The following is a 228,895-nucleotide window of genomic DNA, read 5'->3' as shown; positions in this document are numbered from 1 at the left end:
CTGCTAACAGTCCCATAAAGGCTCCAGCCCACCCCCTGCCCCGGGACACTCTCTGCTCAGTAGTGTTTCTTGTCAATGCCTACATGCAGGTAATTATTCCTGGTTCTCCACTTCCCCTTCACACTGCCCTGCTCCTCCACTGTAACCCCAAGTCCCAGTCCCCATTGCCCACATGACCTGCCTAAACTGCTGTCAGAGCTGCTTGTCCCAAACACTTTTGGTCCCAAAAGGGTCCATGCCTCTTCCAAAATTCTCTGCCTGCCCAAGCATTCTGTCCACTCCTGTGTTCCTTCTCTCTTCACTTCAATGGTTGGCAAATCTGTCTTCCCCTCACTGACCTAACTGGATTATATGCCTCTTTCCCATCTGTGCAAGACCCCTGCTTACTCTTTCTCTTTTCTGTTCTGCCTTTGTCTTTTCTTACTTCACTTGTTACTTTATATTTCTGTGTCCTTTTCAGGCAAAGGAATTTTTCACACATATTGTACATTTCTGCAGTTGGTGACCTTCTTACTCTCACCTCTCTCTCTGAATTGTAATGGTCCCCTTTTTTGTTTGCTTTGTTTGTGTACCCGGGCATCCCACACTGAACCAAAAGTTCAGTCCTAACTACACCTTCATTACTATCATCTTTTATATCAGGCATCGCTACTCAGTGTTCATCTTTTCTGTAAACAGTCTCTATATGTGTGATTTCTGGTATCACTTTCCTTCCCACCCCACTTCTTTTTGTAAAAAATGCAGAGTGACTGTAACAAGCCCTCCCCATTTTCTTTGAAGATCATCCTTTCCCTGTCTTGGACTCTTGACTTGCATGACCACTTCCCATAAAACTGCGTTCAGTATTCCCATTTCAGCTACCCATGCCCAGGCTGTCTGGTTGGGTCATTCGGCAGCCTCAGGGGCTGTGCTTGTTTAGACTGTGGCAACACGCAGTCCCATCCTGTTAAGACATTAACCCAGATGGCCAATCCTTACCTGTGGCACTACTCAAAAAAGATAACAATCACCTGAGGAATTTCAAGATGCAACACATGCATTCTGAAGAGTAGAGCGTATGCATATGGCTCATCAGGATATGCAGTGCCACAAGCAAGGTAGCAGATATAAAAGGTGGGATACTAGATAAGAAAAAATAGGTACTAGTTTTATAGAGCTGATTGATTACCAAGGAAGAAGTTACCAGGGCATAAATATGAAGTAAGGCTATGAAGTTAACAAGCCCATGACCAATGGAGAGAAAGTGAACAAGGTGGGCTGTGTATCTGGGAGGTGACAATGCTTTTAAAGAGGAAGTACCTAGGGGATAAAAAAAGAGGGGGGAAAGGAGTATAAAATGAATATATCATGTGGCCAGGTTTATCTGGAGGATCCCTGTGTAGCAACCTTTTGCCTGATCAACACAGCTTGCAAGAGGACAGTAAATCTAATTTTTCTCTGACTGTTCAGAACAGTCTGTCTATAAAGCGGGCAGAGCCAGACCTTCCTCCTCTACTCGTCATTGTTCTTGAGCTTGTCCAGTAGGGACAGGAAAAAAGGAAAATAGAAGTCTCACAGAAGTGCCCAAAAAGCATTTAGAGGAGGTAGAAAACCTGAAGAACCAAATGATTCTATGGACAACTGATGTAAAAAGAGGACAGGGCTGAGTTCAAGCAAAAAATATGAAGGAACTGGAAGGAGCCTTCTAGGAGTGTTCCCCCAGAATTGCCACTTCTCAAGACCTTGTGGGAGTCAAGAGTTCAATAGTCGAGAGTTCAATGATGCTCTGCCAATGGACAGGAAAGGACAAGGGAGCAAAGTGGGTCCTACAATCTCCCAGTTGCCCTCCTGGCAAGTTTCTTACTTGGGTATTTGGGCTGGACTGAAGGAGCTTCGGGAGCAAGGTCCTCTAATCTTGTTGAATCTGGTTCAGATAGCAGGGTTACAAATAAAAACTGAAGGCTGTAACACAGTGTGCTCAGTGTGATCATGAGCCAGTCTCTCCTGCCTCTAAATGGACATGCGTCAAGGGTCTGTTTTACAGTTTATAACATCAGATGGCCATGAAATTAGATCTAAATAGAAACAGGCCCATCAAGACGCTGATGATAGGAAGTCTTGCCACCTTGTATCTGCATGGGTTAAGTAAGTAAGGAAGTCAAGTATGTGAAATGTGAACACAAACAGATGTTTCTGGGCTATAGTTTCAAATCACATCCATGTTGTTCAGCTGCATATGACATGAGCTGGGGAAGCTGGCAAAGAAGAGGGCTGAAAAAGAACTGCTCTATGGGCAAGCTTCTTTAAGAGACAAGTGTACAGTAGAAGTCAGTGAGGTCTTCACCTCTTGGAGAAAACATTACGCAATACAGTAAGTGGCTAGTCTGTGCTGGGTGGGCAATCTGATGCTTGCTCAGTTCTGTGGACTGTAGAAAGGTGCTCCCTGTCCTTGGCGACACCCATGGGAAACATCTTCCAGTCCAAGAAAGGAATCTTTGCTATGTGTAAGCAAAGGTGAGGTGTGAGTAGCTGGCAGATGAGATGTCCAGGAGACTATCTCCCAACACCTCACCACAACCACAACCAAGACTGTGTGGGTCTTGGTTGCCCAGATGGCCTAGAGAAAATTCAGGAATTTCCTGAAAAGCTTTGCAGCTTCAGACTGCAAAACAGAAGGTCCTGAAAAGCATTGTACAGAAGGCAGCTATCAGGCAACCTGGTAACTAGCATCTCAGATAACAAGGGGTTTTCTGCAAAGAAAAGGTCTTAAAAGGTGTGGGAAATAGGCCTTTTAAAAGAGGAGGACTGTAAGCACATGAGATGGCCCCGAATGGATTCCGACCTTGTTAGGGTGCTATTATAAAAAATCAATAGCATACTTATAATCTATACATGAAGAAGAGTTTGTAAAATGAACAGGTAGGGATCTGCTGGAGCACTGATAAATCATAATGGTTTGATGTGTATGGCTTATTTGGGCTTTTGTGGTTATCTGCCAGTACTGTGCAAACAGGACTGAAAGACTGCACTGCTTCTAATGGGTGCAGAAGAATCAGTTTCCTAGGCTTTCACAGAGCCTCTGCAATGGTCATACAGAAAACTGAAAGGAGCCCTCATCCAAAGAGAAGTTAGGGCACAGGACAGTTAAGTTGTTGTTACTCTCCAGGAAGTTGGATACATGCCTTCTTTCCTGACTCATGCATATTACTTGTATGCTCAACTAACATGCTCCAGTTTGGAGACAGAGCAATGGTTTGTGAATCTGCCTTATTTCTCTGACATTTTGCCCCCCAAACACGAAAGAAATACAAAACTGCAGAGCTGTTGTTTGGCATTGTAAAACTTGTTACTGAGGACTGTTGACAATATACAGAGTCTAAAGTAAATTCCAAGACTCCTTTTTTTTTTCTCATTCTTGAGGTAAACAATGACCTATATTTGTCTCTTGTAGCTGCAGGACAATAACAGACTTTTAAAATAGCTACTAATGAGAACCACGTGAGACTCCATGGCTCAATCTGATGATCTCTGTGCAAGGTAAGTATACCTATAGACTCACATATGATGGCTTGCTAATTTTTAATCTTATCCTATAGGTTAGTTTTCTACCAAGCTCAAATAACTTCACCAAGGTGTTTATATCAGCCCACAATCAAATCCAAGACATGCAATAGATGAATAAGTAATTTTTAAAGCATTCTTGGATTTCTTTTGTTAACGTAATTTGTTTCAATAGAGGCCCTGGAATGTGGCTTACCTTTGGCATTCAAAGAGGCTTCTTTCCTTAGAAAAGTCTAAAACTTGTAACTTCTTGTGTTGTAAAGTTTGCCACAGAGTGGGCTTATTCCCACACTCACTCTTACATTGATAAACAATGTAGTTGATCCTGTCTTGATGGCCAGGCCCAGTAACATTTGTAAGTAGACTGATATGTATCAGCTTTTGTTTGTTGACTTGATTTTCCTTTCATATGCAGTTCACATCTTAAAGGTCGTGGTGAGAAGAAGGCTGCCTTCAGGGTACTGCAGCTAACAGACTCCTGGTGCAGGCTCCTCACAGACAAAGCATTTGGATCTTCCCTTTTTGTGTTCAACTTCCCACTCCCCGCAGGGAGCAGAAAGGTGGTTTGGCATGCATTAACCTGTTGTTCTTTTGAGGGATGGAAAACAAAGATGAGGAGACACGTGGTTGCAGCCTCTCTGCTTTCTCAGCTTGCAAACTTGGAGAAGCTTTGTAATGATAGGAAGCACAGATTCATCCTAGGATCAGTCATGAAGGAAATAGCACGTAGGACAGGGATGTGGACGAGGTAGTGGTATGTAAAGACCTGTCTGAAATGCGAGGCTGCAGAGGTCAGAGGGCTTAGAAACTGGCAGAGTCAGATGAGCTTTTGCCCAGAAACCGGACAGAATGGCAACTAGACGGTAGGGTTGCTATGACCATCTCCTGTCCAGCTTCTTCCTTCTGGAGATGGCAGTTGGTCAGACAGGCCAGGGCTAGCAGGAGGTTGTTGAAGAGATCCAGTGATATGGTGAGGCTGTGGATGGGCTGGTGTCTATGTGTGGGAAGGTGTAGATACCAAAAGCAGAAATCTGGTCAGCCTGTAAGAAGTACATTGCAGTTACTGCAATAAGTGGAATAAATCCCACTTACATGTCCCAGTAAACTGGGAATAATGTCAAGCTCTTCTCTGGACTGGAAGACATTCCAGGCTTGGAAGTCAGCCTGAATCAAATTTCTGCTCCCCTTGCACCTCCATGGTGTAGAAAGAAGGCAAATGCAGACACGTAGGCTAGATGTTTCTATATGCTTGTACTATATGAATCCGTGCGGCACAAGATGCAGCTATGCTAAGCCGTGATGTTTACTTACCCGTGTATGAGCTTCATTTGCTACCAGCGTCTTCCTCCTGATGAGTTAGAAAAACCATAAACTCAGAACGTGCACTTTTCCTGCAGGGCCACTGAGTGTCACCATCGCTCCGTGGCTTGCTCTCAAGATGCCGTTTCTCCGGCAAAACTCCTTTTGTTGAAATGGGTTAGAAAGGAAAAAATGTAATGGGAATGAAAATGAGATGCTTCTTGCTGAGATACCCAGAGCTGGGAAGATCTGCACCTACAATGCGAGCAAGCAGTGCTACCTATGGAATGAATCCTGGTTTATATTTAGGCGTAGCCCTTGACAGGATTCCAGCCAGACCCTATAAAGCCAGACCCACAAATTATAGCAGGAATCTCGAGTGACAACAGTTATGGGATGGAAAAGTGCTTCATCAGGAAACACTAAAAAGGCCAGAATTCCACCATTTGCTGAGCAGAATGAACAGAATTTGGTGAGCAGATGAGGGACTGAGATTTACAAAAATAAAGAAGGTGATGGATAAAGTGAATGGAAAACTGTTCTTCAACAAATCTTTCCATGGCAGACTGGGGCCATGTTTTAAAACACATAAAAAAGGTACTTTACCCTATAAGAACCTACTGCTACAGGAGTTAAGGGAGCCAATAATATCAGAAGGTTCAGAAAGCTCATAGACAAAATAACGGAAAACCAATCTATACCAAAGGGAATAGGTTGTGATCATTCCTCCACCATCCCTACTGCCATGCTTGAATGTGGGAGTAGGACAAGGGGAATGGACTGTAGGTACTGGCCAGATGCACTTACTCTGCCTGAAAAGTATTAAGGGGTCCGGATCTGGTGGATTGAAAGATTCAGAGCCTTCCTTCCTTCCTTTCTGGGCCCATGGAAACGAGTGGGAGTTTCTTACTTTGTTTCACATCCCACCAGTAGCAGGGTGGTGTGCAAGTTCACAATAGGCATGCACATGCAGGTTAACAGTGACGGGAGACAAGACTTCAAAGATACCCACGTAAGCACAGTGTCAGTGGCCTGATTTTCTTCCTGAGGACCAGAGCTCAGAGAAATGCACCTTCTTAGGTCTCTCAGGTTTCTGGCCTCCCCAAACCTTTCACTTTCTTGCTGGCTAGACACACCCGAGTTTGTTAGTGGATCACGCACATACACACAGAGAGCACAGTCACACTGGAAATAATTCAAATAAACATATATAGTACAGACTGTGATCGGGTGCAAAGGTTGTCCAGACAAACATACTGGTTACATTTGACCAGCTTAGTTTATCCATCTCTTCTCTCCATTTTCCCACCCTTGTTTGCCTCTGATCCACCTTGATCCCTCCATTTTCCTACCTGTGATTCTCACCCCAAACACACCAGTGTAGTCTTGTAAATCCTCAAATTCTCTTTATTGATTCCAGCATCTCTCCACCCCACGCCCCGAAGCACCCCCCAGTAAGTCCTAAAGCCTCTTTACTGCAGTAGTTCCTCTTCATTTGCATAGATTCCAGAGAGTTTCCTCTCTTGAATTGTCTTCAGCGGGTTTTGCAACAGGGACAAATGGCTTAGTCATTGGTCCAATCGTTGAGGGTTTTAGGAGTGGTTGATTCACAGGGATTACATTGGCTGGGCTCCCTGCTTTGTAATTGTTCCTTTAATCACTATCTGGCCTTTTATTTTGAATAGCCTTAACTATCTTCTATAGCTTTTATTTTTTTGGTAAGAGAACCAGCCAGACAGTTTTCCACTTGAATTAAAAAAGAACCCCCAGCATTTAGAGCCAGTAACAGCCCAAACCCTGTACAGTAGTTCAGGCAGCAGCAAATGTTGTCTTGTGATTCTAAGTCAATGGGACTGGATCTTCTGTGAATGGATAGTCCAGCACTTTCATTATTGAGCCAGATGCAATGTTATTGCCCCACAAAGCTCAAACACATCATTTGCAGTAGCAGTTACGATGCTCATAGCCTCAGTGATGCTTGAGCTTCTGCATCTATGTACACATAGATGGAGCATGATTCTGTTTCTGCTCATCTTTTGCTTCTTCCCACCCGTCCTTGGTACTTGAGCTGTCATCCTTAAAGGAAACTCACCAGCTCTCATCAAGGTGAGCCACTGCTCTGACCTGATGGGGTATTTCTTGTTTTCTTAGAAACAGTCGTGCTGACTACAACACTATTGTTAAAAAATAACAAGTTTCAACAAGCACCCTTACCCTAAGCCAGGCAACTGGCAGATGAACTGATGCTTTTTGAGAGTAATCAAGGGAAGCAGGGCCCAGGTGCCTGCACAGTGCAGCTCTCTTCTAAAAGTCAACAACAAGCTCCAGCACTGCGGTTTCTTCACCCTATTTACACAGGTTTCCAGCGTGCACCTCTGCATGTGCTCTACGTGACCTGGACAGCAAACCTCCCAGGCACCGTTAGTACCACTGCATCCTGCTTGTTCCACAAACCTTGTCCCAGGTATGTCCCTTGTACCAAGAGAACATTTTACAGCCTACATGAAACTACTAACGTTTAATGAGGCTAGCCAGAAAGCCTGGTGGCAGAGGATGTCCCAACACAGAGGACAGCTGCTCTGTGCCAGCTGTACAGCCAGGCTGTGAGGATTATCGTGATCTCAGGATTATCACGATTATCAGGAAACATTCCTTCAGAGAGGGCGCTCAGGCATTGGAACAGGCTGCCCAGCGCAGTGGTGGAGTCACCATCCCTGGAAGTGTTCACACACTGTGTAGATGAGGCCCTCAGTGACATGGGTTAGTGGTGGTCTTGGCAGTGCTGGGGAATGGTTGGATTTGATGATCTTAAAGATATTTCCCAACCGAGCTGGTTCTGTAATTCCATCCCCATGCCTTGCTCCCCTTGCCCTGCAGGCGCCGCACGAGGCCGCAGCCGAGCTACCGACCGCCAGCCCCGGCAGGGCCGGGCGGGGGAGCGGGACGGGCCCCGGCAGCCCGGCCCCAGGCAAGGCCCCTGCCCCTACCCCGCCCCGGCGGGCCTTGAACCCGCGTCCCAACGGCAACATTTCTCCCCCCCCCGCCCCGCGGCTGCCGTCACCAGGGCAACGGCAAGCGGCGCCCGGGGAAGGGATCACGTGCCCGGAAGCGCCTCGAGGGAGGAAGTGACGGAGCGGCGGGAGCCCCGGAGGCCGAGGTTTAAAAAGAAAAAAGGGGAAAAAAAAGGCGGAAAAAAAAAAAAAAGCCAAAAAAAGCACTAACGGGGGGGGGGGGGGGGGGGGGGCGGGGCGCTCCCCGGGCCCGCCCCGCGCCACGCGCCTCCCCGCCCAGCGCTGACCCCGCCAGGCCGCGGCCGGGCCGGGCCCGCCGCGAGGTAACGCCCCCGGCCCCGCCCTCCCCAACAACGGGGCCCCCCGGGCACCGCCCCGCCCCGCCCCGCCGGGGCCCGGTCTGCTGCCCGCGCGCGGGGGGCGTGTCCGGCGGCGGCCCCGCGGCTCCGGTAGCGCCGGCAGCGCGGGTCCCTGGGGCGGGGGGCGGCGCCGGCGGTGCGGGAGCGGCGCGGAGCGGGGCAGTGCCGCGCCGCGGCGGTGGCTGCTGCTGCTGCTGCTGCAGGTGAGGCCGGGCGCGGGGCGCGGGCGGCCGCGGCGGGGAAGAGTTCCCTGGGGGCCGGGGCGGGCTGGAAGTTGACAGCGGCGGCGGAGCAGCCATTGTCTAACGCGGGCCGGCCCCGGGAGCGGCGGCCGGGAACGGCTCCCCCTCGTAGTCCCGCTCCCGCCTCCCGGGCAGCCGCCGCTCCCCCCAACGGTGGCCGGGCGTCAAACACGCGCCTTTCTTTGGCTCCCCGCGGCGGGCATCCTGCGGCGGGTCCCCGCCTCCCGCCGCGGCGAGCTGCGCGCACGGCACATACGTGTGGCGGGCAGGGCGCCTGCACGCTCGCTGTCGGCTTAACTTTGCTGCCGGAGTTGCCGGCGGCCTGGGGGTGCTGTCGCCGCGCTGACCCCCGTGTCTGTGTCCCGTCCCTCCTCACCCTGCTCCCGGGCGCCTGGGGCGCTCGCGGGGAAAGGCGGGTGGCGGGGCGGGCACACCGAGTGAGGAGCAGGTCCTGCGGGGCTCGGGAGTCGCACCGGCTGCCGCTCGCTTCCAGAGCATCCCAGAGCAGAGTTAGCGTGTCCCGGCAGTTTCACGCCTTTACTTGCGTAGCTTGGAGACTGCGTTGTAGAAAAGCACAGTAACAGAGAGAGGAGTGGGCTGTAGTCTCCTGGTTGCTAATTTTATTCCCCCAAAACCTGTCACAAACCTGTGCAAATCTTACCTGTTCCCTAACTTACCTTCTCAAGGATGAAGCAACAAAACCAGTTATAAGCTTAGAAGATGTTCTGCAGGCACCAGTTATGGGCCAGGGGGAATGGATGGGGTGAGCGAGTAAAACTTTTCTACCTCCTACAGTAGTGTTCAGTGACTGGAATAGATGCTGGGCCTGACTCTTCTGCTCTTGCACTTGAGAAAGGTCAAGAACTTGTAGATGGGCAGCCCGTGGTGTGTGCTGAGGCCAGCACTGAGCATTAGGCTCTGGACTGGCCCATGTTCTCATGCCTGTACTGCTCCCGGAGCTAGTTTTCTCCCTTCTCCTTCTGATTCTTTCTGCTGTGGTCTTCCCCGCCGATTCCCATGTTATTCCTGCCATGGTCATAATAGGCCTTTGTATCCTTCCTTGTCTGCCTAATAGGGGTGCAGTTCTAGAGGTTGTTCAAAGGTTCATTTCCAGTAATGGCCACATTATTACTATGTGGGGGTTTTATGTTGTTGGGTTTGTTTGGGGTTTTTTCTTTTTTTTTTTTTTTTCCCCTTGGGAACTGCTAATCACCTTTTCAAGGTGAGTTGTTTAACTCCAATCGTTTGCAAAACCCACGGTTTCATCATTTTTAGTAGGTTAGCTATCTCGGGGAACAGCTAGCTCAGTCAACTGATCTGATAGCCGTGATCACTAGCTTTTTGTAAGGGGAGGGTGCTGGAAGATGCTCTCGGAGGAGGGGAGAGGGTGTAATCCTTGGTATTTTGTGTGGGAATAGCCTGTGTTTGGATCGGATTGCACTAACATGGAGCTGCTCTGCCTACACAGAGACTAAATTTTTTTGATGCCTCTCATCCCAGAAGTGTTTCAGTAGGATTCTGTTTGTGCTCGGACCTGATTTTAAAATCCAGATCAATGTGGAACTCTCAAATTTGCTGTTAATCTCAACACTCAATGGTGCTCTTTACTGAGGAAACACAGTTTGGAGCAGAGCACCGAGTCAGAAGCCAGGTTTCTCCTTCAGGTGCAGCTATGGAGGGTGAGGGTATGTGTTACAGCTAAGCTGAACCTTCTTAGTTACCTTCTTTTCTCTCTCACTGGCACTTCTCGCATCACAAGTGAACTAATTTAACTGAATTAGTTGAATTAGTAGGTTTTCTGCAAAGTTAACAAGTTGACCTGGTGAGCACCAGCAGTGAGGTAAATGCTGGGAGGGACCTGCACAGGGAGGTTGAGCATGGCCAAGGGAACAGAAATTGTCTCCTAATAGTAACTGAGCTACCAGATCATGTGCTGCGGTGTGTGTAGCTTCAATATGACTTGCATTTTAACCCCATTCGAAGTACTTCATTTATCTACCACCGTTTCTTTATTTCAAAAAGTCTGTATTCTCTCCCTCCTCTTTTTATTTTCAGGCTTCATTTACTTTTTGTGGTGCTGCCCCCTGGGGAAGATCTTTGAGGCAATTGTCTTCTCCAGAGCTTTTGTATTCTAGATAGGCTTATGGACCAGCTGTTTCCAGCTGTAACAGCTTGTGCCTGAAGACAGCAGTGGCCAGTTAGGAGGGCATGTGTCTCAGTTGAGGAGATGATGACTGCAGGGCAGAATTACCGATGGCCACTGCCAAAGCAGTGCAGGAAGCCAGTGTTGGATTAGCAGGGAGGTGCCTGGGCAGGACTTGAGGGCAGAGGTAAAGATGCATAGGGAAGACAGGACTGGAGCAGCAGGTATCTGCTTGTCAATGATAGAATGTTCCAGATTTTGAGGTGCAGGTTTGGAGCAGCAGTTCCCTGATTTAGCCAGCCTTCCTCTGCAGTGTAAATGCTGTTGCCCTACTTTAAAGTCATCTGCTGCCCTTAACACCATTCCAGAACTTAAAAACTTGTCTGGTTGAGACTATTGTTCTACCTCCTTTTCTGCTGTAGTGATCTGTTTGTTTATGCACCTGCAAAAAGTTGTGTTTGGGGAAGGCTGTGAACTTCAGAATCTCTGGACTTGAAAAGGTCTTAGATACAGAGGCTGTGCTGGTGATGTGGGATCCTGGAAGCTCATTTAGAGGGTGTCATTTAGAGGTCCCTCAGATATGTCGCAGGGGAGCCAGCTGGTGTTTTGGAAACAATTCTTACATGGAATTATATCCTTCTAAAAAGTCACTTTTTTGGGTGGGATTCTGTTGAATAGTCACTTTTGCGCTTTCCCTTTCCTGACTCTAGCCCCTTCTACTATTACTCCCTGCGTAGTCCATGTTTCTTGTTGCGGAAAACTCCCTGATCATCCCAAGGTGTTACTTTTCTACTAAGCACTTTTTCAGTCTCACTTTTCTTCTTCTTGGCTGATGAAAGCCTTCTCCAGTCCTTTTTCAGCCCTGCAGTTCACTGCAGCGCATTTTGCTGATACTGGAAGATCTCTGGCTCTGCATGATGTCTTTAGCAGCTTTCCCCTCACAAGTGTTGCCAGTGAACCCTTCATCCCCATCTCTTCTGACTCTCTTCCTCCTGAAAGCAACTTGCCATCACAGATACCAGCTTCCAGTCTAATACTCAAGTTACAATATGTCAAGAACAACAAGTAGGTGGAAAGTCCATGTGGTCAGAGAAATAAAGAAATGGTTCAGGGCTGGGGGCTAAACTGGGAGAAGGAAGGACTGAGTTGGTATATCTGCACTAGGGTAGTGGAGTTCTGGGATAATTATGTCTCTGTGGAACTGTAGGAAGAGAGGATCAGAAGTTGCTAAAGTACAGTCGGAGACTGGAAGCAATTGGCTTCAGTTAACTGGCCTCTTGAAGGAGAGGCAATCAGGTCTGTAGCCAAATGATTGTCTGAATGAGCTGCAGCTGCTCCTTCACTTTGCTGCCTTTTTAAGAGTTCAGAATGCTGCAGCTTCCAACTGTAGCGTGGCAATAAAAATATGAGAATGTGTGTGTTCCATTTCTGACTGCAGTAATAAAAGATTTAAACTGAGAATAATTTCTGGGTGATTTCAGAGCTCTGGCATCTCCCATCCCCTGTGGTGTAGCAAAGCTGTGCAAGGAGCCCGGTACTGGGATATTCCAGTAAAAAAGCTGTGTAATGCACTGAAATATGGTTTGGTTCTTTCTCTAGCCTGACTTAGTTTCCAATTCTCTCGATGTAGATCTGGAGTCTGTCTCGTCCGGAGCTCCTGGGATTCTGTCACCATGGAGACCGAAAGTGAGCAGAACTCCAGCTCCACCAGCGGGAGCTCCAGTTCTGGAGGAAGTGCCCGTCCTCAGATATCGCAGATGTCTCTCTATGAGCGACAGGCAGTACAGGTGAGGTGTGGTTATGTTCTGGGGTGGCATCTGCATCAGTGGAAGGTGGTGGTGAGCCCTTTTGGTTTCCTGTGAGTTGTCGTCAGTCAAGCTGGGAGCACGCTTGAAAGACTGTCGTTTTCAGATTTAGGGATTCTTGTGCTAGGTCGGATGTTTAGTTCCTGTGACCTGATACTGTGCTTCGTGTTTTCTAGAATATTCTTCCAGTGTCCAGCCTTTTAAATTTAATCCATACTGAGATCCAATAGTGATTTTACCCTGCTGGTTTGGAGCAGGTAATTCAGTTTATCATCACAGTTTCTCTATATAGTGTATATCCTCCATATACATACTATACTGGAACACTTGTCACCCTGCTTGAGCATGCACACCTCCAAATTCCTTGGAGTTTATTAAAGTCTTGCAAGTGTGCTTCCTGCTGTAGTGGAATACAGCTGTGATTCACTCTGTTACGAAATTTGTAGCTATACTATGTATTTTCATGTGCTAATCTAGTGACTTTGCTTTTTCATGGGGTCTAGGGATGGTCTCATGGCTGTTAGTTATTTCTTCATTACTCTTTCTAATCACATTTCAAGGGCATGCTATTTTTGACAATTGGGTTTTCCTCTTTCCCCAGGCCCTGCAGGCACTCCAGAGACAGCCCAATGCAGCCCAGTACTTTCATCAGTTTATGCTCCAGCAGCAGCTTAACAGTGCCCAGCTTCACAGCCTGGCTGCTGTTCAGCAGGTGAGTTGCCAGGGGGCAAAAGGAGAGGAATTGGATTGTTTTCTGGGGAAGATCCAGAGATTCTCTCTTCATACTGTGACTTGTGCACTGGAATCATCCTGATCCACAATGAGACAGTGGGTCCCTAAACCCATTGGTGAAAGCTAATGCAAACAGCTAGTAAACTGGAAGCCTGATGCAAAGATTCATTTGGATTTCAGGTACAGAGCAGGGGAAGGTAAAATTTGGCATCCCCATCAGGAAACTTGTACTTCAGAGTCCCGTGACTAGCCCCTGCACCTTCTTTAAATAAAAATATGGGTGGTTAAATCAGCAGTGGGTGCAGGGGTGTTTAAGAAACATATTAAAGTTAACCATGGATTGTTATTTCTCTGAGAATAAACATGGTCTTGTGTGCATGAAATTTCAGGCAGTATCCTCCGAATTTTCTGTTGTGAAACTTGGTAGCCCATGTTTTCTTTACCAGTTACTTCTAAGAGGGATCTGGGATAGATCTTATCCAGCCAAGACAGTGTTTCTTTGAGATATGTTTATACAAATCAAGATATGATGCATAATTATTGAATGATTTTTATTTTTTCTTTAGCAACTTTGCTCACCTACCAGACTTTATCATCACTTGAAGATGGATTGTGTATGATGTGAATATAGTTCTGTCTCTGTAACAATATCTCAGTAGCAGTGCTCCTTAGCTGTTAGTCCAGGATTTAGTTGTTCTCAAAATCCCTACCCGCATTTTTGTAGCATAGAGGGAATAGAATCCTCTCACCAGTTTCACACAAGTCTTAGTTATGAACCTAACTAAACAGTACAGTGGAATTCCCGTGGGATCATAGAGGAGTAAAAAAAAAAAAAATTAACAATATTTACATTCTTCCACGAACTATATGTGCTGTAACCTGAAATTTGTTACTTGGAGTGCTATCGCTGCATTGTGATAAACTGCAGAACCAGCCCAGCAAACTGCTAATATTGAGGGGAACGTCTGGGTGTTAACATCCAGCATTAGGATGAGGGTTGCAGTGTATAGCATGGCAAGCTGGGGCAACAGTGGAGTATGTTCCATGGGTAGAAGGACATGCGCTGTAAGGTCTGTTGTCCACGGTCTTGGGTAGTGTGTAGGACTGAACTGGTTGGGGAAGAGGAGGTACCTTGCTGAGTTGCTGCACCTTATTTGTAGGGCATGGCAGAGATTTGTAGTGGTTAGATTGTTCTCCTGTTCTCAGGAATGGGAGAAGATGATGATGGGACTAGGTGTTTGGACAAAACCAATTATTTGGGCTGGATTGAAAAGTTTGTTCCAGGTACTCATTTCTCTGTCAATCTTTCTTGCAGGCTACAATTGCAGCCAGTAGACAGGCCAGCTCCCCCAACACCAGCACCCCACAACAGACCACCACCACCCAAGCCTCTGTAAGTAACTGCTCCCTCCCACTCCCTGCCTTGTTCTTTCTCCTCTTTGCCTTTCAGGAAGGCAGTCAGCCAGGGAAACACAGGTTAGAATGCTGGGAATCCGCAAGATGCAGCCGACTTTGAGGAGTTGGGGTGCTATCATTATTGGTGAAGGTTGAGGAAACCAGAGAAGGTTTCTGAGTGGGAGAAGCCCCTTAGCTAGAAAGGTGGACACTAATCTATCTTTGCTAAGGCTTTGGGAATAGATTGTCACATATTAGAAGAGGATCAGGACTTCTAAGAGGAAGTCATGAGCAGCTTGAAAGTGAATCCTCTTTTTCTTGGGCTAATCAGTGGTTTGCTGAATGAGAAATGAGAGGAAGTTCGGTTCTGTATTGAGAAACTGGGATTTGTTCAGAGAGTAGATGAGTTGGTAGGGTAGAGATTATTTTGTGGGTTTTTTCCTTTATTTGAGAGGCTGGAGAAAATGATGTATTTCTTTGGTTCTCTTATTGCAGTTGCATGCTAACAATGATTCTCAGGCTCAGCATACAAATAAGTTTAGCATCCAGGGCTTTGGCTAGTTTATATTGCTTAGCCTCTAAGACAAGAACGTTTTTCTTCTTGGTTCCGTGTGGGTTACAGGAAAAAACTGTAAAATATCTGTTCTGGCTGTAAAAGTGAATTTGTACTTCTTTGCCTCTACCTCTTCATGTATAATTTGGGGCTTTTCTCTGTTTTAAGATCAACCTAGCCACCACATCAGCTGCTCAGCTGATCAGCCGGTCACAGAGTGTGAGTTCCCCCAGCGCCACAACCCTGACACAATCTGTGCTCCTTGGGAACACCACCTCACCACCTCTCAACCAGTCACAGGCCCAGATGTATCTTCGGGTAAGAGATCTGTGCCCAAAATATGTCGTGACCATGAACCCAACTTCCTGACCACTTCAGTTTTTCACTGCTGGGGATTATAAACATCTTTGGACTAACTATCTTTAAGGATGACGCACTACATTTTAAATTCAGATAGGGAAGCTCTTATCCCTGAAACCACAAGTTTGACTCTGGGCTCAGCTTTTGAGGGTAGATGACTGTTGTATTCTATGGCTCGGGCGAGATTAAGAACCATGTTTGTCTCTGCTCTGCATAGACGTTAAAGATCCCATGGCACTTCTCACTAGAGCGTAAATGTGAAATATATGTCCCAGACTTGAATATAGTTCACAGGAATAAAGCTGCTCTTCTGGTTCAATGCTGGAACAGATATATGGTAAATTACTCTCTTCTAGCACTGCTGAGCTCAGGGCCATAAATCAGAATTCAGGTAAGTCTGGAAACATAAATCAGCGTGATCAAATATGTCATCCTTTTAATCGCTTTGAAGTGCTGATAAAACAGAAAACATTAGGCTTGACAATATAGTCAGTCTAGGGTTTGGTTACCTCCTTGAAATACTTTTTCTGTGTCTCAGTTAACTAGATACAGATTGTAAAACCTTTCTTTTAAAGCAACCCTGGTCTTGGATGTATGGGTTTTTTTTTAATCACTGTTTCTCAACCAGTCCCAGATATATACCTGAAAATTCAATTACACCTCATTCTTTTAGCCAGCCTTGGGCAGTCTGTGGGAGTTGGTCCGGGCCCACATTTGATAGAGGAGGGGTTGTTTTTGTAAGGAAACTGTTCCCAGTTTCCTGCTCCTGAGGGTTATGTTCAGTGTTACAGTGCAGGGAGGGTTGGGGGTTTTGCAACGCATGACATTGCAGCCCAGCGTTGCTTTGTAATCTTTTTGCTTGTGGTTCGCTGTCTTTTTCTCTCTTCCCATCTGTTCCTTTCATTCCACATCACCTGACCTTCCCTCAACAGCCACAGCTGGGGAACCTGTTGCAGGTAAACCGAACCTTGGGCCGCAATGTGCCTCTTGCCTCCCAACTCATCCTGATGCCCAACGGGGCTGTGGCCGCTGTGCAGCAGGAGGTACCACCCACCCAGTCTCCTGGTGTCCATGCAGACACAGACCAGGTCAGTGACATCCCTTCCCCTGCTCTCCATCACCTCACACTCTGGTCTTTGTCTCCAGCTGTCTCTGTATGGCAGATTAGCTCTATTTTATCCCCAGACTGTCCCCCCTGCCCAGGCAGGAGATTCTGTTTCCTTGCCACCTTTTTTTCACGTTTGTTTTTTGCTTCCAGAGATTGGATTAATTTCCGGGGTGAGCTGTAGGCTTCACAGTTTCTTAGTTGTCCTTGTGTGAAAAGAATTGTTGAGTTCTATGTCTAGCTTTCAGTTATTCTGCAATAACGAGTCTTTGCCAGTGGTAGTATTCCTTCACACAGTTATTTGTAAAGGTGCCAAAGACCAAACAGGCCACAAGGTCTTAGCTCCTGCATTCATGTGTAAGTCATTCTCTAGGTAAGGAAGCTGCCATGGCTTCCCGTTTTTCTTGTCCTGTCCCAGTTATTCTTAGGAATTACCATCACTTCATATTTGTCTTGTCTGGAGCACTTTTTTGGAATGAAAGTCAGCCATGATCAAAATTGAAGATAATGCTGCAGGAGGAGTAAATACAGAGGATGGCAGCACCAAAATGCAGAGGAACTGGTGAAATCAGAAGGGCTGCAGGCCAGGAGTAGATCTGTGGGCCTGCTGGTTGGAAAGACCTGCACAGGGGGAGAAGGCAGGTGGCACAAAATTTGAAAATGAGTGACTGGTCTTTAAAGGGGTATCTCAGCACTTCTAGAGCTGTGCTAAACTGGGTCCTGCCAATGCAAAGGCATGACAAGCAGGTCTGAAGGCTGTCCCATGCCTTGGAGAGTGGCAGTGTCCTCATGCGCTGCTCAGAAAGTGCCACGAGATCTTTAACTTCCATCAGAGATGGGGCAGGAGGGAGTTCAGTATAATATGCTTCCTGGGGAGGCCCATGCCTGAGCTTTACTCTGCAGTGTTAGCCAGGTCCCCACATGAGACTTGAAGCACCAGCTTTGCCTGCATCCCAGTAGAGTGTGTCGCATTCTCCACCAAGCTTCCGGCAGGTAACATACGTAAAGCAAACAGATTCTGTTTTGTATATGTGTTTCTAGGTGCAGAACTTGGCTGTGAGGAGCCAGCAGACCTCAGCTACCAATGCCCAGCTCCAAGGCTCTGCTCAGAAGGCAGCTCTGCCAGGGAGTTCCCAGGCTTCAGGCTTACCACAGGCCACCAGCACAGGCCAGACCTTGGCAGTGGCTCAGGCCTCCTCTGGAAGCTCAGGCCAGTCCCTCAACTTGAGCCAGGGGGCAGCGGGCAGCAATGGTGTCTCTGGGGGTGTGGTGGCAAGTGGTGGGAACCAGACCTCAACAGGCTTGAGCCAGACCTCCTCAGCAGGCGCCGCTGGCAGTTGCCAAAGGAAGGGCACAGGAGTGGTTCAGCCGTTACCAGTGGCGGCTGCCCAGGCTGTGACTGTTAGCCAGGGAAGCCAGACAGAGGCAGAGAATGCAGCCACAAAGAAGGGTGAAACGGACAGTGGTGGACAGCAAACAGTGGGCATGAACCTGACCAGGACCGCTACACCAGCACCCAGCCAGACACTCATCAGCTCGGGTAAGTGCAGACCTCTTCTTTCTGGGCTTTTGCAGGAGTGCCGTTTGACAGCCCAGTGGTGACACCTTGCCCTACACACCTCCCAGCCTCTGGACTCCTGGAGGCTTGTCTTTAGGGATTATCCCTCTGTATTAGCAAAAGAAGTTGATTTTGTCCTTCATGTCCTTTGCCAGTTAACTGTCAATGATTTTGGAGTTTAATGACTCAAGCCAGCGCAGTGGCTGCCTGCCTTTTTTGGGTTTGTTTTTTTGTTGTTGTTGTTGTTGTAGTTCCCAGCTGCACTGCTGATAACTTGTGTGCTTTCCTTTTCTTCCACCGCTCTGTGTTTGTACAGCCACATACACACAGATACAGCCACACTCGTTGATCCAGCAGCAGCAGCAGATCCACCTGCAGAAGCAGGTGGTGATCCAGCAGCAGATTGCCATTCATCACCAGCAGCAGTTCCAGCACCGCCAGTCCCAGCTCCTCCACACAGCCACCCATCTTCAGCTGGCCCAACAGCAGCAACAACAGCAAGCACCATCTCTGGCCCAACAGCAGCAGCAAGCTCAACCTCCACAGCAGCAGGCTCCACCTCAAAACCAGCAGCAGGCTCAGACCCTTGTGGTGCAACCTATGTTGCAGTCCCAGCCACAGCCTGTGCAGCTCCAGCAGGACAGTCCTTGCCAGCCAGCCACCAAGTCACCTGTTCCAATTCAGTCCAAATCTCTGGTCACCCCCATCAAGCCACCTCAGCTTGGGCCTGCCAAAATGTCAGCAACGCAGCAACCTCCACCACACATCCCAGTGCAGGTGGTGGGTACTCGGCAGCAGGGCTCAGGCCAAGCCCAAGCACTGGGTTTGGCTCAGATTGCTGCAGCAGTGCCGACATCCCGGGGAATGCCAGCCGTGGTCCAGCCTGTTTCCCAAGCCCTTGCTGCTTCCCCATCATCATCTTCAGCTCCAGCATCCTCACAGGAAGCTCCCCCTCTCGCCACAGGGGTGAATTTGGCACAAGTTCAAGGCACAGCCCACATGGTGAAGAGCCCAGCCTCCTCTCCAGTTGTGGCTCAGATGCCAGCAGCATTCTACATGCAGTCTGTCCAGTTGCCAGTAAGTGATACCATTGAGAAGGAGAATAGCATGTGGATTCTCTTTGTTCATTCCTAGGACACCAGTCGCAGTCCAGGCCCAGGTCAGTGGGATGGGTAAGAGGTTTGGGTAGGGGGACGTGGAGACTTTTTCCCCTCGAAAACACTCAATTCCAATCCAACTCTTGGGGTTACTGACTACAAGCATTTCTCTTCCATGTTATCATTCAAAGGCATGCATGAAGTAAATAGGTGAGACTCAGACCCTGACCCAATTGGGGTAGGTGTCCACATTACATGCTAAGGATCACATTTAACAGTGGGGTGGGTTGACCTTGGCCAGCTGCTGGGTGACTGCCAAGCTGCTCCATCACTCATTTGCAACAGGACAGGCAGAGAAAAATAGGATGAAAAGCTTGTGGGTCAAGATGAGGGCAGGGAGTTTACTTACTAATTAGCATCATGGGCAAAACAAACTCGATTTAGGCAAATCAATTTAATTTATTGCCAATTGATCGGAGTAGAATAATGAGAAATAAGAACAAATTAAACACCTCTCCCCCTTCTTCATGGGCTCAACTTTGCCCCCAACCATTCTTACTTCCTTCCCCTGAGCAGTGCAGGATGGGGAATGGGGCTTGTGGTCAGTTCAAAACGTTTTGTCTGTGCTGCTCCCTCTTCCTCATGCTTTTTCCTTGCTACAGCATGGGATCCCTCGCATGGGATAGTCCTTTATGAACGTCTCCAGCATTGGTCCTTCATACAGTTCTTCACAAACTGCTCCAGCATGGATCACTTCCATGGAGTGCAGTTCTTCAGGAGCAGACTGCTCCAGCGTGGGTCCCACAGGGGCCCACAAGTCCTGCCTGCAAACCTGCTCCAGGATGGGTTCCTCTCAACATGAGGCCACAGCTCCTGCCAGGAGCCTCCTCCATTGTGGGCTTCCCATGGGGTCACAGCCTCCTTCGGGCATCCCTCTGCTCCAGCGTGGGGTCCTCCACAGGCCGCAGGTGGAGATCTGCTTCACCATAGACCTCAATGGGCTGCAGGTGGAGATCTGTGATCTGCTCCACCATGAACCTCCACAGGCTGCTGGGGCACAGCCTGTCTCACCATGGTCCGCACCACAGGCTGCAGGGGAATCTCTGCTCTAGAGCCTGGAGCACCTCCTCGCTCCTTCTGCATTGACCTTGGTGTCTGCAGGGCTGTTCCTCTCACATACTGTCACTGCTCTTTCTCAGCTGCTGTTGCACAGGTTTTTTTACCCTTTCTTAAACACGTTATCCCAAAGGTGCTACCACCATCACTGATGGGCTCAGCTTTGGCCAGAGGTGGGTCCATCTTGGAGCTGGCTGGAACTGGCTCTGTCGGGCATGGGGGAAGCTTCTGGTGTCTTCTCACAGAAGTCACCCCTGCAGCCCCCTGCTGCAAAACCTTGCCACATAAACCCACTGCAAACAATAACTGGCTTCTTTTGTCTCTCTCAGGAGAGAGATGAAAGCTGAGTGGGCTGTGAAGACTGAACTCCCTTCTCACTAGGTGTGTGGATACCTCCAGGTCAGAGACCCCTTGGTGTGTGGTACCAGCCACCAGCTCTAGACCTCAGAGGATTCCCTAGCAACTGACTGTGCAGAGGAAAACAAAGATGGCTCCTGTACCACAGGCCTCATCCATGCTGCTGTGAATTGTTCAGGCAGGGCCTGTCTAACTCCCAGGGACAGCAGTACTTGTACAGCTCAGATATCCTTAGCCAGTTGCTGAGACTGTTTCTAAACTGGCTCTTTCTTAGGGAAGGCGTAACAGGATTTGTCTGATTTTTAGAGTGGGGGGTCAGTTCTACTCTCATCCAACACGTGCCCCCTACTCTTTTGACTCTCCTTTGAAAATGATCTGATTTAGCCACAAGCCTGTTGGGAAACTGCTGGGTGACTGCCATTCCATTTCTTTCTTCCTGGAACAATCCTTTGAGGTTAACACAGTGGTTTGGTATTATGTCAATGTATCAACGTGAATTGGGACACCAAATCCTAGTCGTAGTAGTATGGTGGTGAGTCTTCTGAAGTTTTACTCCTTGCTAGACAAATGCTCCTAACTAGAGATATGTACTGTGAGGGAGCTAGAGGCATCCCCATGAGAAGGAACCGGGCTGGAAATGAAGTACAGTGGAGCAGGATGGATTTTCCTTTTGCCTTTGGTCTGTCTTGTTCTTTGCTTTGGAGCTCCTCTCTGCTTACCCATTCCTCTTTGTTTATTCACGCAGGGCAAATCCCAGACCTTAGCGGTAAAGCGCAAGGCAGAGTCGGAGGAGGAGAAGGAGGAGTCACCCAGTGTCACTGCACTCCTGCCTGCCAGGTCCTCTCCTGTGACAGACAGCCCCAAAAACGTGGAGGAGAAGAGTGGCCTTGGAGGTGAGGTACAAATGAGAGCTCTGCTTGTGAGTATTAATGATCTAGTCTTGTATTCCACTTGAAGTAAATGGAGCAAAAGTAACGGACTCTTGTGGCTGTTAATTTTACAGATAAATCCGATTCTGCTGCCACTGCAACCCCAAATACCCCCTCAAGTGAAGGAGCATCAGTCACCCCCACCTCTGCTCCCACCCCAAACCTGGCAATGGTGTCACGTCAGGTGGGAGACTCCAAACCCCCACAAGCCATCGTGAAGCCCCAGATCCTCACACATATCATTGAAGGCTTTGTCATCCAGGAAGGAGCAGAGCCCTTTCCGGTAGGGATTCTCCGCTGGGGGGAAGGAGGGTGGTGGGCTTCAATCTTTGGGCAGGAGTTTCTTTCCCCATATTCCAGCTCGTGCATTTTTAGCCTTGAGACACAGACAGTGAAGAGGAAGGGAAAGGAGGGAGGTGTCATGCATGAAGCAAGGCATTAAGTGGTGGCATTAAAGAGAACAGGTTGGAAAAAGTAAAACAAGTGTGATGGGAACAGTTTTCTCCAGTAGTCCCCAAAGCAATCATGTAGGAATTGTAAGAAGGTGGTTCTTTCGGACTTTTAGTAAGGGAAAGATGCGCTGCACTTTGAACAAGCAGCAAGTGAAGTTAAAGCAAATAAGGGGAAATGCAGTTACCTGGAATTGCAGGATGTTCAAGGCAGATAGTACCTGGTGATCTTTGAATGAACAGCCAAACCTGGTAAGTCAAGAAGGAGTAATAACTTTGTTTAACATCTCTCCTCCCCTAGTGGGCAGAGGGATGTTTCTGAGCTGTAGTAACATGTGAGCAGCACATACCTTGTGGAGGGTGGTGGGCACAGAGAATCCTTTACTGATGGGCCCAGCTCTTTCTTTTCCTGTCCAGGTGGGTTGTTCTCAGCTGCTGAAAGAATCTGAGAAACCACTGCAGGGAGAGGCTCCTTCTGGCCAGAGTGAAAACCTGTCCAGCAATTCTCTGGGAGGGGACAGTGCTTCTATGGGTGAGTCTCAGCATCCGGAGGCCTAGCTAGTGTTACTGGAAGTTTCTGCACTCTGATACTGTATTACCATCAACTGGTGTGTATCTCTGTGTCTCACTAGAGCTTGATAAGAAGGCAAACTTGCTAAAGTGTGAATACTGTGGGAAGTATGCCCCAGCAACCCAGTTCCGTGGCTCCAAAAGGTTTTGTTCCATGACCTGTGCTAAAAGGTAAGACATTATCTTCCTTTTCTCTGACTATCCATTCTTTGGAATTGGGTGTGTGCCCTTTCTCCAGGTAGTGTGCAACACTTCAGTACATCCTATCCTCCCTCCATGGGGTGCACTGGCCACAGAGATCCTTTAGGACTCTCAGTGACTTGTGAATGCTTCTAGGTCTGGAGAGTTGGATGTGGTGTTGAGTGTAAGCAGGGTTCCTGACTTGTTCGGAAAATGAAGTGGAAATGGGGGAAGTTCTGGGACTCTGAAGAACCAGTCTTCAGTCAAATATAGATTTGACTGACTAAACAAATGCATACTGGTAGCTGTCTGCTGCATTAGTACTAGACAAAAACATAAGGGAGCATTGGGAAAGAAAAGGCTGGGGAGAAGTTAGACTAGTCATTGCTGCCTCCTATTGATAGCAGAGTGCTTTTTATGGGTCTTTTTTCCCTTAGGGGAATGACTTAATTGACCCTTCAGATGTTAGATCAAGACTCTGCTGTCCAAATATTGCTTGAGTCAGAAGTCTGGACTGGTTCCTTCCAAGGGTAAGTCTTAGGAGGAGGAGGAACAGAACTTGATGGTAAAGAGGAGCTTTATCCCCATCTAGAGCAAGGAGAAGCAGTAGGTTTAGATCGTTGCTGTTCCCTAACTGCTGCTCTGCTTCTACTTATTCGAGGTACAATGTCAGCTGCAGCCATCAGTTTCGGCTGCAGAGGAAGAAGATGAAGGAATTCCAGGAAGCTAGCTATGCCCGTGTGCGCCGGCGGGGCCCGCGGCGCAGCAGCTCTGACATGGCGCGAACAAAGATCCAGGGCAAGCGCCACAGGGTAAGGACATAGTCAAGGCAGGTCTCAGTGTAAAGTTGTCACTGCTGGATGCATTGCTTTCTCACAGTGATGTAGACATAAAGGTTGTGCCAAGTACACATTGACACAGTTACTACATGGGGCACAGTGAGCTGTTCTGATCACTTGTCAACTGCAGAAAGTGGATTCACATTTGTACTTGTTCTGTTCACTCTCTATTCGCTCCCATGTGTGTCTTGGAGGTCTCAGTTAATGAGATCAGCTGACAGCTTTCGTAGGAAACAATCCTCTTTTCCCGTTCGATTAACCATTCTTCCACATGAATGATTTTAATCACATTAGAGAAAATCGAATGAGCTTCAGTGCTGATGTGAGGAAGAGGAATCGACTGGGGAAGGATGGGGAAAAGGGAGAGGAAGGGGGGCGAGAGTCAAGTCTCCCATTTCTGGCATCACTGAGCTCTTGTGTCAGCTGCCCCGTACTAACAGCCTGAGACAGTGACGCAGACTGTTGGGACAACTTCTGCTGTTCCCAATGTCTTGTTTTGCATGTAGTAATTTTGAATTTCTTACAACACCTTTTGTTTTCTTTCTTTCTTTCTTTCCTCTGGTCTTGTAGGGCCAAGAAGACTCAAGTCGAGGCTCTGATAACTCCAGCTATGATGAAGCTTTGTCCCCTACCTCTCCAGGACCCCTGTCAGTAAGGGCCAGTCATGGAGAGAGGGACCTGGCAAACTCTAGCATGGCCCCACCTACCCCAGACCTACATGGCATCAACCCAGTCTTCCTGTCCAGCAATCCCAGTCGTTGGAGTGTGGAGGAAGTGTACGAGTTCATTGCATCACTGCAAGGTGAAGTTAAGATCCCCTCTTGTGCTCCTGTGATCCAGTAGCATGAGGAAATTTGTTGGGTCTCTTTCTGGAAAGAAAGTGGTGTCAGTGGTGCCTAGTGCTGTTATTGTACTTCTGTACACGTTTCTGAATTGGAGTGGGTCATAGGAGTGGGATAATTTGTACTTCTCAAGTAGCCTGTGTCCTCAGGCAGACTGTGGACTAGAGTGGAGAGGGGAATTGGTTATGTTCCTAGCTTGCTTTCTGTACCTGCCTGAGGCCCAAGAATGGGAATGAGGGGAGTGCCCAGGGAACATCTTTTCTCAATGCTGTTTTCTTTTGGTTTCACAGGGTGCCAGGAGATTGCAGAGGAGTTTCGGTCACAGGAAATAGATGGCCAGGCACTGTTGCTTCTGAAGGAGGAACATCTCATGAGTGCCATGAACATCAAGCTGGGACCAGCTCTCAAGATCTGTGCCAAGATCAACGTCCTCAAGGAGACCTAACAGCTCTGAAGCCATAGGTCTCACTCTTGCTCTGACCCTAGGGCAGCTGCCAGCTTTGGAGCATCCTGTTGGGGGGCAGGGAAGAATGGGACAGTCCCCTGTGGTCTCGCATTCAAGAATGAGAAGGAATTTAACTGACTGTAACTGCCATGGACAGTTAACATGCCCATGTCTTGGTCTTTTAATGGTGCTACAATGGGGAGGAAAACTCCCTCCTGGGGCCTTGAAACATCACTCGTTCTTCCTGATTTTTAATATGCCTCTCCTGTATAACACATAAAGACATGAAGGGGACTTTTTTCTGTCTTAGCAGACTTCTCAAAGGGAACCGTCCTCACCCCTTTTTGCTACAGCAGGTCTGCTAGATCTTAGTTTTGAATCTCACTGTGCCAGAACTTGAGGCATAGGAAGAGCCAGCCCCACATGGGCATTGGGAGCAGCTGTGCTTGGGGCATTTAGGAAGGGGAACTAGTAAAGTCCAAGTGATGGAGGTGGACAAACAAGAATTTGAATAAAAGGGGCTGCTACTCTTCCACTCTTCAAAGAATCTAGGCTGCTCATGAACTGGGTTTAATAGCCATTCCAGCATGCATACCAAACTTGAAGGCCTGTGGCAATAGGAGCTGCCAAAGCTTTACTGTCTCTTGTAATGATGCAGAATGAAGACAAAGTGTTGTAGCAGCTATTCACTCCAGATGCTCCTCTCTGAACCAGAGGAGGATTTACCCTGAGTACTTATGAACAAGGTGATTGGAAAATCGAAGGGAAGGGGGATTGTCTTACATTAGGCACTAGGTTTGTCTCCTCATTGTGCTAGGGCATAATTTACAGGTCCAAAGCGGTCTCCAGAAGCACCAAGGCTCTTCATACAATGGGCTGGGGTTTTGTTCTGTTTTGAGGTTTTTTTGTGTTCTCTTATCAGTTTGTATTATTTTTGTGTCTGTCTTCATTATCCTCAGGAGAGTTTCTGGGACAACGTTTAAGCTGGCAGGATTGTATCACCTGCCTCAGGCTCTTTTTTTTGTTGTTGCTGGTGTTGTAAAACAAGTATTTCTCTTTCTCAGTTAAAACCAACAAGCAACCCTCCAACAACTGAATGCTAATCCTTTAATGCTACTTCTGCCTTCTAAGGGGTAGAATTATGATATAGGTTGAGTCTCTCCCTTTTAGCCCCTCCAGGTTTGGGGTTTGTTTTTAAGGACCAAATGTGGCATTCTTAAGTTTTATAACCAGGTTGCCAAAGGTGAAAATCTGGGCAGAGTTCCTCTTTTCCAGAAGCACCTCTTCTTCAAACAAATAGGCAAAAAAAAACCAGAAGAAATTGCACAAAGCATGAAGAGGTAAGTGCCCCTTAGAGCTAAATACCTGCAAGCAACATGATTTTATAAACCATGTGTCTCAGCTTTTCTGATTTCAGAAATTTCACATGAATAATTGAGTGAAACAAACACTCTGTGTGGAACGCACCTATGGGTGCAGGAAAGCTGTAGTGACAAAGGAGGTGTAATAGCATAGGTAGGAAAACACTAGAGATGTTTGGAATTGGCTCTTTATTGACCCATATTAGAAAAAGAGAGGAGGGAAATGGCTTAGAAGATGGATAAAATGTGGTAGCAGCTTCCTTGTCTTAAGTGTACTGTTGAATCTCTCTAATAATGCCTTTGTTCCTGAGAAAGAAAACTTCTGAGGCTTCTTGAATGAAAACAGGCCTAAAAGAAGCTGCACCCTGATAACACTATTTGGTCTGATATAATTTGGAGGTAGGGAAGGGGGAGGTTAGAATCTCTTAACAGCAACCATCTGAGGAAGGCTGCCCTTGAAGTATTTTATCCTTAGCAGGCTGGGTGTGATAAAAAATCCAGTTCAGTTTGACCCTTGGCAGGGTAGGCAGGCAGTAACCTGCCTACAGTACTACTGCTTCTGAGGACCGGATTTTATTTCAGTCAAATGAGAAGGTTTCATTTCATGTTCAATGTTCTTAATAAAAAGAAAAAGCTTGTTCAGGCTTTGCAGGTCTGGCTGCTAAAAGTTACTTTCTCTTTTTATTGTTGCAAAAGAATACAGAGCATAGGAAGCCTTTCCCATCCCTTACTACCTGAGCTTCTAAAGCTGTGTATACCGCTCCCTCTTAAGCCCTCCTAGGCGGCAGGAAAAAACATGTACTAACAAAAAGAGACCCATTCTGGGAAAGAGTAGCTCAGGCACACGGCACCACCCACTAAGGACCCTTCACCTTTGGGTAAGAAAGATGCTCTGGCACCACAGAAAGCTCTTGTTACAGCAACACAACACTTCACCAGGGTTTGAGGTTTTTTTTTTGGTAATTTTATTTTTGAAAGTTGTGTTTTGTACAAAAAAAATTATCTTAAACACCACCATGAAAAAACAGTAACAACAGACTTTTAGTGACTTCCTATTTTTCCCATGTTATGAGGAAGATTGAGGCTGTAACAAAAGTCAAAGAAAGCAGGAGCTGTTTGCCCACTCCAAACCCAGCAAGAAAGCAGGGCCATCCCTTTCCCCTCAGTGTCACTGTTCAGACTGTTTTGGCAGTATTACAAATACACAAACCTCGTCTGTACTCTGCTGTTAACAGTAGTGGCTTGCTTATTCACAGTCTCTGCCCTCAAGACTGAGGGCAGTTCTTGCCAGTCTAGAATAGGGCAGAATGGGATCACTTAAGAGTATAGCCCCTGAAATAAAAAGCAATTAAGAATCAAGGTGCCAAGTTCCTGAAGTCTTGCAACTTGGCTGTACCTGCATTTCACCAGGGCCCCAGGAAAAGGTCTCTTTTACTCCCAGCCAGTAGCAGTATCTAAGTACCATCTGTACTATAACAATGATTTATGAAAGCTGACCCTGTAAGTGCAAGAGTCCCTTACGCAGTTTTTCATTACACTAGCATTCTTATCCTTGGCTTCTACAGTTCCTTTTTTATATTCTGGTAGCTTCCTGGGAAAACCCTCTGCCAAACAAGGAACATTCAGAGAGCATATAATCACAATGCTGACAGTGACTGAGCTGTGCAGGCAGTCACCTCAGGAAGCTTAGAACTTGAGTGGCAGCTACCTGTTTCATTGTGCCTTGATGTGAGTTTCAGCAAATGTTCCCTTTACTTAGCAGCACATTATTTCCTTTTGCTTCTCAATGATTTGGAAAAGCCAAGACAATATTGTGACTGAACTGCAAAATCATGAGACTGTATTTAACTCATGCTTTTTAACATTGCCCCTCTCAATTGTCTGAGAGGATGGCGTGCATCCCTTTGTATACGTTGAAAGAAACTGGTGTGTACTCTTCAACATACTGCCATTAGGAAAAGAAAAGAAAATAGTGCAGAGGTGCCAATGCCTCTTCCACCCCCACAGAGTCTGGCATAGAGCACGCTGCAGGTTATGCTGGCAGAAGCAGTGCAAAAGCTAGAAAAACTGAAAATGCATTCAAAAAGAATTCCAGTGTCTTACAGATCCTGTAAACCCTAGAGGTGAGGGGGAAGAAACAAAAGATCCCTCCTACAGTCTCAGCTGTTTTAACCCATGGCCTCCTTCCCCTTTCTGCACCCATCCATGGTTCTTTTTATCTCTTGGTGCTTCCTCTCCCATGCTGAACACTCATATTGCTTTCTTGCTGTCTTCTACTCAACTCTTAGCACTTTCTCCCCTCAGCTCTGCTGCATTTGTAAAATCCTAAACCAGCATTATATTCACACCCAGAGGCATCCATGGGACTTGACGCACCAGAGACAGCAAAAGCAAAGAGCGTAAAGAAAATCAGAGTGAGAGAAGGACAACTGGCTGGGAGACACCCGGCTAAACTGGGGAGATGGGGAGAAAAGAACTCGGTGTTGAAAGCTGATCACATTGGTAGCAAGTGGTCATCCCGCTCCTCCGACTCCTCACCCAGTTGGTCGTCGCCCACCCCGCGGTATGCGGCTGGTGCGTTTCGAGGCTTGGATCTGCAGACAAAGTCACAGCCATCCTGCAAGACAGGACATTGTACCAGAATCAGGCTGCAGGCAATTGACTCAGCACCCAAAACAAAGCAGCTTCTGCCATTTCTCTGCTGCCAGGGGATTGTGCCTATCCCTGTGCTATATGGGACAGGTCCCCAAAATTGGTCTTGATGAGAGAAGCACATATACAAACATCCTACTTGGTCCTGAAAGCTCTAGGCTTTCAGTGTGCTGTTCATACTGATGAACAGCACGCAGCAACATCAGGCTGATCCATGAAGGATCAATGGCACTGCCTACAGTGCCCAAGGAAGTGTTTCAGGTAGTTGGAAGTAAGATTTCAAAGTCCCCAGCTTAACATTCCTAGCTGGAAAGCGTTAACCTCAACTGAGCATGGGTTCCAGTTTGTTATGTAGTAACTGCAGGACACTGGCAGGGCATCAGTCTTGGCAATAATTAGTGTACTTCAGAAAAATAAAACACATATTCTTTTCTTCTGCTTCAAGGTACACTACCCTGGTGGTACATATACCTGAGAACAGAGTCAACAACAAGGAGGCAGATGCCCTTTTCTCCTGCCCCAGTATAGGAGCCAGGCTGGGAATATACAGGGATTTTCACTCACCGCTACCAAATTGCCCAGATCTTGCCAGAAGGCAAAGTGAGGAAATTGCTCCATGCCCTTTGCTCCCACTACAAGGCGCTGGTAGAGGAACCCACCAATGATGTAGACTGCAATCAGCGAAGCAAACCTGGAGGGCATAATCAAAAGACAAAGCTGAGGAAATTCTATAGACAACCTCTTCTGAGCCACCTTCAAATTGGTATTGAAGCTAATAGCTGAGCACCACTCAAGAACAGAGCTGTAAACAGAGACCAGACCAGAAAAGGCCCCCAGATTATTCATGTGCTGGTCTAAATCTTTCAGCAGCATTACATGAAGTAGTGCCTCTCATAAGCACAAACAGAGGAAATGAGACAAGCTGGTCTGCATTCCCGACTCTGGCAAAGAGCTGTGTACGATTTTAGGAAGTCATGTCTTCCATGCCCTTGTCTGTAAAATAGGGAGGATGTTGACAGGGAACAAAGCACCATCATAGAATGATTTGGGTTGGAAAGGACCCTAAGATCATCCAGTTCCAACCCCCCGGCCATGAGCAACGATGCTTCACACTAGACCATGTCACCCAAGGCTCTGTCCAACCTGGCCTTGAACACTGCCAGGGATGGAGCATTCACCACTTCTCTGGGCAGCCTGTGCCAGTGCCTCACCACCCTCACAGTAAAGAACTTCTTCCTTATATCTAACCTGACTTTGCATGTTTCAGTTTAAACCCATCACCCCTTGTCCTATCGCTACAGTCCCTGATGAAGAGTCCCTCTCCTGCATCCTTGTAGCCCCCTTCAGATACTGGAAGGCTGCTCTGAGGTCTCCACGCAGCTTCTCTTCTCCAGGCTGAACAGCCCCAACTTTCTCAGCCTGTCTTCATACAGGAGGTGCTCCAGCCCCTGATCATCCTCGTGGCCTCCTCTGGACTTGCTCCAACAGCTCCATGTCCTTCTTATGTTGAGGACACCATCATGCCTTGAGCAAGATCTTTTGTCCAAAAAGCTCAGAGGAATAGCAACATCCAGTGGTGGCTGTGGATAGGTACACTACAATTACCCAGTTTAATACAGTATTTGCTGTGTTTCTAAATGGCACTGGGGATTACGGCCCAAACATGAGCAGCTCTTCCAATGACTCACGTGATCAGTAAAATGGAGCCAACACTGAGGTGGGAATCCTCAGCTGGACAAGCCACACTGCTGTCCATCTCAAAGAGGTAGAAACACTCCTGCTCCTTTTCCCGCTCTTCCGAAATAATGCTGAATGAACTCTGCAATTTGGGAAAAGTTAAGAATGTGAAAATGCGCCCAGGTATGCTGAACTTCACCAGAAGACACTTTTATCACTGTTAGTGCAGCTAGGCAACAGACACTGGAGGACAGCAGAAAACCTTGCTGCCTCCTCAAAGCCCTTCTGCTTATCAACCATCTGCCTGGCAGCCTCCTGCTCCTCTCCCACCTCATGTGTCACTTACTGCTGTAACTCCCCGCTTGCAAGAAATCATTATCACAGCTCTTCTCTTCTCACCACTGCAGTGCCTGCCATATGAATCACCTCCTTTATAAATCAGCATGATCCAGTCACCTGCCAAAAGAGAAACAATACAGGCTGCAAATCCAGATCAGGAGACGAAAGGCAGATACCGAGTAAGACAAGTATTGAGTGCATTCTTACTTCCATTGAAGACCTGGGTTTCATTGATTCTTCCTATCACTGTGGTCTTCCCATTCTGTCTATCTGTTTGCACCAGGCCACCAAAATCGTGTACGGTGCTATTGACCTCCCTGCACACTCTGAAATGGTAGATGTAGTTTTCCGTTTTGCCCTTCTCCACAGTCACATTAAACCTGCAGCAGGGAGAGGACAGAACAGACAGCTCACAGGATTACAAAGAACAAGGCCCAGAGCAGCAGACATTCGAGATGTGGAAGCCAGTCACCATCCATAGTAACAGGGAAGCCCATTCTGCAGTCTGGCCCCAAGTCCTCCCCTCCCGTTGGCCTCAGGGAGGCACTGCACAGCCCCAGGGCCTGCAAAGTGTTGTACTGTACCTCATAGGGCTCAGGGGCTCCAGTTTCTTCAGCAGGGCTCTTTCCATTTGCGACTCACTGCTTTCATCACCGATCACATCACAGCTCCTCTCTTTTGACTGTTCAGCCCCCACAACAGCAAGGGCCATAAAAACTACCAGCACAGCAGAGGTATGGCAAGGTGATGACATCCTGGACATGCACACCACAGAGAACACAGAGGATTAACTGGTTTAGCCCCCTGCAAACTAACTTCAGCGTCACAGAGTCAATGATTGGCCATTCCCACAGTCCTGACTGCAAAAAGGAGAAGTCAGAACCCAGAAACAGTTCCCAAAAACTAAATCTGAATCGCTCATGTAGCCAAAGACAGTTCACTAGGCTGATTTTGGGATTCTTTGCCGAACTCCGCCTCAGCACCAGAGGAAGTTTTGCTGCTAAGCACAGCCAGAGGCAGCCAAGCAGGCTGAGCGCTGGAGTAAGTTTCAGGCACAAGCCATTGTTGGTGGTTACTGCATTGCACTGAGGAGCCAGTCAGCAGAAAATGATTAACAAGACCTCTAATCAAACCTCTCTGCAGCTCTCGTGTGAAGAGCCTGGAGGGAAGAGCCACTGCGATTAGTCAGGCTCTGTTTGTTCAAGTGCCTTAATCTTAATAATTACAAGTATGATATCTTTCTACTACTTTAGCTGAGAATCTGAAAGTGTTTAATAACTGTAAGCTGCAACTTCACGCTACAGTTTTCTTCTATTTATACAGGAAGAAGGGAAGGAGGAAACTGAGACATCCGATGGAAGATGCAACTGAAGATGCAGGAATGGAGACAATAATGAAATCTAGAAATCTGGGTTCCAGCTCACGCTAAAAATCACACACGAAACGTTCAGTGATTGCACCAGCCAACCACGGTGATGCAACAGATTTCCCTCAGCTTCTCCCGTTGCAGATTTCAGTAAGGCTCCAGATGCTGAGGGTTGACAGACCCACAACTGAACAAACACGTGGCTGCAGCAGGCAGCACCTGCCCGAGGGGCAGCCTGTCTGCAGAACCCACCAGTGAACCCCCAGCTCCTGCAGGGCTACTGCTGCCCAGCCAGCTCTCCGAGGTCACACAGGACAAGGTTAGTTACGCTGAAATGAGGAAGCCCCTGACACAGGAACTCGTGATTCATCTCATAAGCCTAAAAGCAGAACCTTGCCCCTGGCACTAGCCACGGCTGCGCCGGGCACCTCACTGCCAAACGCTTCCCTCGCACTCAGCCTCAAGTAAGAAGGGACGGACGTGGCCACGCTGCTCCCCTGGCCGGTTACCGCCGCCTGAGCCGTGCCCGGCGCTGGGACGGCGCCGCCCACCCCGGCCAGGGCGCGGTTTCAGCCCCGCGGCGGCTCCAGAAGCCTCGGTGCCACCCCCCGCGCCCGGAGCGCCGCTTCCTCCGCCCGGCGGCCGGAGCCCAACCCATCGACCCCGGCCGCCGTACCCACCTGCTGCCGGCCCGGCCCCGGCGGCGCCGCCCGGCCTCCCCCCGCCGCGCACGGGCACGGGCAAGGCCGCCCCTAGGCAATAGCGATCCGCCGCTCAAGGGCATCCCATGCTGCGCCGCCGGCGGGCACGGGACGCCCGAGGAGCGCAGGCGCGGACGGCGCCGGGCTGCACCGGCTCCCCCCGGGCCCCGGCCGGCTGCCCTCGCCCGCCCCACCAACAGGAAGCAGGAAGGGCGTGGCGGAACTGGCACTCTCCGCCAATGGGAGCCCGAGCGCCGCCGGGACCGCCTCGCCCACTGGCGGTTCCTCAGCGAATGAAGAGCGGCGGCGGAAAGGGGCGGCTCCTAAAGCCCGCTCCAGCCTGTGACGGGGCGGTGCTGGAGCCCTCCTCCTCTCCTCCATCCAATAGGCGCGGAGGTCCCGCCTCCCCTCGCTTCTCTTCCAATGACCGATGAGGGCCCGCAGAGGTGAGTGTAGCTGCGCTCGCCGGCAGGCTCCCGCCCGGCAGCCACTGCGCAGCGCGGCCGGAGGCGGGAGCCGCTCGCCCAATGGCGGAGGAGCACGGCCCGCCCCTCGCCCCGGCCCTCGCCGGGAGGCGGCGGGAGCCGTTGCGGAGCGGTCCGCGGGCACGCAGGGCTCGGGAGTTACCTGCCGAGCTCCCACCGCGGCCTCCTGCAGAGCGGTGAAAAGGCGAAAGGCTTCCCAGCGCCGGCCGGCCATTGCCCGCTCTTCCCCTGTGGAAGGCAGCAGCAGACCATGGCTGTCCCCGCCGCCAGAGCGGCGGCTTCTTAAACCAAGCGAGGGAGACCACTCTGCATGAAACGGCTCTGTGGCCTCGGCCCTCCTCAGTTCGTGTGCACCTGACAGTGCTGTTCTGTCATAGTTTGGAATAGAATTATAGAATCCAGGTTGGAAAAGACCTTTAAGATCATCAAGTCCAACCATTCCCCAGCACTGCCAAGGCCACCACTAACCCATGTCACTGAGGGCCTGATCTACACAGTGTGTGAACACTTCCAGGGACGGTGACTCCACCACTGCCCTGGGCAGCCTGTTCCAGCGCCTGAGCACCCTTTGGGGAAGGAATTGTTCCTCATATCTAATCCCCCACCTGGCACAGCTTGAGGCCGTTTCCTCTTGTCCTGTCACTTGGGAGAAGAGTCTGACCCCCACCTCTCCACTGGCTCCTGCAAGTTTTGCCTTTGCAGAGCAATTCCAGGTCCAGCTGATCATGCACAAGGTTCTTAGACTTGAGCGTCTCGGGTATGATCAATAAAGCTGTAAATGATTTGGGACTGGCCTATTTAAAGGACATTTCTTAAGCCGTGCCCCACTGTGATGGTAGAAAGGTCACTTTCCCGGGCTGTGTTACTGGAAGGGACAGATGTTCTTTGCCAGAGCTCTGAGGCTGTTGCATCTTTTCATCAAGAAAGAAGTGCTGGATTTAGTGAACTTGTCAAAATGCTAGAGAAGGCACTTGTTTGAGAAGACAAATACATGTCTTTTAAATACCTCCAGGGATGGTGACTCAGCCACTTCCCTGGGCAGCCAGTTCTGATGCCTGACAACCCTTTCAGGGGAGAAATTTTTCCTAATATCCCATTTAAATCTCCTGTGGTGCATCTTGAATGATACTCACCAATGGTCGATCTTTACTACTGTCCTGGTTTTGGCTGGGGTAGAGTTATTTTTCCTCCCAGTAGCTAGCGCAACGCTGTAGTTTGTCTTTAGTCTGACAACAATGCTGATAACACACCAATGGTTTAGTCCTTGCTCAGTAGCACTTACCCCAATCAAGGACTTTTCAGTCTCATGCTCTGCCAGTGAGGAGGGGCACAGGAAGCTGGGAGGGAGCAGAGACAGGACACCTGACCCAAACTAGCCAAAGAGGTATTCCATACCACAGCACGTCATGCCCAGTATAGAAACTGGGGCGAGTTACCAGGAAGGCTCAGGTCGGGCTGGGTATCGGTTGGTGGGTGGCGAGCAGTTGTATTGTGCATCACTGCTCTTTATTTTTCTTTTTAGTTTTCTCTCTCTTTTGTTATTTCACTTTTTCTTTAGTATTAGTATTATATTGTATTTTAATTATTAAACTGTTCTTATCTCAACCCCTGGGTTTTTCCCATTCTCCTCCCATCCCACTGTGGGAGGGGGAGAGTGAGTGAGCAGCTGCATGGTACTTATTTGCCAGCTGGGTTTAAACCACAACAGCTCCTTCAGAAGAAGACTAGCCCTTCCTGTTATTGCTGGCCACAGAGTCATAGGATTAATGAGTCTGGAACGTTCTTCTCAAGGTCATCTGCTCCAATGCCCTGCTCAAGCTGGGCCATCTACAGCCAGTTGCTCAGGGCCATGTCCAGACAACTGTCCGTGAAGAGAGACACTACAGCCTGTCTTTCTGGCCAGCCTGTGCCAGTGTTCAAACACCCTCACAGTAAAAAGGTGTTTCCTGATGGTCAGAGTGACCCTTCTGTGTTTCAGTTTGTGCCCATTGCCTCTTGTCCTGTCACTGGGCACTGGAAAGAGTCTGTCTCTTCTTGTACCTTCCCTTCAGGTATTTATATACATTAATAAGATCGTCCCCAAAACATCTCTTCTCCAGACTAAGGAGTCCCAGCTCTCTCAGGCTTTCCTCATAGGATTGATGCTCCAGTCCTGTTATCATCTTTGTCACCCTTTGCTAGACTCCAGTACGTCCATGTCTCTCTCATGCTGTTGAGATGTTGACTCAGAGGGTCTGGAGGGATGCCAGCTCTCAGTGCCTGCCTCGAGTGCCTCGAGCACATTCACACTGAGCGTTGGGTGTAGACAGAGTTCCCAGTAGAAGCATCCAAAGCTCACAAGGCTTCCCTCTAAAACCCATGCTGTCCAACTTCCTTTTTGACAGCAGTTGGGCTGCCAGTTTGCTGTAGCCATTGCTTATGCCACTTTTCACCTTGTACTCTTGCTATTCACCTTCTTCATCTTGTGATCTTGCTATCAGCCTGCTTCTGTCCTGAGAAGGAGCTCTGCAGAGCACCACACATTGTTGCAGACACTGCATCAATGTCATCACAGCCTCTTGGATTGGTGTACTGTGAAGTGATTTCTTTGAATCAATACCCATGAACTTTGTGATTAATCACCTCTTCCCACTAACGGCTGTTTGTAAGACATCCCTCATCAAGTTAGGAAATTGAAGTTGTTGCACTTCCACTGCTCTCCATTCTGTTGTAGATTGGGTTACTTTGAGCAGCTGAAGATAGAGGTTGCATATTCACATATCTTGTCTTGTGAATGTAGCCTCAGGTTTCCTGTTTCACGGCTGTTGAGCCCTGTTGCTCAACAGCCCGATCGAAACATCTTGTCATATGCACTCTTTGCTTTGGCATGGAGGGAAGCAGATCAGAAACTTCTGCAGCTGAAGAGAGTGAGGAAATAATTTATACATCTGTCAGATTCTCTCAGATTCCTCTGCCAAGGACTAGTGGTGTACGGGAAAAAAGAGGTAAGGAAGCTGCATGAGGTAGGTCAACAAAAGATTTTATGTTGAGCAAAAGCAAGATCTACACTCTGAGCTGGCCACTGATGTTGAGTGCCTGCTCATGGTGCTCTTGCTTTTGTTCTAAAACTGCCATGAGTATTTTAAAGTGACAAAAGCCAATGGGTCAAAACCCCTGCATTGTTTCCCCTCCCTTTCTCTGTCAGACCCCTTTTGGTGTCTACTCCAGGACGTTCGACCTAGGCACCTTTTTATCCGAAAGAAGTTTGCAGTTTTAAAGTTATCTGCTTGTCAGCAAGATGAGATTGTTGCAATAGTTCTTTGAAGGGCATGCGAGATGCAAGTACAGATAAATGAGAGGCGTCTACTAATCAGAGATCAGAGACAGAGGAGACATATGAGATCATCCAGGCTCTCTCCTGTGGGGCTCTGCAGGATTCTTTTGTGATACATTTTTTCCTCTGTTTTCTCTGTTCTGGTTTTACATACCTCCCAGCGAGCAAAGTTTCAGCACTTGCCTTGAGCCAGTTCTGCAGGGCGTTTTACTATCAGGAAGATATTCTTAGTGCTTTCCTTCGATTTTCTCTTTGCTTATTTCTGCCCCATTCTCCCAGCTCAGGCCTTGCAAATGTCACACTGAGCAATTCTCTGCCTGCTTGGTTGAGAAATATCACCTCAGAAGAGTGAGATTTTGCATTGGTGATCATTCTTTGTGTCTCCTTCCCATGAGCTGTTTGCTTTTCCTCTAAACACCTGTGCGCTTTAGACAAGTTGTGTTGCATTGGCTGCAACACTAATGCTTGACCTCACCTTTTTTCCAAGCTGTTATCACCAAGGGGGCTCTCACTGTGGAATACAAGATTCTATGCTCTGATCAGAGTAACTGCATATATCTGTGGTTGTTAGTGCTGCCTGGTCACTTGCTGCACTATGGAAACAAAGCCTGCACAGAAATCCCCAATTTCTTGTCTGGTAATCACACTCCATTTGCTTGGAAGGCAGTCTTGCTTTTGCATGTGTTTTCATCAGAAATTGTGTTTTCTTCAGAAATTATGTTTTCTGTTGCATCAGAAGACACAGGGACATCCCTTCATTCCCTGCTATTTGTGTTCACTCCCACCCTGTTGGAGGTGCAGATTACCCAATGCCTTCTTGAGATGTTTTACAGTTTTCTTTTTAATATTCCTTCTCTCCAAATTTCTTTATGTACCCTCACCTTTCTGAGCTGAAGTCTTCGGGCGTAAAATAAGGAAGCGGATCTTTTAACACACTCTCTGTACATATTATTTGATTATTTCCCAGCTCTCTTCTTCATGGGAGGAGTCCCTAGGGATCACAGTTGAAGTACCTTTCTTTAGAAGACATTTATTTTCAACTCTGTCGCTGCCTCCATTACTTTTGAGAGATGTGTTCTCAGGTATTTCAACTCTGTTTTCGAATGCACAAATGCACCGGTGATGCAGTATCACAGGTATATCACAGGTGTATAGATCAGTCCTCTGATCAAACCGACTCTTTTTGGCTCTTGTGGACTCCTGGAAAACGAAGAGTTGTTCTGGCTGTCTTCTGTTTGGCTTCCAGAGTGCTTTAGATATGCCACACTACCAAAATGTCAGTCTAGCAGTCACTTAAGACAATGTTAGCCTGTGTGGCAGTCTTGTAGTGACAGCAATAACCAGGTCTGTGCCTTAGCCAAGGACAGGATCCTTGTTTCTCAAATTCTCCTCCCTGGCCCTAGGTAGTCATGCTACTCCCATACTGACGTAGGCAGGAGCTGAGGGGAGTGAGCTATTTGGGGCAGTGCAAAGATATTCTTCAGACTGTCCTAGAAGACTTCAATTACAAAATGCTAACAGTTTTCAGTTTTTGAACTGAATTTGGATTCCCAAACCTAAAAATACTGGGTCCCGTTGCTTGCAGCCTATCATAGTCACTTCTCCAGAGCACTGGGAGGTCTGGCATCGTGTTTTGTATACTAGAAAGTTATAACATTGGATATTTACATAAGGTAAAAGTCTCCCTCTCCCTTCCTTTGGGGAGACTTTTCTACGGTTCCTCAGACAACTACATGGAAATATTTCTGGATGCTCTATTTAGTCTTTTCTCTTGTGTTTCAAATTCATCTGAGGTACTTCTCCGATCCTCTTCTACAAGAGCTTCACATGTAGTCCAGGGGATAAGGATCAAGCACAATCCCCTGAACCTGTTTTAAAAAGGGGGAAGTGCAGGGACTCCCTTTTGTAAGGGGTAAAAATCTCGATTTATGAACTTTTTAATTCCACTTTCCTGGATTGATCACTGCAGTTCAAGTGAGGCTTAAATTCTCCTCAAGTACCTCGATATGATTTTCCCACTTCACTTTTTTCCTGCCCAAATTATTTAGTGGCATATTTTTTCACTTTTGAGGACTGAAGTGAACTCTCCCATTGCTCTGGATGTGGAGGTGCCCTGGGATTTTGTTTTGATGCTGAGTCCAGTCATTTCCCTTTTTTCAGCAATTGATTTGAAACAATAGAGGGTGAACTGCTCTATTCATTGCCAGGAGGCACCAGCTCCAGTGCCCAGTGCTAACATTTAAGGATTAACCCTTTCACTGACTGTCATCCCTGGAAGTAGTTTCCCCTAAAATCAGGAGCAGCAATCTGGAGGATGAAGGAGATAGCTTCTTTGAGAGGCAAGAGAGGAAGGAAAACAGAAGTGCAAATCCTCAGAAATGTGGTCTCAGAACAAATATTTATCCTCTTTTGCTTAGTTTTCAGTTGTAATCTGCAGAGAAGCCACTCCACCCTATCCCTTAACCTCGGCCTATCTCTATTCTCTTGAGGCTCAATCCTAGGCAAAACCTAGATCATCAGAAATACAAAGGTGACCTTACAAGAGGAACAGAGTTCAAGTCCTTCAGTTCTCCCATTGTCCTCTTGCATGAAGCTGAGGAATAGGTTGTAACTGAAAAGTCTTTCTGTATTTTGTAACTGAAACCTGCAGGTCTAAATATATTGCTATAAACCAGAAACTGGTCTTAAAACCGGCGAGCCTGCAAACCGCTCTAAGATCATATTGCTATAAAACAGAAACTGGTCTTAAAACTGGTGAACTTGCAAACTGCTCTAAGGTCAAACTAGATTAATTCATATGAATTTATTGACCTGGTCTAGTTTTTGTATTTTGGCAAAGCTTCCAGTGCTTAAAGGATTCATTCTTGTTTTTAAGTGAAGTCCCTTCGCCTTCTGTTTTAGCGCTGGCTTTCTTTGTCTTTCCCACAATATTCTTGATACGTGATGTGCATTTGTTTTCGGTCTCCACCGAGGGGTCCTAATAAAAGTCTCCTTTACTGCTTACTTTTTTTTCTTTTAGCCATTCCTTTTAATTAATCTCTGACAAACTTCCTCATTTTCCTGTAGTTTTCCATTTTGAAATCATTATACCGCAGCGCCTTTTGTTGTTGTTGTTGCTGCTGGATTTTGGCTCTGTTGAATCTCAGTGCATTTGTGTTCACTGTGGCACAGAAGCTGCTGGATGGAGCCGTGGTGAGCAGGGTGGCCTGAGCACAGCTCAGGGCAGTCACGAGCTGCTTTGCTTTCTGTGGTTCTTGGCTCGCCGCTCTGTGAGGTGCCTATTGATGGTGTCTAAGCATTTCGTCTCAGCATCATGCCCTGACATGGCATTTGCATAATTTAATGAGACTAATTGACATCTGTCATCATTGGCTTCCATCACAGTTGCTCTGTTGGTTTTTGGTTGTGCTTTTTTTTTTCTAGTTCATGAGTGCTGTCACCATCCTTGACTGGCAGCCCATAATATAATTCCAACCCTGTGCATTTAGTAGTATTCGCCTGGTCTGTGGGGATGCTGTTACTGTTGCTTCTTGATGCAGTTAGTTATTTAATCTAATTTGACTGTAATTTGGCTTGAGGAGAGAACAGCCCCCTCTGTTTTCCCTGTGTATTTTATATCCTATTGCTATGGCATGCTGCTCACAGCCCTTCTTCCACCAAGTTTTCAATGTACTTGCTGTGGTAGTGTCTTTGGTTAAAGATAGCCTTCCCCTTTATCCATCTTATTCCTTAGACTCCTAGCCTTTTTTGGGAATGCAAATATGTTTCTGTGGGTCTTGTGACATGACCAAGAGAAAAGCACCCCAGATTTCATAAGCTTCACCAGGGACTTTGTTGCTGTACTTGGGTAGAAGACTCTGGAGCACCACAAGAACAGGATGTGGTAGATAAGCTTAAGGGAGAAGCACAGAGAAATCCTGGGTTCCTCAACATCGGTAACCATTAGCTGCACATCTATTGCTTCTTAGAAAGTCCTGTTGCCTGTAGGTCCCATAATGAGATTAATAAAACAGGCAGGGGCTGAGATGTGGCTGACCTGCAGACACACAAACCTCCTGGGAAGCTCAAGCAAGGAATGATGGCTTCTAGTGCAGCTGAAATGGGGCCCTGGGCTGGTGGGCGGGGGTGTGAGGAGGTCCAAGGGAGGTGGGCAGGGACAGTGATGGCAGCGATGTGCAGCGTGTAGACAGACACTATCTCTAAAGTAGTTCAGTTCGTTATGGAAATGCCCAGGACACAAGCAAACTGTGTAAAACCACTGTCAGTTTTCATGTTGCTCCTGTTCACTATGCTTTCTTTTCTCTTTTACAGCTCCCTGTCTGTGGCCAGAAGTTGTGCCAGGCTTGGCTATAGGCTTTGGGATACTGAGCATCTCCCTAGCGATTGCTTTGATATGGAAGATAAGTAAGTGCACAAAGGGGTGCTGAGGATGGGCAACCATCAGCAAAGACCACAGATTCATCTAAATACAGGAGCTCAGATCCTGAACTCCATTATATGGGGTTAAACCAGAAGCTATTCTAGGTTTCTACCAGTCTGAAGTACCCACTGCCTATCCAGAATATTGTGAAGAATATATTCCTTGTGCAGACGCCAGGCAACCCATTTCAGATCCTGTTGCAAAGAAAAGTGAAAGATACTGAAAGGTTTCTGTAGACTTGTCTGCAGCAATTACAGTGGTGTACTGCAGGTTGAAGATACAAGGTCCGTAACACTTTTGCATGCATGCAGAAGGCGCTAGACCATGTGGAAGAACCTGCTGTTTTCTGCTTAAAATCCGTTCAACCTGAGCGTGACATGATCACACTGTACCCACAGAATGATGTAATTTTTTCCCCTTACTTTTTGCACACCCAGAGTGCTGCCTGCTTTCAGATAGCCAATTTTGGTTCTCAGGTACCTTGAGTAGTTCAGAGGAAACCTGGTGAGGTTGGGGCAGGGGGAAGCGGGCAGTGTTGCACCAGCATCAGAGTGCATGTGACTCTTGTACAAATACCTGGAAATTGCACAGAGGATCTGAAGTTCAGTGTTCACGCACTGTTATTTTTAGATGCTTATCCTCACTTGTGTTTTCTGCATTGCAGATATCCAGAAGAGTTGCTTTTCAGCAGATCCTTGCTGACAAGTGTCTTTCTGTTGGTTAGTGGTAGAGAAAAGCTGGTACTTGGATTCCTTTACAGGTAACTCCCAGCCACACTGCCCTGAGCAGTGGGTTGCCTACAGAGGGAGCTGCTACTCCTTCTCCAAGCAGAAGAAGGACTGGCATTCCAGTCGGCAGTCCTGCCGGGCACAGGGAGCTCATCTCCTGGTGATCAGTGATATTTGGGAAATGGTAATGGTTTTCTTATTCTTTGAAGACCTTCCGTTTCCTTGCAGATACCTCAGTGATTGATATCCAAGCAGTCCTGTCAATCTAGCAATATTTTGTCTTTAAAGGAGAGGAAGGATTTATGACTGTGATGTTGTAGTACACTTCCAGTTTCAGTGTACACCTTAGATGTTCCCAGCAGGCAAAGAAGCAAAACAAAGGCAGAGGTGATGGTCACTGTCAGCTACTCAAAATCATCCTATGAAGGATGTTAGGAGACAGCCTTCACCATCCCTCTCTACCTCCCTCCTATCCCCAACATGCGTGTTACGAATGGTTACAGGAAAAGACTGGGCAGCCACTGTACTCATTGCCTACAAACCAGTACAGCCCCACTCTCCAGAGATCCTCCCTCTGCAAAAGTAATGCCTCTCCTCCCTGCAACCACTCCAGCTCCTCCTGCTCAGTGACCCTTGCCACTGTCTGTGTTCATGCACAAATATTTCTTTCTCAGTCTGTTTTCAATGCTTGCTTCCCGTCTCTGCCAAAAGCACTCTTATGCTGGTAAAACCAGAAACTGTCTGTTCCACTGCTCATTTTTTAGTGGTGCTCACTGAGGGCAGGGGCATGTATGACCACAGAAGAAACGGGTAAAGCTGATCACTAGGGAGGTGAGGCACATCTGCCTAAGCAGAGCAGAAGTACTTGATTGTTTCTGTGCAAGCCAAGGCTTATTAGCTCAGGTCCACTGAACGTGGACAGCTTCCAGCCCCTGGACAGAAGTTGCATTGTATGATGCTCTGGGGGGGCTTACAAAGCCATGTTTCTGCTCAACTGGGGCTATGTACCAGCCTCTCACGCTTGCTTAAGCAAATCCCGATTCCTTGGGAAATACCTGTCTTCCCCACATTACCCATTTCTCTGTATGAAGAAAGCCTGCCTGGTTCAGCAGCTTTCTTAGTACTGTCTCTGTTACTAGACTGTTACCCATTGTCCCGCTCAGACTTCCCTATGTTAGCAAGAGTCTCCTAGCTAGTTCAGCCTGTATTCATCAGGGAAGCAGTCACCTCCAAACCACCAGCAACACTCATGCATTCCTCAAGCTACTCCTATTCCCACCACTTTACGGAGTTTACCACTTTGTTAATGCTTCTGTGTGAAGATGTGTGCTCTGAAACTTTATTTATGGCAGCAGGAGATAAAGATGGAAGAATGGAGCCTGGCCATACACTGAAAGGTTGCTGTTGTTTGGTTCCTTTGCACATGTGGACAAAGTTGTCTCTTTTGTCTTTATCTTTTTTTATTTTTAAGGAGGGGATTTACTTCAGGGCTGAGTTTCTGTTGCAGGCTTCACCTTTTAACAGTAAGCAGGAGTTAAAGGTTAGGCAAAAGGAAATGAATATTGAAAACACGTAGGAGGCATGTTTGTGTAAAATTTAAAGAGCTTTCATCCTGGGCTTTTTACATAGATCTGTCAGTGCCTGCGCTTCCTGCCCTGACCTGACTTTACCTTTAATTGTTAATAGTTTGTATTAGCTTGCTAGCTAGCTGTATGGTAAAGCGTTAATACTAATAGCATATATTCCTACATAAAGTGTAGGATACTCAGGAAACTGGGGTGCAGTTGGCTGACATATATTGCCCTAAGAAATGGCCTTTGAAGAATCTGCCCAGGACCCTTGAAAGCACCCTTACTTCCATGTGACCATACGCATAGTTTTTATTCCAGTCATGATTTGCAGGGCTGATCTTCCTGATTGGAAGGTGTGGAGAAGCAGTATTGTCAGTCACTTATGGAGTAAGGCAAGGGGATATATCTTGCTCTCTGTTCTATTTACTTATCCTTACCTCCATTTTCAGGCTGTCTTTCAGTAGTCATTTTGTAATTCATCACCATTTCCAGGAGCTGTTCAAGAGTATTCAAACAGAATGTTTCTGGATTGGACTGAGGAACAGCACAGGCTCTGGATGGATTTGGGAAGATGGTTCTATATTCAATGGCATCAAGTGAGTTTCGTTGTGTTTTAAAAACAACAGTGCTAATTCAGATTGCCTGGTGTTCCAAAATACCCAGAGTTCCTGCTCCAGATTTCAGTAGCTTTCTTCATGGGCAGATTTTATTGTCACCTGTATGGCACTGAACTCAAAAGGGTCTACTTTTTACTGCCTTGCACCTTGTAAAGGCATGTACATGCAGAAAGCAGGGCTAATGTTAGTATCTCACTCTCTACTTCCCTCCAGCTGCTCAGATCAGTGATTATTTACCTGTACTGCTCACCCAGTTGCTCAGTCAGAAAACCATATGGTCCATCTTGGCTTAACTGGATTTAGACACATTTTGCGAAGTGATGGTGTCAATGGGTGTGAGGACCCAGCGCTTTGCTGCTTTACTGGTGCCAACTCAAGTCAGAACCTTAATTTTGGCTCACTCTTGGACAAAACTCAGCACTCTGCATGAGGGAAAACATTATGATTTGGTCCAGTGACTTTGCCTGGCCCTTTCCTTTTTATGGCAGTGAAGGAAACTAGTTAGTCTCTAACACTTCTCCAGTGAGAAAACTCTCCCAAGATCTCACTGTCGGTAGGTTGGTACTCTAAAAACTTGGTTTAGTTCCCATCTTAAATCCAGCTTTCTGTTCTTACAAACTCCTTGGAGGTGGTCATCTTTCCATGAAACTCTCAGCACTGCCATTGTCATGATGGTGGATATCACTGTCAGCACATCATGTCTATGTTTGGTTATGATTTGGGTTCCACAGTGTCAAAATTACTTAGATGTGTGATCTCCAAGGTTTTAGGGTGTTTTGGGTTTACATTTTGTTTTCTAACAGCTGTCCTTTGGAGGTTGGGTTCTTTCACTTCCTCTGGGCTCCACCCTTCAAAATCAGATGTTGTTTCTTTCTTGCCTCCAGGAGGTATCTCAGCATTTTCTCTCCGTCTCATTTTTGTTCCACATCTCTTGCAGCGTCCTCTCTAACAGCCCCGTGCAACATTGTGTTGTCCTGATGAAAGATCACTTCTGGGCCTCCAGCTGTGAATTTGCTGCTCCATGGATCTGTGAGAAATCTCTTAGATAAATCCCATGTGCATTTTCATCTCATAACCATCTCCTCCGTGGTACAAGTGAATCATTGTCCTGCAAACCAAAGGTCTACACAAGACCAAGGACTTGCCCTTTCCACATCCTCACAAAGGTGTTTTGCAGGGACAGGTTTGCTGCCCATAATGGTGAGTTATCGTCAGTAGCAGATCCATTCTCAGTCCACATGTGTTGGCTTACTGCTGTTTGTGACCAGATGAGACCTGGAACATATTCCCTGGCCTAGTCTTTGCCTTGCATGTCCTATAAGGGCAAACAAAAGTTTTGTCACAAAAGATGCTGGGTCTTCAGACCTCTGAGGGTGAGCTGGCCATTTCCTCCATTCCTGAGCATCAGATTTCATTTCCATTCCTTGCATCTCCATTGTCTGCTGCTAGCAGGACCAGGAAAATGAAGCCTGGTTTCCAGTGCTGGAAACATATAAACAGGCTTCTACCAGTGGCAGCATCTCCTTTTGCATTCCAGTAGTATGAGTAGGAGAGAAGAAATGAGACTACAACTTCTGTAAATCCAGCAGTGAAAATAAACTGCTAGTACTGCACTGGACCGAAAGTGTGTACCCATGTCATTACTTCTCTCTGTGGGAAGGAACCAGCTGCACTCCATGATTTATAGGCCAACTTCAACCAAACGAGTCAAGAGGCTGGACTTCTGAAGTCAAAGGAACACAGTTAATTGTGTGTTATTATTGAATCGACCAAGAACATGCTTCTCTCTCTCCTTCTGCAGTTTCATAACTGCAGAGAAGGGAAGCAGTGGACAAATCCTTATTACAATGAGCTTTCAGTTCAAATAGAGTAAAGACAGGCTAAGAGTGTGAACAGCGTAAAACCACAGTGAACACTGAGGGTAGGACAGTAGGTTGCATTTCCATACACTTAGAAAACTCTTTTTTCCACCCAGAGATTTTGTTCCAACAAAGGAAGACAAATGTTATTACCTTCCAATTTATTCTATTTATGCCAATGTACTATATTCCAATTTACTATTATCAATTTAGCCTTGGTCCAGAATTGCAGTTTATGGTCTGATGCAGTCAGAGCAGTAACTCTGACAGGACTGCCCGATGATGCACCAGTACCACTGGGAGTGACCCAGGTGGAAGGAGTTTTGCAGAAAAGGAGCTGGGGGTCCTGGTGAACGCCAAGCTGAAAATGAGCCAGTAATGTGCCCTTGCTGCAGAGGGCACAAATGGTATCTTGGGTTGCGTTAGACCGAGTAGTGCCAGCAGATTGAGGGAGGTGTGAGGGAGGTCATCCTTCCCCTCTACTCAGCACTGGGAAGGCCACACACTTGAGTACTGTGTCCACTTCTGGGCTCCTCAGGACGAAAGAGGCATGGGCATACTGGAGAGTCCAATGAAGGGTCACAAAGACAATGAAAGGACCAGAAGATCTTTCCTATGAGGACAGGCTGAGACAGCTCTTTCTGAGACAGAAGAGAAGGCTGAAGGGAGATCTTACTAGTGTGTATATAGTGTGAATATGTGTGTGAATATATATATATTCACACACACATACATATATATATAATGCACCTGAAGGGAGGGTACAAAGTGGACAGAGCCAGGCTCTGTTCAGTAGTGCCCAGTGACAGGAGGCAATGAGCACAAACTGAAACACAGGAGGTTCCCTCTGAACAGCAGGGAACACTTTTTTTACTGTGAGGGTGACTGAGCACTAATGCAGGTCCACCAGAGAGGTTGTGGGGGTCTCCATCCTTGGAGATACTCAAAAGCTGTCTGGACATGGTCCTGGGCAACCAGCTGTAGGTGGGCCTGCTTGAGCAGGGAGGTTGGACCCAGATGGCCTCAAGAGGTCCCATCCAATCTCAACTACTCTATAATTCTGTGAGAGATCTGCTAAAGGTCAGGACAAGGAAGCACTTTGAGTAGAAGGAGGTGGGTGAGTAAGAAGGACAGATCCGGGGAGGTGAGGTTGAGGAGGTGGGTGTGGAGGACATACAGAAATGAAGAGGTAATGAGAGTAAAGAACTAGGCAGCATGATGTGTGATGGAGAAGGATGAGGGAGAAACTAATCAATGCAAGCACCAGAGGTTTAATCTGGAAATGCTAGATCAGGGGTTCATGAGGAGGATTGCAAATAAGTTGGAAGTGATTGGTATTGGGATTGATGCCACATGTAAATGAACACTAAAACCAACTGTGAAATCACAGAGAAAACAGAAACAAGATCTTGTTTCCAAAAAGACAATTGCTGTTTCTGCCTAGCAATTTTCTTTTCAAATAATTGAAATTGTCCTTCCATGATGTGGTTGAAAGAAGCAGCTTAATGCTTCTTTCAGCTTATGCAGTTTAATGCAGTTTTGAGCTTTAATGCAGTTTTGAGCAATCCATTTGTTGGATTCCTCAAATTCCTCACCTGCAAATTCCTCACCTGCCATTTACGAAATGCCTTCAATTGCGTATCCCTGGTATGTGAGGCTTGACGCTCATAGAGGATGTAACACATGAAGGTGTCAGGGCAGATGAAGACAAAACTGCAGACCTTAGCATACTCAGCTAAGTAGATGTCTGCTGAGCCTCATCTAGAGTTCACTGAGCTGGGGCCTTTAGGTGGGAATGTTCCCAGCAAGGGTGGGTCTGCTGTTCAATAACCATGCCTGCAACAGTCGGACCTGGGGAAACTGTGAGAAATAAGCACAGTATTTTAAGCAGTGTACTAGGAGCTAAAAGCTTTGAGTTTTCATGTCAGATTGGGTTACTTTGGGTGAGTAATTTTCTATGTGCCAGTCATAGAATCATAGAATGGCTTGGGTTGGAAAGGACCTTAACATCATCCAGTTCCAACTCCCCTGCTGTTGGCAGGGACACCTCACACTAGACCATGTCACCCAAGGCTCTGTCCAACCTGGCCTTGAACACTGCCAGGGATGGAGCATTCACCACTTCTCTGGGCAGCCCGTGCCAGTGCCTCACCACCCTCACAGTAAAGAACTTCTTCCTTATATCTAACCTGAACTTTGCATATTTCGGTTTGAAGCCATCACCCCCTGTCCTATCACTACAGTCCCTGATGAAGAGTCCCTCTCCAGCATCCTTGTAGGCCCCCTTCAGATATTGTGTCCTGGGTTCAGCTACAGCAGTCATTTTCTCTCCTTAGCAGCTGGTGCAGTGCTGTGGTTTTGACTTTCAGCCTGGGAACAACGCTGATAACACTGGGATAACACTGATGTTTTTAGTTGTTGCTAAGTAATGTTTACTCCAACCAAGGACTTTCTCAGTCTCATGCTCTGCCAGGGAGGAGGGGCACGGGAAGCCCGGAGGAAGCAGAGACAGGACACCTGACCCAAACTGGCCAAAGGGGTATTCCATACCACAGCACGTCAAGCCCAGTATATAAACTGGGGGGAGTTACCTGGAAGGCCCAGATCACTGCTCGGGTCGGGCTGGGTATCGGTTGGCGGGTGGTGAGCAATTGTATCCTCTGCCCTTGTTATTTCCCTTATCATTATTATTACTGGTGTAGCAGTGGTGGGTTTGTATTATATCTTAGTTACTGGACTGCTCTTATCTCAACCCGTGGGAGTTACATTCTTTTGATTCTCCTCCCCATCCCTCTGGGAGCGGGGGGAGGAAAAAGGGGGGGAGTGAGCGAGCAGCTGCGTGGTTCTGAGTTACCGGCTGGGCTCAAACCACGACATACTGGAAGGCTGCTCTGAGGTCTCCACACAGCTTTTCTTCTCCAGGCTGAACAGCCCCAAGTTTCTCAGCTTGTCTTCATATCGGAGGTGCTCTGGCACCCCGATCACCCTCATGGCCTGCTCTAGACCATTCAACTATCAAAAAAAGATGCTGTCCCTGACTCCTAGAAAGTTGCCAGGCTCTCTGAAATATTGCTGGAGACTGCCTGCTTTGTCAAAATGGTGGTAGCATCTACAGAAGGAAACCCAGAAGTTATTTTATCAGAGAACCCCACTGAAGAAACAGCTTCTCATGTTATCGTGATGTGTGTAGGTGAGGTAACCATGTTTCTGAGCTTGCCTAGTTTATCTTGTGAATAATGCAACAATTTTGCCTCTCCTAGGATTTTACAGTGCAGTGCATACTGGACTTTCAATTTTTAGCTCTTCAAACATGGCCTTTCAATCCCATCCCAAAGAGATGCTCAGGAAATGTAAAGTAAGTAAATACATGAGATTGCCTCAAAAGTTGACTGTTCTTTGAAGGGAAAGGATTTTCAGCTGCGGATTTTACTTTCAATGATGCACTGGGTTCAAGTTTTTACAATACTAAAGAGATCTGAAGCAAATATGTTCATTTACATGAAAAGCAGTTGAACTTTGATCTTTGGCAGAGCTTATAATCTTCTGTCTAGAGCATGTCGATAGAGCTGATTGCTATATACTAATTTTCTTGGAATTAAGTTCTCTTTGGATGAACTCTGTATGCAGCAATGAATGAATACTGGAGAAGCATGGCTAGCAGATCAAGTTAACTTACAATCCTCATTCTTCATGACATTTATGAGGCTGCGCTTGGACTGTGTCTGGTCTGATGATCCCTAGTTGAAGAGGAATGCGGAGCAACTGGAGAGGGTGTAATGGAGAACTACCAAATCAGTCAGAGTATGGAGCACATGAGCCAGTGGAAATGACAGTGGGAGCTGGGCTTGTTTAGTCTGACCAAGAGGAGTTTGGAGTGATTAAATAAGTGCCTATGAATAGCTGAAAGGCAGTTACAAGGATGTTGGAACACGACGTTTCTTGGTAGGGGCAGAAGATACAACATGGGGCAACGGCTGCAACTGCAGCTTGCGGAGTTCAGATTTGACATGAGAAAAGATGTCTTCACCAGAGATTAGTGCAACACTGGAACAGATCACTGGAGAAATGGTAGGTTCTCCGTACCTGGAAGTTTTCAAGATTTTATTTGACAAAGTCATCACAGCTGACAGCATTGGCAGCAGGCCTGCTTTAAGTGAAAAGATGGACTAGATAACTTCCAGAGCTCCCTTCCAACCAGCACTTCTGTGATGCTAACAATGAATGCAGCAGGATTCTTGGTTCGGATGCAAGGATACTTAATGCTCTTTTTGCACAGTTGGGCCACCAACTGTCCCTTTGCACTATGCCAAATAACAGAACTTCAGATGCACTGAGAGAAATCCAGGAATGATAATACTAAGACACACTTTCCTCATGGATAGGCCAACACCTTGCAGGAGTCTTCTTGAGGAGCCCAGAGTTAACCACTTCAGATCTAGCCAAAAAGCTCTAGAAAACCTGTTTGCCTTCTTAATTGTACTCACAGCAGGTAGAAATGGCAGGAGACAGAGGGAAAATTCATTGCCACTGCCTTGTCTGTGCCACCTCCTACAAGCTGAATCACATGAACCATACAAAGACCCTTGAAATTAGGCTGCTGGGGCCCAAGTTGCTATTAGGAATGGGATAGAGGCCAAGCAGCTTGAGTCAGTTCAGTACCTGGGCACATTAATTGGTACCTACTGAGATTCTCAAGCCTTTAAAATCTTGCCACCTCAACTGACTGAAAACATTTATCTTCAGTTTTTGGCTACATAGGACATTTTTGACCAAGGTCTTAATGGTCAGGAGCTGGCTTGGAAGTGGTGTGGGCTGTTTGGCTATTTGCAGAAAAGGGTAGCCCTCTCTTCCTCTGCATTGTCAGTTCTGCATCTCTTTCCTGTAAGGTTTGTGTTCGATCAGTCTGGCTCCCAACCCATTCATACCAATGTAAAGTATCATCAAAAATGTTTTGACCACTCCACGTACAAATCCTCTTCTCTGCGAATGAGGCAGATCTTCATGGGTTACCTTTCTTTTGGGCAAGCAGAATAACCTTTAGGCATCAGATGGAGAAGGCAAAGTACAGCCTGGGCTGTCTTTTGTACAGTCCCCAAGGACATGCACTACAATCCTCTGCTTTCCCATGCAGGTCACCGCAGGGCAGAATGAGGTCTGTGATGAAGGTTTGTTATCACATTGCACTTGGATTTCTTAACTCCAAAATTCCTGAGCTCTGATGAAGCCAGTAGTAGTAGTAGAAGAGGGGAAGGTACAGACAGATAATAATTTTATCCTGCATCCTTTTTAATCTGAAATTTATGCTTTCCATCCTCTAACATAAATCTCTATTCTTTGGAGTTTGTGTTAGGACTATACATAAGACAGGTATTCTACTGCCACTTGCAAGGGTAATAATTACCAGAACTATTGATCCTTCTGCTGCAGACCAATGTAAAGACAGTAAAGACAACGGTAAAAAAGAAATTTCCCCCTGTGAAACAGCATTGCCCATCACAGTGCATTACGTGAATTTTCACATGATGAAACCAGTAAGGGCTCGTCCAAACAGCAATACTTTGAAGGAGATGTGCCAATAACTTGGCCTGGAACAAGAACCAGTACGAGGAAAGCAAGACCCAGGCCATGTCTGTTCTGCTGTGTGAGGGTAGCTGCTGCTGTGGGGAACTGGTTAATGTGTTACATGCTGTTAATGGGTTGAACTTTTGGCAGCTTCCGTCATGTCACTGTCCCTGTTTCTGGCCGGGTGAAGGCCAGATTATCTGAGATGACTTGATTGTCCAGGCACTCTCTGGTGCAGTTTCCTGGCATTAGCCGTGGTGGGACCAGGAATGGAGAGCACAAGGGGGCAGGGTGGATGGAGGGGGAAGGTTTTCAGTGTTTTCATTCTCTGTTTTCAGTTCTTGCCTGGAAGCGCGGGTTAGGCACACCCACTCTTGTTTCCCAAACCCTAGCGCAGCCTCCTGCTCCCGGTTTGAAGAGCTTCTCCAGCAGCATCCATGACCAGCGCTGTGGCAGGCTCCATACAAGGAGCCCTGCCAGAAATGGAGGCCTTCCCCTTATACTCAGCTGTTAGCCCCTCTTGTTTTTAGCTACTGCCTTTCCCCCTCTGTTTTCGGCTGCCCTGCCCCAAACGAGAGGCAGCTCCAGCTTGCTGAGCAGCTCCCCTCCCTCTCCCCCTCAGTGCCTGGCTGCCGGCCCAGACTCGGAGCTGCTGGTTCCAGCTCCTCCTTGCTGCCTCTCCCCATTTCCGGATGGGCCCTGGCCCCCAGCCCTTATCTCCTCCAGCCTCTGGGCTGTTTGCAGAGGAGAGTATAAAGGGCTTGACTCGGAGAGCAGAGAGAGAGTACAGGCAGCACCGGACCAGGCTGGGTATCTGCTTGACTCACCACAACCTGCTCTGCACCATGGGGAAAGTCAGGCTGCTCATCAAACCGAGCGTCTTCCTCCTTCTCCTCTTCTTCGTTCCTGGAGACACCTCACCCGCCACAGAGCCGTAAGCTACACATGTGCAGGGGGGGTCTCTGGGCAGGCAGGGGGCCTGGGTTGTATTCTTCTGTTGGTTTGTCTCGTATCATCTGCCTACTTTATTTCACCCAGGCATAAAGACGCCAGGGCTGGGTAAAGTGTCTTCTGCAAACAGCAATGCTTCAGGGGGACCCAAAGCAGTCTGTGAAATTGAGATATCAGCAAAACTTTAGAAAAGAAAAAAATAAAGAGGAAAAGGTCTATGAAATACCTTTTGCAGCTGCCAGTGAACTGATGGATTGACAGGATTTCAACAAAATCTTCTGCACAAAATTGGTTCTTTTGAAAGGCAACTTTTTATAAGTGTTTACACATTCAGTTTTTCTAAAGAGACAGACTTTTTTGAAAAGACACTGAAAGGTTTCATTTTGGGTTGACTCCCCTACTCCCAGGTTGAATGCCTGGGAGATGGGAGTGCTTTTTTGATTGGTAATAACAGATCTGGCCTGACCATAAATGGCTTTATTTTTTAATTCGCGTTTTTCAGCTCAGCCAATCAACTGAAAATTCCCTTCTCACCCAGGGTTATGTGGCACTGTAAGACTGTGACTGTTAAAGTCTGTGAGGGTATATTGAGCTGCATCCCTTCTTCATCCCCTTTTGCCCTGTTTGCATGTGAAGGGAGTGTGTTGTGTGCATGCATGTACATGTATGGCAGGAGCAGCGCATGAGGGGATCCTGATTTCCCAGAGACTTTCTCCTTTGGCTTTTTGGCAATGTCTTTTCCTCCCAGCATAGCAAGGCTGTGCTGCAGTGCTTTCATCAAATGCAGGATAAGCATATGATGGATCTAAAGGTGTCAGAGCCTCCCCTACCACTAAAAGGAGTGCCCTACCTTACTGCTGAGGTGTTGAGCTCTTCTCCCAGCTGCTTGCTGCCCTGGGCCCATCAGAGGCCATTCCTTGCCCACCCAAAAGGGAGCACGGTTGCCATTAGGTGAATCAGGTTTGATTCCCAGATGCAGTTCTGGGCACCGGGATAATACCAGCAAGTTCCTCTGCTGGGAGGGAGGCTGTGTAGGGCTGAGCAGGGTCCCCCTGCTTGGGCTGAGACAGAGGGGCTTCCTTCCCTGGAAACCTGAAATATGCTCCAGGTTTGGTTTGCTGGTTTCCTTTCTTAAGATCTGGCACCACTCCCTGGCAGTTTTGGGTCTCTGAGAGGAATGAGAGTAGAGCTGCAGTTTGTAGTGTGTACTCAATGGCGTTTCTTCACTGGGTACCATAAGTCATGTAGCTCCTGGATCCTACTGACAGTGTCTAGCAAAGGTGGCAGTTGACTTTTCCACACTGGCATTATTCAGGGTCCCAGGAGGAAGTGCTGCTGTTGTGCCAGAACCTGGAAAAACACATCCCTTCTAGACATTTGCGTTGAGGATTTCCTGTGGTATTTTACTTTTGAGACGGGCCTTCTGCTTTCCCCTTCTTTACAGACATGCTGGAAATCTTGTTACACTCCTAGAAAATGCACCTTACTCCCTGTACAGTTAAGGATGTAGTAATCAGATTAGTATATTTGTTCTTTCTGTACAGCTCTTGTTGCCTGTTCCTGGCTCCTCTGACCTGTCTTTCTCCCCTGTTCCTAGGCAGTATACAGTGTTACTGCCCTTTCTGATACACACCGATTCTCCTGAGAAAGTCTGTGTTCAGCTGACCCACCTGAATGAGTCTGTGACGCTGAGTGCCACACTCGAGTATCAAGGAGAAAACAGGAGCTTGATTGATGACGTGGTGTCAGAGAAGGATGTATTCACCTGCATCCCTTTCTCTGTGAGTATCTCATCCTTGTCAGCTGGTCTCTTATGCCAAAGATAAACTGTAAGGGCAAAGACCAGAGTAACACTGTGTAAGTATTCGCTTCCCTCTTGGCCATGTTCACGTCCATCCTCAACACCCTCTCACTGCCGAGATCTCTTTAGCATGCTCCCTGATTGGGAAATGCCAAATCCTGGAAAGCCAGCCCTTCTCTAGAACAGGAGGAGGAGAGGCCAGGAGAAGAAGTGGTGAACAGCTTCTTCAAATGGCTCTCCACATCATCCTTCAACAGCCACAGATTGTCACTCGAGTGCCTTCAAATTGGGGTAAAGCTTTTGGACCTCAGATATTTTTTTTCCTTGTAGGTATGTACACTGAATTAATGTAAGAACATAAAGCTGTGATTGCCTGTGTCTGAAAAAGAGAGTGAAGCAGGAAATTCATAGCTTAATGTAACTGATAGCCCTAGGGACTATAACAACTAGGACAACTGGGAAAGTTTGTCATCTGGATCAGAGCATAGATTATGTTTTTAGCCTGAAGGCTGAAGAACTGGTCTGCAGGATACTGAACTTGGCATCTGTGTCAGATACAGGCTGAAGATTGAATTTTGTCAGTTGAAGAGAGATGCAGAGAGATCTGACATGTCTGGTTTGAAAAGGGAAATGTTCTGCAAGGACTAGGGGCATTATCTGAAAGAGATGGGGGATTATTCCATTGCCCCTATGAATGTCAAAAGGAAAAGGCAGAAGGGTTTTGGTTAGGGCAGTAAGAATTTCTTAAAATTGTGTGGCAGATCTGGGAGTTCCTTTGCTGCACAATCCTTGCACAATCACTGCGCAGCAGTAGGAATGAGTAAGGATGCAGGACAAGTAAAGATCAGTTTCTTGTTCCTGATTATAGTTACCCTCACCTCTGTGCTGCATCCGTTAGGATTATATTAGATCTCTCATAAAGGCCAGTTTCAATCTTTAAAGGTGGTCTGTAACATAGTTGCCTTCTTTCTCTCCAGCTTCCAAAATCAAATAGCTGGTCATCAGTCGTGTTTCTCACTGTAACGGTGAAGGGTGCAACACTCCAGTTCAGGAGCCGCAAATCAGTGCTGGTCAAGAATTATGAGAGCTTGGTCTTCATCCAGACAGACAAACCCATCTACAAGCCTGGACAAACAGGTACCAGGGAAGGGCTGGATATTTGCGTTTGAAACAAAAATTTGTGTTCAAACTGTTGGACTGTGCTGGCCAAATGTCCACTGCTTTCACTGGGGGTCAGAATGGCAACCTCATGGCTAAGGCTTATATATTTAATGCTCAGTGAAGACAGAGAACTATATAAGCCATTTATTTCTTCTGGGCCATTGATCTCCTAAATTTGTCCTGGACAGAAATGAATGTCCTAAAAGAGGCACTGAGTTCTCTGTCCATCCAGAGCCAACACAAACTTGCAGCCAAGTGCTGAAATAATTTGCTTGCATTCATCTTTCCTAAAAAGTCAGTTTAGTTATAAAAAAATTAGAAGACCTATGTGAATTCCAGTGTAAAAATGTGTCTTTGCAAGGTAGACAAAGGCAACTTAAATTTAACTATTGTCCCAATTAATGAGATTCTGATGTCTGTGATCAGTAAGATGTTCACACTGCCATGGAATTGCTCTTAACATCCTCTTATTAATGTAATTTCTTACATGGGCAACCTTTTAGCATGCTGCAGCTTTCTAGCAAATGGACTTTCTTTAGAAGAGAACAGCTCTATTCTCTGTTGTGCCATTTATTTTCGCAAATGATGCTTTTTGGTTGGTGACTGCAGTGTGGAACCTCACTGTCTGTTTTTCTCCATCAGTCCTGTTCAGAATTGTTTCTCTGGATAAAGACTTCCGTCCCTTGAACGAGATGGTAAGGACGATACTTCCTTTTTCTAGTTACTTGGCCTTAAGTCATCTATGCAGGGAAAGGGAGGAAAGAAGAGTCTTCTGGGGAGAGCTCTCAGTACACTGAGATAATTGTGTAATTCCTGGGTTACCTCAGATCTTAACAGGGTCTGTTCTTCAAATTTCTGTGTAAGGCTTCCTTCTGCATTCTTGGAAAGGTCTGACAAACTGCAGATGAATGGTGCTGGTGTAAACACCTCATCAATGGGCAAGGCTGCCATTATTAGAGTGCACACCTGCTCTTATTAGTATTGCAGAGCATCCAGAGTTAGTAATTTCAGCTTACTTTTCTGACTGAGGGAAGGGATTGTCCCCCCTCTTGATGTACCTCAAAATCATCTGTTGCTCCATACCAGGAACTTTTTTCCTTATCCCATTGGGTGATCAGTTTGTTCCTTGAAACATGGTCATAGCCCTGGTCATTTGACTGTGTTGCTTGTGCTGTGTCTAAATATGCTGTTTCCTTTCTTCTTTTTCTAGTTTCCGCTGGTGTATATTGAGGTATGTACAAACATTCAATTCACATTCACAACTATTGCACCTCAGCCTGGCCAGAATTGCTTGACCGATTGCTTCAAGATGATTCTTGTCTGTTTTATGTATTAAGCAGATCCATTTCATTAGTTTGAATATACAGAGCTTTAACTCTTATGGTGGCAAACATGTACTCTGGGCCCAGGATACAGCTGCTTCTATTGTGCAGCCCTGAGCTCACCACACAACTTTGCTAGTGCCCAACTCTTCTGCCCTGCAGCCTCCTAAAAAGAGAGCCTTCCACTGGGGCTAGGCCTCCTCTCACTACTTTTGAATCATAGAATCACAGAATCATAGAATGGTTAGGTTTGGAAAGGACCTTCTGGTTGCAGACTTCCAGTGTTCTCACATTCTCCTTGTGATCACATTATCTGTAGGACCCAAAGCAAAACCGTCTGTACCAGTGGACAAAGGCAGAGTTAAAGATGGGATTAATCCAGCTGTTCTTCAACCTCACCTCTGAACCTATTCAAGGGACCTACAGAGTGGTGGCACAGAAGGCCTCTGGGAAGACAGTTCAGCATCCTTTCTCTGTGGAGGAGTATGGTAACTGTCATTTCAGTTTCAAGTTCCTAACAGCTAGTCCCGTGGGGCATGAAAGCTTAATTGAACAGGGTGGTAAATCTGACCAGGATGTCCAGCATGGCTGGAAAAATGTCTCTGTGTCCTCCCCCTCTCAAGCATCATCCCTTTCTGAGGAGTGAAGACTGAAGGACTTGAGTGACTTGTATCCACTCCTCATTAAGCCCCAGGCTATGCAGTGCAGCTCTTCTGGCTGCTCACCTCAACAAAGCTCCCATCAGGAGGAGCAATGTGCTGTCAACCACAAGCCTCACCTCCTTGCAGAGGTGATTTAGGGCCACAGCCTTATCTCCAGTTGAATACATCCCTGTCAAGTGTCATGCTATAAGTCTAGGTTTCCCCTGCCTAAAGCCCAATGTCCTGGCCTTTTGGTGTGAGCTGGGGCTGCCTGTAAATTCAAACTTGCCTTTTCTCCCCCATAAGCTAAGCCTATAGCTCGAATGATGCCTTAGTGCCTTAACCTCTCTCCAGTGCTCTCAGCCCTGTGCGGTTCCATCTGCTTGGTTGGAAAATGGTGTCTCGACACACACGGCAGACGGTTGCAACCAACATAGCTTCCCACCCCAGCAAGCAGGCTGCAGCTCTCCTTGTTACATGGTCTGACATGATCTGGCTCATGCAACTGACATGAGTCCTGGAAGATGAATCTGGAAGTCCTTTGACCTCTTTCAATTGCAAGACTGTTCTGTGCCCCAAATCCCTCCTAGTTCTCCCAAGACAGTCACCGTCCACTTCCCCTCCTGCAGCTGGGATTAGATGTGATCTCACACTCTGCCAAGTCACTGGGGAAGCTATGGGATCTTCCTGTTTTGCAAATTGTAAAGATCTACATGCTTTGAAAATGCAGCTACCAGGCTCCAGTCCCAGCTCTATATGTTTGTGGGAGACCTTTATTGACTTAACTCTCTTATTTTACTGTATCCAACTGCTGTGGGACTGATAATCCATGTGTTGTCTAAGAAGCTGCTGTATTTTAATAGCTGGTGTAATAATACTGTCTTCTTACTTGGCACAGTGGTTGGTTGAGTGCCTGTGGTTTTCACTGACTTCAGTGGGAGGTACAGGTGGCAGAAACCTCTAAAATCTGACCATTTAGATGCAAAAGGATTTCAGGTTATTTGTAAGACTAGCTTTTGAGCAGCCTTCATGTCTCATTCTTACGTTATTCCCCACCACATAGACTGTTTTCCTTTGGTTCTGCTGCAGTGCTGCCAAAATTTGAAGTAATAGTGAAAATGCCCAAGGTGATCACCATTCTTGATGAGAAGCTGAAGGTGACAGTTTGTGGTCTGTAAGTGTCATTCTTTCAAGTCCTTCTTGGTTTCAGTTTTTTCTTCAGCTGCTGCTGACAGTCCAGTTGGGAGACTTGAGATATCATGCTTCATGATATTTCTTATTCATTTTGGGGTCCCAGGACCAAACAGACTACATCTACCATTTGACAAAAGGCAACAAGTCTTGCTTGGGGCACTTAGTATGTAACATGTAGAAACATACTGTTCTTCTGGTTTTGGGGAGGTTTTTTTCACGTATTTTTTGACTTATAGAGGGTTTCAGACCAGCTACGGTGCAAGGAAAGAGGACTTCAGTTTATTTTACCTGGGATTGGTGTTTTAACTGTGGCTTCTGCTTGTCATTGTTAAGAGAAACTGTAAGTGATGCAGCTGCCCTCATACCTTTGGGCCACTTCATTCAATTCCACATAGCAATGTTCCATGCATCCTGCAGGAAGAGCCATGGCTTGGGCTGAAGACCCAGCTCACATGCATACACAAAGCAGTTTCATCAGAATGGGGCGGTGGGGTAGGTACTTGTAACTTCTTCTCCAAGATGAGGGGTCTTCTCAACTAAATTGGCATTAGGGTAAATGAGTCCTGAAGACTTATGTGTTATTCCCAGGGAGGTAATCAGTGCTCCTGCCTCTGTAGCCAAGCTCGATCCAAAAATGTTACCGAATTTCTTTCTGCTTTTTATTTCCTGTGATGACCCTGCTGTATCTCAGAGGCAGCTCTAGGGAAGAGTTCTGGCTCCACTGGGGGTGCGCTAGTAATTTTTCTCCCTCCCTCTTACATTCCTAATGGCTTTGGTTTTCTTTCAATCCTCTTTACTGGTAGGTACACATTTGGGAAGCCTGTTCCTGGCCTTGTGAGCTTCCGCGTCTGCCGGAAGTTTAAACACCCAGCCACCACCTGCTATGGCGAAGAGGCTAAAGCAGTGTGTGATGAGTTCTCTGGGCAGGTGAGTCGTGATTACTCTGTTGGGTAGAGCGATAGGAGAAAGTGTGGTTTATTTCATAGAATCATAGAATGGTTTGGGTTGGAAAGGACTGTAACATCATCTAGTTCCAACCCCCTACCATGAGCAGGGACATCTCACACTAGACCATGTAGCTCAAGGCTCTGTCCAGTCTGGCCTTGAACACTGCCAGATATGGAGCATTCACAACTTCTCTGGGCAGCCTGTGCCAGTGCCTCACCACCCTCACAGTAAAGAACTTCTTTCTTATATCTAACCTGAACTTTGCATATTTCGGTTTGAAGCCATTACCCCTTGTCCTATCGCTACAGTCCCTAACGAAGAGTCCCTCTCCAGCATCCTTATAGGCCCCCTTCAGATACTGGAAGGCTGCTCTGAGGTCATCATGCTGCTTCTCTTCTCCAGGCTGAACAGCCCCAACTTTCTCAGCCTGTCTTCATACTGGAGGTGCTCCAGCCCTCTTTTCATCCTTGTGGACTCCTCTGGACTTGCTCCAACAGCTCCATGTCCTTCTTATGTTGAGGACACCAGAACTGCACACATATTTCAAGTGGGGTCTCCCGAGGGCAGAGTAGAGGGACAGGATCACCTCCTTCTGCCTGCTGGTCACACTGGCTATTTAGCATGCCTTGTAGTACAGGCTTGCTCTGGTATGTACGAGCATAGTGTGAACAGGGGGGAGAATCCATGTATTTTATGGAAGCTTGAAGAAGGAGAGAAGATCGGGTGCAAGATGAAAAGTGAAGGTAAAAATAGGGTTAAGGTCAGTGCAGTAAGAAAGATGTGTGTAAAGGCAAGAAGCTTGTGGAGAAAGAAGAGGTGGAAGGGAAAAAAAAGGTCAGATGAACTGTAGAGTATAAGGGAGAAGTGAGATAGAAAAGGCATGAGTGATGAGAACAGAGTTGGGGTTGTCTTACACTAGCGACTGTGTGGGGACAAGAAAGCAAGCAGAAGACATTCTTGTGGTCCTTGCTGTCTGCTCCTGTATGGTCCCCACAATTGTCTCCGCCACTGCTGTTTTTATCTATGTTAAAAGAAAATATGAATGCTCCGGTGCTATCCTCTCTTCCAGGCATGTCTTCCTTTTTCTGTGGAGACCTGCCCCGTGCACAAAAATGCTGAAGCGAGGTGGCAAGCTTTGGAAATATTTTTCCAGTTGTCGTCTTCTTTCTACACATACACAGGCTTTGGTTTATGTATCACACGGCTTGTGCATTGTCAGCAGCAGCTATATTCTAATGTGCCTGATGCCTGGCAAATATTTCCTCTCCGACAGACACACGAGTAATTCCTTATGCTTCCGTATCAAGTGTTTGCAATTTCAAACTTCAGACACATCGCAAAAATCTTTGAGGTTGCACATTCTTTGTTCTGATGTTTTTAAAAGTACTTTAAAATGCTCCTTGCCATGCTATTTATGCGCTTTTCCAGTTTTGATAAAAACAACATAGGGAATGATCTGTGAGATTATTTGGCTCTGCTTCCAGTTCATAGCAACACAGTGATGGATTCATTAAGTTGGATAAACATTGTATAAATGAGACTATAATGATCTTGTTTGTTTTTCTCCAAAAGACAGACAACCATGGCTGCATTTCTGAAATGGTAAAGACCAAGTTATTCCAGCTCAAGAGAAATGGATATGAGAATAAGCTCCATGTGGAGGCTAAGATTAAAGAGGAGGAGACAGGTATGAATCATCTAGATCGAAGAGCTGTGTGATAAGCCCACAAGATACCAGCAGAGGGGCCCACCAGGAGTAGGAGTGAGGGAGAAAAGCAGACTCTTGCTTTTCTGGAATCCTAAAGTTTTCCTTCCTGGAGGTCAGGAACATCAGTATAATTGCTGGTCCAGCAAAGGAGCCTGGACCAGTAATTCTGGTCAGGCAGATGCAAATTAATTTTTAAATGTTTTTTTTTTCCTGCAGGAGTGGAGTTGACTGGAACAAGTTTTTCTGAGATCACAACCACCATTACCAAAATCACCTTTGAGAATCCAGACACCCACTACAAACCTGGAATCCCCTTCTTTGGGCAGGTAGGGAAACCATGAGAATGGAATGCCATGAGTGCCAAACAGTCATGCTACTGAACCTTCTAGACAGACACACACCCCTGCTCTGCAAAGATGCTGGGCCTCAGTGCTGCTACACCCTGTGGGCCTCCACTCCTCTGCAGGCTTTCAAAGTGGGGAGTAGCAGCTGAGAGCACAGACCTCATTGTGCTTACCCCTCTGTCCTCATGCTTCCACTTTCCAGTCAAGTAAAAGTCTGCTTTTCCAGTCACCTCTTTAATAGGAGCCCTAAGGGTGTGAGTGCACGTCAATCTCCACGTCCACTCCTCTAACCCAGAGGTGGAGATAAGAAAGGTCTAAAGAAGTAAGATTCAGTAAGTGTGCAGCTCTCTCTGAAAGAGATGGGTGATGCACATGTAAAGCACGGTGGAGGCTTCCTTGTCTGACACAAGCCCAACATCCTTAGCTTGGTGGTCTGTCAGTCTGCCCAGGTGACAGGCATTCCTCTCCTTCTGTACTGTACTGTTTTTACTCCTCCAGGTGAAACTAGTGGATGGGTCTGGTGCTCCAATTGCCAATGAACTTGTAAGGATTTCTTTTCAAGGAGCTGAGGAAGTCAACTACACAACAGATGAAGAGGGCAGGGCACAGTTTACTCTGAACACTTCCAAGTTATACTTAGATTCTGTTGGAATTAGGGTAAGTACTGCGGGCAGAGAAGTTGATGAAGGGAGGAAAGGGAGGGCCTCTGAAGTTTCTATTTCAGTGCAAAAGCACTTAGCTTCTTGTTCCTGTTTGTTTGTGCCAACCATGACACCCGTGTGGTGGAAATAGTTGCACAACAAACCAGGTGGCCATGTCAACTTGTGCTTGGCTTGTAAGTATTTGGCTTCTGCTTGGCAATAGCAATATAGGGTTAGAAGACCATAATAGTCCATTCTGCTCCAAGGGATCGCCAGCATTACCCAGACAAATCTGTTTTGAGGGTGTGTCTAACTCACACGGTAGAGTGCTTTTCTTTGCTGTCTTTTCAATTAAATGATTTCCCAAGTATCTCACCTCAATATCCTTTGTGGTCAGTTAAGGCAATCTGCGTCTCTCAGGGTTTAATTTAGCATTCAGAGTCTCTAAGCGGTCCTCATTTTTTTTCTTTTTTTTTTTTCCTTTTCTTTTTTTCTCTTTTTTTCCCCCCCTTCCATAAAGAGAAAAAGAGTATGAACCATTCACAGAAATTCTCTCCCTGGTGTGGAATTTGTTCATCTGAGAAAAGTGCTGCTGAGCATCCTTTTTTTCAGTGGTAAATGCAGTATGTGTGTAACATGCACATTTCGTAATAGGGCAGATTGTCTAGAATTATATTTTCTCTTCTCCCTACAATTCTCTTGTCACAGGTTAGAAACATTAAAAAATACCCAGAAGTTACCACCAGGTGCTTGAAGTTTTCAAAATTTTGCAGGGTAAAGAAAAGGCAAGAATTCCCAAGTATAGTGAGAAAGATAGGAAATAAAGGCACGTAAGGCACATGAAATGCTGAAGTAGAACCCTTATAAATGGGAATTATCTTCCTCTTGCTTTAATTTTTAAGAAAAAGCTTTAAATTTTAAGAAAATTTAAAGAGCTGGACTCTTTCAGCTCCTAAACTTCTACTCAATTTCAGTTTTGAATTCTTAGGTGGAGACTTTCCCTCCTTTTCTGTGGCATCCTTAGCTTGATCTTGGCACTGGTAATCTCTGAACTGAACAGCAGTAACCCTTCTCCAGCACCAATAAAGAGAAGAAAAGTGAAAGTCAGCTTCTTTTCTCTTTAAACCAACAGGATATTAGAAAGGGCAAGGTATCAGGGCAAAGAGCCCTTGAGGTAATACAAACAATTGATATGATTCAGCTTGTTTGAGACAAACTCCAGCCTCTTGGGAGCGAGATCCTTTCCAATGATTTGCTAAGGATACCACCACCCTGTCTTGCATCTTCCAAGCTCATGGTTTTTGGTTTTTTTGGGTTTTTTTTGTTTTGTTTTTTTTTCCCCTGTAGACTGCCTTTTTGCTTAAATACAGAACATACCAAACCTTTAATATTAGGCCATGGATTTTGACATCTGTGTTTGAGTATCTATGTGTTTATTTTCTCCTTTTCCAGGCAACTCATAAAATACACCCCTACTGCTATGACCATTCCTGGATTGTTCCATATTATGAAGAAGGCTATCTCCAACTAAGGCGCTTTTACTCTCCTAGTAATAGCTACCTCAAAATTGAGCCCAAGTCCAAGGCATTAAGCTGTGGCTCCTCCACAGAAGTACGGGTGCACTACGTCCTTACTCCAGAAGCCATAGGAGAGCAGAAGAAAATCGTCTTTTACTACCTGGTAAGCTTGCACCTGCCATACAGTGAGGTTGCCACTGGTAATTGTAGGGGAACTGGAGATGGAAACTGTGGTTTGTGGCAACAGGCTTGTAATACTTTCCCATCATGCTTCAAATGTTCTTCTCCCACAGAAAGGAGGGTCTGGGTTGGGAGCAGAAGAGTAAAGATGTCCCAGTGCTGCCTGGGTGAGCACTGGTATACTGCTACAGTGAAGCAGAGAGCAGCTGAGCAGGGTGTGAGGTCTCACACAGCTCAGCTACTTTCCTCTCAGGTTCCCCCTCTTTAGGGTTTGGCTTATGCATAACCTCAATCACAACAGGGTTTCTGCTTCCATTCAGGTGATGGCCAAAGGAATCATTAAGCAAGCAGGCACCCACATTCTGGATTTGGACCAGGAAGATGGTGAGTTCCTATCCCCTGCCAAATTGTCAGTGTCCTGGGAGGACAACTGTGGCAAGCGTACAGGCTGCTTCCATATAAATGCAGGGATTCACATCTCCATGTCCCATAAAATATGGGAAGAGTTTGAGCTTTCTTTTCTCTGCCTTTATTTAGGTTTTGCACAGATTTTCTCTAATCCTATATGCCATCTGTCTTTATTCTGACACTGCATTTCTGGGGCTCCACTGCTCCCAGGAGACACAGGCTGATGGTCTGTGTTTAGAAGCTGAACAAAAATTCAGCATGCTTATGCACTGGAAAACAGGACTTGAAACGGGCCTTTTCAGTCAGACAGTGAGACTTCTATATCTCTGTGAGCACCAGTTCATCCCACTTGGAGGCCTGGAGTTTTGTCTAGGCTAGGATAAAGTTTGGCATGAAGTAAAACCTAGACTTTTGGCTGCTGGAGAAGCAGGTTTCCTGTACCTTAACTTTCTGCTCTTGTTTTGTTTGCTAGCCAATGGGGTCTTCTTGCTACAGCTGCCTGTACAGGCTGATATTGCTCCAGTGGCCCAAATGTTTGTCTACACCACCTCCCCCAGCAGGGAGTTAATCGCTGATTCAATGAAGTTCAACATAGAAAAGTGTTTCAAAAATAAGGTAAGTGTCCACTTCTTGAGGGAGTAGCCATCAGACTGCATCATGGTCTAGCTCACTTATTTAGATTTAACCTTGCTAAGCTAATTTCTTCAGATTTACTAACACTGGACAAGCCACCTATCAATTATTCTAGGTAGCTTCACTGCTTATTGGTTTGTGTTAGCTTGGAGGAGATCAGCTGTTGGAAAAACGGTGCTAGCAAGGACTACACTGATAAAACCCTTCCTAACAACTAGTTACATCCACTGATCTCACAAATGGTCCTGGGTAAGAAAAAGGGGAGGGCAGGGGGAGGGGCTTGCATGTCTTATGTCATACTGCAACCCATGTATTTCACACAAATTCATTCCAGCAATAAGGTGGCTGCTTACGAGGCCACAGAGCAAAAATAAAACTCGCACAACCCCAATCCAGTGGGTAAAGCTAATACTTGTCAGTTCTTTCAACTCCCATACAGCTCATCCTGTCATTTTAATTTCTATTGTATGTAAATGGAGATAAACCTTTCATGAACTTGCTGGGCAATGCACAGTGGTGCTCCATGAGCAATGCAAAGGGTGCTGCATGAGCAATGGTGAGACTGGAAGAGTGCAGAACAATAAAACCTTCTTTCTGTAAGCAGGTGAACCATTATTCTCTTATAGCCCCATGTATTCCTTTTGTGGAAGAGCAGATTGATGTATAAGGAGCCATAAGAAGAGAACAACCTTGAAAATTCCTATTGGGACTTCAGAATAGTGGATGGGACACTGCTAAAGCAGTCCTTTGTCCTGCTAAAACACAAGATAAATGAGTTCTTGAGACTGGTATCATTGTAGAAGCTTGGTCACCTGAATTTCGGTCATATATTAAAGCTCATACTATGTACTACATTAAGGTCTGGGTGCAAGACAAGTGCCAAGTGATTTACACTCTTAGGTCCTGCTTTCCTCTCTGAAAGCATCATGAATTCAAAGCTGTTGTCAGACCAGATAGGACAGACTTTGGGCTATCTCTATGCCAGACAGTTTTCCTAGGGGCAAGCTTGCTACAGCCCGTATGCTGCCATTTCCTGAAGAATATTGGGTTTGTATTCTCAAAATGATGAGTCCACCCTGGGAGAGGTGGGAGGTATCAGCAGAAAGAGTGCTGTGGACTAGTTGGGACATAGAGAAGACTGGCAGCTGATGCTGCTTTGTCAGGCAACATGTTTATTCTGAGGATGCTTTGGTCATTGCATGTTAGAGGAGGGTTTGTACTGCTAAGGGGAGGGAAGATTTGTGCAAATCAGCCAATTACAAAGTCATGTGAGATGGTGATGACAACTTCTGCTAGCAAGAGCTTCCAGGGCAGAGGTTGACAGGGAGTTGTTAGAGGTGTGAGTTAGGTTTTGGGGAAGGCATACAAGTCTTAACAGGCCTCAGCCAACAGGCCAGTTCTTCAGAATCATTAGCAGGCAGCAGATACTGCAATATTGCTCCAGGGCATCACTGCTTCTCGTGTTACCAAAGAATCTGCTAAGCAAGGTCTTTGCAAGCCTGCTTTCTATCTACATGCAAGATCTGGGTGCACTACAGAATGTGGGATTATCTCATCACATTCACAGTGGCCATAAACCCTAAAACTGCCTTAAAAGTTTGACGCACAATTGTGATGCTTGAAGTTGACAAGAACTGTTAGTGCTGGTTCCTCTGGTACTGCAGGAAGGAAGCTTAGCTCTACAGTAGCACAGAGGGAGGGAGGTGTGTCTGTGCAGGTGTGCACTTTGTAGGGTTGGAACTGATGCACTCAACCGGAGGGAAAATTCCTGCAAGGGTAGGGCATCTGTAATGTTGCTTTTCCTCTGGCTACAGGTGGACTTAAGCTTCTCTCCTTCTGAAGGCCTGCCTTCCTCTGATGCCCACTTGCTGTTCAGAGCCTCCCCGTACTCCCTCTGTGCTGTCCGTGCTGTGGACAAGAGCGTTCTCCTCATGAAGCCAGAAGCTGACCTGTCACCCAGCTCTGTAAGTGATTAGTCTGTGTAGTAAGTCGGAGCCTGGTCAGATTAACCCAGTGCTGGAGTGGAAACAGTGAACAGTCCCTCCTGTCAGGGCTGACTCAGAAGAGCTGCTCTGTTCTGTTTCTCATTTTCCTCTGCAGAGGGCAAAAAGATGAGAACTAGGCAACAGCTGTTTCTTAGGGGTTTTGTGTGACTGTCGGGATGGCCATTAGGAAGCTGTTTTAAGATGACTGCTTCTTTTGGCCAAAGCCAAACACTGTTGTGTGTTTGATGATAATTTTTCAGTTATTGTCTCCAGCCATGGATTAATTTTCGTGGAGTAGTGTCTGGAAGTGTCAAGAGAGTTTATTCCCCTCATGCCAAGCATCACATGACAATCCCTGAGCAGGAACAAAGTAAAGCAGATGGGATGACCAGTGTAATTTTTGTATATTTGAGTCATAATAACCAGAGTAACATGCTGTCCATAACAAAAGTGGCAGTATTTCCAAATCTGGATTTCTTTTCTGACTCCCAAATTCCCATTGCTCCCACCACAAAGTTGGACCATGGCAATGTGGATGTATGTGCAGGTGATGTGACTGTTATGGTGCTTGCATCTAACTACCTCAGTTGTGTTTTGTGCTAGTGGACACTGAAAATGCTGGATATCCTGGTTTTTTCTGCCTAGGTGTATAGCTTGCTGCCAGTGACGGAATTGCATGACTATCACCATGGTTCAGATGTGCTCTTAGAGGATCCCCTGGAGGATTGTGTCCCCGTGAAGAAGATAGTTCTGGATGGGATCACGTATTCTCCAGTAGTGGAGATGAGTGAAGATGCTTACAGCATCCTAAAGGTATAGCCCTCTTGCATGGTTAGAGAATGGAGTGGGAGAAGGACTGAGAATGCTTAAGCCTTCTGTGGCATGATGTAGTGTAACAAGGGAAGAGTTTCTGAATCTGAATGATCTGTCACTAATTTTTATCCAGAGTCAAGTTCAATGATAGTCATAAGCTTCATGTGTCTTGCCAGTCTTGCTCCCCCTTGGTGGAAAAGGGATCAGTCTCAAAGTTTTGTTCTTACAGGAAAAGCTTTGAGGTTGACTTGAAATGAGGTTCTAATGGGAGGTAAATAATCCTGAGCCATTAGTGTTACCCCAAATAAATCAATATGTCCTTGAGCTGCATCGTAGCCACAGACATTTCCTTCCAGAGAGGAAACTCTGTACTCCCTGGCTCATCCTGCCCCCTAGGCTGGAACTGGACTAGAATCAGTGCCTTAGAAACAGAAAGGATGTATCCTTTGGTCTCTCTGAGCCACCCAGGCACCCATGTCAAGGTCCAATCCACAGGCAGTAACAGCTTCTCCTTTTGAGGCAGTAAAATACCAGTGACAGTTCTGCTGTATAGACCTAAACAGAAATCTGTAACAAAAAAACATGTTGGGTTTCTCTCCAATAGGGAATGGGTTTAAAAGTTTTCACAAATACCAGGGTGAGGAAACCTTGGTATTGCACCACTGAGAGCTACGTGCCTGCAGGAATCGGCTTTGGTGCGCCTTCAGTCATGTCTGGAGCACCTATGCATGCAATGAGGATAAGCGGTAAAGGAACTGGGTTTTGTTATCACCCCTACATTGAATAAGATCCTATCTGTATTTTGGGATGAATCCTGAAACAAGAGCTGGGGTTATGAACTGAATCCTTGGAAGTAGTACTGAATTTCAGCTTCCGCATGAGTGTGGGGCTTATCTATTTTGCTGGGTTGTGAAGGTTTACAGACAAACTTTGATAACTCTCTACATTTGAATTCAGAAGAACCAGGTAGCTTTCAAAGACTGGCAGAGCAGAAGTTGGTTTTTTTTTTACCAAATTTCATCCCAAATTTAGAATATTTTACTAAGAATAATTTTTTTGCATGTGAAATTTTTATTTTAGTCAAAAAGTCTATTTTTGCCCCTCTCAAATTCCAGCTGCATGTTTCTAGTTTGAGCATCTTCAGCCTAGTTGTTGAGTAGGCCATAGATTTGGCAGAGAGGCGGTTTTCTGAGTCACAGTGATCCTACAAAAAACACTGCAATGAAGGGGTGTTCCATTGCTAGCTGGCCTGATGATAGGATGAAGAAGGATGTCACTTTAAGACGGTATCTGAAAGGAAAAAGGCTGCTTGCACAGAAGGTCATAGAATCATAGAATCATAGAATCATAGGATGGTTTGGGTTGGAAAGGACCTTAAGATCATCTAGTTCCAACCCCCCTGCCATGGGCAGGGATGCCTCACACTAGACCATGTTGCCCAAGGCTCTGTCCAGCCTGGCCTTGAATAACTCTTTGCTCTAACAAACATCCTTATTTTAACCTAAAGAATTGCTGCCCCTCAAATTTTGAGGTTCACTGGAGACCAGCAGGAAATAATGGAAGGCTAGCTCCTCCTGCTAATAAGCCCTGACCATGAAATTTCGCTGCTGTTGGTACCAGTGCTCACTACAGCCACAGCAAACATCTGCTGCCAGCACAGCTCCTGATTGCCATATAGACTGTGACTTTCTCAGACCAAAGCATAATGATAATGTAGATCTTCCTTGTTTGGAATTATCAGTAGTTGATTTCTTTTCCATCTTACTAGATTCAGGCCCTCTGGCAGGTAGACTTTATCCCTCATCAAGCACTCCTGAATTGCTGACGGAGACAGTCCGAAAGTATTTCCCAGAAACTTGGATTTGGAGTTTAGTACCTATAAGGTGAGCACCTCAGGTTAGTTCTTTTTTAATAAAACTGGATTTTTTAAGGTGAAAACATGAATTCCCACATGTTTGACAAGCCTTTTCAATCCCAAAAAGTCCTTCCTTGTTTGCAGAGATCACTTGGAAATCCTCTGAGATGGAGTTACCTTCAACCATGATTAGTTCTGTCCAAGGAGTAGTCATGGGTCTGGAAGAAGATGAGATGGCCCAAACATTCACACAGGCAGTACTGTCCAGTAGGCGAAAAGGGGTACAAACAGCCACCAAAATGCCATAAAAATAATGCCTTTTTCCTTGCTGTCTGTCCTTCACCAGCTCTGAGGGAAATGCTGGCCTAGGTATGATCATCCCTGACACCATCACCGAGTGGAAAGCCAACGCATTCTGCATTTCACCAGACACGGGCTTTGGCCTGTCCCCAACAGTGACCCTCAGAGCCTTCCAGCCCTTCTTTGTAGAGCTCACCATGCCCTACTCTGTAGTGCGTGGTGAGTCCTTCACACTGAAAGCCACCGTTTTCAACTACCTGACTACCTGCATCAGGGTAAGGAAGGTTTAAATCCTCTGTACTTGTGTACCTTCTTGTACACATCTTATCTCTGAATAGCCCTAGACCCCTAAAATTCTTACATTATTCTTCCTATATACTCCAAATGCAGAACCCACAACTCCAGCTCCTTGCTCCTTTGCTACTGCAGAAATAGCTATTGCTATGGCTTCCTAGCTCCCTGTCTCCTGTGGTCACCCTTCTATGATTGTGTCTCTCTCTGGCAGGTCAGTGTGACTCTGGCTCAGTCTACACATTTCCTGGCTACTCTTGTGGAAAAGGAGGAAGAATCTTATTGTCTCTGTGAGAATGGGAGGAAAACTGTGGCTTGGCTGGTGACTCCCAAATCTCTAGGTAAACGTCTCAGCATGCTGAAAACTGCAGGAAGGGTTTCTCTGTGCTGCTCTCCCCATTCAGCATCAGATGTAAGAGCAACATAGTTTCCTGGCAAGCACTGCAGCGGAGTCTTTGTCTCATCTGGTGTTATTTGGGAGGCAAAGGCTATCAGACTCTTAGTGTCCAAGGCTGTGTCTGGCACTGCATGCAGTACAATCAAGCCTTACAGCCCTTGCAGACCATCTTTGGAAGCCAGAAACATTGCTGGCCAGCAGGGATGCTCTGTCAGCTCCATTTCTCCCAGAGATTAAATGATTCCCCATGGGATCTTCATACTTTTGTTTTCACTATTCTTGTTATGTCCTGTGGTAGCAGCTGTGGTGTACATGTGGGGTAGCAATGTGCTGCACAGCTTTGGAGCTGGTGAGTCCCACCATTGTGGTGTACTAGGTTCTGGAAAGGAGTCACCAAAATAAAGTCACCTTTCAATGGCAATGCAGCTCATGTGCTCCAGGATAGCTTCTGATATAGATAGCTATGTTCTTGTAGGAAAGAACCAGAGCCCAGGTATGATAGAAAATCCCCATCAGTGAGCCTGCAAGTTGAAACTCCTGGAAGCAGCAGCGGCTCCTATCGCCTGGCACTGCCTGGCAGGGCTGGATAACCCCTGTTTCCTCCAGGGCAGGTGGAGTTCTCGGTGAGCACTGAGGCCCTGCAGAACAAGCAGCCCTGTGGGAACGCCATCGTGGAGACTCCTGAGAAAGGGAGGAAGGACACGGTCATCAGGCAGCTGCTGGTGGAGGTATGTGGGCTGTGGGAAGGGAGAACTGAGTTTTCCCACAGGCTGTAGGATATGTTGTGATGCAATTGGACAGGATGCTGGATAATCTCATCTAGGCTCCCTTTCCCATGAAAGGTTGGACCAGATGATCTTTTAAGGTCCCGTATAACCTGGGCTGGGCTATGATTCTATGATTCTATGTAATATGATGCATTGCCTTTATACTTTGGCAGGGCTGCATAAAAACTGCAGCTTAATAATGCTATGCAATGTGTCTCATAGTATTCTAAACTTTCCCTGTCTCCTATTGCAGCAGGACTCCTACTCCAATTCATCCTTCCCTACCTGTCACCTCTGGTTTCAATACACCTTTTTTACAGCCTCTCTCCTCCTTTTGAGACACCCTCAATTGGTTTGCCAGTCAGCACATGCTGCCTCTCTGATACTGGAGTGGGCAAGCAAACTGTCTCTTAAGCAGTGTGTTATATATTTCTGGCTTGATACCATAGTCTGTCACCAGGATGAATGTCAAGGTCCAATCCACAGACAGTAACAGCTGTGGGGATTCACAAGCACCTATGGGAATTCAATGCCTGTAGAGAACTGTCCTCAAAACTCCAGATATTATAAAAGTCCCTGAAAATATGTTAAAATTTTACCGCTTCTCTATTTCCTGTGGCAAGAAGAGTCACTGACGCCATGTGGTACAGAAGGAACTATTATGTGGCAGTAGTGCATATAGGAAAATGCTAATTTATTATACCGGGTGTGTTCATCTGGCAGGTAGAGTCTATGTTCTTAGCTTTCCTCTGTATCATAAAACTCCCTAATGTTTACATACCATGTGGTATGGTATCAGTATATTTGTCACCAGATATTATCATCTTCCCTTTCTACTATTAACTGACACGTTTATTTTTCCTAAAGCATCTGCAGCATTATGATGAATAGCACTGCAGACATCTCTTCAGGACAGCCCTCTAGAGCTCCTGTGTGCTTTTGCTAACAGCAGCACTTGCTGTAATGCTGCAGTCCATTTGTTACAAGGATGTTAAGTGTCTTTCACTGTGTGCAATAGTTGCAGGTCATCAATGTGATAGTCCTGCAGTGTTCTCCTCTCCTTCTCCTGTCCTTACTCCACGTATAACACCAGCCTATTAGGATCATATTTCTTTTACTTGCTTAAATTATTATTTCAGAGCTCTGTATTTCAGAGAGTGTTTGTGACTGCCCCTCCTTCTTCATTCACTCACTTTTCACATATCCCCTTGTCCTTGTTGAGGATTTCTCTGTTTGTCTGTATTTCCTGTCTCACTAACTTCTCTTGTTTTCCGTCATCCCACCCAAGCCTGAAGGAGTTGAGAAGGAAATGGCCCATAACTCTGTGCTCTGTGTAAAAGGTAAAGCCCACTCTCCCTACCCTCTCCATTTGTTCCTGTGTGGTTTGATGGGTGGGACATGCCTGGAGGAGGGAGATACTGCTGCCTCTACCATATTCCAGATAGGCTGATATTTTTAGGTAATCAAAACATGCCCCATCAGTTGGGAGCCTGCGAAATAAGACAGAAGAAAGCCTTAGAGAATGGTCCATCCTGCCTAAGAATCAGGGGATGAGCTAGGACAGGTTTAGCATGACTGTTTGCATCCCTGTTGTCTCATGTGCTGACACTGGATTGCAAGCGCCATTTTCTATTTTCTAGTGCACCCAGGCAAAAGCTGTGGAGACAAAATCTGCAGTGCCTGACAATGGCTGGGGGTGATTTGTCACAGAGATTGCCTTAGAGCCAGGGAAAAATGAAGTAACTGCACTGGAGCTATTTGGGTCTTGTTTCTTTCTCAGGAGAGCCTGTGGAAGAGAAGTTTTTCCTTTTGCTACCCTCAAATGTGGTACGAGACTCAGGCAGAGCATATTTCTCAGTGTTGGGTGAGTGATCAGCCTGGCAGAAGAGCCACATGGTGTTTCTGCCCTTCTATTTTGGCCTCCTACCTCACTGCTTTTACTCCTGCTCTCCAGCACACCTCACTCCTGTCTTTCATCCCTTCTGTCTTCAGCACATTCACTTCCAATTGTGCTCTTTCTTTCCCCTTTCTGCATGTCCTTTTGTTCAGGGTTCTCTGCCAGTGCCCTAACTTTTCTCTCATTTTCCTCTTACCTTTTTCTCTGCTGTTCTGCATTTTCTTCCATGATCTTTATCAATCCAGATTTTCTTTCATTCTACTCTGAATCTCCTGCTTCTCTTGTTCCATAGCTCCCTCTGATTATGATAGCCAGCCCTGAGTATTGTCAATATCCCTCTGGAATCTCCTGCTCCCCAGGTGACATCATGGGCACTGCCATGCAGAACCTCCACCAGCTCCTCCAGATGCCGTTCGGCTGTGGGGAGCAGAACATGGTCCTGTTTGCACCCAACATCTATGTGCTGGACTATCTGAACAAGACAGGGCAGCTGAGTGAGGAGGTCAAGTCCAAGGCCATCGGATACTTAGTGAGCGGTGAGCACACACAGTGTATTTTATTTCTGCTTTGGCTTTTTTCCAGATCCTGCCTGGGGTGGTTCTGTCAGACATTTGCCCAGTGTGGAAAAAGAGAGTTTCTTTCATACACAGATGGTCTCTGCTGTATGCCTGAGAAGGCCCTTTGCTGCTTTTTCCTTAATTATTTTCTTTTGGTTAAGCATTAGGATACCTGGTCACTGCACAAACTTTGCTGTGCTCCCTAATTGGGTTGCAGTGCAGTGCAGAGTTGTCAGGTGAGCTGCTACAGTGACTGGTCAGTTGTTATTAGTATGTCCTGCCTTCCTTTTGAAGTACAAGATGTGCATGGAGGTGGGGATGTACCAGTACTTCTTATTGGCTAGTATAGGACTGACCTGTGCTAGCCTATCCTCTCTGCCTTTGCCGATACACCTGTTTTTCTGTTTTCCCATCCTTCAGCAGACTTCCTCTGGCATCTGAATCTTGCTTTAACTCACATTGCAGGTTATCAGAGGCAGCTGAACTACAAGCACCCAGATGGCTCTTACAGTACCTTTGGACCACGTTATGGTCAACCGGGGAACACCTGGTGAGATTTCAATGTTGCCTATGCCTTCCCTATATGTTTCTCTTTCTCACCTATACATTTATAACAAATGTTGCATGACAGTAAATTGGAAATGCTGTTGTAGACCAGCAGACATTTCAGATCTGGTGTGGTCCTTGTGCTGCCTCCTACTTGATGAAATAGGCTGCATCATCCGGTTATGTATCTAAAGCACACCCTCCCACCAGCAGCTCTGAGGACTGTGACAGCCAAGAAGGGAAATGGAGATAAACTGGGGAGGAAGGGAGCAGGGATTTCACATCCTGACTGAGGAAGGCTGAAGAGTTGCAGTGGCAGCTCTTCTAGACTAGCATCTGCTGAGAAGGTTGCTGGGAAAGGTGTTTCCATATAAGTGGAAAAAGATGATAAGCCAAGAGCAGTGCTGTATTTTTTTTTTCAAGAGCTTTTGTGTTACTAAGCAAAGACAGCCTGGAGAGGCATGCCTGTTGCCAGTGTGACTTACTGCAAAGTTTTGAGTTACTCCAGCATATCATTGCCGCATTTTCAATTTTAGGTAAGGGTCAGAGTGAAAGATTTCATCACCTTTGGTTTGCTTTTACTTTCTGAAATGGTACTTGGCTCGTGACAGCATGTTGGCTTCTCACCACCTGCCTGCTTCTACTCCATAACTGCTTGTAACAACTATAGCAAAAACTCTTTTAATGTGCTTTTGTTTTGTTTTACTGGGGAGTTCTGGGAAACCCATGAGGCATGGATTTCTAGGGCAAGAGTCCTGTACTAGACACGAGACCATGAGCTAATAGGGACTTAGTTACTCTTCCTTGTCCTTTTGAGTATTACTGTTATGCAGATGTTTAGGGAATTGGCAGGCAATTCCCTACTTTTTCCAAAGAGATTTTCTTTTAGATACAGATCAACAACCACTGTCCTTCAGCACAAAGGAATCACAAGGTTTTATGAGATAAGAGAGGGGGAAAAAAATAAATTTTTTTTGGGAATAGGGAATTTTATTTTTTTTTGATAACGGGAATTTTTTTTTTGACAGATTTTTTTAGAGGTGAAGATATAATATACATGTTGTCTGACTAATTGGCCCAAATTTCCCCAGGCATTCTTCCTCTCTCCAGACAGATGATGTGCATGTGGGGCCTGTCACCTGAGACGCACAATAGGCCTGCTCAGGCCCTTTCACTGCTCTTTCTCCCTTTTAGGCTCACAGCCTTTGTCCTCAAGTCCTTTGCCCAGGCCCGACCTCATATCTTCATAGATGAGAAGCACATCCAGGATGCTTTGGTCTGGCTGTCATACAAACAGAAGGAGAACGGCTGTTTCCGCAGTTCTGGCACACTCCTGAACAATGCCATGAAGGTAACATGTCTGCCTGGTTGGGTTTTTTTATGAGGCTAGAACTTGACCAAAAGTCAGATGGGTCCAGTTGAGCTCCTTGAACATACAGGCAGATGGGAAATTCCCATGTCAATGGCAAGTACTAGGAAGCAAGATGCCATTCGGTATGATTGCCACAATAGCAGGAAAATGAAGGCTAATCTCCACTTTCAAAGTGGTATTGATACCTTCACATTAGCTGCAATGGGGAGGAGGCAAGCTAAGGGTCTAAAATGCAGAATAAAGTACTGCTGCTGGAGTGGGAGAAAAGATAGAAGATGAAAGGCTAGGTGAGGTCAGCATCTAACTCTGTGTTTCTCTGCAGGGTGGCGTGGACAATGAGGTCTCGCTGACAGCCTACATCACTATTGCATTGCTGGAGATTCCTCTGCCTGTAACTGTATGTGGCTGCACCCTAATTTGCACTAGAATTTGCTCCAGATTGGAAAAAGGACTTAGTTATTGACCTCTGCGATATAAGAATTATATACTGTCAATTTGGGCATTTCTGAAATGTGTGTACCATACTTGTTTCTGGACCTCATTCTGGTAGTCCACTCCTTGAAGTTCAGAGGAATGCTGTACTGTTAGTAAAGCAAAAACCTCATTTGTCCCAAGCCACCTAATCACTGCTTATCTCTCCCCAGCACTCTGTGGTACGTAACGCCCTGTTCTGCCTGGAAATGGCAGCAGGTGAGAAAGAAAACCACGTGTACACCAAGGCACTGATGGCATATGCCTTCGCCCTCGCAGGGAAGGAGGAGAAGAGGAAGGCATTGCTCACTTCACTTGAAAGGGAAGCTGTGAAAAAGGGTGAGTGCTCCTGGTGGGAAATCTCTTTCACTGGCATTACATCTTCCCTTGAAGTGTCTGCAAGTGTCTGTCAAGGCCTGGTCACGTTCCTTGGGTTGTTCTGCCTCACAGAGCTTGTCACTGCTTAACGCTGGCTTCCCCACTTCAAAAAGGGAAGGAGTGTCATCCTTCTTAGGTCTCTGGTTCCTCCAGGTGCCCAAGTCTGTGTGAATGTGGAGTCCAGGACAAAGAGGTACCCAGGCGTGAGGACTGAGCCTCAGCAGTCTCAGCCTAGTTGCAGCAAGTGAGGAGCTGTCTCACCCTCCCCGCTTCATCCTACGTGGCAGATGCATCCTGGAGGCTCTGTCTCCCAACTGGACTGGCAGCAGATCAAGAACTCCCTTGCAATAACTGCTAATAATTGCTTTTTGTCTTGTTTCCATGCTCCCTGCCTCCTGTGAAGATGGGTCTGTTCATTGGCAGCGGCCTGGGAAAGAGCCAGAGGTTGCTCTCCCCTACTATCGCTCCCGGGCTCCCTCTGCTGAAGTGGAGATGACATCCTACGTGCTCCTTGCTCACCTCACCGCACAGCCGGCACCTTCCCAGGAGGAGCTGTCATTCGCAGCTCTCATTGCAAAGTGGATCAGCACTCAGCAGAACCCCAATGGGGGCTTCTCCTCCACCCAGGTGAGCTGCTTCCCTCCTGCCACCTCACACTTCAGTGTCAGAAGGTGGGAAGTGTCAGAGATGCAGGTGGGAGAGCATTGAGGTTTGCCAGGGCGGGCAGGGGTGGTAGCCCTGCAGTATCTCCGTGCAGTATCCATCATGGTTGCCAAGTTGCCAAGAGGCATCTCTTTCAGGACACAGTGGTGGCTCTCCAAGCCTTGTCCCTCTACGGAGCTGTCACCTATGCCAAGAGCGGAGCAGCTTCCAAAGTGACCCTGCGATCTGGAGGGGACTTCCAGCAAGACTTCCAAGTGGATCCCCACAACCGGCTGCTGCTGCAGCGCGTGCCCCTGCCCCGGGTGCCCGGGGAGTACAGCACAGAGGTGTCTGGTGAAGGATGCGTCTACCTGCAGGTGAGGGTGATGGGAGCCTGTGGCACCCTGGGAGGGCAGCCCCTCACCAGGCAGGAGCCAGGCAGAGGGCAGAAGGGACCAGGGGAGAGGAGAAATGGGAGGGAAGGCTCTGGGAGAGGCAAGAGAAGAGTAGAGGTACATAGAGGAAGAAGGGAAGGAGGGAAGGATCCGCAGTGTGGAGGAGCTGTGAGAATGGGAGAAGTGTGGAGGCTGGATGGGGAGGATGGTCTATCTCACATGTTGAGCACGCACACATGCTCACACAGGGCTGTTGGCTCTCCCTTAGACAAGCCTGCGGTACAACGTGCAGCCCTCGCAGCAGGATGCACCCTTCATGCTTCATGTGTACACAATGCCAGAGACATGCGCAGGCTCCAAGGCTCACAAGGTCTTTGACATAGGCATAAATGTCAGGTGAGTCTGTGTTTCGGTCTGAGCCTTCCTGAGAGGCCGTGGGAGCTGGAGGTCTGGTGAGCTGGTCTGGAAGCCCTGGAGGGGCAAGGCATTTCTGGGAAGCTGGGTGGGAAGCAGCTGGGCTGGAGTCAGAGGCTGTGGAGGAAGGACATGTCCTGCAGTGGTGGAGCAGTGCGGGCAGCCCAGGGCTGGGCTCCTGAGAGGATGTGTAGATGACTGGGAGAGCCTGGCATAGCTGGAGAAGTAGGTGCTGGATTGCCAGGACATGGTGGGATGCCAGGTGCTATGGAAGAGCTGGAAGTGCCTCCAGCTTTGACTTGAGGTGCACTGTACCTTTGTTGCTTGCTTCCTTAGTTACACTGGGGAGCGCAATGGCTCCAACATGGTGATTGTGGATGTGAAGATGCTGTCGGGATTCATCCCCGTGAAGTCCTCTGTGAGGAAGGTAGGAGCCTGCTTGTCAAACCAGCAACATCCAGCTTCTTATCTTCAAGACACCTTCCAAGTCTCTTTAGCAAACTAGAGGGCTTCGGGGTTTGAATCAGCTTGATCTCACCATTGTTCTTTGCACAGTTGCTGGGTACAGTGTTCTCTTTTCGTACCTGGCATAAGGTCAGCAGAAGGGGAGAAAAAGTGAGGAATGTAGGAAAAATAGAGTAATGACTTATGATTTCTTTTTTTCTTTTTTAGTGTCTAGTGATTGTTATCATAGCGTTCCTAAAGCCTTGTCTCTGCACAGGACATTTAAAAGTAGTGCTGTTTCCTTTTTCCCTTTGCTGATCTGACAACCTTTTAGCACTTTAACTTTTTAGGTTTTTGTGTCACTGTTTGAGATGCTGAGCAGATGCATGGTCTGGAAAGTAAAGGTGATCATAAGATCCTCTAGGACTAGCAAGCAGAAGGAATGGATTTGCATTGAATCATTCCATCACTGTGCTTGAACCAGTGCTCAGTTCCTGCCGGAGCCAGGCCATACTTGCTCAGCCAGGCTGGCAAAAGGAAGGCCTGGGGACCAAGGAGGCAGTTCCATGCTGTTGACTTAGTTCCCTGAGTAGCCCAGTGTTTCATCCGCAGTACATCGCATCCATAGGGCTGGACAAAGGACACAGGGAGATCACCTTCAATGCAGTAACATCTTGATCTTCTTTCTTCAGCTGGAAGGCCACCCCCTTATTGAACGCACAGAGATTAGTACCAACCATGTCCTAGTGTATGTGGAAAAGGTGAGAATCTGTCTGGGGCGGGGATGTGTCAGAAATGAAGGCATTGGGAAATTTGGCCACACAGGGCAGAAGATCTGGGACTCAAAACTACCATGGTTCTGACAATAGGACTGAATCTCATATTGACTTTTGCTGTCCCTTCAGACTTACTGGTACTTTCCTCCAGCCTCCGCAGGCTCAGTGATGGAGAGCATGCTGGGCATCCCTGGGCTTGTAAACATGAAACATAAACCTGTCTGCCACTGACCTTGCCACTTTCTCATAGGAGGCACGTCTGTCCCAGCCCTCCACAGGCTCTCCCTCCACCCGCACACAGGCTAGTCCCTGACCTCCCCACCAGCCAGAGCCTTCCGTGGTGTGGGGAAAGGCACCAGGGTTTCCCCGGGCCCCTCAGCCCGCAGCCCACACACCCGCAGGGCCCAGGGGACAGTGAGGGAGCCTGCGGGCAGTGCGCAGGGATCAGGGAGCCCAGGGCAGTGCGGAGCCACCCTGAGCCTCCACCACTTCCCTTCCCTTCCTCAGCTGAGCAGCGAGACCCTCAGCTTCTCCTTCGCGGTGGAGCAGGACATCCCCGTGCAGGGCCTGAAGCCAGCTCAGGTGAAGGTCTATGACTACTACGAGACAGGTGAGTGCGGGGCTGGGCTGCCCGTGGGAGTGAGGATGGGCAGTGGGATGCACGGAGGGCACAGGGGGCTGTGGGGACCCACAGGGGCCCCTGGCGTGGGCCATTTCCCTCCCCTGCGCTGCCTGAGCTCTCTGAGCACAGAGAGGCCCCGAGGGCTGGAGGCCACCGCCTGCCCTCCTCCCTCTTCTCCTCTCCTCCTGCCCGGGCAGGCCCCAGAGAACACGGTGGGGGCCAGGTCTGCTGTGCAGGTGTCACCCACCAAGGGACAGGGCAGAGGAAGCATCCCCCAGCCCTCCCAGACGGTGGCAGCAGCCTGCTGTGTGGCCTGGGACAAGTGTTTCTCTGGTACCCATCCCTCTGCCAGGCGTGCCAGGGGGCTCTGACAGCCTGCTCTTGCCCTCCCCTTCTCTTTTGCAGATGAATTTGCCACACAGGAGTACAGCGCTCCCTGCACCACAGGTAAGGTGCACAGGAACAATTGAGATGTTCCAGCATGGGCTTTTGCAGGTTGTCTCAAATGAGAGTCTTTGCAGATCTTGGGTTTCCTCAGCCTGTGTTTACTCTCAGCAGTCTCCAGGCATGCCTCAGTACAGAGATGAAAAGCAATGCTGCCACCCAATGTCCTATCTGAGATGGGATACAGCTTTCATCTTGTTTCACAAGAATAGGAATCCCAGTGTTACTGCCTTCATTTGCACAGAGGCACTTATCTTTTTCTTCGTGTGTGTGTGTCACATTGTACAAGTAAGACTGAAATCTCCCTTGGGGCTGAACACCACACTCTGCCTTTAGTGTCTGTCATTTTCAGGGCCACATTTGCAACACTGCAGATATACAAGCGTATTGAAGAATTATCTTTCAAACATCTTGGTGAAATTTTGACATTATTCATGTCTTTGGTAGGAACCTTTCAAGCCCTGCCCTGGGTTATTTTTTGCCTGCCTTTGGGAAATCTAGGTGCTGAGAGAGAATGTGTTCTAGAATAGCTCGTACATCTTCAGGATAAATCTGCCTCCCCTCTCTGTGGCATGGATATCTTGAATGTCCCCAGCCATTCCCATTCTGTTTTCTGTCTGCAACTGGGCAGTTTAGATGAAGCAGTTTCCCAGATTTTAACAGGGCTTGGAGTCATATAGCCACCAGAACACAGAGATGTCCAGGGCTCTGGACACTGCTTCACCAGGATACTTACTCTGTCCTTTTCCCACCTCCAGCCAAGACTGAACAGGGAAATGCCTGAAACGCACATCTTGTCTGACTCTTGCTGGATCAGCTCCCATCTCTACTCCCAGAAGATCTTGTTGAGGGGGGATATTGAAATGTTAGAGGAGGACGCTTCAACAGCAAAAAGGAAGTAACACTATAAATAAATTAAGTCTTGATTCTCATCAGATGCCTCTGGCCTTATTTTTTATTACTCTGTCTTGTCTCTTGTCCTATCCATAGCTCAGGCTGTGTAATGGCCTGATGTATAAATCCAGAGCCACCCATGGCAAGGTGGTGTTTGGCCACTCCTGAGGAATGGCAGAAGACTGACAGCTTTTGGCAGTGGGGAGGTTTGTCTCCGTACTCGCCGGTTCTCCAGGAAGAGAGGAAATCCTACCTTATCCATCATGCTCTGGAAGTTTGGCTCCCTGCCTCTAAAAGTCGGTGTTTTCTGCAAGATAATCCTTGGACATAAACCTCTGATCACGTATCACCTTTGGCCCCACTGTGAAATCAGTGCTATGATGTGGAAGGACAGTGTGAATCTGTCCAATCTCAGGCCAGATAGAAGTGAAGACCTGTGGACTTTCCCAGTAAAGACAGTGTCTGCTTGTTTCTGAACAGTTGAAGTGAAGTCAGAGAGGGACTGGGAACTTAACACTGTCATTCATAGAATCATAAAATTGTTTAGGTTGGAAAAGACCTCTAAGATCATAGAGTCCAACTGCTAACCTGGCACTGCCAAGGCCACCACTAAACCATGTCCCTAAATGCCACATGTACAAGGCTCTGAAATATGTCCAGGGATGGTGACTAAACCGCTTCCCTTGGCAGCCTGTTCCAATGCTTGACAACCCTTTCAGTGAAGAAATTCTTCCTATCATCCAGTCGAAACCTTCCCTGGTGCAACTTGAGGTCATTTCCCATTGTGCTATCACTTGTTACTTGGGAGACCCACCTTACTGCAACCTCCTTTCAGGTAGCTGTAGAGAGCAGTGAGGTCTCTTCTGAGCCTCCTTTTCTCCAGACTAACCCCCCCCAGTTCCCTCAGCTGTTCCTCATCAGACTTGTGCTCCAGACCCTTCACCAGCTCTGTTGCCCTTCTCTGGCCCTGCTCCAGCACCTCAAAGTCCTTCTTGTAGTGAGGGGCCCAGAACTGAACACAGGATTCGAGGTGTGGCCTCACCAGTGCCCAGTACAGGGGGGATGATCACTTCCCAATCGCTTGGCGTCTGTTTATATTTCTGATACAAACCAGGATGCTACTGGCTGCCTTGACTGCCTGGGCACACGCTGTCTCATATTCAGGTGACTGTCAACCAACACCTCCAGGTCCCTTTCTGCTGAACAGCTTTCCAGCCACTCTTCCCCAAGCCTGTAGTGTTGCATGGGGTTGTTGTGACCCAAATGCAGGACCTGGCACTTTGTCTTGGTGAACCTCATACAATAGGCCTCAGCCCATCGATCCAACCTGTCCAGATCCTTCTGCAGAGCTTCCTGCCCTCCAGCAAATCAACACTCCTTCCCAGCTTGGTGTCATCTGCAGAATTCCTGAGGGTGCCCTTGATCCCCTCATCCAGTTCATTGATAAAGATATTAAACAGAACTGGCCCAAATACTGAGCCGTGGGGAACACCACTTGTGACTGGCCACCAAATGTATTTAACTTCATTCATCACAACTCTTCGGGCTCAGCCATCCACCCAGTTTTTTTACCCAGTGAAGTGTACGCCCATCCAAGCCATAAGCAGCCAGTTTCTCCAGGAGAACGCTGTGGGAAACATTGTCAAAAGCTTTACCGAAGTCTAGGTAGACAATGTATACAGCCTCTCCCTCCTCCACTAAGTGTGTCACCCTGTCACAGAAGGAGGTCAGGTTGGTCAAGCAGGAGCTGCCTTTCATAAACCCATGCTGACTAGGTCTAATCACCTGGTTGTCCTGTACCTGCCATGTGATGGCATTCAAGATGATAGTCAGAATTTTAACCAAGAACCACCTTATTAGCCAAACCCCTTGTGTTTTCCATGAGGACTTTATCATTTTCCGCTCAGTGATGGGTTCAAAAATGCTAGGTCTGCAAATTTGTGCGTATGGACACAGGGCTGAAAATACAGACCCTCTTTTACAGCAGACTGTAGGTGAATGGTAACAGCCATTTTAATTTGCTTTGTAGTGAGTACTCTACATGGCTATGGTGTTGGATTTTTTCTGCCTCATCTGAAATAAAATCATCATCATTGTGATAATTTAATACAAAAATCTGTAAAATCACTAGAGTATGTTCCATTCACAAAATCTGAATAATGGCGTTCTACCATGGAAAGAGTTAACACAACGTTTTAAATTGGACAACACCTGACTTTCACCCATGGGCAGCCACCTCATTTGTCATCTGGGGCTCCCTGGCTAGCCCATATCTGTAAAGCAGTCTAATATCTCTCTGCTTGACTAAGCTGTAAATCGTCAAAGTCACATACTTGCAGGTCCTCCATAGCATACTGTGTAGGAAACTACACTGAACATTGAATTCCTATTCCCATGGAACATTCATGGCATGCTTCAAAGGCAAATCACAATGCTCTATAATCAAAAAGTTTAATTCAGCAACCAAAAACTATGTTGCTCTGAGAACTTGGAAAAAATAATTGCCTCATGGTAGGAAATTAGATTGTTTTACTATTTCTAAATAAAACCAAAACACAATTAGTAATCATGCTTGATTAGAAATTTTGCTCGGCTTTCACTTAAGCCAGTTCATTCCATAGATTTCTCTAAATATGAGGTTTCAAAAAGGTCTTGAGTGAGGAAATGCCAAACACCACAGGAGACAAAGTGACATAATATTAATATCTAGCAAAATAGATGAAGAACTTTATTTGTTCTCAATAACACTGCATAGGCACGCTAAAAAAAAAAGTATGGAACAACTAGCTGTGCATACTTTGGATACACAATTAGCCATGGTACCTAACAATAAGTGTTTCATGAGAATAAAGTCACATAGATCTTTCTGCCACTTAAAAGTTAAAACCAGAAATTAATGGGACAAAACCAAGAAAAGCATTCCTGGAGATATCTGAGAAGACTATAGATGGTTTCACCAAAGCAACTCTATGATTTAAATAAATGTGCATTTAAACTTAGGTAGGTAGGTTACTGGCAAATGCTATTAGCTTCTCCTTGGGAATCTCCCAGAAGCAGCAGGCACAAGATATGGAAGTTTCCACAGGAAGGCCCAAGCTTCAGCTGAAAAACAGGCCTTTATAAATTAGTAGCTGAAGTTGTAATCCATGCACACATGCCTTTTGCTGCCTCATGCACACTCTAAGAAGAGGGCAGACTGTGTATCTCCTCCCACTTCAACAAACAAGGAACAATCCTGAAAGGGGTGTCTGTGGGGCACATCGCAGAGGCCGAATTTCATGCAACATTGGCTGCCTACTTCTGGGAGACATCGATAGGCACCTGTAGAGATCAGTTCAATCAATTCAATCAAGGTTATGCTTTCTAAGCCAGAGAAATTGTTCTCAAGAATAGACAAGATCTCAGGTGACAAGTTCAGAGTACCTAACAATGAGATCAATTAGAAAGGCTGATTCCAACTTAAATAATTCCACCCTCTTTTTTTTTTTCTTACTTGTCAGCCTTATTGCCCTTTACACAGGTATGGCTGGATGGGATGCTCTTCAAATAAGAGGCCAGGGAGATTAAAGCTGTGAGTGGAGGCTGAGCAGGGAAAAACAGAATTGGGAATAAACTGTTCAAAAATTATTGGTGAGTACAGTTAATTTGTTTGTAAAATTAATTTCCAATTCCTTGCAAGCACTGTTCATCTGTCACTCTGTAGTTGGTGGTGGTGGTAGCGAGGCAGGCAGGTTCCAGCAACTTGGAGTATTCTTCATGCATTGCCCTGGTCTGCTTCCTCTGCAAGGACGGAAGAAAATGGAAGGGTACAGGAGTTGAGAATGATATGCCAGTTCCCTCTCTCAGGCTGAGACAAAGCAAGATGTGGGTTTGGGAAGGCAGGTTGTATGTGAAGCACAGTACAGGAGAGTGAGTTGCTGTTTGACCAGGGTTGAGGGGCATCCATAGCACTCAACACTCATGTCACCTTCAAACCTATGTGTGCTTGATAGGGGGCTGAGACTTTTTCTGCCCCACTGGGAGAGAGAAGCAGAGTGGGATTTGTCACAGCTGGGGTGGACACAGGAGCACAGTGCAAACAGGCAGGGAGGATGTTTACTCAGCAATAAGATATGCTCTTAAAGTGTTCTTATTTCTCTGTAGAGTGGAATAAACCGGCTGCATCAGTACCATTAAGGGCAGGGAAGGAAGCTTTTGGCTTTGCAACTGAGATCTGCCTTTTAGTCAGTGCAGATCACCTTTGGACACCTAGACCAGTGGATGAACCTCTTAAGTGGTAACTTCCCATGTTCCTTTCCAAGGAAGATAAAATCTCTGCCTATTAGCAGACATGGGGCAGAGTAGCCAAAAATCTAAAGCCTCCCCACTAGTCTTGGACTGGATAACCAGACCACACCAGTACACCCTTTAGAAATGCTTTACCGTCCACTCTTTATCTATCTCAGGACTTAAGCACCATTTTTTCCATGAAGGAAGTCTGTAGACCAAGAATCAGCAGAACACAGCTGTACCTACAGACACAGCCCAGGTTAGGAAGCAACATGGAGTAAAAGCTTGGGAGTTCAGGCTCTTTTCCAAGACACCAAGACACAAAAGGAGATAAATTTCACCATTTACCACCAGCAAGAGACAAAGCTTTTGCCTTCCTGAAGTTCAAATAATTTTTTCTCTGCTTTTAGATACACAGTCAGGCCATGTGAAAAATCACTTCCCAGGATCACAGTGCTCCATATTCCAAACACCTGAAGGTGATGGGAAGCCATACCTGCCAGTCTTCACATTGGAATACTCCATATAAGACAGGAGAAGTATCCTTGGTCAGGGCCTTCCACAGAAGCACCTACATTACCTGTGCTCCTAAGCCAAACACATGCGGCCTTGCACCGCAGAGAACCTCCAAAAAAAATCATAGCCTTTCTGTCCTGCCAGCTCAGATTCCAAACCAAAACTGAGGGCTGGCTGCCTAGGGTCATGAGGAATACCTTCCTCCTGAGAGGACCCCTATCCTGCCTGAGCAGCAGGGTAGCTGTTGCTCCAGATAGTAGCTACCAAAGGCAAACTTGCCATCTCTTGGGATCCAAGGCATGCTGCAATGTGCCAGCACTGCTATGGGCTTTGTCACATACAATTGCTAAGCAGGCTAGTGTGCCATATTGGAGAACTATGATCCACAGATGAGTGATGTAGCTGTGTGTATAGGTGGAGGTCTACCACCAGGACAGTTTTATGGACAACTATACAAGAGAGGCAAGCCCAAGTTCCCGTAAAAGTCAAACACCTCTTCAATAGCAAGGGCTGGGAGGGATTCCTCTGCAATTAGAACTCCCTGCTACAGGTATGGCTTCAGGCTCAGAGTAGGAAATGAGGGGTTGAGAGCAGCACCACATTACAACTTTAGTGAAAAGGTATGCTGGGCTTAGGCAGGAGGTTCTGGAACATGGCATGAAACCATGATAGGTCAAACCATGACATGCTGCTTTTTAGGGTATCTTTTGGTGGTCTTGATTTGCTCTACTACTCCAAACAGCGTTTTTGGGGAGAAGTGTGCCAGGTGGTTTGAAAGAACCAAGTTCCCTCAGCATGATGCCACAGCTACACTAGCTGGAGCTCCCAGGAAGGACCAGAGGATACCTCAAATCTGAGACAATAAGAATGATGTAAGAAACTTGAAGTCCAAGGGGCACTAACAGAACAGTAGGGACACAACCTTCATTCAAGCCAGGAGAATCTGACTATGGAAATCACTTTAAGAATGCAGGGGTGGAGGGTTTTGAATGAGACAACAACATTGTGCCTCCTGTGCTCTCAGATTTGTATACAAAATCTGTGCCTGTGAGTTGGGCCAATCTCATTCAAATTTGAGCAGAAAGAGAAAAGTATTGGCTAGAAGACCAAAGATAAAATGAAAAACGACGTAGAGAGCTGCAAAGGGTGGGGCTCTCGCTACCTTACCGGTGGTGCAGGGAGCGCTGTACTCCTGTGTGGCAAATTCATCTGCAAAAGAGAAGGGGAGGGCAAGAGCGGGCTGTCAGAGCCCCTGGCACGCCTGGCAGAGGGATGGGTACCAGAGAGACACTTGTCCCAGGCCACACAGCAGGCTGCTGCCACCGTCTGGGAGGGCTGGGGGATGCTTCCTCTGCCCTGTCCCTTGGTGGGTGACACCTGCACAGCAGACCTGGCCCCCACCGTGTTCTCTGGGGCCTGCCTGGGCAGGAGGAGAGGAGAAGAGGGAGGAGGGCAGGCGGTGGCCTCCAGCCCTCGGGGCCTCTCTGTGCTCAGAGAGCTCAGGCAGTGCAGGGGAGGGAAATGGCCCATGCCAGGGGCCCCTGTGGGTCCCCACAGCCCCCTGTGCCCTCCGTGCATCCCACCGCCCGTCCTCACTCCCACGGGCAGCCCAGCCCCGCACTCACCTGTCTCGTAGTAGTCATAGACCTTCACCTGAGCTGGCTTCAGGCCCTGCACGGGGATGTCCTGCTCCACCGCGAAGGAGAAGCTGAGGGTCTCGCTGCTCAGCTGGGGAAGGGAAGGGAAGTGGTGGAGGTTCAGGGTGGCTCCGCACTGCCCTGGGCTCCCTGATCCCTGCGCACTGCCCGCAGGCTCCCTCACTGTCCCCTGGGCCCTGCGGGTGTGTGGGCTGCGGGCTGAGGGGCCAGGGGAAACCCTGGTGCCTTTCCCCACACCGCGGGAGGCTCTGGCTGGTGGGGGGTCAGGGACTAGCCTGTGTGCGGGTGGAGGGAGAGCCTGTGGAGGGCTGGGACAGACGTGTCTCCTATGAGAAAGTGGCAAGGTCAGTGGCAGACAGGTTTACGTTTCATGTTTACAAGCCAAGGGATGCCCAGCGTGCTTTCCATCACTGTGCATGCTGCTACCAGTGTGCTGGCAAGCTCACTGTGTGTGCCCCATGCAGCCCATGGTCAGTACTCACCTGCTCTATGTACAGCAGAACATGGTTTGTGCTGACTTCTGTCCGTTGTATCTGGTGAAACCAGGTGTTTGAGAGCTGGAAAGAGGAGATACGGGAGAGGTTGCTGATCTGAAGAGAAGTTAGTCAACCCTTCAACTCAGATTAGCTTCTCCTCACCACAGGAAAATTAGCAGGTGGATGCTGAGAAGTAAAGCTCAGAGAAGGTACTTCTCAAGTGACTTGGCAAAAACTCATGTGAGGCCCTGTATAGTAAGTCTTCCCACAGTTCCTACTATCTTATGCTCTTGCACCTCCTCAAAACAAAACTGGAATGAGGCAACAGCATTGTCACAGTTGTTGTACATCTCTGAAGGCTCCTGAGTCCCTGAAATTAGACCTGATGATCTTCCAGCTCTTAGTCTCAGTCCAAATTGGGCATATATTTTGAGCTACTACAAGCTACTACTGAAAATGCTTGAGGGGTGGGAAGGAGGTGCTACTGCTGGTATCCCTCAATCACCTCTCTTCCACACCTGAGTGTCAGAAGTGCTGGAGATGAAGAGAAAAAGGTCTAAAAGGGGAGAAGACACCAGGAGATGAATTAAATGCTCCTTCAAATATGGAAATAGATGCCTGGATACATATGTGCGAAGAAAGGCATAATGAACATTCTGCATTCCTCACAGATGTATACAGCAAGTGTGCAGAGGACAATGGTGAGATCAAGCTCATTCAAACCCCGAAGCCCTCTAGTTTGCTAAAGAGACTTGGAAGGTGTCTTGAAGATAAGAAGCTGGATGTTGCTGGTTTGACAAGCAGGCTCCTACCTTCCTCACAGAGGACTTCACGGGGATGAATCCCGACAGCATCTTCACATCCACAATCACCATGTTGGAGCCATTGCGCTCCCCAGTGTAACTAAGGAAGCAAGCAACAAAGGTACAGTGCACCTCAAGTCAAAGCTGGAGGCACTTCCAGCTCTTCCATAGCACCTGGCATCCCACCATGTCCTGGCAATCCAGCACCTACTTCTCCAGCTATGCCAGGCTCTCCCAGTCATCTACACATCCTCTCAGGAGCCCAGCCCTGGGCTGCCCGCACAGCTCCACCACTGCAGGACATGTCCTTCCTCCACAGCCTCTGACCCCACTCCAGCTGCTTCCCACCCAGCTTCCCGGAAATGCCTTGCCCCTCCAGGGCTTCCAGACCAGCTCACCAGACTCCAGCTCCCATGGCCTCTCAGGAAGGCTCAGACCGAAACGCAGACTCACCTGACATTTATGCCTATGTCAAAGACCTTGTGAGCCTTGGAGCCTGCGCATGTCTCCGGGATTGTGTACACATGAAGCATGAAGGGCGCATCCTGCTGCGAGGGCTGCACGTTGTACCGCAGGCTTGTCTAAGGGAGAGCCAACAGCCCTGTGTGAGCATGTGTGCGTGCTCAACACGTGAGATAGACCATCCTCTCCCCACTTCTCCCATTCTCACAGCTCCTCCACACTGCGGATCCTTCCCTCCTTCCCTTCTTCCTCTATGTACCTCTACTCTTCTCTTGCCTCTCCCAGAGCCTTCCCTCCCATTTCTCCTCTCCCCTGGTCCCTTCTGCCCTCTGCCTGGCTCCTGCCTGGTGAGGGGCTGCCCTCCCAGGGTGCCACAGGCTCCCATCACCCTCACCTGCAGGTAGACGCATCCTTCACCAGACACCTCTGTGCTGTACTCCCCGGGCACGTGGGGCAGGGGCACGCGCTGCAGCAGCAGCCGGTTGTGGGGATCCACTTGGAAGTCTTGCTGGAAGTCCCCTCCAGATCGCAGGGTCACTTTGGAAGCTGCTCCGCTCTTGGCATAGGTGACAGCCCCGTAGAGGGACAAGGCTTGGAGAGCCACCACCGTGTCCTGAAAGAGATGGGTCCCAGCACCCAGGGGGATGTCGTTGGCCTTTCCACAGCCTGTCCTCCCACAGCCTGTCCTCCCACAGCCTGCCCTTTGCTGCTGGGGGGGGAACGCTCCCTCCATTTTTCACTTCCCCCAGTTGTCAGCAGAAAAGACAGAGGGGAAGAGCAGCTTTCACATGTTCCTGTTCTCTTTCCGTGCCTTCTGCACAGCAGTTGCATATTCCCTGAGCAACCTGGCATAGAGCTCTGCGGAGCCTTCATTCACTCAGCACAGGGTGAAGCAGCAACTTCATATTGCAACTGGCATAAAAATGCCAATTGCAGCAGAAGCCCTCTCCAATGGGACAGACACTTGTCCCTTGTGTCCCTACTGTTCTGCCCCAATGTGTCAAGAAAAGCAGGTCATTAATCAAGGCATTCCCAGAGGCACTACCTGCTTCTAGCCTCTTGGCAACTTGGCAACCATGATGGATACTGCACGGAGATACTGCAGGGCTACCACCCCTGCCCGCCCTGGCAAACCTCAATGCTCTCCCACCTGCATCTCTGACACTTCCCACCTTCTGACACTGAAGTGTGAGGTGGCAGGAGGGAAGCAGCTCACCTGGGTGGAGGAGAAGCCCCCATTGGGGTTCTGCTGAGTGCTGATCCACTTTGCAATGAGAGCTGCGAATGACAGCTCCTCCTGGGAAGGTGCCGGCTGTGCGGTGAGGTGAGCAAGGAGCACGTAGGATGTCATCTCCACTTCAGCAGAGGGAGCCCGGGAGCGATAGTAGGGGAGAGCAACCTCTGGCTCTTTCCCAGGCCGCTGCCAATGAACAGACCCATCTTCACAGGAGGCAGGGAGCATGGAAACAAGACAAAAAGCAATTATTAGCAGTTATTGCAAGGGAGTTCTTGATCTGCTGCCAGTCCAGTTGGGAAGACAGAGCCTCCAGGATGCATCTGCCATGTAGGATGAAGCGGGGAGGGTGAGACAGCTCCTCACTTGCTGCAACTAGGCTGAGACTGCTGAGGCTCAGTCCTCACGCCTGGGTACCTCTTTGTCCTGGACTCCACATTCACACAGACTTGGGCACCTGGAGGAACCAGAGACCTAAGAAGGATGACACTCCTTCCCTTTTTGAAGTGGAGAAGCCAGCGTTAGGCAGTGACAAGCTCTGTGAAGCAGAACAACCCAAGGAACGTGACCAGGCCTTGACAGACACTTGCAGACACTTCAAGGGAAGATGTAATGCCAGTGAAAGAGATTTCCCACCAGGAGCACTCACCCTTTTTCACAGCTTCCCTTTCAAGTGAAGTGAGCAATGCCTTCCTCTTCTCCTCCTTCCCTGCGAGGGCGAAGGCATATGCCATCAGTGCCTTGGTGTACACGTGATTTTCTTTCTCACCTGCTGCCATTTCCAGGCAGAACAGGGCGTTACGTACCACAGAGTGCTGGGGAGAGAGAGAGACTGAGCTGGAGCAGGCAGCGCTCATACTGAGATCCATCTTAGAATAGCAGGAATCGGACGGTACCTGTGGACCCTTGACATTCCCACTCTCCTGCTGACAAAGATTGTACTATTGTGTATCCCTCCCCCTTCAGGTCCAACACCCACTGGAACAAATGGGCAGCCATTATCTTGTTATCTGCTATTCTTTAATATATGTTCCTGTAATGTTTTTTGCCCAGTTTATTTATAAGGACTGTGAAGCAGGGCTTTAATCCTTCCGCCTTGAGAAGAATTACTGGCCTGATTATGTCTCAGGGCAAGGGGAGTCACTGGATACTTGTTTTCCTCCTCTAGCTACCACCCTGAGACTGTTTTGTGCTTTCACTCTCTGTTCTATCTTTTCCTTTTTATTGCTTAGTTACCCTTTTCCAGGGCCTCCTGAAAAAAGTTCATTTTGCTGGAACTGTAGCTTCTAGTTTGGAGTTAAATTCTATCTCTGCAGAAGAAAGAATATATCTTTTTCTGTTTCTATTTTTCTATTTTCTGGAATACTTTTTGTGACTTGTAAACATCAACAACGCATGTCTTTTTGAAGCCAGAATCTCAAGCATAGTTTAAGAGCACAATCACTATAGCGAAGCAAAAGTTGTGTATTTTACACAGTGTTAAGTAACAGACACTGACCCCATGACCTTTCAGCAAGATACAGGACTATTCCTCATTTGTGATTGCAAAACTGCTATAAAATTGAAGCAATAACACTGCAGGCGGAGCATACCATGATCTGGAGCCTGTCAGCACATTCACAGCTTAATCAGTGGTTTAGATAGAAAAGACTTATTTTGCAGTGGCTTTTGCCTTCACAGGGTGACTACTGAAAGATGAAATCTTTGGTGGTAACTTCTGGAGAAGCAATTCAGCTGCTTTTGAGAAAGCAAAGAATAAAAGCAGAATTGGTTGGTTCTATGCCTCCCCTAAGTTGTCCTATGCTTATTAGTGTTTGTAAGGCAAGTGCTGGGGAGGAGTTCAGTCTAATGACACGACATGGCAGTAGATACACATGCTCAGGACAGGACTAATAAATTTTTCATGAGGGGTCTAATATGGCTTATTTTACTTACAGAAATACTCTGTATGCTTGTCAGTAGCATTAAATACCTAAAGGCTGTGCTACCCTCAGGAGTTCGTGCAGCTTAACTTGAAATGCACCCATACTGCAGACAGATTCTGACAAACCTCTTCACATTCAGTGACACTCTTAGGCTCAGGCAAGGAGATGAAAAACATCCTTGTTCTCCAGTGCAGTTCTGCCTGAAAACTTGCCTTCTGAACATAACGCATACCAAAGAAAGAATACTCTTTTGGTGAAGTTAATGTCATTCATGTCACCCTGCTGACAAAAGAATTCCTTCTGCTGGTTCTTACTATATACAAAAAAAACTTTCAACATGAAACAGCCCCTACTACATCTGGAGTGGAGAGATTACAGCAGCCCAGCAGCCATCATGGCTCAGCAGTCCCTCTGATGCAATTCACACCCTGATTTTAGCCGCACCACAGCCTTGTCTCACAGCGAGGGGATCACAAACTCAGCGATCAGAATGACCAAACTCACATTGCTTTTAAGTAGGCCTCAGGCTTTTCACAGATTACCTACTATTCCCTATAAGTATGCTTTATTAGTTATAGGTGTACCTTATTCCCCAAGCATTAAGGATGGGGATTTCCCATAAAACAATAGAGAAGGGGCAGAGAAAATGAGAATGAATCCCTGAGTGTTCCACGTTTTTTTTTACAGACTTGTACTGTTGTGTCAACATAATAGGCCCATGCAAGTGGTTCAACACGAATGCACTATGCCAAGAAACACAAGGAGATTTTTGTGCCTATGGAAAAACTATTTGGCTGATTTCAGAGATTTAAATATTATTTAACTCACTGCTAATCCAAGCTGTACTCTTTTAAAGGAGAAAAAGCATGGTTCTCCACAAAAGAACTCAGAAAAAGATTAAGTGAATTGTGTATATGGGAGACAAGATTGGGCAGGGGAGGAAAATAGAGGAAAAGTGTTATTCTAGTCTAGGCTTGAACGGAAAGAATATTCACATGGGATTTCTTCTTTCAAAGGTAAAGGGACCTGATAATCTGTGGGTGGGGGACACTAGTAGGGCAGGTTAGTACCATCTGTGGCTCGGGTTGGGGTGCAGACACATACAGTTACAGGCAGAGGAATCTCCAGCAAGGCAATAGTGATGTAGGCTGTCAGCGTGATCTCATCGTTCACTCCACCCTGCAGGGAATCACAAAAGTACATGTTGATCCCAGGGAATCACAAAAGTAGATGTTGATCCCACACAGCTCCACTGCCTTTTCCCTGTGGTACATATCTACATCCTGCAGTGACAAATTCTTCCTGGCCTCCTTCTCATGGTAAGTCCTTCAGAAGATGCTGTTGGCTTCTTCCTGCTTCTGTGATAGCTCACATATATAACTCCCCCTCCTCCCAACCCTCAAGTGCTGAAATAGCTCTGTTGGTCCCAGAGTGACTTATGGTCAAGTTCTAGCCTGACAAAGCCCATGTGGAGCCAACCAGGCAGACACGTTACCTTCATAGCATTGTTCAGGAGTGTGCCAGAACTGCGGAAACAGCCGTTCTCCTTCTGCTTTTGACTAAGCCAGACCAAAGCATCCTGGATGTGCTTCTCATCTATGAAGATATGAGGCTGGGCCTGGGCAAAGGACTTGAGGACAAAGGCTGTGAGCCTGAAAGTGATAAAGGGAACTGAGACATCCTGAGCAAGCCCTATATCCATCAGAGGTTACAGGGCCTGTGTGGCCATCACTGTTCTGGAGGAATGGAGTAAAGGCTGCAGGACTTGATCACAGTGGGCTGGTTGGAAATTGAGAGCAAGCTTAGAAACTCAGTGAGATAGGGATCGGTGCTAACTGGAGCCTGTCATTCATAGCCCTGAGGGCTGCAGCTAGGTAGGCAATGGCACTCTGGGGATTCATCAGCATCTTCTGCAGGGCATCCTGCAGGTCATTCTCACTTGAGCTGAAGAAGGGTGTCAGGGGAGGTAAGTAGCTATCAGTGCAGCATTGCAAATCTAAAAGGCCTCTCCCTTAGCATCCTTCCCTCCTCCATTATCCTACATGATTATCCTGTGATGTCATGATTATAATTTCATTTCCACCTCCATTCCGACCTCCACAATGACCAGGCATAAGAGAATACTGAGGAAAAGGAGGGCATGAAAAGCAGAAATGAAAAACCAGTGGTACTGAAGTCTTACCAGGTATTCCCCACTTGCCCATAACGGGGCCCAAAGGTGCTATAAGAACCATCCCAGTGTTTGTACTTCAGCTGCCTTTGATACCCTGAAAAGGAGAATGAAAGAAAATTTTAATTGCCACAGTACTTTTCAAGGAACCATGCAAAGGAAATGTAGGAGACATAGGACACAGTATCTCTCTTCTAATGGCACAAGTGTGAGGTACGCTGCTCAGTGTTACCATGGAAGTTCAGGCAAACACAGCTCTGACGACCTCTGTCCTCGTCCCTAAAACACCTGGGAACTGGGTATCTGAGGTCATTGCTGCTCTCTGCCTAGACTTCATGAGGAGAGGTAAATGTATCCCAGACTTTAGAGAAATAGGAAAATGGTTTCCAGGGGAGAACTGAACAAAGGTGAGCCCTACACAGGATAGAGATGCAGAAAACAGGATCATTTTCATCAGAAGAAGTGCAACTTTTCTGTGACATAACTGAGTAAAACTGGTCCCTTCTTAGTCAGCAGACACCCACTGTGTCCATATGTACTGATATTATGTCTGCCAACATGTCCTAGCTAATGTGTCAAATTTCTGGCCTAGTCAAGGGTGAGTGACACTTTTTAAATCTTAATCCTAAGGATGGTCTGAGATATACATAAGCAGACACCATCATGAGTGGTTACAGGCTGATTTATGTATTTTATACATTCCTTTTCTTACAATGTCAGCTCCTGAGTTGTCAGTACTGGACGTTTTCTATGTTCCTGTTTGGATGCTGTCTGTCTTCCCCTGCACCTCCACCTGAGCACAGGATTCTCTCTTACAGATACTATGTTATGTACACCTGACCTACCACAGTACCACATTTCCTTCCAAAGAACACACAAGCACAGCCTCCCTCAGATTGCATATGCTAGTGGCCAGTATCTTTATCCAGTTGCCAAGGGAAGGAATGAATAGACAAGCAAAAGCCACGTCCCAGCTTACCGCTCACTAGGTATCCGATGGCCTTGGACTTGACCTCCTCACTCAGCTGCCCTGTCTTATTCAGGTAGTCCAGCACATAGATGTTGGGTGCAAACAGGACCATGTTCTGCTCCCCACAGCCGAACGGCATCTGGAGGAGCTGGTGGAGGTTCTGCATGGCAGTGCCCATGATGTCACCTGGGGAACGGGACCATTTCCAGTGTAAATGTTCAGGGCCTGCTGGTGGACTGAGCGCAGCCCGAAGAAACACTGCAGTGTTTCAAAACAGCATGTGACACTTTGAAAATGCTTTACTTACCTAATACTGAGAAATACGCTCTGGCTGAGCCATCCACCACAGTCTCGGGGAGAACCAGGGAAACTGGCTCTGACACTGACTTTTCTGGTATAAAAGAACAGATCAATCTGGTTAAAATTCCAGGTATATCTACATGCATGGGTAGCAGCTAAGAGGGTGAGACACCATCCCCTGCACAGGGATTTCCTTCCTTCAACAAATCCATTCATCTGTAATTTGTTGTGAAAGCTTCCCATCCTGCAAATTTTGTGTTGGGCCTGCCATACTCTCACACACAGACAGTCACGGGCTTCTACATGGCACTATCACCTGGCCTAGATTGACAAGTACTCTTTCCAGCCTATTTTTCTGGCCTTTTCTGCTTTGGTAGGCTGGCCTGGCTTACTGCAGGTTCGGTTCATGATTATACACCTAGTGAATGAAAGACATTAGCAATAATCCTATTGAATCACAGATATTTTCTCCCTTTAGGGACCTGGCCAGCTGCAGTTCCTGAAATATGCTTCTGCCTCTGTAATTGCAGACACTATTACAGCCTCAGCTCTTGTCCTATAGGGGGAATTATTTTCACTACCAGTTGGACATACCTCTAGTTTGTTCGATTTTATCAGATCCCTACATCTTTCTTCTCAGAGCGGAGCATTCAAAAACCTTGTCATCTCCCTTTGTCTTTAGTCTCTATCTTTGCAAAGAAAGTCTTAGAAAACAAAAGGCTCTTACCAGAGGCACACAGCACAGAGTTGTAGGTAGTTTCCACTTCAGTCCCTTCCGGCTTAGGGAAAAAGGTTAGAAAAAAAACCCAAAATATGTGAAACAACAACAACAAAAAAAAAAAAAAAAAAAGGCAGAAATATCAATATGGAAACTAAAAGGGACTCTAAGAAAATGAAAATCTTATAAATTCTCCTGTGGTAATAACTTCATTATACCAAAAAGTCTTTAGAAATGGCTTAAAGTTTTTTCCTCAATATGCTAAACTGAGGATAATTGAAGACTATAACATGCTGGCATGAAATTTAATACATGTTCTTTCCTTTCTTACTACTGAGAGAGGCCCTATGACTTCACAGGTTATGAACCAGATAGCATGCAACATGATGCTACCGACAGTGCTAACAGAGCCACAGGCTTCTGTCTTCCAAGGTACTACCCACCTTGGCCCAGTCTAGAAGAACTCTTCATACTGCGATGACAGCTGAATGCCTGGGACACCAGTAGAATATGTATGCAAGAGCTTTGACAGGTAGCAACTAGAGCACTCCAATGCACTCACAAGTGACACGTTACAACACCAGAATTTTAATACATGCCACAGTCAACTAGTGACCGTATCCTTCTGTTTCAAAAACTTCTAGTCTAATTTTTGAAGTTGGGAAAGAAACCCCATTTTCTGTTGAGCTGGCTGAAAATATTCTGCATTAAACTCAGGAGTCAAATATTTACTAGAAAACATACTTTGTCAGAGTTTATTTCAGTTGGATCCTCACTTTTTTTTTTTTTTTTTAAACTCCAGATAGGAGAGTTCCCGTTGTTTCCAAAAATTCCCAACTTTTGCCAGCTGAATTCTTTTTCCAGCATGTAAACAATGTATTATTACCTTCACTTTCTCACACAGCTAAAATACATTGTTTCTCATTCTTTAGTGACAGTGAAAGGATCAAAAAGATCCTTTCTGGATCAAAAGAGAAGGGAAATAATTAAAAAAAAAAAAAAAGGAAAGCTTTTATGTTAAACTATGACGGAGCTAAATGTTTCAGTTTGAAAAGGCACCTTCTTGTTTGTTTCAGTGTGTCATTCTGAAATGCAACTGAGAAATCCATTGTTTTGTTTGATTTTGAACATCTCAGCAGGAAATTAAAACATACAAACTGTAACTATTTGAAAGATTTTCCTTTCCAACTGAGAATTTCCTGAGTGAAAAAACATCCTGTTTCCCAACCAGCTTTCAGCAAGGCTTAGTTTCCCAAGGGGCAACAGAACACCCCAGGGGCTCCGGCACACTCCCTTCTTTCTCCCTGGGATGCACTGCCTGCTGCAGGGGATGTTGTCATCCATGCATTTGGGACAATGCAACTCCAAGCAAGTTACACTGTATCCACCCCGGCTGAATAATTGTTCAACCTTGGATGCTAATCTCCTATTCTACCCAGTCAGGGCTTGCTGTAGATTAATTACCTCAGTACAATTTACAGGATAAAACCAGTAATCTCTCAGACACCCTGAGAGAAATCATTTTAATGCTCATTCAGTTACTTTCACTCCCACACCATCTGGGAGAAAAGACTTTACAGTTCTTATCTTCCAATATCTTCAAAAAACAAAATAAACACTCTTTTTCCTGAAGGCATATATGAAATCAGGAAGTTTTCGTGAAATGTTAACATTATTCATTCCATGATATGTGAAATGCACTGTACATTCAAATTAATTTGTAAATAAGTGAATTAAAAAATAAAAAAAGAAGCCTAACAGATAGGATTGTTCCACCATTACATTCAGGTTAGCAAAACATATTATGAAGTTATGTATTACATGAATCCTAGCTCTGCCTTACTGAAAATTGGAATGTCTGCAATGTAAGTAGGATTGCAATGCTATATATTACTATATTACTCCTGACTTAATTTTATTAAATATGATTATTCTTTCCTGTCGTGCAAAGGATTGACAATATTATGACGTGTTGTATTATATAAATTTTGCTATACTATGTGCTAGTACTTTTGGTTTGCTACTGATACCACAGGGAGTCTCACACTGTGGATTAATTTTATGACTGGCTATTTACCATGGGAAAAACTGTGGTTTTATCATTGCAAAACACTGCTTAAGGAAAAAAATGTACAAAAGAATGAAAAAAAGTTCATACTGTTTAAAGATTCTTAAGAGTGTAATAAAAACAATTCAAAACAATGATGGTAGTTTTGTTTGGAAACACTAGTAGATTGTGGTGATTTTTCCATATTCCAGAGTACTGGCCAGGTGCTGGAGGAGATGTATAATGTTTCTGGTGAGTCTTCCATTTAAAACCTATCCCTGTGATTTATTACAGGTAAAACCAAGGAGTTCTCATTTATCTCCCAGATGATGTGTCTGGGGCAAACCTGTCATTATTGCCTGCTTTATTATTTCTGTCCCACTATGTAATATAATGCCCTGCTTGTACTATGAGATGGCAACATTAGGAGTTATGGGCTCTACTGGCCTGTGTGAGATTTACCAATGCTTCTTTTATAAAAGCGTGCAGAGTAAGAGTCACACAAGCCATTATTGCTGCTATCATGGCTAAAACATATCTCACACAGCAACTGTTGCAGTAGAGCATGAAATTATTATTGCTTTTCTATGCTACCAAACTCAGCAGCCCACATACCTCCACCAGCAGCTGTCTGATGACCGTGTCCTTCCTCCCTTTCTCAGGAGTCTCCACGATGGGGTTCCCACAGGGCTGCTTGTTCTGCAGGGCCTCAGTGCTCACTGAGAACTCCACCTGTCCTGGAGGAAACAGGGGTTATCCAGCCCTGCCAGGCAGTGCCAGGGACATACGTGTTTGTGTTTGTGCTGGGCACTCTCTGGGGCATTACAGAGAAGCTTTTCCAAGAGGAGAACTAAACTCGAGAGAGTTTTGATCCAGCTGCAGCCTTCCAGGCCACCTTCTTTGTGATGACCACCTCAGGAGGTGCTAGTCCATCAGCAAGAAGAGTAGCGGAGGGGCAAGTCTTGTAAATCAGTCTTGTTCTGGGAGGCTTTAGAGAAAGCAAGCTTTGACTAAAATGTTTAAGACCCAGACACATTAAGCTAAGACATTCTCAACTCCATAACAGGAATGTCTGAGTGCTTTGCACGCATTAAGGGAATTTGTGATTTCTATTCAAATGTTAAGGAAACAATGGCCCATAACACTTAGTTTGTTTAGCACCTGGATGCTGCATCCCAGTACAGTGTCTTAACCCCAGGGTTGGAATTCTCACTTCTGACATAGACAAGATCCTTGCAGACAGGTTTGGAGTCACCTAGCTCCTCACACCAAAGATCTGATGCCATCCATAGGTATCTGATACCAGCATTTTCTTGTTGTTCAGCTTCTTACCTAGGGATCTTGGTGTTACTGCCCAAGCCACAGTTTTCCTTTCATTCATGCAGATGCAGTAGGATTCTTCCTGCTTCTCTATTGGCATAGTCAGAAAATGAGTAGATTCAGCCAGAGACACACTGACCTGCCAGTTGTACAGAGAGGTGTCATGAAGGAATTGCAGAGAAGCTGGGGTACAGGAGACAGTGCTATACATGGATATGTGTAGTGGAGCTGGTTATACTGTGGGACTGAGAACCTTATGGATATTGCAGAGCAAGAACTGGGTGATAAAGTGGAAAAAGACTGAGGTGTGTACAATTGTAAGAGATTGGGCAGGTAAGTGTAGAGAACAGGATGTGTATCTTGGAAATGGATTCTGCAAAAATGGAGAGCATGAGCCAGTTGTGTGAGTAAAGGCAAAGCAGTGACTACAAACTTAGCCATGGATTAAAGATCCCCCTCATGATTAGTTAGGTGAAGAGGCAAAACGCTAGCAGTAGGAAACCTATTAAGGAACAAGGGAGAATGGAACAAGGAACCTGAAAACTGCAAACAAAACAGGAAGGACAGGGAAATAAATGAGAGTGCACAGGAATGGCTGGATCAGTGCCCCTCCTTGTTTCAGCTTCATTCCTTTCAGAATAAAAATTGTGTTTACAAATAACTGAGCAAAGGCAATTGATATTTTGTTTGACTAACCTCCCAACCTCAAAGACTAACCACTTTTTCGTTGGTGAAAATATGCAGATAAGAATAGTGAAGCTATATAGTCCTCTGCTCAGTGTCTTAGGGGCAGATGCAATAAAACACAGGAAGTCTACATATTCAAGCAAATCTGGTGTGATACTTTGCGAGATGTTTATATGAGATCAGGCAGAAGACTGAACACAGGTATTCACCCTGGTGAACCTGGAGTTTCTAAGTGGGTATGCAACGGCTCTGTGGTCTGTGGATAACTCAAGTTTTGTATTTCTATAGGACAATCACATTAACCCATGATGACAAAGCTGGGGGCCTCAGCAGCAAAGCCTTAGGTTCTGAATCAAATGCAGATTTCAAAATGCTGTCAGAAAAACATATTCTGCTTCGTTTAATACACCAAGAATACCTACAGAAGTACACCTATATGAAATTACTGTCAGAGACAAGTCATCTGGCTTGGGGAAACCATGGTATAAACGGCCCACTGTAGTCTTCCCTAAGCTGTCAGACTGAGCAAAGTTGTGGATCTGTCTTACCCTGATGCAGGTGGTCAAGTAGTTGAAAACGGTGGCTTTCAGCGTGAAGGACTCACCACGCACTACAGAGTAGGGCATGGTGAGCTCTACAAAGAAGGGCTGGAAGGCTCTGAGGGTCACTGTCGGGGACAGGCCAAAGCCCGTGTCTGGTGAAATGCAGAATGCGTTGGCTTTCCACTCGGTGATGGTGTCAGGGATGGTCACATCTAGACCAGCATTTCCCTCAGAGCTGGTGAGAGACAAACAGCAAGATTTCAGTTATATTATGGGGATCATCTATGTTTTTCTCAGCCTGCCGAACAACACCTGCTGACAGCAAACTCTTGACCAGCTCCATATGGGCACTGGCTTTTGCACGTCCCACCAAAGCATCCTATACTTAGTGACCTTGAAAAATCCCTCTGTCTACTAGAAATACCCCTCCTACTGAAACACTGATACTTCCATTGAGGCTTAAGTATCTTCCGAGGTTTTGCCCCAATGACCACACTCTACATTCCCGTAAACACTTACTTCACTGAAACTATGTCCCAGATCCATGTCTCAGGGAAGTACTTCCGGACGGTCTCCACAGGATTGCCAGCAACCATATGTTCTGCTACTTCATAGTCCAAATCTTCAAGCAGATTCAATGCAGTCACTAGGAAATTTGTGCAAGGTCAGGAAGAAACGAAAAGACATGTCAAACTCCTTTCTGAATCAGGAGGATACTTTCCTTCCAGGTAGTGGTTATTCTTAGCTAAAATTTTAAAATTGAAAGAACAACTTTGAAACCTTGGCCAGTGGAAACAAATGTATTTCTCTGTTGTCATCTCAATATTTCATTTTTCCTAATGTTGCTGCTGTTCTTACAGAGATTGGATGGGGTTGAGCATTCTTCCCCCACTGCCAGCAAACCTAGCAGTGCCAAAAGAGCCATGTACAATGATGTTATTGAGGGTACATTTCTACTGCAATATGGAGTCAAATGTGGAACTTACTGACTCCAGATATTACAGTTGCATATAGTTTATTAAATTTGGCAGAAGAATAGATTGTGTTGATACATGACCAGACACAGAAGTCAGACTTAGTCTTCCCCTCCTCTGTCTAAGCTTCTTTTGAGATTAATATGGGTCTTTGCATCTCTGGCCATTAGCAAAGGAACCATGATGCTTTCTCAGTGTTGCATAGTGTTGTGCCTTACGAAAGGCTTTCCATCAGCCTTAGAAGACTTCTACACCTTTTCAAAGCAGCCAGCTGTCTCAGGCCATGCTTTGAAGACAAATCCTGCATTTCAAAACCAAAGATTTGATCTGTTATAAATAGAAGGCTAGAAGCTATCACCAGACAAAAAGCTACAATTTTTTAATAGGAGCTGGGAAACTGCACCAGGAAAGCCAGTGACTTGCAGTGATATAGACACGTGTTTTATGCAGCCTTTCTAATCTCAGAACTATTCAGATAAAAAAAGATAATATTAGTCCATCTTCACAATCACTGAAGTTGCAGAGAAGTGACGTAACCTACCCAGCCTCTTAGTCATGTGAATGGATTACTGGGAAAAGAGCCAAATTTCTCAGCCTCTACCCACAGAACTGTACCACCTTCTCATTTGTCTTGGCCCACTTTTGCCCTAGTAGTTCCTTGTTATTGCTGGAATGTGACTACCCAGAAGTAAAGACTCCTTTTTTAAGGTTTCCATAGCTGGACTCACATCTGCGGGAAAAAAATAAAGCCACTACTTTGTGCTGGCAGACTGCTTTAGTGCCTACAGGATTTCTGCTGCAGGGGCATGGGAGTCACCAAGGACACACAGTGACAGCCAGGTATATCTGTCTAGCTGGGGATAAGAAGGCAGACGTGGATCAGCTTCATATTTCAGGACTGAGTCCAGGAAAGAGTGATCCTGAATTAGGTCAACATATCTCAATATAGTCTGATCTGCCTGGTGTAACTAATATTCAAAGAAATAGGACTCGCAAAATTTAGGTAGTTGTGTGGGAGGTAAAATAAAGAAGGTACTAGAACCACTGTAACTCCTTTCCATCATGTGTCCTGGGTAATGCTGGCAGATTTCAGGCTTATGGATCTTGCTGCTAGTGAAGACTTTTAAGCCCAATTCCTAGTAAACAAAGAGAAAGAAGAACAAAAAATATGCAAACACACTTGAAAATAAACTATTTCTAGTATGTCAAATATGTTCCTAAGTCTGATATCAATCAGAATAACAAACACTTGTATATAAATGCCAGATAGACTAGTTCAACCCAGATGTTGAGGCTTTATCATGTTACATTCATCTAAAGGCTAAATCCTGGCATGATCAGATGGAAAGCTAAGGCCACGAGTCTACCCTGGGGGCCTCTGCCTGGGTGAAAATGATGTGTGAAAAGCACTGGATTGAGGGTACCTGAAAATTCTTGTACAGGACTCTTTAGATGGGTATAGATCAGTTTGTGGGTTATCAAAGTAGCTGGCAGTTTATTAAAGACCTATCTACACCAGATAGAGAATATGCATGACTGAGGAAGAGTTTCTAATATTATGGCACCAGATGTCACTTTCAGGACTGTTTCCTTACTCAGGTCTATTTGCAGGTGTCTCTAACAGCAATGAGGAGACCTTTCAAAGTTTTAATGGTTCAGAGAAGCCCTCAGGTACCAGCAGTGGGCTACATAGATGCAGGGCCTGGGACTGGTTGTTATCTTGCGTACAAAAGTTCACAAACTCACAACAAAGTTCATTAAAAAGCCTTTCAGGACAGGTGAGAAGAGGAGAGGGGACTGAATTCCAAAAAGGAGAACCAAAGAAAAATGAAAGGCTGGTGCTTACTTTGAGAATGTCATAGGCATCACCTTCACCGTCAGGAGAAATGGGTATGTAGACAAACCCGTTTAATAATATGTTGTCAAGTGACACGCAAGGGTTTATGTTGTCTTCTTCCAGGTAGTAGTCCTTGAAGCTATAACCGTGGATTTCTTTCACTGGGAGAAGATCATACACCTGGGAAATACAAGGAACCAGGGGAAAATGTTGCAGGTCAGAACTTAGAGGGACACAGGCACTACCTAACACTCCACTGATAAAAACCAGCTTCTAAAAAGAAGTGTAGTAAATGCAGCTATAAAAATACATGGCCCAATGTCTATAGTGGTGTCAATAGGTACTTGGTTGGTTCTCATACTTGATCATTACCAGAAATATGTAAGACTTACAGAGCTGGGAGAGAGCTCATACTCAGGCTTCACAAGGAGAACACTCTTGTCCACAGCACGGAGGGCACACAGGGACCTCGGTGAAGTACGGATTTGCAGGCGTGTGTTGGAGGCAGGAAGACCTTCCTTGGGTACAAAACTCAATCTGACCTGCAATTCCAAAAGGAAGTTAAAGCAAACACTTTTCCAGATGCCGTTACATGCTATTATACTGAAGCATCCAGCCTTGTGAACTGAGCTCTGCTAGCGCCTTGACATTCCAATATATATTCAGCTTTGACCAGTATAATTAATAATGGCCAGTGATTCTTTCTTATTCCGTCTTGCTCCACTTCTTATAGTTATGGCTTAGTAACTTATTCTGGAGCTTCTGTCCCTAACCCTCAGTCAAGATCCGGTTAAACCATTTCATGAACCCGCTGTGAATTCTTCCTCCATGGAACTCATAACTGAACTACTGGCCACAGGACAAACATGGGTTGCATAAACCCTGACTTATACTTACTTTATTGGGGAGGCAACTTTCAACCTGGAAATCTGCTGAACTGGCAATGACTTCCCCACTGGGTGAAGTGGTGTACACAAGCATCCGTGCCAGGGGAGCAATTGCTGCCTCAACAGGGAAGGTCAACTGAAATGTCCCATAAACTAACAAAGAGAAAAAAGGCTAAGAAACATACAAAAAGTTCCAGTATACACATTTGCCTTCCCCAGGTAAGTCAATTTCACTCATGCTGAACATTTTTAGATAGCAGGAGCAGGAATACTGACTGATATATGACTAAAGTCTATGGCTGTTGCTGAAGACACCTGCATTCAAACAGTGATTGTGTAATAGCCAAACAAGATGAATTTGGTGGGCCTCAACATGCCTTCTACATTCTCCCAAGTTAACATCTGACATAATTTCTTGATGTTCCCAACCCCTTTCTTTCTCTCAAACTCCAAGATCTTCTGCCATCTACAAAAAACATAGAAATAGGACTGCTTTAATGGGTGGCATCAGTCAAGGTTGCAAATGGCTAAAACTCTTTGAAGTTACTGCTAAGCAAGCACTTCGCTGGAACATCAAACTATCGCTTGAACCACAGTGGAAAATGCCCCTCTTCTAGCTTGGCCTCAGCGTCATGTCACAATCTAGACAAGGTAAGAGAACATCTCATGATACTAGCCAGGGTGTTAGTTTAGTCACTGTTACTAGTGAGGATGCAGAACTATCTATGAACATGCAGCACCCAAGATCTTTTACTTCCATATATTGTTTATACCTGCTGCAGTGTAACTCCTTCTCATAGACTTCCAAAACACCCACCAGCTCTCATTTGTCAAAAGACTTTCAAAGATGCATCATAGCCAGTCTCAGTTACTGAAATGTGTAACTCTTGGACATTTATTTGAATAAAACTAAATTTATTGGTTAGAATATAGGGATGTGTGTATTTGCATGCTTATAAGGGTGAAATAATACTGAAGAATAATACTGAAAAAAAAAGAAGGGATGAAGAGAAGGAAAAGGAGACATGCTTTTCTGCTCACTATACATGTGAGTTTCGCAACACTGGTAAGCATCCACAATCTGAATAGGGTGAAGTGGTCAGCAGAAAGTGTTGGTTTGAGGAAAAAATAACCAAAACATTATGCATATCTTTTGTTGAATTTTCTAAAATTTTCTTGTCAAAAAAAGATAGGACCTGACAGAACTCAGAGAAAAAAAATCTAACCCAAGACACTTAATTTAAAAAGATTTAGTTTTGAGAATGCATTTCAATTCAAACAGTAAATGTTTTTATACAACCCCCAAATTCTCATCAAAGATGCTAAAAATGCAAAGTTCTGCTCACCGTCTCCAGGATTCACAGTCAGATCATAGGTATCTGCTGATATAATGCCTCCCTTGGCCATCACCTGTGTGACAAAGAAGCCTTCCTGTAATTTTGCTACTGGTGTTGAAGGGAAGGAAGATGAACGTTCACTAGGTTAACTGTAGAGTGTGAATATGAATAGCACTACTAACAGTGAACAAACCCAAGAAAATACTAAGCAAGTGACAGACTGGAATTTACTGTGTCTTTGGAAGCAGAAATATTCACTCCTAGGAGGACCAGTGTTTCCCCATTGGTCAGACCTGGCTTTACAATTACTTTCCACATAGGATATCTATTCTATAGCACCTTATTTTAATTTCAAGGTGTGGGATCAACACCTATAAAAACGTAAGTTCCCTCACTGTTTTGTATCTGCTATATATATGTTTTCTTAAAACCAGCTTTCCAGGGCTATGGGAATAAACAGGAATCTTGTGCTTCAATTTGTTGCTAGCAGTCTTGAAAATAAGCACATGGACATCTCTAACATAGTATCTATTCTCTTTCTTTGTAAGGTCAGTTTAAGCACTGTCCCAAATTTTCTGTACTATCCATCAGAACAGGAGCATCTGTTCCACTGATTTCTTCTAGCTCTCCAAGGCTGCTCTCATCTCTTCTGCAAGAGCCATTAAATGGGATAACCATAAAAACAAATTTAGGAGGAAAGAAGTTCTATTTGAATATTCACCTGGTTCTTCCTGTTCTCCCAGGTGAACTGATAGATCATTGTTTGGTCACAGTTGAATTAGTGTCTCTTCTCTGCCTCCCAAAATGAACCAATTCACAGTTCTCAGTGACAGCATGTTATAGTCTGTTCCAATTACCGTGGCATTCCAAACTTTCCATTCTTGCCTGACACACAACCTATGCTCTAAGCTTACTGGGCTTTTCTATTACTGTAGTTAGAGGTGTTGCTTTAGTTTCAGTAGTCAGATAACTACCAAGGGGCAAAACTGAGTATAAGACAGCTTTCCTCCTCATCATTGCTCTTCTTTGTTGTAGCCTGCTGGTTTCTGGGCTGTGACCATATATGGGACAGAATTTGGAGCTGGGAAAACTGGAAACGAAGTATTATGAAATGGGCCTTGGATGGCTGCGCCCAGGACTGTGCTATCTCCACCAACATTATGTCTCTCTTCGTTCTTAATAAAACATGTACGCCCTAACCATGTCTGTACACTGAAGACAACATGAGAAACATTATGGAAATGCGTTTAAATCCCACTGCCACAGGTCACACTTTTTGTTTCAAACTCTCCTTATCATCACTGGCTAAGGACTGACCATATAGCAGTGCTGATAGCTATATGTGTCACTGTGCTCTCTAGCCATAGGTCAAAGTAAGCACAAATAATTCTTACCAAATAGTAAATGACAATTTTCTTCTGTTCTCCTATGGCCTCTGGTGTGAAGATGTAGTGCACCTGGATCTCTGTGGGGGAGCCACAACTTAATATCTCAGGCTTTGGCTCAATTTTGAGGAAACTCTTACTGGGGGAGTAAAACCGACTTATTCTACGCATGGCATGCTCATAGGAAGGTGTGATCCAGTCACTGTCATAACAGTTCAGTTCAGGTTTATGATCAGCCTGATAAAGAAGAATAAAAAGTTTATAGCTGATGAAAACCAGGTAACAAGTCACATGAAAGTACACAGGAAAACTCTGGGTATGTTCTATATTCCCATTCTGAGAAGAAGGTAGACAACATGCGCGGGAGACAGAAAGAAGAGAGGTGACATGCAAAGAAACTTGCTGTATTTTCCAATTGGCAGAAAGAGAGAAAACCCATGGATAGGTATTTCCCCAGCTGGTCAGAAAGGCATAGTCTTACCCCAGTCCCTCTGCCCTGTTTCTGCCACTCACTCGGATTTCCAGGGAGGCTTGTGTGAAGGTGGCAGTGTCTATGGAAAACCAGGATTGTCCCTGCTCATCTGTAGTGTAATTCCCTTTGTACCTGTCTCCATCCACAGAAATCGTGATGGTTTCATTGGCAATTGGAGCATCAGTGCCATCTACCAGCTTCACCTAACAGAGCAAAAACAAACTTCAGGTTTTAGACTAGAAACAGAAAACAATTCCCAAGTCCTAAAGCCTCTTCCCTCTTTTCTTCCTTGCCAGGTAGGATGTTTCTTTGCAGAGAAGAACAGAAGACATGAATGTGGAAATGTTTGAGGTGAGTACTGAGTTGTCTGAGGCAGCAACTGAGAAAATTCTCAGCAAAACAATGTTATTGGTCCAAGGAAATATGTGTCTGGTCCCTAAGTTCCTCAGTAGGTTTTAATTCCCCTGGCCAAACTCATTTGGGACCTCCACCACATATCATCTTCCTCTTGGTTAAGGAACTTTAAGTTCAGGCCTGTGTCTTGCCCCCGTCCTTCCCTAAAGCTACATTGGAGGTAGACCTACAGCCAGCTCTTTCTCCTGTTATTCCCATCTAGTCAACTGGACTTTCTTGGTTGAGCTCAGCCCTGACTCATCACCTCACATTGTCTGGTGGTCACTAGGCTGTTGGTGGAACCTGTCACTCACACCACCCCCACTCTGTTTAGTCTGCTTGGGAATTGTGGGACTGTGCCATTGTTGATGGGCCCACTACGTCCACCTGTGTTGTGGTCACCCTTTGCACCTGGATAACGTTCCCTTGTGGAACAGCCCATGTTTGCTCCTCCCTGATGTTATTCTCATGTGTCAGAACAATGTCCCTTCCAGTCTTTACTAGGCTGAATGCCAGGAAGCTCAATGCCATGTGTCTGTTAGAGTACCCCAATCATCAGTAATTCCTCTGCAAGGACCATGTCATCTGCACACACTGCTATTCCCTCTGATGGGATTGTGCATTTGTGAGTTTGCTCTGCCATTCATTGTCCAGTGGCATAATTTCCCTACCCTCCCAAAGATTGGGATCCCTGGTCTGTATTGAGAGTCCAGAAGGTCGAAGCTGATTTTGCTCATGATGGATGTGATTCCACAGGAGCCTGTTCCAGTCATCTCTATTCCTGAGATAGAGCACAGTAAAGAGGGATTATTACGAACAGCAGCATTGATTCACAGGTTACTCCACCTTCCTTATCTTTGCCAGGCCCTCCCCTCTTATGGTCTGCCATCACTTTGCCATCTCTACGCGGTACATACCTGTGCCATCTTCTATGATCTTGCCTTGTACCTCAATGCTCATCTCATATCCCCGGCGTTGCAGTTGAAATATTTTAGTTCTTACTACACCAGAAATACACCCATGAGCATCTGCCTAAACAGGGGATTGGAGAGAAAATTGGAATTCTGTGAACAAATTTGGTGCCTTGTGGGACACGAACAAATACTCCAAACCTAACATGTTTAACTTCTGTTCAGGAAATCCCAGCCTTATGTTCTAGGGTTGTCTCCAAAATCAGAACTTGTTTACAGCCTGTTTCCTAGTGTTTCACCCACACATTTTCTGTATCCTCTGAGGTACTTGACACTCAGTTCTACAAGGCATGCACTGGTCTCCTTGTTAACCCCCTCCTACCTTAGTTCTGTTTTTCTTTGTGTTTCTCCTTTCTCCTGTATTTGACCCATATACAATACCACCTTCTTGTTTTCTCCTCATCCTCTTTGCTCCTGCTCCCTGCCAGTCCCTCCCACAGATGCAAAATTCTCTCACAGATTGTCTTTTCAGCTGGGGATCCATAGCAGGGACCTCACAGGTGCTAACTGGAGATTTGTCACTAGCTTCAATGGGGTTAGGATTTCAGCTGTGGGGGTCTTCTTCATCAGTTCTGTTTCCAGTTTAATGACTCACCTCTTCAGAATCCCTTCCTCTGAGAACATCTACTTTTCCCCAGATAGAGTACTACCTCCGATGTCCTACTGTCTCCCAACAGTTACAGATTTGGCCTCCTTTAGATAGTACTGACCATTACCCATAAGCAAGACCCCCACATTTTAATATTGGGACTCACCTGTCTAGTGAATTCTTCACACACAGCTTCTGCTTCTTTTCCGTAACAATCTGAAGCAGAACGGGAAAATTTCCGGCACACTTGGACATTGACCAAGCCAGGAACAGGTTTCCCATAGGTGTACCTATAACGACAAAGTGTTAATCAGTCAGAATCACACTCAGGCACATTTCCTGAAAGACCTCTGTGGATGACTTCCTAGTATTTCTTCTTAAAGGCTGACTAATCTGATATTTTAATGATTCTAGTGACTACATTTGCATCATTTCCATGTTGAGATTCTTCCACTATATATTAGAATCTGTTCTAAGTAGGAGCTCTCTGCAGCAGTGCAGAAAAACATTGTCTGTAGAAAATTATTTCAGCCAGGAGCATCCTTGTATCACAAACTGCTGAGGGTTCAGTGAAGAAGTAGAGAGGCAACCAGGGCCTTGGGAGGAACTATTTATGAGTTAAAAATGAGAACATTGATTTTGTACCACCTGTTTAAATGATGTCTGATCTGACAACTCTGAGTATTTGAGGGTTCAGGATTGGCAGAGACTCTCTAACTGAAGAAATGTAAAGACAGAAAAAGAAAATGTACAGTAAACTGAGATGAGAGAGCTGCAGGTTGGTTTGGCACCATCTTTTAAGGAACCCAGAGAAGACCTTTATTTTTCAGGCCAAGCAGCAGGCTCAGGATTAATATGGTGAAACAAACATGCATGGGATGTCTGGGAAAAGTATGAAAACCCTTCCCCAGCTCTTGTTTCAGACCGCAGCAGAAAGGAGGAGTGAAAGATAAGCAACAGAGATTTACTCTTTTGCGACTCACAGACCACAGACGGATACTGGAAGCTCTTTGTCCTTAAGAGTGATCATCTTGGGCAGCTTCACCAGGACTTCGTACTTGGGCAGCACTAGGTGGGATAAAGTCTGCTATGAGAAGAGTGAAGGAAAGCTGTGTGCCACACAGCAACCCAAACACAGAGCCAGGATCATCTTAATATGAACCATCACCTCTCTGTGGTTTTCAGCACAGCCCTGCTACTGCTTCACTAGGTTTTCTCAGCCTTCATCACTGTTTGGGTTTAAAGAGAATTAAGGAGGGCTGTAGTCCTTACCTTCTCTCATTTGCAGCACATGCTCATGTGATCTCAGACAGCTGTGTAGGTCCCTTACGTATGCCCATTCAGAACACACTGGTCCTGTGTATTGTACTCCATAATTTGCAGCACATTCACCACCTTTGTAATTTACCACATCGAAACAGCTTGAATCCTCGTTACTCTTGGTTGGTTGTTACTGTTCTGGAGATCCCAACAGATTGTTACTGTTAGGCTCAGTAATGCATAGCATGTGAAACTGTCCTCCATGTCCAGACAGTTCTAATGAATCTAGACAGAGACTCTCAGGTCTTTATTTTCAAATGGTTAAGGCAGAAATAAAACCTAATATAAAGAGTGGCAAGCAAAAGACATATTTTGCTCCTGAGTATTAAATTACATTTCTTTTCCTAGATTGCATCCTGCAAATCTAATCCCCCAACTATTCAAGTGCAGGACTGGACTGAAGCATTTAATGGCCTGCCTCCAGGTGGGGAACCTGATAGTTTCTTTCACAGTGCAAAGAAATAAGAGCAGGGAGGGTACACAACCAGGTCCAGGAACCGGAAAGCAACCCTGGGTTATACAGTTTAGGCATAAATTTGCCTCTAGGATGGGAGGCAAAGCTCCATGTTTCAACCCCAGGGCACATTTCCTCAGAAGGCTGTAAGAGAGCTAGCAACAGGGGAGATTCATGGGAATGAGACTGAAGAACAAATAAAAGAAAAATTAGTCTAGTCTTCTTTCACTAAGAAAGTGACATACATCTTTGGTTTTGGTGGATGTTAGAATGATCTTTGTGGGAGGAGGGACAGCCCATCTGTCAGCATGGCAGGCTGAAGCCTATAACCAAGTTTGTGTTCAAATTATTCACCATGTTCATACTAGCCCCCAAGGCTGATGTAAAGCCAAACAAGCCAGTTCCCATGGACTTCAGTGACAATATTCTTTGGGTTGCACCCTGAAAATATTGCTCAGAAACAGAAGGTTCTGAGCAATGTGCTGTGTCATTAGGGCTCCATGTACAGCTGGGGGGAGCCTGGGAGTGCAGGTCACAGGCCAAGCAGTCTCCTCAAACACAGAGCCTAGCCTGAGTACACTTCTACAAATACCTGAGAAGCTTTACTACAGAACTTGGGGTTAGAATGCTCCCAGGGCAGCACATTTCTCCTTACTCAGCCTCTACTACCAGTCTGTTTGCATCCGCTTGTAACGTTTGTGGAGTGTTCTTCTTCAAACCGAAGTTTTCTACCAAACATGTTTTCCAAGCTTTTGCAGAAGCACAGAAGAAGAGGAAAAAGAGAGGACTACAAGTAAAGAAACAGAACTGACGTAGATGATGAGAGGGGCAAAACAAGGTCACCAAAATAATGTAATCTCTTACTCTGTATCTAGTGCTGCTGCAACAAGCTGCTGGACGGAAAAATTACTAAAACAGAGTCAACTGAAATGGTGGTATGAGCCCTGAACAGGAATCCCGTTAGACCCTGTACTCCCAAAAGCGCTATGAGCAAATACAACCTCAGGCAGGTTGCAGAGATGCCATAAAGAGAGCGACCACCTCTGGTACTCAGGGCCTTCAGGGTCAGCCCCTCTGAACCCCATTGCCCATGTATTTAATCCCTCCCTTCTCCATGCCATTCCCAGGAAATCCCAAATTGAGGGGTTACAATAAAAGGTATTGCTGTCAGCCCCACTTGCAGCCCGTATCTCCTCTCCTTACCATATTCCTCTACTCTGAAAGAGTGCTCCACATGGGATGAGAAGCTCTTCTGCACTACTATTTTGTAGGAGCCTTGGATGGGGTCCGAGGTGAGGGGGAAGGAGAGCTGTGTAAGGCCGGTCTCTAGTTCCACCCCTTGCCACTGGTATACACGGTTCCTCTGGGCATCCTGCAGGTTAGGATAACTCAAGGTCACAAGACAGTACAGGAGGCTCCCAGGGACAGAGCAGTGGAATGCCCAGTATACGTGCATCCTGGCTGGGAAATGCCTAGCTGTAATTATTCCGTAAACTGTGAAGATCTGAGAGCGCTTACCTGTCAGTTCTGCATAACTAGCATGAAAGAAAGCTTTTTAACCCTGGGTTGTCTCCCCCTCAGGCATACCTGCATGCTTATGAAGGATGAAGCCAGGAAGCTGGGAAAGGCAGGCTAGCAAGGTAAAAAGATGAAGAGATGTATAGCAGGAGTAAATGGAGCATAGGGAGAAAAGAGGGAAGTTTCAGTCTCCCTCACATGCTATACAGACTGCTCATTTTTTTTCTGTGCCTGGAACTGAGACCGTCTGAGAACCAGTGCACGATCTGCTGAATGAGACACCTGATCTATTTATGGGACTGAGAAATATTCAAGAGTCCAAAGCTTGGGATGGGGTGGGGGAGTGGGAAACAGAGGAACAGTATATCCCATATACGTGCATTACCTTCTTGTTTCCTCCTGCTTCTAATGCTGGAGCTGAAGTCTTATCACTACTGCAGCTGAATATTGCTCATCATGAACCATCAGTAGGCTATGCTCCAAATTCATCATCTCAGCTCCAAACTTCTTGGAGAAGTCACTGAACCAGCATAGTGGTGCTGCATAGTTTGATATACATTTTCCTGGCTCCTTAGCAGGACGGTTAATGTTTACAGTCTTTCATTCTCTCCCTGCTCTTTGCATTGTATCTTGGCTGCCACCAAAATTCTATTTACCCTAGATAGGTTTGTGACTCAAGGTATGTGACTGTGTGCATTTACTGCACTGAGATTTTATCTCGGGTCTTAGAGGAAACAGGATGTGAATGACATCCCCTCATTGAAGGTCCCTGGTGAGGGGGCAGAAGAGGCAGCCTTCTTCCTAAGAAGCACCCCAGCAGGTGCACAGTCAGTAAAATGCACCCCACAGCTCTGACAAAATCTTCTTCATCGTCACATTTCAACCCTGCTGAAAAGCTCAACACTTACTGTAAGAGACAACACTGGGCTTCCTTGGAAGAGGAATTCAAGAAAATATTTACAGCTGGGCTTGTGAACTTGTAGCCCTTTCTGTGATGCATTTATAGGGAAGGCCTGAAAGTTTGTTTGGTTTTCCTCAGAAAGGTTTGTGTTGAGTTTTTTTTAAATGACAGAAGCAACGGGTCAGGATAATAGTTCAGAAATAATAGGCTCACACTAACTTCTACCTTTGTGGCTGACTACAGTCGATTAGAGACATTAAGGGTATGGACTGGTGAACATTTCTTTCCTTAGCACTGCTTGCTTTAAGCTGTTGCCTGTCTTCACTTCTGCCATGCTTTCCTTTGGGCCGGTCCAAATTTCATGCAAGAATGTGGTAAACTGCACTGGTAGATCTGATCTGGCTGGAAAAAAATACCCTAGATAAAAATGATGCATTGACTGCCAGATGAGTTTGCCACTCTACAAGACTGCCTTGCAGACATCTGTGAAAGCCAAAGGGCAGTGCTGGACTGAGAAGGAGCACTTAGGAAGGGAGAGGTGATGGTGAGGACGGAGGAAAAGCCCTACATGAACCAGCTTAAGCAGTGCGGACAAACACCATGACACAGGCTGGAGCCGAAAACACAGGATGGCCTTCCTAGTGATTTAAAATTGAAGCCTTTCATGGTACTGAGACAAAAAAGGGATTATGAAAGTATTCAGCTTGTTAGGTAAAGGCATGTGGGATTTCTGGAGGGAGTGAATAGGATTTATTTCTTCTTGCTCCTTTCATAAAATTCCTGTACTCAGCCAAGTATCACCTCATTGAAAGGGAAAGGACCTGTCTGACAACCCCATGGGAGAGCCTCAGCAGAAGGTAGTTCTGAGATGCTCTCCTCCATCTTGTATCCCACACCACATCGCTCTCTTACTCTTCTTTCTCAAAATAGTCACAGACCACCAGTGGCCCACCAGATCTGCAGCTCTGTTCTAGAAGTGTGCTGAGGGGAAGAGTGGCAGCACTCTGACAGGAAGGTAGAAAAGAGGAGCATAGCCTGTGTGTGGCCCAGAGAAACATCCTCCCTACTAACTTTTGTCTGTTACTGAAGTTCAACATTTACAAAAACCCAAACAAACCAGACAAAAAGGTGATGCCTGGGGAGATAGGGGACTCCACTTACAGAATTTTGTTTCTTTAGTTTTGCTCGTTCAACACAGTTCTGTGTTAAACAGCCACACTTGGCAGACACAAGGTCTTAGTTCTGTTTGGGAAGAGGAGTAAGACATTGTGGTATGACCTGTAGGCAGATGTAATTCTGTTCACAGTATGGCTTGCACTGATTAACTATTTTGTTCCTACAGCATATTCCCCAGTCAAAGAACCATTGCTGGAACTTACTTTGATATCCAACTACTCAGCTTCCCTTCACACAACAGAAAAGGGTAATGTGCCCATGTCTTTTGCCTTGCACCTCAGCCTGAAAATGCTGCTGCTGGAGACTACTACCTGTGTGCCTGCATGTTCTGCTGGAATAATAGACATGTAGTTATCCACTCACCTGAACATAGACGCATGGAAACTGTGGGGAAAAAACAAAATAAAATCAGTGTTAGAAACATTAGTCATAGATGGATGGAAATAATTTCCAGATTTGGATCTAGGGGCAGAAGAACAACCTTTCAACATGCCCTTTTTGTTCTTCCTGTTCTGTATTTGCTCAATTTCCTTAGTTCTTGATGGTTAAGGGAATTTCTTCTATAATATTTTAGAGCCCCAACTTTTTGTTTCACCACAGTATGAAAATGCGGTGAAGTTAGAATTTTCAATGAACTTGTCTGCACGAGGAACTGATTACCAAATAAGCTAAAAGGTGTATTTACACCCCTGACCAGTTCCTTAAAACCATTGTCATACTTTTTGTCATACTGTTTTCTTTGCCTCTAAGCATGTGGTTGCACCCCCTGCCAGAAATAACTGCACATCTGTCACTTTCAATGGAAACTTGTCCCACCCATATTTTTCAGTAAGAAGATCCCTGCCTACATGCTTAGCCATATACATTCCTTTGCAAATCAGGTTTTAAACACCTATATTCTTTTGAAAAAGGGCACATGTTTCTCAGTCAAGGCACTGGTGGAGTGTGTCCAGGGTACGATATGGAATGGGTCAAGGATGGTGTGATTAAAAAAGGATCATATGCTTTAGAGGCTGTCTTCAGTGGTTCTGGATGATGATAGTGATGGTGTTAATTGGGAATTAAACCTCCTGGCTAACAACGAGGAATTTTATGGCTCTACCTTCTCATTCAGCGGGTGGAAATCTTTGTCCAGAGAGACGATCCGAAATAGAACTGAAGGGTGCAACAGAAAAGAAGGAAATTCTACTGTTAAATTTGTAGTGATTACCAGGAAATCTCACTGTTTGTTTCAATAATTTCTAACTCAGAATCGCTCCATGGATCAACAGGGGCTGAACTGAAATGTCCAAGTAATGGAAGCAATTAGTTCAGGCTCTTTCTCTTACAGACGGTGAGAGGCAGATAAATTTCGAAGGATAATCATGTCTTGGCTTAACTGAATTGTCACTTGGGAGTGTCTGTCCTGCTTTGCCAATGCAGGTGCAGCCAAGGAAGACTATGCTTTTAAGTCATCCCAAATTTGTGCCTCTAGTAGTGTGGAATGAATCTGAACCTGTGCCTAGATCTGGCTGAGATACTGTGCCTGGAGAGTGGAGAATCATAGAGTCATAGAATGGTTAGAGTTGGAAAGGACCTTAACATCACCCAGTTCCAACCCCCTGCCATAGGCAGCGACGCCTCACACTAGACCATGCCACCCAAGGCTCTGTCCAACCTGGCCTCAAACACTGCCAGGGATGGAGCATTCACCACTTTTTTGGGCAACCTGTTCCAGTGCCTCACCACCCTCACAGTAAAGAACTTCTTCCTTATATATAGAATAGGAATGATGAAGGTACCACATCCCCTAGATCTCAGCTGACAGAAATTAGATTTACTGAGTGCTTTAAGTCCCCCCATGAAGTCTGAAAACTATAAGAAAAGTGTGGGGCCTCTAGGAATTGAAGCCTGTAAAATTTTCTGTTGTCAGAGTCAACACCAACACAAGTCACCATACCTGTCTGTCCAGGCTTGTAGATGGGTTTGTCTGTCTGGATGAAGACCAAGCTCTCAGAGTTCTTGACCAGCACCGACTTGCGGCTCCTGAACTGGAGTGTTGCACCCTTCACCGTTACAGTGAGAAAAGTGACTGATGTGCTATTGGATTTTGGAAGCTAAGGAAAATAAAGAGGATAACTTCTTTACTGATTCACCCCATTTCGCTAAGCCTTTGAAAGACAGTGTATTAGCTAGGTATGAAAGTTGTCTAAACAGACACCAAAGGCTCAGTGCTAGAAGCAAGAGAAAAACATGATTTTCTGATATGAACTTGGGGAGCTTGTCTCCTCTGTCTTCTTAGGAAAATAATTTTCCTTCAGAAATTCTTGCAATGGTAGATCTCCATTTCCTTGAGTTTTCTCCATGCTGCTTCTTCCTCTTCTTCCAATACTAGAAACCTTTTCCCTTCCTTCATTTATATACTTTCCTTAGAGAAGTATTGAATCTGATCTTGTTCCATCTTACGATTTATCAAAACGGAGATCAACCCAGATTCATTATTTAGGCAATGGGCCAGTTGCTTACATTACTCACCAACCAGCCTTCTGCAGGAATCATGAATAAGCTCCAGAAGAAGACAAATGACCTGATGGATGTCACTATCTTTAACCATTCTCCAGCTTCTAAGGTTCTCATTCCACTTTGCTATTTTTCCTCTGAGGTTTACACAGGTCAAACAAACATAGGGTATGTTCTGTCTGTTGAGGTTCTAGGACAAAGGATCCCAAAAAAGGGTTCTCTAAGCCCTGAATGCATGGAAATATCATGCTGGACACAGCATTTGATAATGGTGGATAAACACTCCTCATAAGGTTACCACAGTTAATTTTCCACATGAAATTCATTTTTTGTTTGACTTAGCTTAGAAGTTTCTGATTGCAATATGTCTTATTTCTCATTTCAGGACTGTTTAGATATACTATGTCACATCACTAAACACAAGGGATCATTCCACAAGGATGAGATACTCACAGAGAAAGGGATGCAGGTGAATACATCCTTCTCTGACACCACGTCATCAATCAAGCTCCTGTTTTCCCCTTGGTACTCGAGTGTGGCACTCAGCGTCACAGACTCATTCAGGTGGGTCAGCTGAACACAGACTTTCTCAGGAGAATCGGTGTGTATCAGAAAGGGCAGTAGCACCATATACTGCCTAGGAAGAGAGGGAAGCAAGAATCAAGAGGACCAGAAATGTGAAACAGTTTTAAGGAAACAGTATTAAGTGAAAAGAAATTAACAAATCAGCATGCCTAATCCATTACCTATGAATTGCAGTGCATGTACACATGAGCATTCATTTTATTTTGGGTTTATACATATTAAACTGCCTGACTAATTAGCTTAAAAGCAGGAAAATGCTTGCAGTGGAAGGAATAATTTCTATGCTAACAGAGAGTCCATTACAAAGCATGTTTTGTTCAGCTTCACAGCAGGGAGTAAGGATGATGGGAAAGGTTCCAGGCTGTTAATTATTTTTGTATATACCACAATCTCCTATTGAGACTCAAAGGCATTAGCTAAAAGAGGCTGAAAATTCAGCAGGTTTAGGGTTGAGAAAAACCACCCCCTTGTGTGACTGCTCCTGTCTTTGCCTATCCAGGTTTCCAAATCCTTTTCATGCTGAGCAAAAATGTGAGTGCTTGCAGTTTGGGACCTTATTAAGATGAGCACACAAAGGATTTCAGAGAGCAGTGGTTTATTGCAACACAAGTGTACTTGCATCTTCAAAGACCTTTCAACAAAGGTCCCTCACAAAAGACCCTTAAACTAAGCTGACATACAATAAACTGGATCATTTTACTAGTTTTTATTAATAAATCAAATTATTCTGACCTTGATTAATTGGTTAAAAGATCAGAAACAAAGGGTTAAAAAGATCACAACAATGTTTAACTTTCCTCAAAGGTTAAAAGATCAGAAACAAAACCAGTGAATATTGCTGGAGGCTGTGTTGGGACCCCTGTTTTTCAATAGAGTTCTAAATGATGTGGGAAATACAATTTTCTCATAATTGCTTGGGGAACTGGACAACTTCCATATTTGTGGAAACTGACTTTGTGGCAACTGACTTACAGATTTGTGGAAAACTTTTGTCATATGGTGGGACTGTGTAGCAAAAATGGCAAATGAACTGTTCATAACGGGAAAATAACCAATAGATAATAATCTATAGAGGAAGAAAAAGTGTGACCAGCAGGTCGAAGGAGGTGATCCTGCCCCTCTACTCTGCTCTCATGAGACCCCGCTTGGAATACTGTGTGCAGTTCTGGTGTCCTCAACATAAGAAGGACATGGAGCTGCTGGAACAAGTCCAGAGGAGTCCACGAGGATGAAAAGGGGGCTGGAGCACCTCCCATATGAGGACAGGCTGAGAAAGTTGGGGCTGTTGAGCCTGGAGAAGAGAAACTGCGTGGAGACCTCATAGCAGCCTTCCAGTATCTGAAGGGGGCCTACAAGGATGCTGGGGAGGGACTCTTCATCAGGGGCTGTAGCGATAGGTCAAGGGGTAACGGGTTCAAACTTCAACAGGGGAAGTTCAGGTTAAGTATAAGGAAGAAGTTCTTTACTGTGAGGGTGGTGAGGCACTAGAACAGGTTGCCCAAAGAAGTGATAAATGCTCCATCCCTGCCAGTGTTCGAGCCCAGGTTGGACAGAGCCTTGAGAGATATGGGCTAGTGTGAGGTGTCCCTACCCATGGCAGGGGGTTGGAACTGGATGATGTTAAGGTCCTTTCCAACCCAAACCATTCTATGATTGTATGATTCTATGAAAAAATTAGCCTGACAGTGTATATAGTATCATGTATATGCTGTATCACTAAGTGGGCTATTACCACTAAGACATGAGTGCTGTTTATCACTCTTGGAAAATTCTCACTCAGTGATAAGTAACAAGTGGACTGTAGGGAAGCATTCAGAAAGGAATAGAGGACAAACAAGAACACACTATTTTGCCATTGTATAATTGTAAGGTACTTCCACATCTCCCATGTGGCATGCATTTAAAAAATGGATTTAGCAGAAAAGATTCAGCGAAAGATGGCAGTGATGATATGAAATCTGGAATGATTTTCATAGGACGAGACACTACATAGATTAAGACTTCAGCTTGGAAAAAGTCACGTCAGAAAGGTATAAAGTCATGATGCGAACGAAAGAAAATATGGTTTGTTCATCACCTGTGACAGCACGTGTAGTAAACTACCACGTGAAAATACTAATCAGCTATCTTGAAAATAGAAGGAAGCAGAAACTTTTTCACTAATGTACAAGATTAAACTGAGGAACTTCATGCTACCAGTTGTGGTAAAATCCAAATATACAATTCTGGTGTGGACAGTCCATGGCTCTTGAGCTCTTGAGCCCAAAAAGAGCAGTACGCCCAGACTGCATCAGGTAATAATCACCAGCCTACTGTGTGAGGATCAAAAGGATCCAGCAAGTGCCAACTAGATATTATCCAGTTGGATAATTAGGGCCTTACCTGCACGTCCAGCCAATTTCAGGCTCTTAAAATAAGCTGTTAATCCCCACCTGCCAGTAACAAGACATATGCTGCCTGACCTATAGCACCAGCTACATAAAATTTGGCATGAGGCTCTTAACGGCAAGAAGATCAGCTACTCCTGATATGAAGGTTATTAAAAATGTCCTGTGTAAATTAATTGCCCAGAATTGGCTAGAAAACATAGCAGCAGAGGTGTAATCTGTGTCACAGTAAGACCTTGAACTTTTGATAGGAGCTCCATAAGTCTACAGCAGATGGGAAACTCATTTCCACAGTAGTTGCTTTGTTCCTCAGCAAGGTCCCTCAGTACCTGCAACTGACCACCAATGCAGACAGAATATAGAGCCAATGTAGTCCTCTGGTCTGATGGACCATTTTTATGGGCCTAGTATTCCTTTTTCCCTGTGAACATACAAACTATCCAGTGCAGAAAGTTCTGATGGCAGTTCAGTCTGAAGGATATATTAATCACTGTATGCATGGGCCAAAACCTGTGGTCAGGACTGCTCATACTTTTCCATGGAGAAAGCTAAAGTGCACCTTGCCAGATGGTGCCAGCCCTGGGGAAACAGCTGTGCCCATCCAGAGCTACATTATTGCGTGAGATCTGGGCTTTTGGGAAGTCCTAAAGCTACTGTGGAGGCAATGGAGCCCAGGTAGTACCTCTGTTTCCCTCATCACCAAGCAACAGGATAAAGTGTGGTGAGAGGCCAGATGGCAACTCTAGTCATGCTGTTGCAGCAGCAGTGAAAGGCAGGAGCTTCAGCCACCCCAGGAATGACTTAGACCTTGTGACTGTCTGCTTGGTCTAGTGCTCCTCTTCCTCCACAGCCTTCTCACCACAGCTTCATTCTGTGCCTGCTTCCCCTAATCTGATTTCCCCTACCCTCTGTCAGTGGCACTGGCAACCTGACTGTAACATCCCATCTGCTGAAGGGACAGTGTGACCTAGTTTGTGGGGAATTTGGCCTCATTTCTCTTCCTGTTCACTGTTTTGCTGAAATTTTGGCCAACACACAGGCCTTTCCCCTACACCAGCTTCTCTGCCTTTGAAAACAAGGATATAAACCATACTGTTTATAGACCTCCCTTCAGCTGTTTTGGGTGAAAAGAGCTAGATGAATTAAAGCACTATGAGAGCTTTAAATAACTTGGGTCACAAAGTCCATCTATAGACATTCCAGGACAAAAAGCATCTGCACTGCCAAAAGAGACCTCAGCAGCCACCCTGCATGCAACCAACTGTTCCGACAACAGAGACAGTGACTCTGTCAGCAGCAGGCATCAAGAAGGGGCAGATGACCCAGAGAAAATGGCTAAGGCAAAAATGCTGAATTTGTCTATATAGAGAAGGTAATACTCTAGCTTAAGACGGACTAATGTCTATGTATTGACTCTCAGCTACCTCCTAGAACAAACACTCAACCAAAGGCAGTGAATTTCATCAGCTCCGCCAACCCAAATCCATATGTGCTAATTCAAGTGCCATCATGATCTTGCCTTTCTGAGCATATGCGGTGTATTCCCAGAAATGCCCACTGCATTGTAAAATGGCTTGCATGCACAACCATATACCAGAATAGAGGAACAACCCCTCCTGTTGAATTCTTCCAGAACAGACCCAGAGCAAGAAAAAAAATCATCTTGCTGTCAGTGTCTTATAGAATCATAGAATTTTTGTTTGCAAGACACCTCTGGATGTCTCAAGCCCAACTTCTCTCCTGGAACAGGACCATTGCAAAGGACTCAGGAGAGAGAGAGAATTTCCACCATCTTTCTGGGTCTCCTGTTCCAGTGCTGCACTAACTTGGTGGGTAAGTTTTTCTAATATGTAGTCTGAGACTCAACTGTGTCTCCTGTGCAGCCAGCCACATCTGAAACAGAAATAGCAGCAACTGTTGCTGCTCAAAGAAGCAAACTCCCTGCTTGTGCAGAGCACAGCAAGTCTCAGTTGGAAGCCTCATTTTGTCTCAGTTCAAGCCTGGCTTCTCTTCTGTATTGTGCACAACATCTGATCTACCCTGCAGCACTTAGAACCACAACCCTTGTGCTACCTAGCAATTGACTGCTCAGACTCCACTGCCTCCCTATGGAGCTCCTGTCTTCATTCTGTGGATCCCAACTACATACCTCTCTTCCTTACCTCTCTCAGCCTTTCTTTCTTCTTCCCTCCCAAAATGGTGCTCAGGTCAGGTACGAAGAGCAGCATGTTGCTCATAGGAGGAAGGGTCTGACCAAATTCATTCCCTTTCCCTTTCATTTTGAGAAGGTATGAATAAGCTGCTGCTGCTGCTGCTGATGATGATTATTATTATTATTATTGTTTAATTGCATCAGATTACTGCAGGGAGACCAGAGGCCTCTGCCTGATGCCAAAGCAGACTTCGCTGGCTGATCTGTCCCAGAAGCACCCAGACAGGGCAGATGAATGAGGAGTTGATGGTACAGTGTGAGTGAAAGGTCCTTCAGCCTGAGTCAGTCTCTACATCACATCTGATCACACAGCAAGCAGCAGCAGTAGTGCTGCACTTTCTGCTACAGCTGCTAGCACTACTGAAGTGCTTGTGGGCATGAAATCTCTGTAGCAAGCATTACAAGAGCTGCAATGGTGGTGGTGAGAACTGTGCTTCTGCCAGCACAACGCAGCAGGAAGCATGACATGTGACAGCAGCCAGGGTCTAAGGAGGGAAGCTGTTCCTGTCCAGACTACAGGCTTCAGACCAACCCTCTGTGGTAGGGGAGGCTGAGTGGGGAGGCCAGTCTCCAGCCAGCCTGTGTCTTCCTGGGCTGCCTCTCTCTTCCGGGCCCTAAGCAGAGCAAGCACTGCAGCCATGCAGCTGGACAGCAGAGCCCTGGGGTGGATGACCCAGGGGAGGGTGCCAGTGCCAGGCTCCATGCTGGAAGAGGAGAATCTAGGTCACACATCCTTTTTTGGGAACAAGTACATCTGATGCTGCCAAGGGAAACAAACTGGCTTGAAAGAAACAGGAGAAAGGGGAGCAAACTGGCCTGAAAGCAACAAGAAAACAAGGAGAAACAGCCCAGGGATTGAAATAAGGATAATGCAGGAAAGGTAAGTACATAGATTCCAGCATCATGTCCACAAAGCCCCAAGGACTTAAAGGTTTCTAGGCAAGAATATACTTAGGCAAAGATGCTGTGAGAAGCCAGAGATGGACTATCAGGCAGCTACAGAGCAGGAGTGCGAGCACTGGCAGAGCTGGGAAGGGGATAGGTGTAGGCGTCCCAGGGCTGGACAAGAAAGAGTTTGCAGGGTGGGAGTAGGGAGCATTGGCAGAGCTCCCTGTGCAGGAAGCTCAGGGCTTGGCTGGTAGTGGGATTCCAGGCAGGAATGGAAGAAACTGGCACAGCTGTTTGTTTGACAGAAAGGAAGAAAACAGAAGGAAAATGAGCACTAAGACCTCCCCCCGCCACTTGCACATGTGTTGCTTACGGTTCTGTGGTGGTAGAGCTGTTTCCAGGAAGGAAGAAGAGGAGAAGGAGGAAGATATTTGGTTTGCCAAGCAGCCCATCCTTCCCCATGGTGCAGAGCAGGTTGTGGTGAGTCAAGCAGATTGTCTGGTCCGGTGCTGCTGTTTTCCTGCACCTTGTAATTCTCCTCCACTCTCTGCTCTGTCAGCCTTTTTATAACTGCTCTCTGCAAACAGCCCAAGGGCTGGAGGAGATAAGTGCTGGGGGCCAGGGCCCATCCGGAAATGAGGAGAGGCGGCAAGGAGGAGCTGGAACAGAGGGGCAGTATTTGGCCAGAGACTTTCCAAGTGGGGGAAGGGTATTTATTGGATACTGCTTATGTGAGAAATCTTTGGATGATTCAAACCCTGCTTCCTTTAACCCATCAAAATCCACAGTGTTGGGGAAAGTTTTGTTCATCTCAAGGCAGCATAATACAGAGTCTCCTGGGGCAGATAATACCCATTTACATATAATACACATAATACACAGTTCTCTTAGGGTAGATTTAGATTAGATATTAAGAAGAAGTTCTTTCCTTTGAGGGTGGTGAGACGCTGGCACAGGTTGCCCAGAGAAGCTGTGGCTGCTCCATCCCTTGCAGTGTTCAAGGCCAGGTTGGACAACCTGGGTCAACCTGGGCTTGGAGCTTGGAGCAACCTGGTCTAGTGGAAGGTGTTCCTTCCTATGGCGGGGGGTCGGAACTGGATGATCTGAAGGTCCTTTCAAACCCAAACTAATTCTATGATTCTATGAAATGAACTATGTTCAGCATAAGGTAATATCCCCTGTGGGCAGCATCCAATCACAGTGCTCTAATATGGGGTACTGTGATCTTTTGAAGCCCAAAGCTGTGTTTATAGGTATTTTAAGAACAAAATGAAACACACAGAGAGAAACACTGCCCATATTATGTTAACAGAATACTGCAGTAGTTTGCTGACAGAGCTGCTAATAAAGCTACTATGGGTTAGGCAATCTGTCAGGAATATAACCCAAAATGGGGTGGAGTGCTAGTCTGGATATGGAAGAAAGTTCTGGTTCCACTGTGAATATGCACAAATATTACATCATGTTGTTGGAAGACATCCTTGCCTCTCCAGCATGGTAATCATCTTCCTTCATTTGGTGTCATCAGGAGTTCAGATGTTTCAGGTATTCCAGGTGGCTCCTCCTTCCCTTTGCCAGATTAAGATCTGTGCTGCTGTGAGTCTTGTTTGTAACAAAAGTCACTCAGAAACAGTGCTGCTCACTTGACTTGGGCCTTCTGCAATCTCCTGCTTGTAGCATCTTATCCAGAAGTTCAATTTAGTAAGAAAAGAAGTTTGCTAAATTCCAGCATGTCATTGAACAGAAATACTCAGTCCAAACTACGAGGAGACCCTGAGAGCTCTAACTAGGCAGCTGGTTTGCACCAGTCCTCAGAAAACTGCAGAGCTGCAGCTGTAGGGCTGTCAGCGTGCCCTCCAGTGCCTGTGCAGTGGAAGGACTCGGTAACACTCAGAGGTTCACGATCCCTGTGAAGAGAAAAAGGTTCCACACAAACTGTCTGTGTGAAGCCACATCAATAGCAGAGGTTCTCTGTTCTGTGCAAGGGAGCTTATTAGATCACAACAGCACAGGCAGCCCTATATGCTCTTTGTCTGAAGATTAAGCTTTGAAAAAGACTGAATGTGAAGACTGAATGTTAGATATACGGTTTGTCTTGACTCTGATGTAGTTGCCAGGAAAAACACAGGGAAGGGCAGTGCAAAGGCGTAGGAGAAATGTGTGGGGATGAAAGGAGGTTTAAGAATGGTGTTCAAACATCAGGCACGGTCTCTCGTAGAATAAAATTTAAGGCCTTTTATAAACCGCAAAAGATAAGAAAACAGTCAAGAGGCAAGCAGTGTCTGCTGGGGGGAAGTGTTGTATCAATGTCATATGGAGAAGGAACGAGCACATACTCAAACCAAAAGATTTACAAGATTATCAGTTAGAGATGGAAATACTGATAAAAAAGTGGTTGTGTAACTATGAAGTAATAAACAGAGCTTTCTCCTTAAGTGCCTCCTATCATCTATCCTCTCACTCCCATCTTTGATTTCTCCTGTAAATAACTTGTGGAAAATAGCAGCTTTCAAAGCAATAGTGCCCTGGGCATTTGCTGGAAAACATGACTCAACCCAAGTTGCCTGTTGTCATTCAGGCTGCTGTAAACTGAAACCAAAAAGTAATCTGAATGGACACATGCAAAATACATTTTAAGGATGAGCATGGTAAACTAAAATCGTAGATCTACAGGGTCATCAAAACCAGTGATTCCTTGGAGATCCTATGCACTATCATCTACTTCCTTCTATTAACCAATTTACCATCCATGAGGTGTAAAATACCTGTTTCTCCATCCCCCAGAACCGCTTAGCTCTCTGACACCTTAGTGCCCACTTTGCTTCCACAAGCATTAACTGCTCTTCACGTTCTGGCAGTTAGCTGGTGCTTCAGCTGGTTCCTCTCTCACAAAGCTCAGAACAAGTGGTCTGAACTTGTACTTAGTTTGAAAGCTTCTGGGTGCTTTTTCAGACCTGAAGGAGAGATTGTATGTCTGAAAGATTGGCTACTTCTTCCAACAAGGCTAGCTGCTCTAATAAAAGGTAGCAGTGCTGAAAAGGGCATGCAACATTTTTGCCATACATGATGATGGCTTCAGTGAACTAGCAGTCATGATTTTAACCACAGGAAAGAGATTTCTTCTTATGATAATACTTCATATGTGTCTGAGGTCAGTGTGTACCTGGCAGACCAAGAGACAATCTGTGTTTATCTACTAACTTCAGTGACTAGTCCCCATATTAAGCTGGTACAAAACCTAAGTGAAACTTTGTACCTAACTGTTAATCATAAAGAATTTAAATTAGGCCACATCATAGTAAATGGTTGATATAGCCAAAATGCCTATATCAAATTTCTTATAACCCTCTAAGCATAGTGGATTTCTATAGTAAATACTAACAATTAATTTTGGTTCATCCTACTTGAAAGTGAATGGTTACATATGTTTACTCTCACTTTTAAAGGTAGCATATCTTTTGGCTGTTTCACAGAAGATTTTTGAAACTTACTTATTTCCAATTCTAAATTAAAACTACGATATTATTCTAAAACTTTATTTTGTTCCAAGGAACACTTGGGAAACTACCTTAATTCGATATAACTCTTAGAAAGGTTACAGTGATATATTGGTAAGTTATATGTGCTGACACATTTGATTTCCTTTCCAGGTATTATCATATTGAAATGGAGCAAGACACCAGGTCAATAAGAAATGGATGCATAGAAGCACTTCTACTTTGCCTGAATGTATCATGATGACTTTATTTATTTATTTATTTACTTTTTTATTTATTTATTTTATGGAGCATTTAATTCTCCACAGTATTTCCTTCACAGGTTCCTTTCCACCAGCACTTTAAAATTTACTATTTTGAGTTGGACTGACTGGCATAAAAGGTGCAATGAATAAGTTAATACAGGCCGTCATAAATATTGATAAATTCTAGTCACAGCAAAGCTTATTCTGAAAAATTTCCTATAAGCCATACAGTCTTCACTGCATTTCCTAGCAAAGGTGATTGATAGAAAAATGTGAAGTGTCCTACACCTCCAAGTTTAGGACTGCTATAGAAAATATATTTGCCCATAAAAATAAAATAAGATATTGAGTGTGCAATATTAATTATCTTTACCCAAATCTGGTATATTTTCCTCTGACTTCTTTTCAGTTTCTGTAGTTCAGCTTTGTAGATGACTACCAATCGTCCAGTAACAGAGTGGCTTGCCAGTCCCTACAACTGCAGGAAAAAAAGGTGTCTGTGGGTGCTTGTAATACCCTTAATACTATCCCAACACTTTTATCTACAGGAACCCTTGTCTGCAATCTTAAGCAATTTTGGAACCACTGTCACCAAAGGTAAATAATCTCAAGAAAGACACCTGTTCTTTCCTATGTCCCTGTTCTGCCTTTTCAAGGACGATAACACAATGTTCAGCTCTTAAAGCCAAACCAAAACAACAAACTTAACTTCAACCTTTGGCTTTCAATAAGAGGCATGTGTTAAAAGAAAAACCTGAGGAAACAGTTCTTTGTAATACTGGTATTGTGCCTAAGGTGGTCCCTGCACTTTCATACAAGAACCCCTGGTAGAAACCAGCTGCTCTAGCAAAAGGAATGTCTCCCTTCAGTACCTACATCAGCTCTGCATGGGGACAGGTGAGAAAACAACCACTGTAAAACTTAATATTGACAGCTCTGGTTAACATGTTAGCTGCTCAGCTAAAGGCTGGGGGGAAAAAAAAAAGAAGTCAATATTTTTATTTTAAAGGAAATGCAAATAATTATATTAGTTTTCCCAGCCTGTGTATCTAAAGTAAAGAACCCCAAAGCAATTTATTTCAAATGACAAAAAAGCATTACAAGAAAAAGTACTTGTATAAATCAATAGGAGTAACAGCAATACCCACAGAGATAAATAGGGTGACAAAATATTTCACAGGCCATAGTGAAGAGAAGGTCCTCTATCAGAAAACCTCAGACAATACAAACATTTTGCAAGTTGCAACATGCAGATAAAGATACGCAATAAAATGCAAACTTCAAATTAAACTGAAAATATTGGAGTGAATAAAGATTATCCACTTTAGTAGCCTGTTGAAGATCTTAACCAGAGACAAAGGGCCTGGTGGCAGATTAACTGCCTTTCCAAGGCACAGAGAGCCAAGCTGCCAAATATAACATATTCCTGTGGTGTCATGTGAACAAATGAGTAAATTCAGGCATGGCAAAGGCATCAATGAATTACTCTCATTTTAATGCACTTCATGGACTAAATTGCAAGCTAAATTGGTAGCTGGGATTTATAAATAGTCCTATAGCTGTATTTTGTGTGATATAAGGCTAGCCCATTTGTAGGGTAAGCCCTATACAAAATAGGGTATATCCAGCTTTCCCAGCTCTATTATAACAAACATCACCTTTACATATAAACTTTGTCTTGCCTTAAAAGAAACATATGCTGTATGTTGCAAAAAATGCTGCAACCAAGGTTGTTAAGCCTCCAGCATGAGAAATCTGCACTGCGTCTGTCTGAAACTTAAAATGAATGATACACACAGAGAACGATCGGTTGTTGAAATCCCACTATTAAAGCCACTAAAAGTAATGAGTGAATGTTATCTAATGATTTTAAAATAAATAAAAAAAACCCTAGCTCTTTGCATGTTCACAGGTGTTTTGGATGTTGGACATTACAGAGAAATGAAGATAATTCCTGATGTAAGAAAAATGAAAACCTATTTTAATTTATACATTTGAATTACTCAGAGTGTTGCCAAAGAAGAGGAGAGAAAAAGCCAAAACATTTACAAATGTATCTGAAAACAGCACTCGGAATTAACTATACCCTTTTTGAGTCATATGACTCTTCAGGTAAAACTTTACCATATAAAAACACATTTTGTAATGCCTATAAACTTTGTGTTTAGCTTTAGCTGTGATTTTATTGCCTGGACTCCCTCTCTGCTCACATTAGTACAGGCATCTCATGAAGGTACTTCTACTGTTGATATTCAAGGCAGGTGGAATGAAGTTGAAGCCATGCTCTTCTCAGAGGTGCACAGTGCCAGCAGTAGTGGCATACAGAGATATGCTGAGCAGACAGAAGGAAAAATGCTTCCCCCTGAGAGTGATGCAGCAACAGAAAAGGTGCCCAGAGTTGCCATGGTACAGCCATCCTCAGAGACTATCCAAACTTCATGGCACAAGACCATGAGCAAGAGCACCAGCAGAGAAAAAGAGAGTACTTACATGGCATGGGTGTTTCAAAGATTGTTATTTAGATTTGATGTTCATTTAGCTACAGAAAAGTGAAACCCCAAATCACTGCCCCCTCTAAATGGCTTTTCTAGAAGAAGGCAGCAGAAGGCTGTGCTGATGTCATCTGCCGCATGGACCATGCTGTGCTTGCTTGGTGCAACACCAGCTTGCTGCGGTGGCTGTGCTGGGGGGCTCGCTTCTCTGCCGTGCTGGGGCAGGAGCTGGCCTGGCATTGCTGGGGCTTCACGCACAGAACCTGCTGGCTCAGCTGAAGCAGGAGGGAAGGGCTTTACGCTTAGCTCAATTACTGCCTTGCTGGGTAACATAAGTCCAGCGCCTCTCTGTGTCATAGTTAAGCCAATGTCATTTGGTGCTCAAAGACACGGATCTTTCCCCAGTGCAGAGGGGAGCTGGGATTCAGCTGACAGTGTGTTGTCCAGGTTTTTGAGACAGAGGATGCTACAGGAAAGCAAACTAAATCCTAAGGGAGTACAAGGAAAGGAAATCAGATATTCTCATGTTTAATCCTTCCCTGAACCTCTGCTTTGTTATGTTGCACCTTGTTAGGCAGGGCAGAGCTGGTCGTGTTTGGCTTCTCAGGTTGGGGAAAGGGGTATGAGCAGTGATGCTGTGATGCAGATGGAGGTTATGCCATTTATCAGGACCTCTTTGTTCACAGTGTCCTGCTACAGAGCCCGCTCTGGCTGCATTACCACTGTGCTTCCCTCCTGTTTTGGGATACCCTGCTCTGGACATAAGTGGTTGTAAGGGAGTAGGACAAGACCCTGCCTAAGCAGTGAGTAGGGAGCCAGCTGTGCATCCCACACTCAGTGTGCAGGACTTCCCAGATGAGCTTTACCATGGCACAGACCTCAGGTCACTGAGTGAGTGTGGACACACATTGCCTTGCAGGAGGGACAGCAAGAGGAACCCATGGGGCCTAGAGCTGGTCACTTCTAGTGAAGTAGAAAACACGTGGCATGGTTATGCAATTGCCTCTGGTTATAACCCAGCCTTCACCTCCTCGTGGGTACTGAGCCAAAGAGTGGGAGACTGAAAAAAATGTGCAAGGTTAGCACTTTCATAGCATACACACAGAGCCCTGTCAATACACAGCATGGTGATTTTTTTACTCACTTCACCTCTGCCTTCGTCACTTGTATTTACCCTGCCATCACTCTCAGATAAGATTTTTTAAGACTCCCACCTGTCAGGTTATATACACAGCGTGACCACATGGGGTCCAGGAGCCCTGCTGAAATCACGTTGTTAAGGGAGGTCCTGGTTTGCCCAGCAGGAGCACTGGTGTGACAGGGGAGTGGAGGACTCCAGGGCAGGATCAAAAGGCATCGGGAGATCAGGGTGCTGTGCTTGCAAGAGGATCAGAAACAGGAAGAACAAGAAGTTTCCCTGTATTCGATGTAATGCCTTGCATTTAGGATTTTCTTGACCCTCAAAAGGTGACCCTTCAGGAAGTAGAGCAGAAAACACCTTCCTCTTGCCGTTGAGCTACAGGACTACCTGACACAACATTGTTTCTCCACTTGAAACATTTTTGAGAACATTTTTCATTGTTACTATGAATAAAAAATTAAAAAGTACATGAGTGATGTCCCTCAAGAAGCCCTTCTCCAATGCTATGCATTTCTCAGCCAGTGGTGCCAGAGATGTGACCATGTTTCTGTGTCACTTGTCTGATGAATCAGATGTTGGGGGTCATTTGACTGCAGACAGGGTCCTCCCTAATTGTCCACCAGGCAAGCGGCAAATGAACTCATCAGAGAAAGATCAGAGAGCAAGGCTGAGGTGTTTCCTCAGAGCATTTTGTCAAGTCACCATTTCTTGATTGAAGAAATTGGCACATTTCTGGCACATTGCAAGTCTTCTCTGATGAGTGAATTGCTTGGTCATCACTCACACTTCATATTTGACAGAGGGAAGGTGGTGAGGGAAGACCTGAACATCAAGTAGTTAACAAGATATGGAAAATAAAAGAAGGCATAGAGCTGAGGTGTTGCTGTGTCATTGTTTAACAGCTTGGCACTCTTACCTGTGACATTGCAGGGATAGAAGAGGATTTGAGCCTAAAGATGAAGGAACCAAATTCCCTGGACCAAGGACTCCTTTGTCTAATGAGAGTGCTGGCTAAGCAACTGAAGAACCTGAGCAAGAGAATGCTGTTACACTGCAGCTCGTCTTTCTCTAGATTTTGCATCCTGCTGCCCTCATTGTGGGTGAGACATCATCTACAGTAAAAAAAGCTTATATTCAGTTTCCAGAATGAGTGTGGAACATCGTAATTCTGTAACAATTGTAAGTCCTCTTCTTCTTAACTAGGCCATGGCATCAGTCCTTAGCAGATCCTTCAGTGTGAACTTCACATGAGCAGCAAAACAATTCCCATGCCACAAATAAACTCTACAAAGAAGGCTTTAACACAAAGAGAAGCAAGCTTGACACAGCAATTTAGTCCAAGACGTTCTCATGTGATTATACTCTGTTATCTCCTTTTTATTCACAAGAACCTGTATTTCAGGATAGCTTTTAATGTACTTCTAACAGAGCCATGTACAGAAGCTGCAGAGCAGGCACAAGGGCACTGGCAGACAACCATAGCAAAGTTTTGGATTTCCCATTTCTCATAGTATTACTAACTCAGACCAAGGACCTGCACAACAGTTTCAGTGGATACTTATATCTGTCTCCATTCTCAGGTAGCTTTTTTAAACTGAGATGTGCAATACCAAGCACAGTAAACCAGTGTATAGGAGCTCAGAGCACCTCTTGGATCAGCGAGCCTGATTTTCTCACACTTCATAGAATCACAGAATGGTTTGGGTTGGAAAGGACCTTAACATCACCCAGTTCCAACCCGCTGCCATGGGCAGGGACTCCTCACACTAGACCATGTCTCCGAAGGCTCTGTCTAACCTGGCCTCGAACACTGCCAGGGATGGAGCATTTACCACTGGGGGAAACAGAATTTGCTTAGCCTGTACTTCTTGCCAAAATTAAAGTAGTTTTGACCATCTAAGACCTAGAACACTCCCTGAGTCTCCAAGATTGAATTGTATGACCCCTCAGGATTATCAGATTGCAGAGGGAGAAATGACATTCAGTCTAGTGGGTGTCCCTGTCTTGCTCAGTAAACAATTCATATACTTGTCTCAGTTTCAGGTGCACAAAACCTAGAGCTGAAATGAGACACACATGTTCCAGAAATCTGGGAGGTATTGGAATGCTTTTTAAGGAATATTGCTGTCTCCGTGGGAGTAGGAGCCAGGGAGAACATGGTCTACATGTAAAAATCTGGAGGAAGAACATAAACATGGGATGTTCATTAGATCTGCCTGCAACCAGCAATTATCTGTTTGAGTCACAGGATGAAATCACATAATAAACATTACATTTTCAGCCTGCATAGGAAGAGTCTGCAGTGGGAAATATGCACTTGATGTTTTAATAGTTCAGGTTTAGCCTAAGAGGAAAAGAAGACTCCAAAAGCATGATAAAAATGCAGCTTGCTTTTTGTTTCAGAACCTTGTTTCTTCCCAGAAAATGATGCTTGGTTGAACAGAATAGCATTTTGCCAGACCTTAGGGGGACTTTTATGAGTTCCATGTGAGAAGCTGAAGCCTTGGCTTAATTGGCCTCAAACCCTCCAGAAAGATGCACATCCTGTACCCACATCCACTCAACCTTCTTTCCTTTTCAACTTTGTTGCTGTAACTACTGATTTCTCTTGCTGTAGTCCAGTCTGATGCTCATGCAAATCCAGATTTGCATGAACAAATTTGCATGAGCAGATTTGCATGAGCAGCCAAACAGGTTGCTACAGTTTGGGGTGTGTCAGGAAAGCAAAATTCACAGCCTTTCTGGCTTCATTCCTACTGCCAGTGAAGTTTTAATTTTGGAACTTAGCATGAAAATCTGCTCTCTACCCAAAGCAGTTTCATGCCCCACAAATTCCTCATCTGTGAAACTTCATGAAATGGCTTTTTGTAACATCAGTATCGTGCATATCCTGCATGGCCAGCCCTGTGCAATTCTGAAACTCACACATGGCTAATGGATGCTGTGAGTATCTGGGTACCCTGCTGCCTGTGGAGGCTCAGATATTTAGTTTGTTCATGAGCCAGGCCTGAGCAACTCAGAAGTACAAATACCACTGACTCAAATTATTTAGTACCTTTTGCAAAAAAAAATTGATTTGGGAAGAGGAATATTTTGTGTTGACATGATTAATTTTCATTAAAAAAAAAACCAAAAAAAAGAAGCAAGTCCACACACAATTTTAGCAAATTACCTGGTGAAATGGATCCCTTCAAAAAACATACCACTCCTCAGCATTTGAACAGTTTTCATCTTTGCTTAAATTCTTGTTCATGCCCTTACGTGGCTGGTCCTTCCCTCTTCCAGCCCCAAGACAGCTCCGTCCTTTTCTCCCCACTCCTGTGTGGTGGATGGCCCCAGTACACTGCAGATAAGCCAGCATGGGGCTAGACCCCTCTGCGTGTGAGCAGCCCAGCTGCAGCCATGGGAGGGGTGGGCGAGGGCTGCTCGCCAGTTTATTGCTCTTGGGTAAGAGGAGGTGCATCCATATTTCACTCTCGATCCCCCCCGATGCTGCTCTGCTCTCTCATTTCCAGCCATGCCTCCCTGTCCCATTGTCCCCTTTGAGAGGGCTGCGGTAGTGCCTGGATCATGCTCCTCCTACCCATCCACCAACTCTGGCATGCTGCAGCCCAAGAGCATTTGTGTTTGGAGAAGCCACCATGATTCCAAGTATAATGAAGTGGGTGATGACAAGAGGTGCAGGAAAACAGGGAAGCTTGTTGCTGGTGGCTGGGACAAGGCATCATGATCCAGGTTCATCATCTCTTTTGGACAAATTCTGGCCAGTCTCATGGATTGGAGAGCCAGTCAGGAGGGAGATCCAGGGTGTGGGAGCAGATGTTTACCAGGCCTGGACTAAAACTTGGCCCTTTCTTCACCCTTTCTTCTACTAAGTATATGCAAAGTCACTCTGTGATGTTCATACATAAAACTCTACTTTTATGCTACAGGGGAGAGGCAGCACCCTGACAGGACTGTGCAAAGGCGAGAGACTGTTCAGAAGCCATGGGCAATGGGTCCTACTTTCTGGAGTGCGGAGGGATTGAATATGCTGCATACTATAGTAGTTGCCAGTAGTCATCAGCTGTAGCTGGAGAGGAGGCTGAGTGGTACAGGCAGGACAGATATGTTTCTCTCTTCGTCTTCCCCAGACATCAAACATAACATGTGGACTGCCATTAAAATATCTCTTCTGTGACACTGCAAAAAGCCAATGCCCAATGTAAACGGGAGGTTTATTGATGGAAAGGTATACATGATTACGATACAAATCTAGAGAGATGTGCCGTGAAAGAAAACAGAGAATCAGACACTAGCTCAAATGATGTCACAGACTCCCACTGTGATTAGTAAGGTGAAATGGCCCTTGCCAGGACTTAATGACAGAAGAAAATAGACTGCTTGACCACTTGTTCAGCACTTACGATGGTCCTGTAAGGGAAAATCCAAAAGAAAATAACCTTAATGAGAACAAACCAGCAGGATCTAAAATATGGTTGCAGGCACAGGGTAATCAGCCCCTTCTGTGCAAAACAGACAAATGCTGGACCAAGGTCTGGCAGAAAGCTGTGTGGGATATGTGGGATATGTGCCCATATTCCTCAGAAACTGCTCAGCAGAAAACAGGCAGAATAACTGCTGTGCTGAGCCAGGACAGGCTTTCAAGCATAGCTGTAGGTACATTATTCCTTGCTAAGTGTTGATGCTTTTGAGGAAACTCTGAAGGTACTTCCCAGTCTCTCCATTATTCTGCATTTTCAGTTTCATTCTAGAGTCTGAGCTCTTCCCATGAACAGCAACATGGTCTCCCCTTGGAGTCCACTGAGTCACGGTGACAGGACTTGTGACAGCATCAGACAGGATCTGGTCACTGTCTCTGGCTGCTCTCTGAAAAGCCTGGTGGTAACTGGAGAGTCCATTTCTACGAGAATAGTTATTGCTCTCTTCACCCTGCCAATCCTTCTGCACATGCTGCTTTATATTTCACCTTCTCACCTGCTTGGGTTTTTTTTCTGGATTTCACTTACCTTCTCTCATCATTAGTCCATTTCTGCAACAGGGTCTTTGCAAGGTGACGTATACTGAGCAACAGCATACTCTTCTGGAGAAGAAGGAAAGAAATGTTCCTATTAGCCTGCAGACCACTTCCTGTGCCTTTCCCTGGAGGTAGATACACCCCTCACATGCTTAAGTCAGAGATCCTTGAAATCTGCTTCATTCTGGCATGTGAATTTTTGTAGCTTCCTAGTCATGCCCACTTGTCACCTTGGGCATGAGCTCACAAAAGCGGAATAAGTCTCTCCCCTGATACTAAATCCAGATCCTGATAAGAGTTCAGAGGAATCTTGATTCCAGGAGGGCTGGTTCTGGATCTCCCTTAATGCATGCAGTGTTTCTGCTGTCCCTGTCCCTCCCCCAAACTTCATACTGCTTAAAATCAAAGACTTACCAGTTTCATAGTAATCATAGATCTGCACAGGAGCTGGCTTGGGATGGATCACAACAAAGTCCTGCTCAACTGAGAAAGTGATTTCTTTCCTTTTTGTCTGTGAGATCTGCGAATGGCAGGATGAGGATCACATAAGTGTTTTTATTTCTACAACACCCTCTGGAGCAGACAAAGGTGGTAACTGATAGATTTTGTATTCCAAATCCCACTGAAGCCACACATACACATAGGGGACATCCATTATCTGAATTATGTTTGGAGAGTCCAAAGTGAAACTGAAGTGAAGAGTTGTAGTTTTCCTATCCTGCTTGTATTACCTGATTCTGAGTTATTACACATCTTCTTGCCAGAGAGGGAAAAAATGTCCCAGAAGATTAAGCTTAATTCTCCAGTGGTCAGAATGATAAAGTCTGGTATTCTAACCCTACCAATTTCAGACATGAACATTATGTGCCAGCAAGAAAATTATGGGAATCAATGTACATCACTGGGGTATTGACTTTTATTAGTTCTGCAGGGCTCCAAGCAAAGTGCTTTTACTGTGCAAATTCTGATCCAGGGATAAGACAACAGGCTAAATTTGGGAATCAACTAGCATAAGAGAAGCAATGAAAATCTTTCCAGAGGCAATCAGAGCAGTGTTTCATCTCCTGTTGGAAAGACTGAGGTTTATGACAAGCCTACCAAGGGGACATAGACACAAAGGAACCTCTTTTCTGGTGTTTATCTGCTATTGACTGAAAGGAGAAAGAATTTTGATTAATTTCTATGTACTTCTTTTATTAACTGACAGTTGCTAGTAGGGCAGGCATCAGTTTGAAGCTGTTTGGGAGTTTGGGATGTTAAATGCTTTTTGAGGAATAAGCAGCTTAGTGCTTACAGGGGAAAACTGATGAGGAAGGGAACAGGACGCCTACGATTTATCCAGTATATTCACACTGTAGGTACATCTATTACATGCTGTTTGCATCCTTTGCAAAAATAAAATAGTGATCAGAACTTACATTTTCCAGATAAAGGAGAACATGGTTTTTCTTGTTTTCTGCTTGCATCACTGTGTGACTGTCAATGAGCTTTAAAAAAAAGAATTGGAGTTAAATATAAAACATTAAAAACCAAGCTCTACCTCAGACCCTACCGCTGCATTGCTGCAGGATTCTGTTCCTAGCCAGCTATCAGCTAACAGCTGATAGAGTCCAAATGTTGCTATATAGATGGAGAGGACTAAGCAAAACCTGCCACTTGACTTCAGCACTTCCCAAGTGCATGAAAGGCACTACAGTTCATTTGGGGAATACTGCTTGACTTTGGTGTTGTATAGTCTGGTAGATTTCCCACCCTTTCCCTACCCAGGCAGTGCCATCTCTCAGTTGCAGCTGCCAGCTGGTCAGGCTCTAGCTGGAACCCTTCCTAGTTTTTAATCTGGGAAGGTCTGTGTGCTCACAGCGCCCTATAGGGCATTCTGTCGGCCCAATAATTAAAAGTGCAGCCATGCAAACATCTCACAGGGTTTGTAAGTGAATGATTCTTAACCAGGCTTCTGTTTTCATCAGGACCAGTCTTCTTCTCAGTCCCTGGTGTGACTCATTTAATCTTGCTCCTATAGCTTACCTTATCCAGGGAAGACTTAACAGGCGCAAAGCCAGAGAGCATCTTCACATCAATAATGAGCATGTTGGAGCTGCTGCGCTTCCCTGTGTAACTGAAACAATAGAGGACCCTGTCAGTCTGGACCATCCTTCTGGCGTCATGCAGCCAGAGGGAGGCACTAGTATGAGGGGGCCAAGTATGTGCTACCACCATCAGTTACTGTCACAAGGTCTTTTGGGATATTGTGTCTTACAGCTTGGTATCATCAACGCATTGGTCATTTTATGGTTCTTGACTTTATAAGCAGAACTGAATACACACAGCAATCTTCCCTGAATGTCTTGTCTTCTGTGCAGCTGGTTTGTTGATGGCACATTACCTGCTTATGAGGACAATATCAAATTTTGCTGGTCGATCCAATGGGCAGGAAGCATTTGATGTCTGTACTGAGAGAGAAAATCCAAAGGCCCCCTCTGGAAGGTGAATACTGTATCTCAGTGCTGCCTGGAAAAGGAAAAAGCCCTTTTTTTCAAGCATGCCAAAGTTTTTTCTTTGCATTCCAAAGAACAAGTGTCAGACCTAATGAAGTTCCCCGGCAATGTCGCCCTTGGTTTTATGTGGAAGATCCTTGTTTACATCCATGATGGACACACCAGACTTCTGCTCTTTAACAATGAAGGTACCTCTACCTCCCAAAGAGAAACCAGCTGCTGATCAGAAAGACTCATTTTTTTCCATGCTGTGACTCCACAGGAGTCAGAATGTGGGATGGGAAAAAGAGTTCTAAAATAGTTTAGGGCAATCAAATAATTAGGAAAAATAAAGAGAAGTCAGAGAATCACCAAAAACATGGCTGTATCGTATGCAGAACGTGAGGTACAATGAAGAGGAGAGTAGACACCTACTTGCATAAGCACACATCCACTGCCATTCACTGCTAGGCTGTATTTCCCAGGGACCTCTGGAAGGGGAGTCTGTTGCAGCAGGAGCCTGTTTGCGTTGTTGACAATAAATACCTTCTCAAACGGCTTTTGGGAAGTGATCTTGACTGCATTTTGTGTAACAGAATTGTAGGTGGCCCCACCATAAGCAGCAAGGGCTTGAAGAGCAATGACTGTGTCCTGAAGGAAAATAGTAAGAGGCGATTAGCTATACAGCATGACCGGTGCAGGGGAGGTCGAAGTCATGGTTCCAGCATGAAGCACAGTTGATTCATCCTTGCTGAAGAAACCCTGAGTTTGTGTATCATTCCAGGGTTCTCATACATAAGGAACCATTTCATTCTAGCATACATGTTTTAGGGTGGAAGAAATCTCTCTGCTCATATGAAGGTCTCAGAACAAAATCTGAGCAATAGAGTTTTTCATAGTGGTGAAGCATGTGTTTTCTAGGGAACTACAGAGCACTTCTTGGTCATATAATATCCGTGACTTGGTGTTTTCTAGGCCCATCCCCAACGCAAGTATCTGTATTTGCTGCTAGTCAAATTACTCTTGTACGGCTTTAATCTTTCCATAGTCAAGAAGAAGTGGGGGTGAGGGGGAAGTATTTTGGTCTCTCTACAAGGAAGGTTTGGTCTTTGTGTGTTTGAGGCAGCAGATACAAAGGAGAAATAAGACTAGGTAGTCAAAGCCCCACTGGCACCCTGAACCTGCCCCAATTCCTAGGACGGGTTGGGGAGTGGAAGGGAGTTTGGCACCTGGGTGGAAGAGAAACCTCCATAGGGATTCTGCTGCCTGATGATCCACTGCACAATCCCTGAGGCATTTGTGAGATCCTCTTGATTCCGGCTGGGTTTGCAGAGCAATGCCAACAGCACATAGCTGGTGATCTCAACTTCAGCTGATGGGGCATGGTCAAGGAAGGAGGGAGATTTTTCTGATGGAGACCTCTTCTCCTGCTCCCAGTGCTGTGAGCCATCTGAACAAAAAGAGGGTGAGGAGCAATCAAAACGGATTATAGGTGACACTGCTCTATGCTGCCTCAGAGACATACTGTGTCCTGGCCTCTTTCTCACAAGTACTCTGCACAGAGCAACAGATGCGCTGTAAGTTGCATAAACTCCATAGGTTATTTGTGGAGGCTGGTTCATGTGCCTATACTCTCATTATTGCCAAGGTTAGACCACATACCATCAGTAAGATCTATTCCTTCTTCCCACTTCCCAAATTCCCAAATAGGCTGAAACTCACCAACTTTCTTTGCTGATTTCTGTAACTCTCTGAGGAATGATTCACATTTTTCTGCCCTTCCAGCTAAGCAGAAAGCATAGGCCATGAGTGCCTGAAGGTAAACTTCACTGATATTCTTCTCAGATGCAGCATCCAGACAAAAAAAGGCATTTCGGACTACAGGGTACTTAAAAAAAAAGAGAACAACAAATAAACCAACAAGAACACATGAGTCTAATTCAGGACAGTAGTCTTCACCTGGTCAAACATTTATTTTCTTTTAACCTGTTCTTCATCTTGTCATTATCACAGCAATAAGAATGGGACTTTAGTTTGTATAGTGACTTCAGGAGAGAGAATGCAGAATTTTTTAAGGAGGGATTTTTGAAGAAACATCAGAAAAATCAAGTAGCTTTTCAGTGTGTTCTTAGAGATGACTGTCTATAAACAAGACTGTCATGTTTCTTTCACAGCTAATTCCTTCTGCTTGCCTCCATGATAATTATAGAATCAATAGAATGGTTAGGGTTGAAAAAGACCTTAAGATCATCTAGTTCCAGCCCCCTACCATGAGCAGGAATGCCTCCATCTAGACCTTAGTCACCCAAGGCTCTGTCCAGCCTGGCCTTGGACACTGCCAGGGATGGACCATTCACCACTTCTTTGGGCAACCTGTTCCAGTGCCTCACCAGCCTCACAGTAAAGAACTTCTTCCTTATATCTAACCTGAACTTCCCCTTTTTAAGTTTGAATCCATCACCCCTTGTCCTATCACTACAGTTCCTGATGAAGAGTCCCTCTCCTGAATCCTTGTAGATCCCCTTCAGATACTAGAAGGCTGCTCTGAGGTCTCCATGCAGCTTCTTTTTCTCCCAGCTCAACAGTCCCAATTTTCTCAGCCTGTCTTCATATGGGAGGTGCTTCAGCCCCTGATCACCCTCGTGGCCTCCTCAGGATTTGCTCCAATAGCTCCATGTCCTCCTTATGTTGGGGACACCAGAACTGCACACCATACACCAAGTGGGGTCTCACAAGAGCAGAGTAGAGGGGCAGGATCACCTCTCTTAACCTGCTAGTCACACTCCTTTTGATGCAGCCCAGTATACGGTTGACTTACTGGAATAATGATTTACTCTGCACTTTCAAGGTCACAAGTCTGTTGTCTTGAACAAATCCAGCCTGGTAGTCTCTATCATCAGTGACTCTGGTGTAATTTTAATGTAATTCTGTGGAGTTGTACTAGGTTTATACCAAGTAAAAAATGTTCACAGTTTGACTCTGTTTCCTCACTAATGCACTAATTGGGAAGGTCCTCAGAAAGCATATGACAAATTGGAGGCAGAGAAACTCATATATTGAAATCTAACATCTCCTCTGTAGTCTCGTTTGTACTGGCCACTTTTTAAATAGGACAGATGGACTTTTCACTCTGATGGACCTTTGTTTTTCCAACATAGCTTTTAGTTCCATTTGTAGACTTTATGGATTTACTTACAATAACTTACTTTCTTGACCGCCATGTTTGAGGCTAAGCCACAGTGTGTGTGTTACTACCCTTCAAATTTTTTTGCCAGGAAGTAAAAGGTGCCACTCAATGCCTTGGGGCTCTCAAGTAGAAGATCTAATCCTGTTGAGGTTTGACAATTTCTACACACACACTGGTGGTTCTCTCACATCTCTGCAGATGGAGAACTTCTCTATCACAGCAACTAGTGCAGATACAGAGCACAGTTGTGTTTCCTGCAATTTTTCTCTCTCTCTCTCTTTCTCTCTTTACTATCTAGACAATTTTTAGGAGATGCAGGAGCTAAGTCAACACTGGGGACCAATTTCAGCTGAATAGCAGCACCTGAAAGTCTCCTTACCGAGCTGGAGTGACCAGCTTCTAGCATAGCAATGGTGATGTAGGCAGAAAGCGACAGCTCATCATTTACTCCTCCCTGAAAAAGACATGGAGAGAAGAATAATCAATGAATGACATGAGTGAGAAGCTCTTACATAGCTTTTAAATGAAGAGAAACCTGTTGCTATCTCCTCAAAAAACATCACTCCCTCAAGCTTATAGTCCTGTAACCCTATCTCAGGTGCTCAAAGTATAGTGTGGGGAAGGTGACTGAGCAGAAAATAGTAATTGTAAAGTGTGGAAAGTTAGCCCTTGGCAGAGGACAGGCAATTGGAGTAAAGTCTAGTTTTTGACTGTAACGGGAGAGCATGTTCTTAATGAAAAGAGTGTAAGTTTGACCAAGATGTAATTCTCTACAACCTTCAAGGCATTGTTGAAGAGTGTCCCAACACTTCGGAAACAGCCATCTGGCTTCTGCTTGCTTGCCAACCACATTAGGGTTTGAGCCTGGATATTGTCATCAACATAGATGAAGTGACTAGCTTGTGCAAATGATTTGTACACAAAGGCAGTGAGCCTGAAAGGGAAAGATGAAGCTGTGAGGTGAGCATTGAAAGTAGGAACAGAAAAAGTCATGCTCCCGTTCATGCATAAGCATGAAGAGTTTCAGCCACCATGTTGTTGGCTTGCCTTCTCCTTTTGTGCTCCTCCAGGAGACAGTAGTTAAAGGAGTGGTAGCTATATGGGACACAGAAAGGGTGTCCTGCTCACTCTGGGGCTGATCCTAGCTACAGAGCACTGCAGTGCGTTGGGTTTCATGGGACACAGCAGGAGACCAAACTAAAAAGTCAGCTGGGTCATGTAAATTCAATGCGAATTCATATCTGAGACATTTCTGCTCCCAGCCACTCACCAAGTGTTCCCTTCTTTATCTCTGGTGCCAAAGATACTGTAGGACCCATCAGAATGTTTGTATGACAGCTGCTTCTGGTAGCCTGCAGACACATGGAAGAGGAAGTGTTCCCCAAGTTAAAAACAAAACCTTATTCTGTTTGCTATCAGATTTATCTGAAACCACAGTGGGAAAAAGTAGAAAGGCAGTGTATATCTACCAAGCTGCAGGGAATGCCAGAGGGACCTTAGATGGAAGCATGGGCCATCTTGTCCTGTAGGGACGCTGAGTCACGGAATAGGCAGAGCTGTATCAGCTCTGTGCTCTAGATAAGCTAACACGATTAGGATACATGCTGTGCCTGGGTGGAAAAGGAGAAAAGGACTGAAAGACAGAACCTTGAAGGAAACATGACAGCTGAGACTCAGAAAAATAGGGTAAAGAAAGAAAGAAAGAAAGAAAATAAAACAAAAATAACAAGTGTCTTGATCAGGCAGACCCTTGGGTCACTGAGCTGTGCTTCAGCAGCGGTACCATACTGCTATGATAGCCATGCTGCTGCTCCTGCTCACTGGGCCTCCATGGGGATTTCAGCATACAGTGTAAGGAAGGGAAGCACAAAGTTCTCACCGCTCACTAAGTATCCGACGGCCTTGGATTTGACCTCCTCACTGAGCTGCCCTATCTTGTTCAGGTAGTCCAGGACGTAGATGTTGGGTGCAAACAAGACCATGTTCTGCTCCCCACAGCCAAATGGCATCTGGAGGAGCTGGTGCACATTCTGCATGGCAGTGCCCATGATGTCGCCTGGGGAAGAGAAGATGCCAGGAAGGATTAGTACAACTCATGGCCACTGAAACAAACAGTAATTTCCATTGTGTAGGCAGAGTCATGGAAAGCCTAGCTGGTGTTACAAGCCTTTCCAACAAGCATGAAGCTCTCAATGCCAAGTGATTTGTTCTGTTTTGCTTTGCAGTCAGCAAAGAAATCCTTTCCCTGTCTCTCCTTACTTAGTCTAAATTGCCCACATGAGAAATGCCATCAATTTTAGTGCCACGTCAAGCAGATACATATTAGAAATTAAAAGAACTTTCAGAAAACTTCTGTTTCCAGAGTGGGGAAGGGGAACAGCCCAGTGATGCTACAATGAACCATGTATTGCAGAATTAACAATTAATGCTGGAAAGGAACACTGGTTATGTAGGTGTATCTTAGACCACTTCTAAACTGTTATTTTTAGGAAAGATAGCACAGACCCAGCAAAAGATTTCTGGAATGAGCTGAAATCACCAACATTACAAAGCAAAGATTGTATGACTAGTGAGTCATGTAACTAAGCCCAGGTCCTTTTAAGGAAAAGACTGAAAAGATTCCACTAACATCTCAGATGTGCAGATGGGTGAGTGGAAAAAAGTCTACTGACATGAGTCTGGCTAATGTAGGCTGAGGTCATAACCCAGAACTATGCTGCTTTAGGTCAAAACATTCAAATGCGATAAATTTAAACAGAAGAGTGAAGAAGGATGTAACTGATTTTTAATCTTAATTTCTCTGATACAGCAAGATGAGAATCTTGCTTGGACAAGATGAGAATCAGTCTCTGGTCAAAAGCCTCCAATCAATGAGTGGAAACGCTCATTTTGAATCCTGAAAAAGCTTTCATTTTATGTTTTTACATTTTCTCTCTTTTCATGTTTTGTTAATTATATATTTACCAACAACAGAAAAGGAAGCTCTGGCTGATCCTTCCACCACATTTGTAGGTAAAGTTAGAGGAACATGTTGAATAACCACATCATCTGTGGAGAAAAATATTAAGTATCTTGTGGTTGCCTGTATGGGAACATTCGTTATAACGGTAGAATGCTCCTGGTAGAAATTCCACACTGCAAAATTCCACACAAGAGACAGCATTAGACAGAATTCACAGCTGTCACCAAGGACATCAAGAGAGAAGGGGGCATAGCAAAACCGAAATTGTGAAAAACAGACCAAATAGTGCAGTAACTGTCATTGCTGAACAGAAACCGGTTGAGCAGGGTAAGGCTGATACTCACAGGTTGTAGTGTCTGTGAACTCTGGGGATTTCTTCAGTGAGATTCTGGGGAGAGCTGGTTGGTGAGGGCCAGGGCTGCTTTTGTGCCTCGTTTAGGCAGAGCTTTCATGAAACCTTGGAAACTGTTTGCTGTCAGTACCAGAGATGGTCTGGAAAGGAACTTTACGTTCCCTCTCCCATTCCCACTAGAAACAGAAAGCTGCAAGCTACAGTTATCCTTCGAATGGAGTACAGCAGTCAACATGAGTTGACTGAATTTCTACAAGTGCATGAAATGCAGGACAGATTTTGGACAGAAAGATCTTCTCCATTTGATAGCCTCATAGCAGCCTTCCTTCAGCATCTCAGCACTGCTGGCTGCAGCACAGACTGCCTACATGACATGCACCAGATCACACAGGAATTTCATGGCAGGGAATTGAACTGCAACACTCACACTAGCTGCCATTTGGGCAACTCCAGGTTAAAGGGGAGAGACAACAACAACGAGCACTGCAGGAGAGAGTGCAAACTCTAACGTTCCTTTCAGTTCCTCTCGGGACAGCAGTATATAAGAACTTTACCTTTTGTACACACCAGGTAGTTTTGGGTCTTTTCCGTTCTGATTCCTTCAGGCTGCATGGCCATGGGAAGAAGAGACACAAGCAGTGAGTGAGAACAAAGCATGAAGAAGAAATGCAGTCACAGAAGAACCACCCTTCACCCCATCCTCCTGAATTATGGGACAGCTGGATTGAAGCAACATTTTACAGGTTCATACTTGATGTGGCTTCTACTAAAAGGGAGTTCCCATCAGATGGAGTCCCTCATTTCCAGTTTGTCCTCTGCATGAGGGAGACATGCATTTACCAACACCCACTGGTCCTCGTGGAAGAGGACATCAGATGGGAGTGGACTTAGTCTTAGGTTAAACAGCCAGACTATGTCCCAGCCAGATGAAGGTGGAGCCAAATCAGGAGTTTTTTTAGGAAACCTGAAAAACTTCCACTTGCTTTTGGCGCTTCTGCTGCATTTTTCTTTCCTCATGGAAGGGAGTACAGGGCAGACAGTAAGAGCTGTCAGCAGTACCTCAACCAACAGTGTTCTGATCTGGGTATCCCTGTAGTCAATACTGCCATTCCTAGATGCTTCATCTTCACAAGCTTCAACATCCTTGGTCTCTGCAGTAATGCTGAATATTACATTACCTTAAATAGTAGCAGAAAAGAAAAAATGGACTTCTATCATGCAGAATGATGGCTAAAGTAAGACATTTCGTCTGATAAAGAATATCTACAGATGTTAAGTAGTGCAAAATAATGAATGGTCAGTCACTCTAGGTAAGAAGTGGAAAGAGAACTGATCTCTGAAAATGGGAATGATAAACACACCGCACTTGCGGAGGAGCTCTTTAGCCCAGACAGCTGGAAAGACCAGTAGGAGACCAAGTTCTCCAGGCTCCAAGTTCTCCAAGTTCCTAATCCTTTCCAAGAGGATTAGGTTTTTCAGGTGAGGTATAAATTGATTAGTATCAATCTCAGGACAGAAAAAGGGGTAGATTCAAACACACTTACCAATTTCTTTGGGGAAAATATTCCAGATGTAGGTCTTTCTTTGTTTGGCACATACACATCCATCATCCTCTGGGGAGATGAGTTTGGCCTGATAATCAAGGGAATCTGACAGCGAAACATTAATCTGAGAACAGAAAGAGGGGTGTGATGGGATGAATATTTTGTACCTTAGGCAAATAGTGCTTTACTGTTAGAGGGGGTGAGATAGTCTCTTTTTAGATCCAATGTTAACAGTGTAGAGCAGGTTAAGCCCTGAGATGATGATGTTAGATGATTCATTTATTAGATGTAACCTTAACAGGTTGCCTCTCACGACATTCTCCATAGAGATGTTAAATATCCTATGCATGCATCTGATTCCTGATCAGGATAGCAAGTTATATTCAGTTGACCTGGCGTTAATGGCCTTGAACTAACTTGCAAAAGAAACCATTGATTAGTGTTTGTTCTTCTGTTATTGTAGGAACACTCGGAAAAGAAGGTTAAGAGATGGATGACTCAAAAACAGAGGGGTTGTTTGGTTTTTTTTTCTAGGTTGTTTAAAACACTAAACCTTTTTGTTTTGTTTAAACTGTTTGGAATAAAAAACATTCCTAAATTTTGTCTTGATTTTTACTTTTTTGGTGGTGATCTCCTTGTGAGACTGGAGGGCTGATTTTCAGCATTCAAAGCAAACAGAAGAAATCTAGACTCCACACCTGCCTCTTTTTTTCAGGATTCCTAGATACAGCATAAGAAACAAGAAGCCAAATAGAAGATCCCTGGTTTTCTTTCTTCAGGTATCCTTTCAACCATGTGTAAGCTCTCTTCATGCAGAGGTACAGTGCAGCTGCGATCTGGAACCAATTTGCCTGGAAAGTACTGAATATTGAGAGTACTGTCCCCCAGTGCCTGGGAGCAATAGAGCCTTTAGCTGGACAAATACTCTGTAGGGCAAGTACTGGATTTTTTTGCTCCCTGTTTTGCTACTTTTGCCTCAGGGAAAAAGGATTTGTCTGTTCTCCAATTCCTGCTCATCCCACTTTCTTCTGTTTGGCAAGAAATCCTTCATTTCTTCACACTTTCACATACATCCCTAAAGAAAAGATCCCACTATGACCATTGATGTTGGATGACTGTCCATGATGAATCTCTGCCAATCACTTGTTTCCTTCCTCTATGGATTGTGAGATAGTTGCTTATACACCCATCCTAGTCACAATTCACACAGGTCTCCCTCTGCTTTGTAGTGGTTTGGAAAGACAAATCAAGTCAGGGTAATTTATGGTCAGATAGAATGAGCAGTACATCAATCAAGGGCAGGGACAGATCTAGTCACCTACACCAATCATTTTGCTACAGCTTCTTTGGAAATGGGGTAAGGTCTAAGGATGTGGGCAGAAGTACACACCTTAATGCAGTGGTCAAGGTAGTTGAAGACATTTGCTCTAAGCAGGAAATCTTCTCCTCGGATGATAGAGTATGGCAAGGTCAAGTCCACAAAGAAAGGCTGGAAGGCTTTCAGGGTGGTAGGCACAGACATACCGAATCCAACCAACTCTTCCACACAGAAGGCACTGGCCTTCCATTCAGTGATGGTGCCAGGGATGGAATATGAGATGCTGGCTTTTCCAGTAGAGCTGATGGGAATGGATAAAGGATGACTTTAGAAAGGCTAAGTTTCATATACTTTGCTTCTCAGTAGAGGCAATGGATTTTGAAAATCAGCACTATCCCTATTCTGTCTGCATAAATGCCACATCCAAGTTCCTCCAGAACTTATCACCCAAATCTTCTGAGAAAAGCCCATTTGAAAGTTCTTCTGCCCATCATTTCCCTGAGTTTGCAAAGAAAACTCAGAATTCTTGTGTTGCAGACCCATATTTTAAATAGAGGTGCCCATTTCCTTAGGAAGGGAATATGACTCATAGTACACACATTGTGGGAATAGATGTCTTTGGGACAGGGTAATTTTATCATGGAAAAGAGGAGGGCAGGTGGTCAGGTGATGATTGAAAAAGCTAGGTCTTCCAGGCCTGAAGAAAAGAAGAGGTGGCAAGGAATTGCCACCTTGCAGGACACCAGGGAACATATTCACTAAGTCTTATAAGAAAGGCAAAGAGATGGAAGAAGTATTACTCACTTAATCAAGACTATATCCCAAATCCAAGTTTCAGGAAAGAATTTCCGAATAGTCTCAAGGATGAGTCTCTTCCCACGTTCCTCTCTAGCAATTTCTGCTGGTAAGAGATAATGGGAATTTAGTGAAACCTGGGTCATATAACCAAGACTCCCAGAAAGGGCAGCTTTTAATATGCATGGGCCAGTATGAAGGATGATTAGTATTTACCCATTTCTCTCTGAGATTATTGGTAATGCCATATAAATATTGATTAATTTCATTAATGTATCTGTGAGCAAGGTATAACCTGGTATCACAAAGAAAGAAAGCATTTCTTGAAGTCCTTTGGTCTCCAGATATGAGCACGAAACCTAGGGCTAGAACTCAGGTCGCTTGGCTCTTATATCTTTTCGCTGTCGGCACTATTGCACTGTCTTTTCAAACAAGCTGTGGTCAGAAGGGAATCATTGTCAACAACGTTAGTTTTGTGTCACACTCTACTGGTTGCCAACACTTCCCAGCATGAAACTGGACATGAATCAGAAGTGTAGACCTGAAAGACTTTTTTGGGTATTGGCCATTACCCTAAGCCACCTCATTTTGTGCTAGACCAATATTAAATATCAATACCAATATGATTCAGGAGTACTGTCCATGTCCATGTCACATGAATACCACTTCATTTAAGGAGAAAGATAAAATCTCTTTCCTGTCCCTTATATTACCTGATGATTTGACATGGTGTGTAGAAGCCATGAATCCTGCATTCAAGAAATATGGTGGAGGTCTTACAGTCTCACTAGTACACACGACTGGTTGCCGAACCTTTGAGTTAGTAAAAAATTTTATGCCCATATCCTGTAAAAAATACACTTCTGCGTTAGCCATAACCATACTGTAGCTGAGGTTGATTCCATTCCTCCCACTTTCTCATTACTGCTTTTCCACCATGCCCAGAGACATCTATGCAGAGACATGCCCAGAGTCATCTATGCTGAGACTTGTGGGAGTGTTATGCATGCTGAAAAATCACAGTAGGCACCAGCAGCAATTGAGAATAGATGTCCGTGAGGATAGTTTGTCATGTATGAGCTTTACTAACATCATTATTTGCAGAAAAATCTAAAGCTACATAAGTGGAAATTCACTTGAATAGGTTTAAGTAATGTACAGGACATTTACCCTGAGGAACTGATATACATCTGGTCCTAATCCAGACATTACAGGTGTGTAATATAAGCCTTTGTGAAAGATGTTGTCAGATGAGACACAGGGGTCTTTGGGACCATCTTCTAGATTGAGCCCATTGAAGATATAGCCTTGAAAGTCTTGCAGGGGATGCAGGCTGTATATCTGTGAGGGGGAAGGAAACACAAAACCTGTGTGTATGGAAAGATCAATCCTGATTACACCACCATGTGCTGCAAATTGCCAGAGCTGAGATGTTAGCCTATTTGAAACAATGCTGTTTCCTGGACTGAAAACTAGCTGAACAGCTGGACGCAGAGGGTGATGATTAGTGGCACAAAGTCTAGTTGGAGGCCAGTAACTACAGGTGTACCCCAGGGGTCAATTCTGGGTCCAATCCTGTTCAGCACCTTCATTAATGATCTGGATGATGGGGCAGTGTACCCTCAACAAGTTTGCCAATGACACCAACCTGGGAAGAGTGGCTGATAACGGTTGTGCTGCCAAAGACTGGTTAAACCAAATCCCACATGAAAGAGGACTTCCAACTGCCAAGAAACAAATGCTGTATATTGTCTATTACAGATAGTTTATGACCAGCACATGCAAAAACCAGCAGAAGTTAACACAGTCTAACAATCTCAAGTGGAGATGCATTGAAATGGAGAAGGAGGAAGAAAGAGACAATGCATTTGTTTGGGCAGCTTACCATTTCTGCAGACATCTCTGTCTCAGACTTCAGGAGCAGCACGCTCTGATCCACTGCCCTCACAGCACAGAAGGAGTTGGCAGCAGCTTCAATGACTAAACTGACATTGGAAGCTGAGAGCATCTGCTTTGCAGAGAATTGCAATTGGACCTGAAATTTATCAAACAGATGTTGGTATGGCTCATCACTACTGCTTGGGGCTGCTCTGTGTCTGTGCCTGTGTGTGCGGAGGGCAAGAAGGAGAGTAGAAGGCTCTTCTGTTAAAGCACATATAGCCTGCCAGTAGAGGGATGTCTGGTTCCCTGCTTCTGTTGACCAGGCCTCTGCTATAATGAGGGCTTAGGCAGTAAGCATACTTAAACTCCTGTGACAGCTTCAATAAATCCTACCTCAAGTGATTTAAACAGAAAGTGTGTTTCCGTTGTAAATCACATTTTTCAATAAAAAAAGTGTAACAGATTAGATGGTGAAGTGGGGTAAGGCTAAAGTGTGTGCCTTGTGCTAAAGAAAACACAGTTTAAACCAAATAGGATGCTAATCCAGCTCAAGAGAGGCAGGTACCATCTGGGAGTAGTGCGGGTTTCCCAAAAAGTAGGTTTTAATGTTGAAAGAAGCTTTACCTTTTGATGATAAGGCCAGGAGGTGGTGATAGAGGAGAGGTATAAGGCCACAGAGAAAAAAGGGGAATGAAGACAGTAATGTTGAGACAAGTGGATAGAAACAAGAAATAAAACTGGAAATCTGTTATGAATGTGTGCACAAAGAATTTTATATTTATCTGACAGCAGGTAAGACTTGCTGTATCTTAGTGTCTCTCACCTTGTTTCTGAAACACTTCTCAACTGGAAATCGGACACTGTCTGCCACCAGTTCCTTGTCAGGGTGTAACGTATACACCAGCAACCGAATGGCTGGAGCCATTTTCTCACTGACCACAAGTGGGATGGTGAAAGTGCCATTTTGATCTGTTAGAAGAGAGAAAGGGTCCAGTAAGGAGAGAAATGCAACGACCTGCTCTAGTAGTAGCCATCCTCAACTGGCATATAACTGTACCAGTCAGTGGAGAAATCTGTATTTAGACAATAAGCTGAAAAATCCTGGATTTGCCAGGAAGTGACATGCCTGGGTTTAGCTCCAGGTGCTCTCTTCTGGATTTAAACATATGTCCAGATTCAAACAGCCCTCTAACCCAGACACTTTGCATTCTCTATATTATCCTTTGGGAAGACCTTTACAGGACACTACTTGACTCATATCAAGTGATCTAGGTGCTGGACTAAATCTGACTTTATAGTGATGTTAGTGGTAGTATCATGCACACATGAATGGATGGAGAGCGATACATCCCTCCCAGTAGCTGCTGTATACATCCAGGAAGTCTTGCCTTGGTCCCCAGTTCAACCATCCCTTCTAATTTTGTTTTTTTTAATACAGAAACATGGATTGGCAACTTAACTTACCAGCTTGGATATTAACTTTAATTTCCCCTGTAAGGACAATCTTGCCCTTTGCCATGCCCTGTGCAGAGAAGAGCAATACATTTATAGGTTGATAGAGGTTGGAGGGAGAAAACTGCAATTGAGTTCAATGTACGTGGACAGGGCAATCAAAGCATGTACATTGAGATGGCTTCTAATGCTTAAAAACCAGCCTTGGGGCATGCTGGATGCTGCCACTGCTGCTGCTACTGCTGGTGCCCTTGTCACTGGTCACAAAGCAAAAGGAAAATGAAGGGAAGAGGGAGGCAGAGAATACCGTAAGGAGTTTCTTGGAGGAAAGGGACAAGAACCCTGGCTTGAGACATTATGAAGGTGGTTCCTTTCTATGGGATAGAGTAACATGGCCTGAAATGGGGGTCATTTTTCCTGAGCGGGAAGTTCTGCCAAACCACCTCAGTGCTGTTTCTGTCATTGTGCTGGCTGGAAATCCCAAAGCTGAAAGAGTGCTCATTGCTGTAATTGCTGTGGATGGACTGCCAGATAGCTGCCCAGTCAAACCCTTTCAACAAACCCTTGCAACAACCTCACACTCACCACATAGTAGAAGTTTATGGTGTTTATGCCCTTGTATCCCTCTGTGTTCAAGATGTAGTGCACAGTGATCATCCTTTTCTGCCCACAGTTCAGATCTTTCCACAAAGGCTCAATCCTCACAAAACTGCTAGTCCAGGAGTAGAAGCGTGGGATGGAAAGAAACGCATCGGGGTAGGAAGGCTCTATCCAACCTTCAGAGTGGCACTGGTCACTTGTTTTATAAGTTGCCTGATCAGGAGAGGAAGTGAGGAAGAAAAGGAAAACAAAACACATGTCATTAGGGAAATAATTATCACATACTGACATCAGAATGATTAGGTGATAGAATGCATCTATTTCAGAATTGCATCTAAAGCCAAACTGGTAAGGGAATAGCAGCACAATAGTCTTGCAGCCTTGCAACAAGCCATTGCATTGCAACAACTCAGGTGTTTTCCTAACTTCTTTTATAGTGATTTTTGAGACCTTTAGAATATGAAATAAGCCAGAGAAAGCTTTATTTTTATTACCAGAATTCAAACCTCCTCCCATCTTTTTGGGGTTCAGTTTGAGAGCAGCCATCTCTCTTTGTGTCTCGGTTCAGTCTTGTTTGCTACTCACTTTCAGACTGATCTCAGGATCAAACATTTTGGACGTGTCAATGCTAAACTCCGCAATGCCATTATCGTCAGTGGTGAAGTTGGCCGTGTTCTTGTTATTGACAAATAGCTGAATAACCTCACTGGAAATAGGAGAGTTGTCTTTGTCTACCAGCTTGATCTGTAGAAGAGAACGTGAGGCATGTTCAGCATGCTATCTTTTTGTATGTAGATGCTAATGTTTTGTGCTCCCTTGCTCTCCAAATAGAATTGCTTTTTTTAATCCGTTCAAAGCAATATTAATTGCTGAAATGTTGCTCTTCACATTCTGGCAGCTATTTCAGCTATCTTGTGAGGTTTGGAGCAGGAGCTTCTTCAGCATATGCTGCATCATTGATAATGTCATTTGTGGAGCAAGAACTCCTCATGTCTCATCTCTTTCCTGGTCAGACCCTCCTGTCTACACATTTCCAGATTAAAGATGTACCCCTTTTCCTCCATTTTTTCCTTCACTAGTTTTATAGAATCATAGAATCATAGAACAGTTAGGGCTGGAAAGGACCTTAAGATCATCTAGTTCCAACCCCCCTGGGAGTCTGCTGCTGCTACTTTCAGTATCTGAAGGCCTTTCCTCCAGATCTTTGTTTTGAACTCTTTTATCATTCTGTCCCCACCATTTCTGATGTTCAAGTGTTAAACAAACAAGGAAAATATATCAGGCACCATTAGATAAATTCTAAGTTGGTAGAACTGAGCATTCATTTTGAGCTGGGTTTTTTTGTTTGGTTTTGGCTTTGGTTTTTTCTGAAATAAAAGATGGCAGAAGTAATAATATATTAATCACAAGCTTAAGACACTGACTATCCTCACCGTCCAGAAACAGCATGGAGACAAATGACTTCTGAAACAAAAATAACAACAGAGAACTAACAGTATTCAGGGGAATGTTGACTTCAGAGGGACTGAATACAACAAAAGTAAAGGCATACAATATACATCCAGCAACATACATTTCATAGAGCAGGGAAGGGCTATGAATCACATGTGATGGCACCAGGACAGGAACTGGGATCTGCTGCATTTTGAGAAAGTATGAGTATTAGTGGCTTTGAGACAATAGTTCCCTTGATATGACACTCAAGGGGTGGGGGGGGGGTGAGTTTGCGCAAAAGCAAAGAAGCTGCCTGAAGCCAGCAGCAGCAGCTTTGTCTCTGAGATGTGACATCTCATCCTCCTACCATGCTAAAGCATGTTTAACCTCTAGTGTGTGCGAATGCATGTGTTTGAGGAATTCACTGTGGCACATCACCCCAGGGAGCCTGTTGATCCCCTTCCTTCAGTAAGGAGTGGAAAGGTGCACAGCAATCTGAAGATTGGAGTGGAGACCAAGTGAGAAAGTTATATAGACGTATTCCAGAGGGGAAAAAAATACTTGAAAGGCAATCTCTTCTCTCGTTTCAGTGCTATTGGTAAGATATCCCCTATCCTTTCCTCATTGAAAAAAAAAAAGAGCTGAAGGAGAGAGATTTACTCCTTTCACTCTTTCTTCCCTCATCCCCCAGTGTTTTGATTAATCTCCAGCTGTCATATGATGGTCAGTCCTGAAGGAAGAGGCAGTGATTTATTTCAAGCTAAAAATGCAAGTTAGAAAAATGATAGTTATTGGATTGTTTTGATTTGAAGTATTTCTGGCAAAATTAAACTCAGAATATACTAATACTCTTCAGTATTTAGAATTACTAATAGTGTACTGTATGTAAAGAAAGAGACTTGGGGAGGACACCACCCACCCTAAACAGTGCCCCAAATGTTCCTATTACTGTTGTCGTGTGATTGCCTGTAAGTCATCTTCAATACAAGCTCTCCATGCCCTTCCTTACCTGTCCAAAGTAAGGAATTCCTCTTCTGTAGTGGCGATCCACATTCTCAAACTGTATACTGCTCATCACCCGAGTTATGGAAATAGAGTGAGTAGCTGTGAGTTGCAGACCTGTAAGAAATGTCGAAGAGAAGATACAGTTTGTCTTTCATATAGCTTCAGAGTTAGCATTTGGCTGGAGATGGTTACTATGCTTATAAAAATGGATTTTCTTCAGGAAGACATCCTTGTAGTCAGCAGGCAGATGCTGATTATCTCCTACTCTCCTTTTGACCACACCACTGTTGCTGTTTCTGACTGTCTAGAAGGAATTACCTGTTCCTTTCTCTGTGACAATAGCTTTCACACCAAGATTCCTTACGTAACCAATGCGATTTAGCTCAAAGATGTTGGAGCTGAAAACCTGGGAGAGGCAGCCAGTCTTCAGCTGGAATAGGAAATAAAAAAATCCTGTCACCAAGGATCACAGCTTTCAAAGAATGCCAGCAATACGCAGAACCCTTGTTTAACAAGTAAAGTCTTTTCCCGCTACTTTTAACATGATTTATACAGGACTGATGGAGATATCACTGTCTACACTTTTCAGATGGGAAACACATGTTCTGTGAAGAAAGAACATGTCAGACCTCCTTAAGGCCTGTAGGAAACCAAGAAGAGAAATGAGGTGCCCTGAGTTCCTACTGAGATGAGTAGATGAGGTGAAGGATCAAAGAGAGAAAGAAAAGCGTAATGAGCAGTGGGAGAGAAGCAAGAAAACAGGAGAGAGGACAAAGAGGAATAATAATTGTGTATCATACATCTTTGGTAAATGATTGACAAGCTGGGCTCTTCTTGCATCTCCCATGTGAATCAAAATCCCTGCACACACTGAGCTGGACCTTCCCTTCAACAGGCTGGCCATAGGTGTACCTATGGAAAAAGGAAATAGGTCCATGAGTGATGATTGAAAAATTGACTTAAGCTAACACATGCAGGAATAGATCCAGGACCAGAAGTGAGCTGAGAAGCAAGAGAATGGAATAGTTTCACAGGCTTTTTCCTAACTCTCCTGCTGTTACAAAAAGATAATACAACTCAGAAGCTGAAATACTAATGAGTTCTACTTCACCCCTAAAAATAAATACTTCTATAAGCATGATGGACAGACATGTCTGCCAACCAGATTATGACTGTTGTATCCATTCTTCAAATTAGACTGGAGTTCTAGACACAGTAAAATCAAAGCAAAACTCCTCATATCTGCAAGGGGCTCAGGATTTCGACCCTGGATTCTATATTACACGATCTTAGTGTTAGAGTAAGCAAGGTCCTTCTGAAGGACTAAGCTTGGAAGGGGGAGTTAAAGACAGCTGGAACTCTAAGACACCTGCTAGAATTTAATGGTGCTCTGCTGTATGAAGGTCTCCCTCTGAAGTGGGTTATTTGGAGTGGACACATCCTACTTTATCAGCAGAGACCTTTCAAAAGATCTGTTCAACTCACCAAACACCAGTTGGAAGAGAATACTCTTACAACAAATGAGATGAGCACACAAGTAAATGAAAAGCTCCAACCACCAAGTCAACCCTGACCAACCTCCAACCTCTTCTGAGGCACTATTTATTTTGGTCTCTTGACTAAGCCTGTCTCTTTCCCCAGTCCTTGGAAAGTTCTTGCTCTTCAGTATACTTCATAACCACTCTACAGCTGGTACTTACACTCCACAGACTTTCACTGTAAACTCTGAATCCAGGACTGTAAGGCTTTCTGGTGCAGAGACTGTGACATCAAATTTTGGCAACACTAGGACAGAGAATGAAAAGAAAAAAGACAACACTGGCAAGTTGTAAACTTGCAGGCCTTCCTGAAATGAAAGAGAAAATGAGGATATATCACCAGTGTTAGTTCACAAATGGAATGGGATCTCAGAACTGGGGTGTCAAAATGTTTGACAAGTGGCCTGACCTGCAAAGGCTGACTGAATTATTTCTACAAAACTTTGAAGAGAAAGCAGAGCTTCTGAGGTGAATCCTGTGATGCCTAGATGCCTTACAGAGCTTTGGCCAAGAAAGTTCATGGACATGTCTCGAAGAAGGTTAGTTTGTCACAGTGAATTTTGCAATCAGTGTATTGATTTGTTATGTGGATTATTTTCCTGGCTAAACCTGTGCAAAATGGTTAATTTCTCTTATTCGGCTTTTTACTGATTTTTTGGGGGTTTTTTTCTCTCCAGTTCTTACTGACAACTGATTGAAGTTCCATTTACCAGGAAGCTGTTTGAAGTTTCAGCAGTCAAAAGGTCTGATTGATAGGGGCTTATGTCTAATAATGTTTTCTACTCCAAACAAAACCAATGGGTGGCATTTACCATATTCCTCCACAAGGAATGAGTGATTTGTTTTATCTCCCGACTTCTTTGCTACTATAATTCTGTAGTTCCCCAGGATAGGCTCTTCAGTTAGTGGGAATTCAATCTGGATAATGTTCATTTCTGACGTCACATTTTGCCACTGAAAGATCCTGTTGCCCCATGGATCCTGCAGAAGAAAAGCAATACAGACTTTTTTTCTTTTTCCCTTTGAAATCTCTTGCTACTGGCACACAAAACCAGAAACAAAGAGAAAACAGGACAAGCTGCTTTAACTTATTGGAGAAATTGCTTAATGCGTGTGTATTGAGATAAATTATGACTTGGTACTCTAATTACTAATGTTGCTAGAGTCTCATCTCTTGATCTCAGATTTAGGCATCCTCTGCAAGCCTAGGTATTGGTCTCAATCATCAGTTGATGTTGAACAATATTGCTCTTCCCTGCTCCTTAGTATATGTTGCTCTAGTTTTGTGTCAAGAGGGGAGAAAAAGAAAATCTTTGTGCTCCCACTTCAGCTAAGCTTATCCCACACAAATCTTGGCCTTTAGCATCCCCAGATTTTTTCAGCTGCTGGAAGAAGGAAGGAAGCATTTCTTCTGCATTCACTAGGGTGCCATTTGCCTTTCAGTATGAGTTATGCTGGTTAGACTAAAAAAACTCCCACCACTTCCCTGAACTGTTTAAAGCACTGGCTGCAGAAAAACACATATAGACCTCAAAATACGTATGTTTCACTGTAAACAAAGAAAAATTGACTTCGTGGTATAACATGAAAACTTGCAAGAATACTATCTAGACATGAACTGCAATTGCTATTTTAAAAATCCTTACAAAATGCCATGGAAGTGCTAACATAACTAGTAATTAATGTGATGGTGAGGCAGTGGCACAGGTTGCCCAAAGAAGTGGTAAATGTTCCATCCCTGGCAGTGTTCAAGGCCAGGTTGGACAGAGCCTTGGGTAACATGATCTAGTGTGAGGTGTCCCTGCTCACAGTAAGGGGATTGGAACTAGACGTTCTTAAGGCCCTTTCCAACTCTAACCATTCCATGATTCTGTGATTCTAGGAATTGTGTCCACAGCCTATATTTGTTCATAGTTTTCAGAACACTTGATTTGTGAAAAGATATACCCAAAAATAAGTTGAGCAAACTGAGGAGCAAAGGACTCCTTCCTTTGACTCAAAGGAAGGGAGTCAAAGGTAGGCATAAGAACAGTACAACTTTTGACTGCTGAAGTGAATATAGGTATTTCCATAGTAGTAAAGCTCAAACAAGATCCTGGGATTTTATGGAGTTTCTGTTAAATTTTTGTCAGTGTACCCAGGAGTAAGATTTGTCTGAATGTAGACACATACAAACCAATGCAAGCATATGTGCCCTAGATTTTATTTGTAGATGAATAATACAGTACAAAAAGAAAAATTTCTTACCTGAATTGCAATCAACGGGTACTGAAAGAGGAATAAACAAAGTGTGAGACGGGATTAGGTGGCTTAACAAACACAAATTATTTTTCACCAGGACTGTGAGAGATGCATAATCAATAATCAGTATAATACCATTAATCAGGTATCTTCACCTCTTACTTTAATCAGTTCAATAGCAGTTTTACTTCAATAAGAACATTATATAAAGGGAAGAGATCAAATGACAACATCAGGGCAGTTTCTGATCATACTGAATTTAGTGCAATCCCAGAGGAGCTCAGTAAGTGGAGTTATAGAGATGCATGAAAACCATGATTAGGGCTTCTTTGATTTTATATCCTAACTCTGCTTATTAGCATCAGAACTTTTGGTAACACACTGCTGTCTTCCACATTACAACCACATGAGAGGAGGCCAGTAAAGACCCTTCTATCTCTTGGCTTAAGCACTCTGAGCATGAAGGCAGCTTCCTGGCAATGCGTAGAGTGCCTCTGATGAGATAAACAACTGTGGTAACAACTTTCATTTTCATTTCCCATCTCTAAAATGGGCAAAATAGCAGGTGGATGACTTACCAAATTTTGCCAGCAACAATTGCTGTACAGTAATAGTGGGAGACTGAACCATGGGCTTTCTGGTCAGAGCTAAAATAATGTCTGCTGCAACAAAGTGGAGGGCTTTTAAGCCTCTTTCCAAGCAATAGCAAGAGGTGTTGTGTCACAAATCCAAACTACTACACTCATGTTAATTCTTTGGCATTTAGTCTCTGCAAATCGCATTTTATCTACAGCAGCTGTTTACTTAAAATTTGAGAAGCGGTTGTCTCCCAGCAGTTTTAATACTAGTCACTCACCATCTCCTGAACAGGTTTAAAATTGAAATCCAGGGCAACAACACGAAACATCACTGAAAAGACAAGGAACAGGCTGTTAGCATTAATTATAGTTTATTTGGCTGAGCATAGTGTTTTGCATTCATTAGAACTCCCAGTTTCAATGGATCTTCTAGAAGTCCCACTTGCGCAGGATGTAGCTAATAAAATTTGCTTGAAAGTGAGAATTCTACAGAGACTTTGCTGAAGGGACTTTTCCCCAAGATCAAGTTCTCACATTCTTTCATGAAAGTTTGCTTAACCTCAGATAAGCACTGCTGTGCAGGTTAGGCAGTCTTAAGTGACAGCCATAATTCTTTCAGTGACCATCAGCATGATGTAGGCAAACTTGTTCGTCTTCATTTCCCCATCTCTAAAGAAGGGTTTGTTGCTTCGAACATGTGAAAGTTCCAAATCTTATGGAAGTAGATTAGGTGTCAGTTTTTCCTAATGCAATTCCTTTTAGGTCAGTGTAATTCCTTTTAGTTCAATTTGTTCTCATCTTCTACAGGTTTTTGCATTACTTTTCGGGTTTGTTTTGTTTTGTTTTGTTTGCAAGAGGAATATTAAAAGGAGAGCAATGAATTGCTCCAGTGAGAAGGCTGGAGGGCCAAAAGAAGTTGGGACAGCTGACCCAAATGACCCAAACTGGCCAAAGGGATATGCCATACCATACGACATCATGTTCAGTAAATAAACTGGGGGGGGAAGCTGGGCAGAGGCTGCTGCTCAGGAACAGGCTAGCCATCAGTTGACAAGTAGTGAGAAACTGTAGTGTGCATTACTTATTTTGGTTTGGTTTTTTTTTTTATCATTTAAATATATATCGTATATTTTTTATGATTATCATTATTATTATTTTCTTCCTTTTCTGTCCCATTAAACTGTCTTTATCTCAACCCATGTGTTTTCTCAATGTTACTCTTCCCATTCTCTCCCCCATCCCACTGGGAGGTAGGGCGAGTGCTTAGTTGTCAGCTGGGGTTAAACCACAGCAGCAAAGAAAAATATAAATATGCGTTTCCAAACTGCCCTTAAAAAGCATTACCTTTCCATAATTTAATTTAGTCTACTGCTTCCCCACCTCAAAACCAAGACATTTGACAACTAATAAAGCCATGTTTTGTGGACACCCTGGTTGCATCAAATTTTGATTGGTAAGCTTTCCTTCAAGCTATCTATGTGGCTAGAACTCATCCCTAAGTAAATTATAGCTGATTCAAATCTAAGGGCTATATGATTTGGCTGACCTTCGGAAAGAACTATTATCATAGTGTTTCTTATGGTGTTCTAGCTGTGTGTTAGAAGTCTTAAAGCCTAGCAATGAATTAAGGAATGGATCAAGATAAATGGTTCTTTGCATACATGGAGCTCTGTTTAATTGCCAGATGAGAAGTATGCATAGGAGAATAAGATAAGTGCAGGAAAAACAACAATATAAAGTCCAAAACCATCAGAACCCAGAAGGTAAGTAGCATGATTTTATCTTTAAAGGCATAGAATTAATTTTAAAATAATGGCTTTCACTCTCAGTCTTTAGACTGTCTTTGATGCTGACCAGCATCAAAGGAAGGGCAAATAAAATGATAGATACCATGGGTTGCCATGTCTCCTGCCATCCTGAAGATGACTTTCTGAACTCCGCACTTGTAATGGTCTTAACAGAAACTCTGAAGAAACTGCCTAGACTGTAGCTCAGACTGAAACACCCGGCAGAGAAATTCTGTCTGAAGAAATTGCTTCCTAAGGGACATGTTATAAACTAAATAAATATTCACCACTCTGTCCTGGTTTGTAGATGGGTTTGTCTGTCTGCACGAAGACAATGCTTTCTGTGTTCCAGATCATCACTGACCGCCGCTCTTCCAGGCTGACTGTGGTACCCTTGGCAGAGAAGGAAATGAAAGCCAATGGGGCAGAATTGACAGGAGGAGTCTGTAAGTAAACAAAAAACAAGGGGAGGTTGTTAATCTTGAAGTAATTTGCTCCAGAACCTATTGAACAGCTATACCTGTGGCCTGGACTCCTAAAAAGAGACACCCACTTCACTTCCATCACCTTCATCACCTTCCATCACTTTTCTTGGGCTTTTCTGATTTTTTATGTTTATTAAAAATGCCTCCTCGTCTGTTACTATATATGTCCTCTGCCTCCTTTTTTCTTCAACAAGTCTTATTTCTCCTTACATTTCTTTTCCCCTGGGACATTAATTAAAATGAATTTACCGTGAAGTTGAAGCACTGTAGATCATTGCTTGCCGTCATGGTTTTCTCAAAAATAGTGGTGTTGACAGCACCATATTCTAGGATGACTCTGATGGATATTGTCTCATTGAGGTTAAGGAACTGCAGGCAAACCTGACCTGGAGAGTCAGTTTGGAGGACAGCAGGCACCATCAGGACATACTGCCTATGAGATCCAAACATCAAAGTGATCACACCATAGAAAAAGGAGAAACAGTCTCAACAAGATGAGAGAAATACAAAGCATTATTATTCAGTACCCACTGATTAGTTTAGATTAAATATAGGATGCTCTGCCGGTCCCCCTCACTCCTGCCCTGTGGCTCCCAACTAACCCAGTCCTGGGTTCCACACACAGCTCACACAGCTCTGCCGGTGACCCCAGCTCTTATCTTTTTGTCCTTTACCTGAGTCCTGGACCCACCTGCTTTTAGCAGAGCTCACTACTGTTACTACTGCTATTGTTTTTTCTGAACATACACGTCAACTTCTACACAAGTTCTGCAAAAGGCAGAAGGTGTGCTTCATATTAAATGAGAACCATTCACTTCCCATCTACATTCCAGTTTAACTTAACTCTACAGATATAAAAGATTAGTCATGGCAGTATTTATTATTTAAAGTAAAATCAGTGGCACTACTTTTAGCACTGTCTTAAAGCCTTATCATGAATACTATTAGAAATAATATGATAGTTCTTACGGCTCAGGTTCCTTTGCAGCTGTTACATGCAGGAGAAGAATAGCCAAAATAAACTTCAGCCACATTTTTCTCACTGGGAGACACAAGAAAGAGATAAGCTCTCATCCCAAGAAACAATTCATTGCCTACTAGTTTAACAGTTCTACAACATTCCTCACCCAGTGCTCCAGAGGAAAGGAGTCGATCCTTCAACTCCTCCCTGGCTGTTCCTTAGATGTTAGTGCCTTTATAATTGCAGCAAGGGGTGGAGATCTTAGTCTATCCTACTACTTGCAAGAACCTCCCCTGACCCTACTGCAAGCTAAACAAACCCACTGTCTTCAGACTGTAACACTTCACTGCAGTGCTCCGAATGTCTGTGAAAAATGTCTTTAGTGGTCTTCTTTTCAAGGTGAGGGGCTTTGCTTTTTACACTGAGGCCTGGCACAGCACAGAAAAACACAAAATTATCTAAATTGTAGATAATCTAAAATCTAAACAGAATAAACCTGTCAAATCAGATCAACATTTGAGGATTTTGCCCACCATTGTTGGAATTTATCATCTGGATTGACAGTCTGGGTGAAGTAGACTAACTTTCTATATTTTGACACCTGTTTCTAGTTAAAATAATGTATTGGCTCCACTTTACCCTTGCTTCATGGATATTTTGAATATTGATGAAACCGAATGATAGAGAAACCAGAAACAGAAAGACATCTAAAAGGTCTTAAACATTTCTTCCTTAGCCATTGAACACTTTACAGTGTTATTGAAGTTTAATTAATTTCAGCTTGAAATTAGCCATTTGATGGGTCCATGTAAATCTGTTAGTGCCCCAGGTTTCTAGTTTTCACACCTGTGTGAAAGCTGCTTGGTTTTCTTAGGGAGAGAAAAAAAAAATCTGCTTTCATCCTCCTTCTTTTGTTCTCTTGTTCTCTCCAGAGAAAATAAAGCACTCTCTGTGCTGCTCCCCTTAAGTAAAGAAGTGCTAGAAAGCAGTTGTTTGATAAGTGCAATTAATTTTTTTCCATTCATATCGGTACCGGATCTGGCTGGGATGAAGTTATGAAGTCAACTTTCTTCACCTGTATAGTGCTGCGTTTCACATTTGTGGCTAGAACACTGTTCATAATTCACCAGTGTTTTGCCTATTCCTGACTAGTGCTTGCACAGTGTCAAGGCTTTCTATCTATCTCCCTCACCTCCCACCCAAAAACCAGTAAAGTGGGGGTGGACAAGAAATTGGGAAGGGACACAGCCAAGACAGTTGACCCAAGCTGACCAAAGGGATATCCCATACCATATGACATCATGCTCAGCAATAGAAGGTGGGGAAAAGGAGGAGAAGTGAGGACATTTACAGTTATGGCGTTTGTCTTCTGAAGCAACCACTACATGCACTGAGGCCCTACTTCTCAGTAAGTGGCTGGACATCTGCGTGCCAATGGGAAGCAGTGAATAAATTCCTCTTTTTCTTCTATTTCATGTGCACCTTTTGTTTTCTGTATTAAACTGTCTTTGTCTCAACCCACGAGTCTTTTCACCCTCCTTTTATCCCCCAATCCCCATGTAAAGAGCAGCTAGCGAAAGACAGGATGGGTGCTTGGCTGCTGGCTGGGGTCAACCCACCACTGTATGTTATCAACATGATTAAATTTTGTAGACCTGAAGCCAGAGAGATACGGCTTCAAAGGCAGAGTACTTGCATGTGAGAATGCTTTTCTCTAATTTCCTCATACATTATGTGACTGTCTCTTCTGGTTTCTTGCTTGTGTGTGATAGTAGCACCTGCCACATAGGGCAGCTCTGATACTTTCTTTTCTTACGTCTTCCAATTTTTCACTGAAATGTCAAACCATATGAAACTGGAACAGGGCAGCAGCAACAGGTGGTCCCCAGAGTCTCTCTGCGGCATGATGTGGTTGTTTAGACCAGAGACAACAGTCTGATGTTCTGCTCTGAAAGACCATCTCCCTGTCATTTCTATCAAAGAGGTTTTCTAACAGCTTCTACAGACCAGGAGCTTCACTAGGGATCAGGCTTGATTTTCTCTGCAATGGAATACCCAGACCAGGAGCTATCAAAAAGAGAAATCCATTGATGAAGGCTTGAACTGGAGTTGACATTGTAAAAAAAGCAGATGATCACTATTTCATGTTCTTGTTCTTCCTGGATTTTTCAGGTAGCTATGAATTTATTACAACATAATAAAGTATTCATCCCAAACAAGCCAATTTCATAATCATCACAGTCCACATCCTTATGCAGCAAGAAGCATTCTGAAGCTACTTTTGAAAGTTTAATCAAAAGATCAACTGGGTTAGGTAACATTTAAAGGTTGTATAGATTGAGGACAGTAGCTGTGTATAATTTACGGTTATAATGAGCAGGTTTTTGGGCCCAAATATTAATCGGATTGTGGCTTTGGTTGGAAAGTCCACTCTAGTATCTCCAAGAACTGACACTAGGAAAAATGTCTTCTGTGCATATATGCCTTCTGAATGGTAACCAGGTGCAGGCCAAAAATGACCCATGGATCCTACATCCGAATAACTTATTGCACTAGTTTAATGTCTCCAGTGACCGAAATGGAAAAGGTGCATCTAGTAATGAAATAAGCACACAAGAAATGCAATTATCTGGAATAAAGAAGTTATAGGACTAATACGTTTGCAGTCAAATACAGCCACAACATCTTATCACAACAAAGGAAACTAGAGGTCATCCCTTTTTTTTGACTATAACATATAATCATTTGTCTTTCACAGGAATATCAAAGAACATTCCACTTGATACAACAAAAGGGTTGTTCCCAGGACAGATATTTACAATACCATCAATGTTTGGTTTTTGTTAATGTTTTTTGGTTGGTTGGTTGGTTTGGTTTGGTTTATTGGGGTGGTTTTGGTTTTGTTTTCTCTAGCTGCATCTTCTTGCTTTTCAGATCCTACCCATTTTGTTCAACTCACCTGTATATGTGCAAGAAGCTTGTGAAGATTGCTTTGTAGAGAAATTAGAGATGCTACTCCACCACCAGGTCAAGATACTGTATTTGGGGTTCTGTTCTTTCCTCATAGATTTAATTCAGATGACTGGCACCTAAATCAACCTAATCCTCCTCCCCACACATACTCACGTAGAAGGCATATAAGATTCTCTCCTTAATCCTCTGTCACTGAGATTTCTTGGAGATAGGTTTCAAGGCTGCTGTCCTTTGTAGCAACACCATGATTCCTTCCCAGGAGATTTTGGAAAAGCTCGTTGAACTTTCTGGGCATATATAAGGAACTATGAAGCAATGTTGGAGAAATATCTGTATACAGATGGCTTATCTTGCATTCCTGACTCAAAATGTGTTGTTTGCCAGCCTAATTTTGAATGTCACCTAAGCTATAACTTCAGACCTCAGCTAGTCCTGTTTAGTAGTAGCACAACTTGGCTAGATCTGTGTGTTTGCAGGTGGAGAGCAATGAGAGGGACCTTTGACAGTAGCAGAAGCAGCTGGTTGATTTAGTTAACTTTGTTAATCTATACCCACCAGCTGAGTATAGATTGTTTTCTGCCAATTAAGAAGCCCTGCTGCAGGTGTAGTTGGAATGTAAAAATTTTGTCTTTACAGCTGTGGTTTGGTTTATTAGAGGCACTAGATACATTCTATCAGTAAAAGCTTATCTTTACAAATAAAAGCTGTCTGATTATGATAAATTATAGTAATACTACTCAACTGCATTTTTTATTTTTTTTTTCCATAAAACTGGTCACAGAGATTTCTGTGTCAAGGAATGACCTAGCCTCAAATTTCATTCACTATTACTGCAAAGAGCCCGATTTCTTTCCTGTCGGAGTCATAAAATGGCTCTAGGAAAATTCCAAGAGCTTCATGTTTTTTTCTTGCTTTTGCAGTATTTGTGGCTGCTCACATTTCATTTAATTATGGTACTCCTTCTTACTCTTGCAGTTTATTGCCATCACCCAACTATTCTTTGTGCTTGACTGGAGCAGTGGAGGAGAAGAAAGTGGGAATTCTGTGAGAATTTGCACAGCCTAGCAGAACAACTTTGAACTAACTAGCTGAGAACTGCAGTTGGTAGTGGCATGACCTCTGGCAAAGCCCATTTGAGGAATTCCATGATTGCCTTCCTAGCAGCATCCCAGCTGGCAGTCTGGATATGTCTGCCAGACCTGTAGCCATGCCTTTGTGGTGTAGACACTGCCATCTTTCTTGTAAATAAGTTAATTCCTGCATTCAAAGGAGGAGCAATGCAAAGAAACTTGGTCATTACAGCTATGAAAATTAACTGAAAATCACTGAAGCGATCCATGACTTTGACTATGACTGCTTCATATAAAACCTTCTTTAAACAGATTGGATCGTAACAATTTGTTTAGGCATAGTAAAGGTCGAAATGCTTGGTTTGGCCCAGGTGGTTGGGGAACAATGCCGAAACGTGGTAACTACAGGTAAAGTCCTGCTTGGTCAATAGGGTCTCCAGTCAAGCATGCAAGATTTCTTTCATTGTTCTAAGACATGAGGGCCCTGACAGAGTTCTCTAGCAGCTCTGCAAGCTAAGAGGATAGGGAGTTCATTAAAGAAAATAAGTATATCCCTAGAGGAATAGTCACAGCTTGCAGTGATTTTGATGAATGATGGAATTTCTTTCAACAAAAGTGGGGAAGGGGAGGCTGGGATCAGGGAGGGAGGGGGTATGGAGGGGTGCATTTTGTTTCATCCTTGCATCCAGTTGCAAGGATTCTGTCATGCCAGTGACTCATGTGAGTGTGGATGGGTCAGCCAGAACCTATTTTCAAAGCTGTGACTTTTACCCTCCTATGTGAAGAGGCTGAGGTCTGAGCAGGAAAAGTTCTCTGTGAACTAAAGAATTAAGACTTTGCTGTGCAGTTTTGGTGGCAAATGTGCTAGTCAAATGCAAATGAAGCTGGAAACTGGCTTCTTGTACTCCTAAAGTCCTGTCACTGCACCCGCAAAACCTGGGAGAGGAGGCTGGTGTTCCTAGTTAAATACTCAGAAGAGCTTGGGCTAAGCTATAACCGTAGAGATACAGTTTGGCTATCAAATTACTCTGCACTTTTGGGAGTGCTCTGAAGTTTTACTGTCCTTGTATGGACAGGACCAATGGTTATTCAAACCTCCTTTCTTTGTGGTCTTGATAGGCAACAGCAAGGGTTGGACTCAACTGTAAAGAGGTCACTGATAAAATATCTGAATAAGCTCCACAAAAAAATCTTTAGTACTTAGTATGCTCATTCTTCATACTTGTAAATGTAATTTAAGTTTTTATTAGAGATAAAAGAAAATAATTAACAAGAAGCATCAGGAGGGGAACATTTGGCATGTAGTTCCCAAAATATAGCTAGTTAAGCCCTTTCCTCTGGTGGGACAATTTGGCTGGCTACATGCTCCCTCCCTAAACGTCCGATGCTGGAAATCATCTTGGCTATCAAAAGCTGACATGATGTCACTGTGCATTTACTGGCTACTGCTTCCTGGCTACCAGGAAGGTACTTCAGGCTAAGCCAGCCATCTCTACCACGCTGAAGACTGCTAAACCCATTCTCTGACCTTTTAGCCTCAGAGGAAAATCCTAACTCTTTATTTCTATTTCACAGTTATGCACAACTCTCCTGTCTTCTAAGCTGTAACTTCTGCACTCTGTACATAGAAACATTTGCTTTAAATTTGAGTGATAGCTTGTGCCAATCACATTTAGAAAGAAGGTGTCCGAGGCTTTCATTTTGCAGTGGCTTTTCTCTGCGTTATAGAAACCCTGCTTTTTAATTTAATTCTGCAGAAATGCCTCAAAAATACCTTGTAACACCAGATTTCTAAGTGCATGAGACTCTGTTAGTCCCCCTCATTTTCCTCTCCTTCTCTCCACTAGCTTACAGAGGAGTAGCCTTCCCTGGTTGATTGCCCTTCTTCTCTGGATTTGAGAGGGGCCATCCAGGAGTTTTGCTTCCCCTTGGGATCTCAGCCATCATACTATAGAGCCTATAAGGGCTTTGCTGGCATAATTGTACTCCTAAAGTCCTTCTGTGGAGTTGCAGCCACTGTTGACATGACAGATCTGAATCATTCCACAGAACAGCAGGTTGGGCTGTCTGTGGGAAGGCAACTGTGGCAAGGTAGTGCCTTTCCATGCTTCTTTGTACATAGTTACATGAATGCACCATTGTGGTAAGGACCTGGGCCAAATGAAATTTCTCAGACATATTTTTTTTTGTACTGCTGTTCCAGCTGCTCAGAGAAGGGAAGTGTGGATCTTGATGTAGTCACTTCAAGGTTGTAAAATGATGTTTTCAGAACCAAGAGTTCATAGAAGATGAATCCAAGAAATGAGACTTAAATCTTTAAGAGCAGGTGCTACTTCTGCTAATTTCTTTCAAGTCTATCTTCTGTGTAGGCATGATATTGCTAGGGCTCAAATGTGAAAAAGAGGACTTAGGAGTCTCTTGCAACTAGTTGGTAACACCAGATGTTGGAGGCTACAGTCCTTCTGTGAGTATGAGGGCATTGTCCTGAGGTTTTTGCTACTGACCAACATCTAGCTTCTAAATCCATTTTTTTTTTCAGTTGGGTGCAAAGGCTTTTTCTTTCCACCACGACATACCAGAAATTGAACTTGTTCCAGGCACATTATGGGAGTCATGCAAATGCTATTCAGAGCCTGCAGCTTTCTCTCCCTTTATCTATCATTATTATCTACTTGGCAGCACAACAATACTCTTGTGTTACTTGGTATATTAATTGCACTACTTCAAGGATGCCCCCCAGAGAGAGCCTGTTTGTGTCTTCAACCCCTGACCTTATGCCTGAAAAGTTTGTGGATTCATTCCCCACACATAAAGGCTATTTCTGCTTCGTCTCTAGTGAAAATATATTCTACAGCTTTATACTGAACTATCAAGCACTGTACAGAACAAGCTGGAGGATGTGTCCTTGATGGAGAGCTGTCATTCTTCATTATCTTCTATTATCTTTCTAAACAGTTGAGGCTTCTGAGCCAGCTCAGGGCAAATAAGCTGGCCTCAGGCAAACAGGGAGTCAGAGAAAGTCCTCACTGCAAAGAACTAGGTGTATTTTAAGGCTACTGCCTCATAAACAAACAGTGCTAGGCAAAACTGTCTGCTGGAGAGCACTGGGTAGAGATGAGGGAGTGACTGGAGCATCACATCCATATCTAATGTCATCCCTAGTTGCTAGCCTGAGGGGAGTGCAGTGGTAGAGTCCTGGCTGTTCACACCTCTGAGGAAAGCCTCCAGAGTCTCTCCTGTCACATTCCCACAGACTGCAGCAGATGGATCCCATTGGAACTGCTGGAAGAAGTGGGTGACCTTTTCTCACACTGGAAGTTAAAGGGAAGATTGATTCATAGTAGTTTTAAGGTCCTCAAGCATCTTTCTAACTATAGCAATCAGTGTAAGAAAGCATGACTCAACTGATTCTAAGACAGAGTGTGTCAGCTGGGAACAAAACTTGATGGCACATCTGGCTGTGACAGCAGAGCCGTCGGTCCTACCAGTCATGTGTGGAGGTTCAGCAGACTCCAAATTCTATCAAAACCCAGGGAGGTGGAAAGGAAGATTCACACTGGCTTCGGTAGGATCCAGACACTAGAAATTGATAGGCACAATGACCAAAGCCCTGGTGAGGTGGGTCCCTGGGGAATACACAGTCTGTGTGATTTGCACTCCAGCTGCATCAGTGGCTGTACCCCAGGGACTGCTCTGAGTTCAGAATGCTCTAATGTGGCTTCATTAAGGATACAGTGAGGATAAAAAAGTAAAGTCACAGTGAATCTTCTTTCTTTATCTGACAAAAATAAAATGCAGGAGCAGCTAGACACTATCTGCCGTACGTGCTCTCTTTCTAGCTTCCTGCATGTAAGGCCTCAGCCTCAACACACTTTGCTGGCTTCTTGATTCTTCTGGCTCCTCTTTGCTCTGGCTTCCAGTCATTATTTTTTTCTTGCAGTATATACCAACAGGCTTATAGTTCTTTCAGCTATTTTGTGAGCCCTCTACTGACACTGGAAGGACTTTATATTCATGGAAGAGACAGAAAATGTCCAGGTAACCCTATCACATCAGAAGTCTGGAATTAGTTTGAAAATAATTATTTAGCAAGCCTGCTAGTCATAACTTGCATCCCAGACTGACTGAAAATCATGAAGCATGTTTTCAGAAACACAGAAATGCATCTAATGTCAGAACACAGTGACCACTTGTTACTAAAATGGTTGAAAAGGTTGGAATTTTTTTTATAATTTTGGCAATTAATTCCATCACTTTATGTGATGGACTTTTTGTTGGTGACATGGACAGTCAGACTGAGTGTGCCCTTAGCAAGTTTGCCGATGACGCCAAGCTGTGTGGTGCAGCTGGAGGGAAAGGATGGGATCCAGAGGGACCTTGACAAGCTTCAGAGGTGGCCAATGCCAACCTCATGAAGTCCAACAATGTGAAGTGCAAGATCCTAAACCTGGGTCGGGGCAATCCCAGGCACAGCTACAGGGTGGGCAGAGAAGTGATCCAGAGCAGCCCTGCAGAGAAGGACTTGGGGGTGTTGGTTGATGAGAAGCTTAACGTGAGCCAGCTTCAGTGTGCGCTCGCAGCCCAGAAATCAACTGTGAGCTGGGATGAATCAAAAGAAGTGTGACCAGCAGGTCCAAGGAGGTGATCCTCCCCTCTTTTGTGAGACCCCACTTGGAGCACTGTGTGCAGTTCTGGTGTCCTCAACATAAGAAGGACATGGAGCTGCTGGAGCAAGTCCAAAGGATGCCACGAGGATGATAAGGAGCTGGAGCACCTCCCGTATGAAGACAGGCTGAGAAAACCATGGCTGTTGAGCCTGGAGAAGAGAAGCTGCGTGGAGACCTCATAGCAGCCTTCCAGTATCTGAAGGAGACCTACAAGGATGCAGGAGAGGGACTCTTCATCAGGGACTGTAGCCATAGGACAAGGGGTGATGGGTTCAAACTTCAACAGGGGAAGTTTAGGTTAGATATAAGGAAGAAGTTCTTTACTGTGAGGGTGGTGAGGCACTGGAACAGGGTGCCCTAAGAAGTGGTAAATGCTCCATCCCTGGCAGTGTTCAAGGCCAGGTTGGACAGAGACTTGGGCGATATGGTCTAGTGTGAGGTGTCCCTGCTCATGGTAAGGGGGTTGGAACTAGACGATCTGAAGGTCCTTTCCAACCCTAACCATTCTATGATTCTATGTAGGGGTTGGCATCTTCTTATAATCAAAGGTAAGAGTCACATACATCCAAGAAACAAGTAAGAATCTACCGCAGCTGATTTTATTCAGTTTCAGTGCTCTATGTCTTCTTCCTAAGTTTCACCTAGTCTTCCTGGGCTACATAACTATGAAAGCCAGGGGCATGTATGGTTTCACTGTTCCCACTGTTTACAAGATCACGTCTCATATTGTGCTAGTCTGTGTCATCACTGTTTGTTTGAGGCAAAACCAGTAGGAGCATAACTCAAACAATGCTAAGTCACTGAATCCCCTCCAAGCATTCACACTGAACAAAACTAAGTGTCAACAAGAATGAAAACCATCACATGACAACAAAGAGAAAAGTCATGATGGATGATTACAGCAAGCAATAAAGGTTAAAAGAAAAAAACCCTGCAGCTTAATTGTTGGCGACAAATTGCAGAAATCAAGAAGAGTGAAACAGAGCAAGTAATGCTGCATATGTTTGCTCTGCGACAGGCTATTCAGCAGGGCAAATCTATTGGCCATGAGCTCTGCAGAGCCTCCAGCAGTGATCAAGGGCTTCCTCAAGGTGCCAAAGGTTTCATGTGGATGCACTGAGTTGGAGGCATTTTCTAGTCTTACCTGGCAACCAGATGCTCCTGCTAAATAGAATCAGGCTTTTAAACAGACAGACCATTTCAAGGAATTGTTTTTACAGAAAATATACACATATGGAAGACCAGGGCCTGTGTGTAAACTAGAGAACTGAGTGTAAACATACTGTATTTGGCACCTAATAAAAACATATTTTTGGAGATGAGAGGCAACCCCTACCATTTTGTCTCATTGATTCACATGATCCTAAAAACTCAGCATCTGAAGTTCCTGTCAATTGTTACATCTTTTCATAGGCAATTTTAATAATAAAATCCTTTGGCTCAGGTTTTCATGTATTTACTGCAGTCTCAAAGAATAGCGAAGGTTTACTACACCTTCCCAATGCTTTAGGTGGATAAAAAGTTTTCAGATGTATAGTTGCATGACACAGACTGCAAAGAACTGGAAAAATGCTCAGAGGAACTGAGCCTTTTTATTGACTGGCTGAGATAGGACCCAAAAGCTGCATCTACTGCTGGTGGCAAAGGATGACACTAACATGGCTACTATTGACTTGTCAGAAACATCAACAGGAAGAACCCTCCCACACTCCCAAATTGGTCTTTCAGGCTTATGTGGCTTTTCTAGAGATTTCTTCTGTACTTGCTCTGCCTCTTGTCTATTCTTTACTTCATGACATCAAGTAAATTTTCACCAGTTCTTTCCACAGGAAGGAGTTCCCCTTTAGTAAAGTAATGCTAAGAGCAGGGTGGCTCAGCCATATGGACAAGAAATGAAACACATAAGAAAGAAATTATAGTGTACAACTGATGGAACAATAGCAAGGTTCATGCTTGTTACTGCATGTGATAGGTTTCTGCTGTAACCTGCTGAGCAACAACTAATATTTTACATAATTTAAAAATCAAGGCTTTCTTACAGAGCTCATAAATAAACTCTAGGTAAAATTTCTTATGTAGCAACATGTAAGAGGGAAGAATGTGAAACAGCATGACATGGAAGTAGCCAAATTTCTCAAATTTACTGCATGAGCTAGAGAAATATATACAGATAAACTACAGTGAACCCAGGCCAAATAGCCTCGAAGCATTATTTTCACTTCTGGCAAATAAATAAAATTAAAATCTCAAAGAAGTGAGACTGTGGGACATAGTTCAACTCGTCTGACTCACATTGAGGTTAAGCAAACTCCTGAGTTCCTGCATCAGCAAATTCAGATGATCAAGCTCCATGAGAAAAAAATTTGAGTCACTAGTTGTGCTGGACGCAAGAGAGTTACAGAGGTAAAAGAAGGCTATAAAATGCAGATTTTGCTAGATACCGCTGGATTGTACCAGCCACTCGCTCTCAGCCTAGTGTTTTTGACATTTATAGCAAAATTTAAATGCTGTGCTTTTGAAAGAATCTGCATTTCATATCAGTTTCCATCTGACCAGTCTTGCAGTCGGCCATTCACCGAAATGGCATTAAACAAAGGCTTTTGTTTAGTAGCAGGCAGAGTGTACACAGCTGAAGAAGGTGGATTGAACTAGTCTGACTGATCCTTCTTGAAGCTCACAGAGTCTTTGCTGGTGACAGGAATGGGAGAACAAGGGGGAGTTTGGGGTCACTGAAAAGCAGCTTGGCACCTTAATATCTTCAGAATCATAGCTAATTCTTTAGCATGTGTCCATCTACAGCAAAAGTCACCATGAGGTCTCTTGCAAACATGAAAACACTGCTTTTAGTGTGACTTTTTGGGTCAAGTATTGTGCTTAGGGGGTGCTTCTGATGCGGCAGAAATGCTGGGGATAGAACCTCTGGGTTTTGAGCGGAATTGGAAGAGGTGGGAGCCACTCACCTCATGACATCCTTTTCTCAAAATGCCATTTTTTTTTTCAAAAGGTAGAAACCAAAATTGTCATGGAAGAAACTAGTCTTGTACCTCAATAAAGCAAAATTTAAATCCAACTCAAAGAAAGCAGAGAGCTCTGTTCCCACACTTGTGTCCATCCTAAGGACAGTACCCAAAAATATTAATGGCATGACATGTAATCATAAATGTTGTTTTACACATCAGTGTGTCCTTTCAGGCTTACCTGCATGTACAGTGCTACCACATGAAAAGATGCTATGTTTCCAAATCTTTCAAATTTAGACATTTGAAAGATTTGGGAACATATTTATTTATTTAGAAAGATGGCGTATTTAGAAAGATGGGAAATGTCAGAGCATGGGGTCAGGTTCTTGAGGGTGTTAAAGCACTTGGTTCACATCAGCCAGGTTCTAAATTGACAAAAATTCATAAAGAGACATAGTATCCTATGCCCTATTCTTCAGCTGTTTAGCACAACTATCCAGCTGCTTCCCAAAATTTTCCAAGTCCTGATGTTGCTGAATTGCTGGTCTGCTTTTTTTCCTGGACCCCAATGTCACTCTCAAGCTGTACAGCCTCCTGCTAGCGATGTGCAGAAACTCGTACCCTATCTCAAGCCTTCTTCAAATGCACATGAAAAGCACCCAGGAAGAGAGTTCTGGGAGTTGTTACACATCTTGTGCCTCAACCTATCCAGTGGTAATGGTGTTTGTCTATGATAGAAATTATTTGTGAAGTCCCCTGTCTTTCTGGAGAGAAGACCCAAGTTTGTGGGTGACTTGACACAAGAGTCAGAGTAGCTGGTGATGAAGCAGACTATGGACATGTCTAAACAGGCCAGTTTTAACCTCCAAATTTCAGCTTGTTCATGTCTTCCCCACCCAGATTTGAGCAGAAGGATTTGAACTTACCTGCATCTGTTAATGCATGACCAAGCAGAGACAGCTAGGACATGCCCACAACTATTTTTGGCCAACTTCAGAGGACATATGAGGAAATAGAAATGTATTTCCAAAGAGAAGAAAAGGAAAGACTTTCTTCTGACTAGAAATGCCACAGTTCAGACTATTTTTCATTTTAGATAGTACCCAAGATAGTAACCTGAGAAGAGGCTGGTTCACGAGGACTACCCAAGACAAGATCAGTCTGATTTTACACTCCCACAACCCCTTCACTTACAGAGACAGGAGGGTTTGTAATAATGGGTATTGTATTTGACTAAACAAAAGACAGCTATAATAACCCAACTCATATTGGAGCACAGGAACCCTACTGCATGTCTGAACTTGCAGAAAACTCTGAGCAACAAGCCGAGAAATACCTGTAGTGGGAGTAACCAATTGATGAATAGGCTCCTTGTCTGTCATATGTCTACATACGCACATGGCGATGTGTGGCTCAGAAGAGAACACCCCCTGCAGAAATATATTGCTTCACACCGTGTGGCTGGAAGTTCAGCATAGTCCCTAGCATTGTGCTTCTATTGGTCAGGGACAAGCAGTAGGTTATTGTCCTGGATGCAGCAAGAAAGGTGATGTCAGTAAGCTTTTGCCAACCTTCAGGCTTTAGGTTTTGGGATCTTATCTCAGTGGAAATACCTCGTGCTAAATCACTTTACAGTTCTTTTTAAAAAGCATGTGAAAGTTGCTCAAAGACATAAAGAATAAAAGAAGTTGTTTTGGGGATGATAGGTTATATTTTTACAGCTTGCATGTAAAATTCCTTAATTTTTGTCTCTCCCACCTGTTGGGCCTTTCCTTAGGAAACCTCCTGGATGAGTGCCTTTTACAGTGCAATGAAGGACCTATGCATGATTGCTTTTGGCTGCAAGGAGAACTAATATTTATTAAATTGTTCAGAACTAAAAAAGCAATTGCAGTGCAGACCTGATGGACAGGTTTGAATGTTTTCCGTTACCCGAGCCATGCATCTTGATACACTGCTTCCAGCTGTACCTCATCTTAAAGAGCTTGCATCCCTCAGGCTAGCACTGAGGTACTGGGAAGGCAGTGCAGATTCTTCCTTTGCAACTGTCTCCTGCTTTGAGTTTCTGGTTTCTACTGAGTGGTTCTTAGAACAGGAGGTTTCATTCGATGTCCTGCACAGGTCTCTTCCAAGCCATCCTTTATGTGCTTCTATAGCTTCCGAGTTTCTTTTGTACCTTTCTGGGATTACACTGAGCCTGTAGGCCTCTTTCACGGCTGCCCCTTAGCACAAAGGTTCCTGCACATCTCAGTGCAGTAGGATTAGTTTCACTTTAGCCATGTTTGGGCAAGCTTGACCACCCTACTGAACAGTGGCATCAAGGTGTACAAAAGGCTCTTCCTCTCCCACCACCTCCTATTGTGCGTTTTGCCTCACAATAGGCACATTGCTTTGTATCAAAATCTGCTTTGAGAAGCCCATTTTTATGATAAATCAGCTAGTCTCTTCCAAAACCAGGAATACGTCTAACACCCTGACTGAAGAAACAGCAGCTCAGTAATATAATTGGCAGATGTCTGCTCAGATTGTTATGGACATGTGATTGGCTTCTGTGGTCCTTACACTAGTGTGATCTGGTCAGGACAAAGGTCATGACAGTGTGTGTGTGGCTGTCTGCTGTACCTGTTCGCTAAATGCAGAAAGCATGACAGGAAATTTCTTGCACTTTGCCACCCCACCATAAGCTCCTCACGGCTCTCTTGAACTTTCATTCTGTCCAAATCTTCTAATTTTTCTCCCTCCAAGGGCTCCATTGGGTCCACCATTCCCCCCTAACCCCTTTTCAAAGAGTTTCTGTGCCACAGTTCTCAAGTTTCTCCCACCATTAGGCTGAATTAATGCACTTTTTCTGGAGTTTCTGGGTAGAAAGCTTCCATCACATAGGCCAGGACCCCAGTTCTGTCTGTGCCACAAGATGTCACTCATGTCAGGATGTCATCATTGATTGACATGTCCACGGTATGATTTTTATATCTTATGAAATACCTTACAGCAACCAGTTCTAGATACAAGGAGTGGAGACTAGGACAAATAGCGTTGACAATCAGAAGGTTTTATTACAAAGAGCAGTAAAATACGAGATGTTAATCTGAAAAAATCTTTCTTTCTAAACAGAGGCAAAAACTGCATAAAAGTTGTCTCCCTGTGACCAGAATTCTGACATCTGTAAACCACTCAGTTCAATTACTGAAAAAGGTGAGGATCAAAGTAATTTTTGCAGAATCTTCCTTCAGGATAAATGGAAAGACCAAAACAAGTAAAATCTACAGAACATTCATCAGTAGCAGATTATTCTCCTAATCTTGGATTTCTTAAGAGGAATCTGTGGCCATGAACATTTCAGGAGTTTACCTTTACACAAAGCTCTCACTGGAATGTATGTCATGGGTTTTCAAAAAGATGGATGGTCAGGGTTAACAATTGCACAGTACCTCCCTTGTTAGGAAAAGCACTTTATCTGGAGTTTCTGATCCACACTGATCCCAAGTTCTTTTGAAGTGTGGGCCAGAATGGGTCATTCTGATCTACTGCAGTTTGGGATTTGCTTATTCCTCATTCTTCTATACGATTTTCATTGCCCTCCCAGAAATAACCAAATCTCTTATCCTCTTCATCCTCTACAAATGCTTGTCGATACCTTCTGAACCATTACCTCTTCTGGCACATATCTAATTTCAGCTGGAAGGTGGGGAGCAGGGTGATTTGTATTCTGCAAGGGCGTACTCATCTGGAAAGAAGAAAGGAAGATGACATTTTTATGAGTGAGAAATCATTCTGACCCCAGTTTGTGTGCACTTGTGATTAATACATTATGAACCAGAAAACATTTGATAGATGTTGTGGTAGTCTTCCAGTCGTCAAGGCGCTCAGTTGCAGGAGTGCACAGTCAGAACCCAATGCACTCCTCTGGCTGTGCTTGACAGGACACATCACTGCTGAGACCATGAAAGATGTGGATCAGGTGGCAGAACATGCACTCCAGCGTCAGTTCCCTGGACACTGCTGCTAATCTGTTAGGATGCAATTCCCAAAGGTTGTGGCAAGCTTGAGAAAAGCACAGGGAAACTTGAGCCACAGCTTTGATAACTGGGTAATGTCTGATGCACTTGTAACTCCGTGAGGCCAGATCACGAAAGGTGGTCAGACACTTAACTTTCTAGTTAGATGCTTTTGAGTTCAGTGGAACTGTCATTCCTACCTAAGTATTTAAATTCCATGAAGGAAATGTTCCTTGACTGCAGCCTTCTACGGCAATATAAAGCAAAAATATGAGATAACCCACATCAGGAAAGACAGAGCCACTGCTGCCTTCGAGTTATTGATTTTAACCATAATGTTCAAGCTGTGGAAAGAAAGTGGAATCACACTTCTTTATGTATGTAGTTTGTAGGAAAACAACTCCTGACACACCACTTTCTAATCTGCTTTATGTTGAAATGCAGCCAAAAAAGAAAAGACGGGCGCGGAAACTGTCTATGCTCTCCAAACCCTTTGCAATTTGGTAATCAAAACCAGCAGAATTGCTAGCTTGCTCTTCACTTGTCTCTCCTGAGAAACAAAGGCAGCAAATGCAGTAAAGGGAAGAGAGGCTTGCACAGAGAGAGCAAGGGAAAACCCACCATTCGCACCTTGTAAATACTGAGATCGATACTTTGATTTCACTGGTTTTGCTCAGACCTACTAAGGTCACCTACCTGTTTCGTAGTAGTCATACATATGTACTGGCACTGGTTTGATATCCAAGACAGGCAGGCTTTGCTCCACACTGAAGGAGAAGTTGATTTCTTTCTGGGAAACCTGGAAATGGCAAGACAAGAAAATGCATCAGACTTTTTCTTCTCGTAGAAGAGTAGCCTCACTCTGACTCCTGAGGCTAAGGTTGAAGAAGGCATTTCTGGGTCAGACTGTGTGACAAAGTGCCATTCTCAGTTCTCTCCAGATTGTAAACTTGATATCAAATCAGATAATTGTTTAAAAGCTGTTGCTAAATAAGTTTTGTTCCTAAAATTGTGTGCTCTTTTCTTTCTTCCTCTTTGTATTTCCATAGCCAATTATCCCAGCCATTCCTTGGTTATTGCAGCTTTCAGCATGTCAGCATTCATCCTGCCATTGAAAGTTGCCATTAGTTTCTTCCCTTGCTTTTTCCCAGCTAAAATCACCTTCAGCACCCCTATGAATCTTCTCCTTGCTTTTCTTTCTTTAATCACTTTGAGCTCAAGATCTCCATCCTCCCCTGTGGTTCTGTTCCTCAGTGCGCACTCTTGCAGCTAAATGTCCCAAACTTTTCTCTAGCCTCATCTTCCTCAGCTTCTCAAACTTTCTCTTGTGTGCCCCTGCTCTCTTCACCCTTTGTCCTTGTTTTTATCTTGCTGACCACTTTATAGGAATGGAGCCATGGACAGGGGCTCTGGAGAACTTTCTGCATCACTGATGCCCTGCTGAGTAAACTTTTCACATCTCAAGATCTCAGCTTCTCTGTGAATTCAGAACACTGACTAAAATCTTCCTTACTAGATTCTTGGAGACCAACTAATAAAAATTACTATTTGAGAGGTAGATACTGTTACTATTTCATTTTCCTTCTCTTCTTGGTATTCTAAGATCCTTTGTGTTCTGATTTTCATCTTTCTCCTCTCTCATTCCCTTTATCAATGTCACTGATGTGGAAGAACTATTCTTTTCATACAGAAATCTCTCTAAAAGGGAGAGGATGATACTGAGTCCCTGTAAAACACTCTCAGATTAACTGATGAGAAGCATCACTTAGGGGCTGAGGGGCTGTGGACTGGGAACTTGCAATATGGACTGCAACTTAGCTATGTTTGTGAAATGCTATTTAAACATAGAGCATTCTTCACAAAAAGCAATAAATGCTTATCTCTTCACTGTAGACTACAACTCCTCTGTATATATAGATTCGATGTTGGATTGAATGAAATCCCTTTACATCTTTAGGACGCATATTGCTAATCTGCTATTAATGAGATATACTTTTTTTAATCTGGGAACCTGTTTTAAACTTCCAATTTAATGAAACCAAAAAGAAACCTTCCAAACTTACCTTCTGAAGGTAAAAAAAGATGTGGTTGTTCTTGATGTCTACACGATCCACAACAGAATTCTGGTATTGAAGCTTCAAATAAGGCAAATAATATCAATGTTAACATAGGAGACTTGCCAAGGACACTTAGAAACAACTATTTGATAGCAAAACATGTTTAAAGTGCCTGCCATCCTCCTCCTGTGCCACTCTGACATCTCTTGGCCAGAATAAGAAATGCAAGTCAAGTATTTTCACAACAGGCCGAGTGCAAACCAGTCACAATGATAAACAGTTTTACCAGTCAGCTTTGGTGCATGTGACTTCAGTATTAACTTGAATGCTCTCATTTCAATGAGAATTTACACTTACACGACATTTCTGCAGCTCAAGCTGACTCACTTGCTAGTCCATTGTATATTTAAAAATAACCCAAAAGTTTAAAAAAAAATTAGAAAAGCATATGAGCAAAATTATTTTCCTATAAAAATACACAAACGTAAAATAGTCCAAACTTTAAAACCAGTTATTTTTTCCCCAAGAACCTATGAAGAGGAATAGGATATCAGTGTAACATCCTAATAGAAAAATCTTCCAAAGAAAAGTTATGAATCTTATACAGTTCTAGCCAAAAAAAGGAATTCAGGCCTGAAGGCTGAATGATTATAAGTGTACCAAGCTATGAGCAGACTCCACAATGAATTGCATTCTTCTTTTTGACTACTTGAAGATTACGGCTCATGGCTTGAAGCTAATGCATCTGTTGCAGAACCTAAATTGCAGGAGGAACTGAAACAAGGTGCTTATCAGTGCTCTCCCCAGCATTGTCATCATCAAGACCAAATTTCTGGATAATAAAGGAAGAGCAAAACTCACTTTGTTTGTTTGTTTGTTTGTTAAACTGTGCAGTAGAGGAAGGAATAACCCTGTCAAAAAATGCCCATTTGAGCAATTTAGCTATGGCAAAAGTATTTCTTACATAGATTCTGTTAGGTTGTGTCATTAAAGACTTATACATCCAAACACTAAGGAGCTCAGGGAAACCTCAATAACCTGAGCAGAGCTACTGGAGCACCCTGACCCAGCTCCCCTGAGGGCTGCCACAGGGCAGCGACCAACCCCATTGTCAGGAAGACCCACCAGCTGAGTCAACAGCAGAATATGCCTGGATCACCTTACAGGCTTAAGGAACATGCTGTCTACAGGGGCACAGGCCTGAGTACAGCATGCTGAGACTCAAGAGTTATTACAAGATGTTTAGGGGAAGAATCAGAAGTAACAAAGGGAGGAAAATGGGATAAAAGGGTCCGGTTACACATAAACAAGTTGTTGGACAGCACACTTGTCTGGCTATGCCCTGTACCTGGTCACCACAATCTCTCCCGCCTTCTTATTAAACTCTGTTCCTGACTGTCTTCCTGGGTGCAGGACTCTGTTCTGTGTGCACATGTACGTATGGAGTGCCAGCTATTGCAGAGGGGACAACAGATCACAGGAACTGTGTGAGTAGGGTGCTAGCGTCTTGAGACACCAGACATCAGGCTTGTGTGTGGATGTGCACATCAGTGTATGGTTGTTAGTGAGTATCAAGCTGTGCTAGTTGGTGAGTGAGTTAAGTGACTTGATAGCCAGCTGCTGAAGCAGGCATAAGTCTTGGCCAAATATTGAAGATACCAAAGGATCTGATTTGGCTACTGGAGGGACCAGGAGGCCTTGGGAGCAGAAACTTGCCAGGCTATTGGGCTTGCCCAGCTAGCAGAGATTCCTTTGTGATTGTTTGGGTGTGTGCATGTGTCTGCATGAAGCAACTGGGAGACCAAGCCCAGCTGCTGTAGAGACTGCATATTTACTGTTTACCGGAGTAACGTTATGGATATGTTAGCTGTTTACTGGAGATACCCACCATGCATATACGTGAGTGCTGGGGGGCACTCTAGCTCCTGCCACTAAAGCGCTGCTGTGGCCTTGAGGGTGCATATGTCCAGGTGCCCTCAACCTGGTAGAACAAGGATCCAGGGGCAGCTACTAGGCAGATTGGGTGTCTGGGGTTAGCTACCAGAGAGGCCCACATTGTGTATTTGCACGTACATATGTACATGTGTATACATTCATATATATATGTGTGCATATTTATATTTCCCACAAATGAGCTTTCAGTCTAGTTAGCCAGGGAAAGAAACAGAATAAGGTCATTTGTGCTGTGTTTGTGTGAATGCTGTCTTTCCTGTCTTTGTTGATCTGTATGGCCAGCCTTGTAGATATGTAGATATGCATGTATGTAGATATGTGTGTGATGTGCATTTCTGCGTATTCAGAATACACAGCCTTGCTGTTGGCTGGACGTGGAGTTATGAAGGTGTAGCAGTCTCACATCTATTGGGCTACTGGATTTGGCAGCTCCCAACAGATTTGTCTTCAACAGATGAACAGCTACATGTCTGATATACAGAGTATGTGACAGAAGGCTGTACCCAGGGACTTTGCAGAATTCCCATAGTGCTCCAGCTTGCTAACCAGAGACTATTTTTATCTATTATTTCCTATGTTTTCAGGGTTTACCATTCACTTTGCTCCCATTCTTTACCTTTTCCAGGGAAGATCTTACAGGAACAAAACCCGAGAGCATCTTCACATTAATAATAGCCATGTTGGAGACTTTCCGGTTTCCTGTGTAACTAAAATGAGAAAAGTTCTGTTAGTCTGGTTTGCAAATGGAAAGGAGGCCAGTGAACAACATTTTCAGCTCCCAATGATCCTTTTTGTCTTCCTGCAGCAGTAGCAGCTAACTACCTGTACTTAAATCCTTCCTTTGATGCTTTAACAAACTATGAATGCAAAGGGGTACGTCAATAAGAGGAAGTTACCTGGCAGAGATCACAAGGTCAAACTTTGGTGGGAAGTTGCTTGTGCAAGATACATTGTCTGGCCGTATGGAGAGAGAAAATCCTGCAACTTTTTTTGGCAAATGGATGTTGTATCTCAGTGTGGTCTAAAAGAGATGGGAAGTGCAAGATGGTCACAGACTTACAGGCTTTTGTGGCTCTGGCATGAGGTATGGAGAGGAATGAGGCACAGGGGACCGCCTGCTTAGTTCTCAAAGGGGTGGTGCTGAGTTCCCAGCTTGCTTACCTGCAGATAGACACAGCCAGTGCCATTCACTTCCACACTGTAATTCCCTGGAAGAGCAGGTAAGGAAGCCTGCTGCAGTAAGAAGCGGTTCTTGTCATTCACCTGGAAAGTCTTACTGGGGAATTCCATGAAGTTGACTTTGACTGTGTTAAGATTTTTTTTAGAGAAGGTGTGGTATCCATACTGGGCTAAAGCTTGGAGAGCAACAACAGTGTCCTGAAAAGAACAACATGATTCCTAATTAGATACCCAGCTGTAACTTGGTGCATGAGATTAGCACAGCTCCTATTTCCCTGATGCTTTGTCAGTGCTCGTAAATGGAGAGGGACTTTGCAAAGAGCTAAGGAGACAGGATACAAGTTCTGGGGCAACCACACCCAATTGTTACCTGGCTGGAAGAGAAACCGCCGTATGGGTTCTGTTGTTTGACAAGCCAGCGCACAATGCGAGAAGTGTGAGGTAAGTCTTCTGGAGTGAGTTTTGCTTTATTGAGCAAAGCCAGGAGCACATAGCTGGTCATTTCAATCTCAGCAGAAGGGGCACGGGAATAGAAGACAGGTGAATATTCTGCTGGTGGCTTGTTTTCTCTCTGCCAATGAACTGAACCACCTGAAAACAGAAAAGTGGGATGTATAAAGCATGGAAAAATTTCTTGCTGGTTAATTCGCTACAGCATCACTTGGGAGATAGGCAAACAATTCCCTCTCTGCCTTTACTCAAAAGTTTTTTCAGCCATCAGTGTCCTGAACTGGAAAAATTTTAGTACCAGGACAGAAAACAGAAAGGAATAGAAGGGGAATTTATAAAAGTAGGCTGCATAAGTCAAAGAGTCGTTGAAGTGAAGGCAGTGCAGCAGATGCTAAAGCAGTAGCAGACTGGAGCACATTACACAGTCAAGGGAACTGGGTTTGTTCAGTGTGTAGAAGAAGAGGCTAATTGAGAAACCAGGTAGTCTTCCACTGCCTTGGACTGAGACTTCCAGAGGTCTTTCCCCGTATTTCATAATTCTGAGAAAATCAGGCCGCAGCTCCATCTTTTGTGAAGCAAAAAGAGACAGACAGAGAAGTTCATAGAGATAAATTCAGTAGGAGAGCAGGCATGAAATGGGAAGGGAGCAGCATGAATGAGAAAACTGTATTCAGATAGCTTACATCATACCACAGGCCATTCTATCAGCTGTATTGCCTGTATCATGGCCATACTGTACTTACCATCTCTGGTAGCTGTCTTGTCCAGCTTCTCAAGGAAGAATTGGCATCTTTTCTCTTTGTCAGCTAAGCCATAAGCATAGGCAAAGAGCGCCTGGTTATACAGGTTGTGGACCCCATTGCTAAATGCGGTCTCCAAACAGTTCATGCCATTCTGGACAACAGGATGCTAATAATGCAAAACATAATAGGATTGTCAGGTACTTGGACTTGTGTCTCAGCTTCTCTTTAAATAATTCCACCAATGCTTACGCTGCCATAACTGAGCCTTCATGCTAAGAATATACATGATCCATGGCATGTTTAAGGGCCTACATTGTGTATCCTATAAAAAATGCCCTTCTGATAGTACTACCTTCTTTCTTTCTTTATTTAAAGGCAGCATGGCCAGACTAACAGAGCATTGGTTCTTTTCCTGACCTGGACTCTGGATGGAGTAGGCAAATTCAGTCTGGATTTTGCACCTACATAGACTACCAACTGGATTCCTCAGGGATTTTTCAAATTAATCCATAGGAATTGATTTGTAACACTCACCAAATACTTATGGCAACTGCGGGGTTCTGGAAATAGATTTCCTCAGATGCCCTAATGTCCAACAATCAGTATTTACCAAGAACAATTTCGTTGTTCAAGAATACAGATGTGAGGACTATGACTTGCTCACTGACAACTGGCTGACTGGACTAATAGAGCATAACATCATCAAATACCTACCGCAGCAGAGTGTCCAGCCTCCAGCAATGCTGCTACAACGTAGGCTGTGAGTGAGTATTCACCTTCTTCTCCACCCTGAAGGAAAAACAAGCAAAGAAATAGTCAGTACAGAAAGAAATAAAATATTATTTAATTCATAGTTATTAATTCATAGTAATTAATTCAGATACCAGTTAGATTTGAGATCAGAAGTAATTTCTGTATCCCTGTGTGCACAGGAACAAGAAAGATCAAGTTCACTCAGGATAAAGCCAAAATTATTTCATGCATTTTCTTGGCTTTTGCATATATGCAGTAAAGCACATTACAGCCTGTGGCTGAACACATAATGCAATAGTAGAAAATAAAACCTGAGACTTCTAACTCAGAAAGTTCTACTTGTTTCTATCGCATTGTGAGTAGCAGATATAAGAATCATATCCTGCTTGTATATGAGAGACACAAGAGAATAGTACCAGGAAGAGTACGGGTACAGTCATAAGCTTGTGTCTGAATGACATGATCCAGAACAATCCCAGTGGCAAGACTGGAAGTGTGGGACTATACTTGTCCCAGTTACCTTCAGAGCATTGTTAAAATGTGACCCAGCATTTTCAAAGCAGCCATCTGACTTCTGCTTGCTTGCCAGCCAGATCAAAGCTTGAGACTGGACATTGTCATCAATGTAGATGTAGCGTTTGGCTTGTTCAAATGACTTGTACACAAAGGCAGTGAGCCTGAAGGTGAATCAGAAACAGAAAGCAGGTAAGATGTGAACAAGACCAAGAAGGTTTACCAGCAACTGGATGTGCACAAAAAATTACATTAAATGAACTCTATAATGTCTGAGGTAAAAGAAACAAGTGTTTTGTAAGTTTAAATAAATGATAGTTAAAAATTGACCTGTGGTTTCTTCATTACTGTGCTTGAAACCATTCTTTCGGAGCAAGGGTAAAGTATAGACACAGCTTGATGATTCATGATAGTAATTTCCAATTTTAATTAATAGAATTATGAATTAAACTAGGTCTGAAGGTACCTCTGGAAGTCTCCAGTCCAACCACTTGCTTGAACTAGGGACAACCTAGTCCTTTGTCTGATCACGTTGTGAAAATCTCCAGGGACAGATACCCACATCCTCTCTGGGCATTTGTCTCAGTGCTGTAGCCTTCTCCTGGGGAAAACTGGGTTTTTTTCCTTCTACCCAGTTGGAATTTTCCCTGTTGCAACTTGAGTAAGGACAAACTCTTGTTCTTACTCTGTGCACCCCTGAAAAGAGTCTTTCTTTTCTACAGTCCCCATCTAGGTAGCAGAAAGTTTTACCCAGGTTCCCCATTACTCTCCTCTTCTACAGGCTGAACAAACCCAGTTCCTTCTACCTCCCCTTGAATATTAAGTACTCTAGCCCCCAGTCATCTTACACTTTTGTTGCACTCTCTCTGGTTTAATCTCGCCTTTACTAGGGAATCCAAATTCATTGAGCTTTGTCCATTTGGTCTATTAAAAATAAGAACTACTTAATATTGATCATTTTTCAAAGCCTAAGGATCCTGCACCAGGGAAATAGAAAGCAGCATCACTTACCATACACTCCCTTCCCTATCTCTTGTCCCAAAAGAGCTGTAGGATCCATCCCGGTGTTTGTATGATAGCTGTTTTTGGTACCCTAAAAACACAATAAAGAAGACATATTTCTAATCACAGAAAAAAACTAGTTTTGCTGTTCATTCAACTGAAGCAGTAAGACTTTTTAATTTACTATTAAGTAACGTATGTCTGGTGAATAATGTCAGCTACTATGAATTCTAGGTGCTTTTGCTCCTGGAAGTATGACATGCTTTTTCGGGGTCCTGTCACTGCGTGCTTCAATGCAATAAATGTGGTGCTAGAATTCAGAGATGAGTGTTCACCACAAAGACCTTTAGATTCTAATGCACACAATCACAACATTAAATGGAAGAATCTGAAACCTTCTCACCTGTAGATAAATATCCAGTACCCTTAACTCTAATCTCTTCAGTCAGCTGCCCAGTCTTATTCAGATAATCCAGGGCATAGATGTTGGGTGTGAACAAAGCCATGTTCTGTTCTCCACAACCATAAGGCATATGGAGGAGGTTCTCCATGTTCCTCAAGGCTGTACCCAAAATGTCTCCTGAAAAGTGAAAGTTATAAGAAGTCATTTCAGTTCAAACATGTCTTTTCTTACAGAGTATTATATACCAGTACTGGCTGGCATGGGTTCTGAGAAACAGCTATGAACCCTTAGAAGGGTTAGATTTTTCCCTGCCCTTTACAACCTGCTTCCCATTTTGTGTGTGCATGTGAGAACAATGCGTGGGGTATGATGCTGATGGGCTACAAAGGCTGTATCGCGCACTATCAGCACACCTCACACTGACCCAGGCACGCAAAACAACTGTATTTAGAAAGTGATTTGAGTTCAGAACCTCATAAAATTGTAATTGAAGAGAACTGTCAGTCTTAATAATGACCTTGTGATTAGTACAGCTGATTGGGACCTGAAGGTCTTGTTCTGTGGGAACTTACCAACTGACGTGTTTTTCATTATTCAAAAGCATAACTTTGAAATGATGCGGTCAGCAAAGTTCTGATATATTCTTTCCAAGAAATCAAAATAATTTTTTTCAAAGAAAAGAAGTCTGCCTTTTCTACTTTTTCAGCTGAATTAACTGTTTTACTATAAAGAATGGGATATGCTAATATAACATAATCTGAAATGCAATATTAAATTGAAGTAATTTGAGTATTTTGTCCTCTTTTGATATGACAGAATTGCGAAGAAGGAAACATTTCCTCTAAAATCAAGTATTTCCTCAACTTCCCATTAGTTTTGCACAGGTATACATAATGGCACTTGGTACAGCACTAGAGAAATGCCATTTACTTTTGTTTTTTAGTCTAAGTACTAAGCTTACCAATGACAGAAAAATAAGCTCTGGCTGATCCCTGCACTAGGTTTCTTGGCAGGCTGAGAGACACTGGTTCAGAAATCGTTGTGCCTGATGAGAGAATGTAACAAGAATAATTGTTAAAATCATCTTTTTTCTATAAGTCTTCACTTTGTAAGCATTACTACAGTGACTGTTACAATCTGCAGCCTGGGTAAAGAAAATGCTGCAGAGACTTGCCCAATGAGTGTCTTTCAGAGATACTCATTGCAAGGTATCTCTGAAAAGCCTGAATTGTAGCCCAGCACCTTGACCCTGAAACCCTCTTTCCTCCTCTGGAAGGGCCTCTGGCTTTTAGGACAAAGCCTGCAAGACAGCAAAGCAGTTCCACTGACTGCCTGGAACAAATGGATAAACTTGCCTTACCTTTCGTACAGACGAGGGAGCTCTGAGTCAATTCCTTTTTAATGCCTTCAGGCTGTTTGATTGCAGGGAATTGGTCAGGAAGAGAAGAAAAATGTAGATCACTAAGAAGCCATGACAATCTAACAGTGTAAAACAGTCTGTCCATGTGGCTATCCAGACAATGCATCCCTTGAACCCAGTCCTACTCTATCTCCACTAGGATATCTTTTGATCCATGGCTCGCTCTTTCTTTTACACAACATCCTGTCCAGAACAACTTCCTTCCTAGAAAGCAGTTACAAAACAGACATTGCCAGCCTATAAGAGGGACTCTGTCCAACTAATCCTATGTGGGTTCTACTTTATGATGCTCAAGATAAATCCTTCTCCTTTTACATCTGCTCTCCACCCCCCTCTACAGTATCAGAGTCACAGGCTAAAGGCATTTTTAGGTAAGGTATGGAATTTCCTCCCTTCTGGCTACATCTCTACTGACATCTGTGGGGTGTCAGAGCATGTATGCTAATGATCCCAGGAAGGAGACAGTGGCAGGAAGACAGTGGATGCCACTGATTGTTGTGATTTACACTCTTATTTTCATGTGAAGCAGCCTACACAGCTTCATCTGTGTCAGCTGACTTGCCTCCTCACACTAGCTAACTGCTTCTAATTCACAACTATAGGAATTGCAGTTCCCACAGAGCAGAAAGCATGTTCAGATTTCCTACTGTACCTCAACAAGCAGAGTTTGAATCAGGGTGTCCCTGTGAATTGTCGCCTCTTCTGGGAATGTGCTGTTTCCAGTACTTCCAGTACTCAGTTTGGCCTCAGCAATAATTGTGAATTTCACCTCACCTGGAAAGCCACCCACCAACACAAGAAAAGAGTTATCTATCTTCAACGTCTACAGCTATCCCTGGTTTTCACTGCCTCTTCTGGGCTGATGAACTGCTGAGAAACGTATTCTCTCTGAAGGCAGCTCAGTAGAAACAAATTTCATGAAGGTTCCACATCTGTCCGCTAGTGGCAAGGAGTGGTTGATTGGGGCCCTAGTACAAGGAATGAAATAGGGGTGATCCTGGACAAAAAAATGACGGTATTCACTATCAGTTTCCACCTCTCTTAGCCTCGTGCTGAGTTTTCTCTGGCCTAGAGCATTGTTGCAATAGTTATAGCTCTGCTGCATCTTTCCTTCTGATGGAATTTGGTAACTGAGGGACAACACTGAGGAGCAACCCTCTAGTGAATAGCTATGCAGGTGTTGCTCACTTCACCCCTTTAATCATTGCAAACTGGAAATCCAAAGCAGCTTTTTACTTGGGAAAAAAATGCACTATCAGAGTTACGAGGGAGAAAAAACAGCTTTTTTTTTCAGCTCTGCAATATTATTTTGCTGCATATCCAGTTTTCATCTCACTATAACTTTGCATCTTTCTCAGTGAGTTTGAAGGAAATCACTCACACTGACTATAGGATTTTAGAAACTACCTTTTAAAGAAAAGGTACATCGGTGGTTCATTTTGAGAAGAATCTTTGCTACTTAAAAGCTTTTCGTACTTCAACTTCTGGGGCACTTATGCATGCTGTTATAACTGCTTTTTTTAAAAGACACTATTGACTTGAAGGCAGTGTGAATTGACACAACTGTAAAATTGGGGAGGAGCAATGTCGTCTTTGCCTGTTGGAAATCCAATCCAAAATTACAAGCAAATTTTATTCTTACTGAATACACCAGCTTAAGCGCAAAAGTGTCAGCTGAAAGATCATGAGCACATGAAATTCCGCCAGTATTTCATACATAATGTGGGAAGTGAAGAGTTAGTCCTAAAATGGACAGGAAATTAAATACCAAAAATCAGAAGAGATAAAACGTCAGAACAATTCACTGCTCATCCAGTGTGTCTAAGGGAGCTTTAGCAGAGATCCAATACTAAATTCATGGAGCAATAAATGGAGCTGTCCAGAAACACCTGCTTGTGGGTTATTGATACTGCATTAAAGGGTGGTAGTAAAAGAAGAGGAAAGATCAAACAGGGATATATCAATGTGATGAAAAGACAAACTTACCGAGTTTTTGGGGGCTAACTGCCCAAATATAAGTTTTTCTTTCATTGGCACACACCTTTGCTGTGTTGCCCTCTGGTGAAAGGATTTCTGCCTTGTAGTCACTCGACTTTGCCAGTATGGCACTGACCTGAGACAAAGAAAGAAGGAGAAAGATTACAAATGAAGTAGGCTGTCCCTAAAGCTAGGCTGCAGAGCAAGGGAGACCTCCTAGAGAAACTGTCATCTGAATCTGTGGGATGGTACCAGGACGGGAGGACAGGGCATTTCTCTGAGGAAGTGGCAAACCTGTCTCTTTTCTGTCCACTGTCAGTAACGGTTTCCCAGAAGTACACCAAGGTGTCTGTGCCAATTAGTCAAGTCATCTTATGAGTTACTGCTACATACAACATACTTAGCATGTATTGTGTTTTGCATAGCACAGTACTCAAACTCCATGTTCCAGTTCCTCCTTCAGAGGCAAAAAGAAGTAGTAAATTATATAGGGATAAGGATCAAGTTCTTATCTTCTGTGGACCAGCCATTGTTATCATCAGCCACATTTTCCTAGTGTTATGACACAGGCATGTGTCCAGGGAGAGAGGGTAATAGAGTAACGTATAAGGCTGAAGTGTAAGTTAGACACTTGTTTCTGCATTTGTGGTGCATTATGCAGGAGAATGCCAGGATGTCTAAGAAATAGACAAAACATATAGGAAGTAAAAGGAAACTTGATATACCTGGATGCATTTGTTGAGGTAATTGAAGACATTGGCTATTAAATTAAATTTTTCCCCTCGAATGACAGAGTATGGCAAGGTGAGATCCACAAAGAATGGTTGGAATGCTGTCAATGAAACAGGTGAAGAGATGCCAAAACCAGCATCATCCTGCATGCAGAATGCACTGGCTTTCCATTCTGTGATGGTGTCAGGAATGGTGTAAAAGACATTGACCTCTCCACTGGAACTGAGGAAAACAAGAAAAACAGCGTAAGAAATTATCTTTGGTATTTTAAAGGCAAATTATAGAATTGGCTCCCTAGTTGAGTTAGTACTAATGTTTTCCTCTCACTTCTGCAAGATACCTTTCTATATTTTAAAAAAAAAAAAAGCTGAAAGTAAAGATGAAGGTGCTGGTGAACTACATGTTGAAAAGCACTTGGAAGAATATTCAGCTTTTTAAATTTAGAAATATAATTTGTTTAAATACCATAATCCCCTAACATATAGATTAGAACCAATACATTTGGATTAATGTTCTAGAACAGCCCCTGGATGCATAGTTAAGATGGAGATATTCTTATTGCAGATGCTATGATAGCCTGGAAAGATAACCAAAATAACCTGAGTTTTCTGCTGCTGAATTAAACATTGGAAGAAACACAACAACTTTTGCTCCTGCTTTCTCCAAAACAAATGCTTTTATTTTACTTTTAGCCCTTATTATTTCTCCACAGCAGAAGGATGTGGGAAAGAGCACAGAACATACGTTATTCACACTTCAGGTAGGTTTGACATTGTGTGCAAGGTTGAGATCTCAACAGTCATTGATCAAGATGGGAAAAGGAGACCTGAATCTACAAAGCAGACATATGTTCCATGGCTTCTGCCCAGAATTCATTTTAGCAACATGTATAAACTCGAAACCATACTGTAAGAAGTGAAGATAAAAATACGTACTTGGTATGAAGCAGATCCCAAATCCAGGTCTCAGGGAAGAATTTTCGAACAGTGTTAACTCCAGAAAGAATCCTTGTCTCATCTAGAATATTGTCTATGGTTAAAGTATAATATTAGAAAGGTCAGTCCAGAAGAATCTGAACTGCTGTCAGACATGCTTAACACCGTAAATGAACGCAAGTATCCTGTTTGAGCATTTTCTCATTCTTTTTCCATAAGAAAGGAGAATTCTAACAGATACAGGGTATGTGAACAAACCATTTCCTATCTACTCCCTTTTCCCATGGGAAAATACTAGAAAACTTATCTATTTCACTAGACATTTCACTTCATTTCATACTGAAAGGTCTCATCATCCAGTTAGAAAGGCATGTTCCCCGTCCTCTACCACTCTCTCTCTTTGATTTGCAAATGGACAACAGTAGTCAGCATTGTCACTAAAGCTTATAATGCTTTACAGACTTCTCTGAGACCTCAATCATTTTTACCCTGTTCAGTAGTTAAAACTACTTTTTTTTTTTCCATATAGTTAAACTACAGCTCTGATACTAGGAACCAAGGTTTGCTCTCCAGTTTTGCCATGGACTCACTTGTAATGTCCAAAAAGTCATTTAGCATGGAGGTACCTCAGAGTTCCTAAGTAAGAGAGAATTGACTCTACTGCAAGGAATGTCAGAAAGAGATTACTAAAAGCAAACTGGGACACAGATTATTGGGAAAAAAAAAAAAAAAAACAACAAAAAAACCCAACCTTCAACATGCTGGTTGTTATCTTATAAAGGCAACAGTTTTAAAGAGCAAGAAGACTGGGACTGGAGATACAGTATGTGCCTTCTTTTACCTGAAGCATAGCCACCAGCATGGTCAAAATAGACAGGGTAATCTTCCATATCTGATTTGTCTTCATTGCACAGAACTGGCTTCCGTAGCACAGAGTTGGTGAAAACCTTCAGGCCCATATCCTGTATGTGAAGGAATCGATCATGTCACTAGGCAGCAGTGCATGCCAATTTTCCTATCTGGGTTATCATACCTCATCTCTCTCCTCCCTCCCCAAATCCCACCCTTGCAACCCTGAACATCACAACTCTTCCTCTACACTCTCTCTGTCTTTCTTATGGAGCAGTGATACTTGGTGCCCTGTGAAGATCAGTGATGATGGGACTTATGCTGCATCTTAGCCTATAGGGCAAGTGGAGAACGGAGGCAAGTGCAACAGGAACCAAGCGGCCTACATCACAAACTCAGATCTTTACTAGGAATGCCTGACATCATGAGCCAAGGCCATGGTCCTGCTTAGGAAATATGTACTGAAGTTCAGGCACGATCCCAGTGAATGTATCTAGTAGTGATTTTCAGGCTTCCTGAAGAAGGGGGGATATGAAGGCAGAAACTGGGAGTTTGGAAACTTTAGGCAGATCCAGGCATCACATGCCTTCTCTTAGTAGTTAGAACACCACCTGAGAAAGTTGAATGCTAATGTGCATGAATTCTTCCGGAATACCTCCCACTTAAAGAACCACACAGAGCACATACCCTGAAAATCCTGTAGACATCACCATCACGACTGACATTCACAGGTTCATAGTACAAGCCGTCAAAAAAGGTGGTTTTGATTGGGGTACATGCCTCTGGCTTGCCATCGTCCAGGTTGAGCCCATTGTAGTAATAGTCATATAAATCACTCACACGAAGTTGATAGTACACCTGAGAGGTTAGAACAACTAGTGAACACAAGGAAGGTCCCACTCAGGTGAAAAAGCACATATATGCAAAGCTTATGATGGCCCCTGCACAATCCCGTAGACTGTGGTGGCTTTGCCTAGTGTTGCCTAACTGGGAATGAATAAACAATTTGGCTGGTGATACATAAGAAGGACTGGACTCTACCATTCTCCTTCTGAGCTGCAATAGCTTTGTGGGGTAAACTCGAGCAAAAGGCACAGAGTTATGTCCCTGAGTTATGCAAACAGGAAACAGGAGTCCAACAAGATACTAGCTGATATATACAGCTTTTGTTCTGAGCTCAAGGCCTATTTGAGTCATAAAATGGAATTTTGACATAATCACTCCCAAGGGAGGAGGAGCTATGCAACTATGCTTTCAAGGATTTACATTAGACATACTCCTGGGATATGTCTTACATGGCCATGCTTTCCAAAAGTAAATGTTCCGCTATGAATTTCTGTCTTTGAGGTATACAACTGCCATAGACCTTTCTTTAATCACTGAGATGTCTGTTTCCAAGGGAAAAGTGAAAATACAGACAGCAGGAGAGACATAAGGGTTGGGAATTAGAATGTCACTCTGGATGTCCCTAGGTCAAAAGAACACAGGACCTGGGATGTGGCTTACTCTCTCAGCAGATAACTCTCGTGCAGGCTGAAGAAGAAGGACGCTCTGATCTACAGCTCGCAGGGCACAGTAGGAGTTGGCAGCAGCTTTAAGGTGGAGACTGACTTTAGAGCCGGGGAGACCCTGCTTCTCAGAGAACTCGAGCTGGAGCTGGAAATGAATAAATCAAGTCAATCACACAGAAATTAGGAGAATCAGCTTGGCACATAGACCTAGATCCCACCTTTCACCAGCACTCACTCTGTTCTCTGGAGAGCAAAGCTCCTGCCGCTAGATGGCCCTTCTGAATACCTGTTCTGTAAAAATTCACAACCTCTGTAATCCCAGTCACCTCCACTCTGTAATCTCCCCGCTCCACTCAGAACTTTTTTCCTGAGTCTGAGAATACATGTCAACTCCAGGGACAGCTCCTCATGTTCCCACGCACATCTGTACCTTTTCCATTCCTAAAGGCCATCCCGAGTGCAGGGCTTTTGATGAAGTCATTCCCTAACTGTTCTCACATCAAAGAGCCGGCTGATACAGCCCTTGATAAGGAAGCAAACACTTTCACCTTGTTTTTGAAGCATACATCGCTCTGTATCCAAGAGCTGTCAGCCACTATCTCCCCATGAGGATGCACTGTGTAGAGCAACAGTCTGGCACTGGGGGCAAGCTTCTCGGTGACAGTCAATGTGATGGAGAATATACCTCTGGGAGCTGTGGAAGGAACATGGAACAGGGAACAAGAAGCCAACAAAAGGGATTAGACAAACTCAGGTTTGGTGGAAGGACCACATATTTATTCATGACCTACCAGCACCTTTAAATAACAGGAAAGTTGGATATTGGAAGATTCATCTTGCAGTGGTTGAGGAACAGCTCCCATCAGCAAGACAACAGATATAAACTGGAAAGTAATGAAAGCAGGGTGCTTTGCAGAGAGGGGTCTGAGCTGAGTAGAAGTTTGACAAGGAACTCCGTGCATGATTGCCTTTGGATCTCAAATCTAGAATGTCCTATACCAGAGAAGATAGGCCAATCTCCTGAGCTAAGGGAGAGCTCTCTTAACACTAAGAAATACAAAGTTTTTATCTACATGGATGACACCTACTAGAACAGGGCCTGGAAATTAAGCTTGAGACCAAAGATGGCAAGTACTAAACAAGTCCTGTATGTGGAGCGAGGCTTACTTAAGCCACCTACTGAAAGCTAGATACAGACGAGCTTCTGCAAGAAAATAAGTTTTTAACAATGAAAGAAAGAAGTTCAGTTTGCTGTGATTGGTAGGATCACATTTGAAGACTTCTGAAAGTGCAATGAATTACAAGCACTTAACTGCTAAATATCCATGTCAAATGGGATACCTCTTATTTTCTAACTTTAAAAAGTTTTAAACTTCTAATTAGGATTGGAAGAAGATTAGGATGTCACAGAATAACTATGAACCTATAAATATTCCTTGGCAAGAAATAAAATAGAAGAAGGTTACATTCTTTCTGTTTGGTCACAACGAAGTTTTTTATCTTTCAACTAGCAAGATAAATTTGATTATGATACAGGGGATTGGCTAGATGCTGCAGCAAAAGCGAACAATACTGTGAGTGGTGACAGGTGATGGGGTTTAACAACAAGTACCTGATATAGCTGTAGTTCTCTGCTTTCATGCCTTCTTACAAAACTTACTAATGCTCTAGGGTTCAGAAAGGTGCTCTGAAGTATCAGTAGTAATACACTCTAGAACTTACCACCAGAGATGTTCACTTGCTTCTGGCCACTGAGAATAATTTTTCCTTTTGTCATCACCTGGGCATAGAAAAAACTCGTGAGACAGGATCAAAAGCACCTTCACCCTTCCCCCATGAAATCACTGATTTTGAGTAGTGTTCTGAGAGGCTTCAAAGGCCATCAAATCAAGCTGTGATCTGTAACCACTGTTTGGTCTGGAGATTTCTGCCTTCTATGATGTTCAGCAGAAAGTAAAAGAAAAGAGATGTTTTGGGAGTCACGGTAGCACTTACCACATAGTAGAAGTTTGTGTGCTCAGCATTCCTGTAGCTCCCTTTGTTCAGGATATAGTGAACGTTGATTTTTTGCTGTTGGCCACAGCTGAGCTTCTCCTTCACTGGCTCAATTTTCACAAAGCTGTTCGTCCGCGAGTAGAAACGCCGGACAAAGAATAAGGCTTGGGGCTCATTATCATTCCTCCAGATGAAGAAGTCTGCACAGTCATCTGGTGCCTGCCTGACCTATGCAGAGGAGTCATAGATGAAGAATCAACAAAATGGAAAATAAAAAAATAGGAGGCAGGTGAGGAGGCAAAAGCATCTTCCTGCTAAAATATTCTGTCGGGAAGCTGACTTCTGGGGCCATTTAAGCCAAAAGCAAGAGCTGGCGTGAAAAATTTGTGCTTCACCAGTCCAGAGCAGGGGACCTTCTGGACATCTTAATGTATCCAGACACCTATGGCACATTGCAGTAGGGAGGTTTTTTCAGATTCTTGCAGGCTTGGGACAGGTCGTATAAACTGTTTGGACTTCTTGTGAGTTAGAATGGCATTGTTCTTTTTCTCGGCTGTTCCCATCACACCAGAGAAAAGGCATGACAACATGAGAAGACCATGTGGTAGCAACAAGCATGAGCCTTTCTCTGCCAGCAGAAATGCAGGGAAGCAGGCAGCAGCAGGGAAAGAGGCTGGTGTGCATCCAGGCTGGGTGGGGAAGATATGGCAGTCTGTGATGAAGGTCCTCTAGTGCACAGAGAAAGAAGAGGGCTGCAGAAAGGGCTTCTGAGCAAAGGAAATAGCAAGTAGCTGCTGAAGATCACTGCAGCCCAAACATTCCTGGGGTGCAGTCTGCCACTTCTCAGGCATTGGTACTTTCTCATATTAGTTTCAGGTGTTGGTAGACTGACTGCCTGTTTTCCTCATCTGAAAGAATCCTGCCAGCACTTACCAGATTGCTTCTAATCCCTCTCTCCAATGAAGTATTTTTTTCAGGAATTAGACTGAAGCCTGTATTTACTTACTCTCAACTTAAAACTGGGATCAAAGAAGTCGGACGTGTCTATGGAAAAAGCAGCAGTGCCGTTCTTGTTGGTGGTATAGTTGGCTAGATATTCTTCATTGAGCTCCAGCAGGACAGTCCTACCAGCAAGGGGCTTGCCATCCACATCTGTCACAGTGATCTGAACATAAAGAATACCCAAGGGATTCAGAAAAAAAACCAAACCAACACCAAAAAAACAATGGGAAATGCTCTGCTTACCAGAGGACACTCACTTAAGCACTGAGGACAACTGCAGGGAGGAGAAATCAAGAATTATGTGTATTTAAGAGGCAAATGCTCCTTCAATATTTTGAAGAAGCAGGAGTTCTGTCACAGGCTAAGGCAGGCAATTGCCATCAGTGCAAGGACAAACTATATGTAACAGTGGGAGAAGGAATTGTATACATACATGATCTCATGGAACAAATTTTTTTAATGATAAATACTCTCTTTCTTTTTGGTGACCATTAGTTCCATGGGCCATCACGTAAGATAAAGACCACTGAGTGAGAGATGGTGGATGGAACACTTACGGCATCCTCACCCTTTCTGAGCAAAGAGAAACAGAGGGACTCCAGAGTTTGTACTGTCTGGAGAGCACTGATTAACAAACCTAAAGCAATTAGATGACTTCATGGCTACAGGTAATCTGCGCAGCTCAGGAGCGCTTCCCAGTTCCTAGGCACCTGTTAATACCCTCTGTCCCCACTGCATATCAGTATGATGCTGTACAGCTCATCCTCCTTTCTGTGCCTGGGTTTATCCTGCTTGTGCAGGTTGCTAAGAAGTCGGAGTATGCTTCAACACCTTTTACTTTGCTGCTTTAAGTAAACATCCCTGGGACTGTGTGATATAACACAAGGAAAATTCTACCTTCAGTTTAGGCATAGCTGTTGCTAAAGTAGTTTCTTGTAGACTCTTATAACCGCTCATCCGACCTTTCACTTACCCACCTTTTAGGCATTCTCTAAGCATGGCAGAAGAGAGACCCCAACAGTCTAGGTATGATATCATGTTCTTATTTTCTCTAGGAGCATCTAACGTAGTAAGAGAATTATGCAGCAGTTACTGTTATTCAGCATTATCATGGGAAGTTGTCAGCACAGAGTCAAGGGATAGCCATAAATAGGGCAATACACGGACCGTCATGCTGGACCTCAGGGAGTTTTGATCTAAATGTGTCCTTCCAGGCACCCACCTCACCATAGTAAGGAATTCCTCTCTTGTAATAGAGATCCATATTCTTAAACCTCACTCTGTCATTTTCTTGGTTGACTGCAACATAGTCATTGCTTTTCGTCTGGATACCTGTGAGACACAGACAGTATAAAGGGGAAGAAACAGAAATCAGGCTGGCCTGAAAACTATTTCCTTTGAAAAGCTATATGGAGCAGTGATGTTCTGGTGGGAGAGCTACGCAGAAAATGGTGATTGTTTGCTGCACAGATCAGGATCCAGGAGATTCCTTTCAGAAAGTACCACCTGTTAGCTTTAATCAGCTACTCCCAACCTCCATTTGGTATTACCTGTCCCATTTTCAGTGACAATGCTTTCTACATTGAGGCTGGTATACATCCTGGCATAGCTGCGGTAGAGCTGGAATGTTTTGACGGAGATTACAGTGTTGAGGCAGCCATCCTTCCCCAGCTGGAAACAGAACACAAAGGGGAAAGCCCATTTTTATCAAGGTTTGGAAAATTACTTCTGATTCTGTGTTAGTGGGTCTCTGAAGAGCCTCATTGTCTCTGCTCAAATCTTCTTCAGTTCTTCCTTTCTACTCGCTCCCTTCCGATATTACATTTCTCACTCCCTGGCTCCCTTCCTACATCATTGTTTCAATACCATTTACCTTTGCAGCTGGAGGCCTCTCTCCTCATTCCCCCTAGTCCTGTCTTATGCTCATGCTCCATCTTAAACCCATGCTGCATGATGCTTGAACTCTGACCAGAGCACTTTGATCTAGTGGAGAAATTAATCATTAGTTTAGCATTAAGTGTCCTCAGAGACTCCCAGTATAGGTCTGCTGATTAGATTTGGTAAGAACACAGATCCAGTGTTTTAGAAATGATCACAAATGATATTTTCATAAGCTTCCATCCCTCCTACTGACTCTTTCTGAGGGAAGAACTGAAGTCTCCTAATAAGGTCATCAGTAAAAACTACTTTCATGGTCTTTCAGCACTTTCAGCACAGTGAGACATGAGAAAAAGCATGCCTCCGAGATTATCTCTCTGGTGTTCCCCAGGAAATGAATAAGGCCACCAAATACTCTGCTACATGGTGGGTAGTAAAGCTGACTGGGAAGAAAAGCCTTGCCCTGTGTCATACCAGTCCAGTGACTGCTTCACAGGTTTCTTTCTGGTTTTGCTCACATCGTGGACTGTAAAAGTGCTGCTGACACACATTGATTCGGGCATTCCCTTGCACTGGTTGGCCATAAGTGTACCTAGGAGAGGAAAAGACACAAGAATCCAATCATGTGGACTTAGCATGAAATCTGCAAAGATTGCAGAATAACGCAGACTCTAAACCCCCCAGGAGTGTCCAGGGCATAGACAGAAGAGCAAGGGGGAATTAGGACCAGTTAGCGCCAGCAGAACTACCTTCAAGTACTTTTAGGCTGTTTCTGGCATCTTGTTAAAAAAGCCTGTTTTACCATGGTCTTGATGTAGTCATTCTTCAGTGAATGAAGCTGGAAAGTGGTGCTGGACTCAGGTTGGGATATTCATACCCTGCTGCTTGCTTTTTCTTGTTAGTGCCTTATGCAAAGAAGGATGAATTGCAGAAAGATCCCTATTCTCCCCTTTAGCTCATGCTCACCCTGCCCTTTGGCTGTATCACAGCCATCAATCTTAATGACAGACACCCCTGTCCTATTTCTCTCTTTTTCTGTAATAATAAAACACAACAGCTAGCACGTATGTACTGCTTGCTATCTTTAAACTATCAGACACACACTGACTCCTTGAGTTCTAATTTTGCTGTGTAGTAGGAAGAGACTTATATTGCATGTCATGGAAGTCATAGCTAAAGGAAGAACTGCTGTAACCCATACTCTGAATCAGCAGCAGCAGGGGCCCTGCTTCCCAGCACAGCACACCATCCTCTATCCCATGTTTCGTGTGCACAGATGTGTTGTTCTCAGCTCTGATACTTACGAAGCACAAACATTCACCCTAATTTCTTCATCAAAGAAAGAAATCCTCTTCGGCACACTGGTTGCCACTTCAAATTTTGGCAGCACTGGAAATGCAATATGAATATGACTGATCAGTAGTTATATGCCAGAGGCAGGTGTGTGTGTAGAAGACAGTTAAAAAAAACCAAACCAGTTGGCAAAGGCATTTTCACCAAGAAGGGAGAGGAAATAGTTCAAAGAAAAGTCTACCTAGGAGCTGGCTGTAAGATAGTAACAATCATAGTAGTAATAATAACAGGCAGAGTAGGAATTGTGAGAAATCACTAACTGGCTGTACATTTTATTCAAAAGAAAGGTGGGAGTAATGCTGATGTCTCAAACCAGTTAAGCCCTGGAGAACAGAAGTTATTATGCAATCCAGCCCCATTGAAGGAGAAAGGCAACAAATTAAGCAAAATAGTACAATCAAATAGGTCACTGCCACTCTCTCTTTTCAGCTTATCTTCTGTCTTGGGTCACCAGTAATAATGACAACATAGCTGGAAAAGGCATTATTCTTGCAAACCTGTACACAGGAGACTGGAAGACATGAAAGAGCTACGAAGGGTAAACAGAAAAGGTGCTTTACTGCTCTTACAGAAAACCCAAACAACTGAGAGTTCTCCAAGCCTACCCTGGGGACTGCTAAGGAAAACCTGCCACTATAAGATGAGAAAACTTGTAAGATCAAAACAAACCTAGCAACTTTCTTGATATAGTCTATTCCAGAGAGTAAGCAGATGACTACATGAGGTTTGGCATGTCCACTACCCACTGTTTTCCATCTTGCATTTCCACTGGCTACCCATCCCCCACACGAACAACCCAGTACCTCTCATGACATATCTGCTTGATAGATAACATCTTCAGATTTCTCTGCATATTTTAGCCTAGTGCTGTTCATATGGTGATGACCTCAACAAAAAACAGGCAGGCCTGATTCCTCCTTTCAGATGGGGAGTGTAAGGCCTGAGTCATAGGATGTGGATCCCAAAGCCACACAGTGACTCTGTGTCAAGTCCAGAAACAAATAGGAGTCCTAACTTAATTCCTGAAAAATGCTGCCCTTTTCAGTATTTCTTTTTTCCTTTCTCACCTTCACTTTCTCTACACAGCTCTCCCCATGTCTCTCTCAGGCATGAAGGAGAGAACTCAAAGCACGTAAACTTTGCACTTGCAGCTCCTTTTTGAGTTAGGAAGAGCTAGCCTCACTGCTGGTGCAGGACAGTTTACAGCCTTTGCTTACCATATTCTTTCACTGTGAAGAACTGGTCCTCTTTTTCACCTGACTTTTTCTCCACAGTGATGCGATAGGACCCCAGAATAGGCTCTGGAATTAGCGGAAAGGAGAGCTGGACAATTCCATGCTTAGATGTGACCTCCAACCACTGGAAGATCTTGTTTTGCTCTGGATCCTGGAGAGGGGGAGAGATGTACCCTTTTTCTTGTTTCCTTGCCTTCTTTCCAGTTTTGTATCCTAGCATATTGGCTAAGTGCATGATGTGCTCTGACCTTCCCTAGCTGGAAACTAGCTACACTGCAAGACGATCTCAGATCATCCAGGAATAGTACTTGCTTGGGACTCAGGTTGTTTATCCGTAGCATTTCTAGCATAAGTCTTTCTGACTCAACTCCTCCTGTAAAACAGGAATATTATGCTTGCCTCCTTTAGAAAGTGTGATGTGAAATGTGGTAGAAGACTGGTTCATTGCTAGCGTGTTCCCCATCAGAATATGACATTTCAGGGAGTTATTATTCCTGTATGAGAATGAAACTATTTCACCAGACCATTTCCTGTAGTCCTACCAAAGGAAGACTACACTAAACTTATTTGAATCCTAATGAAAGACTCAGCAACAACCCCATGCCACCTCCAACTAACATCTTCAGTTGTGCTGATTTCTTCTCCTCTAGTATTTGATAATGGGTACTGTCACTGTTCACCCTCATGTCCATTGGCTTTAGACGGTGTGCTCTGGATGAGTCTCCCTCAGCTACTGACACTATGGGGAATGATAAAGCATAGCCCTTCCAAAGCACCACATTGCACCTCTTACCGTAACGGTGATTCGGGGATACTGGAGGAGGGGGAAAAAAAAAAAAAAAAAAAAAAAGAAGAAGTCAGAACATCAAGAAATTAGCTGTGGAGCTTGAGAAATACTAGAACATAAAGAAGGCTGTGAACTGCTTTCTCTGGCTACAGAACACTAGGCCCAGGAAATAACTTCAAGTCATGTCTCTAATTACAGAGATAGCTTAAAGAGGATAACATGTTTGTGAATTTCTCTTTCCTACAAAAACATCCAGTCTTTTTCTATGTACCTGGGACAGGTGAAGTGACTACAAAATCTGAGTGCTGTGAGAGATTTCCAGGAGTGCTTTCAGACCCTTTGCCCTCTATTAAGGCAGGGAAAGAATGGAGTGTGAAGCTAAGGAATTACAACATTTCTCCAGAAACATCAGGAAGCCTATCCCAGGCCCTTTTTATTCAACTTCTAACTGAGAGAGTCTCAGTGAACAGGCATCTCAAGAGGGTGCTTGAAAAATCTTGACCATCACTCATACTTACTGTCTCCTGAACAGATCTGAACTGCGTGTCCAAACTGACCACACGAAACATCACTGAAAAAGATGCAGGACAAAAAGGGATTCTTTACTTTAGCAGTGGTAAATTACTTTCAACATACAACTGAAACAAAGTTTGCTCAGGCTTTTAGGGAGAACTAAAGAGTCCCTAGAGAACTAGAAAAGATTTTATTATCTTAGCTAGTACTGGCATTTAAATATCACGATGGAATCAGCACTCTGAATTAGATTAGCAATTAAGTAGAAAGAGCTATTGACAGGAATCACATGCTTCATTTATTTTTATATCAAGCTTATTAATTCCAAGCTTAACCTATTTTTTTCTGTATTTTGAAGGATGCTTTTTATGTGACTGACCTCAGTAAACCTGGCAGAACTTAAGATCCTGTAAATGTAATTAACTCAGTAAAAGCACATGAAGTCTACTCATTTTTTGTGATTTTGCGAATTGGTTCTATTTTTCACTGACTTTTGATGAGTCCAAATTCAGATGACAACTATACACTATCTGAGGGATAGATCACCGCTGCTGCAGTCCATGGGCTTTTATTCCACAAAAGGAAGTCTTTGTCACTCTAGCCCCACCCTTGCAATCAGTTTCTCAGTTCACTAGCTGACTCAAACTCCTCAACCACCTTTTTGCCCTGGTTTGTAGATAGGTTTGTCCGTCTGGATGAAGACAGTATTATCCACATTCTGAATCGCCACCGATCTTCTCTCAGCCAAGTTGACTGTGGTGCCTTTGGCAGAGAAGGAAATGAATGCTAGGGGATCAGAGGTAGCAGGAGGAACCTGGAGAGAAAGAAAACCCCAGAGGAAAAGTGGTAAATTACAAATATTGAGATCCCCTGTTGCTCAGGGTTCTTGAGTAAGGTGCTGACTGTCAAGTGAGTCATAAATAGCTTATGCATAGTCATGAGAAGATCCATCCTTGCCAATGAGGTAGTCTCTGGAAATTTCTGCTGTGGAAGTCCCATGATTTGTCACCAGTTAAGCTATGCCCTGTTCTATGCATTTCCTCTCATGTCTATATGCAGGTTGCCCCAATCATATAGGTCAATTCTGAAATGTTTTCTCCTGCTACATTCTGGAAGCCCTAACCTTGGAACTTGCTTGTCATATCTGTACAGATCTTGCAGAATCATGGGAAAGAGAATGAGCATGTCCCAGCTGGGATCTCCAGCTTGGCAATTCTGACAATCTCATAGGGTGCATGGACCTGTGATAGCAATTAAAAGCTTTTTCCTAGTCTCTCTGTGAATGGAGATGGAAAGTCTCTCTCCAGCTTTCCCCCAGAACCCATATGTCTTTCTTTTCCTTGTCTGTATTGTCAGCCTTTCCAGGCGTCTATCTTTTTTCATTCTATTCCCTGCCCACACTCTTCATCTTCTGCCCATACTGACAACGACAGTTGCACTCAGAAGTATTTCCAGCTTCTACACCCTTTTCACTAGTTTCAAAAGAGAATACCTTGAACTCGCAGCACTGGAAGAAATCATTCTTTGTCACCGATTCCTCAAAGAGAGTATTCCGCATACTGCCATATTCCAGGACAATGCTCAGAGACAGAGGCTCACTGAGGTTGTGGAACTGCACACAAGCGGTCTGTGGAGAGTCGCTCCGCACTACTGTCGGGACCAGTAGCACATACTGACTGTAAGAAGGCAAGACCAGATCAAAGAGTTCAGTCATGGAGGAAAGTCAGAGCAAACAGGAGAGGCAGTTACCACAGAAATGCCATATGTGTGGATTAAGACACGATCCAAAGCTTGCTCAAACCAGTGGAAAGAATTCCATTACTTTCAATGAGTTTTGAATAATATGCTAAGAAAGTACAGGTGATAATATTTTGTCCCTCACAGCTCTTTCTGAGCTGAAAGACAGGCACCATTATATGCAGTCTCCTACCCAGCATGATACTGCACCTTTCCATTCCAGGTATTTACACAACTCCAATCACTAAAGTGTTTGGCTTGTCTACGCACCTGACAAGCATCTGACAACACCTGCATTTATCCTCCCATGACCTATATGTATACTTAAACCTCTGGAACCTCCCATAGGAGGAGTAATACTTAGTTTCGTCGTCAGATCAAACCCAAAAATCAATAACAAAAATACTAGCTAATGGTTGCAACAAATTTTTAATTTCTTTTTTCTCTAGACATCTCTCCCTCCAGACAACAACTGACATCCGATAAATCAATCAGCATAATGCACCAAGAAATTATCTTGCTTTTCTATTCAGCAGAATATTTCAGAGAATGCTCAATCTAACCTATATGCTGTATTCTGTTTCCATGACTCTCCCTGTGTTGCTTCCTTTGCTTCTTTCTTCTACTGGGCTTTTTTAGTTATACTGCTTTCTGTAATTAGGGCAGCCTTCCTTCCCCAGATTCTTCCTCTGAAAAACATTCCTTCAGATTTGCTAGATTTGATGAAGCTTCTGTTGCTGGCTGCTGGTTCTCTGCTGCCCAAATTAGTCTTTTCAAATAATGTATGACAGAATTGATGGGTTGGTTCTGCAGCAGCACAACATGAATCACACAATCTTTTCTTTGTAATCTTACCCTTTTTTTTTTTTTTCTCCCACAGCTTTTCTTGCTTATATTGCCTTTATTGTTATTTTCACTTGCCCAGTTCAGACTGCATGATATTCAAAGACCAAAAGTAAAATGATTGAAATGAACAGTGATCTGGGAAAGCTAAACCCCTCTGACTTTCAGTATTTTCCTTTAAAACTTTTGAAAAGAGGATTTAAGCTTTAATGTTGATGTATTTTTGAATATTGTGGCTGAAAACTGTTTGTATAAAGCCATGGACATTGACAGAGCACAGCAGGTGTAATACTAATACTTCATACTCATTCTTACATTAATACTAATATTAGCATTGTCAGTCAGCATAGTCCCTAATACCAGCCATTATCTGGCCTGTAGCACCTCCTCATACAACATGCTCTCTCTGTACTGCTGATGCATATCAATCCTGATCATTAGTATCACTTGCTAGTCTAGTATCGAACCTCCTCTCCGCTTTATCCATGAACTTAAGACTTCATCTACTCCAGTTCTAGGTTTCTTTCATTCAAATCAGATTTAATAGCAGTTTTATGATGGAGAGCATCATTCTAAATCATTCTTCAATGCCATCTACTTCCACTTCAGACACATTTTAGAACTGAGGTCTCAAACATCCAGTTCATTATATAGCAGTGTCCTAGGAGAAATAAACTAGAGAGAAATATAATAAAATATATTATCATAAAAACACAGAATGTATGATCTCTTACGGTTCAGAAGACACCGTGGCAATCCAGTTCAAGGACAGAATACTCAGAAGAAGCCTTGACCACATCTCTGTCCGTGAAGAAGAAAGAGAGATGGATCTCAAGTGGACAGCCCGTCTTCTGGCTTTTAAACTGGCCTGAGATGGTGCTCCTCCTCCATGGTTTCAGTCATATTCTAACAAAAGATATCTACATAAAATTTGCATAGATTCATCTTCCTCTGCTGTCTGTTCTCACACCCCTTGAACCCTGAAACAATAGCTTAGGAAAGCTCTCGTATTTCACATAGCTTTGTGAGGTATTGCAAGCCAAACCGGTTCCTGCCCATCTGAATGCTTTATTGAAGCCTACCTCTCTGATTATCATCATTGTCACTGGCTGTTCCTTAATGTTTCAACCTGTTAGTGTTTGCCACTGCTTAAGTATTTCCTTGTTCTGTGAAGATCTCCTGTAGATACATCTCACAAAACAGAAGGAATCATAACACAGTGCTAATGTATGCCTGCATAGGGGCCTGGACAGTTATCATACAACATCAGACTATAGCTGCATTCAGTATGGCACAGAAGGAAATTCCTAATCATAATCCAAATTTCTTACTCCACATAGTAACATTCAGCAAGGAATGGTGTTGGCTAGTTGACTAACATTTTTGCCAGTGGTCAGGATGAGCATATCTCTAGGGGAAGGAATCTGATAGCATTACTTCATTTGTTCACTCATCTGTCTGTCAGTCTGCTTTTTCCCTCCATCCTAGCTTCCCCCATCAAGCAACTTGCAACCCTGTTTGTGAGTATTTAGTAAATCTGACTGAGAAGAAGTTTCAGAATCATGAAGATATAGAATCATAAAATAACTCAGATAGAAAGGGACCTCCTGGCATTATGTGGTCCAATCTCTCCTTTTAAGCAGGGCTAGCATGAAAGCTTGTCCAGTCATGTTTTGAATATCTTCAAGGATGGAGAATCAAATCTGGACACAAAATTTCATCTGTAGTCTCACAACTGCTGAACAGATCAGAAATGGATTCCTTGACATGTTGGCTACAGTCTTGGTAATACAGCCTGAACACAGGAAACTAAAGAATCTATAGTAGTGGGGGGCTGCACTCATGCTTACATAGGAAAAGAAAAGAAAGATTAAAAAAAAAAAAACCAAAACACAAAAACCCTCCAAAATAAGGTAGCCAATCCCTAGGTAGGTAACCTAGGGGAAGTAACAGGCAATTTCCGTTTCTCTTCCTCTTCCTGAGACAAACAGGTAATGAGTGGAAAGAGGAAGCTGAATATACTGTAGGAATATTTAGGGACATGAAAGAGAGCTAGGAGCACTGAAAAAGGTGTTAGGCAATGCAGAGAGTGGGCCTGAAGTTATTTCAGTGGTAAGGGGCATGAGAAGGAAATGAGGACTATTATAGTGATGTGGTACAAATGGATGTGGGACTGTTGAAAGCCAGAGTCTATCAATTTCACTTCCCACGATCTAATACGTTCTTGCTGATGATTCAGCCGTACAGTGATTATTCTTTCCGTCAGCATAGGTGATGACCTAAACTACCCATGCCTAACCACCTTACCTACCCATCTTTCCCGGAAGCTTTCTGCTGACCAAGTTAGGACATACAGAAAACTGCCCTGGGTGCGGCTGGAACATCTAGGACAGTTTTCCCGCTATTCCCACCGAGTCTGTCTATTCTCACTGAGTTAGTGAGTTACTTTGTACTATTGCACAAAACTTCACAGAATGTCCTGACACTCAAGTGACAACTCCTCATGGCAGGCAGGTGGTGTGCAAACAGGGCAGTCCCATTGTGAAGAAAGCTGCTTCATTAATTGTAATGAGGGCTGAAGACAGCTAAGAATGTGTCATGTTTGTATTTGCAGCTTTGAAAAGCCCCATGTCTTGCTTTAAACAGGTACTAAAGAACAGGCAAAAAAGAATTAAGGAGGGAGAAGGAAATAGCATTCAATTGCAATGCTCTGGTGCAGTCTTTAAAACAAGTTGGGGCTGTTCAGCCTGGAGAAGAGAAGCTGTATAGAGACCTCATAGCAGCCTCACACTATCTGAAGGGGGCCTACGAGGATGCTGGAGAGGGACTCTTCATTGGGGACTGTAGCGATAGGACAAGGGGTGACGATGGATCCAAACTTAAAGATGTGAAGTTCAGGTTAGATATAAGGAAGAAGTTCTTTACTGTGAGGGTGGTGAGGCACTGGAATAGGCTGCCAAAGAAGTGGTAAATGCCTCATCCCTGGCAGTGTTCAAGGCCAGGTTGGACAGAGCCTTTGGTGACATGGTCTAATGTTAGGCATCCGGGTTGGAACTGGATGATCTTAAGGTCCTTTTCCAACCCAAACCATTTTATGGTTCTATGATTCTATGAAACTCGTCCAGAAGCTCATTCTTTATTTAAAGGCAGCATGCCTTTAAGCATGAATGCAAGAGGGCTTTCTTGTTGATACATAAACATGGAAAAATAAAATATAAAGCATTTGAAAACTGAAATGTTGCAAGACATTCTGTTCGTATTAATTGAAGTGCACACATTTCTCTGGAAGCAAGCAAATTGGATTCATTACTTTAGTGAAATTACTGATCCCAGAGGACTTTTTTGTATTCTAGCAATGTTGTGGTAAAAAAGTAAGCTTGGATCCTTATGCACATCACCACCAGGTCAGGGTTACTTCTAAAGAAGACCACAGTGCAATGGAAAAATTATTCTAGTTGCTTTTGGAAGAAAGGAGAAAGAAGAAGTATGGGGTTGTCTGATAAAGAAGCTAGGAGCAGGAGGGGATTAATCATCTGGAAGCACAAAGATCAGGATTTAACATGGGGGAGGTAATGAATGTCACACTAACCTGCTGTTAGAAGACAGACACACGGAAGGTACATTGATACTGGGTGTCATGTAAACTAATCTGTTGACTTTAGACAAGCTCTGCTTTGTACTGGCAGGATGAAAGATGTAATTGGAGATCATAGTTCGGCTAGAAAATTGATGAAATGAGGAACAGTGCCAAATGCACGTCAAGAACAAAGCAATGCAAATACAGACTTAAGTATCACATACATACTTGGTTTTCAAAATAGTCATGTTGCATGCATGAACAGCAGAGAATCAAGATGTCTTCAACTAATTCAGTCCAGACTTCAGAATGTTACTGCATTCACACTCTCCTATGAAGAAATTTTATATATGCATACAATTTTTTTTCCTCCATTCTTTCTCTAGATGAGTCAGAGTCATGATGGGTGCAGTTGTATTGGAAACGTGTTTTACGTAAGTTATTTTTCTTTCATCAAACAAAGCTGAAGTTGCCAATCCATTTTATCCCATCAAATGCACCTGTCCTCCTCTTCTCTTTTACACTGGGCACACATACACGGCATGGCAATGTAAAATTTCTGAACTAACCCTTAATCTCTCTCACTTTCTGGGAGCAGTTAAGTTCTGTTTTGCATGTACACTGGATTCACAACAGAGAATTCTACGATGTGACTAGCCTACCTCCGATATCCCAGCTAGCTTGCATAGAGCACTTCAGATTTCCCGAGGCTGTCCCAAAATGCCCAGTATAGCTGTATGTGAAGAATCTAGACACTAGATGTAGTCACAGATTAGAAAAGAAACACATCAAAGAATGTCCATTTGCCATGCAGAATCATAGAATCATTTGGGTTCATGATCTAAGTCATGCCTGTTTCCCTTTCTGTCAGAGGAACAGCAGGAAGTTCAGTGGAAACAGCATCTTTCAGTAGTGAAGCCCTGGATTTTCCAGAAGCATGAGTAATACATAATAACTTGTTTCTCTTCTATAGCTCCACTTGACATTTGCATAACACTTAAGGACTGAAAGTACTTTCTCAGTCATGACCTCACCTGAGATGAAGTACAAACAATCCACCCCACACTACAACACCTGTTTTATTGTCTGGTTTCTTTCTCTAAAACAGGTAGACGTGGGGTCAGTGCCCCAGCATCCATTTCACTTAAGCAAATAGCCTCAATAGTCCCAGGCTATTTGCTAGCTTGTGATCTTCTAAGGAAATTCTATTGTAATCTGAGAAATTCTTCCCCACAACACATTCAAACCCACTCTGACAAAACATTTTCTTTTAAAAAGCTAACGTATCTCTGAATAGGATCATGTCTCAGAGTTTTGATACTTTTGATGAATTTGCCTACACAGCTTTCCTCTCTCCCAAGGCATATCCCCATCTGCAACTTTTAGGTTTGCAAGTAATGGTATTTCTCAGAATATCTGCTAGAAACAGGCAGCTCATAGTGCAGTTGGTAGAGTATGCTGGATCATTTCATGTTGAATGGATGGAACATTTTTCTGATATTGGTCATTTTCTGTAATAATAAAGATCAGGTAATATTGAGCATTGTAACACCTACATTGAGAAGAGCAAACAGCACACTGTTCAGCCCCTGCAAGATCTTTTTACAGATAGGCTGATAGTAAATTAACTGGTATGCTGCCAACATCATCCTTCTCGAACATATTTTAGCCCTGCCTACAAAAAAAAAAAGTAGGTCAGCCTCACATGGCATGAAACACTTGAAATGCCATCTGTTTTTCTTCATCTATAAAGTGTAATGTATACAGACATCCATGAAAAACCCTGCTGTGTCTAAATGATGAAAATAGGAGGATGTAAACATATCAAGGCAGACAAAAAAAAAAAAAAAGAATTTAAAAAAGTCTGGTGAAGAATATCAAAACTAAATCTCAATCTTTCTTCATAAGCAACAGGAACAGGAAGCCTGCCAGAGAATCCACAGGGACACATAATGAGAAGGATAGAAAATGAGGTCAAGAAGAGTGCAGGAGCAGTGTAAACAATAATTATTATTCCCTATTGTTCTAGTTAATCTAATAAGTATTAAATCTTATTATATTTAAATGAACCATTTGATATCAAAATTTAATTTCTCAAAAATTAAAATACCCAGCAATCCATGAACAATGTAATTCTGATACAGTAATTATATTGCTGCCATTCTGAATTAGATCAAAATCTTGAACCAATGGCATATTGTTTTAACTTAAGGTTTAGTTATTACAAACCTTTGCCATAAGGGACCACGAACATGTATTTCAGTTGATCACAAAGGAGAGAAAAGTGTGTCAGGGAACCTTTTAAAGGGTAAAACTACTTCTTCCTTCAGTAGAAAGTTTTCCTGTCTTCACTGTTTTCCTTGTTCCCTTATTCAGATTGCTCTGCTGCGTTAGGTGGAGACAGGCAGACCGATGCACCAGGCTTTAAAAAAGGCAAACAGTAATTAGTTAAAATAAAAAAAATATAGAATCACAGAATCATAGAATGGTTTGGGTTGGGAAGGACCTCATCCAGTTCCAATCCCCCTGCCATGGGCAGGGAGACCTTCCACGGGCAAGGACACCTTCCACTAGACCTGGTTGCTCCAAGCACCGTCCAACCTGGCCTTGAACACTGCCAGGAATGGGGCAGCCACAGCTGCTCTGGGCAACCTGTGCCCTCATAGTGAAGAATTTTTTTTGAACCTTCCTTCTTGAAATATCAGCATCTCAGCATTTGGATTCTATTATAAAGAAAATGAATGAGAATCAGTTACCTCCAGATTCAGATTCTAAATAACCTCCCACTCCCTATGGTTAGAGGACTTCATCTGGGTTTCTCATGTAATTTTTTTGTTTTGCTTGGTTTGAGGTTTGGGATTTTTTTTTTCTTTCTGTTAAAGAGAACAATACACCAGCCTGCAGACTAGCCCACTCAACAATCTCCCAATTCATGGAATCCCCTTGTTTTACCCTTTTGGAAACATCCAAACTCTATAAATCAAATAATGTTTTGCAATCACAGGAAAGCCAAGCTTGGCACCTAAAAACATTGCTGCTTTTCCTTCTCTGGGGTGATTGGGATGATCCTTGATAATAGACTTTCACAAGCTATGCTCAGGTTGACGTTGTAGTTGTCCATGAGCCAGGACAGACTCCCACTGTTCACTCTATAGCATCAGTCAGAACAAGTGGCTAAGAGCAACAGTTCCCCAGCTGCATGGCACAATGAACCACTATCAAACAATCATAAAGACAAGTGGACTACCAAGTGCAGGTAACCAGGCATCTTGATTATGAAACTTCAAACTGAAAACACTACAAAGACCAGTGATCTCATGGATAAGCTGAAAAATAGTTAATATGGTCTTATGGGCTGCCACTGGTCCAGGTGAATCAGTAGTTTAAAACCTGAGATACATATTGTGTATAGTGATGTTTTCCCTCATTACATGGTAAGACCTGATTTTCCCAATCTTTTGAGCAATGCATGAGTAATGGCTCCACCACATGCTTCATAACCCCAAGGCTTCCATTTAGTACAAGACATTTTTCAGGTGTGTTATTTTGTCTAACAAAGGCTTATAGGCTTCTGAAAACTTCTTACTGGTGATATGAAACAACTGCCATAAAGTTTCTTCAAGCACCTGCTGTGCTACCCACTGTAATTTTGCAAGAGGCAGCACTTGATGAGCTAATCTGTAAGCAACAGGAATATAGAAACATAGAATCAAGCAGGTTGGAAAAGACCTTTAAGATCATCAAACCCAACCCTTCTCCAGCACTGCCAAGGCCACCACCAAACCATATCATTAAGGGCCTCATCTGCACGGTTTGTGAACACTTCCAGGAATGGTGACTCCACTACTGCCCTGGGCAGCCTGTTCCAATACCTGACCATGCTCTCAGTGAAGACGTTGTTCCTAATATCCAGTCTAAAACTCCGCTAGTGCAGCTTAAGGCTGTTTCCTCTTGTCCTGTCACTTGTTTCTTGCGAGAAGAGACCAGCCACCTCGTCCGTCCATCCTCTTTTCATGTAGATGTAGAGAGCAACAAGGTCTGTGAGCCTTCTCTTCTCCAGACTTAACAACCTCATTTCCTTCAGCTGTTCCTCATAAGACGTGTGCTCTATAATGCTGGAGGAGCCTTCAAGAGGGTCTCTTCAGGTAGCAAAACCAAGGCTTTTGCATCTCTCCCCAATGTGCCTTTACAGCCAGTCATTCTTGCAGGAACCAGGGACTGCAGACTGCAGCTGAAATCACTTTGTGTGTCCACCTCATGTTTTTTAACCACCAAGGTCACCCTGCAGGTCATCCCTTTGAAGAATTTGCATTTTCCAGGAGAAGCACTTTCGATGTTACAAAACATGGTCAGGGCTTTACAACATTTTCAGCTCTGTGTACCTTCACACAAAACCACTGCCACAGGTACATGGTCATCCCCTGTCCTTTCAGCTAACATCTCATCTTCTGGACATATCTGCACTACCACATCACTTGGCTCCTGTGTCCTGGTTCCTAGTTTGTCCACCCTGCATGGCTGTCAGTTCACCACAAGGAACTATCTCGGAACAAACCACCCAGTTCCTTCCAGGAAGAAACCTAGGTACACTTCTGGAGATAATTCATGGCAAGGAGCACAACTAATAGTCATGACAGGTTGGACCCCTTTCTACTTTGTCAGTAGGCTTTGCACTCGCAGTAACCCCTACATGCCTCCATCGTACATCTCAGGACATGTGACACTTAACATTGTGGTCTGCGGTGAAGTCCTCATTGTTGCTCTTGCATTTACAGAGAAGACCTAGGCCTCATACCATGCAATTCAGCCACTCCGATCTGTTCTAGAGCCTTGAGTTGGTGGACACGGGATATTTAGCATCACGTGGTCTTATCAGAGATCCTCCCTAAAGAGGATGCATTTAGGAATAGAGATACTATCTCTGTTGTCTCCTTTTGACTGCCCTTTGGTTACAGCAGGAAATATGGGAGCACAATGTGTGATATTCAGGAAGGTTAGTTTTCTCTGCAGCAGTGGAGAGAATCTATTTACATCCCTCAGTGGAGTCACTCTTTCCTGTTGCCAACCTGAAAACCTGCAGATCATACTGAGTAATCTGAGCTCTGCAGGTCTTCTTGTAGGGTAGTGACCAACAGCAACTAACCAACAATGACCTCAGTGGGAAGTACTTAAACAAGACATGCAAGCTCCGAAGTGTAATATGCTATCCCAATCTTGTCGTCTAAAAGAAAAAAAATAATCAGCCTATAGAACGGGAAAGTGAAACACAGTGCGGTCAAGAGTCTGGATCTTGAATAAATTGCATCAAACATAAAGTATAAAGCACACCCCCATTTCCACGCTTTCATTAGTAGAATATTCTTTCTTTTCAGCCTGTAGTTGAGACCTGATGTTAGAGGAGCAATGGGCTGCACCACAGCTGATTCACGACAGCAGCAAGAGCTTGATGAATAACTCCCTTCACTAGGTAACAACAGCAGCTCAATGCTGAAACTCATCTGATGTTGGAAGCTGGATGTTTTCACTCTTACAAGAGTGATAAGCTACTTTCTGCCAGTGAGATCTGGAACCAAAGGCCAGAATTGGATCAAAAGTGAACTTTAAATCCTAAAGTTAATTTTGGAATTTAGGTATCTTTATGTAGCACATTCAAGCCATGAAGAGCATCATCTATTTGTTTTACTTGACCTGATAATACTCTGGTTTGCAAAAGCCCAGATGCTGATGTGATTCACATTGTACATATACATATGCATATATATTTTTCATTAATGGACCTCTACCCTACTCAGCCAGGGAGGAAAAAAGGAGGGAGGCTGCTGATGCCGTTTGTGTTCCTGGGAGTGCTCTGCGTGTCTCTGTTGATCTCTGTGGCAGACATGTATGTATTTATATCTGTGGTGTGTATTTGTGTGCATGTGCCTACCAAGAATAACATGCTCAGCCTCACTATTGAGGGCAAGTAGCTGCAGCAAAATAGAAATAATGCTAACAATACTACTACTAATAATAATTAATAGGGAATAACAACAGAAAAGGAGACACGAAAATTCAGAGAACGCAAGTGATGCACAATATAGTTGCTCGCCACCCGCTGACCAATACCCAGCCTGACCATGGCAACTCCCCCCAGTTTATACACTAGACATGACATGCTGTGGCATGGAATATCCCTTTGGCTAGTTTGGGTCAGGTGTCTTGTATCTACTCCCTCCCAGCTTCTTGTGCCCCTCCTCACTGGCAGAGCATGAGACTGAAAAGTCCTTGTTCAGGGTAAATGCTACTGAACAACAACTAAAACATCGCTGTGTTATCAGCATTATTCTCAGACTAAAGCCAAAAAACATAGCACTGCACCAGCTACTAGGAAAAAAAACAACTGTTACAGCTGAAACCAGGACACCCTTATCACCTCAGTGACACCGGCCACTACATGGTTTCCCCATACTACTGTGAATGCCAGATGTATATTCATTATAATCCTGGATGACACTGTTTTGTTGAAGCCTTCTGACCCTTGTTCAGGCTGCATAGGAGGAAATAAAAACAGCAGTTCCTGAGGGAAAACAAAAATGAGGCCTGCCACATAGCTCAGGACTCTCCTGCCCAGAGGGGAATAAGGCTCTCTGACTGCTGTCTAATGCAGAGCTGGAACGGAAATGATGCTGCAGGATAGAATCTTCCGCTGGATCTCTTAGCCAACAGTGCCAAACCACCATTACAAGATGTGCAGTAATTTTCATTCAAATGACGTCCTGGGACTGCCAGGAATAGGCAGTGGCAGCCATGGGTGTGGCATGAGGAGCAAGAACAAGCAATCAGGAAGCAGAGATACTAAATGCAAAGACGCGCCTCTGCTAGCCAAACCAGCATGAAAACCCAGAGGTGGTGCTAGCAAAGTTACAGTGCACCTTTCCAGCATCAGCGAGCAAGCAGTGTGTCATACCCAATATGAAAATGCATTGGGCTCAGAACTGGGCCACCCCTGCACCACTTGGAGACTACCTTGCTGCCTTTTGCTTTTGGCTCTCAGAGGACAAATGCTACAGTTTGGCAGTAATGCAGGGCTGTCTGCTACAGCTTATTTTCTGAATTCAGCAGAAACAATTTCCCATGTTTCTCCTATCTTTCAATTCCATTTTAGATACTCTCTAAGACTCACTCATGGGTCAAACCATTTCTCCTTCACCCATTGCACACTTCAGGAAGAAGAGGCACAATGCAAGGGTGGGCAGCAGCCTGTATTGCTGTCACTACAGAGGTTATGCTCAGGACAGCAGCAGCCAGTGGTGAAGTATTACTACTCAATTTTCTGTAATCAATTGTTAAACACCACTGGCCAGACTGGAGAGTTATGAGGGGAGTGTGTACAACTTCTAATGTCTCTTCTCTAGGTCTTTAATTACTTCAGAGATGCCCCGTTTGGGAGTGGTTGGGAGAGGATATTGAGAGACCCAGGTTGTTCTAGACTGTGGTGGTACAGGGGCAGTCTGCAAAAACCTCACACGAGCGGCTACTGCCTCTCTGCATCCAAAACTCCATACCCTGCCATTGTGTCAATACAATTGCTTGCCTGCCAGTATGTCAAATCCTAATATATTTTCCTTGTGAGGATTCAGAGCCACTTTTACAGGCTAGGTAGAGTTGAGTTTGAGTTTCCCAGGTAGCAAGAGTTGAGTTTCAGCTGAGGAATTTTTTTTGCTACACCAGTTACCCCCACTATATTTACAGCTTTCCTTGATGGTTTAATTCCTAACTTCTCCATTTGCTGTTTATTTAAAACATTAATTTCGACCCCGTGTCAGTTAAAAAATCCAGACTTATTTGCTTTGGCCCCATGCGGATATGTCCATAGGGCTCCTTATCAGTGGACCATTGGAAGGTATTCACCTTTCCGATGGGGCAGCCCGAGCCCCAGATCGCGGCTTCCACTTTTTTTAACCACTTCGGGTCCTCCCGCAAAGCTGCGAATGGGTTAAAAATATCGTCGCGGGAGGGGGGAGGGCGATCGCGTTTCTGTGTGCCTGGGCTCTTAATCCTTCCTCCCGGCAGTGCCGGGATGTGACCGGCGGGCTGTCCGTGCAGCCCCGCTCGGGGTACCCCTCGCACGAACGCTTTTCGCCAAAGGTCATTTCTGTCAGAAACGTGAGGCCGACCCGCTCTGCCCCGGGCCGGTCCCAGATCCCGGCGGGGTTTGTGACTGCCCCGCCGGACACTCCCACTCCCGCTCCCGCCCGCGCCGCTCCCCGGGCCGGCCCAGCCCATGTCGCACCCGGGAATAACTAATTGTGTGACGTCTCCGCCCGAGTCCAGGAGCGCAGGGGGGCTGCTGAGAGGCCGATCGTGCTCACTGGCTGCCTGAATTCTCTCCCTAGGAGACTGAATGAGCATTTTCAGAACGTCTGGTGATCCTCTGAGGAGGAGTCTGAGGTGGCTGGGACCCACGGGAGTGGCTGTCGGTACTCCGTGCAGCCTTCTCATACATCGTTTGGGTGCAAGCAGCCGCCTGTACGCCCTGCGATAGCTCCGACAGCCCTTTCGTTTTCACAGTGACAGTCTCTCCTCTCTCTTTGAGGTCCCCAGCCCCAACCCTCGTGAGGTTATTGACCGACTGCCTAGCAGTCTGTTTCTCAAAACCATCCGTGGATCCCAAACCCGCTCCCTTCTTCATCACTGAACAGTACCCAATCTCCTCCCCCTCAGAGAGACTCCACAAATACTCCATTTCACCCACCTTGCTAGAAAGCTCCATTTGCAATTCCCTGAGCTGAGGTCCCGACCAAGAGCTGTGTGGATCATGGTTTAGGGGTTGCTGCCTCGTGGGCCCCTCTGCCTTTCTGGAGATCACACATTCCTTTCCTCCAGTTCCTCCACCTCTTCAGAACAGCTCTCGTCAGAATCTCCCCAGAGATCACTGCCCCAGTCCCGAAGGTCTGTGCCTGCAATCAACTTCTGAATTTGGACAACACTGGGTTGGGTTTTTTTTTCACTCGTGCCAGCATAATTTCAATTCTTTGTTCCAAAAAACATGTTCACTGTCTTTCTCTTTTCAATTCCTCTTTTACACAGTCCATCTCGGTCTGCTGCTCCAAATCACCCCTCTCCAAATAGCTCTGTGCCTGTACCAGGCACATGCCCAGGGTGGTGCACACGCTCTTTTTACCACCTCCATCATATACATAGCAATGCTGGATTCTCTCCATGACTACTCCTGGGTCAATATTCTGCTGACAGGCAGGGTACTCAACATCCACACACTAGCTGTATAACATGCACAGTTTATTAAACAAGCACACTAAAGCTAATAAGCACACTAACACAAACTGGGTGTATATATAGTAAGTACAACAGCAGCAAATAAAGCTGGTGTTTATTTTCCCTTTTTAGTTTTATATCCTCTCCCCTTGTTATTTCCCTTATAAGTATTATTATTGGTGGTAGCAGTAGTAGTTTTGTATTATACCTTAATTACTGGACTGTTCTTATCTCAACCCATGGGATTTACATTCTTTTGATTCTCCTCCTCATCCCTCCACAAGCAGGGGGAGAAGAAGGGGGAGGAATGAGTGTGCAGCTGCATGGTTCTAAGTTACTGGATGGGCTTAAACCACAGCAGTCCTTTTTGGCGCCCAATATGGGGCACAAAGGGTTGAGACGGATCTGACCAGAGTGTGCCTAATCGTATTTGTGATAAGCATTCATTGTTTCAGATTAATAGTCACTCCTCACAATGTTGATTTATTTGCTCTCAGAGTTGTTGCACTTGGTCTCAGATTTTCATTATGTCACATCTTACTTACAGCCAGTATTTGCTGTTTTAGTGTTTATTGGCTTTGGAGCCTGGGCTAAGGTTCTCATTTCGTTGTCCTTTATGATAATGGCTTGTAATATGATTGAATTATTGATTGTAAAACTGATCTGGTATGTGGTCTCAGCATGGTCATCACATCTATACTTTAGGAGGCATGAATGGGAATTGTTAACAATTACATCTCTTTTCTCCCCCCCTTGGAGGGCCAACCTGTGAAGGATACATCCTCTCACACTTTCTGATCCCCCACCAGTCTATTTACAGTAGATTTTGGGAATTTTAAAGATTTTGAATATCCTTTGATATTCAAAGATTTTGGATAGCCCTTGAAACCAGGCTGCTCCTTTTGCTGGGAATCTGCGTGTTGCTGCATATACTGCATATGTTTTACCTAAGGCCGTGCCACCCTGAGAACATCTGATCTCGGAAGCTAAGCAGGGTCGGGTCTGGTCTAAGGTTAAACAACTATCTAAGAACACCACCAAGAGATCTTCCACGAGGCTGGACATGAGTGACAGAGTGTGTGGGATAGTATGGGCAAGCTCCTAGGCCAGTGGGCCCCTCCAGTGCTTTGGAACTTCACCCCTGAACAAGTGCAAAATCTGGAAAAATTAGCAGAAGACTTTGACGAGGTGTGGTGTTGTTCTGGCAATACCAGAGAGGGACAAATCACCGCAATGTGCTGGGGCTTGGCCTATGCCTACAGAGCCCCGTTCTTTAAGGAGCAGCAACAAGATGTCTCTGGATCTGATGGCAAAGCAACAGCCAATGCGGCTGCTCCATCCCCAGTAACAAGCACAGCAGCTACCCCAACTCCAACAACAGACATTGCAGCCACTCCAACCCCAGTGACAAACACTGCAGCCACTCCAATCCCAGTGAAAGACACTGCAGGCACTCCAACCCCAGTAGAAGGCATTGCAGCTGAACCAAAGGACCAATCTGTACCACTATCAGTTGCCCCTCTAAGTTACATCATGTATCATTGGACTGGATGATCTTAAGGAACTCTTCTAACCTAAATGATTCTATGACTCTATCAACAGCAGCAAGCAAGATGCAAGTGGAAGAGGAATGCACAACCTCTGCTGATGTCTTTTCCGTCACCAGCCAAGTGAAAGCTCCAACAGAAATTCCAGCAGACCTCACTAAGGCAAGTGAAGTTCCTGCCTCCAGCTATCAGCTCCACCCATCTGCTAGGGAATTCTCCTACACAGGACAACTATGAGAAGCTAATGTAGACTCCTCATACCCACTCCAGGAATGGAGCAGCCAAAGGATTGTGCTAACAATGCATGGGAAGTTTCAGCAGAGGGGCACCAGCAAAGAGGCAGCTCTCATGTCCCAATCCTGCACTTCGTGAACGGTAAACATTACACTCTGTCCACTGGCAGGAGAACTTTTGCACCAGGTGGGTGGTGCCAGGACAGTATACATCGCTTATTCTACATAATTTATGTCATGACCAGGTCCCACACTTTCCAATATATTCCAGTTAGCCACCATTGCCTTTCCTGTCTTTTAATAGATATACACATAGGTATATCTACACAGCATGTAGATAAGGTCCTTCAGTGATATGGTTCAGTGGTGGTCTTGGCAGTCCTGGGGTAATGGTTGGACTTGATGACCTTAAAGGTCTTTTCCAATGTTGCTGATTCTATGGTTGTTCCCTTAGTCATTTTAGTTCATGATTCTGTGCTCCATCTGTTGTAACGGTCTCAGGGCAGGAAAGATGGTGTGTGGTGCTGGATTGCTGCATGCTGATCCGATTGCACCACCACTGCACTTCTCCAGTTTTATCCAAATTCACTCTTCATGAATGTAGTGGTCAGAAGGGATTCAGTTCAGATCCTCAAATCCAAAGCAGCAAAGACCTAGAAGCACATTTTGGCAGCTGAGACAAATCCTCTTCTGTCCTGTTTAGGCTTCCAGGTGGTCTGAGACAGCAGGCCTGCTGCACAATGGATGTTTAACTGTCAATATGAAGTTTGACACAGATCGAGCACCTGGACAAAGAGTATGCTGATGAAGAAATAGTGAAACCATCCAAGTAGGCACACTCAGAGTGATTCTGTATCTGAAATCTGAAAAAAATACAGGAAGAAAACAGTGATTGCTAAATAATTTCTTCTACTGAGCCAAATATTTCAGCCTGCTGTAAAACTATACTTCTGCTGCAGTAGTTTCCAGTTGAATTTGGTCCCTTGTGATATGGTAGTGTCAGCTGCTAAAAGCAATGTAAGTGATGAGACCTCACTTGGAGTACTATATACAGTTCTGGTGTCCTCAACATGAAAAGGACATGGAGCTGTTGGAGCAAGTCCAGAGGGGGCCACGAGGATGATCAGGGGCTGGAGCACCTCCCGTATGAAAACAGGCTGAGAAAGTTGGGGCTGTTCAGCCTGGAGAAGAGAAGCTGCGTGGTGACCTCATAGCAGCCTTCCAGTATCTGAAGGGGGTCTATAAGGATGCTGGAGAGGGACTCTTCGTTAGGGACTGTAGTGGTAGGACAAGGGGTAATGGGTTTGAACTTAAACAAGGGAAGTTTAGATTAGATATAAGGAAGAAGTTCTTTATTGTGAGGGTGGTGAAGCACTGGAATGGGTTGCCCAAGGAAGTTGTGAATACTCCATCCCTGGCAGTGTTCAAGGCCAGGTTGGACAGAGCCTTGGGCAACATGGTTTAGTGCGAGGTGTCCCTGCCCATGGCAGGGGGGTTGGAAGTAGATGATCTTAAGGTCCTTTCCAACCCTAACTATTCTGTGATTCTATGATTCTATGAATCATGTTAGAAAAGTCTGTTTAACTCACGCAGTGTTGCATGATTCTCAATTTCTATGAACAGTCCATACCAGGTATCATACAATAACATGAGGAAAGACAAAAGACAGTTTATGATATATCCTGTGTAGAATTACTGAAGTCATAAATGCTCTGGAGAGAAAGACAGGGGAACTGCTATTTTATGGGCCTAAAGCAGATATGATTTTTCTTATGAGGCTGCTTAACCCATTTGTAAATGATCATACCCTCATACCTGTCACTTCATTCTCCTTCATCCCTAGAAAATGTGCATTTTCTAGATAATGTGTATTTTAGGAAGACGACCACAGAGGGTCACACTGGAAACCGAAAATTCTCAAGAGCCAAAGAGAGATTGAGATGTCTATACTATGTACTGAAAAACATGTATAAATTAAGTTAAACAGGGATGATCGATAACATTGTCTCGATGTGCTACGCTACCAAAAAACCCTTTTTGAATCAGGGACTTCTTTACATTGATGCTAATGGTTGATAGTTCATTTTCAAAGTCATAGTTATAAATCACAGGGAGGAAAAAAAAAGAATCTGATAGAAATAACATTATGCTCTAAACCTTAATTCTGCATTTGCTTTATACATGTTAGACAATCACAAGGAACTTACAAGGCCTTCTTCAAGGCAGTGCCATTCTCCCAGTAGAAGGTTTCACCTTTCCTATGCAACCCAGTCCAGCAGTTGTCTATTTTCAAATGCTTGGCTAATGAATGCTAAGAAAAGAAAAAAGGGTATTTTGGATTTTTGTAAACATGAACTCTCACAATGAGAAGTAAATTCCTCCAGTGACTTTTAAGTAGAACTAGTTCATCACTCTGTCACCTAGAACACTCATAAGCATTTCACTGATAGTTTTAGAGCTTAATTCTGTCTTTGAATTGACCCTTATAGTATCATAAACTTCAGTGAAGTTGTTCAATTCTATACCCTTGAAAATTATTACTATTCTCTACACACAAAAGTACCCAAACACCATGTATTGGTTGTGTCTGTCTGTATTTGTTTATCAAGCTCTTACATATGCAGCAGCTTGGTCTAAATAGGCTGGTACATACTGGTGTTTCCTGCATTTCAGATGGGCATACTGGGACTCCTTCCCTTCCCAATTATTATTTACATAATTTACATTTAAAGATTTTTATCTGTGGATGTAAAAATAAAAAGAGTAAAAGACAGTTCAGTGCTCTAGAAGTTTGCAACAACCTGTAGCAAACATGGCAAAGAATGATGGAAGGTAGTAGAAACAGCACTTGCAATGGGTTAATGTTACCTCATGAGACAACTATTAGCTGTCAGCATGGCCTCTAATGGACATGGAAAGAGTGCACCCTTATACTCCTCCACTCTTCCCCAGAAACTTCAGTTCAATAGCAACTAACTTTTTGATTAAACTAGTTTATCGCTGACCCAAAAGACTGCAGATCTGTAAGAGTACTGTACACTTTCAGTAGCATGCAGTAGTAAGCTGTCACTGGCATTCACTGACTAAATGCAACTGGACCATAACACAGGAAAATCAAAGTATTTTAACAAACTTATTAGCATGAGAAAATGTCCAAACCAGCTGCAGTGGGAGTATATTCCCATGACTGGTATAAGCGTGCCTCTCTAACAGGCATTAAGGCATATCTAAAGACGCAAGCAGACAAAGATGGATAATTTCCACTATGCTGAAGAATGGTTTTAAATGTTTTGTTTCTTATAAAAACTAAAGTATCCATTTATTTGTCTGTACTGGATGTTGGACATATTCATACCTGCTTTGAAGATGAAGATCAATCCAGGACAGAAGAGTAAAACTAGGCAAACTGATCCGTTACAAAGAGCTTTTCATAGTCATTAAAGTCAAATCCAGTCACCAAAGCAGCGTGGAGCAGCTGGTACTGCTCCTGCACCTAGTGCAGCCACCTAGCTGTGACAAAGTACTTCCCACTACCTGAATTCACACTTTTTACTTATTTTGCAAGGATTTAAAGGATTACCATGACATGTAAAATAAACAAATAAATAAATTAATAAATTAATTGAAAGAGAGAGATGCAGAAGTTGCATTCTGTTTTGTTGTTGGGGTGTTTTTCCCATTACCATTTCTTCCTGGGTTTCAAAAGTGGCTAGCATGGATTCATTCTCTGCACAGAAGGTCTGACTAGATGTCCATTTTTTTTCCTCCTCTGAGATGAAATAACATTTATTTCTGAAACCTATCCACCCACTGGGGCACTGTTCAGGAGGACATTTTCCATGGTGACATGTCTCAGGTTTTGCAGCTACAAAGGAAAAGAGAGAACAAAATTTCTACCTGGTAAAATCTTAGCATTCATCACTGTAACTCAACCTAGAATTTAAATTATTTGAGAGCCAATGCCACACTAGATGCTAGCAGAGAGGCCAAAGGGAGGGCAAAGATTCTAACCTTCCCCGTCTTTCAAGCACCATCTTCAGCTGAGAAATGTGAGGGTTGGGGGCTGCAGCCTAATTATTACAATCAATAGAAAAAAAGTAGGTTTTAGAAAACACTCCAGAATTTGAGAGAATTAGAGACACTGACAATTGATGATTTATACTTGACACATTTTAAATCCAGTAACAGGGTAATAACATACCAGTAATTTATTGATCAAGTTCATTTTAAGTAATAAAATTGCTTGAGTATCTACAAGTGGTGAGATATTCCATGAAGACAAGTTGCTTTGATTTTGTAATCAGACCTTTCAGTGCTTGATAAATCTGTGTGAAGGTAAGTAAATTAGGTGTTGATATGATATTATTTGAAGGCAGTGGTTTGGAGAATGGCTCATTGGAGTTGTTCCCCAGCACATTTTGATGCCCATTCATCTTGGTGGTGACAGGAGGTCACCCCTGTCACACCTTAATGGGTGACCGGACTGACACATTTTGTTTCAGTGTTGCGTATAATTTCTTGCAATGAAGAGAATTAATTTGCATTTACTTTGTTTTCTATTTTCCAAAATTATCTGTCCTGATTGTTACTCAATGGTAACAGTGACCTTTTCTGTGCAGCATGTTGTCTATTTTTAACACACCCAGCCTCACCAGGCTCACACAGGCCATGCAAGGCCAGGCAAGAAACGACACTCTTTAACAGTAGCCAGGATGCAGCAAAAAGGATTAAAACAAACAACAAAACAAAACAAAAGTTTACATCTGAATCATCTGGGTTTTATCTGTAGGGAGAATTCTCTCTCTATTCTGCCTGGAGGTTATTCAACCCTGTACCGACATCAAAACAACTGAACTAGTGATGGAAGTCCCAGGTTTTGTGACTCTGCAGGCACAGCAGAGTACTACCACTTGCACTTGGCTACTGTGATCCTGGAGCCCAGCAGTCAAATGGAAAAGGTTCCAAAAGCTTACCAAGTAGAATGATGGTGATAATAACCATCAGCAGAAACCCAAAAGCTAGGCATACCCTAAAGGCTGTGAAAAAGAAGATCCATTAATGATTTTGTATATATGAGCAGTTAGGCCCAGACTGTATTTCAGTATTGAGACAGCAGCAGGATAGCCTTTTATTTAAGCTCCAACTATGTAAATCCAAAGCACTGCAAAAGTCAAACAAGGCACCATGAATTGACGTTTATGTAACTGGACAGTTTGATTAAATGGCTAACTATCAACTCATTTGCTTATTTTTATTCATGTACATCCTAAAGTTTTTCACAGATGTGCAGATCCCCATATAGCAAATTTAAACCTCCCAGTCCCAAGTTTATCATCTCCTCTATGTTTTGCTGACCTCTCAGCAACAACCTTTGGAAGCTGAGAACTCATTGGCCATCACTAACTCCAATCAAGCTACGTCCATGTTTGGGAAACAGGTGAACGTTCTCACGCAATTCAACCGTTAAAGGTTGAGATTCAGAGTATGGCTGCAGTCTTGAATCAAATGTATTTTCTCCTGGTCACAAGCTGTCCTTTACACACAAATTTCAGTGCAGATATGCAAGCTCATCTGTTGAAAGGCACAAACTGTTTTCTCTAATGAGGTTTGGCTTCATTTCCTACTTATTATCCAAGAGTATTTCATACATGTAAACTACCACATGGAAAAATGCCCATTTTCACACAAAAGGATCCAACATAAACAGTTCACACTTGGATCAAACATAAGTTATCTTAACTTTTTGTGACTACAGCTTTGCCTAGAAGTAAACTCCCAGATTTTGTCTTGCCCAAGCCAGGCGACCTGGAACTAGATTTGGAGCTAGACTTTAGACTTCCTGCAGGAAGGTGTCTTACCTAACACCAAAGAAACAAATCTTAAATTTTGACTGGAGAAACACTTACCTGTACATTTTGACTGCAGAAACCACCTATCTGTTCTCCACATCCGCGAAATAGTTGTCATTTCTTGTTTGACATCAGTGGAGTCTATGTTCCCAGCAGAGGCCGAGGCTACACAGGAGCCTCCAACCCGAGCCATGGAAAACCTGCACCCTGTCTTCTGCCGGCTTTTCAAGCGGGGGTCTCCGGATGCCGAGGACACAAAGGGCCGGGGCTGCAGCCTGTATCCTCATCCTCCCCTTAGGCCTCAAGCACCTCCGCGGGAGTGAAACCTAAACGGGGCGGGCAGCTTCTGCCCCGCCACGGCGACGGAAGAGGCAGAAGACGGAAAGGTCCGTGTGTCTCTATCCTGGTGCCGGGTAGCGGTTCTCCAGCAACCCACTGCTGGCCCGGCAGCTGCCTGGGGACGGGTCCCCCACATCCTACCGGCTGGTGGTGCTGATGGGGCCAATGCCGAAGGAAGAACTACTGCTTGGGGCAGTGGTGACTCGCCTGGAACGCGAGTTGCGGTCAAGTAGCGGGAATGGGACCGGGCGGAGTCTTCAATGGGGCCCTTGGCCACGCCCGAGAAAAGAGCGGCAGCGGGCGGGGTTGGCAGGAGCAGGGAAAGTTCTTCCTTCCGGTCAGTATGAAGCAGGTCGGGACTGACAGCGTTCTGCGAGTGATTCTGTGACGTTTCCCCACTGCTCTGAAGATCTGTCGAGTTCTAGAAATGAGGAAGCTCTTCAGGGCGCTGTCGTTTCAGGCGCAGGCACAAGTGTTTGGAAAATCTTAGTGAAGTTAATGTGTCTCTGCATGTTTTGGGGGTTGGTTGGTTTGGTTGCATTTTTGTTTGGTTTTGGTTTTTATTTTCTTTTTTACCCGAGTCTCCAGCTTCTTACATGTGCTTTACTCCCTGACATGCCTTATCCTCTCCTTAGATATGTGTTCACAGCTCTCTTTCTGGAAAAGAACTGCGGGTATTTTCATTCCATTTGCTGTGACTTCACTTTCAATGTGGATTGCCTTAAGTGAGTGCATTTTTTTAAAAAACAAAACAAACCCAAAACCAACCTAGCTCTGGAAACAAAAATTCAGCATTTCTCTTTTGCTGTATTTTCATTGCTGATGAGTACGAGGTACTTGCTGTGTTTTATTTCACCAGGAAGTGTCATGCCTGATGTACAGAGAGATTAGAGGCTGGTGGAGGGAAGGGAAACTGTGTTATGGCTTTGTCCTTATGTAGTTAGTTATGGTAGCATTAAACTGACATACTGTTTTTAAGCTTTCTGCAGGATGTCATTGTGCTGCAGCATGGCAAAATGCTCAGGAACAGCAAAGCCATAAGCAGAGTTAAGGAGGCAGTACTGACTTCTTGACTTGGCTCTGGCCTATAGGATATTTTTAGAGCTGAGTATATTGAACCAACACCTGTTTAGGGTCTAATTGCAGCTTCTTCGCGGTAGATAACTAGCGTCTATGTTTGCACTCTTTGTCAAAGACAGCCTCTGCCCTGATGTTCTGCCATGGTTTAAGTTCAGCTGGCAGCTAAGTACCACACAGCCGCTCACTCACTGCCCCACTTCCCCCACAGGTGTGATGGGGGGAGAATTGGAAGCATGCAAAACCCATGGGTTGAGATAAGAACAGTTTAATAACTGAAATTAAGTATAATGATAGCAGAAATAATACCAACAATAACAATACTGATAATGATCATAGGGAACAATAAAAAAGGAGAGATGAAAATTCAGAAAAC

The 228,895-nt window shown here is 44.4% G+C and overlaps 8 protein-coding genes across 13 annotated transcripts; 3 read left to right on the top strand and 5 right to left on the bottom strand.

Annotated features, from left to right (window-relative positions):
• Positions 1-7,939: 7,939 nt before the first annotated feature.
• Positions 7,940-25,220, top strand: PHC1 (polyhomeotic homolog 1). Its single transcript, XM_030480838.1, has 15 exons — positions 7,940-7,996; positions 12,225-12,381; positions 13,001-13,111; positions 14,447-14,524; positions 15,248-15,397; positions 16,372-16,527; positions 17,586-18,084; positions 18,419-19,179; positions 21,418-21,565; positions 21,676-21,884; positions 22,468-22,582; positions 22,683-22,791; positions 23,462-23,612; positions 24,210-24,441; positions 24,772-25,220. Exons 2-15 carry the CDS (start codon positions 12,268-12,270, stop codon positions 24,924-24,926), a joined length of 2,988 nt encoding a protein of 995 aa, XP_030336698.1. The 5' UTR covers positions 7,940-7,996; positions 12,225-12,267; the 3' UTR covers positions 24,927-25,220.
• Positions 25,221-26,459: 1,239 nt separating this feature from the next.
• On the bottom strand, positions 26,460-33,244 carry M6PR (mannose-6-phosphate receptor, cation dependent). Its single transcript, XM_030480839.2, has 7 exons — positions 33,002-33,244; positions 31,540-31,710; positions 31,163-31,335; positions 30,963-31,072; positions 30,628-30,758; positions 29,504-29,630; positions 26,460-28,904 (listed from the first exon to the last, which is right to left on the bottom strand). Exons 1-7 carry the CDS (start codon positions 33,103-33,105, stop codon positions 28,782-28,784), a joined length of 939 nt encoding a protein of 312 aa, XP_030336699.1. The 5' UTR covers positions 33,106-33,244; the 3' UTR covers positions 26,460-28,781.
• A 3,129-nt stretch (positions 33,245-36,373) lies between these two features.
• On the top strand, positions 36,374-45,849 carry KLRG1 (killer cell lectin like receptor G1). Its single transcript, XM_030480840.1, has 5 exons — positions 36,374-36,491; positions 41,132-41,224; positions 42,001-42,152; positions 44,032-44,135; positions 45,094-45,849. Exons 1-5 carry the CDS (start codon positions 36,374-36,376, stop codon positions 45,203-45,205), a joined length of 579 nt encoding a protein of 192 aa, XP_030336700.1. The 3' UTR covers positions 45,206-45,849.
• A 6,386-nt stretch (positions 45,850-52,235) lies between these two features.
• On the top strand, positions 52,236-81,324 carry LOC115605811 (alpha-2-macroglobulin-like). Of its 3 annotated transcripts, XM_030480824.1 has the most exons (37): positions 52,236-52,511; positions 54,126-54,309; positions 55,307-55,466; positions 56,133-56,185; positions 56,701-56,721; positions 57,132-57,300; positions 58,543-58,627; positions 59,451-59,574; positions 59,613-59,615; positions 61,168-61,282; positions 61,520-61,629; positions 62,146-62,304; positions 63,741-63,968; positions 64,306-64,369; positions 64,866-65,008; positions 66,841-66,990; positions 67,657-67,824; positions 68,429-68,570; positions 69,593-69,707; positions 70,026-70,254; positions 70,485-70,611; positions 71,274-71,395; positions 72,723-72,774; positions 73,215-73,298; positions 73,691-73,867; positions 74,354-74,438; positions 75,629-75,785; positions 76,129-76,203; positions 76,451-76,616; positions 77,059-77,282; positions 77,456-77,674; positions 77,961-78,088; positions 78,443-78,533; positions 79,243-79,311; positions 79,834-79,936; positions 80,354-80,395; positions 81,151-81,324. In XM_030480824.1, exons 1-37 carry the CDS (start codon positions 52,270-52,272, stop codon positions 81,174-81,176), a joined length of 4,611 nt encoding a protein of 1,536 aa, XP_030336684.1. In that variant the 5' UTR covers positions 52,236-52,269; the 3' UTR covers positions 81,177-81,324. The 3 variants fall into 3 exon arrangements, with proteins under 3 accessions (XP_030336684.1, XP_030336686.1, XP_030336685.1); XM_030480826.1 differs by lacking the exon at positions 59,613-59,615; XM_030480825.1 differs by lacking the exon at positions 59,613-59,615 and having other exon boundaries at positions 61,165-61,282.
• A 2,651-nt stretch (positions 81,325-83,975) lies between these two features.
• On the bottom strand, positions 83,976-124,659 carry LOC115605812 (alpha-2-macroglobulin-like). 4 transcript variants are annotated; one of them, XM_030480830.1, is made up of 36 exons: positions 124,542-124,654; positions 118,550-118,733; positions 117,537-117,693; positions 116,700-116,752; positions 115,961-115,981; positions 113,206-113,374; positions 111,212-111,296; positions 110,395-110,518; positions 109,586-109,700; positions 109,340-109,449; positions 108,317-108,478; positions 107,813-108,040; positions 106,428-106,491; positions 105,092-105,234; positions 104,587-104,736; positions 104,204-104,374; positions 103,394-103,493; positions 101,903-102,029; positions 101,390-101,618; positions 100,167-100,293; positions 99,450-99,571; positions 96,797-96,848; positions 96,077-96,160; positions 95,779-95,955; positions 94,812-94,896; positions 94,125-94,281; positions 93,734-93,808; positions 91,354-91,519; positions 90,687-90,910; positions 89,865-90,083; positions 89,462-89,589; positions 89,018-89,108; positions 88,212-88,286; positions 87,697-87,799; positions 87,239-87,280; positions 83,976-85,066 (listed from the first exon to the last, which is right to left on the bottom strand). In XM_030480830.1, the coding sequence occupies exons 1-36, from the start codon at positions 124,628-124,630 to the stop codon at positions 85,041-85,043; spliced, it is 4,434 nt and encodes a 1,477-aa protein (XP_030336690.1). In that variant the 5' UTR covers positions 124,631-124,654; the 3' UTR covers positions 83,976-85,040. The 4 variants fall into 4 exon arrangements, with proteins under 4 accessions (XP_030336690.1, XP_030336687.1, XP_030336688.1 ...); XM_030480827.1 differs by lacking the exons at positions 83,976-85,066; positions 87,239-87,280; positions 87,697-87,799 and having other exon boundaries at positions 88,137-88,286; positions 96,077-96,163; positions 103,400-103,493; positions 124,542-124,659; XM_030480828.1 differs by lacking the exons at positions 83,976-85,066; positions 87,239-87,280; positions 87,697-87,799 and having other exon boundaries at positions 88,137-88,286; positions 96,077-96,163; positions 103,403-103,493; positions 124,542-124,659.
• Positions 124,660-136,564: 11,905 nt separating this feature from the next.
• Positions 136,565-163,284, bottom strand: LOC115605817 (ovostatin-like). Its single transcript, XM_030480835.1, is given in 35 exon segments — positions 136,565-136,626; positions 136,975-137,080; positions 137,979-138,047; positions 138,586-138,676; positions 138,944-139,068; positions 139,470-139,685; positions 140,264-140,484; positions 140,757-140,922; positions 142,601-142,675; positions 142,999-143,155; positions 143,492-143,573; positions 144,101-144,277; positions 145,186-145,269; positions 146,090-146,141; positions 146,595-146,713; positions 147,080-147,203; positions 148,470-148,698; positions 149,202-149,298; positions 149,906-150,038; positions 150,363-150,533; positions 151,078-151,227; positions 151,897-152,042; positions 152,538-152,595; positions 153,111-153,338; positions 153,711-153,869; positions 155,569-155,678; positions 155,883-155,994; positions 156,365-156,476; positions 157,265-157,349; positions 157,915-158,083; positions 159,350-159,370; positions 160,200-160,252; positions 161,996-162,152; positions 162,443-162,626; positions 163,163-163,284. Coding segments are annotated over 35 exon segments (4,422 nt in total).
• Positions 163,285-177,858: 14,574 nt separating this feature from the next.
• On the bottom strand, positions 177,859-207,441 carry LOC115605815 (ovostatin-like). The gene is made up of 35 exons (XM_030480833.1): positions 207,377-207,441; positions 205,555-205,738; positions 204,720-204,876; positions 204,068-204,120; positions 203,556-203,576; positions 202,745-202,913; positions 201,479-201,563; positions 200,649-200,766; positions 199,847-199,967; positions 199,519-199,628; positions 198,301-198,459; positions 197,295-197,522; positions 197,022-197,079; positions 195,848-195,993; positions 195,295-195,444; positions 194,476-194,646; positions 193,781-193,901; positions 192,940-193,033; positions 191,998-192,226; positions 191,282-191,408; positions 189,948-190,069; positions 189,236-189,287; positions 188,837-188,920; positions 187,876-188,052; positions 187,482-187,563; positions 186,478-186,634; positions 185,919-185,993; positions 185,205-185,370; positions 184,382-184,602; positions 183,994-184,209; positions 183,729-183,853; positions 183,449-183,539; positions 180,886-180,957; positions 179,519-179,621; positions 177,859-178,551 (listed from the first exon to the last, which is right to left on the bottom strand). The coding sequence occupies exons 1-35, from the start codon at positions 207,439-207,441 to the stop codon at positions 178,499-178,501; spliced, it is 4,362 nt and encodes a 1,453-aa protein (XP_030336693.1). The 3' UTR covers positions 177,859-178,498.
• A 14,094-nt stretch (positions 207,442-221,535) lies between these two features.
• LOC115605810 (C-type lectin domain family 2 member D6-like) lies at positions 221,536-227,909 on the bottom strand. Its single transcript, XM_030480822.1, has 4 exons — positions 227,161-227,909; positions 224,938-225,119; positions 223,462-223,565; positions 221,536-222,117 (listed from the first exon to the last, which is right to left on the bottom strand). Exons 1-4 carry the CDS (start codon positions 227,294-227,296, stop codon positions 222,003-222,005), a joined length of 537 nt encoding a protein of 178 aa, XP_030336682.1. The 5' UTR covers positions 227,297-227,909; the 3' UTR covers positions 221,536-222,002.
• Between the last annotated feature and the right edge of the window lie 986 nt (positions 227,910-228,895).

The sequence above is a fragment of the Strigops habroptila genome, chromosome 3 (genome assembly GCF_004027225.2).
Source record: "Strigops habroptila isolate Jane chromosome 3, bStrHab1.2.pri, whole genome shotgun sequence".
In the NCBI taxonomy this organism is placed as follows: domain Eukaryota; kingdom Metazoa; phylum Chordata; class Aves; order Psittaciformes; family Psittacidae; genus Strigops; species Strigops habroptila.
This window is presented reverse-complemented; position numbering and strand designations above follow the sequence as displayed.

Excerpts from the sequence above, each read along its gene's own strand:
- PHC1 (XM_030480838.1), top strand. The coding sequence starts at position 12,268 with ATGGAGACCGAAAGTGAGCAGAACTCCAGCTCCACCAGCGGGAGCTCC. Across the intron at positions 19,180-21,417 it reads TGCAGTCTGTCCAGTTGCCA|GGCAAATCCCAGACCTTAGC; the intron begins GTAAGTGATACC and ends TTATTCACGCAG. Across the intron at positions 21,566-21,675 it reads GGAGAAGAGTGGCCTTGGAG|ATAAATCCGATTCTGCTGCC; the intron begins GTGAGGTACAAA and ends TTAATTTTACAG.
- LOC115605811 (XM_030480825.1), top strand. The coding sequence starts at position 52,270 with ATGGGCCCTGGCCCCCAGCCCTTATCTCCTCCAGCCTCTGGGCTGTTT. Across the intron at positions 62,305-63,740 it reads TAGATTCTGTTGGAATTAGG|GCAACTCATAAAATACACCC; the intron begins GTAAGTACTGCG and ends CTCCTTTTCCAG. Across the intron at positions 73,299-73,690 it reads AGCATATTTCTCAGTGTTGG|GTGACATCATGGGCACTGCC; the intron begins GTGAGTGATCAG and ends CCTGCTCCCCAG.
- LOC115605810 (XM_030480822.1), bottom strand. The coding sequence starts at position 227,296 with ATGGCTCGGGTTGGAGGCTCCTGTGTAGCCTCGGCCTCTGCTGGGAAC. Across the intron at positions 225,120-227,160 it reads TCTGCAGTCAAAATGTACAG|CTGCAAAACCTGAGACATGT; the intron begins GTAAGTGTTTCT and ends TTTCCTTTGTAG. Across the intron at positions 222,118-223,461 it reads ACTGCCTTGAAGAAGGCCTT|ATTTCAGATACAGAATCACT; the intron begins GTAAGTTCCTTG and ends TATTTTTTTCAG.
- LOC115605812 (XM_030480830.1), bottom strand. The coding sequence starts at position 124,630 with ATGGGGAAGGATGGGCTGCTTGGCAAACCAAATATCTTCCTCCTTCTC. Across the intron at positions 96,161-96,796 it reads CTCTGTGCTGTGTGCCTCTG|AAAAGTCAGTGTCAGAGCCA; the intron begins GTAAGAGCCTTT and ends CTTTTATACCAG. Across the intron at positions 94,897-95,778 it reads CATCGGATACCTAGTGAGCG|GGTATCAAAGGCAGCTGAAG; the intron begins GTAAGCTGGGAC and ends TCTCCTTTTCAG.
- KLRG1 (XM_030480840.1), top strand. The coding sequence starts at position 36,374 with ATGGAGGGAAGCAGATCAGAAACTTCTGCAGCTGAAGAGAGTGAGGAA. Across the intron at positions 36,492-41,131 it reads TGGTGTACGGGAAAAAAGAG|CTCCCTGTCTGTGGCCAGAA; the intron begins GTAAGGAAGCTG and ends TCTCTTTTACAG. Across the intron at positions 42,153-44,031 it reads TCAGTGATATTTGGGAAATG|GAGCTGTTCAAGAGTATTCA; the intron begins GTAATGGTTTTC and ends CACCATTTCCAG.
- LOC115605815 (XM_030480833.1), bottom strand. The coding sequence starts at position 207,441 with ATGTGGTCAAGGCTTCTTCTGAGTATTCTGTCCTTGAACTGGATTGCC. Across the intron at positions 187,564-187,875 it reads TACTGGATATTTATCTACAG|GGTACCAAAAACAGCTATCA; the intron begins GTGAGAAGGTTT and ends TTGTGTTTTTAG. Across the intron at positions 179,622-180,885 it reads TCTTTTTTTACCTTCAGAAG|GTTTCCCAGAAAGAAATCAA; the intron begins GTAAGTTTGGAA and ends TGCCATTTCCAG.
- M6PR (XM_030480839.2), bottom strand. The coding sequence starts at position 33,105 with ATGCCCTTGAGCGGCGGATCGCTATTGCCTAGGGGCGGCCTTGCCCGT. Across the intron at positions 31,336-31,539 it reads GAGCCCCTGAGCCCTATGAG|GTTTAATGTGACTGTGGAGA; the intron begins GTACAGTACAAC and ends TCCCTGCTGCAG. Across the intron at positions 30,759-30,962 it reads GCAAGCGGGGAGTTACAGCA|AGTTCATTCAGCATTATTTC; the intron begins GTAAGTGACACA and ends CCCAAATTGCAG.